The following is a 243793-nucleotide window of genomic DNA, read 5'->3' as shown; positions in this document are numbered from 1 at the left end:
ACACACACACACACTACACACACACCACACACACCACACACACCACACACACCACACACACACCACACAAACACACACACACAATGAACACACACTACTGTCGTTCCCTCTCATTGCTTCCTCAGCCTCAAAGGCCTTGAGGATTTTCCAAGAAGGACAGATTGATTTCTTGGTATACAACAGAAACGCTGCCCACACACACCTCCCCCTCTCCCAAATCCAAAGACAACCTCTCCACTTGGATGTGACTCACTACCTCTGGCAGCAGAGGACTAAATTCCTATTTTGTTACACTGTTACGATGACCACTCAGCTTTTTCCATTGCTCTGTTTCCTCTTACTGTAAATAGGCTTTTCAGGCTATTCTTTGGTCGTGTCATACTGAGGGGAATCACTATTGTACAGGCAAACATAAGTTGTTTTTGATTATGTAAACTGGAATAACAACTTTAGATAGCCACAAGGCAGTGGTATATTTTGTTCCCGTATCCAGCTCAGTTACATGAGGCATCGAGGAGTGTGATCATAATTGTAATATGATATTCTGTAATAACTATCTATTGTAATGATACATCACTTTACGTATTCAAGTTTATCAGTATGATATATTTGTAGAAATCTCTACAAACAAGAAAATTCAGAGACAATGTCGAAATCAATACATGTTTTGTCTGTGATAGAAAAGGTAGGGGAGAGAAGATTAACCCAGGTGAATGTTCAGACAGGAGATGCTGTATTCTGTCTCATTGGCTCTACTCTCAGAGGATCCTGTATTCCTGCATCAAAGTGTTTCCAGGAAGCTGACAGGCACTTGGTTGAGTAGGTTGTTTTGTAGAGTAGTTTTCCTCCCTCTCTAGCAGGGCTGTGTGTGTGTTAGTTGTGACCTTGATGTCAGCAGAGACAGACAGAAGCTGCTGAATAGGATATTTCCCTCTTCCTCCCGGACATCCCATTGCAATAAGGATGTGTGTGTGTGTGTGTGTGTGTTGATGCCAGACATTTAATTTTGAATGAAAGTGAGAGTAAGACTTCTTTCCTTATGTCATTGTATTGTTCTTTCATAGATATTAGTTTGGGGTGACTTATTCATAATCAAAACATAGAGAAATCCCCCCATGTATAACAAATATCAGTTTACATGTAATTCAGCCAGTGGCGGTCAGTGCCGTTTAAGAAGAGGGATGCCGATATTTTTTTCATGAGCATGGCCTTATTTCTATTACAGCATATTGGATGACTCTCATTCATATTCCATTCACTACATGATACTCTAATTACATTATACATGATTTTACCCATCATAAGGTTGCGACAATCTAGCCTATGAATGAAAGTTTACAACGTAGGTGCACACAGGTCGAGAGACAAATTTGAGGTGACAGACAGTGACACATGGACAAATATTCAATACCACCTTGCACACTCTTGCCTGCATCTATCTGATATAGGGTGTAATCTTTAGTCCAACAGTTGCAAACGGGAGATTCTATTGGACAAATTCAGGTATGTTTATCCCCTTTTTGTTCCGTTTGCTTCTGTTTAAGAAACGTTTTTCAACAGAATCGGTGGAATGAATACACCCCTGATCACGCGTAAACACAGTTCACTTTCATAGCAGCCATATTGTATTCCTTTTTGCATCTATGCGCTCTCCTTCTCTCACCTCTTCCCTTCGCTTGTGGACTTCAATGCACAAAACATCAGCTGTACGTGACCAGGCGAAAAAACTTTTCCAAGTCAAACCGCTACACACAGCCTACATCATTGTCACCATATTAGCTAAAGTAACGTCATAGTCAACATAACTAATAGAACTAACGCCTTAGTAAACCCGCTACAATCATGCAGTACTGTTACAGTGTACAGTCAGTAAGCAGTTAAACCGGCGGGCCCTGGTGGCAATAAATGTGTAATACCAAAAGCTTACCTTGACTTGGAAGAGTTCCAGTGTTGTGTTGGAAAGTCATAGCCAGCTAGCTAACATAGCATCCCTCTGTTTGAGCAGGGTGTTTCAGTAGGCTAAACTAGCTAGCTGCACTTGCTAGCTAAGTAAGTGAAACTGAAAGTGAAAAAAAATTACGAAATCTCTCTCTCTATTTCTCTCTTGCTTCTCCTTCATTTTGGAATAAATTAATTTCTTCAAAACTGTTCAACTATTCTCTTTCTCTCTTTGAGTCAACTACTCACCACATTTTATACACTGCAGTGCTAGCTAGCTGTAGCTTATGCTTTCAGTACTATATTAATTCTCTGATCCTTTGATTGGGTGGACAACATGTCAGTTCATGCTGCAAGAGCTCTGATAGGCTATCATAATTACTGTGTAAGTCTATGGGAGGGGGTGAGAACCATGAGCCTCCTAGGTTTTGTATTGAAGTCAATGTACCCAGAGGAGGACGGAAGCTAGCTGTCCTCCTGCTACACCATTGTGCTACTCTACAGAGGTTACTGTAGACCACTGTGCTGTTGAGGTTACTGTAGTGTGTTTTAATCAGTTATTTGGTGATGTGATTATATTTTGTGTAGTTTTATCTAAAAAGGATACATTTTTTAAATGTTTTACAATTAAACAATTTATGAAATTCACTGAGGAGGATGGTCCTCCCCTTCCTCCTCTGAGGAGACTCTACTGAATTCAGCACTATATCAACTACGATATTGCACTGCAGCACTGTTTCCATTCATGTATTTGTTCTGAGGCCAGAGAACTTTTAGGGATCAACTGGACCATTACAGAAGCCAAGTCGTGTAGACATTGTGTTTCGGTAGTCGGGAGACCAGTCTGCTCCAGATGTAACTCACACACACACAAACGTCCACTCATATGGAAAGAGCGCGTGAGCAGCATATCCACTGAGACCCAGAAACATAAGGAAATGGTAGTGAGGGCTATGGCTGGGAGTGGGCACATTAGATCTGTCTAGCAAAGGTGGGGCTTAAAAATATCCCAGGCCTCTCCATTGTCCTGTGGAGGTTGGAGTGTTGGGCTGGCTGCTGTGACTCACAGACAGCTCCTGAGGAGAGAAGAGCAGAGCTCTGGTCTGTTGGAGAGGAGGTGTAGGGAGAGTGAGGAGAGAGAAGGCAGTGTGAGGATAAACACTGACCTCAAAGCCACGTGCTCTGTCTGTGGTGATCCAGTCTGAAGCAGGCTGGGTCCACTACTCTCTTTTAAGATGGCTTTTCTTTTCCTTGTTAATATACAAGTGAGGGAAAAAGTATTTGATCCCCTGCTGATTTTGTACGTTTGCCCACTGACAAAGAAATGATCAGTCTATAATTTTAATGGTAGGTTTATTTGAACAGTGAGAGACAGAATAACAACAAAAAAATCCAGAAATCTTTCTGATTGAGAGGGGGTCAAATACTTATTTCCCTCATTAAAATGCAAATCAATTCATAACATTTTTGACATGCGTTTTTCTGGATTTTTATTTTGTTATTCTGTCTCTCACTGTTCAAATAAACCTACCATAAAAATTATAGACTGATCATTTCTTTGTCAGTGGGCAAACGTACAAAATCAGCAGGGGATCAATACTTTTTTCCCTCACTGTAGATCTCAATCCACGCCAGGCCTTGGAGCCTTTTACATTAAATATAGAAAGGAAGAGACTGAGAAAAATGGCAATAAGATAACTCTCTATTTGTGGCTTTACCTAACCTGTGTGATTAGCTGGTTTTCTCTTCTCACTCCTTCTGAAAGGCTCTTCCCTCAGGGAGTGTTACTCAATCCTGACGCACAGACTGACAGTACTTTGTGATCTCACCGCACAAAGCACATAAAGGACTAGCCTCAACCAGTACACACACACACACACACACACATACACACACAAGTCAAGCTTTGATGTGCTCAGTGTGGTTAGATCATAAGGAACTAACATTCCTTTGAGCTTGTGTCTTTGTGTGCATGTGTGTGCATGTATGAAAGGCATTACAAGAGAGAGCGAGAGAGAGAGAGAGAGAGAGAGAGAGAGAGAGAGAGAGAGAGAGAGAGAGAGAGAGAGAGAGAGAGAGAGAGAGAGAGAGAGAGACAGAGACAGAGACAGAGACAGAGACAGAGACAGAGACAGAGACAGAGATAGACAGAGCGACTGAGAGTAAAATGTCTGTGATTCATATCCCGCTAAGAGAAGTATTTCATTATACTGTCTACCATGTGTATCCTGTGCATATGACAAATAAACTTGACTTGACTCCATTTATCAGTTCTAAAGCTGTATGTGAGGTAACTTACAGTAAGTATCCTCAGCTTTTTGTACTTTTATTCTGTATCCTTTCTATCTGACTTTTCATTGCCTGTGATAAAAGGTCTCTGGTTGAAATGATCCCACACAAAAAGAAAGCTGGACAGAACTGTTGGCCCAAACCATTCTGCATTTCTGATCTCCAATGCACAGGCTGAAATAATTGTATTATTAACTCCATACGATATTGCCTTATACTAATTACAGTACTATGTTCAACAATAAAAAAAATCTGCAGGGTTATGCTCTCAGATGTCTTGTTAGATGAAACACACTTTCCATGGCCTCATAACATACAGTATATCATATGTTTTGATCCAGTCCTCTCTGTTATCTTGAACCATCCTTCTAGGAATTCCCCACATATTCACAAGCAACCTTTAGACTCTTACTCTGCGGACATATTGTTTATCCTTCCTTATATAAGCAATGTGTAAATCAGCTCTGGTCACAAAAAAAAGGTATGCGAAGACCATACAGCTTCCCATTTAAACCACAGAGAAGACATACAGTACAGTAAGTGAACGTCATCAATCTTCAGCCTGTGACAGTCAAGTTCTGCTTAGTTCTACTTCACTCTGTAATTGTGTGATCTTACAGAGTGACTGAAGATAGTGACAAATACTGTGTGGTGTGGTTGTCATGTTGTCTTTGTGTGTGTGTGTGTGTGTGTGTGTGTGTGTGTGTGTGTGTGTGTGTGTGTGTGTGTGTGTGTGTGTGTGTATAGGCTCCCTGAAATGATGTGCTCTGTATACTGAGCTACACCCTCCCTTCCTCCTCCTTGAGCTGAGAGCCGTTACTCTCTCTCAGTGTGACTACATTACAGTGGCCTTTCCCCCTCCCCCACCGAGCGTGCCTTATAGAGCTGGGTCCTGGGGTGGGCGACGGCATGGAAAGCAGGCCTTTTCTCCAGTTCCACTGCAGTTATTGATGAGGTGAGCTAATTAATCTCCCTGCTGTGCTCACAGAGACACTGAGGATAAATCAGAGTGTGGGTGAGACCCAGTCACCCATTCCACCTCTCTCCAGACTCAACCGACATTTCATTATCTTTATTTATGGGGGTTCTGCTCTCTTCTGGAACCTCTCTCTCCCTCCCTCACCCTCTCAAATTGTTCCTATTCTCTCACTACCTCCCCTCCTCTGTATTTATTTCTCACCATAACCCTTTCTTTCTTTAGCCTCCTATTTTCTCAGAGAGCATGTACTCTCTCTCCCTCCCACACACATTTTCCTGTGAACAAATGCTAGCCAAAGCCTTCTTTCATGGGAAGTCAGGATATGGAGAGCATGTGAACACAGCAAACTATCAAGAAGGTGACAAAGGGCTGGATAGACAGCATATGTTTAGAATGGGATATAGTCAGAGGGAATAGTAGCAATAATACAGCGGGGGAAAAAAGTATTTAGTCAGCCACCAATTGTGCAAGTTCTCCCACTTAAAATGATGAGAGAGGCCTGTAATTTTCATCATAGGTACATGTCAACTATGACAGACAAAATTAGATTTTTTTTCTCCAGAAAATCACATTGTAGGATTTTTTATGAATTTATTTGCAAATTATGGTGGAAAATAAGTATTTGGTCAATAACAAAAGTTTCTCAATACTTTGTTATATACCCTTTGTTGGCAATGACACAGGTCAAACGTTTTCTGTAAGTCTTCACAAGGTTTTCACACACTGTTGCTGGTATTTTGGCCCATTCCTCCATGCAGATCTCCTCTAGAGCAGTGATGTTTTGGGGCTATCGCTGGGCAACACAGACTTTCAACTCCCTCCAAAGATTTTCTTTGGGGTTGAGATCTGGAGACTGGCTAGGCCACTCCAGGACCTTGAAATGCTTCTTACGAAGCCACTCCTTTGTTGCCCGGGCGGTGTGTTTGGGATCATTGTCATGCTGAAAGACCCAGCCACGTTTCATCTTCAATGCCCTTGCTGATGGAAGGAGGTTTTCACTCAAAATCTCACGATACATGGCCCCATTCATTCTTTCCTTTACACGGATCAGTCGTCCTGGTCCCTTTGCAGAAAAACAGCCCCAAAGCATGATGTTTCCACCCCCATGCTTCACAGTAGGTATGGTGTTCTTTGGATGCAACTCAGCATTCTTTGTCCTCCAAACACGATGAGTTGAGTTTTTACCAAAAAGTTATATTTTGGTTTCATCTGACCATATGACATTCTCCCAAACTTCAGATGGGCCTGGACATGTACTGGCTTAAGCAGGGGGACACGTCTGGCAATGCAGGATTTGAGTCCCTGGCGGAGTAGTGTGTTACTGATGGTAGGCTTTGTTACTTTGGACCCAGCTCTCTGAAGGTCATTCACTAGGTCCCCCCGTGTGGTTCTGGGATTTTTGCTCACCGTTCTTGTGATCATTTTGACCCCACGGGGTGAGATCTTGCGTGGAGCCCCAGATCGAGGGAGATTATCAGTGGTCTTGTATGTCTTCCATTTCCGAATAATTGCTCCCACAGTTGATTTATTCAAACCAAGCTGCTTACCTATTGCAGATTCAGTCTTCCCAGCCTGGTGCAGGTCTACAATTTTGTTTCTGGTGTCCTTTGACAGCTCTTTGGTCTTGACCATAGTGGAGTTTGGAGTGTGACTGTTTGAGGTTGTGGACAGGTGTCTTTTATACTGATAACAAGTTCAAACAGGTGCCATTAATACAGGTAACGAGTGGAGGACAGAGGAGCCTCTTAAAGAAGAAGTTACAGGTCTGTGAGAGCCAGAAATCTTGCTTGTTTGTAGGTGACCAAATACTTATTTTCCACCATAATTTGCAAATAAATTCATTAAAAATCCTACAATGTGATTTTCTGGATTTTTTTCTCTCAATTTGTCTGTCATAGTTGACGTGTACCTATGATGAAAATTACAGGCCTCTCTCATCTTTTTAAGTGGGAGAACTTGCACAATTGGTGGCTGACTAAATACTTTTTTCCCCACTGTAAGTCAGACTCCTAATGCTAGGAGCAGCACTGCAGCTCCATCCAGTATGTAGAGCTGCAGCTGATCTGACTGGTTCTGGAGAGTGAGAACCACCTCAGCACTTCTAGCAGAACAGAGCCCTGTTTGAGTTGGTTGAGTAGCAGCAATTCACCTCTGGGCTTATGGCTTTGCCTTGGCCGCTTAGTGTGGACCGGGAGCCAGCGCCAGCTTTGTCCTTGGAAGAGAGAAATATGAAGTCCCCCAGTGTCCTTGTTGTGCTAGCTGGGATGGCTAACGAGCTAACTCTTATCTTTACTGCAGGGGCAAATGTCAATTTCCATGCCACTCATCCACACAGATATCAATGTTTGGGGTCTATAATTGACACTGTGGTTTAATAGCTGACAAACATCTTCCATCCTGGCTGTGGTGTCTGAGGCCATAAGAAGAGCTAGTACCACCAACAGCCACAAACAAAACATGACTGCAGGGCTCAACAACAAATATCTTGATTGGAAAAATACATGGTCTGCTTAAAAAGCTTCACAGTAAGGCAACAATACTCCATGGCCTGATTTCACCCAATGTAATATAATGTATTTCAATTCTGTTACATTTCTGAGAAGTGAATGTTTTGGTTTTGTCTGTTTGATAGCCCTTTAGGTTATTTCATTGTTTGCATTGGCTTTCCTCTATCTATTGAATAATTTTTCCAGGTGTTACTGCCAAGACCTCCAATCCATTTGAAAACAATAATGTTATACTGTAGGTCCTCCCTTGAACTTGGAGCTCGTTCGTAGAAAGTAAAAACTGGCATTGATCAAAAACTGTGAATTACAGTTTGCGAACATGCTTTTTTCATTTGAAAGAGGGATGGGATATTTCAGCAATTCATGGAGGACATTAATGTCACAACTGTGATATTGGAATCTCTCCAGACAAGGTCCATTCTGATTTGCTCTGCAAGGATACATGCAAGCTAACAGATGGTCCACTGAGAAGAGCTCCAGCAACGCTGCCAATTTCATTACAGGGGTTCAGTTGGACCTGTGACAAGTGTGAATATGTCTGTCTCTGTTACGCCAACCACCACAGCCACACTGATATCAAGAGATTTCAGATGTATTGAGCACTATACAAAATACCAGAGAAACTCATTCATAGTGGCTCAATGCATATTTTGGCATATTTGTGAGTGTTTGTATTTTATTCTATCGATCAAAAAATACTCTTCATTGCACTGTGAGTTAATTTCAGAAGTGTGCAACATTAGTGGCTTTCTAAGGAAAATGATTAATTTGCTAAACTTCTGCTTTTGTCAGACTGGAATGAATCTGGTCGTATGGTAAAAGTAACACATGATGTTGATAAAAACAAGGAAACGAGAAGAAAGCGAGAAAATAGTACATTGGCAGCAGTCCAGGTGGACACAGACACGGGAAGCTGGGCCGGAATTTCAACAATGCAGGCAGTCATTGAGTTCTTCAGTGGAATAGTGCCATTTCTCTTTCAAAGTTCTCCTTTGTTGTGGTAGTAGGGTTTACGATGTGAACTTTTTAAAAGTACTTTTATATCTGCTTTGTGCACAAAAATAATTCTGATCTCCAAGTGGGTTGTCCTATGGCAGGGGTCCCCAACTACATTCAGACACAGGTTGATTATTTATTGAGCAGATGGTCGGGGTGCCGGAAACATAATCATAAATCACAATAATAATACACTGATAGTACCCGCAAAACACAAGTCTCAATGTCAACAGTGAAGAGGCGACTCCGGGATGCTGACCTTCTAGGCAGAGTTGCAAAGAAAAAGCCATATCTCAGACTGGCCAATAAAAAGAAAAGATTAAGATGGGCAGTCTGAGATATGGCTTTTTCTTTGCAACTCTGCCTAGAAGGTCAGCATCCCGGAGTCGCCTCTTCACTGTTGACGTTGAGACTGGTGTTTTGCGGGTACTATTTAATGAAGCTGCCAGTTGAGGACCTGTGAGGTGCCTGTTTCTCAAACTAGACTAATGTATTTGTCCTCTTGCTCAGTTGTGCACCGGGGCCTCCCACTCCTCTTTCTATTCTGGTTAGAGCCAGTTTGCACTGTTCTGTGAAGGGAGTAGTACACGGCGCTGTACGAGACTTCAGTTTCTTGGCAATTTCTCGAATGGAATAGCCTTCATTTCTCAGAACAAGAATAGACTGACGAGTTTCAGAAGAAAGTTATTTGTTTCTGGCCATTTTGAGCCTGTAATCGAACCCACAATTGCTGATGCTCCAGATACTCAACTAGTCTCAAGAAGGACAGTTGTATTGCTTCTTTAATCAGCACAACAGTTTTCAGCTGTGCTAACATAATTGGAAAAGGGTTTTCTAATGATCAATTAGCCTTTTAAAATTATAAACTTGGATTAGCAAACACAACGTGCCATTGGAACACAGGACTGATGGTTACTCATAATGGGCCTCTGTACGCCTATGTAGATATTCCATAAAAAATCAGCCATTTCCAGCTACAATAGCCATTTACAACATTAACAATGTCTACACTGTATTTCTGATCAATTTGATGTTATTTTAATGGACAAACAAATTGCTTTTCTTTCGAAAACAAGGACATTTCTAAGTGACCCCAAACTTTTGAACGGTAGTGTATGTCTTTCTATTTATGCGTGGGAATAGTTGGGAACAGATTTCCTAAATTTAAATAACTTTGTGCTGATTTCCTGGTGGTTTTACAGTCTTTTATGTCCAACAACAAAAATTAAACAACAAAACATTGGTGGGCCAAATAAAATCCCCCATGGGCTGCCAGCTGGGGAACCCTGTCCTATAGGAACATGTGTCTGCGTTAGGCCATGCTTCCTCCAAACATTTCCTGAAGAATTAAGACATTCTTGAAGACAGCATTTCAACAATGAATCCAGTCAACAATCCCCTTTCTCATCTCGCTCCCTTTATTTCTTTCTCCCTTAATCACTCCCAGTCCCGCTCTCTCAACCCCTTTCTGTCTTGGTCTATCTGAGGGGAAAGATAATTCTCACAGAATGCTTGACCTGCGCTCCGTTGTGACTATAATAAATGCCAGGACTGGCAGAATGAATTATGCCTGGGCCTGAAATGTACATCACAGTCCAAGCAAGAACCTGACATGTAATTATACTGACACTATATATAGAAGCAGATGCCACAAAGAATCCATCACCACTATTTAAAAATCACATTTAAGCTGAGCCACATTACTTCTTGGAATAAGGGACTTCATGATATGAGAATATATTTGACACTGCTTGAAATTTTTATTTGTATTGTAGTACTTTGGTTTGGCCTTGGCAAGAAGAGTACAAATAGCAACTGCTAGTTCTACAGTATTTTTTTAAACAGACTTCCCAGCCCATGGAAACCATTATAATACAATTGACAACATTCTCACACCTCATTTAGATCAGAATATTCCTAAGAAGTGATAATGCAACATGGTGATGGATATGTAGAGGGTGAAAATGAAAACTGAGCATCAGTCATCAAGGTCTCATTCACAATTGTTATAATACAGGAAATACTGCATAACAGATGCCATATCTTAATTTGACCCAGTTTCTCACAGCAGGAACATAATCCTGCAGCAACAGGAAATGTGAATTATTATGTGTATTATAATTAATGGAGATTTTTTGCAGGGGTTGATACATTTTTTGTTAGGGTAAATCAAGTCTGAAATTTTAAAGTGGAAATTACAAACTATAGAAGCCTTTTTAAACCTTGAATACACTACAAGTTAGCAATTCCTGCAACAACAGGATGATCAAATTAAGATACTGCATATGTATAGCACAATACAATGGAACATAGCAGAAGTACAACACAATGAACTGGCCATCCATTATAACGGGTGACAGTTTGGCAGGAGTTGGTTTGATATCAAAGCTGATCTTCCACTAAGGAGGGTTCAATTAACAGAGTAAACTCCAGCTGCCAGCTTCCCTCCTGAGAGCCCACTTTTTTGATCAGGGTTTACCCCTCTGCTCAAAGCTCTCATTCACCTGACATTTCATCCTCCCTCTCTTTTCCCAGGGATTTTCAGTTGTTCATCATTTATTTGACTTGGTTGATGACTGTCTTCGGTGCATCTATCAACGAAGAAGCTTTGAAATCCAAATGTCCAGTCTGTGGAGCTGGTGGAGTCATATTGGGAGGATGTTAGTCTTCAGATGTAACCACTCCTCTGCAGTAGCTTTTACTTTTCTGATTAACTTGAAAATACAACAGCAAAAATAAATTGGCTCCCTCCATGGCAGGTTGTAAATGACTATTGTTCGAGCCACTCTTGTAATAAACTCTGGTCTGGTTTTCTGATTATTAACAATCAAGTTTAAATCGTTGAGTGCCTTTCAATGCACAACAAGTCACCTCTTTGATATTTATTATGCAAAATGTAATGAATATTACTCTCATCAGAAAAGGTACAATAGTACTGAAAACCATTTAAACCCTTTTAGACTTTGTCTCAACACCAGGTTAGCACTGCTGGTGGAGGAGTCCTGCTCCTGATGAAGTACAGCTGTGGCCATTAAAACTGGCAACTGAAAACACTTTGTACTTTATCATTGAGCTGATTAATTGAGCATTGCAAAGATGGAGTTAGATTAGTGAGACACACGCCAGGGTACAGAAAGCCCAGCTGAAGTAAACAGAGCTCTTCCCTGCTCTGTGACGGGTGGATGGAGAGATAGATGGTGTTTGTGGTGGTGGTTAGAGGGGGTCTCCCAAACCACAAAGCAGAACGAAAAACACAGGAAAGAAAAACAATCTCATCTGATATCATGGAGCAGCAGGCTAAAGCTGAAAGCTGAAATTTAGGTCAGATAAAACCTGCTGCTCCCAATGTGACAATAACAAGTGAAGAGTTTTTTTTTTTTTACAAAATCGCTATATATCCATTTTCAAAAAATTATGATAAATGTGCTTTTATTGTTTAAAGAAATTTGAAAGAAATTGGTGTGTTTTGTCACTATCTAATCATGGCATGGGGTTGTTCAATGACAGACATGTATTTGTTTAAAATCTATCACTTGATGGTTTCATTTCAGAGAGACAAATAATCATGTTTTTCTTTCAAAATGCTATATATCCGCCTCATTCTCAAATAAATAAGTAGTACTGCTAGGTTTTACACAGTCAAATGTAACAAATAACTACATTTTTTATAAAGAAATGTACAAATGATACATTTGTGACATCAATATTTAAAAAATGCCATTTTTTATAATTCAATACAGTAATATGAGATCTGTATGTAAAACATTTACATTTGACATTTTAGCAGATGCTCCTATCCAGAGCAATTTACAGTAAGTGCATTAATCTTAAAATACATTTACATTTTAGTCATTTAGCAGACGCTCTTATCCAGAGCGACTTACAGTTAGTGAATACATACTTTTTTATACTGGCCCCCCATGCTCTATCAACTGAGCTACATCCCTGCCGGCCATTCCCTCCCCTACCCTGGTCGACGCTGGGCCAATTGTGCGCCGCCCATGAGTCTCCCGGTCGCGGCCAGCTGCGACAGAGCCTGGATTCGAACCAGGATCTCTAGTAGCACAATTAGCACTGCGATGCAGTGCCTTAGACCACTGCGCCACTCAGGAGTCCTTTCTGTGAGAAAGTTAAGACAACGTCATATCACAGTCAAATATACAGGATACCAACATTCCATTCCAGCTAAACAATGGATATATAGCATTTTGCAAAAAAACTCATTTTCTATAATCTATTAATTAAACATTTGAGAACAGTAATATACAGACACAAAGGTCCCATAAGCAATCATTTCTGATAACAAAAAACAGTTAGTTAGAGAGAATACCGTTACCACACCACCAGTGCCTGTTTAAACTGGATGACATAATTCAAATCTGAGAATGGAAATAGAAAAATAGATTACAGTAGGCTATATCAAATCCAGGATTAAGAGGAGAATAATATTTTCAGGGATTTTGTTTTCAGAGGGCAAACTCACTCTCTCACTGAGAAATGATCTAAGTCCCTCAATTGTAACTGATTTGTGTATTTTAACTGTTAGATGTTAGATGGAGACTATGTAGTGGTGTGGGTTCATGCAGGGCAAGAGGTGAACGGTTTCAGACCATTAACAGGGCACTGGCCTTCACCTACATCATCTGCTAAGCCCACAGCATGGGATGCTGTGATCTCCCAAATACTATTTTTCAATGTTAGTCGCTGTATTCACAGCTTGTTCCCTCGCTGGGCATCAAACAGCACAGATGTAGAGGTCCTGAAGTGCCACAGCACGAGGAGTAATGACCCATTATGCAATCTGCACAGGTCATGGATATTTGAAAAAATGTGTGTGTCTGAGAGAGAGAGAGCGAGAGAGAGAGAGAGATGGGGGGGGGGGGTGTAATTGTCAAGAATGAATTTAATTCAACTCTAAATGCATAGCCTACATTTCTCAAATGGAAAAGCTCACCTCTGCCCATGGTTGTTTACCCTCTCTGAATTATATTCTTATTTCTATTTTTTGACTTGGTAAGCTACAAGCAATATAGGATAAGTGAAAGGTCATTATTTTCCTACAAATTATTAGCTATGCATCTGTCTAACTAGTGGGAGGGTGAGTCATAGTAGTAGGCTGTTGGCCATTTCAAAATAGCAGCATCGGATTAAGTTGAAAATCTGTACCCTTACTTGTTTATTTTCTAGTTTCAAGCTTCAAGTTTTGTAATGTCACGTGCACAAGTACAGTGAGATATCTGTCTTGCAAGCTCTAAACCCAACAATGCAGTAATTGTCAAGAATGAATTTAATTCAACTCTAAATGCATAGCCTACATTTCTCAAATGGAAAAGCTCACCTCTGCCCATGGTTGTTTACCCTCTCTGAATTATATTATTATTTTTATTTTTTGACTTGGTAAGCTACAAGCAATATAGGATAAGTGAAAGGTCATTATTTTCCTACAAATTATTAGCTATGCATCTGTCTAACTAGTGGGAGGGTGAGTCATAGTAGTAGGCTGTTGGCCATTTCAAAATAGCAGCATCGGATTAAGTTGAAAATCTGTACCCTTACTTGTTTATTTTCTAGTTTCAAGCTTCAAGTTTTGTAATGTCACGTGCACAAGTACAGTGAAATGTATGTCTTGCAAGCTCTAAACCCAACAATGCAGTAATCAATAACTATGTAATACTAACAAGAACAAAAACACACGATACATAAAAATAAGAAATAAGATAATAGGCATTTGAGAAACACTAAACAGGGCAAAGGCTTACTTGGCTGATGAATGAGTGGGTTTGAGAGGAAAGAGCAAGAGAGCGCGAGAACATGCGACCTATCAAAAGAGCTGAATGAAGATAGGCGTTTCAGCACCATTCTCGGGGAGAGTATTTTTTTTTACAGTCTATGGAGTAGACGCGACATTTGCCGCAAGTAGAAAGGAGTGGAGCGATTGAGAACGAAAACTCTTCTTTCATGTGGATTACTTCTGGAAAAATAAACCCCTACCAAAAGCGGAAACTAGCTAATACATTAGGAACAACATACAAAGACTGGAATTATACGGTAAAATGGTCACCTTATTTGTTAGCAATTTTACCCGTACTGCTGCTATGGTTGACACGCTCCAGCTAGCTAGCCAAACCAGAAGCTATCATTTGTTAGCTAGCTAACACAGCGCTAAATAGTGCTAGCTAACAGCTAACTAGCCAGCTAACTAGCTAGCTAGCTAGTTGACCGTATCATATAAATAATGTTAGATCGGTAACTAGTATACATAATTTGATATACTTGATGGTATAGCGAGCCTTTCTATAAAACTAATGGCAACTCGGATTATGTAACTTGATGACTAGCTAGACATTGTCATGAAACAGCAAACCATTAGCTAGTTAGCATAGTTAGCTAGCAGGCTACCTAAAGTAGTTAGCCAACTAGTAGTAAGCGTTTGTCACCAATCAGGCATCTCCTGAAACGCCCGTGTTTTAGTAATTTATTTAATCCATTTGGCTAACTAACTAGATACTGGGCACAATCAATCAGTTACGCCTATGGCCAGATTAATTGATTTGTGATAAGCTTATCAACACTGCGCCCGTGATACACGTTGGTTGTTGTTGACGTTAGGGGTCCTGACTGCCTGAATGAATCTAAAGCGTACTGCAGCGACGATTTGGCGTGCTTTTATTAAAAACAAAAACAGCTTTGTTGGCATATTATTCTAAATGTATAAGTAAGGTAGCTAGCTAACTAACGAACTATAGCACATTTGTTTGCCTGTCAAATTACTTGTTTGCCTACTTTTCTATGACCTGTCTGAAAGTTGGACAGAAGTGAAAGTTGTGCTGCACAGAGACATTCATAAAGAAATGAACAAAGGCATGTCTCATGTAAGGATAGAGGAAGGGAGAATACTTAACCCAAAACATAACTCCCCTCAGTCAACCTCCAAATCACTACTACTACTATCATGGTCAGAAAACAACAGTTGTTTGAAGGGGGGGAGGTAAATCAGTAAATAAATTAGTCTCTTTTAGACATAAGCTACCATAGTTCACTCTACAGGTAGGCTAACTGCCAAAATAAAGGAAACACTTCAGTAAATGAGGGATACAAAGTATGTTGAAAGCAGGTGCTTCCACACAGGTGTAGTTCCTGAGTTAAGTAATTAACATCCTATTATGCTTAGGGTAAAAATGCCCACTTGCCCATTATTTTGGCTACCATGGCTAGAATAGATCTGTGACTTTTAAAGAGGGGTCTCAAAGGAGCATAGGGGGTTTAAAGGGTGTGTGTGTCTGTCACCCAATTGAAAACTTATGGGAGACTCTGGAGCGGTGCCTGCGAGCGTTTTCCACCACCAACAACAAAACACCAAATGATGGAATTTCTCGTGGAAGAATGGTGTCGCATCCCTCCGATAAGAGTTCCAGACACTTGTAGAATATACGCCAAGGCCCTTTGAAGCTATTCTGGTGGCTCGTGGTGGCCCAATGCTCTATTAAGACACTTTATGTTGGTGTTTCCTTTATTTTGGCAGTTATCTGTACATATCAAGAATATTGCTGAACATAAGTCTTATTGGACTGACTCAAATGTCAATCAGAAGGCTAGATCATGCTTAGCCTAAAACCACATCTTGATTGATGAATATAAACAGAGTGAAATTGCACTGTCAGCATAATTTGAGAGGGCGTGAAATTGGGGTAAGGTGTTTATATCTGTATTGGCCCTTTTGAGGCTCAGACCATAGTTAATAAGGTCAATTGCATGAATTCTGTTGTAGTATTAAATGCCAGAGCATAGGCAAAGTGTTTAATTACAATAAAAGGCTTGAGGGAAATTAGCTCCAAATGCCATTCAGAGTATATTTGAATAATATGAAATGCTGCTGGTGGTTATTTAACAAGGTCAAGCTGCTCTGATGGGCATTTTGGGTAAAATACATAGCCTAGATGAAATCGTCTTATAATCCAATATCAAATTATGTTCACTGCAAAAGTGGGTAGAGAACAGTTCGTCAAAGATTATATATTTTACTTTGTTAAAAAGCTATGCTTTAATTTAGGCTTGGCTGCAATACAGCAACAATCTGCTTTGAGATGGTTTCCTCTGATTTGATTCTATCATGCATCATTGTTCGTCAAGCATATTACAAACACTTCCTATAAATGATTCCTATAAAGCCACAATAGTGATCTACCGTTGAAGTCGGAAGTTATACACTTAGGTTGGAGTCATTAAAACTTGTTTTTCAACCACTCCACAAATGTCTTGTTAACAAACTATAGTTTTGGCAAGTCAGTTAGGACATCTACTTTGTGCATGACACAAGTCATTTTTCCAACAATTGTTTACAGACAGATTATTTCACTTATAATTCACTGTATCACAATTCCAGTGGGTCAGAAGTTTACATACACTAAGTTGACTGTGCCTTTAAACAGCTTGGAAAATTCCAGAAAATGATGTCATGGCTTTAGAAGCTTCTGATATGCTAATTGACATCATTTGAGTCAATTGGAGGTGTACCTGTTGATGTATTTCAAGGCCTACCTTCAAACTCAGTGCCTCTTTGCTTGACATCATGGGAAAATCAAAAGAAATCAGCCAAGACCTCAGAAAAAGAATTGTAGACCTCCACAAGTCTGGTTCATCCTTGGGAGCAATTTCCAAACACCTGAAGGTACCACGTTCATCTGTACAAACAATAGTACGGAAGTATAAACACCATGGGACCACGCAGCTGTCATACCGCTCAGGAAGGAGATGCGTTCTGTCTCCTAGAGATGAACGTACTCTAGTGCGAAAAGTGCAAATCAATCCCAGAACAACAGCAAAGGACCTTGTGAAGATGCTGGAGGAAACCGGTACAAAAGTATCTATATCCACAGTAAAACGAGTCCTATATCGACATAACCTGAAAGGCCGCTCAGCAAGGAAGAAGCCACTGCTCCAAAACCGCCATAAAAAAAGCCAGACTACGGTTTGCAACTGCACATGGGGACAAAGATAGTACTTTTTGGAGAAATATCCTCTGTTCTGATGAAACAAAAATAGAACTGTTTGGCCATAATGACCATCGTTATGTTTGGAGGAAAAAGGGGGTTGCTTGCAAGCTGAAGAACACAATCCCAACCGTGACACACGGGGGTGGCAGAATCATGCTGTGGGGGTGCTTTGCTACAGGAGAGACTGGTGCACTTCACAAAATAGATGGCATCATGAGGAAGGAAAATGATGTGGATATATTGAAGCAACATCTCAAGACATCAGTCAGGAAGTTAAAGCTTGGTTGCAAATGGGTCTTCCAAATGGACAATGACCCCAAGCATACTTCCAAAGTTCTGGCAAAATGGCTTAAGGACAACAAAGTCAAGGTATTGGAGTGGCCATCACAAAGCCCTGACCTCAATCCTATAGAACATTTGTGGGCAGAACTGAAAAAGCATGTGCGAGAAAGGAGGCCTACAAACCTGACTGTTACACCAGCTCTGTCAGGAGGAATGGGCCACAATTCACCCAACTTATTGTGGGAAGCTTGTGGAAGTCTACCCGAAACGTTTGACCCAAGATAAACAAATTAAAGGCAATGCTAACCAAATACTAATTGAGTGTATGTAAACTTCTGACCCACTGGGAATGTGATAATAAAAGCTGAAATAAATAATTCTCTCTACTAATATTCTGACATTTCACATTCTTAAAATAAAGACAGGGAATTTATACTAGGATTAAATGTATTTGGCTACGGTGTATGTAAACTTCTGACATCAACTGTATGTAGCAGCTGAAATAGCCTATTTATTTTGTGCTTATTGATGCATCATTGAATGCTTCCCTGCTCAAGACTGATAAGGAATTGAGATGGGAGAACCTCTTTATTGTAACCCCTGATCAGTGATGTGTGTTGTGGGTCTTTAAATCTTGTAGAGAGGATTTCTGTGTCTGAATCTGTTGTCTGAATGAAATCCCACCTTGAAGTGCAGTCCAGTCTGACTCCTCAATTAAACAGGATAATCTGCTCCAATCAGGGATTGCGATCACCAAGTCGGCTGCTAATCCATGGTAGTGTGAGAAGAGGTGGTTTAGCCTCCTATAAATCCAGCCTCAGAGCAGTCACGGCACCCTGCCTGTCATCTGGACTCAGTCAGTCCAGTGGTTTGGATGGGGAAGGGATAACTGTTCGTGTGATGAAACCCCCTTGTCTAACGGGGTAATGGGGGCAGAGATTATCCCGTGCTCAGTGTGGGGCTGGAGGGAGACGTGGCAGACGGCTTTACTACTAGTCCCAGTATTGCTAGCATTATGAAACAAAGGCCATTATGGAACTAGATGAGAGGGAATAGCTAGTAGGCTACACAAGTCTGTTGTCCACTTTGAGAGGGGAGGAAATCTTCAGATCACTGTGTGAAACCTTTTCAGATCTAAATTCACAATACCTCAGTTTGCATAGGCCTATGTTTAGTACCGGTATGTCAATTTCCGTAAGTCACACCACAAGAGCTAAACCAGAACACCACTGGAATGTACCTTAAGTCAAAAGCTGTTGCGGCCTGCTTTTGAAATATTCCTGAAATAGCAGCCGCCATTGTTTAGAGGAAAAGCGGTGGAGAAAGGGAGGGATGGGGCGGTTAGTATACAGTAAGTTCTACATGATGTCACAGCAGGGCAGACAATACATGTCCTTTTCCAAACCGCTATCTGCTGGAGCTGTGTGATGCCTGGGAGGGGACTGACTGGCTCTGGTGTGGGTTGGGACTGGGAGGTTCCGCTCTGCTGTTACTGTGAATAGGGCTGCAATGAGGGGTTCCGGACCTGTATTCTGATTCCTCGAAACCCGTGGTGATATAAAATATTAGCGATAGCGATATTACTGTGCAACGTAGAGGTTCTATTTTCTACAGAGATTGCAAAAAAAAATTGTACGTTGATGTAGTAGTGCACACCGGTTATGAATGTTTCAAACTCTGTGTTGAGAAATCGTGTTTTTACCTTCAGTTTCTGTTTCAGAGAGCACCAAAACCAACATGAACCATGAGCCTTGCGGTCTGTATCGTCCAATCACAGAGCAGATACAAGTCACGTGATCTGTTAGTGAACACATTTTGTGCCATCGCGTGTTCGCTAACAGATCGCGTGACTTGTATCTGCTCTGTGATTGGACAATAAAGCAGCTATCGAGTGCCATCATGTGTGCGCTAACAGACCACGTCACTTGTATCTGCTCTGTGATTGGACGATACAGGCCGCAATGCTGTATGAGATGAGTAGTTTGTTTGTCAACTAACTCTGGTATGTACAGTCTTGTACCCTTGACTTTTCTTTTGTATAGTTTTTTAAAAACGCAATTTCTTATCTTTTGAATTAATGGTTCACCCTGGGGTTTTTTGTACCTATTCAATGTTTGGAACCACGCGACCAACATGTTGAAATTTAGTGGGGGAAGAGGGGCGCGGCCCGTTGGAGCTCTATGAGGAACACAGCCCTGGGGGCTGATGTCACTTCCCTTTCCCGTTATTTCCCTTTACAATTCCAGAAACAGAATCCATTCCATTTGTATTTGACTGAGCTTGACTGAGCTGAATTGTTAAGTGGGTTTGTTGCTCTGTTAGTGGAATAGGCTATTAGCCTAGGCTAGTTGTTGTAATTAACTAGCCTATATGACCACAACCTGTCAGTGTGTGTGACTGTGTTGTAGTTCTGAGGAAGTGGTGGGTTGCTGGGTTTATATACGATGGATAAACGTGTGTTTTGATTATAAGAGCAAGTCCTAGCAGCATTATCTGCCTAGTGTTGCTCATTCTGAGCCACACTGGAAGTACTGCTGAGAATAACAGATGGTCTAATGAGCAATTACTGAAGGTTATTGAGCTTGCTCTTCAGATCCATTCACAAATGCACCTGTGATTCTCTGGAATATATATATATATTTTTTTTACATTTACATTTAAGTCATTTAGCAGACGCTCTTATCCAGAGTTTTACTCTAAAGCCTGTATCTTTCCTACTGACTTCCCCCATAATGTCAAGGCAGATTGGCCGCATTGCAACATAAACATGATTTCATAAAAGTGGCATGGGGGTGGTATGTCCTGGCACACCTTTGTAAACACTTGAGTTGACATGCAGAACACAGAGGGAAATATGAAGCAGTCACTGAAACTGCCTCCCAGGCCTAGTCCCTCTTTCCATCCTTCTTACTCAACGAATGAGTAACAACAGCTGTCTGGCATTTCTTGTTCACTGGATTCCTGGTGGACTGCACCTGGTAGATTCCGTGCAAGGCACTTGTTATGGTTGACTCAAACGGTCCCACAGAGTGGCATGATGCACTGCAGCTGGCTCAGAGAGAAGCCTCTTAATGAATCTCACAATCAAAATGGCATTAAGTTGGACACGGCCGCTTTGGTCCTGGCCTGATGTTGAGCAGATACCTTCTGTAGAATTGACTGAGATTGCCCAATGGAAAGGCCTTGGTTCGTGTTACGACGGACAACTGAGAAGAGAGGCTGCCCTGTTACTGCTAAGACAAAGCACACCACACACCGAAGGCTTCAACTTCAAATTGGGATGATTACACCCTGTCAATATACTCCAGACAATCTAGGAAACTGTATCGGCTTTTGAAAATGGAATTGCAGCCCTACAGTGGATTTTTATTTTACCTTTATTTAACTAGGCAAGTCAGTTAAGAACAAATTCTTATTTACAATGACGGCCTACATCGGCCAAACCCGGACGACGCTGGGCCAATTGTGCGCCGCCCTATGGGACTCCCAATTACGGCCGGTTGTGATACAGCCTGGAATCGAACCAGGGGGTCTGTAGTGAAGCCTCAAGCACTGAGATGCAGTGCCTTAGACCACTGCGCCACTCAGCGCCTAAGCCCATTATAAAATCGTCATTTCATTCTTTATTTAGGCAAGGCTATATGTTTTCTTGCTCCAAGGTTAATCTCAGTCTTTGTGGAGGTATGTTTATTGGTTAGTAGCAGTGTTTGTGATTTGCTAGAAGCTCTTGAGGTTATTGATCCTGAAATCTCATTTTCTGGTCTACTGTTATTGAAAAGTGACTGTCTGTCACTTTGGCAACAAAATATGTCTGCACCTAGCTAAATTGTATTTTTACTTTACTCTGCAGTAAACATTTTTAGAATACTTTTTCTACATCAACTGAGCAGCAACCGATCCAGTAACCTGCGGTCACAAATGCTTCAATTCCATTGCCTATTACTTAGTGAAGGCTATGGTGATCAGTGTGCACACACCACACAGCTGTCTCCAACATATTTTGGACACAGTTGTGGAACTCGTTACACAAAGGGTGGGGGGGTCTAGAGGGTTGGTGAGGGTTGCTCCTGAGGCTGGCCCAGGGGTTAATGGGGTCTGGCGGCGAGACTGATCCTAGGCCTGTCACTGTGTGGAGCTCACCAGGGCCAGAACAGGATTTATGGAGAGCAGTTTTCATTAGAGCAGACTGGGCAGAGAGCTTCCTTTGTTTGGTGGGAGAGGTCTTCAGCTGGGCCTCAATGGACATCCATTTAAATGGTGAAATGCTTGTAAAGATAGGCTACAGATATTGGGCAGATGTTGCAACTTGCTCTCATCCCACTTTGTAAACTTTAGAATCCAGATTGATGCTGTACTCTTCCAATTTATCAATTAGGCTAAACAAGTTACCTTCAGTTGAACTTGGATTCTCCTCTCTGTCACTTCATTCATTACAGTAGAGAAGTAGGCTACACTAACTCACTCAAAGTTGGCACAACAAGCAAGGAGGGATTTTCTGATGACACAATTGATTTTGCCTATACTTTGGTCAAGTGAAGCAGAAACGTACCAGGTTTGTTTAAACTTCCTATTCCATTAGTCTATCTCGCAATTGTTTGTTCTCTCTCGTTATTACTATATTAACTGTTAGGGTTTTGCTGAGTAGTCAGACAAAACGAGTATCGTAACAGATATGGTTAATTTTCTGGATACGATTATGATTCAAGTATTTTTTTGTAATGATCTGTGATCGAAACAAATACATATTTTCGGGTGCCAGCATGTATCTTTCTTATGTCAGTCTGTCATGTGCAAGGTTCTACATGGTCTAAATAACTCTGGCTAGTTTGCCTGTCTGTGAAGATGAAGGGCACGCTGTACGTTGATCCTGCTGATTTGAATGGATAAAGTGAAGCTGTATTTCTCTGTCCACTCACTTCATAATTTCATCCGATATATTTTTCTTGCATGTTCGGTCTGATCATTTAGATTGCTGCTGCCTGCTACTTTGATAAATCACATGACGAGGACGTTTGCTATCAAGCTATCAATGTGCATAATATCTAACAAGTGGGGCAAGGGTAGGGCAAAAATATGAAACGTAAAATCGCCCAACCCAAGAATGTAGGCTACCTTTGAGTGGTTATATGGAAGACAGACACGCTTAACCCCCTTTCCATTGTAGATGTTTGTGTTTGATTGGTCTCTCTCAGGCCATTTCCTCACATAGTATGGGGTTGTAGTATCACTTCTCTTATCATACTCCACACCGTTTCCTGTTGTAAAGCCATGCTAACAAGTCAACGTCTGCCGCTCAAGCAGTTTACACGGAGCAGTGTGTGAAGTCTTTGTTCAACATGTGAATATGAAATTATGGGAAACAGAGGTAGTCTAGTACAGTATTAATTGACTATGGTTGGTCTCTGGCAGGCCACTGCATTGGGAGGAAGTGAGAGCAGAGTGTGTAGCCATGAGCCCAATAGAGTTACTTAGGCCTATCCCCCCCCCCCATTTTTTCTGGATATCCACCACTGCGTGTTCCATGTTATGCATGGTTTCAGTCACTGCGTGTTCCATGTTATGCATGGTTTCAGTCACTGCGTGTTCCATGTTATGCATGGTTTCAGTCACTGCGTGTTCCATGTTATGCATGGTTTCAGTCACTGCGTGTTCCATGTTATGCATGGTTTCAGTCACTGCGTGTTCCATGTTATGCATGGTTTCAGTCACTGCGTGTTCCATGTTATTGAAATGGGAGCTGTCCTCCATCTGCATCATAACACCTTGTCATAAAGCAGAAATGTCCCCCACACAAACCTTTCAAAGCATTGTTTAAGATTGACAAGTCTAAAAATCCGTATAAAAACAACATGCACATTTTCCTACCAGAGATGTTTCCATCAAATTGACTTGTTGTGGATTAAAGGCTGTGCATGATGACGTAGTGCAAATAAATAACTTTTGCAGTTAAATTCTCGTGTACCGAATAAAAAGTTAAATGGGTTTCCATCACATTTTCAACTCTACTGATGGTTTTGTCACAAAAGATGTTGCGTTATATAGCGATTGTGCCCACTCAGGTCATGGCACCTGCACTCTACAACAGCTCGCAGATACAGTGCGGGTATAGCCTACATGAGATTATGGACAAAATAGCAAGATTATTTTTATTTTTCAAACATCATCATGTCACCAGAATAAGACCCTCGATATTTATTGGAAAGGAGCATCAAGTTCATCACCATGAACTTTCACAACCCTGTGAAGTTCAGCATAATTTATTTAATCTGTAACCTAATAAACTGCCTGCTTTCCCAGGTCGTAGTGGGAGGACCACACAACATATCATCGCGTGACTCCAAGTTTACTTCGATATGGTTATTATATTAATAGTTGCGCATAAAAGTGTTTCCACAGCCATTTCTCGCATAATTCATTTTACAGACACAAAAAGGTCCCACCTTGTCTAGTGTGTTTTGTTTTGTCGCCATTTGGAAAGGTTACTGACAAATTTGCTGTTTTCATCAGGCCTGTTTTTATCCGACGTGTACTCTACTCGCATAAATAGATTGGATGGAAACCTGGTTAGTGTCAGATGGGTTTTGATGACATAATCCTCTGTGAACTTAATCAAACCCTCAGTGTAGTGTTAATAAACCTGTTTCATAACCGAGCCACAGACTTCGTCACATTCTTCAAATGTAGGATATATTCAGACCTCAATTTAATCAATCCAATGAAAGCATAATCTTAAACGATCAGTTTGTTAACACAGACATGCCTCGCAAATCTACCGGTTTGTTATGGCTCATTATTGTTTTTAATTGAGGTTTTTTAATTAGTATGACCATCTAGGCAAATTTATTGGGAAACATTTTAAATCGTTTTTTTTGTTGAATAGGGCCTACACACAGACAGCCATAATCAAACGTACAGAGAGGATTAACAGAGATTTTAGAAATGGCTCTGCGGTAAGTGATGCACCAGATGGCAGCATTTTAGGACAACTATTGTTTGTGTGTAGACTACGTGTGGGGGTGGGGCAGGGCTCTAAATAAATACAATGTAATTGGTAGCACTGGTGCTGGCAAATTAAAACTGCAGGTCGCACAGCAAAATATTTCATTGCATATGACTGAACAAATGGGTCACACTTTAGAGCCCTGGGGTGGGGAGAGGGTTAGGCATATTTTTTTAACTGTGTGATTGGTTTGAGTTTATTTGCATGTGTAGTTTTGAATGCTTATTTGTAGGATCTCTGAGTATGTGAATATGCGTGAGAGGGATTAGGCTATATTTTAGTTTTCCAGTGTATATTCAGCTTGTGTATATTATGTGAGGTATGGGGAGGGTGTGTCTGTGGAGGGCTGGACGTGGTGAACTCATTTGGCTTTGCTAACTCCTTCGTCCTCGCCTCCTTTTGAAATAGGTCAAAGGTAATCGAGGAGAGGAAATGTGGAAACAAATGCACTTGAATGAAATGACTCCTTCTCCACTCGTGCGTCATCAGGCAAATGACGTCTACAGGGTGGATCCCAAAATAAATATGTAAAGTAATAAAAACACATGTAGCTTCTTGTGCAAGACATTTTATAAATAAAAGGATAATTAGCGTGTCGTTTATAAATAGAGAAAGCAACAGCTGATTGAAAGGGGGTGTGGTGGATCTCAAAACTCTTTCACGAAGCACTCCGGTAGGATACACACACATATACTTGATGAAAGGTGGCTATCGAAGAGGGGAGGACACTTCCGTTCGCCTACCATCTAATTGACACTCCTCGACCACTTATCGGTTTTCTGGGTCACTGAGGAGCGAGGACGGAGGACAAAGAACAGAGTCAGTCTTTTGCCCAAATGAGAATCTCCTCCAGTCGATATGTGACCGTACAACACAGTGGCGGATGGTGACCGTACAACACAGTGGAGGACGGAGCATAGAGGGGATATATGTCATAATGGGTTCATATTGCATCGCCCTGGTTGGGGCGGGGTTTGCACATGACCATTCCATTGGTTGTAAAATGAAATCTCCACCCACCTGGGACAATGGGCCATACAAAACGAACTTGCTCATTGTGTAATGTTGTGGGAAGAATGGCCATCAGATCCTGACATGTGTGTCTGATCAATGATACCCCCAGCCTGGCCAGGCCTGTGATGGATCAGAGAGGAAGTCTGGGTTACTTTAGCTCTGCCTTCTCTCACCATCAAATCATCACATCTGTTTTTTAAAGCTAAACTTGCTTTTTGCCTGAGTACCTCTTGTGGCAGAGCATCAAAAACAACTTTGTCAATATGACTTGACCATGATAACTGACCATCCATATATTGAGAGGTAGATATATGTGGGGAGATCTTCTGAAAGTTCAAGGATTAGAGTATATTTGGTCTGAGAGTGGTTATGTGTCTGTGTGTTCTAGGCCTATGTAGGGCTGGGTGATATGGCCAAAATATATCACATTATTTTTTTTAATGTGGATGGTTTGATGGTATTTTTTATGTTTTTGAATAATACAAGTTATACATTTGCTTTGAGTAGTGCGTGACCCTAGGGCGGCAACATATGCATTCTAAGTGATTTCAATGGGTCTTTCTCCATTCTGATTGTTTTATACTGTTCAATTAAACTTTTCATCAATAATTTCCACACTGCCACGTAAGGCTGCACGATATGGGCAAACAATCTAGGCCATATTTTTAACCAAATGTTGCAATTGCGATTTAGAGCAAAACACTTGGGTGAACTGTTGAAATCATGGAAATACAATGATTATTCTAATTCTATAGTTATAATAGTGGGAACTTTGAATACAGTGTTTAACATGACAATGAATGAAAATGCAAGGGAGGAGTTATTGTGACAGGATATGAACCAAAGTGTTTCCTAGGTGACCCTATAATCTTTGCCTATGTTGAATGTTTTCTCTTAGCTACTTCATGTAGCTAACATATTCATGCTTTGTGTATTTCTTTTTGATTTAGAAGATACTGTTTCACAAACAACATACTGATTTAGGTCTACACCAGCACTGGTATTATCCAACTGTATAACTAATTACATTTGCTCTGACTCAGTACATTTATTAGCTAGCTAGCCAGCTAACTAGCGATTAGCATTAGCGGCTAACAAGATTTAGGCCCAACTTGCTAAGAAAAAACAAACTAGTTGTTTGTCGATGTAAGAAACACAAACTAATAGTGTAATTATAGAACGCTAGTGGATTTATGTTAAGAAGCAAAGTGAAAACAGCATCGTTGTCATCAACATTGTTGCATGTGCTGCATTGACCATGCAGTCTGAACGCAAGTGTCTCGTGGTCGAGGAACAACAAATGCGCTCCTTGAGTGACGGGGCGGGGCTAGGTCTGTGTGGAAAGCAGCATGGAGAGAGATTACTCAAGTTGCGAAGTAAACTATAAAAATGGACGTGACACACAATGTATCACATTTAACAAACCAAACATTCAAATACCGTTATAGAAGGTAAAGTAAAAACCCAAACCGGTCTGTGCTTCAATACCGGTATATCGTCAAATACGGTATACCGCCTAGCCCTATGTGATTGGTCTCAGCTCCTCCACTGTGGAATGCCTGCGCCACCATGGTTACTGGGATTCATAGTTGGCTGTTGAGGCAGAGTGTGAAGGCCCAACTCTGGGCCTGGGAGCTTGGAGGGCCTTATGTAATCCGCACCGTGTGGCTGAGACGGACTGCGGGCAGGGGAACAGGCAGTAAAGTAACTCTGTTCTGCATTCAGGATACAGCTGGGCAAGCACATCTGGAGGTGCAGGCTAGCCAATCACTGGCCTAAGAACAACTCTCTTCTCCAATTCTTTGTCTTTCAGATATGTTCCACATTGTCAACAGTTTAGTGGGATATTATTAGTCCTGTTTGTAGTATCAGCATGGTTGTAGTCATTTTCCATAGTCATAGGTACTTTTAATATTCTCATCGTCTTTGAATAACAGGATCAAACAAAGGAACTGGAACCTTTATGTGCCAATGCCAGGAGAAAGCAGAGCCAGTCTGTGCTGTCAGAATTTTGAATGTTGAGCGTCCTGGTCGCTCCATGGAGCCGAATTAGATACTGCAGTTAGAACAGTCATGGATTGCTTAATTGACATAGCCTATTATTCAACACGGCAGTAAAATGAGAAAATGTCAACGCAATAGGCTATGTTTGCTGAGTTCTGAACTGTGAAACCGGATTCCTGAGAGCGAGCTTAGCTGGTGCGACTGCTGAAATCCTTGTGTGAACATGAGGGAATATGTGTCTTCTGTCAGATGCAGAATGAGAGGTGTGATAGCCTGTGGCTTAGGGAGGTGTTTCTAACACTCTCTCTCTGACGCATTATGGCCGTTGTTATGGGTGGGTGCGTGTGTGTGGTGGGTGTTGACACTTAGATGGCAGCCTCTCCTGTTGCCGGTTATATGCTGTGGGGTGATAGCAGATTCAAATCCTGTTAGAGGTAAGCAGGGGTTAACTTGGGATGTTGCAGGTGATGGAACTATTGTTTGAGTACCTGCCAGTATGAGTGCGGTCTTAGTACCAGCATTGGTTTGTGGTGGTAAATAGACAGCTATGGGGGTGGGGGCCACAAAAAAATCTGAACTCGTCATGAGGGGCCGCTGCGTACCCATATCCATACAGAGCTGGCCCTAGCCTTTTGGGGGCCCTAAGTGACATTTTGTCTAACAACTCAAACTAACAACTCAAATGACCAATCATGATTCTCGAATCAGTAAGAAGTTGTTAAAAAATAATGAATCGTTCACAAACTGCGCATCACTAGGCTATTGCCTGTCCACATCCAGTAAATAAAAGTATCCATACTTTTACAAACCATACTTTTACAAAGTTCCATCTGGCATTGCCTTCAATGGCTTAATTGCATGGCTTTGTTTTCATGTCAAAGGGTGTGTGAGCCCGTGTCAGGTAAAGCACCCAATACAAGCCTTCAATGCTAGCTGGCCCAGCAGCAAGAGGTTATTTACTGGATTTCAACAAGCCCTGTAACACTGCCAGTAACAGTTTTAGGAAACATTGGAAGAAAATGTGTTGGTTTCTTAGGAAGGAGATTAAGGCAATGATATGCTGTGGCGTGATCAGTCAGCCCTTTCGTGTGTTCACATTTCATCTGAGTGTGGGAAAATAGATGACTGGAGAGTTGCTTCATACCATGATTTAAATCGGCAACTACAATATGAGCAGATTAACACAAGGACATGTCATTGTGTGTGTGTGTGTGTGTGTGTGTGCGTGTGAGCAAGTGAGACGCCATCGCCGTTGGCCAGGGTCCTTTGGTAATGAGGATCCAGAGAGATAAATCCTTATGAGACCTGACAGGGTGCCACATTCCTGGCCTGAGAGTCCTTGCAGCCCCCCTCCCCTCTGCTCTCCATGGCTAACTTTACATACTTCTGTAGCTGTTACCAAACCGACGGGCTGATGCCCATTACATTTCACTCATCTGCCTTCTCACAGTAGTAGGAATTGAAGGGCTTTTTCTTTGTGGTGGAGTTTATTGTGTAATTATGAGTGTGTGATAAAGATAATGTCTAGGAACAGTGCTTGATTGTTTGTTAGCCATTTGTAATCCAGGCTTTCCAAATAGGAACAGGAAATAGGCCTATGTGTAAGAGAACATCAACAACAGACCAGATCATAAATACATGAAGTCAAGGAAGTTTTGTGAGATAGACAACTAATAACAGAAAGCGGTTACATTAAACTGGTATTAACCAGCTGAGCTGGATTAATAAACAGGATTAATAAACAGGAGTAGGTTTATAGCATGATGCAGGGCTCTACGCTGACCTTTTTTACAAGGAGCACGTGCGCACAGGCGCACGCAAATACATTTAGGAACACAATGAAAAATATTTCAATTCCATGTCTCACATCAAAATATTTAGGCGCATATGCGAGTAAGATGGTTGCACTGTAGAGCCCTGATGATGCATTCATGTAGCCTAAGTAAAATTCTTGCAGATGCAAGGACATTAAGATCAAATAGGCCTAAATGAAAAGGCCTCATGTTCAAACAAAACTGCATAATGTAGCCTTAAAAGTCAACACATTGGTATGGAATAGAACATCTATTTAATCTCTCATATTATGATTTGGCAGTACAAATCTCTAGCTGGCTCCTGAAAATATGCCCTCGTCATACGTTGGCTACTATTAGAGAAAATATCAACATGAAGTTGACAAATTTCAGGCACACTCTTCGAAGGCTTGAAAGGTCTTGTCTGTCTTCTCCACAGATATGACTGGCGCGTACATTTCCAGAAGAAGAAAGTCATTGTTTGAAGTCATGCTCCTACTCTCCTTCTTGGCAGAACTAGCCTATATAGGTCCAGTCTGTGTGTGTGTAGGCTTGCATTCACAAAGCCATTCCTAAAATGGTGAGGATAGAAGATGCGGAGATGAAATGTAGTCTAGTGCAGAACGTAGGTTCACTCTAGCTCTGTGCTAGTGGAGCTGGAGCGCGCGAGTGAGCAGGGGAGAGGGAGTGAGAAGGGAGAGCTAAAAGGGTGAGTTATAGAGCAAGAGAGTGGGGTGACTGAGTTCATTCAAGCAGTGTTGGCAGCGAGCCAGTTGCTTGCCTGTGGGTGTCTGTAGCAGTGCCAGTACATGTGTTTAGCCTCCCATCTGGAAGGCCTTGCTCTGTTTATGTCAAAGCTTTTTCATTGTATCGGCTCACTCAGTTTGGTTCAATGTATTTTCCCTGAAGGTCTTGTGACTGACTTCAAACCCTTTCCCCTCCTCTGTCTGGAGATCTCTGTGTAGGTTCATCTCAGAGAGGCCACTGAGGAGGAAAGCTTATCTCAGCCCTCTTTGTCTTGTTTGCCTTTTTCTCAGCTCTTTGAGCTCTTTCTTTTCTCATTACAGGGTTGATGGGAGATGGTGTTTTTTTCACCAGGAGTTCATCCCAGGACTGTTTAACCATCGTTTTTTTTTTATGAAGTGCCCAGATCTGACCATTTGTATGAATACAGCCAATCTCACAAAGACACTGTTGTTTACGTTCATTCCAAAATGTAACAAAAATGTCACAAACGTGTTTGTGAAATGTTTGTTACCAGTATTGATATGGATATTAGGAGGGCAAGGATTTGTTGTAGTGATCTAGGCTAATGTCTAGGCTAACCCTGCTAGCTAAAATCCAATAGAAGTCCAAGAGAGTGGTCAAGCTCTGCAGTGATCTTAAGAAAATTGTAAATACTTTGAGAACAGGACTTTGCAGATTTAGCTTGTAATGCTCCAAGACCATGTCTGATTACTGATTGATTATGACAGTTAGTGAGTGAAGTGCCAGGAGACTGCTGTGCTCTACCCTCTCCATGGCCCATTGGTGTGAGACTGCAGCGTGCCGTTCTCGTGGCATCTCAGTGTGCATAAAGCCCCTCTGTTCCTCACTAGCAGACCCACGCTCAGGGTTTCGTAACGCTGCCACTGGGTAACTATGAAATCAAATAAAACTGTGTGACAGATAGTGAGACAAGAAGGAAGGCCAGGTAGTGCTCCTCATTGTGTCGTAAATGGAGAGAAAGCACCATGGGTAGAATGAGAAGCCACGGATAAGGAGGCTGGTACATTGGTTGTTTTAACTCTTCCCTCATAGATACTCTGTGCTTTATGGTAGAGGGCTGCATTCCCACATACCTGCAGGTCCTGACAGAGATGTGGCGCAGTCTGCCTTTTTCATGTTGTGGTTGGGAGTGTGTGGTCAGAGAGACAACTTTGGGATAAAAATATTTGTGTTGTCCTGCAGATTATTTGGAAACGGTCGTCTTTCTGCTTTGTATGCGTTAGCCTACCTATTGTATTAAAAGCACATCTTTGTCACATTATTAACACACTCAGACGCTGTGGCAAGATTCACAAGTAGCCTACCTCTCCTCTCCTAGTTGGGCGTGCGAGATCAAGTGTGCCTACAGTAGGCCTATATGTGTGGTCTTAATGAAATAGACTATACTGCCTATGCATGGGCGGAGAATCACGTGGCAGTTATCTTTCCAAGGAAATGTAATTAAATATGATTAGACTATAGTTTTACTACAGTGTCTGTAAATAAATATTGATAATGGAAAGAGGTGGAGGGCGCTCAACCAACGTGAGTCGAGGTACAATCCCAAAATGTGAAAATTGAGCCTCCCGAGTGGCGTAGCGGTCTAAGGCACTGCATTGCAGTGAGGCGGCACTACAGATCTAGGTTTGATCCCGGGCTGTGTCGCAGCTGGCCGCGACCGGGAGACACATTTGGCCCAGCGTCATCTGGGTTAGGAAGGGTTTGGCCGGCCAGGATGTCCTTCTACCATCGCGCTCTAGCGACTCCTGTGGCGGGTCGGGCGCATGCACGCTGACACGGTCGCCAGTTGTACGGTGTTTCCTCCGACACATTGGTGCAGCTGGCTTCCGGGTTAAGTGAGCAGTGTGTCAAGAAGCAGTGCGGCTTGGCAGGGTCATGTTTCGGAGGACGCATGGCTCTCGACTGTAACTACCAATTGGATATCACGAAATTGGTGAGTAAAAAAATAAACAAATACAAATGATAATTGGAAATGAAAAGGTGCAATGGGACCATGGTGAGCGAGCGTTGCGCCTTTTCATTTTCAATAAATATTGATTACCCATTTATGTCTCTGCCTGCAAATCGTTCTCCTAAAAGGTAGGCTATATCCTATATGCAAAACGTAGCTTAAGAGAAGTGTAAGTGTCCGCTCTCATCATTCTTGCTGCTTCAAGTTTAGTAGCCATACCTGTGAGATCAGGTGATCACCATATTTGTCTCCGTCTGAAAACCGTCCCACTCCTAAAAGCTATGTTCTAAAACGTAGCTAAAGAGAAAGTGCAAGTCTCTCCAACTCTGCTCTCTTCAAACTACGTCCAACCTATGGCTGATATAGCCCAGTAATACGATTGCCTAATATAATGGGCCACGTGAGAATCTCTGGTAATTTAACCTATTTCTTAGGTTATTTTTGTGCATTTTGATATTGCTGGGACCATGGCTGGCAAGTGAGCTGCGTCACATACGCCTAAAATAACATTGTGGGACTGCGGTTGGGTTTGGGACCAGTTCTTGCAGTAGCGGTTGGGAGTCGGACAGAAAGCCAGCAGGTGTGGGCGGTGCGGGCGTGAGCGGGATGAATAAATCAATCTCACGCAGATCTCCACTTTTATGGTTTTGAAACTTTTTGAATACATTTTAAAACATCAGCTTACTGAAGATGACCTCTGATATAGCCTCCTATATCCCATTCAATTCTGTGTAGCATTTATTTAATAAAGTATGATGAAATTGAAATTAATAGCTGATAGCAGGTTCACGCGGGTTAGAGCAGGGTTTCATGATGACTTGACTTTCAAGATTACTGGGAAGTAATATTGTATAGTTTTCAGTTCTACAGCTGCAACTATTTATGCCTTGTATCTATGTGAGAGGGACCGCTCTGGTTTGGGTGATTGCTCAAAGCCAAGGCACTGTAGCATCACATGTTGTTAGGCCATATTGCTGGCAGCCAATATGCACTGCCCCTCCATGTGTAGACTGCACCCTACACAGAGCAGTGGTGAAACCTGAGTTACCAGGAACATAATTCCTCAGATGCCCAGGGAAATGGCAAGTGTCTTAATGCCTCTCTTGGCAAGATTCACAGGTCACATGTTAGTACTCCCTATTACTATCAAAATACAAGGGTGTGTGAGAGAGAATGTGTCTGAATCTAAATGTGATCTTTCTCTTTCAGTTTTGTTAGTGTGCGCTGCAAAAACAAACAATCCTTGACTGCAGGGGATTTGGTACTGTACACACACTCACCGCTTCACAAAATCTCTGCTGTATAGTCTATTTGCTGCTGTGTTCTATAGCTAAAGTAATTTCCTCACAATCTATTTTCTCTCATTAATGTGTATTGTAATAGGCATGAAAACAGTAAGAGGATTACGCCTCTCTTCCCACTCTTTTATTTACATTTCTTCATCACCATGAAGGATAGGAGATCTTGTCCCTGAGCTAGTGCTGAACGATTAGTGCTTTTTGTGGTCGTTTTGGTTAGATAAAAAATGAATAATCACGGTTTTCTATTTTGGTTTGCATATTTTGTTTGTTTGTTGAAATAATGACATTAAAAGGCTCAAATAATTTTAATAGAAATTCAAAAGCCAAAAATGGTGAACATTAAATTGCCAAAACATAGAAAATATTCCATTGTCTCTGTCAGGTTCACATTGGGTAGACATCAATAGAAAAATAGGAATATTACTATGAAATAATACAATATGGGTATATTACTTAGTGTTTATTTGATGACTTTATTCTTTTTCATTTCTTAAAGTCATCTCATCTCTGCTCAGGCAGTAGCAGCCAGGCAACGTTATAGCCTGCCTAAGCATGCTGCAGAGCTGTCTGACCATCATTTTACTAGTTCTTAAAAATAGATAAGGTATACTTTCACGAACTGTCTCTGTCCCTCTCGTCATTGTGTACATTCCTCTCTCATGTGGTCTATGCATCTAACCTAATGTAGCAGGCATAAAAGTGGAGCCATCTCAGTCCGAGCCGGAAAGAACAAGCGCAATGGATTATGGTCATCGTAGTTAATTACCACATTTCTGCGCTGAACTAGGTTGAATATTTGCTTAATGACAACTACAACTCCCTTCAGCCCAGCGTCCCACAAAGTTCTTGATATGGTTTCTCTCGTGAATTATTTTATTTCTCTCTAGAAAAACGGCGCGTTGGGCTCACCAAAAAACCGAACTGAATGGAATTCAAGTAATTGAACCGACTTCCTGTCAATTAGTTGTTTTTTTCTAGGTGTGTGCATCTTTCCCTTTCAAGACGATTCGATATGTATCTAGATACCAGTGGTCGCATTAGCTTTCAGAAATCTGCATTTCCAAAACACAGACCATCAAAAAATCTGCGTTTTAAACCATTTCACCTGCGTTTTATATTGAAAGTCAAGTGGGTTTTTTCTTCATTAGAGTGATAATATAGTTTTTCTTCTTCTACATTAGTGCAACACATTCGGCAGAAAATAGTTTTCATCAGATGACAATAGAAGTGCAACGCTATTTGGCTAGCAGCCACACAAGTAAGTTAGCGTACAATGACATTTTTTTGCAAAAACAATGCATGGCCATTATATTTATGTTTATCATAGAAAGAGGATGTAGCAAGCTACATTTCCTAATGTTTTGCTTGAAGTTAATCTTTCATTTTAACTTGCTACTGGAGAAAAACTACACTGGAGGAAAGTACCGGAGAAAAGTAGCCTACACGTCAGTCAGACCGGAGAGTGGAGAAGTGCAGAAGTGCAACAGAAGCGCAAAATTAGTCATTTTACATTCGCAGCATTTTTTCTGCGTTTTATCGTTCCTTTTCTGCATGAAAAACGCAAAATCCTGTGTTAATGTGACCCCTGGATACACATGGGCTCCGATTTGATACAGCAGCGGTCACCAAACTATTCTGAGCCATGATCACTTTGAGTCAAAATGCAGGCTGAGATCTACCGCTCATATTTTTTATATTTTTTTACATGACTTAAAAACGTTAGCGGACTAAACTCGACTCCATGGTGAAGGATGTTTCTGAATACTCCACCAACTTGCTTCACCATGGAGTGGAGTTTAGTCCGCTAAAAAACGTAAGCCTATCCAACATTAACCTATTAAAAACTGTTCTGTAGCAATGAGGTTTGTGCAGTAGGCTATAGGCCCAACACATTATCACTGCAGACTGACTCAGTTACACCAGCTCTATCAGGAGGAATGGTCCAAAATTCACCCAACTTATTGTGGGAAGCTTGTGGAAGGCTACCTGAAACGTTTGACCCAAGTTAAACAATTTAAAGGCAATGCTACAAAATACTAATTGAGTGTATGTAAACTTCTGACCCACTGGGAATATGATGAAAGAAATAAAAGCTTAAATAAATCATTCTCTCTACTATTATTCTGACATTTCTCAACCTTAAAATAAAGTGGTGATCCTAACTGACCTAAGACAGGGAATTTGTACTAGGATTAAATGTCAGGAATTGTGAAAAACTGAGTTTAAATATATTTGGCTAAGGTGTACTTCAACTGTATTGCAACTGTATTGCAAATCGCCCATAAATTTGAAAAAATGAAGATATGATTTTTAGGCCATATTGCCCTGCCCTACTTGTCACAGCTAAGTGAGCATGAATCAAAATAATTAGCTTTCTTTCTTTTACTGGACTGATGGTGCCTGCATCTGATAGTCAGTCTCAGCGGAGGGAGAGCATCATAGGGTCCGCCTCTCACTGTCAGACCGCCCCTCAGCTCTCCCCCTCTGCTAAGACTGACCAAAAAGGGACAGTCTTCGAGCTGATTGCAACTCGAGTCACACCGCATCATTTCTGCCTCATGCACAAATTCATGTTAGTCATATGACCAGGAAAAGTTAAATATTCCTCTATTAAAAAACATAGTCGCTAATAATAACAGGTCGAGACACTTTGCTACTCATTTATTGAAGCTGCGGTGCTGGTTGCAGCGCAAGTGGAGAAGCTCATTTCATGGCTTATAAAAGTGTTAAATAAAAAGTGTTGACAGTGCTGAATAAAAACTAAAAAAAACAGCAGTTCTTTGCTGTATTTGTTGACAGTCTTTCTCTAGTCATGGTTTTAGACATGTTTTGTATCAACGAGGAAGCTGCAGACACGGTGATCTGAGCAATCCGATTGGCTAGCGATAGGCCTGTAGGTGCACTTGATTTGCTCTCCGGGCACACCGAGTAGGCAGAGTTTGTACCTTCAGACACATGAAATGGTTCAAATTTTGAACACTTCCCCTACCCAGCGCGCAGGGCAGCTGAAACAAGTGCACTTACTTCCAACAGCACGAGACAGAAAAAAGTGCAAGGCTTAATCGTTGGTTTTTTTATAGAATTTTTTTGCGATTAACTATGAATGCCTTGGAGATCGACCAGTCGATACGCTTTAGTTTGAAAAAATTAGGTGCGATTTGGTTTGATTAGAGGAACGAATCAATGCTATTCGGTTCGATGCGATATGATGCACTAACATTTGTTGCATAAACACATTCATTTTCTATTGTAAATTCAAATCTTCTGCTGATAGAGGCCCCGCTCATGAGCTCCATGAGTTGGATCTGTCTGAGCTGTTTTCTCTCTGTGTGTGGGTGTGTGTGTGTGGGTGTAAATGATGTACATGTATATAGTGCCTTCAGAAAGTATTCAAACTCTTGAATTTTTCCACATTTTGTTGTTACAGCCTGAATTTAAAATGGATTAAACTTAGATATTTTTGTCACTGGCCTACACACAAATACCCCATTATGTCAAAGTGGAATTATGTTTGGCAACATTTGTACAAATTAATAAAATCTGAAAAGCTGAAATGTCTTGAGTCAATAACTATTCAGCCCCTTTGTTATGACAAGCATAAATAAGTTCAGGAGTAAAAATGTGCTTAATAGTCACATAATATTTTTGAATGACTACCTCATCTCTGTACCCCACACATACAATTATCTGTAAGGTCCCTCAGTCGAGCAGTGAATTTCAAACACGTGACAGATTCAACCACAAAGACTGAGGTTTTCCAATGCCCTGCAAAGAATATCCCTTTGAGCATGGTGAAGTTATTAATTACACTTTGGATGGTGTATCAATACACCCAGTCACTACAAAGATAAAGGCATCCTTCCTAACTCAGTTGCCAGAGAGGAAGGAAACCGCCCAGGGATTTCACCATGAGGCTAATGGTGACTTTAAAACAGTTACAGAGTTTAATGGCTGTGATAGGAGACAGCGGAGGATGGATCAACAACGTTGTAGTTACTCCACAATACTAACCTAATTGAGTGAAAAGAAGGAAGCCTGTACAGAATAAAAATATTCCAAAACATGCATCCTGTTTGCACAAGGCACTAAAGTAATACTGCAAAAAATTGGAAAAGCAATTAACTTTTTGTCCTGAATACAAAGTGTTATGTTTGGGGCAAATCCAATACAACACATTAGTGAGTACCACTCTACATATTTTCAAGCATAGTGGTGGCTGCATCATGTTATGGGTATGCTTGTAATTGTTAAGTACTGGGGAGTTTTTCAGGATAAAAAATATATGGAATGGAGCAAAGCACAGGTAAAATCTTAGAGGAAAAACATGGTTCAGTGTGCTTTCCACCAGACACTGGGAGATTAATTCTCCTTTCAGCATGATAATAACCTAAAACACAATGCCAAATCGACACTGGAGTTGCATACCAAGAAGACAGTGAATGTTCCTGAGTGGCCGAGTTAAATTTACTTGTAAATCTAAGGCAAGACCTGAAAAATGGTTGTCTAGCAATGGTCAACAACCAATTTGACAGAGCTTGAAGAATTTTGAAAAGAATAATGGGGAAATGTTGCACAATCCAGGTGTGGAAAGACTCACAGCTGTAATCGCTGCCAAAGGTGCTTCTACAAAGCATGGACTCGGGTGTGAATACTTATGTAAATTAGATTTCTGTATTTTATTTCTCAATCAATTTGCAAAAATGTCTTAACATGTTTTCTTTTTGACATTATGGGGTATTGTGTGTATATGGGTGAAAAAAAACACACAAAAACAACTATAAATGACTACCGACCCGTAGCACTCACATCTGTAGCCATGAAGTGCTTTGAAAGGCTGGTCATGGCTCACATCAACACCATTATCCCAGAAACCCTAGACCCACTCCAATTTGCATACCGCCCCAACAGATCCACAGATGATGCAATCTCTATTGCGCTCCACACTGCCCTTTCACACCTGGACAAAAGGAACACCTATGTGAGAATGCTATACAGTGGGGGAAAAAAGTATTTAGTCAGCCACCAATTGTGCATGTTCTCCCACTTAAAAAGATGAGAGGCCTGTAATTTTCATCATAGGTACACGTCAACTATGACAGACAAATTGAGGATAAAAAAATCCAGAAAATCACATTGTAGGATTTTTAATGAATTTATTTGCAAATTATGGTGAAAAATAAGTATTTGGTCACCTACAAACAAGCAAGATTTCTGGCTCTCACAGACCTGTGACGACTTCTTTAAGAGGCTCCTCTGTGCTCCACTCATTACCTGTATTAATGGCACCTGTTTGAACTTGTTATCAGTATAAAAGACACCTGTCCACAACCTCAAACAGTCACACTCCAAACTCCACTATGGCCAAGACCAAAGAGCTGTCAAAGGACACCAGAAACAAAATTGTAGACCTGCACCAGGCTGGGAAGACTGAATCTGCAATAGGTAAGCAGCTTGGTTTGAAGAAATCAACTGTGGGAGCAATTATTAGGAAATGGAAGACATACAAGACCACTGATAATCTCCCTCGATCTGGGGCTCCACGCAAGATCTCACCCCGTGGGGTCAAAATGATCACAAGAACAGTGAGCAAAAATCCCAGAACCACACGGGGGACCTAGTGAATGACCTGCAGAGAGCTGGGACCAAAGTAACAAAGCCTACCATCAGTAACACACTACGCCGCCAGGGACTCAAATCCTGCAGTGCCAGACGTGTCCCCCTGCTTAAGCCAGTACATGTCCAGGCCCGTCTGAAGTTTGCTAGAGTGCATTTGGATGATCCAGAAGAGGATTGGGAGAATGTCATATGGTCAGATGAAACCAAAATATAACTTTTTGGTAAAAACTCAACTCGTCGTGTTTGGAGGACAAAGAATGCTGAGTTGCATCCAAAGAACACCATACCTACTGTGAAGCATGAGGGTGGAAACATCATGCTTTGGGGCTGTTTTTCTGCAAAGGGACCAGGACGACTGATCCGTGTAAAGGAAAGAATGAATGGGGCCATGTATCGTGAGATTTTGAGTGAAAACCTCCTTCCATCAGCAAGGGCATTGAAGATGAAACGTGGCTGGGTCTTTCAGCATGACAATGATCCCAAACACACCGCCCGGGCAACGAAGGAGTGGCTTCGTAAGAAGCATTTCAAGGTCCTGGAGTGGCCTAGCCAGTCTCCAGATCTCAACCCCATAGAAAATCTTTGGAGGGAGTTGAAAGTCCGTGTTGCCCAGCGACAGCCCCAAAACATCACTGCTCTAGAGGAGATCTGCATGGAGGAATGGGCCAAAATACCAGCAACAGTGTGTGAAAACCTTGTGAAGACTTACAGAAAACGTTTGACCTGTGTCATTGCCAACAAAGGGTATATAACACAGTATTGAGAAACTTTTGTTATTGACCAAATACTTATTTTCCACCATAATTTGAAAATAAATTCATTAAAAATCCTACAATGTGATTTTCTGGAAAAAGAAATTCTCATTTTGTCTGTCATAGTTGACGTGTACCTATGATGAAAATTTCAGGCCTCTCATCTTTTTAAGTGGGAGAACTTGCACAATTGGTGGCTGACTAAATACTTTTTTCCCCCACTGTACATTGACTACAGCTCAGCGTTCAACACCATAGTGCCCTCAAAGCTCATCACTAAGCTAAGGACCCTGGGACTAAACACCTCCCTCTGCAACTGGATCCTGGACTTCCTGATGGGCCGCCCCCAGGTGGTAAGGGTAGGTAACAACACATCCGCCACGCTGATCCTCAACACGGGGGCCCCTCAGGGGTGCGTGCTCAGTCCCCTCCTGTACTCCCTGTTCACTCATGACTGCATGGCCAGGCACGACTCCAACACGATCATTAAGTTTGCCGATGACACAACAGTGGTAGGCCTAATCACAGACAACGACGAGACAGCCTATAGGGAGGAGTTCAGAGACCTGGCTGTGTGGTGCCAGGACAACAACCTCTCCCTCAACGTGATCAAGACAAAGGAGATGATTGTGGACTACAGGAAAAAGAAGAGGACCGAGCACGCCCCCATTCTCATCGACGGGGCTGTAGTGGAGCAGGTTGAGAGCTTCAAGTTCCTTGGTGTCCACATCACCAACAAACTAACATGGGCCAAGCACACCAAGACAGTCGTGAAGAGGGCACGACAAAACCTAAGGAGACTGAAAAGATTTGGCATAGGTCCTCAGATCCTCAAAAGGTTCAACAGCGGCACCATCGAGAGCATCCTGACTGGTTGCATCACAGCCTGGTATGGCAACTGCTCAGTCCCCGACCGCAAGGCACTACAGAGGGTAGTGCGTACGGCCCAATACATCACTGGGGCCAAGCTTACTGCCATCCAGGACCTCAATAGCAGGCGGTGTCAGAGGAAGGCCCTAAAAATTGTCAAAGACTCCAGCCACCCTAGTCAGACTGTTCTCTCTGCTAACGCACGGCAAGCGGTACCGGAGCGCCAAGTCTAGATCCAAGAGGCTTCTAAACAGCTTCTACCCCCAAGCCATAAGACTCCTGAAGATCTAATCAAATGGCTACCCAGACTATTTGCATTGCCCCCCCCTTATGCTGCTGCTACTCTCTGTTTATTATCTATGCATAGTCACTTTAATAACTCTACCTACATGTACATATTACCTCGACTAACCGGTGCCCCTGCACATTGACTCAGCCCCTGTATATAGCCTCGCTATTGTTATTTTACTGCTGCTCTTTAATTATTTGTTACTTTTATTTAACATTATTTGATATTGTATTTGTGTGGGAAAAAAAATAAAAAATTTGGGGGGGGTTATTCTTAAAAGATTAAGGGCTTGTAAGTAAGCATTTCACTGTAAGGTGAATACCTGTTGTATTCAGCGCGTGTGACAAATACAATTTGATTTGATTTAAGCCATTTTGAATTCGGGCTGTAACACAACAAAATGTTGAATAGGTCAAGGGGTATGAATACTTTGTGAAGGCACTGTATGTCTATGGTGTATGTAGGCACCTGAGTTGAGCCATAAGGGAAACTGGGCATCTACCATGCCACTATCAGATAAGGGGGGCACTTTTTATCTGAAATCACCATCACCACTAATTAATTTGTAATTTTTGCAGATTCAAAGTCTTTGAGCTAGTAATGTATCAATATTTATTGTTTAAAATCAGCTATTACATGGCCAATGAATAGGCAGCAGCGCCTCTTCCCCTTCAGGAAGTTGAAAGGTTTGGCATGGGCCCTCAAATCCTCAAAAGTTATACAGCTGCACCATTGAGAACATCTTGACTGGCTGCATCACTGCTTGGTATGGCAACAGCACCGCCCTCGATCACATGGCGCTACAGAGGGTGGTGCGGACAGCCAGTGTTGCCAACTTAGCGACTTTGTCGCTATATTTAGCGAGTTTTCAGACCCCTCTAGCGACACATTTTCAAAAAAGCGACTAGCGACAAATCGAGCGACCTTTTCTGGTGTTATTGGAGACTTTTGGAGACTCTGCCGTGAAAGCACGTATCGTTCTTACTCTTCTCAACGAGCAGCGGGTGCTACCGTGGGCCCCACCTCCGTCCCAAAGCACTCACAGGCGGCCCAGACCTCGCGCAGCAGTCCCTCCCAGCTGCAGTCAGAGCAGGAGATGTTCACCCCTCCGCGTCCAGACTGCAAATGAATCGCGCATGCGGGAAGCCGCCGCTGGCTGATCCCGCAATGGCTTACATTCAGGGCAGGATGTAAATGTAGGTTTTTTTTTACTCACTTTTTGTCTCTCCCACGACGTTATTCCTCTCTCCTACAGCATCCATCACAATTACATGCACATGGCCAATTATGCAAATTAGGCGATGACGTCATTTAGCGACTTTTAGGACAGCCAATAGCTACTTTCCTTACTGAGAAGTTGGCAACACTGTGGACAGCCCAGTACATCACTGGGGAGGAGCTCCATTCCATTCAAGACCTCTATATCAGGCAGTGTGAAAGGAAGGCCCGGAAAATCATTCGACTCCAGCCACCCAAGCCATAGACTGTTGACCATGTATTTAATTTTTTCACACACTCACGCATAGTGACACTTCAACACAGATAACATGCACACACATTTATACTGACTTTACACACGCACACACACTCACATATATTCATAATTTACACTGCTGCTTCTCTGTTTATCATATTTCCCGATGCCTACTCACCTTACCCTTATACATATCTAGCTCTATCACTCCAGTATCCCTGCACATTGTAAATATGGTATTTGAACTGACCCTGAATATAGCGTCTTACTTTCTCGTGTTTTTCTTATTTCAAGTTTTTATTTCTCGTGTGTTTTTGATCTACATTTGTTATTTTTAGTGCTACATTGATATTGATTACTGCATTGTTGGGTTTGGAGCTGGCAAGAAAGGCATTTCACTGTACTTGTGCACGTGACATTAAAACTTGAAACTTGAAAATATAGCACAACTTTGGGTTTCACCCCGTCTCAAACTCGAATCAATAGCGAACGGTTTAGACCATTTGGAAGTTTTTACAGTGAACCTTTATTTTCCTCCCGCTTCAACTGTGCAGTGCGGGTAAAAAAAGCGATTGTTGTCCTCCTTATGACATTGTCAACTTTATGCTGTATATCAAAAAATGACCATATACACTGATTGTTTTAAAGCAAAACTACCAGATTACTGATGGTGAACCTTAACAATCGAAAAGAAATCGAATGTAATTTAGCCCCGATCAGCAGGTAGGCCAGATGAGTCGTGTCTCAGGTGGTTGCTTAGGCTACTTTATTCCGGTAAAACACAATTTCCAACAGCGCATTTGATAATAACCTAGTAAATTACATTGGTTGTCACTTAACTAATAAAGCCTAATATTGCGCAAGCCATTTTACAAACATTTGAATGTTGAAGTTGACGCTCGCCTTTCTCTCCTTGGTCAGCGCACAGTGCGCACTGGGCAGTTTGACTAAGCTACTGATATTGCCTGGGTTGTTCCGTAAGCAAAATGACATGTTGGTCAATGACTGTCAACACATATACATGCTTAGTTCGACACCTGAAGGAAAGGACGCATTCGTTGCCACACAAGATTAGGTGTTTTTCGGAAGGTAGAAAATAAAGTAATTTGAGCAAAACATTTTAGTGAACCGTCGATTCGTAATGTTTGAATCGATTTTCTGACCGATGCATGCTACATTTGGATCGGTTTGGGTCCCGCAGACCAATTCACTCGCATCTTAAACATTTGAACCTCGGACAGATGCGTATTGGTGGATTTACATCCCTGGAAATGTCGGTTAATAGCTCAGCGCTACCCTCAGGTTTTAGAAAGTGGTTGTGGGGGAGTACCCAAACACAGCACTGAGCACTTGTTGTATCACAATCCATTTTGAATTCATCTCTCAATCACACTAGAAGTGCATTAGCTGCCATTTGGTGAAATGTCCTTGGCATTAAAACTTAATTAGTGTAGGAACATCCATGTCTTAACATAGTGTACATACACTGCATGGAAATCCCTGTTAAACAGTGGGCATTAGGTTATCAACTAGCTGCTTGATTTAGCTGTTCATAGACATAACTCCTCCAGTGCAAGGGACAGAAGGCCATTCAGTGTGCAGGCAGGCAGGGCCAGGGAGCCATGTATCCAGCCAAGCAGGTGCAAGATCTCCCAGTCCACTCCCTCAGGAGCAGTGAAAGTGCTAGCAGCTGCTGAAGAGATGTACTGACACTTAAACCGGGATGCACTGAAACATTTGACTGTAACTGGTCCAAAAGAGCTGGTGGCCAAACAGTGTTTCACCCTTCTCAATCTACTAGAAGGATTAGGCTATTATTGTTCTGCAGAAAGCTGATGTCCGTGCCAAAGACTCCCTAAGCCCTGATAGAACTTCTGACTTCAAAGTGGCTTGATTTGGGGTGGTCAACTGTCCTGACTTGTAAGTGACAAGTGTCTCATCTTGCTGTTCTCTTCTCCCTACAGGTTGCTGTCTTCGGTACCCAACCCATGATGTACAGCGCCTGCTCTACAGCCCCACCCATTTCCTGTCTGTAGAGGAAGCGGCTCCACCAGCATGTCCTCCCACCCCCAGTCTGTGCCTCAGGGCAGGAGGGCTGTGGACACCCGCCACTTGCCAAACCCTGCCAGTCTACCACTGCAGCTGGCACGGGCACATACGGTAAGAGCCCTGGGAAATCCTGGGCTAGTTTTCGCTGGAGCCAGGAACACTGGTACTTAGCACCTTCACATGAAAAGCTCAGTGTATAATTGTAGATGTTACCCTGGCTCCCAATCGTTAGCAGTGATTTTGTCAACAGAGAATTGTCCTGCACCGATGGAGGGAGCACGACCCTAGGGGCCCAAGATTGTGTTTTTCTAACAGTAACATTCCGAGGCTACACTGTTGTGCACACACAGGGCATGACGCGCTAGAACCTGCTCGCCTATTAGATGCTTGAGTTGAAAGTTCATGTTGTCATGGTTGGTGCCTCTAGGGCAAATCAGGCGCATGTTATAGTGCCTTTCTTACTGAAGAATGTGTGTTTCATATGATTGTGTTTGGTTTGCTTTTCAAGTGTTGTATAATTGATGTGTATATAGATATGAATAGTGTAATTATTGTTTATTGATGTGTTCATGCAGGGCTCATATAAAGGTTAAATAAATATATGGGGGAATCATGTTAAGGGTTTCTCAATTATGGTCTCATGTCTTCCCTCATTTCTTAATCGTTATGACGGTTGTTTGAAAGGATCAGAGGGAGACTTCCCGGAAGAGGCCCCTAGCTAGTACGTACGTTCATCTTGTGTCGTGATGTCCCATGTTGGCTTGATCCGCTCTCTCTATTATAAGGAGGGAATCCAAGGGTTACCCCCCAGGATCCCCACAGCTGCGCCTGCTTGTTAATCCCCCCACTCCAACTCCTCATCACGTTGAGGAGGAGATATGGGCAGACAGACAGTCCACACCCCACAGTCAATCCCTCAGCCTCAGCTCAGTGAGAGAGGTGCACGTGTAGAGAAGCTCACACTCTCATATGTGTGAGGGAAATGGAGAGTGAGGATTCTACAGTAATGACCAGGGAGGAAGAGGTAGATGAAGAAGGAGAAAATAAGGGAATAAGTGAAAAAACATTGGCGAGAGTTGAGACACGCCATCATAGACTTGTCTTGCTGTCTCAGATCTGATGATTTCTTATTTTTCTTCTGTGTGTTCGTTGTCCTCTCCTCATGCGTTGCTGTGTTGTATGTTTCAGGATGTGGGACTGGTGGACTATCACCCTCACTCTCGGGACTACAGCTCCCACCTGGTTCAGCCCCACCGCCGCCGGCCCTCTTTGTTGTCCGAGTTCCAGCCAGGGAATGAGAGGTACGTAGCTAGCTACTACTTTGTACTACTACTTGACATGATTACCCACACTGCTCTTCCTCAGGACCAAGGACCCCCTCTCAAGTATTTTAGCACATGGGTTTCTTTGATCTCTGACATTCCTAGAAGCCCCTGTCACCTTTGGTCATCACATTAAATAATTTATTTAAGAACATGATTTGTTCTATGTGATGGGTGTTCAGATGTTGGCATGCTTATTTCATCTTCATGGAATCCTTTGACAGACAGAGCAGCAGAGAAATTCAAGTCATCTTGAGGCAAAGCACTTTTTTTCAGCAGTTTCTGTCCCAGTTCTCAGTGTTAACCCTCAGAGCCAATATGTTTTGCTCCCCCTCTCCCTCTTTACTAAGCATATGCAAACCTAATGTAATTGGCACACCCAAGTCTTTCTATTGTGGTGTGTGGTGCTGAGCTGCTCTGGACTGGAGCGTAATGTAGCATGCTTAGTTGTAGCCTTCTACAGTAGAGCCATGTAGTGCGTCTCAGAGGACTCAGGTCTTATACCTACCCAGGTGGTTAATTATATAGTCATGCTTTTTCTGTGGAGGAGTCTTGATGAGTGGTTATGAATTATTTATATGCATACATTTTTGCATGTCAGACAGATGAAAGCCCTCGAGTGCAAAGTGGGGTTTTTTCTTCAGTTGATTGACTTAGCCAATATTCCTGCATATGTTAGATATCAAAAAAGTACAAAATGCAACTCAAGTGAAGTGTTTTTCTCATGAGGTCAACTGCAACTGAATACTAGTCAAATGGCTGTCAAAGCAGCGCTGTGTATCAGTGGCTCTCCGGGAGTTCTTCCTATTAATTTGTATTAGTTCACTGCCTGTCCTCTCCTCTCTAGAAATCCACCTGCACATCTTTCTTTGTGGTTGTAATAGAGGCCCTGTCTCCAGAGGATGTCAAGTGAGTTAGGCAACATTACCCTCAGGAATGCTACGGGGACACATTGGCCGACACCAGATGGTAGTTGTGTCAGTGTGTGTGCCCGCGTGTGTGTAATGTGTAGCAGTGTGCGGCCAACCGTTTGTGTGTGGCTGGCTGTGCCTTGTCTTTCAGTATCAGTCAGACAGGCTTACGGGCTCTGCGACTTTGTTGTTGAAGAACCTGCCCAGGCAGCATTTCCCAGGGAGCATTTTGTCCTTCCTTGACCACTGTAGTTCTCTGCCCTGTCCTCTTTCTGGGTACAGTAGAGGACTCCACTAGTTCTGTCAGCACAAATGAACGCCACACTGTTCTCTCCATTATCCCAAGAGGATGTTGATTGGCAGCCACTCCTGAACACTAAAAGCATGAGGGAATAACAGCCTAGTCTCTATGGACATGTGCTTCTTTCAGGGGGCATGGATAAAGTGTGTTTTTAGCTAGCCGATATGTGTCGTTCAATGCATCAAATATGATAGGACGTCATCGTATGGAGATTAAGTTCCTTGTTTTCATCATCAGAGTGATTAGACACAGCTTTTGCGGAGAGGCATCAGCTTCTGAGTCCCTAGTGAAGCATTAGGCCTAAACGCTCAGCATTGCTTCAAGTGGGCTGAGATTCCACCCTGAGAATCTGCCATCTCTCATAACACCTATTCTGAATAGTGTGAATCTGTCCTTGGCAAAGCATCAGTCTCTTGCCCTCTGGGATGCCAGGTACTCACTTCAGAAGCATAGTTCTAGGCACTCTGTCGCTATATTTGGCATCTGAGCATCCTCCTCATTGAGACAAGTCATTCATATTAGAAGGATGAATAAGGAATGAAATTCAAAGTGAAAAGTTAGAGGCATAAGCTAGGTTTCCATCGAATTGGCAACAGATTTTCAGAAAATCTGAGCATTTTCCCACCAGTGGTGTATTTCCACCAAACGGACTTGTTGCGGATAAAAAATCAGTGCGTGACAACGTAGTGCACACAAAATGTACTTTTTCGTTTAAGCTTTCATGTACCAAATAAAAATATAATGTTCAATGTGTTTCCTTTGCATTTTCAACTCTACTGATAGGTTTGTCACAATAACTGTTGCATTAAATAGCAAATGTGCCTGCTCTGGTCTTAGCACGTGCACTTTAGCCAACAGCTCGCAGATACAGTGCGGGTGGGCTAGTCTTCCTGATGAGATTATTATGGATAAGAGCGAGAATATTTTTATTTGTCAAACGGCAGTCAATCATCGATCATCATGTCATCAGCATCAAGATCACCATGCACTTTCACCACCCTGTGAAGTTCATCATAACATATTTAATCTGTAGTCTAATAAACCGCATGCTTTCCTAATAAGTTGCAGTGGGAGGACCACATGTTTTTGCGTGACTCCAAGTTTACTTCGATATGATGGTTATTATATCAATATTTGCGCATAAAAGGGTTTCCACCAACATTTTTCTCAGAATTGATTTTACTGACACAAAAAGATCCAACCTGGTCTAGCGTATCGGTTTGTCTACATTTGGAAAGTTTACCTACACATTTTCTTATTCTATCAGGCCTGTTGTGACATTTTTTTTATCCGTTGTGTACTTTACTCATATAGAAAGGTTGGATGGAAACCTGTTTATAGCCTAGTATTGGCTCTGGCCCCTACACGTCCAATCATAACTCCCTTCCTCTTTCATTCCCCACTAGCATTAAGAAACTAAACTATAGCTGTTATAGGCTATATCACTGTCATTGATATGTATGAAATTGATATTTATCAGTGTCACTGTCAAATTGCAGGTCACTAAACCACGTGTAGGTTCTATAGAAATCTCGTAGGCTACAGTTGAAGTCGGAAGTTTACATACACCTTAGCCAAATACATTTAAACTCAGTTTTTCACAATTCCTGACATTTAATCCTAGTACAAATTCCCTGTCTTAGGTCAGTTAGGATGACCACTTTATTTTAAGAATGTGAAATGTCAGAATAATAGTAGAGAGCTTTTATTTCTTTCATCACATTCCCAGTGGGTCAGATGTTTTCCTTCCTCATGATGCCATCTATTTTGTGAAGTGCACCAGTTCCTCCTGCAGCAAAGCACCCCCACAGCATGATGCTGCCACCCCGTGCTTCACGGTTGGGATGGTGTTCTTCGGCTTGCAAGCCATCCCCTTTTTCCTCCCAACATAACAATGGTCATTATGGCCAAACAGTTCTATTTTTGTTTCATCAGACCAGAGGACATTTCTCCAAAAAGTACGATCTTTGTCCCCATGTGCAGTTGCAAACCGTAGTCTGGCTTTTTTATGGCGGTTTTGGAGCAGTGGCTTCTTCCTTGCTGAGCAGCCTTTCAGGTTATGTCGATATAGGACTCGTTTTACTGTGGATATAGATACACAGTACATCTTCACAAGGTCCTTTGCTGTTGTTCTGGGATTGATTTGCACTTTTTGCACCAAAGAACGTTCATCTCTAGGAGACAGAACGCGTCTCCTTCCTGAGCGGTATGACGGCTGCGTGGTCCCATGGTGTTTATACTTGCATACTATTGTTTGTACAGATGAACATGGTACCTTCAGGCGTTTTGGAAATTGCTCCCAAGGATGAAACAGACTTGTGGAGGTCTACAATTATTTTTCTGAGGTCTTGGCTGATTTCTTTTGATTTTCCCATGATGTCAAGCAAAGAGGCACTGAGTTTGAAGGTAGGCCTTGAAATACATCCACAGGTACACCTCCAATTGACTCAAATGATGTCAATTAGCCTATCAGAAGCTTCTAATGCCATGACATCATTTTCTGGAATTTTCCAAGCTGTTTAAAGGCACAGTCAACTTAGTGTATGTAAACTTCTGACCCACTGGAATTGTGATACAGTGAATTATAAGTGAAATAATCTGTCTGTAAACGATTGTTGGAAAAATTACTTGTGTCATGCACAAAGTAGTTGTCCTAACCGACTTGCCAAAACTAAAGTTTGTTAACAAGACATTTGTGGAGTGGTTGAAAAACGAGTTTTAATGACTCCAACCTAAGTGTATGTAAACTTCCGACTTCAACTATATATATATATATATAGCTACAGAGCTTGATGATGTGATTGTGTAAGTGCCACCTATTTTTTGCAACACTGTTTAAAGGGATGGTTCACCCAAATTACATATTGGTTTCCCTGTAAGCAGTCTATGGACAAGTTATGCTAATTTGGGGCATTTGTCCCAAATCCCATTCAAGTCATGCTATTAGCATTCTTTGCGCATCATGACCAAATCATCCTAAAGTATCTCAAATGTACTTTATAGCTCAACAAAGTCACTTATAGATGATTTGAACATGATGTGCAAAGAAAGCTAATATTGGTCCCGTGACTTGAATGTGATTCGTGCCACAAATGCTAAAACATTAGCATTTGGAAGCAGTGCCTGGGAAACCAAACCAAAGCATGGATTGCTGTCATACCTTGTCCATAGACTGCTTACAGTGTAAGGCAACCAATGTGTCATTTTGTAATTTGGGTGAACTATCCCTTTAAGCAAGTATACACCAGAACTTCTGTAATTTTTCTCAGTCCAGGCCACCCCATGATACCTTTCACATGCAGATTCAGGATTTTGTAATATGTAACTGCTACATCCCTGCTGTTTAGTCATTGTGGAGAGTATAGCAGACCGGGTCTAAATGATTATAGTACTACTGGCACCCTGCAAGACAGAAACGCTTTCTGCTCCCTGGCACTAAAAGAAACCACACAGTAGGCCTTTGTGGCTCTGCACTGGCAATTGTGGTTGTGTTTCCCAGTTTGCCTTTCCCACCCCTAAGAAGCCACTTCCATTTTGACATTGGCAGTCTTGTCACTGACATTCCAGCATCTACCTAAGAATGTCTGAAGGGCAGGCTTTAGAAAATCATGGCCTAATATGGAACAGAGCACCATTTCAAGTAATTAACCTTAACTGTCCCCTGTAGCTCAGTTGGTAGAGCATGGCGCTTGCAACGCCAGGGTTGTGGGTTCGTTTCCCACGGGGGGCCAGTATGAAACTGTATGCACTCACTAACTGTAAGTCGCTCTGGAGAAGAGCGTCTGCTAAATGACTAAAATGTTTAAAAAATATATGGAGTGAACTAACCTCGTCCCCAGGCTATTGCACATATAAGCCTGGTACATCAACGACTCAAAGTTGGCCTTAGTGGGAGTGACCATAGAATTATATGGGAGTGTTTGTCATTTAATTTTAGCGACTCACACAACTGGAAGGCGTGGCTCTGTGCTTGTGTTGTGCTAGCTTACGGGGGAGGGAAAGGGGAAGGTGTTGTGGGAGATAATTGGTTGGTAGATTAAGGTGATTTAAGCCAATGCCTATGCGCCAGGAGTTTCTCCCGGTCTTTCTGTATTGGCTAACGAAGGCCAAGTTTGACGCGATTGTCCCCCAGACTCTTCGCACATTTGGGCGGAAGTGTCTGGGAACGACAGTAGTGAACTGAATTAGTAGTTAACTGAATATTCAAAGCCTTTCATTTCACTAAACATCAAAGGACTCATCCTGCTTTTCCAGACCCTTGTTTATAAGGTTTTTGCTTATTGTTTGAATTCCCTGAGTTTGATGAGTGTACTGTGTTTGAGTCTAAAACCACATGTACAGCAGATCATGACCTATCGTATTGCAGCTCTACTCCCTTCTTCTCCCTTCCAACCATGACTTTAGTCATGTAATTGTTAGCATTCCAGGCCACCCAGCTCTGTTCTGGTTCTGAGGTACAGTACAGTGATGTTGCAGGGAAAGGGCCTCAGGAGAGGTCAGTGATGGTTTTGGGTGTCTGTGTGTGTGGCCTAGTGAGTAGTGACCACTTGACAATGCAAAGCTCAAAAGATAGAAGAGCAACTAGGCCTTATGCTGTTTTAGTGTAGTGTACTAGTAGTGTCAGAGTTGGAAGGTGGGTTACAGAACGATGTCATTTTACATTTTTAGGGTCTATTTGATCTGCCTCAGTATTCCAGTCCAAGAACTGAGTTTTTACATTTTAGTAAATTAGCAGACGCGCTTATCCTGAGCGACTTACAGTACATTTTCATATTTGTTCGTACTGGTCCCCCGTGGGAATCGAACTGACAACCCTGGCGTTGTAAGTGCCATGCTGTACCAACTGAGCCTTTTAAGCTGTACAGTATGACCCGATAAGCTATCTGGTCATACTGTACAGACACAAGTAATATTTTAGGTCATTATGACCTCAAGCTTTTAGCCAATCACCCTGGGTTTGTGTGCAGACATGGAATGCATCAGCTGTGTAAACCAAGGCATATGTACAGAAGGGATCAGAAATATGCAAGGGCTGTATGCTGCCATAAGTGGGTCAAGCAGTGAGTGGGATAGGCCTAGTTGTTCTCGTGTAGTATCCTCTGTTTAGACCACTCACCGTGTTGGCCTTACAAATGGATAAGTTAATCATTACAGTCATGTTGTCAAATCCCATGTCTCCCCGAGGACCATTATCTGCTTTGAGTGTTTCATGGATTGTCACTTTTTCATGTAGCAGAGTGGTGTTCTCAGGTGATGAAGCACTTCTACCACTGTACGGTGGGGGTGGAGGAGCTCTTAGGAATGGATATTGGCAATCACTCAAGACGGTGACATCTATAATGTCTCATCCCAAAAAAAAAAAAATCTGCACAATGACCATGAATAACTCCATATTACTGTAATACACAATGGAACATTATTTTGTTAAGAGGGCTTTTATTTTATGCCCCGCAACATTGAACTTGATCTGTGTGAATTGATTTAACAAATGTACTGTTCTGAATATCCTGTTTATACTTTGTATTACATCAGCTCAGCAGCACAGAGCTGGTATGGTGCCAGTTTGCTGGCTTGACTTCCTCCTAGTCTGATATACCATACTATACCATACTTACAGTTGTTAGTTGTTTACCTGTCTTTCTCTCCTTGTGCTTTGTCCCTACAGAGGTCAGGAGCAACACATCCGCTACGAGCACATATACCTGCCCGAGCCCAACAGCCAATTAGAGGTGGAATATGCTGAGATGAAGCGTCCTCGGTTGGACATGGGGGCGGAGTCTCTCATGAGGCACTCATCCCACCGCCCGCAACTTCCTCTGGGAGGGGCAGAAGACATGTTAAAGGTCAGTGTTGATTACTTAGGAAATGTACTCCTACTTTGATTGGTTTGGTTCAAAGTGCTGATTTGGATAGGACAGCTTTCTCATAACTGTGATGACCTTTCGCCTGGCTGGCGCAGGTTAAGTGGTTATTTAGCATGGTGTGGGGAGTCATTTGACACTGTATGTGGTTATTTATAGCTACTAAATGCCCACAGTAAACAAACAGTGATGTGGGAAGTAGCTGTGCTGTTGCGTTTTCTCTCCCAGGAATGGCTGGGTACTGGCTTTGATATATTTTTCTATATGCCTGCTGGGTCACAGAAACCCTCCAAAAGCATAGGTTTAACAGTGTAAATGCAAAAATACACAACACTAATGGTAGTGAATATTTCCTCTTCAGCAAGGGATCAGTTCCTTGACGGAGAGGAGCCATTCATAAGTAATGCAGATTGCATTTCCCTTTTAGAGGTCCTAACCTACTCCACTATCGGCCATGCAATAACTTACTTACTTACTTTATTGTCCCCATGGGGAAATTTTGTTGCAGTGTCATGTACACATTTAAAGTGGCGTTAAATACAAAACAAGATTGACAATACAACTTTCAATAACAGTCACGCACCAATAAAAGTAAGAAATAAGAAATAAAACATTTAAAACATTTAAAACAAAGACTAGCCTGCTGGCCTTACGGGGTCAATGGGAACATTTGCCCGAGCTATTTAAGAGGGATATCACACCTGGCACAAATGATTGTCTCGTTCTATTTTTCCTGCTGAGGGGTGCCCTATACCTACGCCCAGAGGGGAGTAATTCAAAGTCCAGGTACAGGGGGGTGACTTGGGTCTAAAATGATTTTGTGAGCCTTACGGAGGGCCCTGACCTTAAAGATCTCATCCAGGCCTGTCTGTTTGACTCCAAGTACCTTACTTGCTGTGGTAATAATCCTTCTCAGCATGTTTCTCTGACTGACAGTGGCATTGCCAAACCAACAAACAATACAAAAAGTTAAAATACTCTCAATAAAGGATTTGTAAAACAGAGTCAATATAGTACAGTCTATATTAAAAGAACCCAACTTTTTTAGAAAGTACAGTCTCTGTTGGCTCTTTTTAGCTTTACTGGTGATGGCTGTGTCTTAAATGAATAGCGCAGGCATTTATTTGCTTCATTCACTGAACACAACCGGCGCTTTTTAGAGACAGGCTTCTATTTGATCCAGGCGTCTATTTCCTTAATGCAGAAAGCTTTTGCTCGATAAAATGTTGAAAAGACTACCACACTGTTTATTGTGACCAGTATAAACATTTATAATAACAAATCCATCGCAGATGAGACTTGCAAAGGCTGCCTATCATACACCTCCGATTTTGCGTCAAACCACACTGCTGTCTCATCAATGGAAATGATGTTGCTCTCCTTTATCCTCATTTGCGCAATCTTTCTTGTACTCACTGAAGTTCACTCGTAAATATACATTTAGAGCCAGCGCTTATTTGAAACTGGGAATTAATTTGCTGGAATGTGTGCCGATTCCCGGCTATTAAAAGGGACAGGCTGCTATTTGAGACTGTGTTTAATTAAAGTTTTACGGTAAGTGGCAGACACAGATGTGTGGAATGTTAGCTGGATCTGAGAATGTGTCCCATGAATAGGGCTGGTACAGTCAGTGTGTGTTACTTTCTACAGGGTCTGTTTCTAGGTCAGAGGCTCAGGGGAAGGTTGTGCTGCTCACTGCTCCGTTCTCCCTTCACCTGTCATCAACACAGAGGATGTCACTCTGCTAGTACTGTTTCTCTCAACAAGTTATGGCACCTGGAAGGTGACTCTGAAAAAGCACTGAAGAAATTATTGTTCCCACTCATACTCTACCATCTGGCGTCAGTGGTAGTTGTTTGTAATCAACATAGTGCTCCGGGAACAATGTTGTTACACCCACACTTACTGTCGCTGTTTAGCTAGCTACATCCTGTTGGTATCTTCTACACGTCAAATGTTAGCAGAATAGTAATTTTGGCCATTTTGCTAATCTATTCCAGAGGATGTATAATTTCTAGTCAATTTAGTCCATTTTGAATAAGGGGCAAGAGGAGGAGGCTTTGTCTACCTGCTCTACCTAGGGCTGTGGTGTTCATTAAATTCTGTCAGCCAGTGATTGTCAAGCAAATAACTGCCGGTCTCACGGTAATTGAACATTAATTTACATAAACATGTTTACCATCTCCTGGCTTCCACGCATAGCCTACAATCCACTGATGCAGACCTTTGGAACATCTACATTTAAAACAGTCTAATAAATCCATTTAATATAGCCTACACCATCACAGTAAATCCATTATTTATTTTTGACAGGTCTAAAGAAACATGATATGAAGAAAATGTTGGCTATTTCAGAAGAACAGAATCGCGTACTCTGAGTTGTTCTTATGTTAGTCCCTGATATGGCTATGCCATATGGCTGGGGGCTACACTAGTTAATTTAGCAGACAAGATTTGCTTAGAATTCCGTGGCACTATTTTTTAAAATTAGAATACAAGGGCTGTAAGAATACAACTGAACATAGCTGAATAAAATAGAAAGGATATCTTCTCCAAACGTTTGCCAAGGAAGTGCGCACATGCGGCTATTCTGTGTTGAGCGCTTAACAAAGTAACAGGTCATCCTATATGCTTAATTGAGAGTTATTTATGCAACTTTACCTGTGATACAAACGTTGGGCTATATGTTTTGATGTTTAATACATTCTAAGGCTGCATGATGCGACTCTAAAAATGATTTGAAAAAAGTTGCATGAAAGGCATGAACCCTGATTTTGTTTCTTGTGTAGGCTGCACACACTTCATCAGTCTCTCAGTCACAATTTGACAAGCACTTGATAATATTTTCACCAGGCCTCGAATTTCCCGACGGTATCCCCCTTGTGTGGCCGTAATGCCCCCTAAAAAATCCATGCCTTTTGCGGCCAAAGTGGCCGTTGTGCCTTTGGGCTGAATATAATAGTTATAATTCCCTTCACCCGGCTACAAGTGATGACGGACACATCGGGAACGCAACTGCGCACATCCCTCTTATCGAATTCCGAGGCGCATATTGAAGATGTTAGAAGAACTGTCCACATTTAGCCTACTTTTCGTCAGCCAACAAGATGAGTAGACCTAACGAACAGCAAAAGCACTAGCCTATGTCAATCTACTATCCCTCATAGTACAAAAGTTGACCTATTCTATTGGTCAACTTGTCCTTCTGTGCAAGAAATAAATACTCCAAACATACGCTGGGACAGTTGTGGGATGCGATAGATCCCAAATTAATACAACCACTTTTAAAAGCAATGAGGCTGATGCAACAGATCAGAACATTTAGCTTAATGTTGATAAACTATTAGGCTATTTCATTCACAATATAAGCACAGCAATGCGCATACGGCAGTAGGCTATACGCGCAAATGTTCCAAAATGCAATCAATTAGCTGAAAACAAATACATGTCATCTATGCACTTAAATAGCGAATGGAAGACACTTTTTCATTCCAGCCAGGTATGCTAGACTCCTGTTGTAAAGCAAAGCAATGTGCTTAATGTTAGGAAAGTTGATAAATAAATATAGTTTTTAATAGAGGCCATCAAAACTCTGTTTTCTCACGCAATTGCATAGCCTATAGCAATGTTGCTCAAAATGAGCTTATGGGCTGTCATGAAGTGTTTGATTTGATTTTCGAAAACATTTGCATTGATGTCAGAGTGATTAGAGGGACAATAGAATGCTGAATACCCGGCAGTTATCAAGTCTGGTAGGCTACTAATGACCATCAGCAGCATCAGAGCTTGGAGAAGCCTAGTTACCGTGACTAAACGGTCACCTGGAATTTGACTGCGGTCATGACTTGTGACCGCCGGTGTGGCAGTAATACGGTCACTGTAACAGCCCTAGCTCTACCCAGTGTTAGTCATCCCTGGCCTGGCTTGTCTGTTGGGACAGCAGCAAGGACAAGGACCCTCTACTGTGCTGCGTGAGATCCTGCTGAGTGGCAGCATCTTCCCCCGGGGCAGCCACGGTATTATTAGACGCCAGCAACACCACAATGTGAGCTGGGACTGGGAGGAGGATGGGGAGGGGGATTCTGACTTTGTCTTACATGAAGAGCAGTGGGGAATATGAGCTAGCTGTGAAACAAACAATTAATAAATAATGGAGCTGCTGACCTAGATTTGAAAAGCCTCTCTCAGGATGAAGCACCATAGCAGAGGAAGATGAAAACAGCAACATCACAGTGAAGAGCAGAGATACTGCTAGTCTAGTGAGATGTTCCTGACATGGTACAGAGCACTTCAAACTGTTACGGGAGGCAGCCAGCCAAGGAATGGTTAATAGATATACCAATAAAGGAGGCTGCAAAATACACACAGATTATCTAAGCTAGCTGGGAAATATTCAGGAACGCCAGTAATTCCCCTCAGAGTGCTGAGGGCTGTAAAGCCATTATATAAGTGCTGTCAGATGCAACCACTGTATGGAAAGAATGAGCAGAAGGAGAGAGGGGGATGGGGATCGAAAAGAGGCAAAGGGCAAACACAGAGAAGAGGCACAGATGAAGGGACGGGGAAAAGGGAAAGGGAGGAGTAAGAGATGGAGGGGCAGGAAAAGGGAGAGCAGACTAGACTATATAATAGCAGCAGCCTGTCTAGCGGGGATATACCGTGCCTTCAGAAAGTATTCACACCCCTTTACTTTTTCCACATTTTGTTGTGTTACAAAGTGGGATTAAAATTGATTTAGTTGACATTTTTTGTCAACGATATACACACAATACTCTGTCATTTCAAAGTGGAAGAAAAATTCAAACATTTGTAGAAAACGTATGAAAAATAAAACACTAATTAATCTTGATTCGATAAGTATTCAACCCCCTGAGTCAATACATGTTAGAATCACCTTTGGCAGCGATTACAGCTGTGCATCTTTCTGGGTAAATCTTTAAGACCTTTCCACACCTGGATTGTGTAACATTTGCCCATTTTGAAAAAATGTGTCAAGCTCTGTCAAATTTGTTGTTGATCATTGCTAGACAACCATTTTCAGGCCTTGCCATAGATTTTAAAGCAGATTTAAGTCCAAACTGTAACTTGGCCACCCATGAACATTCACTGTCTCCTTGATAAGCATCTCCAGTGTGGATTTGGCCTTGTGTTTTAGGTTATTGTCCTGCTGAAAGGTGAATTCATATCCCAGTGTCTGGTGGAAAGCAGACTGAACCAGGTTTTCCTCTCGGATTTTGCCTGTGCTTAGCTCCATTCAGTTTCTTTTTTATCCTGAAAAACTCCCCAGGCCTTACCGATTACAAGCATACCCAAAACATGATGCATCCATCACTATGCTTGAAAATATGGAGAATCGTACTCAGGAATGTGTTGTATTGGATTTGCCCCTAACATTACACGTTGTATTCAGGACAAAAAGTGAATTGCTTTGCCACACTTCTTGCAGTGTTACTTTAATGCCTTGTTGTAAACAGGATGCATGTTTTGGAATATTTTTTATTCTGTGCAAGCTTCCTTCTTTTCACTCTGTCAATTAGGTTAGTATTGTGGAGTAACTTTAATGTTGTTGATCCATCCTCTGCTGTCTCCTGTCACAGCCATTAAACTCTAACTGTTTTAAAGTCACCATTGGCCTTATGGTGAAATCCCTGAGCGCTTTCCTTCCTCTCCGGCAACTGAGTTAGGAAGGACGTCTGTACCTTTGTAGTGACTGGATGTATTGATACACCATCCAAAGTGTAATTAATTACTTCACCATGCTCAAAAGGATATTCAATGTTATAATTATTATTTTTCATTTTATTTTCCATTTACCAATAAATGCTCTTCTTTGCAAGGTATTGGAAAACCTCCCTGGTCTTTGTGGTTGAATGTGTTTTTGAAATTCACTGCTCGACTGAGGGACCTTAAAGATAATTGTATGTGTGTGGTACAGAGATGAGGTAGTCAATAAAAAATCATGTTAAACACTATTATTGCACACAGAGTGAGTCCATGCAATTTATTGTGACTTGTTAAGCAAATGGCCAGTGACGAAAAATCTCAATTGAATCTGTTTTAAATTCAGGCTGAATCAATCACAGATTTCCACCACTGCTGTATTGATATGTAATGGAGTCCAGGCAGATCCACAGGCTTAGTTCCACGGCAGCATGACAGACTTCCACCCAGCACAATGAGAGTCTTGTTTTCTCTCCTCAATGGGAGATGGATTAGATGGAGCGAAGGCCGTCTGCTGTCTAAGCCTCTGCTTGTTGATCAGCCACAGCCTTGGGAGAACAGAATAGGGAGGAGGTATTTCAATTTTTTATGTCACGTGCACAAGTACAGTGAAATGCCTTTCTTGCAAGCTCCAAACCCAAGATAGAACAAAAACACACGAGAAATAAACATTTGAAATAAGAAGAACACGAAAAAGTACAACGATATATATATACAGGGTCAGTTCCAACACCATATTTACAATGTGCTGGGATACTGGAGTGATCGAGGTAGATATGTATAGGGGTAAGGTGACTAGACATCAGGATATATGATAAACAGAGTAGCAGCAGCGTAAATTACGATTGTGTGTGTGCAGTGTTTCCCTTAGGATTTGTTTTCAGCAGCGGTGGCAAAGTTAGTGGGGAGGTGGAGAGACGCTTATGAGCCAAAAAAGGCACTGGTAGGATTGCGTGTGTCTGATGTGATGCACGTGTATGACTAGCAACCTGGGGCCTCGTCATTTAATCCCATCTCATCACAATGGGCGTGGCCAATGGCACCGTTTTAGAGGTCGTCCTCTTGGCTGCAGTTTTAAAGCTAGTTTCCTGCAATTTTACACATTTTGTCATGGGGCTGAGAGAAAAATGGCCGTTTCAAAGCTAATGCCTTGTTCTTATGCTATCTGAGTGACTCAAACATACAGTACCAGTCAAATGTTTGGACACCTACTCATTTAAGGGTTTTTCTTTATTTTTACTATTTTCTACATTGTAGAATAATAGTGAAGACATCAACACTATGAAATAACACATATGGAATCATGTAGTAACCAAAAAAGTGTTAAACAAATCTAAATATATTTTATATTTCAAATAGCCACCCTTTGCCTTGATGACAGCTTTGCACACATTCTCTCAACAAGTTTCACCTGGAATGCTTTTCCAACAGTCTTGAAGGAGTTCCCTCATATGCTGAGCACTTGTTGGCTGCTTTTCCTTCACTCTGCCGTCCGACTTATCCCAAACCATCTCAATTGGGTTGAGGTCGGGGATTGTGTAGGCCAGGTCATCTGATGCAGCACTCCATCACTCTCCTCCTTGGTAAAATAGCCCTTACACAGCCTGGAAGTGTGTTGGGTCATTGCCCTGTTGAAAAACAAATGATAGTCCCACTAAGCCCAAACCAGATGGGATGGCGTATCGCTGCAGAATGCTGTGGTAGCCATGCTGGTTAAGTGTGCCTTGAATTATAAACAAATCACAGACAGTGTCACCAGCAAAGCACCCCCATAACACCTCCTCCTCTATGCTTTATGGTGGGAACTACACATGCGGAGATCATCAATTCACCCGCACTGCATTTCACAAAGACACAGCGGTTGGAACCAAAAATCTCCAATTTGGACTCCAGACCAAAGGACACATTTCCACTGGTCTAATTTCCATTGCTCGTGTTTCTTGGCCCAAGTAGGTCTCTTCTTATTATTGGTGTCTTTTAGTAGTGGTTTCTTTGCAGCAATTCGACCACGAAGGCCTGATTCACACAGTCCCCTCTGAACAGTTGATGTTGAGATGTGTCTGTGACTTGAACTCTGTGAAGAATTTATTTGAGCTGCAATTTCTGAGGCTGGTAACTAATGAACTTATCCTCTGCAGCAGAGGTAACTCTGGGTCTTCCATTCCTGTGGCGGTCCTCATGAGAGAGTTTCATCATAGCGCTTGATGTTTTTTGCGACTGCACTTGAAGAAACTTTAAAAGTTATTGAAATGTTCCGTATTAACTGACCTTCATGTCTTAAAGTAATGATGGACTGTCGTTTCTCTTTGCTTATTTGAGCTGTTCTTGCCATAATATGGACTTGGTCTTTTACCAAATAGGGCTATCTTCTGTATACCCCCCCTACATTGGCTCAAACGCATTAAGAAGGAAAGAAATTCCACAATTTAACTTTTTAAGAAGGCACTCCTGTTAATTAAAATGCATTCCAGGTGACTACCTCATGAAGCTGGTTGAGAGAATGCCAAGAGTGTGCAAAGCTGTCATCAAGGCAAAGGGTGGCTATTTGAAGAATCTCAAATCTATTTTGATTTGTTTAACACTTTTTTGGTTACTACATGATTCCATATGTGTTATTTCATAGTTTTGATGTCTTCACTATTATTCTACAACATAAATGCATGTGGCGCAGTGGTCTAAGGCACTGCATCGCAGTGCTAGCTGTGCCACTAGAGATCCTGGTTCGAATCCAGGCTCTGTCGTGGCCGGACGCGACCGGGAGACCCATGGGGTGGCGCGCAATTGGCCCAGCGTCGTCCAGGGTAGGGGAGGGAATGGCCGGCAGGGATGTAGCTCAGTTGATAGAGCATGGCGTTTGCAACGCCAGGGTTGTGGGTTCGATTCCCACAGGGGCTCTGGATAAGAGCGTCTGCTAAATGACTAAAATGTAAAAATGTAAAATGGAAATAAACAATAGTAAAAAATAAGAAAAACCCTTGAATGAGTAGGTGTGTCCAAACTTTTGACTGGTAGTGTAATTGGGGCCCCATGCCATGACATTAATTTTAGATTCTCCCTGACTGTCTAGTTTTTATTTTGGTGATTGTTAATTCTCAAATTATGATATTTTTTACAAATATATTGCGCCATTATCTTTTCTACATACATTATATCAGGTTTTAGTCGTTTAAGTTTACACTGTTTTACCATCCCAAAAATTGTATATATAAAAAAATATATATGATTATTATAATTGTTATTTGTTGCGGCCATGATTTAGCAGCTGCTAAATGTGTGTAGGGGAAACACTGTGTGTGTGTGTGTGTGGAGGGAGAGGGCTACTGTCTGGGGGCTGGAAGGTCATTCTTCACACTAGAGGTCTTCACGGATCCACCTGTACCCGAATACCCAAGCGGGTCCAGATCCAGAATTCTAAATAATTTCACGGGTCTGGGTCAGATCTGATATGATTGTCATGGGTCTCGAATGCGACTGCTGCAGTAGAGAGAGATTGTACAGTGAGGGAAAAAAGTATTTGATCCCCTGCTGATTTTGTACATTTGCCCACTGACAAAGAAATGATCAGTCTATAATTTTAATGGTAGGTTTATTTGAACAGTGAGAGACAGAATAACAACAAAAAAATCCAGAAAAACGCATGTAAAAAATGTTATGAATTGATTCGCATTTTAATGAGGGAAATACATATTTGACCCCTCTGCAAAACATGACAGTACTTGGTGACAAAACCCTTGTTGGCAATCACAGAGGTCAGACATTTCTTGTAGTTGGCCACCAGGTTTGCACACATCTCAGGAGGGATTTTGTTCCACTCCTCTTTGCAGATCTTCTCCAAGTCATTAAGGTTTCGAGGCTGACGTTTGGCAACTCAAACTTTCAGCTCCCTCCACAGATTTTCTATTCGATTAAGGTCTGGAGACTGGCTAGGCCACTCCAGGACCTTAATGTGCTTCTTCTTGAGCCACTTCTTTGTTGCCTTGGCCGTGTGTTTTGGGTCATTGTCATGCTGGAATACCCATCTACGACCCATTTTCAATGCCCTGGCTGAGGGAAGGAGGTTCTCACCCAAGATTTGACGGTACATTGCCCCGTCCATCGTCCCTTTGATGCGGTGAAGTTGTCCTGTCCCCTTAGCAGAAAAACACCCCCAAAGCATAATGTTTCCACCTCCATGTTTGACCATGGGGATGGTGTTCTTGGGGTCATAGGCAGCATTCCTCCTCCTCCAAACACGGCGAGTAGAGTTGATGCCAAAGAGCTCGATTTTGGTCTCATCTGACCACAACACTTTCACCCAGTTCTCCTCTGAATCATTCAGATGTTCATTGGCAAACTTCAGACGGGCCTGTATATGTGCTTTCTTGAGCAGGGGGACCTTGCGGGCACTGCAGGATTTCAGTCCTTCACGGCATAGTGTGTTACCAATTGTTTTCTTGGTGACTATGGTCCCAGCTGCCTTGAGATCATTGACAAGATCCTCCCGTGTAGTTCTGGGCTGATTCCTCACCGTTCTCATGATCATTGCAACTCCACGAGGTGAGATCTTGCATGGAGCCCCAGGCCGAGGGAGATTGACAGTTCTTTTGTGTTTCTTCCATTTGTGAATAATCGCACCAAATTGTCACCTTCTCACCAAGCTGCTTGGCGATGGTAGCCCATTCCAGCCTTGTGTAGGTCTACAATCTTGTCCCTGACATCCTTGGAGAGCTATTTGGTCTTGGCCATGGTGGAGACTTTGGAATTTGATTGATTGATTGCTTCTGTGGACAGGTGTCTTTTATACCGGTAACAAGCTGAGATTAGGAGCACTCCCTTTAAGAATGTGCTCCTTATCTCAGCTCGTTACCTGTATAAAAGACACCTGGGAGCCAGAAATCTTTCTGATTGAGAGGGGGTCAAATACTTATTTCCCTCATTAAACTGCAAATCAATTTATAACATTTTTGACATGCGTTTTTCTGGATTTTGTTGTTGTTATTCTGTCTCTCACTGTTCAAATAAACCTACCATTAAAATTATAGACTGATCATTTCTTTGTCAGTGGGCAAACGTACAAAATCAGCAGGGGATCAAATACTTTTTTCCCTCACTGTATAATGATGCTGCTGCTCTTGCTTTTCACGAGAGTGGCGCACGTAGCCTGTTGTTGGTTGATCATAAGTCATCAACGTGGCAATCGGCAACAGTCGTAGAGCCTCCGTGTGTGGCAAAAGTTAGGAGATATCCCGATGGAATTAAAATGATGGAATTAAAAGTTAAAGGAGAAAGATGTGCTACAACGACCAAGATCCAACAGGTAGGCTGTTACTTAATATTCTGGAGTTGTTGTTGTTTGTAGCTGTGTAGGACGAGAAAGTGCATACTGCCTCAATTAGGCTAGCTAGATTTGATGCTGTCAAGACGGGTACTACTACGTAATCATATTGGATGATAAATAACCTAGCTATGGCAGCAATTAGTCTACACCTAGCGCAAGTCGGCTTGGTTGGTTGCTGTCTCTCGTCTCTATCTCCCTGCTCCCCTTGTCACTCGCTCACTCACAGCCTGCTAGAGTGGCACCTCTCTACCACCTCTCCCTCGCGCTTTATCAGCTCCGGTTAATAAAGTAGCTTAGAAATAGCCTTTTCTGCTGCTTCCCTCACTCTGATCGGACCGGGTCTGGATCCTACCAGGTCTATACAGAACGGTTCTAGTTGTCCTCGGGTTCGTTCGGAATGGGTCTCTGTATTTCTTTTTTATTTATGCATATCGGGTCCGGGTGTAAAAGCCCCAAGTCAATTTCGGAACGGTTCCAACTTTTTGGACCCACGAAGACCTCTACTTCACACCTCCGAGCTGTGACTTCACCAAATTTCCATGCGTGCCACACTCTTCCCACACCACTCTAACATGTGGGCTGACCTATCAGTCTGACAGAGATATATTTATGCTGTTGTGAAAACCCAAATACCTTTCATGTAAGACTGAATGTAATAAATTGGGGACTGGGGTGGTCTGGAGGCGAACATGTCCATGCCAGACTGCCAGCTTGGATGTAATAGTCACGTGTGTGTGTGCTGCCCCCTTCCCTGGACACCTTTCCCCCACAGTCTCCTGTCTGCTGGTCGGTCATGATGTGGTGTTCTGTATTGTCAGTCATAATACTGGCAGCTCTGAATCTGTACTGATTAGCTTTTGGCACAGGCTGTTTTTATGTTCAGGGAAGGTCAGGCTTCACATAGTCGTCTGAGTAATTTAGGCTAACCCCCACTTAGTAGCACTTGCTGTGAGGAAATGTAAGGGGCTCTTGTTTCTTTAGGTTCGAGCATTGCCATTGACACAAAATAAATCTTACTTCAAAATGTCACCTAGGCTAAGATTAGTTGTGCACCTGCTGTAGTATTCTGTTTTCTCTCGCTCTGTTTTTAACAAGACTAAATAATGTGATCTCAAGAACACCTGCTAACATGAAAACAACTGGATGTTTTGCCCTGCTCCTTTCAATTGTGTAATGGAGTGCACATACACTGAGTGCACAAAACATTAGGAACACCTTCCTAATATTGAGTTGCACCTCCTTTTGCCCTCAATTCATCGGGGCATGGACTACAAGGTCTCGAAAGTGTTCTACAGGGATGCTGCCCATGTTGACTCCAATGCTTCCCACAGTTGGGTCAAGTTGGCTGGATGTCCTTTGCATGGTGGGCCAATCTTGAAACACACGGGAAACTGTTCTTGACACACAAATTGGTGCGCTTGGCACCTACTACCATACCCTGTTCAAAGGCACTTAAATATTTTGCCTTACCCATTCACCCTCTGAATGGCACACATACATACACAATCCATGTCTCAATTCTCTCAAGGTGTAAACATATTTCTTTAACCTGTCTCCTCCCCTTCATCTACACTGATTTGAAGTGGATTTAACAGGTGACCTCAATAAGGGATCATAGCTTTCACCTGGATTCACATGGTCAGTCTGTCATGGAAAGAGCAGGTGTTCCTAATGTTTTGTACACTCAGTGTATTTTCACTGACACATACTGCACGTACAGCATGCACGCTGTATCAAAGCCTGTGCTCACTCAGCATGCATGCATTCATTGCACATGTACTGTATGTGTACCTGTACATACAATCACACACAGTCGAAAGTTAAAGTTGGTTCAATTTGAGTTGTATTAGTGAGTGGAATAACCAGGGTATATGCTCTGCAGTGGGGACAGGCTTTAACATGGGTCACTTATTTTCACACTGTCTGCTAGCAGTGTGTGGAGACGTGTTGCTCTTCACAAGAACAGAGGACAGTCTTGGTGTATGTCCTAGACATGGTGTGGGTCTAGACACTTGAAAGCCCAGGAGAACTAACCCTCTTTTTGATAGATAGCCCTCTCACTAGATGAAAACCCTCCTGACCAAACACCTCAGTGTCTCACACAAACTCAAAAGTCCTTGAGTTAACTCTGGTATAAGAGGTTGCAGAGCTGAAATTGGTTGCTTTTCAGACAGTTCTGAAGGTCTTACCTTGAACCTACCATTTTATATGATATTTCAGCTTTTCATTGAAGTAGGGCTACAATTTCATCCTCCTACATTGCCTTTTCTAAAGACATTATATCAAGGATTTTCTTACAAAGTACACACACACACAATCACACGATATGAACTCTTCTTTCGTCTCTGCATTTACATCATCATTTCTCAGAGTGATGGAACTGACTGCCTCAGTACAAACTAGTGACCACTTCCTTATCGTTTGAACTGCAGTTTGCCCCTTTATGCTATATCATATAACAAGGGGTTGTAGCAGCATGCCAAGTCTATGATTAGAAAGGGAGACGCTTAGCAGCCCAAAAAGACACTGGTAGGATTCTCTGTGTCTGTGATGGACGTGTATGACTAGCAGCCTGGAGCCTCGTCATTTCATCCCATCCCATCTCATCTCCTCCCAGACCCAGCCAGTCCATTCAACCCCTTTCCTCCCGTTGACATTTCAGCTAGAGAGCAGCTAGACCCAGCCTGAGCCTGCCTGCTTCCTCCAGATTAGCCCTGTTATATAACGCTCATTTTAGCAGTTTAAAAATAACATAGAACAAAACCGAAGCTGGATCACACATTCTCATTTACTTTGTTCGTCTCTCTACACACACACATACCTTACGCAGGAGGAAACTTGGTTCCCACTCACTGACACTTCCATTTTCTCGCTGTCTCCCACACACACACACACACACAGTGGGTTGGTGGGGGTTTACAATTGGGGGATCAGTGGCTTACTGGGAGTTGTGTTGGTATAAGATGCTGTATTTCTTTTCAGCAAAGCCTTACTTGTTTGCTCACACTTCCCATGCTTGTAACATTAATAACCTTTGGAGTGTTGCTTCTCTCATCCTTGGCTGAGATTAGGATGTACAGTACTAGAACCGTCAAATACCTAGTCCATGCTTGTTAAATGCTAAGCTACACTGAACAATTATGGACTATAGTCCTCTTTTGCCTGTCCCTACTGTATACAGTACAGTATGTGTCAAGTTTTCAGTTTTTTTGTCTTATTTCTTGTGAAACAAGATTTTGCATCTTCAAAGTGGTAGGCATGTTGTGTAAATCAAATGATACAACCCCCCCCCAAAATAAATTTTTATTCCAGGTTGTAAGGCAACAAAATAGGAAAAATGCCTTTCATCCTTCAAATCAAACAAAAAATCCTCACAGAGCCAGGTTCCATGTTCTTAGAATATACCTGGTTTGTAGTCTGATTTAATATTCGTTAGTGTGGTCTAGTAACTGTGAGACACTGACACAGGCTTTCATTACCCAGAGGACTTAATTATCGTAGCGTGCTGCTGCCTTCCCAAAGGAGATGTAACCAGGGTGTTTAGGTCACATGTCTATCAGAGTATCCCATATCACAGACCGCACACAGAGACAGATACACAGAGGGAGAGGGAGGGAGAGAGAAAGACAGAGACAGAGACGCAGTATGTCATTGTTGCCTCTAAACCAGTTACTGAATTAGGCTGGGCCAGTTTAGCGTTGCTGTCTAATCGATGGCTGCAATCTAAACAGGAATAGATCCATCTATTTTCATCCATCTATGTTCAGGTCTTTCTAGAAGTTCACGTTTTAACTGTATACTTTGTGTGTATTCTGTTTGCCAAGCAACCTGATAATATTTATAATGGACTATGTAAACAGTGTTGGTATTGTGAAACACCTATAAACTGATGCGTTCACATCTTATTTGTCAGGGGTTCCCAAACTTTTTCCCTCTGGGCCCCCCTTCCAGCATTGGGGAACATCCCGCACCCCCCTCTGCGCGCACACACATTTCTATGGGCATAAGCACTGTTCATGACACAAACTGTTCACACCCCTCTCGGTGGTGAAGAAAATGTTGCAGTTTTAATGCTAATTTTCTTGCAATTCTATACATTTTGCCATGTCTAATGTATTCATGTGATTTTTGAGTGACAAAAAAATTACAACAATATTTATGGGACCCCTCGCGCCCCCACCCCACAATTTGGGAACCACTGCTCTATGTCACCTCTATCTCCCTCCAGGACCGGGGCAGCTCCATGGGGAAGCTGGAGCCCATCTCCCCCGTCAGCCCGGCCCAGATGGACCCGGACCTGGACCTGGTGCCAGCCCGCTTCTCCAAGGAGGAGCTCATCCAGAACATGGACCGTGTGGACCGGGAAATCACCATGGTGGAGCAGCAGATCTGCAAGCTACGCAAGAAACAGGTACAGGTACCGTACAACCATGGTTTATAGGTCCTCTTCACTGCGGTTTGTTTGGTGCTTGTCTGTTTGTCATTATGAGACTGTGTTTAGATAACGGTTTTTGATTTGGTACCAAGTGCAATCGGGCATCTATATGCTTTATCTTCTAAGTGTGACCTAAGTGTGTCTATCAGTGTCATTACTTCTCATTGAGCCTGAATGTTTCTGTGACAGTGCGTGGCCTGCATTGTGTGTTTACTCTCAGTTTGTTCTCTGAGTGTTCCAGCAGTCTTCCTGAAAATGTATCCATCTGTGATTAAATCCATTATCCCTCTCATTGCCTGTCTTCAGTGGGTCTTCACACAGTAAAGCCCAGACATGGCTATATTGCTGTAATTATTGTACTGCGCTACTACTGTAGTTAGGGCTCACTCAGCCTGCCACAATGCTCTGCTTCTAGGCAGTTGCTTTCTCTTCTCCTTTAACTTTCTCCTCTCTTCCTTTTTTAGGAGAATAGTAGGTAAAAAATATACAAGACCATAAATAACAGCTCCCCCCCCGGGGGGGAGGAGGATTATGGCGGAGGTTTTGTGACTGTTAAACCACTCGTATTCCTTCCTCGCCATCTCCCTCTTGGCTGCCTGCCACATCATATTTTATAGAATTATTCACAGGCCTCGCTCCACCACCCAACCCCCACCACCCTACACCATCCCCTCTACGCAAACGTGCCGATATCTCTAGCCTTCCCCACCCTCTCACGTCTCTTCTTTGACTGGCACTCAACACCCTTCTTCATAAATCTAGGCCACCTGCAACCCATGACACGGTCCACTGTGGGAGGGGAAAGGGTAGGTATGGGCGATATATCGAATTCATTTGATTAATTCTATTTAGTTTTTGCGCAATATTCCAAATTCCTGTATCTCAAGAATTACGTTTTTTGTGTGTTTTTTTATGAGCGTTTATGTCCGCTTGTTCTCATGTTGTCTTTTAGGTCTTGTCTCCTTCGCGCCTTCTGTGCTGTCCCATTTACACCAGAGATCTGTATATAATGACGAGATGCACATGTCTTCGCCCTAACAATGGGATTCGTTGTCCCAAAGGTGGGAAGGCAGGTGACAAGCTTAGGTCCAAAATAAGCCCATAGAATCGCGTTGGCCTTATTTTGGACGGATTTTTGTGAGAGTGAAACCTCTCGCTTTGCCTCTTCCTCTGGTTTACACACGCCAAGCCCCTGCCTCTCACAATAACAAAGCTGAAATATCACTTCTTCGTCTCTGACAAGCGGTTTCATCTCCCTATTTGCATTTGAGGTTTGGTCCAACAGAATCGGTCATATGGACACCGAAACACATTGAGACATTATTTTACTGTAATAGAGGAGAAGTTAACGTTTATCTAACGATACCCTTTGTGTTTCAACTACTCAAATTGCGCACAAAGCAGACACTAATAAAACGAGAGTATCAATGAACATGGATTTGGGAAAATGAATGCTCAGTTTGTTGCGCACATTCAAGTACCGCTAACATCATTTTAGCCAAAAACTGTTATACTAGCTGTCTAGTCTGTTTTATAATGTGCAATAATTATAAAATAGTTATACAAGGAATTGGCAACTCATTCTCATTCTGAGAAATGAGGTAGGCCACTTGATTTCAACATCTGAACAAAGTGGACAGGCTAACATGCTGTTCAAACAGTTGGAGAAGGACAGAAGGGTGTGTTCATAACAATCCAACTGTTCTGCCTTGTTAGCTTGCAAATAGATCCAACTTGGCTAAACTTGAAATATAAAGCTGGCTACTCACTAGCACGTGGACCGTGCTTGAGAGATTGTTTGAGACCTGGGTTAATTTTCTAAAGCCTAATGCCTGCTACAAGAAGTTAGTCATTATTAGTGCATGTGCATTAGGCATGGTTCTGGTATTTTTTTTTACAAAAAAGGGCATTTTCATAGACAGACTTGAAAGCCAGATCAGTGATAATTGCAAAAAAGCAGGTTGAACTATTTTGATAAACTAATTACATTGTTAGTTGGTCTTATGGTTGTGGAAGTCTTATATTTAACTTCACAACCTATAAATTCATTAGATTATTGCTGACTGTTTGAAATTCAGTGTATTTGACCTTTAATTGTACAACAAAGCTTATTTAGAGAGAACATTTAATTTTTTGTTGATATATATATATACAGTGAGGGAAAAAAGTATTTGATCCCCTGCTGATTTTGTACGTTTGCCCACTGACAAAGACATGATCAGTCTATAATTTTAATGGTAGGTTTATTTGAACATTGAGAGACAGAATAACAACAACAAAATCCAGAAAAACACATGTCAAAAATGTTATAAATTGATTTGCATTTTAATGAGGGAAATAAGTATTTGACCCCTCTGCAAAACATGACTTAGTACTTGGTGGCAAAACCCTTGTTGGCAATCACAGAGGTCAGACGTTTCTTGTAGTTGGCCACCAGGTTTGCACACATCTCAGGAGGGATTTTGTCCCACTCCTCTTTGCAGATCTTCTCCAAGTCATTAAGGTTTCGAGGCTGACGTTTGGCAACTCGAAACCTTCAGCTCCCTCCACAGATTTTCTATGGGATTAAGGTCTGGAGACTGGCTAGGCCACTCCAGGACCTTAATGTGCTTCTTCTTGAACCACTCCTTTGTTGCCTTGGCCGTGTGTTTTGGGTCATTGTCATGCTGGAATACCCATCCATGACCCATTTTCAATGCCCTGGCTGAGGGAAGGAGGTTCTCACCCAAGATATGATGGTACATGGCCCCGTCCATCGTCCCTTTGATGCAGTGAAGTTGTCCTGTCCCCTTAGCAGAACCCCCCCCAAAGCATAATGTTTCCACCTCCATGTTTGACGGTGGGGATGGTGTTCTTGGGGTCATAGGCAGCATTCCTCCTCCTCCAAACACGGCGAGTTGAGTTGATGCCAAAGAGCTCCATTTTGGTCTCATCTGACCACAACACTTTCACCCAGTTCTCCTCTGAATCATTCAGATGTTCATTGGCAAACTTCAGACGGGCCTGTATATGTGCTTTCTTGAGCAGGGAGACCTTGCGGGCGCTGCAGGATTTCAGTCCTTCACGGCATAGTGTGTTACCAATTGTTTTCTTGGTGACTATGGTCCCAGCTGCCTTGAGATCATTGACAAGATCCTCCCGTGTAGTTCTGGGCTGATTCCTCACCGTTCTCATGATCATTGCAACTCCACGAGTTGAGATCTTGCATGGAGCCCCAGGCTGAGGGATATTGACAGTTATTTTGTGTTTCTTCCATTTGCGAATAATCACACCAACTGTTGTCACCTTCTCACCAAGCTGCTTGGCGATGGTCTTGTAGCCCATTCTAGCCTTGTGTAGGTCTACAATCTTGTCCCTAACATCCTTGGAGAGCTCTTTGGTCTTGGCCATGGTGGAGAGTTTGGAATCTGATTGATTGATTGCTTCTGTGGACAGGTGTCTTTTATAAAGGTAACAAACTGAGATTAGGAGCACTCCCTTTAAGAGTGTGCTCCTAATCTCAGCTCGTTACCTGTATAAAAGACACCTGGGAGCCAGAAATCTTTCTGATTGAGAGGGGGTGAAATACTTATTTCCCTCATTAAAATGCAAATCAATTTATAACATTTTTGACATGCGTTTTTCTGAATTTGTTTGTTTGTTATTCTGTCTCTCACTGTTCAAATAAACCTACCATTAAAATTATAGACTGATCATTTCTTTGTCAGTGGGCAAACATACAAAATCAGCAGGGGATCAAATACTTTTTTCCCTCACTGTATATATACACAGTGGGGAGAAGAAGTATTTCATACACTGCAGATTTTTCAGGTTTTCCTACTTACAAAGCATGTAGAGGTCTGTACATTTTATCATAGGTACACTTCAACTGTGAGACATAATCTAAAACAAAAATCCAGAAAATCACATTGCATGATTTTTAAGTAATTAATTTGCATTTTATTGCATGACATAAGTATTTGATACATCAGAAAAGCAGAACTTAATATTTGGTACAGAAACCTTTGTTTGCAATTACAGAGATCATACGTTTCCTGTAGGTCTTGACCAGGTTTGCACACACTGCAGCAGGGATTTTGGCGCACTCCTCCATACAGACCTTCTCCAGATCCTCCAGGTTTCGGGGCTGTCTCTGGGCAATACAGACTTTCAGCTCCCTCCAAAGATTTTCTATTGGGTTCAGGTCTGGAGACTGGCTAGGCCACTCCAGGACCTTGAGATGCTTCTTACGGAGCCACTCCTTAGTTTCCCTGGCTGTATGTTTCGGGTCGTTGTCATGCTGGAAGACCCAGCCACGACCCATCTTCAATGCTCTTACTGAGGGAAGGAGGTTGTTGGCCAAGATCTCGCGATACATGGCCCCATCCATCCTCCTCTCAATACGGTGCAGTCGTCCTGTCCCCTTTGCAGAAAAGCATCCCCAAAGAATGATGTTTCCACCTCCATGCTTCACGGTTGGGATGGTGTTCTTGTGGTTGTACTCATCCTTCTTCTTCCTCAAAACACGGTGAGTGGAGTTTAGACCAAAAAGCTCTCTTTTTGTCTCATCAGACCACATGACCTCCCATTCCTCCCCTGGATCATCCAGATGGTCATTGGCAAACTTCAGACGGGCCTGGACATGCGCTGGCTTGAGTAGGGGGACCTTGCGTGCGCTGCAGGATTTTAATCCATGACGGCGTAGTGTGTTAGTAATGGTTTTCTTTGAGACTGTGGTCCCAGCTCTCTTCAGGTCATTGACCAGGTCCTGCCGTGTAGTTCTGGGCTGATCCCTCACCTTCTTCATGATCATTGAAGCCCCACGAGGTGAGATCTTGCATGGAGCCCCAGACCGAGCGTGATTGACCGTCATCTTGAACGTCTTCCATTTTCTAATAATTGCGCCAACAGTTGTTGCCTTCTCACCAAGCTGCTTGCCTATTGTCCTGTAGCCCATCCCAGCCTTGTGCAGGTCTACAATTTTATCCCTGATGTCCTTACACAGCTCTCTGGTCTTGGCCATTGTGGAGAGGTTGGAGTCTGTTTGAGGTTGTGGACAGGTGTCTTTTATACTGATAACAAGTTCAAACAGGTGCAGTTAATACAGGTAATGAGTGGAGAACAGGAGGGCTTCTTAAAGAAAAACTAACAGGTCTGTGAGAGCTGGAATTCTTACTGGTTGGTAGGTGATCAAATACTTATGTCATGCAAAAAAATGCAAATTAACTACTTAAAAATCATACAATGTGATTTTCTGGATTTAGATTCCGTCTCTCACAGTTGAAGTGTACCTATGATAAAAATTACAGATAGATAGATAACCCTGAAGGAGCTGCAAAGCTCCACAGCGGAGATTGGAGTATCTGTCCATAGGACCACTTTAAGCCGTACACTCCACAGAGCTGGGCTTTACGGAAGAGTGGCCAGAAAAAATCCATTGCTTAAAGAAAAAAATAAGCAAACATGTTTGGTGTTCGCCAAAAGCCACGTGGGAGACTTCCCAAACATATGGAAGAAGGTACTCTGGTCAGATGAGACTAAAATTGAGCTTTTTGGCCATCAAGGAAAACACTATGTCTGGCGCAAACCCAACACCTCTCATCAACCCCAAGAACACCATCCCCACCGTGAAGCATGGTGGTGGCAGCATCATGCTGTGGGGATGTTTTTCATCGGCAGGGACTGGGAAACTGGTCAGAATTGAAGGAATGATGAATGGCGCTAAATACAGGGAAATTCTTGAGGGGAAACCTGTTTCAGTCTTCCAGAGATTTGAGACTGGGACGGAGGTTCACCTTCCAGCAGGACAATGACCCTAAGCATACTGCTAAAGCAACACTCAAGTGGTTTAAGGGGAAATGTATTGGAATGGCCTAGTCAAAGCCCAGACCTCAATCCATTTGAGAATCTGTGGTATGACTTAAAGATTGCTGTACACCAGCGGAACCCATCCAACTTGAAGGAGCTGGAGCAGTTTTGCCTTGAAGAATGGGCAAAAATCCCAGTGGCTAGATGTGCCAAGCTTATAGAGACATTCCCCAAGAGACTTGCAGCTGTAATTGCTGCAAAAGGTGGCTCTACAAAGTATTGACTTTGGGGGGGGGGTGAATAGTTATGCACGTTCAAGTTTTCTGTTTTTTTTGTCTTATTTCTTGTTTGTTTCACAAAAAAAATTATTTTACGTCTTCAAAGTGGTAGGCATGTTGTGTAAATCAAATGATACAAACCCCCAAAAAATCCATTTTAATTCCATTTGACCAAATAGGGCTATCTTCTGTATACCCCCCTACCTTGTCACAACACAACTGATTGGCTCAAACGCATTAAGAAGGAATTAAATTCCACAAATTAACTTTTAAGAAGGCACACCTGTTAATTGAAATGCATTCCAGGTGACTACCTCATGGAGCTGGTTGAGAGAATGCCAAGAGTGTGCAAAGCTGTCATCAAGGCAAAGGGTGGCTATTTGAAGAATCTTAAATATAAAATATGTTTTGATTTGTTTAACACTTTTTTGGTTACTACATGATTCCGTGTGTTATTTAATAACTTTTATGTCTTCACTATTATTCTACAATGTAGAAAATAGTAAAAATAAAGGAAAACCCTTGAATGAGTAGGTGTTCTAAAACTTTTGACCAGTAGTGTGTGTATATATGTATATGTATATGTATGTGTGTGTGTATATACAGTTAAAGTCGGAAGTTTACATACACTTTAGCCAAATACATTTAAACGTAGTTTTTCACAATTCCTGACATTTAATCCTAGTAAAAATTCCCTGTCTTAAAGGATCACCACTTTATTTTAAGAATGTGAAATGTCAGAATAATAGTAGAGAGAATTATTTATTTAAGCTTTAATTTCTTTCATCACATTCCCAGTGGGTCAGTAGTTTACATACACTCAATTAGTATTTGGTTAGCATTGCCTTTTAAATTGTTTAACTTGGGTCAATTATTTCGGGTAGCCTTCCACAAGCTTCCCACAATAAGTTGGATGAATTTTGGCCCATTCCTCCTGATAGAGCTGGTGTAACTGAGTAAGGTTTGTAGGCCTCCTTTCTCGCACATGCTTTTTCAGTTCTGCCCACAAATGTTCTATGGGATTGAGGTCAGGGCTTTGTGATGGCCACTCCAATACCTTGACTTTGTTGTCCTTAAGCCATTTTGCCAGAACTTTGGAAGTACGCTTGGGGTCATTGGTCGCAAATGGGTCTTCCAAATGGACAATCTTTAACTTCCTGACTGATGTCTTGAGATGTTGCTTCAATATTTCCAAATAATTTTCCTTCCTCATGATGCCATCTATTTTGTGAAGTGCACCAGTCCCTTCTGCAGCAAAGCACCCCCACAGCATGATGCTGACACCCCCGTGTTTCACGGTTGGGATGATGTTCTTCTGCTTGCAAGCTGACCCCTTTTTCCTCCAAACATAACGATGGTCATTATTGCCAAACAGTTCTATTTTTTTTTCATCAGACCAGAGGACATTTCTCCAAAAAGTATGATTTTTGTCCCCATGTGCAGTTGCAAACCGTAGTCTGGCTTTTTTATAGTGGTTTTGGAGCAGTGGCTTCTTCTTTGCTGAGCGGCCTTTCAGGTTATGTCGATATAGGACTCGTTTTACTGTGGATATCGATACTTTTGTACCTGTTTCCTCCAGCATCTTCACAAGGTCCTTTGCTGCTGTTCTGGGATTGATTTGCACTTTTCGCACCAAAGTACGTTCATCTCTAGGAGACAGAACGCGTCTCCTTCCTGAGCGGTATGACGACTGTGTGGTCCCATGGTGTTTATACTTGCATACTATTGTTTGTACAGATGAACGTGGTACCTTCAGGCGTTTGGAAATTGCTCCCAAGAATGAACCAGACTAATGTGGAGGTCTACCATTTTTTTCTGAGGTCTTGGCTGATTTCTTTTGATTTTCCCATGATGTCAAGCAAAGAGGCACTGAGTTTGAAGGTAGGCCTTGAAATACATCCACATGTACACCTTCAATTGACTCAAATGATGTCAATTAGCGTATCAGAAGCTTCTAAAGCCATGACATCATTTTCTGAAATTTTTCAAGCTGTTTAAAGGCACAGTCAACTTAGTGTATGTAAACTTCTGACCCACTGGAATTGTGATACAGTGAATTATAAGTGAAATAATCTGTCTGTAAACAATTTTTGGAAAAATTACTTGTGTCATGCACAAAGTAGATGTCCTAACCGACTTGCCAAAACTATAGTTTGTTAACAAGAAATTTGTGGAGTGGTTGAAAAACGAGTTTTAATGACTCCAACCTAAATGTATGTAAACTTCCGACCTCAACTGTGTGTGTATATATATATATATATATATATATATATATATATATATATATATATATATATATATATATATCTTGTGAATAGCCCATAAGTCTGAAAAAATCGAGATGATTTTGAAGCCATATCGCCCAGCCCTAGGAATGGGGGTGGGCGGAGGGGGAATGGGCTGCGGTGGGCGACAGCAGAGAAGAGCGCGAGAGTGGTGAGGCCCAGTGAATGATTGAGAGAGTAAGCTCTGCTACCTAGAAAAATAAATACATCCCCCTCCCCTTCCCTCAACACACGCTATGTTTTTTTAAATGAATGTTTTCTTTTTTTAACAGTTCAACCCCCCCTCCCCCCGCCATAGTGCTTTCCTCCACACAGCTCTCCAAGCATTAAAACATCTGGAGCAATTAAGTAGTGTGGTAAAACTTTATTTAAAGAGTTCTGGCAGAGAGGGGGGCTGGGGCTCAGGTTACAGCCAGCCTGTGTTGTGTCAGCCATGCTCAGGACGGCTAGTTTATTTTATTTTACTCCGTGGTGGGTTTAGGAAGAGAAGGGGGTTCTGGGAATGTTTGTGTTTTCCTCCCCAGATGCTTATCCAGCCCGATTGGGGCACAGGATGATCCATCACGCTCCATTCTGCTGTGGATCCTCTGGGGGCCCAGGGCCAGCTTTCTCTCCCCCTGCTGAGGCCCTGGGCCAGGCCTCTTTCTGGGGGAGGGAGGGAGGGAGGGAGGAAGGGGACTGGCTCTAGTGCTGCATAGCATGCAGCACACTGACAGGGAGCCCCAGCACCCAGAGATGCAGCTTCATTAACACCCCTGGCTGGGTCACTAACAGACCTACAGCTCTGCTGCCACATACAACCAACATTGCCTGTAGTCTGTTTATGTTTAATTTCTTATTACTCATACTTACATATCCTGTTTATTGGAGCATCATACATTTATTTCACTTTTGAAATTTTACTTGAAGATGTAATAAACCGTTATGTAGGTTATTGGAGGTCTACGATTCTGCCTTTGCCCTGAGAAGGCCATAATGTCAGCACTTAATACACATTGTGGACATAATGGATCAGTTCAATGGACGCTGCCATGACCACTGTGCCATTGCTTTGACTATGTTCTGGCTATTCTCACATAGGAACTTCATAGGTCCCGTGTAGCTCAGTTGGTAGAGCATGGCGCTCGCAACGCCAGGGTTGTAGGTTCGATTCCCACGGGGGCCAGTATGAAAAAATGTATGCACTCACTAACTGTAAGTCGCTCTGGATAAGAGCGTCTGCTAAATTACTAAAATGTAAAAATGGAGGAAAGATGTTTAACATGCTTTTTACATTTGTATCACAAGCCATTTTTGAGCAATTCATGATGAAATTTGCAATGTTAGACCTATAAATGCCTCCAGTAAGACACTGATCTGTGAACTGTACAAATATATCCATGAAAATATATTAAAACAAGAGGTATTTGTTTGGATAGAGCCAGGGATATGTTTTGTATTATTCTACAAAGGCTTACTGCAACACGTATAGCCTATTTAGTTTCCCTTACAATAAAAACATTAGTGTAATACATCTGATCAATTTCATTTATAGATTTGACTAGTAATAGAGTTATAGTAAGTAATACACTCCAGTTACAGCTTCTCATAGGCTCAGGCATGGGAGGCGGAGACCCAAAGTCAACATCAGAATCAAATGAAGACCCCACATTGATCATTCAAATTTAATCACCCTCTTCACCCTCATGCTCATCATTCAGTTCATTCAAATTCAATTGTAGTCACGGCACAATGATCAGTTTCTATCTGGTTTCTATCGCCCATTCATCCATTGACGTCATTCATTCAGTGAGGAAAGCGACGCGTTAGTGCCTGGGTACCAATGCCCTACGGCACATTTGTCTTGGCCCCTTAAGGTAGTAATAGATGTAAAATAAAAACTACAACAGGTAAACAGCCTCTAAATACTTTTCTGTTTGTGATTTCTTTTAAATCTGACAACTGAGCAATGTAAAATACCAATAGTTAGGAAAAGTCAGGGATGGAGCAGGACGTTGCTTTTTTTATGCAGATTTGTTTTATTTACAAAATCAAACGTCAGTGGCCGTTGGCCTATTTGGTATTTATTAGGATCCCTATTAGCCACTGAAAAAGCATCAGCTACTCTTCCTGGGGTCTACATGAAACATGACAATACATAGTACAGAACATTATTAGTCAAGGACTGAAATGCATAGATTTAAAACGTGACACACAGTCTGCATATCAGTACATACACACATATCTAGGTCTAATACATAGTACTGTGTAAATTACAATACAATATATATAAAATGGCTGTGTCTCTTCACAGTCCCCTTGGTGCAGTAAGGTGTTCTTTTATCTTTTTTTAAAACTGGCTGCTGTTCAAGTGTTAAGCTATTTACAGCTAATAGGACAGTTAGGCTCATCACTGCTGGAGATGATGAGTAACAAGAGAGGGAGGAGCTACACACACACTGCGTGAGTAACCTGTCTCCACGGAAACAGAGAAGCACAAAGGTGCTGCAGGATCGGGCCTTTTGCCTTTGTTCAGGACTTGTGATGATAACCTTTATCTGTCATATTTCTCTTGCGTGTTCTTCTCCCAATCTGATTTAAAGGTACATCTTGTCTGCACACTGTGTTCAACAGTAACCCTGAGTGTGTGTGTGTTTGTGACCTGCAGCAACAGCTGGAGGAGGAGGCAGCAAAGCCCCAGGAGCCGGAGCGGTCCATGATCTCTCCCCCGCCCAGCGAGGCCAAGCACCGTAGCCTGGTGCAGATAATCTACGATGAAAACAGGGTCAGTACCATCGTACACACACACACACTTACTGCTTTCTCTCTATGTACACTACCAGTCAAAAGTTTGGACACACCTACTCATTCAAGGGTTTTTCTTTAATTTTTACTGTTTTTTATATTGTAGAATAATAGTGAAGACATAACTATGAAATAACACATATGGAATCATGTAACCAAAAAAGTGTTAAACTAATTATTTAAATAGCCACCCTTTGCCTTGATGACAGCTTTGCACGCTCTTAGCATTCTCTAAACCAGCTTCACCTGGAATGCATTTCAATTAAAAGGTGTGCCTTCTTAAAAGTTAATATGTGGAATTTCTTTCCTCCTTTAATGCATTTGAGCCAATCAGTTGTGTTGTGACAAGGTAGGGGGGGCTGTGTGAATCAGGCCTTCATGGTCGAATTGCTGCAAAGAAACCACTACTAAAGGACACCAATAATAAGAAGAGACCTGCTTTGCCCAAGAATCACGAGCAATGGACATCAGACCGGTGGAAATTTGTCCTTTGGTCTGGAGTCCAAATTGGAGATTTCTGGTTCCAACCGCTGTGTCTTTGTGAGACGCGGTGTGGGTGAACGGATGATCTCCGCATGTGTATTTCCCACCGTAAAGCATGGAGGAGGAGGTGTTATGGTGTGGGGGTGCTTTGTTGGTGACACTGTCTGTGATTTATTTAGAATTCAAGGCACACTTAACCAGCATGGCTACCACAGCATTCTGCAGCGATACGCCATCCCATCTGGTTTGGGCTTAGTGGGACTATCCTTTGTTGTTCAACCGGACAATGACACAACACATCTCCAGGCAGTGTAAGGGCTATTTTACCAAGAAGGAGAGTGATGGAGTGCTGCATCAGATGACCTGGCCTCAACAATCTCCCGACCTCAACACAAATGAGATGGTTTGAGATTAATTCGGACGGCAGAGTGTAGGAAAAGAAGCCAACAAGTGCTCAGCATATGTGGGAACTCCTTCAAGACTGTTGGAAAAGCATTCCAAGTGAAGCTGGTTGAGAGAATGCCAAGAGTGTGCAAAGCTGTCATCAAGGCGAAGGGTGGCTATTTGAAGAATCTCAAATATAAAATATATTTTGATTTGTTTAACACTTTTTTGGTTGCTACATAATTCCATATGTGTTATTTCATAGTTTTGATGTCTTCACTATTATTCTACAATGTAGAAAATAGTAAAAATAAAGAAAAACTCTTGAATGAGTAGGTGTGTCCAAACTTTTGACTGGTACTGTAATTATGTGTGTTTCAATCAGTGCTTGGGGCTGTAATTGCTGTAATCAGTGCTAATCACCTCACTGTTGGCAAATGTTAGAGTACATGTAGCTAGCTCTCCCCTGTGTCTCATTGAGTACGTTTACATGCACACTAATAATTTGATATTGAACTGATTATGGCAATAGTCGTGTAAACACTTTCCTCTGCTCATCTAAATCAGCGTAAGGTCAAAATGGAAGTAGGCATACGCTGATTAAAACACCTGGTTTTCGGAGATATCTTTTGAATTAATAGTGTAAACAGCTTAATCGGTGTTCTGGTGGTGCATTTGATCTGCGTATGTACCGGTAGCGCAAGCCTACCTCTAATGTGCGAGTGAAGTGAATTCGGTATGCATCTTAGAAATAGTTTTCACATACAAACTTTATATGTCCGAACTCAGAATCAAATAGGCTTCGCAAAAATAACATGGTCGCTGTGGTAGAATGTTTATTTTGATTGGCGATTTCCTGCACAAGTCCCATCAGGTAGCCTGATTTCAGATGTGTCCATGTAAACAGGATTATTAGGGAAATCTTTCTTCTTGCAAAGCATTTAATGTAATTATTGTGTGCATGTAACCAACCATGCTCATTATGGCCATAGTTGTTGGCGTGGTAGTGATCTAAGATAATGAACAAAACCATTACCAAAACGGCGACTCATTTTGAATGAATGTTGCTGTCTTACTGTGTTATTTTATTGGATTTCATGCTGTCTTTTTGGGTTCACAGAAATGGGTTGAATGTAAGTGTTGAGATTGAGATGGAAGCTGTGGAGGAAGTAGACTGGGAGCATCTGGATGAAGTGCAGAAGAAGTCTGTCTGACAGCTCTTTGATGATGAAACACTAGTATGGTAGACTGTCACTTGGCTTCTCCCTCAGAAAATAGGAATCATGCTGTTTGAGAACGTATTTAGCAATTTGGAGGGCACATGGAACATACTTTCTTTTTGTTGCATTCTGCTATGACAATGATTGATATTCTGTGAAGAGATAAAAAATGTGTGAGCTCTCTCATTGCTATTACTTGGCTCAATAGCACTATTCAAACGCCACTGTCAATAGAGAGTTGGAAAGGCTGTATTAGAAGGTATTCATCCATTAGCCTCCCAGTCTTATTGCAAGACCAGGCAAAGTCCTCCTGACTGAGTGTAGTCTGCCAAAGGTCAGCATAGTTTAGCAGGTGAATAATTTTTTTTTGGCTGATTTATTTTTGCGTTAACATTTTTTGAATGTAAAAATGTCATACAGGTCTACGTCTACCAATGTAGTTTGTTTTGATGAGTAGAATATTATTTAGTAGTAGTTAATGCATTAATTTCCAATGCTCTTAGTCCACCTAGTGGTGAGCACTGCTCCATGCATACACATACACAAAACTGTAAAATAATGTATGTGTAGATTGCAATGGTATATCGTTGTAGGGCGTCTTCTCCCACTCATTATGCAGACTCCAGATGGTCCTAAGTCCTGTATGTGTAAGGGCCAGGACAGTCTTTATTTTACTCTTATTATTATCTATCCTGATGCCTACACTTTACCCTGCCTTCATGTACATATCTACCTCAAATACCTCATACCTCTGCACATTGATATGATACTGCTACTCCCTGTATATAGCTCCATTCTTGTGTATTTTATTTTATTCCTCTAGTGTTACAATGTTTTGTAATTTATTTATTTTACTCTGCATTGTTAGGAAGGGCTTGTAAGCAAGCATTTCACGGTAAAGTCTACACCAGTTGTATTCGGCGCATGTGACAAATCTAATCTGATTTGATTCAATGGCCTGGTCAGAGTCTTCTAAAAGGTCAACTCTTAAAATAAAGTAATCTTCTATTATATAATAGAAAATATGTAATTATCTGATAGAGACCTGCTGACGACAATAGTACTGTATACCTTTCACCCCATATACTTATCAGCCCAGAGCTGAATCATGATGGCATGACTGAATCCATGCAGCAGGAGTTTGCTGAGCACACAATTGTGATGATCTCAAAGCCTGGAAGTGTGTGGATGACTCGTCCAATGTCCCTGACCTCTGGAACGCTTCACACTACTCCGAGTTGGCCTAGCACTGAATGCTGCTGGGCTGAGCCCCACCACCACCACACTGGCCTGGCCCCACTCTCTCTCCAGACTACGTAAACAACAATCTGACCTAATTACACAATATTTTAGTTCTGTGTTCACCGAGATTACACCATTGTATACACAGCCCTCTAGAAGTCCCAGCCCAAAATGGTGTGGCACTGTGACTGATGGTATGTTGGCATATGTATTATGCAGGGAGGTGTATGGGAAGAAGGCAAGGTAATCATGTAATTTATGGATATGTTCTGCCCTCTTGTGTGTACCTGCATGGGTGTTGATGTTTGTCTTCAGTCCCTTGCCCTCCTCAGCCTTTGTATAGGATACTCTAGTATTGTTGGATGGGTGTGTTTGTGTGTCGGATGGGTGTGCGCTTGCGTGTTTGTGTGTGTCGGAGAGGTGTGCGCTTGCGTGTTTGTGTGTGTTGGAGGTGTGTGCGCTTGCGTGTTTGTGTGTGTTGGAGGTGTGTGTGTGTGTGTGTTTCAGCACCTGGCTGTAATTACTCCAGCCTCAGTAGGAGCGTGCCTCTCAGTCAGGCCTTGTGTCACTGGTGTCATCTGTCCCTGTGGGCTCAGTATCGCCTCATCTCTCAGAGACAAGGAGACACCCACAGGCCTTTGTCAGTGCCACAGGCGACGCCACTCATGTTCACTCATCTCATATTAGAAAATGGCTGCCTTGGACAGATACTAGAGAGACAACCGTGACTCACTGGAGCTGCACTATCATAGTCCCTTGTCACGCACACATGGTACAGAGAGAGCCCTCAAACCACTGCACCTTCATTCTTTGGTTGTAAACCCTCTCATTTTCATTACGTATCTTTTATGATGTAGCCCATATTTACCTTTTCTACAGATGGAAAATGCTTCTGTCACTTCTGTGGGGGAAAGAGCAGCTCAGTTAGTTTTCTGTTCAAGTGGCAGACCTCCTGTCTAAGCACTAGGGGGCATGTTTCAGGTGGACTGGCCTCACTCACAATCACTGGTAATCTCATGTCAGATGTGATCGGTTGAGATGGATTGGAGGAGGAACTGTAGCGTGTCAAAGCTCATGTTGATCAACACGGTGTTGTCATTTCCCCCTCTTAATTTAGCTTACGCCTTTATCCCCTTCTCTTTGTTGCTAATGCCATTGACTATAGTCTTTGATATCCTTAATCTGGGGAATACAATTCATGGCAAACAGGCTGCATTGCAGATCTTTATCAGGACAATATGATGGACATAAAGGGGACAGTCCTAATCAGGAAATGTCAACATGTAGAGATGTTTCCAGTTCTCCCTCTTCTCTCACTGAGGATTAAAGCCCTGTTAATTGCTGCTCATTAAACAGTCCTTAACAGAGATGGTTCTCTGAGGTAATATTAGTCATCATCTGCAGAATGTTACACCTCTTGGATGAGGAAGCATTAGAAAGAAAGGAAGAAATAAAAAGTAGTCAGAGGTGAAGATAATAGAGGGTCATTTTTCTGAGTGGAATTCTTAAATATTACCTTTTATCTGTGTCCCTTCCCCTTTTAACTGCCCATTTTTAAAGGAATATGCAATGTGCACTCACTCCCTCTCTTTCAGGCACACTGCTTTGGTTACTGAGGGAAATGAACTGAGATGGAAAGCAATAGAGAATGCTGTGTCATTAAGTAGGAGAGAGAGAGAGAAGAGAGAGCGCGACTGAGCGAGAGCGGCGACAGAGAGAGCGGCGACAGAGAGAGCGGCGACTGAGACAGACAGACAGACAGAGAGACAGAGAGAGACAGAGAGAGACAGAGAGAGACAGAGAGAGAGAGAGCCTGAGCGAGAGGTCAGCAGGTTGACGTTTATTGTCATCAATCTTGCCCTGGAGGCAGAACTGAGCGACTTCTGCTAGATGGGCCAGATGAAAACAAAAATGTGATTTCTGGTCTTAATTTAAGGTTATGGTTAGGCATTAGAGTTGGCAGTGTGGTTAAGGTTAGGTTTAAAAACAGATGTAATGACTTTGTGGCTGTGCCAGCTAGAGACCTCTGCAGAGCTGCCTCCAGAACAAGATTCAGGGACACTGCACACAGCATGTGGCATGGCTAAATATAAATGTATAGAGCTCAGCTGAGTAGAGGTCATCTGTGACAGAGGTACAGAGATGGGGTTGTGCTTCTTTTCTCCACAATCACTGCCGACCAGTTCTGTTTTATCTCTTAAGCTTGTGTAGTGAAACCACAACCTAAGCACGCTGCAGAGGTGAGCTCTTTGTCTCTGTTTTGTCAGATGTTCCTTATAGAGAAGCACTGCAGCCATACAGTCCTGCGCACTCTCTGTCCCAGTCTCACTCTTTCTCTTGCTCTCGCTCTCCCACTCTCCCTCACCTGCTTGCTCTCGCTCTACCTCTCTCTGTCCCTGAGTGTGTGCTCGGGAAGGTGAGTAATCTTTTCTCCGGTAGAAGATGATAAGAGAGAGGGAGCTGAGGCGAGTTTCTGCCTTGTGTTAAAAGCTCTAAAAATAGTTGCTGCACCCAGAGTGCCCATCCAAACGTCATTCATTGAGTGAGCAAGCTGCTGCGTTGCCGTGGTGATGGGAGATGTGAGGCTTTGTCGTTAATATGTGCTGAGTATGTTTATGTGTGTTCTCTCCTCAGAAAAAGGCAGAGGAAGCTCACAGGATTCTGGAAGGACTGGGACCACGAGTTGAACTGGTGAGCCTCTGCTGTTTTCTCACCTCTTAATGGTCACCTGAATAAAATATCTAGCAACTCGTATTATTTGACCGTGGGAAGGAGGGATAAGTAGCACAAGAGGAGGATTAGAGGGAGGAGAAATATTGAGGAGGAGGAGTTTGTCTGGATCGAAAGAGAGCCATCTGTAGCAGGGGGTGTAGGGAGCAGGCCCTGGAGAGAGGCCGAGGTGTGTTTAGTTATTCTGTTCAGGGATGAGAGTGAGAGATGGATGGACATAATGATGGCGCCGTCTGTCTGAGCCAGACACGGCGAGTGTTTCATCAATGTGCTGCTGATGCCTGGAGGAGAGGATCTTACTGACAGTACTGTATATTATCAGTCGGAGTCAGACATCATACTTGCTGATTTGGGTTTGACAATAATACCTAATGTTCGCTTTAGTTCTCTAGTGGAGAACAACAAGTTCAGATTCAAATGTTTGACCCATGGAAGCAGTTTGTCGTTCATTGGGTTCATCAACTTTTAAGCTCCCTTGTGCCCCGGAATTTTGTTTGTTTGTTTGTTTTGGAGCCAAACGAATACAAATTGTACCCAAAGATGGACTCCTTCACTTATAAGTCTGTTCTCACTCTGTACAGTCCAGTCTCTTGAGAAGGGCTGAATTAGGGTGTCATGTCCTCAATGTGCCCACTGCTTGTTGTTGTCAGCTTGGCACAGCATTAACAGTTATATAGTACCTTGGAGCTCAGGGCGATGCTCAAATTAGCCTCACAAAGGGCTTTGTTTCACTCTGTTTCATAGACATTGATTTATATGGGCTTTTGAATTAATAATAGATTCAGTAATAATTGAATTTAATGGTTGAGTTATTGATTGATGGAACCCCAGGTTTTTCCCCAGGAATTTTTAACGTGGTGCTGCTATTTTTTTTAAATTACATAATGCTGCAGCCAATACACAAAGTGGTGCAGCACCCCTCTTACATTCTTCGGGGAGAACCTTGTACACAATGTGAGCCAAAACCTTTTGTTGAAAAACACGTGTATAAACCAGTATGATATCACACCATCATTTGTCTTATGTCAGACTCTGTTGTTCAACATCTTATAGGTAGAATGTAATGGGTCAACTGTGTTGCGGTGACACCAGGCAGTGTGCAGAGAAGGGAGTGTAGAAGCTGTAAAAGTATGTTTAACCCTCTAGCGTTGATGTTTCTTGCTGCTGTGAAACTGAATTCTCACCTCTCGCAGCATCACTAACCCTTTCATCTGTTTCTTCTCTCTCCCAGCCTCTGTACAACCAGCCCTCAGACACCAAGCAGTACCATGAGAACATCAAAATGTAAGTTAGCCCGCCCTCTGGGGAAAGGGACTGGGTTTATGCTAGTGTGTGTGTGTTTATGTCATCTGTCGCTGTAGGCTCAGTGTGATTGCTATGGTCCTAAATGCCATTACTGCACCCCTCCTCATGTGCCCCAGAGAGTCCCATCCCAACAAACGGCCACAGAAAGTGAATCACTTGGTGTTGACCACGTGTATGGTGTCTTGATAGCCATGATAATGTGCTGAAACAATTCTTTAACCTTGTGGTCTGTGACAACACATTCAGATCATGTTTCTGTGGAAATGAATTTATACAGTTATGCACTTACATTTATTACTATAGCAACTTAAGTGAAGGATTTTAATTTTAATGCAGAAAGTGCAAATGGGGAAAGTGAAATGGCCGCTTGAGGTTTAACTCTTAGTTGTCAGTGGACAATGAGTTAGATGGTAAGCCACTAGACATCCTGACCTCTTACCTTCACTGCTCCTCTGTCTCCACTCCGTTTGATCCCAGCACTGTTTGATCAGTATTATTGCCTCAAAGCAATTAGCAGAAAGGGAGTGTGTGTGTGTGTGTGTGTGTGTGTGTGTGTGTGTGTTATTAAATACTGCGGTATAGCTTTGATCCACCACAATTGACTTCTTTGTGCACTTAACCGGTTTGATAACCTTGGCACCCGTCCCTGGTAAGAAAGATGAGTACCTTGGATTCATGGACACCACCTCTACATTTCTCAGGAATACAGTACATGCTTAGTGTTGAACAAAATGAACTTTAGAAACTGTCCAGAGCAGCTAATCTTTCCCTCCACCATCTGGTGTCCGGAGCACAATGCCATCTCTGTCCTTAAAGGACTTAATCTCTCAGCCCTGGTCTGCCTGCCAGAGACGGCGGAAGTAGGGGCGCCGGGGGCATAGCCGCCCTCTCTGGTTTGCACACCTTTTTGAAGTTCAGATGGGAACAGTAATAGTAAGAATAGTAACTGAAGTCTGGACTGACTGTAGGGCTCACATGTAGCCTATTATAATATTAATTCCTGCAGAATTAATGCAGTATTCTTGCAGTAAAATTATAGACCAAATGTAAATTTTGTCTCGGGAACAGGAGTGGCGAATATTATTTATTTATTTATTTCAGCATCTTGAGAGAATGCGGATACGCGCTAAGAAACCGTGTTGTATAGCCTAAACATGCTATATATTTTTTCTGCAACATAAAAGCTGACATTATTTCATTTTCAACCACATAAAATATGCATTCAAGACTAACTGAAATACAGTACTATCAGAAACATGTTGGATCGTTTTCACATTTTATTTTCCTTGAAACCAGTCAAACTGATGTCATTTGGAAATTTTGCACAGAAAATCTCCCTGGTCACTAAACGTCCTCGCTCTGCAAGAGAAGCAGAAATTAAATTGAGAACTTTACCAATGTCAAATAGATTGTTGATGATGCTTTCATTCTATAAATTTATTATATTATTCTGGTGAGCAAGGCTATTTAGTATTCTACAGCATGACAGAAGAGAGGCTGTATATCTAATAAACATTTTTCTAATTACAAGACCAAATTTGTATCTGAAAAATATGTAAATGAGGCATAAAAAAAGAAAAGCACAGTTAATGACAAGATAATTCCACTGTGCAATTGTTGTGGTTGTTTATGATATAATAGTCACATTATCAATAAATAATCTTAGTATGGTGAAAAAATAAGGCTTAGTTAATTCATTTAGACTTAATTTTCAACATATTGGTACAGCCTAACTGATAAAACGGCACAGTTTTGATTTGTAAATTTCAAATAGAGGATAGGCTAGCACATGATATATCGTCTTGCATTTAACGATGGATCGTCAATGTTAAATAAATTAAAAATGTATTTAATCATACACTGAGTGTACAAAACACAAGGGGGGAGGTGTTCTTAATGTTTTGTGCACTCAGAGTATATCGGCCCAACCCTAGTGTCTACTGTTCATATGTGTGTTATTGTCTGTCTTGTCTGGATGTATTAGGCCTGTATCTCCGCCTGTATTGTGTCTATGCACACTGAGTGATATTGTTTGTTTTTGTTTATGTACGTGTCTGCGTGTGTGGGAGAGTGAATCAGTGAGTTTAGATATTTGTTTATATAGGAACATGTTTTGATGAAGAGGTCACCGTGTCCTCTTACAGTATCTTTAGACTGCTTCTGTGCTGTTGTCTTCTGCTTGACACACACACACACACACACACACACACACACACACACACACACACACACACACACACACACACACACACACACACACACACACACACACACACAGGCATGTGATGTGACTATGGCATCCAAGCTGGCAGTCTAGTATGGACATGTTCGCCTCCAGACCACCCCAGTCCCCAACTCATTACATTCAGTCTTACATGAAAGGTATTTTGTTTTCCACAACAGCATAAATATCTCTGTCAGACTGACAGGTCAGCCCACATGTTAGAGTGGTGTGGGAAGAGTGTGGCACGCATGGAGATTTGGTGAAGTCACAGCTCGGAGGTGTGAAGAATGACCTTCCAGCCCCCAGACAGTAGCCCTCCCCCTCCAAACTCCAACCACACACACACACACACACACACACACACACACACACACACACACACACACACACACACACACACACACACACACACACACACACACACACACTTCTCCTCTATGCACCTCTAACATCTTATTACCCACTACTCAATATAGAACTCTGGCTGTCTGTGTGTGTTTTTGTCTGTCTTGTGTTCGGCCTAGTATCTCCGCCTGTATTGTGTCTATGCACACGGAGTGATATTGTGTGTGTTTGTATATGTGTGTGAATCAGTGTTCATATGGGTCTCTATGGGTTTATTTTAATGTGAGTTTAGATGTTTGTTTATATAGAAATGTGTAGATGGGGGTGTCTTTATGTTTTAATGAAGAGGTCACAGTGTCCACTTACAATATCTTTAGACTGCTTCTGTGCTGTTTTCTTCTGCTTGACACGCGTGTGTGCGTACACACACACACACACACACACACACACACACACACACACACACACACACACACACACACACACACACACTAGTACAGCCTTACTTACTTCCTGCTGTCTGTCCTTGCCTGTGACCTGGGGGCCTGGATTCCAGCTGATGTGACTAATGTTGAATTAGATTACATTAATCAGGAGGAACGTGACCTTACAATTGACAGATTAAGTGTCAGGAATAAAACGTCATCTTTCACCAAAGGCCGAGTTAACGGAGGGAGCCGCTGCCTAAGCAGATTACTGCCCTGGCCTTTATTTGAAGCCATTGCCGGGCCGGACCAACTTTAAAAGTTTGGCTCCTCTTGTTGTCCACCGCACCCCCCCGAAGCGATTTGGTGTTTATCGACTTAGGGACTGGAATTGTGTGTGTGTGTGTGGGGGGGGGGTGTAATAAAGTTCAAACCTGGACAGCAGGACATGTAAGCTACTCCGTGTGCTCACAGAGGCTTATTGCTGTTGACATAAGCGCGCAAATCATTGAATGTGCGGGTTAGAAATACACGTTTTTATTCTTCCCAAACTGTCAGAAAATGTAATTCAAATCTTTCTGTTGATTTTCCTCTCAGTTTCTTTCTTACTGTCCCTTTCCATTTATCTTTCCTATGTATCCCTCTTTCTCCTTTCTTCACCCTTCACAGAAACCAGGCGATGAGGAAGAAGCTAATTCTTTACTTCAAGAGGAGAAATCATGCTCGTAAGCAGTGGGTGAGTACAGAACAGTGTGCTTCTCTGCTGGGACTACTCTATGACAGATGGCTAGATGTAAACTGGGCCAGGAGCTCCTTGAAGAGAGTCCGTGTTCCACAGACCAAAATGAAAAGAGCTCTAGGCCCTTGTGCCCTTCTTTAGTAACACTGTAGCAGTAGCTACTCCTATGAAGTGTTGGACCACAGCTATTATGGCTTTTGAAAAATGAAAGGTAAAAATAAAATAAAGGAGATGTCTCTCTGTGATTCAGCTCTCCCAGGACTTTCTTCTTCTCTGTCACATCAAGTCTGCTTCCTGTCTGGTTAGGAGATGGTAGATGGTACAGGAGATGCACCACTGCTCGCTCTGTGTGTGTGTGTCAGTGATTGAGCAGGACCAAGGCAGCTGGCAGGGCTATAAATAATCCTGCCATCGATCGTCCAGGCTCTGATGTCAGAGTTAGGCAAACATCCTCAATCACCCGCCTTGACAGAAAATCTTTACCACAAATCAAGCCCTTACTTTTCCTGTGGAATATATTTCCACAGGGATACATTATGTGTAAGAAACATGTTTCACATCAGTAAAATGACATCCTCAACAATGCAGGAGAATTGTGAATAATTTAATAGTTGCACAGTTACTCTAACCCTAACCCTAAATGCAGAAACCATATCTAAACTGTAATTTATAGAGAGGCACACCTACCGCCCCATAGCACTAGTTGACGGGCCATGCGCTGCAGGGTCATGGATCCACTAGTCATGGTGTGTAGTGTAAGTAGAGGTTCCAGGCGGGAGAGGGGAGGAAGGCAGAGTGCAAGCTGGAGAGACATGGGCAGCTGTTTTAAGAGGCCTCAGAGGGCTGTGTCTCCTCCAGGGTTAATGGTCTGCTTTACAGTCTGCCCTGCCGAACAGCTGGGAAAACATGGCGCTCTGTTCTGGTCATGACTCAAGGTTAGACTCAGTCCCTGCAGAAGTACAGCACATCATGCTGCATGGAGCAAAATAGGACACTAGTTGTATTTTGGAGGAGTTGGTTATATGAAGTGTTTTTTTGCCCCTTCAGGAACAGAAGTTCTGCCAGCGCTATGACCAGCTGATGGAGGCCTGGGAGAAGAAGGTGGAGCGTATTGAGAACAACCCCCGGCGCCGGGCCAAGGAGAACAAGGTGCGCGAGTACTACGAGAAACAGTTCCCTGAGATCCGCAAGCAGAGAGAGCTGCAGGAGCGCATGCAGAGGTGAGTCAAGGCCCGGGGCCTCCTGCTCCTGCATATAGTAGATTGGGATTCTAGTTTACTGTATTTGTCAAACATTAGATAATTGATTCCAATCGGTTAAAAAGTCTGATTACGTTGAGTTGTTACTTGGTTACAGTATGGAGGGAAGTGTTTGTGTATGATGTCAGAGGAGGAGGAGCTCAGTTCCTGTACATGCAGTGTGTTGACATGTCCTCTATGTTCCCCTGGTGTGGAGCAGCCGGGTGGGGCAACGTGGAGGAGGACTGGCCTCGTCTGCAGCCCGCAGTGAACACGAGGTCTCTGAGATCATCGACGGCATATCAGAGCAAGAGGTGAGCTCTTCCAAATCAAATCAGGCATTATCTATACAGCACATTTCAGACATGGAATGCAACACAATGTGCTTCACTGGAAAAAACAAATAAAAACAACTGAAATATTTACTCCACAACAAACATAAGAGGATAAAAAACAAAAGAATAACAATAAAAACTGAACGACTAAAAAGCACCCTAAGGAAAAGCGACGCTAAAAAGGTGTGTTTTGAGATCTCTTTTAAATATGTCCACAGTTTCGGCACCCCTCAGGTTCTCTTGCAGGCTATTCCAGAGGCTGGGGTCATAGTAACTAGAGGCTGCCTCTTGGTCTTAGGCTTTGGGATAGTTAAAAGGCCAGTGCCAGAGGACCTGAGGGACCTACTAAGTACATAACTCAAAAGCATGTCTGACAGGTATTGGAGTGCACAATTGTGGATTGATTTAAAAAACAATAGAAGTATCTTAAAATGAATTCTAAACTCACAGGCAGCTAGTGCAGAGACCTTAAAACCGGTGTAATGTTTGCTCTCCGTCTGGTCTTGGTCAGTACCCGTGCTGCAGCATTCTGTATGTTTTGCAGTTGACCAATGGCTTTCTTGGGTAGACCAGACAGGAGAGCATTACAGTAGTCAAGCCTGCTTGTAATAAAAGCATGTATGAGTCTTTCTGTATCAGCCTGAGAGAGAAACGGCCGCACCTTGGCAATGTTCCTCAGGTGGTAATAAGCTGTTTTGGTCACATTCCTAATGTGTGATTTGAAATTGACTTCAGAATCTAAAATAATACCTAGTTTTTTTTACCTGGTGTTATCTTTATTGCCCGTGAATTAAAATATGCGGCCAGATTCTCTTTCTGTGCTTTGGCTCCAACAATAAGTACCTCGGTCTTGTCTTGATTTAGCTGGAGGAAGTTGTGAGCCATCCAAGTATTTAAATCACTAATACAGTCTAATAATTTATCCCTGGAACTAAAATCCTCTGGTGACACAGATGTAAAGTTGTATATCGTCTGCGTAGCAGTGAAAATCAATGCTGTGCTTTCTGATAACGCTGCCAAGGGGTAACCTATATAAACTGAACAGTACCGGACCCAAAATTGAACCTTGTGGAACGCCACGTGATATGCATTTTCTCTGAGTATGTTCACCAAGGGTGCAAACTATCGACCGGTTAAATAGGTCCTAAACCAATTTAGAACTGGACCGAAGAGGCCAACCCACCTCTCCAGTCTGTCCAAAAGGACATCATGGTCAACAGTGTCAAATGCTGCACTTAAAGTACAAGGACAGTGAGCTGTTTGGCATCTGTGTTGGCTCTAAGGTCATTTACCACTTTAACTAAGGCTGTCTCTGTGCTGTGGTGGGCCCGAAAACCAGATTGGAATTGTTCAAAAATACAGTTTGCACTTAAAAAATAATTTTGCTGTTTGAAAACCAATTCCTCCAGATTTTTGCTTAAGAATGGAAGGTTGGAAATTGGCAGAAAATTGCTAAAAGCTGAAGAATCTAGATTACTTTTCTTCAGAAGGGGTTTCACCATAGCAGTTTTTAGTGCAGGGCTGAAAGTGCCTGTGAACAGGGAGTGATTAACAATAGCTTGCACTTCTTCAGATATGCAATGAAAAACTGTTTTGAAGGTGGTGGGGGATAGGCTCAAGAAGGCAGGTAGAAGTCTTATGTTGTGATATCACTTTCCTGAGCATGTCTGTGTCAACCAGGGAAAATAAATCCATACCGCCTTTGCGTGATAGGCTAGGGCACATATCAAAGTTCTCATCAGGTCTTGCTTGACTGATACCCAGCCTAATGTTTGTTATCTTATATCTGAAATATGTCGCAAACTCATCACATTTAGATGTGGAGGAAAGTTCACAAAGGTTTGCGGGGGTAGGATTTATCAGGCCATCAATTGTCGAGAAGAGCACACTCAAATTATTCTGATTATTAGTGATCAAGTTGTTGTTATACAGTGGGGAGAACAAGTATTTGATACACTGCCGATTTTGCAGGTTTTCCTACTTACAAAGCATGTAGAGGTCTGTAATTTTTATCATAGGTACACTTCAACTGAGAGACGGAATCTAAAACAAAAATCCAGAAAATCACATTGTATGATTTTTAAGTAATTAATTTGTATTTTATTGCATGACATAAGTATTTGATACATCAGAAAAGCAGAATTTAATATTTGGTACAGAAACCTTTGTTTGCAATTACAGAGATCATATGTTTCCTGTAGGTCTTGACCAGGTTTGCACACACTGCAGCAGGGATTTTGGCCCACTCCTCCATACAGACCTTCTCCAGATCCTGGGAAATACGGACTTTCAGCTCCCTCCAAAGATGTTCTATTGGGTTCAGGTCTGGAGACTGGCTAGGCCACTCCAGGACCTTGAGATGCTTCTTACGGAGCCACTCCTTAGTTGCCCTGGCTATGTGTTTCGGGTCGTTGTCATGCTGGAAGACCCAGCCACGACCCATCTTCAATGCCCTTACTGAGGGAAGGAGGTTGTTGGCCAAGATCTCGCGATACATGGCCCCATCCATCCTCCCCTCAATACGGTGCAGTCGTCCTGTCCCCTTTGCAGAAAAGCATCCAAAAAGAATGATGTTTCCACCTCCATGCTTCACGGTTGGGATGGTGTTCTTGGGGTTGTACTCATCCTTCTTCTTCCTCCAAACACGGCGAGTGGAGTTTAGACCAAAAAGCTATATTTTTGTCTCATCAGACCACATGACCTTCTCCCATTCCTCCTCTGGATCATTCAGATGGTCATTGGCAAACTTCAGACGGGCCTGGACATGCGCTGGCTTGAGCAGGGGGACTTTGCATGCGCTGCAGGATTTTAATCCATGACGGCGTAGTGTGTTACTAATGGTTTTCTTTGAGACTATGGTCCCAGCTCTCTTCAGGTCATTGACCAGGTCCTGCCGTGTAGTTATGGGCTGATCCCTCACCTTCCTCATGATCATTGATGCCCCACGAGGTGAGATCTTGCATGGAGCCCCAGACCGAGGATGATTGACCGTCATCTTGAACTTCTTCCATTTTCTAATAATTGCGCCAACAGTTGTTGCCTTCTCACCAAGCTGCTTGCTTATTGTCCTGTAGCCCATCCCAGCCTTGTGCAGGTCTACAATTTTATCCCTGATGTCCTTACACAGCTCTCTGGTCTTGGCCATTGTGGAGAGGTTGGAGTCTGTTTGATTGAGTGTGTGGACAGGTGTCTTTTATACAGGTAACGAGTTCAAACAGGTGCAGTTAATAAAGGTAATGAGTGGAGAACAGGAGGGCTTCTTAAAGAAAAACTTACAGGTCTGTGAGAGCTGGAATTCTTACTGGTTGGTAGGTGATCAAATACTTATGTCATGCAATAAAATGCAAATTAATTACTTAAAAATCATACAATGTGATTTTCTGGATTTTTGTTTTAGATTCGTCTCTCACAGTTGAAGTGTACCTATGATAAAAATGACAGACCTCTACATGCTTTGTAAGTAGGAAAACCTGCAAAATCGGCAGTGTATCAAATACTTGTTCTCCCCACTGTATATGCCAAGTTGCTCTCTCAGAATATCATAATGGACCTGCAACTTTGACTTCCTCCACTTCCGCTCTGCCTTATTGCAATTTCTCTTCAATTGATTAGTTTCGTCACTCATCCAAGGGGCTCTCCATTTGGATGTGGCCTTTTTCAACTTTACTGGAGTTATGGCATCAATGGTTGCCCTTAATTTGCTATTAAAGTTATCAACTAAATCGTCACAAGGGGAAGGCAGAATAGGTGATGGAATATTGTTCATACACTCAATACAATCTGTAGCAACTTCAGAGGTAAGATAGCGTTTCATAATAATGTGTTCAGCATTACCCTGTGCTATGGGCAACAAGGTAGTAAAAAAGACACAGTGATAATCAGATGAATTAACATCAGCAATAGAGGATATGTCAATAGAAAGCCCCTTGGTTATAACCAGGTCCAGAGTATGGCCACGGTAATGGGTGGGCCCAGTAACATGTTGGATAAAGTCCATAGAGCTCGAAAGATTCATTAATTCAATGGACTTGGAGTCAGTCTCTTTGCCAGCATGAATATTAAAATTGCCCAACACAATGATTTTATCATAGTTCTCAAGGAAAATAGACAAAAGCTCTTACACTTCTTCACCTCCCTCTCTTTTCCTCTCCCGCCATCGTCTCTCTCCTCTGGATCAGTCATTCCCCATATCTCTCCCTCTTTAGTGCCCTTTCTCTCACTCATGAATATACAGTGTTCTTGTCATGCCTGTTGCTTGACCCTCTCAATCACCAATGTCTGAATGACAGTTACTGTAGCTGCATAACACTTATAACCAGTTCAGGAAGCATGTGATGATGTGTGATCCAGACAGATACAGTGCCTTCAGAAAGTATTCACAACCCTTGACATTTTCCACATTTTGTTATGTTACAGTCCAAATTTAAAATGGATTAAATTAAGATTTTGTTACGCTGGCCTACACACAATACCACCTAATTGTCAGTGGAATTATGTTTTTAGAATTTTTTACAAATTAATTAAAAATGAAAACCTAAAATGTCTTATCCCTTTGAGCATGGTGAAGTTATTAATTACACTTTGGATGGTGTATCAATACATCCAGACTATAAAGATACAGGCGTCCTTCCTAACTCAGTTGTCGGAGAGGAAGGAAACTGCTCAGGGATTTCACCATTAGGCCAATGGTGACTTTAAAACACTTACAGAGTTTAATGACTGTGATGGGAGAAAACTGAGTATGGATCAACAACATTGTATTTACTCCACAATACTAACATAAATGACAGCGTGAAAAGAAGGAAGCCTGTACAGAATAAAAAATATTCCAAAACATGCATCCTGTTTGCAATAAGACACTAAAGTAAAGCTGTAAAAAATTTGGCAAAGAAATTCTTCATGTCCTCAATACAAATCGTTATGTTTGGGCCAAATCCAACACATCACCGAGTAACACTCTTCATATTTTCAAGCATGGTGGTGGCTGCATCATGTTATGGGTATGCTTGTCATCGGCAAGAACTAGGGAGTTTTTTAGGATAAAAATAAATGGAATAGAGCTAAGCACAAGCAAAATCCTAGAAGAAAACCTGGTTCAGTCTGGTTTCCAACAAACACTGGGAGACAAACTCACCTTTCAGCAGGACAATAACCTAAAACACAAGGCCAAATATACAATCCAGATGGGCAAAGCTCTTAGAGACTTAGCCAGAAAGACTCACAGCTGTAATCACTGTGAAAGGTGATTCTAACATGTATTGACTCAGGGATGTGAATACTCATTTGAGATATTTCTGTATTTCATTTTCAATCAATTTGAATTTCTTTCACTTTATCGTTATGGGGTAATGTGTGTAGATGAGTCAGAAAAATATATATTTAATACATTTTCAATTCAGGCTGTAATAAGTCAAGGAGTATGAATACTTTCTAAATACAGATATTTACACACACACACAGGCAGACAGACTGACAGACAGACAGACAGGTAAGAGACTCTAGCTCTGCCACTTGCACAACCGATGAGTTTTAACTCTGCACAGTGGTTAGAGATGTCATTTCCTCTCTTCTCTACCCCAGTCACCCTCATTCCTCCCTCTCTCCCTCCCCTCTGAAAGGCATGCTGAGGATAGAAGGGGGAGAGATGTCAGCCACAGGGTCCCTGCTGTGAGTGTTCCACAGGACAAGCACTGGCTTGCGAATAACAGGGCTAGTCATCACACTGAGTACAGTACAGCGGCAGTGTTTCTCTGTAAGGTCAGCCCAGGCCCAATCCGCTGTGGTGCCTTACATCTGGATAAGAACTGGCTGCTCACCCTAGGCGTGCAGCGTCGCTCTCTTCCCCTCCTCCTCCCTGACCTCAAACTTCCTCTACAGCTCATGACCTCTTACACACTTAACACAACACGACTGCTGCGCCTGTCTCACCACCGCTGCCTCTATTCACTGTGTTTACCTCTGCCTCCTGTATTTGGAAAGCTCTGTTATGGTGTACACTACAGCCTACTCACTCCAATAAATGTTGTCTGTTTGTCTGATTGTGTGTGTGTTTACATGTGTGTGCGGGTGCGTGTTTGTATTAGAACACCGAGAAGCAAATGCGTCAGCTGGCGGTCATCCCTCCCATGCTATTTGACGCGGAGCAGCAGCGTATCAAGTTCATCAACATGAACGGCCTGATGGATGACCCCATGAAGGTGTACAAGGACCGGCAGTTGATGAACATGTGGAGCGAGCAGGAGAAGGACACCTTCCGTGAGAAGTAAGTCATTCACGCAGTTGTAGAAATAAATGGCATAGAATGGCAGAACTGTGTGCTGTGCAGTAGTAGACAAAGAATTGTTTTGTGTTTCTGAGAGCAGTGAGAAGTGGCATGCATGGTTGTTTGGTCTGACTGAGATTGGAATAGAAACGTCTGTGACCTATCCAAAGGTCCGGGAGTTGTTGAGGAAGTGAGTCTTCCCTCTTTGTGAGAAATGAGAGGATATATCAACCAGCCAAACGTTAACCACAGACAGAGATCAGAGACTGTGAATGCTGCCCCGGTGCAGAGAGAGAGAGAGATGTGGATGTGATACCTGCTGCTGCAGACTGCACGGTGAAGTGTCTTACCCTCTCAGCCTCAACGCTCTCAGCCTCAACCCTCAGTAAGAGAGAGTTGGGAGAGATGTAAGCAATGCTCAGTACTGGCTATTTTATCCTATTGGGATATAAAGTAATGTTAGGCAGGATGCACTGATAGAAGTATGGTGAGGGAGCTGTAGGTTAGTGTGGATAAGAGCATTCTTTAGATGAATAATATAGAGTGAAATATCTCTGGAGAGATGGAAGTGTGACTGTGATGTGTCATCACTGATGGGATGACACATCAGTCTCCCATCAGGCAAAGTACACATACGTCACTCACTCCACAATTTACCTGCATATCAAAAGACACAGAGTGCCTATAGATAATTCATTTGATAGAAAGTGTTGAATATTTATCTCTGTCTGCTTTGTGCTCACAGGTTCATCCAGCACCCAAAGAACTTTGGCCTGATTGCTTCTTTCCTGGAGAGAAAGGTACAGTTTGGAAGATCCTTCCCCCCTCACTCACATGCACGTGGTAGACCGCAAGTCCTGACACCTGAGTAGTCAAATCAAATCAAATTTTATTTGCCACATGCGCCGAATACAACAGGTGTAGACATTACAGTGAAATGCTTACTTACTAGCCCATAACCAACAATGCAGTTAAAAAAAAGAGCAAAATAATTAAAGAGCAGCAGTAAAATAAAATAACAGTAGGGAGGTTATATACAAGGGGTACCAGTACAGAGTCAATGTGCGGGGGCACCGGTTAGTTGTGGTAATTGAGGTAATATGTACATGTGGGTAGAGTTAAAGTGACTATGCATGAATAATAAACAGAGTAGCAGCAGCGTAAAAGAGGGGCTTGGGGGGGTGGGGCTGGGGGTAGAAGCTGTTAAGAAGCCTTTTGGACCTAGACTTGGCACTCTGTTACCGCTTGCCGTGCGGTAGCAGAGAGAGTCTATGACTAGGGTGGCTGGAGTCTTTTATAATTTTTAGGGCCTTCCTCTGACACCACCTGGTATAGAGGTCCTGAATGGCAGGAAGCTTGGCCCCAGTGATGTACTGGGCCGTACGCACTACCCTCTGTAGTGCTTTGCGGTCGGAGGCCGAGCAGTTGTCATACCAGGTGGTGATTCAACCAGTCAGGATGCTCTCGATGGTGCAGCTGTATAACTTTTTGAGGATCTGTGGACCCATGCCAAATATTTTCAGTCTCCTGAGGGGGAATAGGCTTTGTTGTGCCCTCTTCACGACTGTCTTGGTGTGTTTGGACCATGATAGTTTGTTGGTGATGTGGACACCAAGGAACTTGAAGCTCTCACCCTGTTCCACTACAGCCCCGTCGATGAGAATGGGGGCGTGCTCAGTCCTCTTTTTTTCCCTGTAGTCCACAATCATCTCCTTTGTGTTGTATTGTCATCCTGCTTGGGAGATGAGGTCCGAGTAATGTTGTGTTTTGTTTCAGACGGTGGCAGAGAGTGTCCTCTTCTACTACCTGACTAAAAAGAACGAGAACTACAAGAACATTGTGCGCAGGAACTATCGGCGCCGTGGCAGGAGCCAGGTACTGTACCTAGAACCTTACGGAACCTAACTGAACCACTTCAGGCATTCTCAAGGTGAAGGACGGTTGTCAGTAGGACACTGGGTTGAGTACCACTTACAATGAGAGGTAAAACACCCATGGGGCTCTGTGAGCAGTGGGATCAGTAGAGGATCGGCATCATGCAAGCAGCACACCAATCATGTTGGCACACTGCGCACCTTAGCACACATGCACTCACTCGTGCATCCACCCACACACACACACACACACACACACACACACACACACACACACACACACACACACTCATGCTACACACACACTCATGCTACACACACACACACACACACACACACACACACACACACACTCATGCTACACACACATCACAACTGCTGCTACCAGGCTCTTATTATACTAATCATCAATTTATACACTTGCCCCCTATCCTCCTTTAAATTGTGCCTTCCTGTATTATACATATGCTAAAATTCTATTCTACTGAGCCATTTACTTTATGTTCGTATTCTTATCTTTTATTATTTGTTATTGTTGTTGCGTTGTCGAGAAGGAACCTGCAAGCATTCAGTTGGACGATTTATACCCTACGTATCCCGTACATACGACTAATAAAAGTTGAACTTGAATGTGACACCTGCCATTGTGCCCCCCTCATGTCAGCACTAATGGGTCCGTATCGACGTTTTTTTTTTTTTTACAGGTTGTTCCATTGCTAATGATCTCCCAGCTATTACTTAGGCCCAGATCGGGTGTTAGGCAGTTAAACTCCAGCGGCGGTGCAGCGTGGTGGGCGCTAATGAAATGGTGCATTAATTAGCCAATGACCTTTCCTGTGGGCGTCGGCCGGTTGGCAGTGTCTCTTCCAAATCTCTCCCAGAGACACCTCAGATTATTACCTAGCTAGCCGACATTCAGCTCAGCGCACAAACACCACAGGCCCGTTAACAGCACTGGGGCTAACGCTAATAACACAGGGAGAGAAAGGGAGACAGAGGCGCGTATGAGAGGGGGGAGGTAGAGAAGGAGAGGTACAGAAGGGGGGAGAGAGGGAGTCAACGAGTGAGAGATTCGTAGAAAGAGCGAGAGGGAATAGGGAGAGCAGAGTAATGTCTCAACAGGACCACAACAGCTAACGTTAATGGGTACAAGAGAGGGGTGAGCACAGAACAATACGTAGTAATATCAACACAAAAGCTAAAGAGCGCCCAGCCTTAATGAGTCTGTTTTCATATGTTGTAAAGCAAAGCAGACCATAGATAGCAGGCTTTTAGATATCACCTGCCTGAGCCTGACTCATTTAAGACTCCTGTAAATGGCTGTGTTTTTGTTGTTCGATCTGTTTAGGCACATGACACCAGGCTAAGAGAGAACAAATGGAGAAAGTGATAGTCTTTGGAGATGATTAGGCTGCTGTTTGTTGTCTCCAGGTTCCGAGTGGGGGAGGGAGAAAGACAAAGCTCTAACCATGTTTATCCACTGGTGGATCACTCAGTGTTGTTATTGAGTTATGGCTTCTATTTGTTGTTTTTTTGTGTTGAGTTCATCTTTGAGAGAGGGGACACACTCAATCTAGTGACATGGTTCAAATGGAGTTAGGCTATCTCTGTGAGAATGGTCCATTTTGATGTGGCCTTCTCTCTGTCTTTTTGTGTTTCCTTGCCCAGAGCTAGATGTAATGACTCTGTTATTAGAGTAGAGATGAGAGGGATTGAATAGGCTTTACCTCAAGCTAGAAATCCATTTACAGTTGAAGTCGGAAGTTTACATACACCTTAGCCAAATATATTTAAACTCAGTTTTTCACAATTCCTGACATTTAATCCTAGTAAAAATTCCCTGTTTTAGGTGAGTTAGGATCACCACTTTATTTTAAGAATGTGAAATGTCAGAATAAGAGTAGAGAGTGATTTATTTCAGCTTTTATTTCTTTCATCACATTCCCAGTGGGTCAGAAGTTTACATACACTCAATTAGTATTTGGTAGCATTGCCTTTAAATTGTTTAACTTGGGTCAAACGTTTCAGGTAGCCTTCCACAAGCTTCCCACAATAAGTTGGGTGAATTTTGGCCCATTCCTCCTGACAGAGCTGGTGTAACTGAGTCAGGTTTGTAGGCCTCCTTGCTCGCACACGCCTTTTCAGTTCTGCCCACAAATTTTCTATAGGATTGAGGTCAGGGCTTTGTGATGGCCACTCCAATACCTTGACTTTCTTGTATGCTTGGGGTCATTGTCCATTTGGAAGACCCATTTGCGACCAAGCTTTAACTTCCTGACTGATTGAGATGTTGCTTCAATATATCCACATAATTTTCCTTCCTCATGATGCCATCTATTTTGTGAAGTGCACCAGTCTCTCCTGCAGCAAAGCACCCCCACAGCATGATGCTGCCACCCCCGTGCTTCACAGTTGGGATGGTGTTCTTCAGCTTGCAAGCTATCCCCTTTTTCCTCCAAACATAACGATGGTCATTATGGCCAAACAGTTCTATTTTTGTTTCATCAGACCAGAGGACATTTTTCCAAAAAGTATGATCTTTGTCCCCATGTGCAGTTGCAAACCGTAGTCTGGCTTTTCTATGGCGGTTTTGGAGCAGTGGCTTCTTCCTTGCTGAGCAGCCTTTCAGGTTATGTCGTATTGGACTCGTTTTACTGTGGATATAGATACTTTTGTACCTGTTTCCTCCAGCATCTTCACAAGGTCCTTTGCTGTTGTTCTGGGATTGATTTGCACTTTTCGCACCAAAGTACGTTCATCTCTAGGAGACAGAATGCGTCTCCTTCCTGAGCGGTATGACGGCTGCGTGGTCCCATGGTGTTTATAGTTGCGTATTATTGTTTGTACAGATGAACGTGGTACCTTCAGGCGTTTGGAAATTGCTCCCAAGGATGAACCAGACTTGTGGAGGTCTACAATGTATTTTCTGAGGTCTTGGCTGATTTCTTTTGATTTTCCCATGATGTCAAGCAGAGGCACTGAGTTTGAAGGTAGGCCTTGAAATACATCCACAGGCATACCTCCAATTGACTCAAATGATGTCAATTATAATATGCCATTTAGCCTATCAGAAGCTTCTAAAGCCATTACATCATTTCCTGGAATTTTCCAAGCTGTTTAAAGGCACAGTCAACTTAGTGTATGTAAACTTCTGACCCACTGGAATTGTGATACAGTGAATTATAAGTGAAATAATCTGTTTGTAAACAATTGTTGGAAAAATTACTTGTCATGCACAAAGTAGATGTCCTAACCGACTTGCCAAAACTATAGTTTGTTAACAAGAAATTTGTGGAGTGGTTGAAAAACAAGCTTTAATGACTCCAACCTAATTGTATGTAAACTTCCGACTTCAACTGTACCTACAGTGCTTTTAGTAAACGACAATTAACATACAGCACAACTCCCATATACAGAGGGAACTGTGCTTTCCAATGCATGATTAAGTGTAGTTACCACCAGTTATACCAGTGTTATTGGCCAGACTTTGGCGGTCTGCAGCATTTCTTTCATGATATGAACCCTCACCCTGAGCCCAGACAGACAGGAAGTGGAAGAGGAAGTGGTTCTAGGCGCCAGATGAAGGCATATGGGCTGTTTGTGTGGTGTACCTACTGGCATGCATGGCAGAATGACCTCAACACATACTACACGGCTCATGTATCTGTTTTTGTGTTTCTATATAGGTTCTTATACATGTTTTACATGTGTTTACATATCCGTAAGTCACCAGGGATCATGTTTGTGACAAACTAAGTGTGTTGCCACCCCAACAGCATGGCCAGCAGCAGCAGCAGCAGCAACAACCACAGGTGAACCGCAGCAGCCAGGAGGAGAAGGAGAAGGAGAAGGAGGAGAAGGAGAAGGAGAAGGAGAAGGAGAAAGAGAAGGAGAAGGACGGAGAGAGGGATGAGGAGAAGACTGAAGGGGAAGACAAGGAGGATGTAATGAAGTGAGTCTGCTTGCCATCTCTCGCTCTAAATCAGGGGTGTCAAACTCATTTTGCCCAGTGGGCCGCATTCGGTCTTCAACGCACTGAAAATGTGTTATATTTACTTGCTGTCGAAATTAGCAGAAAATAGCTCCCTGGCTGTCTAGCTTTCATTTCGGTGACTATTAGCGAGCTGGACACAGTCAAGAAACTGTATAAATGTAGGTCCATTATCATTTCTACACAGTTTTGATTTGGTTTTAGTCATTTTAAAGTATATTCAGTTCATCCCCCCCCCCCGCACTAAATCATGACACCCCTGCACTAAATCATGTCCGAATTGGTCCAGGTCAGTTCATTGGAAATGGAGTGGGAGTTAGATTTGGCTGCCCTGACTAGATCTGGAAAGGTAATCATCAGATGGAGCTTTTTTCAACCCTGACTAGTTACTCCTCCACCTTCACCCAGAATTTCCATCCAGTGAAACATCTGTATTTTCCCCCTTTTAAAAAAGTCTGTTTTCCTGTTTTTCTTCTCTAACTCCCAAGAGGCTACTTAAAGTCACATTTGTAAGATTCCTTACTTATTTTCTTTCTTTTTCTGATGGGGGTAAAAGTGGCATGGTTAAAACACCATTACTGTACTGTCTGTTGCTACAATAATCCAGCTAGTCTCCTGAGCTTGGAGTCACTCCTACACAGTGAGAGTGTGTGCTGTGCAGGACACTGCCTTGCCCTGGCATCTCCATAGGGACAGTGCCAGTGTGAAGGAGAGGAGGAGGGTGAAATCAGTCAATGCTTCTGAACACTGCAATCTGTGTGAGCAGAGCAGCGGAACAGATGGAGCACTCACTCACTCACTGCAGTGTGTTGTTGACTCACATGTTTCACAGGGAAGAACAGTGAAGGATGGAGTTCTACCATCATGTCCAATCTTCTAGCGTAGCTAAGCCCCCAGCTCTCTGAATGGAAATGGGGTTGGATAGGTTGTTGTTCAGTGCTACTGACTGATACAACATTGAACAAGTGTTGCCGTGCTTGCCTGACAGTGTTGTTGATCATGATTAAGCATCTGCAATGCTTCCAGTACCTGGGCTGAGGAGAGCAGGGAGGGGAGTCCCTGACTCCCACAACACCCCGGTTGGCACAGCTGGCACTTCTATATTTAGTGTGCCAGGCAGCAGGGCAGGTCCCCTCTAGAAGATGAATGATGCCGGACCAGGGGGAAATGAATTGAAGAACACTGGCTACAAAATCCCTGGCCTGTCATGACACTGACGGGATATATTGCCTTGCTTGCGAAAACTTAAACTTAAAACGACTCTCTCCTGAGCCTCGAGTCATTTGTGAGTGAATGTGTGCGTGCATTTTTTTACCCAGATAAACCTCTGCACTTTCTGTCAGGTTTTAAGTTAACAAACTCAACAGTACACGTGCTATACAGCCCAGGCAGTGAGGAAGAGGAGGGTGCTGGTGGTGTGACTGACTGTGACTGACACGTTCTCCCTGCAGGGACGACACCTCTGGCGAGGACGGGGAGGACAAAGAGCCCACGGTGGCTTTCAAGGGTCGACGCACGGCCAACAGCCAGGGCCGCCGCAAGGGCCGCATCACCCGCTCCATGACCAGCGAGGTGGAGGAGACCGCCACACCGCCACTCAGCAGCGAACTCGGTACGTCTCACTCTACTGCTATCGTCTACACTGCTGCCTGATGTCTTTAACGGCGTGTTCACGCTCTTTAACACACGCTGCTGTTTTCACCTGCAAAGAGTTTCATCAATATGCTGTTATTAGCTACACACCTCATAAACCGAAGAGACAGGATCTCTCTGGGAAATATTGAATGGCTATATTTTGGCCTGATTGGAGGTGTTTGAATTAAACATTTGGCCAGGATACTGCTGAAGCGCATCTGTTTAGTAGGTCCACCTGATTTAATTGAAACTGAGCATATGAACACGGAGTGTGGATGGTTTTATACCTGCTGGCTCTAGAACAGCCCTCCTATCGAACAGCCCTCCCATCATCCTACAGTCAGTCTGTCTGTCTGTCAGTCTGGTCTGCTCTCATTGCTGTGTGGTTAATACCCTTGTTATATCCCACACCACAAGGGTGCACTGTGGCTCTCTTTCTCAAAACTCTTTTAAACACATGCACCAAAACACAATGATAATGGGCATAAGAATAATACTTAATGACAAAATATCCATTAAGTCAGCAATACTCCTGCCTCAGTTTTTATTCCCTCTGCAGTTGGCAAGGCTGCCATTACACACACACACACACACACACACACACACACACACACACACACACACACTGTAGCTGCAGGCGATCAGAGTTTTGATGTTTCAGCACTTTAGTTGGTTGTTTCTTCTGCTGTGGGTTAGTCCCAGGGAATCCCCAGGTAGTCTGAGACAGCCAGAGGGGCTCTGTTCTGATCAGCAGCTCAGGTCACTCTCATTTCCTCAGTGTTACTGGGCTTGTTCCCCTTCCCCACCTCGCCTGCTGTTACTGTGCCCTTCACAGCCTTACTGAGAGGACACAACAGCACAGGAACTGCAGCTCTTCTCTGTTCTCCGCGCTTTCTCATCTTCTACTCTGCCAGGGTAAGGCTGGCCTCTACCTTAGACAGGGAGAACAGCCTCTTATGTCTATAATCATTAACTGACTTTCTCCTGGGCTTCCTGCTTCCTACCTCTTAAACAAACAACCCCTGTTGACCGGCTCTACCGTGCTGCACCAGCAAGGAGCAAAGGCAACCCTGCCCCCTGGCTTTCTTCTCGCACTCTGCCTCTCCCTCTCTTTCTCAGTCACTATCTCTCTCTCTCTCTCTCTCTCTCTCTGTGTGTTGGATCCTCCCCTCCCCCTCCTGCCCGCCCCGCTCTCTAACGTGGTGCTTCTGCTTTTTTCCTTTCAGCCAATCTGGAGATGAATGAGAGCTCTCGCTGGACTGAAGAGGAGATGGAAACCGCCAAAAAAGGTAAAAAACTAAACCAAAAAACGAATTACCTCTGTGTGTGAAATACAACCCAGCAGCTCCATTCATTCAAAAGAAAATGTTCCTTGTCAAAGACTAAGCCACCCGTAGGCTTGGCTGTGTTTTCTTTCCGAAAGCGGTGACAAATGCCTGTGACTTCCTGTGAGATAGGCTAGGCTGCTGCCACGTGCTGCTGGGTCCTGTCTGTCTGCAGCGCTGTGTGGGGCTCCACTCTGCTGCTCCGCTGCCTGACTCAGGGCCGTGTCCTACACTCCTGCCATGGCCGTTTATGAAGCCTGCTGTAAAAGTCCCACCCTCTTGTCCCTGGCTAAAACAGATTCAACTGCAGGAGTTGGTTAACTCTTTAACATGGCCTGTTTGTCTTTGACTGAAGATTAAGCTGGCCACGCCTGGGCGGTTTTCCAACTGTGGGTCCTGCAGACCGAAGACGACCGTGGGTTTTGCCTGTCTGTTTGCTGTAGCACAGTTGGCGTTGTGTTGCATGCACTGCTCACAGCTCAGTCTACAGCCTAGTCAGTGATGGGGCAGACCTTTCCGTTTCTGCCAGTGACCCCCTTCTGGAGAGGGATTTCCATTTGGTGTATTACACAGGATTTGTTGATCTTTCCAATTTTTCAAATGTTTGGGATTTTCTCTGAGTATTTAAGCCTATTAGAGACATTGTATATGTCTAGTGGATATTTTCACTTTGCTTGTGTTATGTGTTTTTGAGATCGTTGCTTGAAATGCTATGACCAGCCAATGCTAGACCACTGTGCTGTACTTGTTATTATAATGGAAAGATAAGAAGATATAAATGAGTGCTCTTGTCTATTTCATGTTTGGGTGTGAAAATGATTGTTTGTAACCTCGGGTACCGTTTGCATAGCTGACAAAATGTGGTTTCTCTGTGAGCCTTAGTTCTTGTTTTGTGGCCATGTTTCGATGAAGGGTCATAGATTCTCTTATGATTTTCAGTTCTGTTAATGACTAATACCGGTCTTCTAATCTAGCAGAACAGTAGCCTATCTGTTGTGTAATCCTGATTTTAATCAGAAAGTTCCTGTATCACCATGAATGTGCTAGTGAAGGCAGAAGTCTGTTACAGCAGATACCCTGTCTGTCTGTCAGTCTTGTACTGGGTGATATATCTCCTGCTGCAGACTCAGTCTCGGGGGGCTGTTGTGATGACTGGCGCTGGCCCTTGGAACATGGCCCTGCGTAGTAATCCTGGTTAATGTCTTCAACTCCATTCTCCTGCAGTTGGATTAGTGGGCTGCTCCATCCCAGGGGATTAGTCCTGCAGCCCGGTGGGAGCTGGGCTTCTATGAGGGCTTATATAACCACAACCACAGGGCCCCAATCTGGGGGGGGTGTATTGCCTCCCCTCCCTCTGCCCGCCATTTCTCATCTGCCAGTAACCATGAGTGATACCCATGCCTGCCAAAAAGGGCTTCCCCCTCCATGGCTCCTCATGTAGGCTAGCCCAGTAGCCCACCTGTCCCCAGCCCCGCTCCCCTAACCCTGGCCTGAATACTCTGCCAGCTCGGCAGTCAAGATGCACATACCACTTCCAGGAGCTTGACCTGTATATGTTTTAAAAAGGCTTACACCTCCTCATGCTAATGTGTTTATCCCATCTTGCTAAAAAGATAATGGCATTTATAGCACCTGTCAGGCGATCAACATTTCGCCATGGCCGCACTCTGATGGATTACCACTGTGTTCTCTGGTCATAAAGCCTGGCATCTTTAACAAGGGATAACGTCTTGTGTCTTTCTTCTCTGTATATCCCTGTGTGCTTGTGTGTGTGTAGTTAAGGTAGGCTGTGGGGGGAGCAGAGCAGGAGTGCTCAGCGATAAAAGCTGTGTGTGTGTGCTCCTTGGCTAGCATTTATGTAAGTGCTCTAATCTGGCGGGCTTTGCTTGGGCACAGTGAGGCAGCCAGGCAGCTGGGTAATCGTCTCCCTCCCTCCCACCACGCCTGCTGTAGTGTACAGTACTGTACAGGTCCATTTAAAGGAGCAGCAGGTAGAGCTGGCTCTCTGTGTTCTTCTGTGCTGTTGGAGTGGATCAGGCCACAGGATTCTCCCCCCTTCCTCTCCTCTCATTCTCTCACTCCTTTACTCCTTCACTCTCTCTCTCTCGCTCTCTCTCTCTCGCTCTCTCGCTCTCTCTCTCTCTCTCTCTCTCTCGCTCTCTCTCTTTCTCTTCCTCTTCTCTCCTCTGGGCTCCCAGTCAGTGTATGCTGAGATGGGAAATGGCAAAGGCCCTGATTGGCAGTAGCTGTGGAAGAAGCATCTCTCCCTCTCTCCCCCACTCTTTTTTATTTTCGCTCTCCCCCACTCTCTTTTTATTATTTTTGCTCTCTCCCCGTCTCGGTGTTGTTATAGACTGGAGAGGGGTCACATTCAAGATGAAAAGCAGGTCAGTCAGGAAAAATGTGAAACCCTTTATGCTTTCTCATGGGATCATCAACTCCCTCTTTCTCTTCCTTTCCTCCATTGTCCCTCTAGCTCAATTCCCCTGTTCTCTTTTGCGCACTCCCTCTCTCTCTTCTCTGTTTACCCTCGGACTAGCTGGGTTAGTGAGAGGGAGAGGACGAGGGCGAGAGAGAGGTTGAGTGAATGTGTACTAGTGCATGCGTTTGTGTGTGTGTTTATGTGGATGTCTGTGTGTGCAGCGCTGCCTGCTTGCTGAATGAGTGGGAGGGGGGGGGGAGTGAGGGGGTAAACAGGGAGAGATGGAGGAGAGATCAGATGAGGGGGGAGAGAGGCTGAGCACGTAGCACCGCCCTACAGTCCCACTTTCCTCTGAAAGTCCTCCCAGACGGCAGCCATTGGGGAAAGACACGGCTGAGAGCAACAGACTAGTCCTGACAGAGAGAGCGTGTGGGGGGACAAAGGGCGATCAAAGAAAAAGCGAGGGAGAGGCAGGGAGCGGAGTATGTGCTGTTTGGAGTATGTCAACCTGACACCGGCTCCAGTATCAGGCCAGCAGGAGGAGGGGTGTGGAGGCTGAGCTGTAGCCTAGCTGTTTTCTTTCTCTGCCTCTCCGGAGTGGAGTCACCGGGAAGCCCAGCCTGGACAGGCTCCATCCCTGCCTGCCTTCACGGAGATCAGACGGCCGATAGCGTGATATAGACCAGGGACACAAGGGACGGTTGGAGTGACAGGCACGTGAGAATGGGGACACTCACTCCCCGGCCCAGGCTAGGTGTTGATTGGGCCGTAGGTGGGAGGAGTTTAAGGAAATGGATGGTCATGATTGGTTGAGGGAGTTTGCCACCTGCTCTAGTTGAGCAGCAGCTGATTATTGGGATACTGCTTAATCTTATGTGTTGCTCCACCGGCCGGGACCGGAGGCTAATGGATCTAGAGCTGCTTGGGATTGTTCCTGTGCTCTGGTTAAACTGAATGGACTGGATCTGTGAGAGGGAGTCGTAACAAAGTGACCCTTGACTTTCAGTGAATGAATTGCAGTGTTATTGCTTCAGGTTCACAGGGTAGAGCAAAGTGTGTGCATGTATGTGAGTATGTGTGTGTGGTGTGACACGTAGCAGGGTGTCTGGCTGGACTTGTATGCTCTGGGCTGTCTCCCTCCCCCTCAGGAGAAGGCTGTAAAAGGTTAATAGATGTTAATCACGTGTTCCTCTCTCTCTTGAAATGAGCCCGGCCGACCGGCTCTGTCCCTTTCTCTCTCTCCTTCTCTCACATTTCTCCTGCTCTGCCTTTCATGCCTGTAATGAATATTTCAAATGAAATACCCAGTTTATTTTTTAACACTTGACGGGTTGTACACGCACAAAGGTCCTGAGAGGGAATATGACAGCCAAGACTTGGACTGAGGCCATGTTTGCGTGTATATGGGTAATCTCATGGTAACATGCTCACACTTTCTACTTTCTATTCCATGAAGTGTTATTATTGCTCATATTTCCGGAGGGTGTTGTAATCTGTATTTGCTACACTTGTGGTTTAGGTGCTATATCTAATCTGTAGTAACCTTTAGTTGGGTAAATAAATTAAAGATGGATATGAGATAGGAGCTGCAGGCTGGGTGTTTTGTAAAGACTTATCGTGTGGTTGTTTTTAGATTGTTGTCCCACTGCATCCATTTGGAGGTGATATCTTGGGACCTATGAACCTACGTCCCAAGGTTGTCGTCCCAGGAGGTTGTTGGGTCCATGTTCACTGATAACGGACCGCAACCTGGCCCATGAGTCTGTCCTCATGCCAGAAGCTGTCAGGCTGGCACAGGAAACGAGTGGGCGGTGTAAGCTCCTTACAGCTCCTACGGTTAATGAGCTGTCCTTAGCTTACTGGAGACTCTGAAACACACACATTGGGCTTGTTCAACATTGCAGCTGCCGTTGCAGGTGACTGCCGACTGACTGATCTACAAATCACCTTGCATCATAAATAACTACTCATTGTTATTTGTAGATCAGTCAGTCATAATTTATCCACAATGCATCACGGATGCAGTCAACTCGAACACGCTCTTTCTCTCTCTCTCTTTTTCTTGCTCACAGTCTCTCTCTATCTCTCTCTCACACACACACACACACACACACACACACACACACACACACACACACACCAGCAGCAGCAGGAGTGGTGTGTCCCATGACAGGTTGATCTATCCCAGGCAGCTCTGGGCCCAGCAGGGCTTCCAGACTCTTGTGTAAGACGCTATCATGTGGTTAACTGGGTAAAGGACCAGTCTTTCCTAGAACTGGGTGACTTCAAAGTTTCACATAATGTGACAGAGAATGACCCCAGCCCAGTGGTGACAATTAGTGATGTCATTAGTTAGATTGACAGGACAGGTTCAGCTAAGAACAGCACATGGCACTGAGCCACACTGCTGAGTATTAGTGTCTGTCTGTTCATTTTGGATTGGTATGATTATGCAGTTTGACAAAATTGAGCTGGAGAGGGATAAGATCTCGGACTCGACGGACAGATGTTTATTGACATTCTTCATGTAATTAATTGGATGTAAATTATTATTCTATGTAACGAAAGTCTTTGGTTGTCTGCCTGTGCTGTAGTCTAATCCCCATCCATGTTAATTCCAGGTCTTCTCCAGTATGGTAGGAATTGGTCGGCCATCGCCAAGATGGTGGGCTCCAAAACTGTGTCACAGTGCAAGAACTTCTACTTCAACTACAAGAAAAGGCAGAAACTGGATGAGATTCTGCAGCAGCATAAAATGAAATCGGTAATGTCTTGTCTTTCATTCTAGAACACTTATATCAAGGAATGGCAACGTTTTGAAGGCCCTCGGATCAATTTCCCCCCAAAAATACAATGTATTTTTATTTTATTTTTAGGGAACTGTTATGAGTTAGAATAGTAGAATATACAAGGTGAAATTTAGAAATTGGGTTGGGCATCAGCAGTTTTTCTCTTGTTATGTCAGTCACTGATAGTCAGTCAATTAGCCCATGTCAGCTAAATTGTTTTAGATTTCTAAATTAGATTAGCGGCCAGCTATCTAAACTTGTTATCGTCGAATATTTGGGAAAGGACTCGTAAAGAAGCATTTCACGGTTTCAGAATTGAAAAATGTATTTTTTTTAATCTCCACTTTCAAGAGGGGGGACACTAAAATGTTTGGCTCGCAATGTGGATGAGACCCGCGAGCAACTGCTGCCCCTCATGATGAGTTCCAATTTATTCTGGCCCCCACCCCAATCATAGTCGCCCATCCCTGAGTTAAATGATCAACTTGAAAGAGAACCTATAGTCTGAGCTAAGTAAAGCACCAAGCAGGCAGTTTCTCTGAGTGCCAGACAGCAGTAGGCACATTTACCTTGTGGTTATCAGTGTGTTCTTCCCAGGCTGCGGTATTTAGTGTGTGTTGGTTTTCACCCAGGAGAGAGAGCGTAAGGCGCGGCGTAAAGGCAAAGCCCTACAAAGTGAAGAGGCCAGCGCCCCGTCTGCTGCCGAGGAAGAGGAGATGGAGGGCTCCGGGGCCAGTGGCAACGAGGAGGAGGCCCCCGAGGATGGAGAAGGTAGGAACACACGCACACACACACTACAATAATCAACGTCAGAGAGCACAGGGACCCCATTGTCAGTATACTAACCGTCTATAAGCACTGTCAGCATACGCAAACTCGCAATCACTCATTCACATGGACTGATCAGAAAACAGCCATGTACACTTTATGTTAAGACTAGTTTATGAAACCATTTTCAATCAATTTGAAGGTAATTAAGTGCAATATGGACTTATAACAGCATCACAAGAATGTCTGTGTAGAACATGGAATTGGATGTGATTCTGAGAATAGAAAGACTTCAATCATCAAAATATGAGGTTCTGACCACGTGGGCGTATGGGAATTAGAAGCATATAGTTAAGACATGAATTAGATACATTATTTAAATAGTTGTTTGCTCTGTAGAAAAGATTTACAGAAGCGGTCTACCTAGCGAAATCCGAGTTTTTGTAAATTATATAATCTTATTTTGTACCCTGTCTGATAACTCATATTATTGGTCAACTCATTTAAATACCCTGGGTTGATAATGGACCGTCAACTCACTTTAGACCAAATTCACAATACTGTTTACTGTTATGGCTCGTCATTCTCGTAACCATGGAGAACAGAATAGACCCCTGGGAATAATGTACAGTAGTAGTTTGTTGATACACCATCACCTATAGTCTGTTACCACAATAGAGCTGGGAAGCCCCAGGGGTTTTCCTCCATCATCACAATTGGTTTTCTGTTCTCCCTCATTGTACAGTGAAACCTGATTAGGTGTAAAAGTGGCACTTGATAAATCTGGTTTCAGAGAAAGAAGGGGCACCAGAGAGGGGGAGATGGAGAGAGGGATCGAAGTGAAAGAGGACAAGAGGATGTAACATGATTTACTGTAGGTTACTACCCAGCCAGGCAGCCCATAAAAGATATGCTGTCTTCCCTTTGTCGCTCTCGCTCTCTCTCTCTTTCTCTTGCTGTCTCTCTGTCTCTCCTTCTCTCTCTCCTGTACCAGGTGGTGCTAATAACAGCTCGGACACAGAGAGCCTGCCCTCTCCGCGCTCTGAGGACAGCAAGGCTAAAGAGGAGGGTGGCGGTAGGGCCAAGGCTGGCTCCAACCCTGAGGACAAGGAGGCCTCAGGCTCCCACATGGTCCAGGGAGGAGATGAAAAGCCCCCGGGAGATGGGGACAAAGCCATCAAGCAGGAGGTGAAGACTGAGGCAGGGGAGGGTAGCAAGGAGCTGCCCAGTGAATCCACAGACCGAGACCGGAAGCCCCCCACTGCAGAGGCAGAGGAGGGCAAGAGCTCTTCCAAGAGCTCCAAGAGGGACCACGAGCCCAAGACGGGCTCCCACGCAGACAGTGACTCTAGCGCCACCTGCAGCGCTGACGAGGTGGAGGAGTCAGAGAACACCGAGAAGAACAGGTGGGGGCTCAGGGCTGTGTGTAGGGGTTGCAGGTGGGGGCTTAGGGCTGGGTGGAAGGGTCGCAGGTGGGGTCTCGGGGCTGGGTGGAGGGGTTGCAGGTGGAGGCTTAGGGCTGGTTGGAGGAGTTGCAGGTGGGGGTTAGGGCTGGTTGGAGGAGTTGCAGGTGGGGGTTAGGGCTGGTTGGAGGAGTTGCAGGTGGGGGCTCGGGGCTGGGTGGAGGAGTTGCAGGTAGGGGCTCGGGGCTGGGTGGAGGGGTTGTATTGATCCAGAGCATCCCAAACATGCTCAATGGGTGAAATGTCTAGTGAGTATGCAGGCCTTGGAAGAGCTGGAACATTTTCAGCTTTGTTTCAGAACATTCAATTCTCTGGAAACAGCTCTGGTTGACATTCCTGCAGTCAGCATGCCAATTGCACGCTCCCTCAAAACTTGAGACATCTGTGGCATTGTTGTGTGACAAAACTGCACATTTTAGAGTGGCATTTTATTGTCCCCAGCAGAAGGAGCACCTGTGTAATGATCATGCTGTTTAATCAGCTTCTTGATATGCCACATCTGTCGTGTGGATGAATTATTTTGGCAAAGGACAAATGCTCACTAACAGGGATGTAAACAAATTTGTGCACCTCATTTGAGAGAAGTAAGCTTTTTGTGAATATGGAACATTTCTGGGATCTTTTATTTCAGCTCATGAAACATGGGACCAACACTTTCCATGTTGCGTTTATATTTTTGTTCAGTGTATTACCCTTAAAACCACTACTACTAGTTTGAATGCTGTAGCTCAATTGTCCCGTTAGCAATCGCCTATATTCACAGATTTCACATTTCTCTTCACATTCAAACTTCACATTTTTACAGTATAGGCAATTTACCGTCATTATCTATATCAGTAAAATGTCCTCTAAATGGTCAGTTCGGTCGGTGTTGATCATTTTTGGTTTATTGTCCCAGTTCTAATATGTGTGTGTGTGTGTGTGCTTCTGTGTGAGTGTGTGCGTGCCTGCAGACGCAATGTGTGTGTCAAAGATGTGGGCTGACGGGAGTGGTGATTCGTCCTGCAGTGTATTTGCAGGGTATTTGTTCAGTTTTTTCCATGACAGCAGACTGCATGTATTGGCAGAGCCTAGGGGAACGTTGCCCTCTATGCCAAAGCAAACAATGGGAGGGAGTGCGTGTGTGTGCGCCCCAGTTTCTCTCATTGTGTGTGTGTGTGTGTGTGTGTGGGGGGGGTGTTCGTGTGTGTTCCAGAGTATCTGTGTGTGTTTCTATGTGTGGATCTGCGAGTAGGGGATGGGTGGTTGGGTATGTGGGACGGAAACGCAGTCAGAACCTCTGCTCTCTTTGTGTTTTCATAGTGCGAGATTCTGCTCAGGGTCAATCCGTGTTTATGGGAAAAGTAAATAAGAGAAGCCTGGCTATGGCCATATTAAGGAATGTGTGGTACATCCATTGGCAGACTACTGAATGGGAAAGTGTGTTCTAGTTACCTCTCTCTCCGTCTCATTCTTTCTCTCTCACTCTCTCTCTTCCTCACTCTTTCTCCCTCATTCTTTCTCTCCCTCTTTCCTCCCTCCCTGCTCCTCCCCTTCGCTCTCTCTCTCTTTCCTTCCTCCTCCTCCCCTGCCTTCCCTCCCTCTGTCTCTCTCTCTCAAGATTGACGTCCCCAAGCCGTCCCAGCCTGCTAAACTATGCTCATGATGGGGTCATCTCCTCCCCCCTGCAGAAGCCCATGGACCTGAAACAGCTCAAACAGAGGGCTGCAGCCATCCCCCCTATTGTGAGTCTTACCATTTAACCCCTCGTCTCTTTACACACTGTCACCAGGGCTGCAACCTGCATCTTAGTCGTCTCCATCCTTGGAGAGCGGATGAGAGCCAGCCAGGTATACGGTCACATATAAATCCTTAGATAAGTCCAGTCTGGTCATTCTACCCCCTGTCTGTAGTATTAAGGCCATCCCTCCTGTAATGACAATATTGCTGCTTCCACAGATAACAACATGGTGGGTAAAATGATAAAGACATATTTGTATTAGATAAGCAGGCCATCTGGAGCAGATGGGATAGATTGACCCAGAGGAGGAATAAGATGCCAGGCATTAAGGAAAAGAATAAGAGGAACAGGGTCATTCAATGTGTATCAGTTGCTCACCATGCATCTCTCTCTTGTGTGTGCAGATGCCCCAGATGCCGGAGGGTGGTCCACGGGGTGGGGGTGGTAAGGCCGTGCTGCCCCCCCATGCCCTGGCTCTCTACCAGCAGCAGATCACCATGGCCCACGGAGAGTCCTCCCAGGAGGCCAAGCAGCAGCAGCATGCAGGTCAGCCCAGCAAACAGCACCCCTACCCAGCACAGGGAGACAGAGACCCCCACAACATCAGCAGCCCCCGCATCCGCCCACGCAGCCCCTCCACCAGCGACAAGGACGGTATGAACACCAGCCCTCTCTCTCGCTCTCTCCAGCTCCTCTAATCCTTCTGCTCAGTCTAAACACATCTCCCTCCTATTTAAATTGTAATTGTGTACTTGGTGCTATTGTTTATAATCTCCAGGTGGCTCTAGATTATTAGGCTACATGTTGACTTGAGGGGACTATGTCAGTTCTACACTGTTTTGTGTATTGCTGGTATTGATCTTTGGGCTCAGTCAGGTATCCCCATGCAGTGGGATCTGTGTTGGGTTGTATTGGATATCCTTTGAGAGTTGTGAATTGCTAGACCTAGTCTTATTTAGAAGATGTTGACACAAGATTAACTGAAGAGTTTCCATCTGGGGTCCTTTTACAAGCCGATGTAACCCAGGGACCGGGGCTATGTAACTACTGGAGGATCTCCTATTGTTATTAACCCTAGAGAAAACACAGCCCAGTGGCAAGGGGGATGATGTGCTGTGTGAGTCACATTACAATAAACTGAGGAGGTAGCCATGTGTGTAGGGATTCGAGTCACATGGACATGTGTGAGTGTATGTATGAGTGTGATGATGTGAGTACCGGGTATGTGATCAGCTGCAGTGTGTCTGTGTCCCTGCAGAGCTGGAAGGCAACGAGAGGTGGCTGCAGACTCTACTTCACGGATTACGTAGGTTCACACCCCGCCCCACCCCACCCTGCTCTATCCCTAACTCATACCCCTTCGACCAACACACGCCTAGCTAAATTCACTTCCTTAGCGGTTTTTGACTGTGTGTGTACACTAAACACTAGCAATGGGTTTGGCATTGTGTTTGTTCTCTAAACACAAGGGATGGCTGTGTGGAGCAGCGTTGATGTGTGGCTGGCTGCGCTCCTTGCTATGATGATGAGAAGGAGCATAACAAGCTAGTGCTGGCCAAGGGATGGCTCTCGGCTTCCAGAAAGTGTTAGCAACTAGCCAATCCTGGCCCTTACCGAGTGTGTGTTTGTGTGTCCCGTCTTACAGATAAATCCCGGGCCTTCTCTCCTCACGGGGACCCCAAGAAGCAGGCGGTGGGGCCAGAGGACCTGAGGGCCACTACCCTGGGCCGGCCTGTCATGTCCCCCTACCCAATGTCCCCTCGAGACATGGCCAAGCTCAGCCACGACCAGCACCTGCTTCACTATAACTCCTGTGAGTCCCACTACAACCCCTCTCTAACCCCCAGGGCTCCCCTATCATACTTTTTGAATTTATTGTCTTCAGGGCACCATTGAAAATGAAACCCTGGTCTCAATGGGCTACCCTGATTTTAAATAAAAGTAATAATATTGTTATAATATTAAAATATTATTCCCTTGAGTCAAACTCTCATCCCTGCTATTTCCCCATCATCAGGCCCATCATCCCCTGTAGTTCATGTCAGCTCCCATTTCACTGTTATGCCTCCTTGCTTTGTGCTATCCTTAGCCAACCCTCTCTTACTCTCCTTTCCTATCCTGCCCTGTCTAGATGTGTATCCATATAAAAGAATCTGTCTCTCTGTGATCTCAGCTTTCCAGCAGGTTGGCCACTCTGGGCCCCCTGGTCTGCAGCAGGATGGCGCCAGGTTGGCAGCAGTGCGCCCCCTCCACATGCCAGAGCCACCCCCTCTCATCTCCTCCAACAAGCCAGGGGGGTCTATCACACAGGTACAATACACTAACGTTACTCCAGAGAACCATGGCACCCATTAGAAGTTATTGGGAAAGTGAATTGAGTGTTGCCATGCACCATGCTCACTGTTGTTGTTGTGTGGTTCGCAGGGCACCCCAGTGCAGCTGCATAGCCCGGCTCATGGGATGGACCACGGGAAGATGCCCCCTGCACAGATGGGTTTGTCCTGGATGGATCAGAGGAAAGTGGGTGAGTCCAAGTGTCTGGAGTGGGTGCAGCATTCCCAGCCTTGGTTTGCTGGTGAGTTGCCCTCTTCTTGTCCTAACCTTCCATTCTCAGTGTGGGTGTCCTGGGCGTTCTGCACTGACACTCTCTCTCCTCTCTGCTCTTGTCTCACGCTGTCCCTCTCTGACTCGCACACACCAGGTCCCTACCCTGTGGTGAAGCAGGAGCAGCTGTCCCCGCGGTGCTCGTCCTCCCAGGCAGAGAACCTGTCCACGCAGGGGGCGCCCCACGACACCAACGCTGGACGTGGTGAGTTCACAGCTAGATACACTACACACCCCTCTGTTGGTACACTGTTCTCTGCTTATACTGATTCTCTTCTCTGTTATTGGTGCATAAACAGACCTCCATGACAGTGTAAAGCCCTGACTCTGTTCTCCTGGATGTGTTGAATTTGCAGGGTCCATGCCAGCGGTGCAGGGGGGCAGCATCACCAAGGGCATCCCAGGGACCAGAGTGCACCAGGACTCCCCCATCTCCTACCGAGGAGGCTCCATCACCCAGGTAAGAGCAACACACTGACCTCAACACTACAATGTGCTTCTGCTAACTGGGCGTACTTATTATTATGACTTTATCAGCTTTGACCTAAAAGTCTCACTGGACTGTTTATTGTACGTCTCCAAATTAAACAAGGACAACGACACAGGCGTGTTGAGAGGTCATGAGCCCAGGCTGGAAAGTTAGTCAAGCTCAGGCAGGGTAAAGGCTGGGGCTGGGGCAACCGGCAGGCAGGATCTCCCTGCTGATCCTGACTGGTGTGACATAACTGTGGCTCTGACTGCTCCCTGTCGCCCTAGCAACAGGTACACACTGTACCACGTCTGTTCCCTACTTGATTTATCTGTTTACTCTCTCCACTCGCTAAGCCCCGTCACTGATACGCACAGACCTCAGCCTGATGTAATATCTCCCTCAGCCAACTGGCCTGGAAATGGGATGAGATTATATATGCCCAGATAGATAACTGAGGGAAAGGTGAGAGGTCGTACATAATCAGAGTGTGTGGGGATGTCACACGGCTCCTTCTTTGTTTGTCTAGCAGACAGCTAGGCAGAGCGAAAGCCTATCTGTCAATGAGGTGTGTGTGTGTACAGATAAGCTTTGTGGCATCGGGTGCGTAAGTCTCTCGCATCTCCCTTGATGACATTGGATGCTGAGGGTAGATTAGGGAGGGTAGATAAGGGAGATAGGAAGGGTGTTTGTGTGTGTCAAGGCCCCCCCCCACACACCCCTACACTTATTGTCTGGCCCCTGACCGTCACTATTCCCGTCATTTAGCGGAGCGACTTACAGTTAGTGCATTCATTTTAAGGTAGCTTGGAGGGACACCTGGTGTTAGCACTGCAGAGTGTGTGTGGGGGTTATTGTCTGAGACACACATTTTATTCTTATGTGACTACGCTTCCGCTGGGATAGTAGTGAGCAATTCAATTTGTTTAGTGTGTGGGCTTTGTTGCAACAGCAGTAGGGACATAGAGCTCTGTAGTGGTTGAATCATAACTAACATTTTCATACAATTCTCCGATTGGCACCAGTGCGCGATGTACGCTCCATATGATCTTAATCATCAGAGCTGTCACAATAAAAAAGAACATTCAGGACAAATATGCATCTTACAACAACAAGCAATTAAATGGTTAAACTGATATCTGCTGTATCTTGTGGGATGATTGACTGTTGTGTCCCTCCCTCCACAGGGCACCCCGGCAGACGTGCTGTACAAGGGGACCATAACCCGTCTGATCACGGAGGACAGCCCCAGCAGGGCAGAGAGGGAGCGGGACGAGGCCCTGTCCAAAGGACATGTGGTCTATGAGGGCATCAGCGGACACATCCTCACCTATGACCGTCAGTACTCTATCCTTCTAGAAACACTGCTATTTCACTTACATAACAACAGGAACAGAGGCATCGCTTTTAGTCTTGAAGAGTTAAAGCCACCTCTCAATGCCCTCTGATCCTTGGAATTTCTCTGTGGAATTTCCTTGTTCCTCTGTTGACTGTTGTTTGTGGCGTGTTCTCCTCAGGCCTACCCTCTCAGAACCCTAAAGAGGACGGCCGGGGCCAGCCTGGGGAGATCTTGGGGTTGAAGCGCCCCTATGATGTCATGGAGGGAGGGATCTCCAGAGGGCTGCCCACAAGGGACTCTCTGTCTGCAGCCAACTGTGAGGGTAAGTTGAGGAGTCCACTACCCTCTTAACAGCTCTAGTATGTACTTTACATAGACTAGAGTACTACAATGACGTAACAAATGCTACTCTTTCTTCACTCCCGTACATACTTCAGGTCTGATAGGTAGAGCCATGCCCCATGAGAGAGACAGCCCACACCCGACCCACCACATCCGTGGTTCCATTTCACAGGGTAAGCAAATGGACACTCTATTTTATTCCATATACTGCATCAGGGTATGGTCACCTCGCCTAGTTGTACAATCGCTCAAGAGAAGTTCAGTGTCAATAAAGTTCCAGTGTGACTTCAAATTTTAACTCCTGTGTGTTTGTGTTCTACCCCTCCTCCTCTCCCCCCCAGGTATCCCCCGTCACCTGGACCCCCAGGATGGCTACATGAGGCGGGAGGCCAAGCAGATGAAGAGAGAGGGCTCCCCGCCCCGAGGGCCTGGCCTGATGGCTGACCCCATGAAGGGCCGAGAGGTGCCCACCGTGAAGGAGGGGGGCCGATCCATCCACCTCATCCCCAGAGAGGAGCTCCGACAGATGCCCGAAGGCATGATGATGGCCAAGGCTGGCAAAGAGGGCATCATAGCACAGGTGAGTGGAATGCCACACTGTAGATGCGCTGTGCGTCAGTGCACATTCCCTCAGAGAAATAAAAGCAAGAAAAGTCACTGTTGGTAGAGATATTCAGTGTTTCCTTTTTTCAGGGCACTCCTATGAAGCAGGAGCAGGGTGGCTCAAGGAAGGGGCATGACGTTCGCTCCATCATCGCCAGCTCCCCGCGCTCCCACTATGGCATGCCCCCTCACCTGGAGATGCGGGGGCCTGAGCAGCGGGTCCGCTACGACGAAGGTCCAAAGGGCCGTCCCAGCGCTGTGGTCAGCACGGCCAGCTCCATGGCCCGCTCCTCGCCCCTGGCCATGGGGGGTGAACAGGGTGGCAAGGCCCACCACAGCCCTGTGGGCTACGAGGAACACAAGGGCGGCATGAGGGCTCCCTACCCTGGGCCTTCTCACAGAGGATCCCCACTGTCCAGAGAGTCAGGCCAGCGGCAGCATGAAGGTATGTCACATACTGACACCTGAATGTACACTGTCATAGAATCTGTCTGATTGTGATGCATTGATTGTTTTTCGCCCTGGGTTGAAATGATCTCCCCTGTGTGAAAATACCTAATGTGAAGCCCACAGTGTGTGTGTTCTAAAGCATCCTTCTCTCTCCCATCTCTCCTCTCTGTGTGGTCCAGGCTCCAATAAGAACCAGCCTCAGGAGCGGAAGTCCACACCCACCCCTAGGGAGATGAGCTCCGGCAAGTCACCCCTGCCGTGTGTTGCCGAGCAGCAGGCCCAACAACAGGCCCAACAACAAGCGTCCCTGGCGTCGTACGAGCGTCTGCTGCAGGGTCTAGGGGCCGACGTGTACCGAGGTCAGATCCCCCTGGCCTTTGACCCTGCTGCCCTGCGTCAGGGGATCCCCATCGACCCAGGTACATAGTAGACGACTGGACCATTCTCGTGTCCACTGTACAGTTCAATACATAGGAGCTCCTTCAATAACTCTTTCTGTCTGTTGGAAGGGTGTGGTTGGGGGAAGGGTGTGGTTGGGGGAAGGATGTGGTTGGGGGAAGGGTGTGGTTGGGGGAAGGGTGTGGTTGGGGGAAGGGTGTGGTTGGGGGAAGGGTGTGGTTGGGGGAAGGGTGTGGTTGGGGGAAGGGTGTGGTTGGGGGAAGGATGTGGTTGTTGGAAGGGTGTGGTTGGGGGAAGGATGTGGTTGTTGGAAGGGTGTGGTTGGGGGAAGGGTGTGGTTGGGGGAAGGGTGTGGTTGGGGGAAGGGTGTATGTGACTATATGATGGCTTTATATGATCTCTTTGTCTTCCTCCCCATTTAGCGGCCTACTACCTGCCTCGCCACCTGGCCCCTAACCCTGGCTACCCCCACCCCTACCCCTACCTGATCCGGGGCTTCCCCGACACGGCGGCCCTGGAGAACCGCCAGACGCTGCTCAACGACTACATCACCTCCCAGCAGATGCACCAGTGGCCTGCAGCCGCCGCCATGGCTGCCCAGCGCTCAGACCTGCTGAGGGGGCTCTCGCCACGGGACCAGCCCCTCCAACTGCCCTACTCTGCTGCCCCACGTGGTGAGCCTCACTCTGGTCATAGTGCAAACACACACACACACACACACACACACACAAACACACACAAAAAGTAGCCTAGCTGGACCAGCTGTAGCGCAGTCTGTAGTTTTGACTAGTGTTTTTGTTCCTTCTTGTCCCCAGGGATCATCGATCTGTCTCAGGTGCCACACTTACCTGTCCTGGTCCCTCCCTCTGCAGGGTCTTCCGGCTCCCCAATGGACCGCATCACCTACATCCCTGGGGGCCAAGGAGCCTTCACCAGCCAGCCCTACACCACCTCTCCCATCTCACCAGGTACTGGACTGGACTCTACACACCAGCCAGCGTTCTGTGTTTATGGGTTGCTGTGTGATGGACTCATCTGTGTTTTGTTTGTCTCTCTCCTATGCTGTGTAGTTGGGCCCCAACACATGAGCAAGCAGCACGGCACGCTGTCGTCTGCTGACCGCGAGCGAGAAAGAGACCGGGAGAGAGACCGCGAGAGGGACAGGGAACAGGAGAGAGAGAGGGATCGCGAGAGACAGCGGGATAGAGAGAGAGAGCGGGAGAGAGAGCGGGACAGGGACAGAGAGAAGGGTATCTCTCACGGCAACGTGGAACATGCCCCCATCTGGAGACCAGGTGTGTACAGATATAGACACACTCACTGCCTGTCTGTTTTTCTGCTATTACGTTATTAAGCTATTATGTTAGATAGTAGAGCATTTACTGCACATTGTCTGTGTTGGATGTCTATGCTGTTGTTCTATGAGATGAAAGATGATATGAGCTATGTGCAGTGTGTAATGTATTATATCTGTTTCCTCCCTCAGGCACAGAGCACAGCTCAGGCGGTAGTGTCCGGCCCTCCTCCCACTCCGGCTATGGCCACCAGCACTCCCCGGTGTCCCCTCGCACCCAGGACAGTGTCCAGCAGAGGCCCAGCGTCCTGCACAACACTGGGGGCAAGAGTCTGCCTGTCAGCGACCACAACAACCCCTCTGTGCTAAGGTAACCTGCACAGTGACATGCATGGTTGGATAAATGGCTAAGTATCTCCGACTGCATGTGCCTTGGTTCACTTCTTCTTCTGTGGTTATTCTAAATATGATGTGCAGACTGTAGTGAGGGTTCATCTGTGGTTGGCTTGTTTACTGACTGTTTTAGTGATTTTGTTTTCCTCTCACAGGTCCATGCCAGGCTCAAATCGCTACCCAGGCTACGGCCACCTCCAGAGGACCGGGGTGCCACCTGAGGGCTACCCACCAAGCATGGACTCCAAGGAAATGTGCCGGGATGGGGGCAAGAGTAGGGGAGGCCTTCCCAAACACACCCAAGACCAACATGGGCCGTCTATATCCTCCAGCAAATCTGACCCCAAGCTGGCCAGCCCTAACCAAGGGGGTTACCCCGGCCCCTACCCCCAGGGCTCTGCAGCCTCTCACCACTCAGGGCGACCCCCTCACCTGCTGCCCCCCCAGTCAGATAACCCTGCTGGCCGCGGAGAAAGTGGCACGCCTAGTAGGGAAAAGACTCAAAACAAACCGATGTCCGTTCAGGAACAAGAGCTCCGAGCACTCGGTAAGACCACCATGACTGCGGCCAACTTCATAAACGCGATTATCATGCGTCAAATTTCTTGTGAAACGGGAATGCCAGAGACGGGCTCGCTCGTGGCCAACAGCGCCTGTGATGGTAAGACGCTCTGGATCCCAGGGTCCCCTCATCACCCAGACCCTCCCCCCGTCCGTCTGTGGCCTATTGCACGCTGTGGTGGTTGGGCATTATCAAATCAGTCCAAATTATTTTGACATTATGTTGTTGTTTTTTTTACGCTATACTATTTTTGCATTTTTTTTCGTAATGTAGATAGAATTATATATATATATATATATATATATATATATATATATATATATATATATATATATATATATATATATATATATATATATATATATATATATAAAAGATCCAAACGTGACCATCTAATTATTATTTAACACGTTTTGACATTGAGAAGAAGTCGAAACTGGAGCTGACTTGGACCGAATATTAAGGAGATGAAAGCAGTTTACGAGCTGGATAAATCAAATTACCCAGCTCATTTTTATTATTAAATGACTATGTATTTTTATTAAATGACTATGTATTGACCATTATTATGGTACAAATACACAACCCAATTGGTATTTCCTGGAAGAGAAAGATCCTAGGTGCCCTTTTAAGGTATCATTCATAGATGGCTCAGTGGTTGGAAAATTTAAGCGTAACATTCATTGCTGCTTATTTTAATTTCCTTTTTATTGAGGATGTGGCTGTCTTTACCATGTGTCACCCCTCCCCCCTCATATTGCAGACTTAGTTCACCGGTAGTATTCGAGAGTTCCATATTAGAAACTAAATCAAGTAGCGTCGTTATAAATCTATCGATGTAATGTTGGTAGAATGCTTATGAGGATTATAGTAATTCGGTAAGTATTTGATTAATAGTTAGTAATGACACCTTCCTTACAGATACTCACCTCCCAAAACCTAAAATGTGCAAGAAATAAGGCAAGATATTGCTAGCTAGATTACCTAAATGATAAAAGAGAAAGCTTAGGTTGTGTGTGTGACAGTCGGTCTCTATCAATATAAACCAGTGTGTCATGTAGTAGGAAACGGCCAGGCGAACCTGCCAGGGTGCATCACGAGCCTAAAGCCACACCAGCCACCATACACACAAACAACCTCCCTGGGAATCCAGACAGCGTTGATCTTCCTCTGGAGGGGGGTGGAGGTGGGGGGCAGGGAGAGGGCGTAACGGGTGGTGGAGAGACCCATAAAATGATCCAGGGGGAGGCGGGTGCTGTAGCTTCTGGCCCCCAAATCTCTGCATGTCCTTATTACGCCTCACTGTAATTTATGCTGATTTTTCCACATGCAAACCGTCTCAATGCATACCTCTCAACAAAACCTCTGAGACTTTTCCATCATTAGAAATGTGCTATTATTTTCTTGTTTTTCCACTTGTAAAGCTATGTGCCTCATCAATATTTATGACATGCCTATAGGGCAAGTGTGTGCATGCCAAGTGTGGTATAACATATTGTGAGAGATGTGTGTGTGTATATATACAGTACCAGTCAAAAGTTTGGACACACATACTCATTCAAGGGTTTTTCTTTATTTTTACTATTTTCTACATTGTAGAATAATAGTGAAGACATCAAAACTATGAAATATCATGTAGTAACCAAAAAAGTGTTAAACAAATCAAAGGATATTTTATATTTGAGATTCTTCAAATAGCCACCCTTTGCCTTGATGACAGCTTTGCACACTCTAGGCATTCTCTCAACCAGCTTCACCTGGAATGCTTTTCCAACAGTCTTGAAGGAGTTCCCACATATGCTGAGCACTTTTTGGCTGCTTTTTCTTCACTCTGCGGTCCGACTCATCCCAAACCATCTCAATTGGGTTGAGGTCGAGGGATTGTGGAGGCCAGGTCATCTGATGAAGCATTCCATCACTTTTAAGAAGGCACACCTGTAATTTAAATGCATTCCAGGTGACTACCTCATGAAGCTGGTTGAGAGAATGCCAAGAGTGTGCAAAGCTGTCATCAAGGCAAAGGGTGGCTATTTTGGTTACTACATGATTCCATGTGTTATTTCATAGTTTTGATGTCTTCACTATTATTCTACAATGTAGAAAATAGTACAAATAAGGTGTGTCCAAACTTTTGACTGATAGTGTATATATACACACACACACACACACACACATACATGATATATATATATATATATAATTTTATGTTACCGCAAAGCTTGTCAGTGATTTGTGCATCTCTCCTTTGAGGAGAGTGCAGTATATAAATAAGTCCGTAGTGTTCTGAAGTAGCTTGTCACATCCAACGCACTACACTGGCTGACAACACTTTGTAGAGACAGAGGATTTCTGTAGCAGGAAACAACCGTTGAGCTCTTATGCATAGCAGATGTCACTTATGCAATGTTTATCGAGCACACCGTCTGCTGTGCACATAATGGACTTTAAAAAAAAAAAAAACGTTTGTTTATTCTATAATTTTACAACAAGCTCTCGTCAGTTTTTCAACTTTAGAAACAGAGAATACTAGTACACTGTAGTTCTAGACTGCCTGTAAGCTGCCTCGATTCAAACTGACCCAAGCAACTGAATTTTCGCCTTCTTTGTCCCCTCCTCTGTGTGTACATGGTGGTGCTGCATAATGTGTGTGTGTGCTCTTGTGGGCACCACCGTGTGTGTGTGTGTGTGTGTGTTGGGCTGTTTCCTGACCCCTCAGTTCAACAGAAGATGATGCCCATGGAGCAGCACGTTCTGTACCGGCCTCCCTCTGAGGAGAGGCTGTCCCCGGGCCAGCAGCCCCAGTCCCCCCTGGTCAAAGGCAGCCAGAGGGTGGTCACCCTGGCCCAGCACATCAGTGTAAGCCCCCACACAACTACAGGAATATATTTGACTATATTATATCAGTGTTGCATTTACCATCTTAAAGATGATTTCACGTACAGTTCTTCTCAAAGTCTGTAGGAATGAAAAGCAGATAACATGTGTCTGTGATGTGTGTGGGGAACAGGAGGTGATCACCAAGGACTACACCCGGCAGAGCCAGCAGGCCCAGCAGCAGGTCCCTATGCAGCAGTCCTACCACAACAACTCTGTCCTGGACCTGACCCGGCCCCCCAGCGCCCCCCAGGCCCCACCTGCCTCCCAGGAGCCCAGCCAGGGGCCTCGCTACACTCCAGAGGGAGCCGGAGGGGATCGTCCCCGAGACAGGTAAGGCCCAGATTTTCTACTGTATACAGTACCACTCTGTATCTTCCTATGGGTGTCGCATTCTATGTACTACGTTTCATCCTATGTGGAAATGCAGATACCGAATAATACTGACATGAATTGATATTGAATATTGTTTAGATGACAGTGGCTCATTAGTGTGTGTGTGTGTGTTCCCAGGTCCCCTCCTCAGCCCAAGGTGTCACCTGTCAATATGTCTACAGACGGCATTGAGCCTGTGTCCCCTGCAGGAGCCATGTCTGAACCAGAGACACAAGGGGCCTCCTACCCCAACGAGCAGGGGTAAGGTCTCACCCTACCTCCCATCCTTCCTCACACAGCTAGAAATCATTGTTACCACATTCTCTGGACTACTCTTGGTAAAAAAGGGAGGGTAATAGCCATAGTGTATGAAGCAGTAGTACAGTAGTTGTCCGGACGCTAACTAGATTTTACATTTACATTTTTAGTCATTTAGCAGACGCTCTTATCCAGAGCGACTTACAGGAGCAATTAGGGTTAAGTGCCTTGCTCAAGGGCACATCGACAGATTTTTTCACCTAGTCGGCTCGGGGATTAGAACCAGCGACCTTTCGGTTACTGGCACAACGCTCTTACCCACTAAGCTACCTGCAACTAGATGTGGTCGTCTCCCCACAGCATGGGCTCTCGCTCCCCTCCCAGCACCTCCCAGCCCCCAGCCTTCTTCAGCAAGCTCACTGAGAGCACCTCGGCCATCGTCAAGTCCAAGAAACAGGAGATGATCAAGAAGATGACCGTGGTCGGCAGTGACGCCGACTTCAGTGAGTCCCACCACAACAGTGACCACATACAGCATTGGTACTGTAGATACTGTAGTCATTGACAAAGAGACTAGGCTCTAAAAATACTCTGTTTCCACATCCAGATCCTGGTCAGCCAGGAACAGAGATTTTCAACATGCCTGCCTCTACCACTGCAGGTAAGATACAGGATTTCAAGGAATTGTCGTGGGATATTAGTGGTTTGAGGGGGATTATTGTTACTCTCAACCACAATGTTGTTGTATAACGTGCTTAGAGTAGTAATGTTTCTGCTTGGTAGACTGTTAGCTAGATATGCTGTAATGTGACTCTGTTGTGGTATAGATCAGTATGGTACAGTAGAGAGGTTCTCCTCCAGTTTGTATACATACGACCACGTTCCCCTGATGAGCCCCTAGCTGACACAACTAGGCTTTTGGCTGCGGCTACAGAGCATGTGCATCAGCTAGGCTACTCACAGGAGACTGGAGAGAGCAGTAGCTACATCCTGGATGTTATTTAGAGTACATCACCCCCACCTCGCCCTCCTGTGGCTATCCTCTGGAGACTCCTAACCTACATAATGCCCACTGACAGACTGAAACCTGCGTCAGCGCAAACCAACATGTCTCTCTCTGAGGATGTGCTGACTGGTTTATTCTTCCCCTCTCTGCTGTTCCACTCTCTTTCTCTCGTCCCCACCTTCCTTTTCTCTCCCTCACTCCTCATTCTCATGTTGGCCCTTTTCCATTTATCTTCTATTTTACAATTTCCTCTATTTATCTATGTTTCTCTGTCGCGCTCTCTCCCACTACTCACTCAATGCCCTCTAACTTCCCCTTGCCACCTCTTGCCTCTCAGGACCTGTGAGTATACGCAGCCACCCGGCTCCTGAGGTGTCCGGTAACACCATAGGCCTGGAGGCCATTATCAGAAAGGCCCTGATGGGCAAGTATGATGACCAGGCCGAGGAGCGCCCTCCCTCCTCCAATGCTATTAACCCCATGGTTGCCAGTGTGCCTGCCGCTATGCTCCCCGCTGATGGACGGACGGAGGACTCTTACTCACTGCAAGGTGTGATATTACCTCATAAATCTCCCTCTGTCATAAGCCTCCACTCCGAGTCACAGGGCAGGGCTGTTGTTTGGATTGAATGTACTGGTGTTCAGAAGGCTCAGTATTTCCATTTATGAAACAGTAATGTGTAACAAATCAAGTCAATTATTAATTCATTAAGCTTTGCTAGACTGGTTTCTCTCAATTGATGTATGGTAGATAAATGTGAATAGAACTGGCCACTAAACCACAGGGCTGTGCTGTGTTCCCTCTCTCTGCTTGCAGGTGGGGGGAAGCCAAAGGGCAGCGGGCGTTCTAACGGGCGCAAGGCCAAATCCCCCGGGCCGGGCCTGTCAGTGGGGGAGAGGCCCTCCTCTGTGTCATCTGTCCACTCTGAGGGGGATACCAACCGCCGCACGCCCGTCACCAACCGTGTCTGGGAGGACCAGCCCTCCTCCACAGGTACTGCTGCCTCTCCCCCCCCTCTCACTGCACCTCTCACCTCTATCATCATCTCATCTCTCACTGCTCATATTCAACTGTATCAAAGACAAGAAACCCATCACCTTTAAACCCTGTGAACTGCATTCTGCTGCCTATGGCGTCATGGTGGGTACTCAAGGATTTATTGTTGCTCTTCTTCCTCCTGCAGGCCCCACAACCTTCCCGTGTAACCCCCTGACCATGCGTTTCCCCAGTGGCATGCCGGTGTCGAACTCCTCCCCCACCCCCTCAGGCCAGTTAGGGGCTCAGGGGCAGGGACGGTCCTGGGAGGAGGAGCCTAAGCCCCTGCTGTGTTCTCAGTATGAGACCCTGTCTGACAGTGAGTGAGAGACCCTGCCATGGAACAGAACAGCACCCGCCAACTATCAACCACCTCTGCTGCTGCAGGCACACACCTGACACACACACACGCACACATCATTCCGCTCTACAGCTCCATCTCCACCCAGCAAGGGAGTGCGACATGACCTGACCTCTGGGCCTCCCATCTCACACAGCTGACTGAAGATCACAAGCACCGATGGTGGTGTGCTGAAACACTGGTGCTCCGTGTGTGTTAGTGTTTCTGTGTATGCACTCACTCCAGGACTACTCTAAAGGACAAATCACTTGTTTTTTACTTTATTTTTTCCCCCATCTTGCTGGCCTTATCAATACAGACACATCAACTCATGCGCTTGTTTGTATACTGTTCTAGTGTCTTCTATGGTTTGTGGAAGGGACTTGTTACGGCCCCATAATCTGATGCTCATGTGTTTTAATTTGGCCTGCTGAGGGATTCACTGGCCCTGGTCAAGGATGGATGTGTCCTCTGCTTGTACAGGAAGCCTGCTCTGTTCTGCCGTCAGGGCTCTATGAACAGGGCTTCAACCTGGATCTTCAACTTGGAGTAGCCTGCTGCCCCCTCTGACCAACAAACCCAACCATAGTTGACATGCATCAGCGCAGCAGTGATTGCATGCTCCCTCCCTTGTCTCTCTCTCTCACTCTCACTCTCGCTCGATCTCTCTGCCATTGACCCCATGGACAGAGTGTGAACCACACAGAGGTCTGTATGGAGAGGTCTGCTAGGGAAGTGGAATCGTTCACTGGGTCAGAGGGCACTGTGCAGAGGGCAGGCGGACAGGCATGTAGCCAGGCATGCCATCTATTGTACAGTACTGTGGACACTGAGTGCAGACTGCCTGTCCATTTCTACCGCTATTAGAATGCATCAGATGATGGACAGGAGGAGAAAAACACGTTGTTTTCCTGTGTTGGTTATTTTATTTTCTCCTTTTTAAATCAAGTCAGTCCAGTCCTGTGTTTGAAAGTGAGCTGAGACCTTTAGTACTTTTGATGGTGAATTTTTTATGGTGTCAGTTATCTCTTATTTGCAATGATCTATCTTCGGGGGTTTACAGGGTATACATGCTGTCCATTGCTGATGTCATCATACATTTGAAATGTTATTGGAGGATGGTGGCGGCATATGGTCTCCTGGCATCCAATAGAGAGAGCAGTCTGTGGGTGTGATGGATGGCACTAAGAGACAAGTGACACTTTCTCACTGTTTTTATATGAACCGTGTCTGTGTTTGTTGAGAATGTTTTTGGATGTTAAGCACTTAGTTGTCAATCTGTTCACAATGGCATTTTTAGGAATCTGTTTCGGGCAGGCGAGAATGGACTCGAGAAGAAGAGCTTAGAATCCTATTGTTGAGGCTTCCTCCTTTAACATCTGTTTGTTTCATTTGGTCTTGCCACCAACATTCTTTAGTGCTCCGACACTCAAGCGACAATCACAGTTCTAGTGAAACATTACCTAGTCCGCTTTGAGTGGGTGGACCAACCTTAAAGCTGCTTTAGGGCAAATTTCCCATCATCAGAGTTGGAATTTGCTTGCATTAAAGAGGTGACAAATAAAAGCCATTCATGTTTCTATGCCCCTTGGTCCATGGCGGTGCTAGCTGTGGCTGTAGTGTGAGCCCCAGCTGGCCTGCTGGAAGCCCGTCTCTAGGATGGAACTCCTAATGTCTCTAGGAGCTGCCTGTTGTGACAGTCTGACCTCTGACCTTTTACTGTCTAGAGGAAGAGGAGCTCTGCCTCACGCCAGGCCAGACGCACCTTCTTATCTAGACCCGATTTTGTACAGTTATAAGATATGTCTAGTGTTAAGTGCCATTTATTTTACATATACAGTACTGAAGTTACCAAGTGACGCACAATTTTTTAAATTTTATTTTCCTATCATTTTTCTTCATGCCAGGGTTATACGTGTCCATGCAGGGAAATGTTGAAACCAAGAGCAGATGAAACATCCCTCTATTGATTTTTTCTAAATCTGTCACAGCCTTAGCTCTTAACTGTCACATATTCTGTCATGATCCTGATTCAGAGGTTTAAAAAGTACAACAGTTGGTGTTCATTTACCATGTGTGATTAAGTTTTTACCCATTTTAAAGGCCATCTATTTGTAATTGATGTGGTAGATGACAGTGTTCATGGCTTGTGTTGAAGCAAGAGAAGCCCAGCTCTTCTCAGTGTGACTGACTGTTGTTGAGGGGGACTCCAGTGTGTTATCCTGACCAGTCCACTAGTTGAGAGCGGGTTGAGTTAGTCATGAACATGTGTAACAGTTGTTGGACTGCCTCTGCTCTCCTCCCCCTTAATCTTCACTGGATTACATAAAGTTTATACTCTGGCTACCTAAACTGGTCATGTTTTAGATCTAATCAGTCAAAGTGGAGCTCAAATTATACGTTTTTAACTGGGCCCAATTAAACAAAGGTAATGTCAGCTTTGTATTCCAAAAGGGTTTCAGCCTCTCTACTCAATTTACTATTCATGAGGTCATTGGGAGAGCAAGGTGACAGTAAAGTTTGACATGACAGGAAGACAACCATATCCACATGTTAGCTAAATAAATAGCAGAGGAAACTAGAATAATCAGTTTTAAATGTACTGATGTGTATTTTAATGATTTATGTTTTTCCCTCTGGTTTCTGTTTGTTCTTACACTGCTTGCTTTGATTACGGTCATGTCACTTTCCATGCTAGAAGTTAGCGTTTCATTTGTAATGAAAAGAATGATTCAAAACGAACGAAAAACAAATTAGTCGAATGGCCGATACGATCCCTGTATTGTCCAAGGGTGGGCGGGAGAGATGGCATTGACATTGTTCAACCATATTGTGCATAATGATTTCTTTTTTTATTATTATAACCCACTGTATAATAGCAAGGATTGTATATAGAACTGAAAAGATGTAAATATTTATGTGGCTTGCTGCAAGGTTGGTATTTACAAAAAAAACTATTCACACTGTTTAATTCTACATGCCCACCAGCAAGCTTTGTGGATAGCAGTGTAAAAATTAAAATAAAAAAAACACTGCCTTAATGTTTAAATAAAAAGCTTATTGCCATTGAAACTTATGCTGTTCATGTCTTTTTGTATACTTTGATTGTCATTTATTACAGTGTTTAAATGTAAATGATCACCCATTGAATAGCCTATTTAATAAAGATCATTTTAAAGGTAGACTCATCGATATGACGTAGATGCAGAAAGTAAACTGCATAGAAGGTCAATTTCTGCAACAACTAAGAGCGTTGAAGCGCAACGCTCAACTTCTCTGCTGTTTTAGTGCCCTGGCTACCACATGAAGTGAACCCTTGCACATGCGTAGATACTGTGTGTGACTGTGTGAGAGCAAAGTCTTGCATCTCGCTCATCTCAATATCTGCGGTCCTGCTCATGGCAATGTCGCTGAGTCTACCTTTAAAACGAAAATAAAAGCAAAAAGACTAGAAATTATGCAAACAACTATTTTAGGAAAAAAGGAACTATGATCACAGTAACCTCGTTCCCAGGCTCAATTGCTACTGCATGTGAGCCGGCTGGTGGACAAGATTATGGGCACAGTAAATACACTGAGTATACCAAACATTAGGAACACCTTCCTAATATTGAGACCCCCCATTGTTGATACACACGGGAAACTGTTGAGCGTGAAAAACCCAGCAGCGTTGCAGTTCTTGACACAAACCGGTGCGCCTTTTGTTTTCCCCTCACTCTGAATGGCACACATACACAATCCATGTGTCAATTGTCTTGGCTTAAAAATAATTATTTAACCTGTCTCCTCCCCTTCATCTACACTGATTGAAGTGGATTCAACAAGTGACATCAATAAGGGATCATAGCTTTCACCTGGATTCACCTGGTCAGTCTGTCATGTTTTTTATACTCAGTGTATAGTGCAGTGGAAACCAGCTGCCACAAGTGGATGCTAAACTCTTATTATTGGATGTGGGTGTTGTGATGATGAGCTGCCTGCAGAGTTTTGCCACACACCAGTTCTCTGACTTAACTGACACACAGAGTACCATTAATCACAGGAAAAGGAATGTCACATTGCCAATCAAATGATTGGTTAATGAGGGAGTTAAATGCAGTGATCTGAGGATATAAGGTCATCTATCCTTCACTGACTGTCCAGAATATATTTTTATTAAATATATTTTATATCTTTATTATTTTCCCCTAACCCTACCACTCCTCCTCTAATTGGAGTAAGCTAATGGACAAAAATACTTAGACTTCCAGTTTATACATACTACAAACATTTCACAGACAGTATATTTTACATGAGTTATCTTTTTGTTTGTTTTTAGTCCTAGCCTTCAGCTACCCTCAACCCCTCCCATCTATCTCTGAAGACCTTCCAGTTTTGATTTCTAGCTGCCATATATTTTTCTACTGTGCTGTGATGTTTCACAAAAGTTCTGAACCTTTCTATTCTCATTAGGGCTGTCCCCGACTAAAAAAAATATTGCTCGACATTTTTTAACGTGTATTTTTCCATATATAGACACCCTATGTGTTTTAATAAAACCAACTGTATGCATTGAGCTTGTCTACTGCTTTAATTTTACGTTTTGATGCCTCAAGAGGGCGCCAGAGACCTAAATAACCAGAAGAAAATAAAAAACCTGACCCAACTATTCTTCTCCTGCTTCTGCAGGACTTTTGCAGTTCTGCCATTACTCTCCTGAAGTTCCGGTAATAGGCTACACGAGGAGTCGGCAACCTTTCTCATATGGAATGCCAATTTATCTTACAATTTCTACCAATCTGCTTGCCAGTTATGGTTTTCATATGCACATTTTTGTGGAACAGTTTCATTTAATTTATATGAAACAAAATCATTGTCATGTGGTTAATTAACATTCTATCCAAATCTAAATGAAAATGATACAAACCTAAAAAGTACCTTCTATTGCCCTTGCCAACTATGTAAAAATAGCCTACATAAAGCCAACAAATAAAAACATTGCTGATAAAAATAGATATCCTATAAATCACATTGGCTACACATGGCCTGTCTTAATCGTTGATACAATGTTTCAACTTGGGTCCTGCCAGAAGCTTCCACGAGCGAACTTGCAACATTGTATAAAACTCAGTTTCCCATGCCAGTGAGCTCCAGACAGACACAGCTCTAGGCTATTTGCGCAAGGAATATGAAGCAGTGCTTGACTTGGGCACCTGAACTGGGTACCCGCATTTCAGTCCAAGTCAAACACTGATAAGAAGCCTATGTTATGACGTTTCCACTGGATCAGAGCATGACATTTTTCCCTTTCACGCTGAGTGGTTATCAAAAGGGAGAGCACTAGAAAGATTTTTCAAATACATTGAACTATTGGAATTCTCAAGACTCCGTTTGCTTACTGTTTGAGGTGAAGAAAACATTACTTTGAGAAGCTCCACAGGTCATTAGTGGTGTGGCGTTAAGCCAATCAGAAATACTATCAAATCCCCAAATGTGAACATTTATATGCCTACATTTGCGCGCAGGCCAGGTAGCCTATAGGCCTACTTCTATGCGTGCGCGTCCTTACTCAACATTGACAGGAGCGCTCCAAACAAAAGACAATTACTAAATTAACAGAACTCGAAAATGGAATTAAATAAATAAAAACGTGTTTATCACAAGTGTAGCATAGGTTGTGCACTCTGCGAACAATGTGTCCACTCAGACAACGAGAACAGGAAGACTGGGATAATACAATTGAATGTATTAAAATAAATGACCATAACCAAAGTAACAAACATTGTAGATTATAAATTATAGGAATTAATGGTAAATATACTACTGCTGATATATGTAATGGCGAATTGAATATACACTAAAAATCAAACGCAAACAATGAATGTGCACAAATTGGCGGGAGAGCGTATTCTGGAGAGAAAAGTGCATTGTGGATCTGGGCGCATGGTCAATCTGACGTCTGTATTGGCAATGCAGCATTTACGGTGATATTGCCTCAGCATAAGTCAGGGCACTCATACTTCTTGCGACTCCCGGAGCAGTGTAGAGCTGTTGTCAAGGAAGTGTGTTTGTGTTTATACAGGATGTACCTATTTTCTACATTGTAGTATAATAGTGAAGACATCAAAACTATGAAATAACACATATGGAATCATGTAGTAACCAAAAAAGTGTTAAACAAATAAAAATATATGTTATATTTGAGATTCTTCAAAGTAGCCACTCTTTGCCTTGATGACAGCTTTGCACACTCTTGGCATTCTCTCAACCAGCTTCATGAGGTAGTCACCTGGAATGCATTTCAGTTAACAGGTGCGCCTTGTTAAAAGTTCATTTGTGGAATTTCTTTCCTTCTTAATGTGTTTGAGCGAATCGGTTGTGTTGTGACAAGGTACACAGCACATTTGAAAGTGTTAATTTAACACCAGGCGTGTTAATTTCAACACTCGTCCAGTGTTTATATAGGTCCACTCTCATCAGTGTTATTTTAACACTTTTTGCAGTGTTAATATTGAAACACTCTGAGTGTTAAGATATAATACTTCAGGTGTTGTTCAAATGACCCATGGGAGTGTTTTTTCAACACTAATCCAGTGTTTATATAGGGCCACTCAGTGTTAATTTAACACTTTTGGTAGTGTTCATATTGAAACACTTCAAGTGTTAAAATATAACACTTCAGATGTTGTTCAAATGACCCATGGGAGTGTTTTTTCAACACCCTCAGTATTAAGCAGCAACACCCTTCAGTGTTGAGGATCAACTCTAGAGAATGCATCCTGTAACTGAATTGACACCAAGGAAGTGCTAAATATTCACACTAGGAAATAACCATTTTTGGTCTGGTTCTCTCCCACTCATGAATCAAGCCTGCAAGTTGAAGGTAAGTTAAACAGGAGCATTGAAGGATTCGTTACAAGAGTAGTGACTCTGCTTTGTTTCATTTATTTAGGCCACAAAGAGAGGGGTGCATCAGTGAAAACAGTGCATCACAGCCACATTAAAATGAAAAAGGTGCATCACAGGTGCATCAGAATGAAATCAGTGCATCACAGGCGCATCAGAATGAAATCAGTGCATCAAAGGCGCATCACAATGAAATCAGTGCATCACAGGCGCCTCAATACATGTACTAAATGAGAACAAGAGTATTTGCAGAGTTACTATTTAAGTGGGAGTCCTCCTAAGACTAGGTATGCAATTTTCTTGACAAAGTTGCCAATAATCTTTCTATTACTCAATCATGTCAAACAAAGGAACAACATAAAGGCTCTCATCAGCACCATAAACACTTTGAAGGACAAAAGATGGTGAACGGTAGTGTATATCTACAAACAAATACAGTGGGGAAAAAAAGTATTTAGTCAGCCACCAATTGTGCAAGTTCTCCCACTTAAAAAGATGAGAGAGGCCTGTAATTTTCATCATAGGTACACGTCAACTATGACAGACAAAATGAGAAAAAAAAATCCAGAAAATCCCATTGTAGGATTTTTAATGAATTTATTGGCATATGATGGTGGAAAATAAGTATTTGGTCAATAACAAAAGTTTCTCAATACTTTGTTATATACCCTTTGTTGGCAATGACACAGGTCAAACATTTTCTGTAAGTCTTCACAAGGTTTTCACACACTGTTGCTGGTATTTTGGCCCATTCCTCCATGCAGATCTCCTCTAGAGCAGTGATGTTTTGGGGCTGTCGCTGGGCAACACAGACTTTCAACTCCCCTCTAAAGATTTTCTATGGGGTTGAGATCTGGAGACTGGCTAGGCCACTCCAGGACCTTGAAATGCTTCTTACGAAACCACTCCTTCGTTGCCGGGCGGTGTGTTTGGGATCATTGTCATGCTGAAAGACCCAGCCACGTTTCATCTTCAATGCCCTTGCTGATGGAAGGAGGGTTTCACTCAAAATCTCACGATACATGGCCCCATTCATTCTTTCCTTTACACGGATCAGTCGTCCTGGTCCCTTTGCAGAAAAACAGCCCCAAAGCATGATGTTTCCAACCCCATGCTTCACAGTAGGTATGGTGTTCTTTGGATGCAACTCAGCATTCTTTGTCCTCCAAACATGACGAGTTGAGTTTTTACCAGAAAGTTATATTTTGGTTTCATCTGACCATATGACATTCTCCCAATCCTCTTCTGGATCATCCAAATGCACTTCAGACGGGCCTGGACATGTACTGGCTTAAGCAGGGGGGACACGTCTCGCACTGCAGGATTTGAGTCCCTGGCGGCGTAGTGTGTTACTGATGGTTGGCTTTGTTACTTTGGTCCCAGCTCTCAGCAGGTCATTCACTAGGTCCCCCCGTGTGGTTCTGGGATTTTTGCTCACCGTTCTTGTGATCATTTTGATCCCACGGGGTGAGATCTTGCGTGGAGCCCCAGATCGAGGGAGATTATCAGTGGTCTTGTATGTCTTCCATTTCCTAATAATTGCTCCCACAGTTGATTTCTTCAAACCAAGCTGCTTACCTATTGCAGATTCAGTCTTCCCAGCCTGGTGCAGGTCTACAATTTTGTTTTTGGTGTCCTTTGACAGCTCTTTGGTCTTGGCCATTGTGAAGTTTGGAGTGTGACTGTTTGAGGTTGTGGACAGGTGTCTTTTATACTGATAACAAGTTCAAACAGGTGCCATTAATACAGGTAATGAGTGGAGGACAGAGGAGCCTCTTAAAGAAGAAGTTACAGGTCTGTGAGAGCCAGAAATCTTGCTTGTTTGTAGGTGACCAAATACTTATTTTCCACCATAATTTGCAAATAAATTCATTAAAAATCCTACAATGGGATTTTCTGGATTTTTTTTTCTCAATTTGTCTGTCATAGTTGACGTGTACCTATGATGAAAATTACAGGCCTCTCTCATCTTTTTAAGGGGGAGAACTTGCACAATTGGTGGCTGACTAAATACTTTTTTGCCCCACTGTATCTCAACCATTCACTTAGCCGATATAACAAGTTTGGCCACCAGCAAAACGTATTAAAAAATATATTAAAACATGAACATATTACTTACCTTTCGCTGCTGCGCAATTTCAGCTGCCCTTGCACCATCGGCAATTAGATGAAAAGGAAGTTTCAAGTTAAAACCGGAAGCTCAATCAACACTGCTCAGTGCCACTGCCCAACCTCTGTAACTCTAACCTGGGAGTTATATTAGCACCGAGGGTGTAAAAACAACTCTTAAATCAACACCTCTTAAGACAAAAAATGTAACACCAAGAAAATGAGCACTTGTTAACACTGGCCAATTTTCTGTGTAGAGGTGGTATACAGAAGATAGCCCTATTTGGTAAAAGACCAAGTCCATATTATGGCAAGAACAGCTCAAATAAGCAAAGAGAAACGACAGTCCACCTTTACTTTAAGACATGAAGGTCAGTCAATACGGAACCTTTCAAGAAATTTGAAAGTTTCTTCAAGTTCAGTCGAAAAAAACCATCAAGCGCTATGATGAAACTGGCTCCCATGAGGACTGCCACAGGAAAGGAAGACCCAGAGTTACCTCTGTTTCCGAGGATAAGTTCATTAGAGTTCCCAGCCTCAGAAATTGCAGCCCAAATAAATGCTTCACAGAGTTCAAGTAACAGACACATCTGAACATCAACTGTTCAGAGGAGACTGTGTGAATCAGGCCTTCATGGTCGAACTGCTGCAAAGAAACCACTTCTAAAGGACACCAATAAGAAGAAGAGACTTGCTTGGGCCAAGAAACATGAGCAATGGACATTAGACCGGTGGAAATCTGTCCTTTGGTCTGATGAGTCCAAATTTGAGATTTTTGGATCCAACCGCCGTGTCTTTGTGAGACGCAGAGTAGGTGAACGGATGATCTCCGCATGTGTGGTTCCCACCGTGAAGCATGGAGGAGGATGTGTGATGGTGCTTTGCTGGTGACACTGTCTGTGATTTATTTAGAATTCAAGGCACACTTAACCAGCATGGCTACCACAGCATTCTGCAGCGATACGCCATCCCATCTGGTTTGCGCTTAGTGGGACTATCATTTGTTTTTCAACAGGACAATGACACAACACACCTCCAGGCTGTGTAAGGGCTATTTGACCAAGAAGGAGAGTGATGGAGTGCTGCATCAGATGACCTGGCCTCCACAATCACCCGACCTCAACCCAATTGAGATGGTTTGGGATGAGTTGGACCGCAGAGTGAAGGAAAAGCAGCCAAGAGAGAATGCCAAGAGTGTGCAAAGCTGTCATCAAGGCAAAGGGTGTCTACTTCGAAGAATCTAAAATATAAAATACATTTTGATTTGTTTAACACTTTTTGGTTACTACATGATTCCATGTGTGTTATTTCATAGTTTTGATGTCTTCACTATTATTATACAATGTAGAAAATAGTAAAAATAAAGAAAAACCCTTGAATGAGTAGGTGTTCTAAAACCTTTGACCGGCAGTGTAAATCACAAAGATTATACCGTTAATTATTATTATTATTTTAATATTTGTTCTAATATTTGTTTAGTCTTTTCTGGTGGATTAAAATGAAATTGCCACCAGCTTTCTGTTGCTTGTTTTAAATTAATTAATCAGGGTGATTTTCCATAAATAGACAGGTGTTGTCCTTTCCATGGTAGCAAAATCGTATCTAATTTGGCTAACTTTCTATTAAACTGTATTGTAATTAGACCATTTCTTTCTTTCGGGATATGAATACCGAATATTTCCGCTTCGCCATCTGACCATTTTATTGGTAAACTACATGGTAATGTAAAAGTTGTATTTTTTAGAGATCCTATACGTAATATGGTGCCCTTATCTTAATTCGGGTTTAATCCAGAGAGGTTAGAAATGATCCAGATCCTCTGTGAGGCTGTGCAGGGATTCAAAACATGAATCGTTAGCGTACAATGACACCTTTGTTTTTAAGCACTGGCTTTCTAGCCCCTTCATATTATTGTTGGATCTGATTTTAATAGCTAACATTTTGATGGCCATAATAAATAGATATGCCAATAGTGGACAACCTTGTTTAACTCCTCTTGACAATTGAATACTTTCTGAGAAGTAGCCATTATTTACTATTTTACACCTGGGGTTACTATACATACTTGAATCCAACGTATAAGAGACTCTCCAAAATTAAAATAGTCCAGGCATTTATACATACATTTCAGTCTGACTTTATCAAAGGCCTTTTCAAAGTCAGCTATGAATACCAGGTCTGGTTTCCCATATTTTTCATAGTGTTCTATTGTTTCCAGTACTTGTCTTACATTATCTCCAATGTATCATCCATGTAAAAAATCTGTCTGATTAGGATGAATATTATCCGACAATACGTTTTTGATTCTATGAGCTAGAATTTTGGCATCACAACACTGAAGTGTAAGGGGTCTCCAGTTTTTTAGGTGGACTTTATATTTATCACCTGGGTCCTGTTTCAGTAATAGTGAAGTCAGACCTTGCAGAGTATCTGATAGTCTACCATTTTTATAGGAGTGATTCAAACATGTTAATAACAGACCTTTGAGTACATCGACAAATATTTGATATACCTCAACTGGTATGCCATCCATCCCTGGAGTTTTCCCGTACTTGAAGGCTTTAATTGCATCTAGATGTTGCTCCTCTGTAATTAAGCCTTCACATGATTATTTATGTATAGCTGTTAATTTTACACTATTAATAAAAAAAAATCCTTACAATTAACTTCTGTTAGTGGAAATGGAGGAGACTGAAATGAAAACATACAGTGCATTCGGAAAGTATTCTGACCCCTTGAATTTTTCCATATTTTGTTAGGTTACAGCTTTATTCTAAAATTGATTAAATTGTTTTTTCCCCCTCATCTACACACCATTTTTTAAACATTTATTTTACCTTCATTTAACTAGGCAAGTCAGTTAAGAACAAATTCTTATTTACAATGATGGCCTACACCGGCCAAACCCAGACGACGCTGTGCCAATTGTGCGCCGCCCTATGGGACTCCCAATCACGGCCGGTTGAGATACAGCCTGGCATTGAACCAGGGGGTCTGTAGTGATGCCTCAAGCACTGAGATGCAGTGCCTTAGACCGCTGCGCCACTCGGGAGCCCAATAACCCATAATGACAAAGCAAAAACAGGTTTTTAGAAATTGTTGCACATTTCTTAAAATTATAAACTGAAATATTACATTTACATAAGTATTCAGACCCTTTACTCAGTACTTTGTTGAAGCACCTTTGGCAGCGATTACAGCCTCAAGTCTTCTTGGGTATGACGCTACAAGCTTGGCACAACTGTATTTGGGGAGTTTCTCCCATTCTTCTCTGCGCATCCTCCCAAACACTGTCAGGTTGGATGGGGAGCATCGCTGCACAGCTATTTTCAGGTCTCTCCAGAGATGTTTGATTGGGTTCAAGTACGGGCTCTGGCTGGGCCACTCAAGGACATTCATAGACTTGTCCCGAAGCCACTCCTGCGTTGTCTTAGCTGTGTGCTTAGGGTCGTTGTCCTGTTGGAAGGTGAACCTTCGCCCCAGTCTGTGGTCCTGAGCACTCTGGAGCAGGTTTTCATCAAGGATCTCTCTGTACTTTGCTCCGTTCATCTTTCCCTCAATCCTGACTAGTCTCCCAGTCCCTGCTGCTGAAAAACATCCCCACAGTATGATGCTGACATCACCATGCTTCACCGTAGGCATGGTGCCAGGTTTCCTCCAGACGTGACACTTGGCATTCAGGCCAAAGAGTTCAATCTGGGTTTCATCAGACCAGATCATCTTGTTTTTCATGATCTGAGGGTCCTTTAGGTGCCTTTTGGCAAACTCCAAGCGGGCTGTCATGTGCCTTTTACTGAGGAGTGGCTTCCTTCTGGCCACTCTACCATAAAGGCCTGATTGGTGGAGTGCTGCAGAGATGATTGTCCTTCTGGAAGGTTCTCCCATCTCCACAGAGGAACTCTGGAGCTCTATCAGAGTGACCACCGGGTACTTGGTCACCTCCCTGACCAAGGCCCTTCTCCCTAAATTGCACAGTTTGGCCGGGCGGCCAGCTCTAGGAAGAGTCTTGGTGGTTCCAAACTTCTTCAATTTAAGAATGATGGAGGCCACTGTGTTCTTGGGGACCTTCAATGCTGCAGACATTTTTTGGTACCCTTCCCCAGATCTGTGCCTCGACACAATCCTGTCTCGGAGCTCTACGGACAATTCCTTCAACCTCATGGCTTGGTTTTTGCTCTGACATGCACTGTCAACTGTGGGACCATATATAGGCAGTTGTATGTCTTTCCAAATAATGTCCAATCAATTGAATTTACCACAGGTGGACTCCACTCAAGTTGTAGAAACATCTCAAGGATGATCAATCGAAACAGGATGCGCTTGAGCTCAATTTCGAGTCTCATAGCAAAGGGTCTGAATACTTATGTAAATAAGGTATTTCTGTTTTTTATTTTTTGTCTTAAAACCTGTTTTCGCTTTGTCATTATGGGGTATTGTGTGTAGATTGATGAGGGGAAAAAAATAATTTAATCAATTTTAGAATAAGCCTGTAAGGGAACAAAATGTGGAAAAAGGGAAGAGGTCTGAATACTTTCCGAATGCACTGTATGGTTAAAGTACTTAGCCTTTTCTTTGAAAATATCGTTTGGTGAATCATGGATGACTCCTAGTTAATAAACGATGAATCCCCAGGGGGTAAGAGTGAACTCTAGTAACCTCTTGAAGGTGACTAACATGAATTTGTTCTTCCTTTTAGGGACAAAAGGTTGACCATCATGGACTTCAACCCATGTGATTACTGGGAGAATAGTATAGTCAATTCTTATATGGAGCACTTTTGGATTATACCAGAGCCATATATTTATTTCTAAATAGATGATACCAACTACTATAATGTTGCCACGTTTATCCCTCTCTGCTGGGACTACCTACAATTTCATCACTGACTGCAGTGTAGCTAGAGGAACAACTGAGAGCAGAGCCTTTAGTTGTAAAGTCTTGGTTGGGCCCAAGCCCCAGTCACAGCTCCTGTGTGGCATCTTAATCCTGTCCGGTGCTATGAGCTTCAGAGTGAGGGAGGAGGTGCTGATGGATTTGTGCTACTGAGGAGACCATGGGACTCTGAGGCACACACCCAAACCCTTCTACGTGCCCCATGCTAACGGAGAGAGGCAGAGCTGCTGTTATTTTAGTATCACTTGGATATTTAGGATATTAATAGGATGGATTCATGGGACGGAATAATGCTCGAGTTACTTGTTTACGGTAAAAAAACGACTAAAATCACCAGGAATTCAGCAAGAAATGTTTAATTTAGGAAATCTTATCCCAAGTATTGCCATGAATAAAAAACGAGACGTGATCGTGTCTCAATCTAATCAAGGTATGAAATTATTATTATTATCAAATACAATCCATTTTTGGGCTTAGTTGTGGTCAATTTGCAGTGTACAAATTATTAAAATGATGTTCCAGCCCTGGCGCGTTACGTCTGGGGAACTTCCATTTTCCTGTACTGCTGCTGGAGAAATTATATTTCTTTCCTTTGTGGTGAAGATGGAATGAAAATAATGGCCAATCTTTAATAATAGAGCTGTATGCATTGTTTGTTCGTGGCCCTCTCTTTAACTTCGGACGTGCCGTGGGAATTCTGTTGTGAATTAAAGTTAGTTTGTCAATACTGCAGCTTTGTGTTCCAGGCTTTTAGGATCTTTTAATATACTGAAAGTAAAATACAAGTGACCATAGTGCAGTTTGGGTTTTGGTATTTTGTCTTTTATTCAATTAAAGATTCTTATTCAATTAAAGATTTTTATTTAATACAATTATTTTCTCTTGTCCAAAACAAAAAAGATGATTGACACGAGAAATATACAAAAATATAAAGAGAATTATGAAGTGCCTCGATGCCACATATACAACAGGAAAGTATTTTACAAGAACAAAATCAACTGTTAGGAAACACTAACATCAATAATTAGAAAGTATCTTAGACAAAACAACCAAATGCTTTGAAAGCCTTAGACTTTCATCACCTCAAACTTATAATTCATGACTTCTCACATACCTCCTGCACATCACAGAAATCCACAGCAATCTTTCCATTGAACAGTCTCTTTCTGTACCAGCCACTGTAATACCTATGGTTCAAACCATCAGTATTATAAGTTGCTGTTGCACTTGTAACTGTTACAGTATCCTCAATATTCAGAACATCTTGATCCTCAAGAAAGTCTCCCAAAACAACAGAGCCTCTTCACTTTCTCTCACTTTCTTCTGTCCATATTCTTTAGTGTATAAAACACACCTTTCTTTGTCCATTTTCAAACACCTACATTAACTAATTTTTTTCATTACAAAAGTAGCTCTAGATGTAAATTAAAATAGAAAATACACATTTTCAAAAAAGTAGAGATCTAAAAAACAATGGAGGTAAGAGATCTGAATTCATAATACACGGTTCAATATTTACCAGGATCCATAATCCATATATATAAGACAAACAAAAAAGGTTGTGAGCGAGATCACACAATTCTTAATACAAATAAGAATCTATATTATTTTCCTACAACAACACCTGACAGCTGTGAATAAATCTAAGCCACCCATTTCACTATCCTGTATATAACAACAGTGTGCTGGAGAGAGTAACGTGTTGGGATTTTTATGGTCGTGTTTACTAGTCTGCCAAACAACCTGGACATCAGAGGCTAGAGCTGGCAATGTCTAAAAATAGCAATGTTCCTCAGGTTTGCCCAGCCAGTCACAGTATTAACTGGTTAGCTCTGCTCCCTCCTCCTCTCTGGATCCAACGTTGGCATTTCCAACTGGCAGGTTGACTTGTAGTTATGGCAGCGACAACAAGCATCTCCTTCACCAGAGGCATTCTATAACAGAAACCTTGACTCTCTGCCTGCTGTTGAAGGTGCCTCCTTAGACTCCATTTCTGATTTGTTGTAGAAAACAGCATGGATAATGTGATATTTTCCTTTAAAGCTAGAATCATTAGTTGCTACATCAATTTTTGGACTTTTAAATTAATTATATATACACCCATTGATTCTTGAAGAATATAACTTAGAAATGCCTCATGAGCTTGGTTCAACTGTCATACCCCACCAGAACCCTAAATACAAGCTTGTTTTACTCCAATGTTTGTAAACAATGTAAATGTAAACACTGTATAGCCTCAAAACATGGTTACAACTATAGTCAGTCCTTGCATCCATAGCTCTATCTAGGAATTTGACAGTGGTTACATTTCTCCACGCCCACTCTCAGCTTTTTACCAAAACAAAGTGACCACTTTATTGTTTCAATTAAGGATTCTAGCTTTAAAATACCTCAGTGTCTATCAGACTAAAAAGGTAAGTTCTAGAGTTTGAGGTCACTAATGTCTTATGTCATGTAGATGTGGTTTGGTGTCTGTCAAAGCAAGACAGCAAACCTGCAGAGAGGAGTTTGACGTCACTGGACATCTTTTTAGAGACGACAATGATGTGCTCATGACACCCTCAAGACACTTGTTGGGATGAGAAAGATGCAGTGTTGTGATGTAGATCTAATGCAGGAGTCGTGTTTGAGAGTCTGATGAGGATGTGACAAAGAAATTACTTACTACTAGGGTGAAATCTTCTTTGTAACAAAATCTTTGGTCCAATCTTTCAATTGCTAAGTATTGCATTTCGGTTTCCCCCTCTTTTCAGAATACCCACATAATTTACACCATTTTAAAAGAAGTGCAACCAAGCTATTAGACTGCTTTGCATGTGTCTGTGTGGATTCACGTTTCCTTTAGAGCATGAATATGTACATTTCTATAATGAATCTCTACAGTCAAACAAGATGTGTAACATGGTACCATCAATCTCTCAAAGAGTCATGCTCAACTATCAGAGGTGTTCCTGGAGAGGAGGAGGCTACAGACTGGCAGCGCTCTGCTCCATAAGACAAGTGAACATGAAGGACAACTCTTTAAAGGGCTTTGTGATTTGATGTACTCCCCCTACAATATGCACCAATTTGTAAGTCGCTCTGGATAAGAGCATCTGCTAAATGACTTAAATGTACATATCCCTTATGCAATATTACCACCCTCTGTGTGTCAGTCTATCAGTCTTCCTGTGTGTCCAACTGCCTCTGTGTGTCCAGTCCACAACAGTAGGAGTAGCCAGGCAGGTCAGGTCTGAAATCAGGTTTAGAGGTCCTCAGCGTAGAGAATGCAGGGGCTGCTGTCCTCACTGGACTTCAGCTGGACGGTGGAGACAAACCAGCGTTGGGAGCCCGTAGCGTTGTAGTTGAGCGTGGTACGGTAAGTGTTCTTGGCGTGTTTGGGGTACACGATGGTGGTGCTTTGGTAGTGCAGGGGCCTCTGACGTGGCTCTAGGTACACCTGGGACTTGTAGCGCCGCCAGGTGCAGTTCTGCACGGCAACCACCATCTCGCTGTAGGAAGTCACCGTGGGAACAGGAGCACAGTACACCTGGTCCCGGTAGTGCCTGTCTGAGTCGTACTTTACTTCAGAGTTACACCTGGAGAGTAGAACCAAAAACATGGGATTAAGTGTTGAAGCACCAAAGTACTTTGAAGAGCAATACATTAAGTAATAGATTAGGCAGGAAATAGTATAGAAGCTGATCACTAGATGGCACTGTTAAGAGGTGAATACTGAGTAGGGTAGAGAAAAGCTGCCTTCAAAAAGCCTACTGCATCAACCTGTACATTAAAAAGCCAAATTACATAAATCCATAAAAATTACAGTAAATGCTTGTTTAATAGCAAGTAATTATTTGAGTGGTTTGGTGAAGGGTCACTTACTTGATCTCCGTTTCAGGTTTGGGGTTGACCTCGATGCTCTCACCAAAGAAGACAGGGTACATGCGTGCCCTCGGGTCCGTCCCCGTTGAGTTCAGGAGAAGGTACGGCAGCTAGGGGAGGATATAGGTATGAGGTTAGGGAGGCCATTCTTATAAATCCATCACATTACCCCTTAATGTGTAAACATGAACCTACTGGCGGTGAGGGGAAATGTCCTTGACATGTTGAAGAGGGAAGTGAGCTGGCAGAATCCATTCTACAGGCAAGAGTAGGTGTCATCACAGACTGTCCTGTGAGATCCCACTACTGATACACTATTAGTGCTCTCTACCTAATATAGAGAACAGTTTATTTAGCTGGCAAAGATGCAGGCTCTCAATACACCTATAACAGGACAGGAACTCCCACATGAGGAGTTCTGTGCTATCTCCCCTAGCATTCACCCAACACAGCTACAATAGATGAGCAAAGCCTGGCTAGAAAGAGTAGTTGGTGTCTACACAACAAGTAGCAAAAATAATAGTACACCACTTCCTTTTTTCATTCAGATAATTACATAGTGGAACAAGGCAATATGACTTGTTACAGTCACTGTAAATCTCTTTTCACTGAGCCCCCACAGCAGCCTAGTGGTATGCTTCAGAAAGAACTTACAAAGCCAGTCAGCCAGCCGGCATGTCTGCCTGCATGTTGTGTAACTGAGGGGGCTAGCTGAGAGCGTCCCTGCCGCCTCTGTGTCTCCTGGACCTGGGTACTGTCACTGCTCCACCTGCTCAAACCATCAGAACCGCTCTGCTCCCCTCCACTAAATCACCCCACAGAGAGCCTCCAGTCCAGCCAACAGCAGACATGGTGGTCCAAGACAGGAGAGGCTACTGTCTGTCTGCACTATAGAACAACCCCTGTCACAGAGATGTCACATACATGTTTAAGTTCATTTGATTTCAATTGACTGTAAATGGATGGAGCCTTGTAGTCAGTGTTGTCAACCTTAGGGTACTGTATGCATCTCAGAGTTTGTCTCACATACATTACAGTAGAACACAGCATAGGATATGACAACCTGGTTAGACCATGAAATCAGAGGGTCAAATACACAATCTAGTAGATTATTTGTAAGTGTTAGATCTCTTCTCTGCTCCAGGCTTGGTTAACTTGTTACACCCATCATTCTGACAGAGAGACGCTATGAGAAGGCCTCTGCATAGGGACTCCACTGTCCTGTCCCACCATCTGCCTAGAGACCAATAAAGTCAGAGCCACCAAGCCATACACTGTAGCTACCGCTTCTGGAATCAGTTAGCAAATTCTAAATCCTTTGCCAACTCTATACAGTGCTGCTGTCTAAGCCCAGAGGCACGCATGACATCCAGTCAACATGCCATCTAGTCATAATGCCATCCAGACAATACACGTTTTGTTGAGAGTTTAAGATGTAAAACTGATGCTTTTATGTGTAATTATGGTACCTCTCCATACATAAACGTCCTGATTAAACTATATCATTCTGTTCCCGCCATCTCTCGCGTTCTCCTCCTCTTTCTCTCTCTCATTACAAAAGGGTAGATAGAGCAAAGTTGTCACATGTTAAGGTTTGGATGCAAGTCTCTCCAACCTCACCTCTCCCTAACAGCTCGGAACAGGCCGAAGGCACAGCAGAGGTGCCGCCCAAATCACTATGCCGCACACAGCTCTCGTCTTACCCAAAGCCCCAAATCAGCACCAGACAAAACCTCACTCAGGGCTGTACTGTACCCCCACTGTACTGTACCCCCACTGTACTGTACCCCCACTTCATCTCTGCTGGCTATATAACTCTCACTCAGATGAGAGCTAGTGTAACCAATAACCATGCTACCCTCACTGCTGTTAATCCCTGTAAATTGATTAATTTACACTGTGTGCTGCTGGCACAGTGTGGCATCATCAAATTAAAAGAGTGTGATTGACTTGTCTTCTGTACTCTGGCAGGAGCAGCATCCTGGCTGTTTATCCAGGGGAATGAATGTGTTGGCAGCCTTTGAAAGTGTCCAGGCTAGGGGCCCCTCCATCTACTGCACCCAGGCAGCACCAGCACACATACGGAACTCATTCCCCGGAAGCACAACTCTACCCACCCAGTCAATGTGGTGTGCAGCCAAGTACAGGCTACATACATTTTTTAAAAACATTTTAGTCATTTAGCAGACCCTCTTATCCAGAGCGACTTACAGTTAGTGAGTGCATACATTTTCATACTGTACAATAGACAATCAAAGTGCAACTCTCACACAATTGAGGTAGATCACGAGGACCTGGAGTCAGGAAAAACTCTGCCCATCATCATCACACAGTAAACTGCTGACTGAGTAGAGAGAGTAGACGTTGTTAAGCTCCAGCATCACTATCAATATCAACTCTAAATCTGGAATAAGAACCTAATGACACGGGTCTCCTTTCTGTCCTACACTCTAATCCATTGATAGTTATAGCCCTGACTTAGCTCCTTGACTGGGCTGGAACACTGACCCATGAGAGGGACTCATCTACAGCCTCCCCAAAAACCATGTTAGCTCAGGTACCAAAGTGGTTATGAAGAGACAGGGAGATGGAAAGTAATCATATTGATCTATAACAGTCTAATAACCAGAATATAATGTAGGAGTTTTACTGTGAAATAAGGTAATGTCTACTCAAGGGGATACAGTTGTCAGCACAAGAGCTAGTCATTCCCTCTGTTGAAAACGTGCTACTTGTCAAGTTCAGTGTCTTCAGTGTCTAGTAGTAACCACAAAATAACTACATTTCAACACAGTGTGTGTGTGTGTGTGTGTGTGTGTGTGTGTGGGTGTTGTCACGATACAAGTATCGTGATACTCAGAGGTATCGTGGCAAGGAAACAAAACATGAAGCAGACTAAATGTATTGATTAAAACAGTCCTGTTGGAAACAAGCAGCCTTACATTGTCACCCAGAATCACATGTTTATTTTCCAAGCTATAGCACACAATATTTTAGATACAGCAGATACAAAGAGTTTAGTCTGCCTTGTGTTTTCCTTTTTGCCATGGAAAATCAGGTATTGTAGTATCGCGATACTGGTATCGTGACAACCCTAGTGTGTGTGTGTGTGTGTATTCATGTGTTTAAATTCAAATACAGAGGTCATGAAACTCTTATGCAACAGCCTGCAACTGCTCTTGCAAGCCTGTTTGCCTCAAAATATAACTTTGGGATTGTTCTTAGGTAGCATACAAAAACACCACAAGATTAGAACTGCGAAAAAACAGTTTATGCAAGTGCATGAATGTCTGCCACTGCCAAGCATGCACATACTGTATATAAACGCAAACAGCCCAAACTCACATAAAAATGCTTTGAAAGCCTTTTCTAATGGAATGGGTTGATTTTTTCCATACATACACACAATCCCATGAAAGGTATTGGAACCAAAAGCAGAATCAGCCCCTATCAAAGCTGCTTTTATGAGGAGAAACCACAAAGCAGGGGAGCTCCACCAGTCCCCACATCCAGGGGATTAGAACCATATCTCCTTTCAGGCCTCAACAAACCAGTGTCACGCAACTCCCATATACTGTATGTGGAGTTGGCTGCTGGCTAAAAGCACATAAAAATGCCATCTAGACCTGTATGAACATGTTCCTTTGACAGTGAAATTAAGAGTGCCTTGGTAATTATTATTAATAGAATCAACCTTTGTTCCTCAATGGGATTACTACACTTCACTCAAATAATTGCAAAAGATTGATAAAACGAAAGTTATTCTTCTTAACCAACATTACACAAATTGCATTTCTTGATCAAATACACAGACAAAAATATAAACGCAACATGTAAAGTGTTGGTCCCATGTATCATGAGCTGAAATAAAAGATCCCAGAAATGTTCCATACGCACAAAAAGCTTCTCTAAAATGTTGTGTACAAATTTGTTTACATCCCTGTTAGTGGGCATTTCTCCTTTGCCAAGATAATCCATCCACCTGACAGGTGTGGCATATTAAGAAGCTGATTAAACAGCATGATCATTACACAGGTGCACCTTGTGCTGGGAACAGTAAAAGGCCACTATGCGAAGGAGATGTGTTGGGCTGCATGAGAAAAATGGTGGTCACACCAGATACTAACTGGTTTTCTGATCTACGCCCTTACTTTTATTTTTTTAAGGTATCTGTGACCAACAGATGCATATCTGTATTCCCAGTCATGTGAGATCCATAGATTAGGGCCTAATTTATTTATTTCAATTGACTGATTTCCTTATATTAACTGTAACTCAGTAAATCTTTGAAATTGTTGCATGTTGCGTTCATATTTTGGTTCAGTATAATAACATAATGTGCCCTTTCCCAAGTGTGAGGCACTAGACACACCAGATCTATTTGTTGGGGATTTCAAGCCAAAGCATGTGCCTATACGGGCTGTCTGGTTTCCAATCTGGCATTGGCTGCCGTGAGAAGGTACAGCCAGGTTATAATGTATTTATACTGTATGAGTAGAAGCAGTGTGGTCGACTAGAGTGGATTGACCTGAGAGTAATGAGACCACAACAGACACAAGGAGCTAATCACAATCACACTGTTTTGTCCCCTCTCCCATTTCCATTGCTAAGCAAGCATTTCATTGGACGGTGTATCCCATACATACGACTAATAAAACATGAAACTTATGTTTGTTTCTATGGGTTACTTCAACCCTGGGCTGCCATTGACTTACAAAGTATTCCATCATGAATGGGATAGACAGAGAGAGATGTTTGACATCCTCTGTGACTTTTGTAACGTTCCTCCTTGACTCTATATTGTGAAATATTCACTCAAGAGACAAGAAAAGATCAATATAATTGATATTTCTGAGATATTTCTATTTTTCTTGGAAAGGACACAGGTTGATGCTTATCCCTTTTATGAAACATTAACAGGGTGTTTTGAACACTGCTTCGCTTTTCTGCAGTGGAAAGTTAATTATTACAGATGACAATTTTTACAGACAAACACATTACTGCAGAGAAACCTAGTTCATTTCTGGTTCTCTTTCACCCAGTCCTTTACAAATGGTTAAAACCCATTTGTTTCCTAGATATGTGATCTGAGGGAAGGCCTATCAATAATTGATCCATTAACTTTAACAACTTGTTTATAATTGTTTGAGATTCAGGAATACAAGCAATATTCCTGTGAAGACATGTCATAATCCATTTAAGCTATTTGATTTCTAAAGATAATGCTGCATCAGAAAATGTCTAGGCCTATGCGTTGCACCAGTGGAATTCCTCCAGTAAAAGGACTACCAGATGTTTAGGAGTAGGTAGGCAATATGGTAGTGCATGTTTCTGTCCAAAACAAAACAGTAATAGACATACGTCCATGACCGTTACAGCAACTGACACATGGTTTAACAGTAGTCATCAGAGTAGATAGCCTCATTTATCTCTGGTCTTGAACATACAAATTCAGGGGTTGTGTCTACTTTTTATGCAGAATTGTGCACAATGCGCAGAGCCAGCGGCACTTGTAAACTCATTTTTGTTTTGTTTTCAACTGTTGCTTACCAGTTTGCCTTTGCTCTCCTTTTTATAGTATCCATGGTTCTCGACTAGCGTCGTACAACTCCCGGAGCGCGACTCGAGCAGACCTGGAGACAGCGAATAGAAGGGCGGACTTGGACTCGGAGGGAGTCCCGAATCCGGACTGTCAAGCAGTCCCTCCCGATTCTTTCCTTTCAGACTATCATCCATAGCTTGTAAATGTAGGTGTCCCACCATTTCCGGGAGAGCTCAAAACATAAACCAGGCGAAGGCACTCAAGACGATGATGAGTCAACCAATTTTCTAGAAAGACTGCAACCCAAAATGCGTACAAATCCCTTCATTCGGAGACGGGGAATCCCTGGTAAAATTATTCGTTTAAAGCGGATTTCTGAAAAAGAACAAATTGCAAAATAATATTTGAATATTGCCATTCCATTATAAAACCATAACTTTAATTTGCCACGTACTTATCTTGTCTTTTTGTGCCAGTATTAGGCCTATAATTCACAAACCTTTGATTTGTTATTCTCAGGTAACGGATTTCTCCACCAGTATTTTCGCCAAAACAAATACTCTCAAATAATTCTGACAAACGAGAAACTAAAGGTAAACTCCAGAAACTCCGTAACAACTAACCAGCAATTCTATAGTGTCGCTCTATAGTCAGTAATCGAGCCAAAGATAAATGGAAGTCATAACACAAAATGATTTTTCGCTCACTGTAACGCAGCAGTCTATCTGGTAGTAATCTGTCCGTTTTGAGCTCTACTCTGAGCTGAACTGAACAGCCGGATCTCGGAGAGGTCCCTCTTAATGAGCCTGACAGCATTTTTGCACCTGGAGCCAATCCAGCCCTGATGATCTGGATCAGTTCCAGACACAGCCGACAGGGCGAGCACGTACGTCCTCACTGCTCCTCCTAGGCTGGTTGGGGCTGTCTGAATGATACTAACTACACAATTATAGCATACTGTGTTATAATACTGTCATAACTCAGTAACTCAGGGAAAGCGGGAATATTGTGAGGGTAGCTATACAATAGAGAGATAATGTCGTGAATAGCATATGGGCTACAATAAGCAGTGGAATTTACTACAAAAATAATTGATCAATTGTGTTAAGGTAATTTCATGCCTTTAAAATGTATAATGCACTATCACTCAAAACTCTTGTGACCATATCATGTATGGGTACATTGAGTTGTTTGTTTGGCTGTTGTTGTTATATTATATCATAGTGGCCACGTGTAGCTCAGTTGGTAGAGCATGGCGCTTGCAACGCCAGGGTTGTGGGTTCGATTCCCACGGGGACCAGTATGAAAAATAAAAAATTAATGTATGCACTCACTAACTGTAAGTCGCTCTGGATAAGAGTCGCGCTGTATGTCTCCCAGTAACTATATGAGTATGGAGCTGAGAGCTCTAACTGTCAAGATAGTCTTCACAGTCCAGCAGGATAAAGAATGGAACCCTTGTTGAAGGTTCCCCCAGCATAGGCATACAGTTACTCTTACCAATATCAACCCTGCCAAAAGGGAAATCAGACCATAAATACACAATGCAGAGCATCAGAGGAGTGAGTGTGTGTGTAGGGAAGTTGATTGTGTCTTTGATGGTTCAGCAGCTCTCCATGGTGATTACAGCAGATTGCCAGGAAATCATGCATGATGTTTTTGGGGTCCTTATAAAACTATGATGTCTGTGTTTTGCTTTGTTGTCTAAGATCTTTAATGTACAATTAATTGGATGAATGTTAAGCTTGCACACATCAACTTGTTTGCTTATTGGTGTTTTCATTCTAGTGTGACTGTGAAGGAGTAGAGCTGTGGCAGGAAGTGTGGCCTTTGCTGTGGGAGTAGTCAGGTGTGTCTTTGTGGAATCGTCATTTCATCATACAGGTATTCCATGTTTCGAAGAGCGCATCCCAGTGATCCCCATGCTTTTCAAAGTTTACAGAAGAGATTTGACACAGATTAGCCATAATGCACCAAGACACAGCAGCCTGATCACTAGAAATAGATGGCAATTTCAGGCATTTGAAAAGACCCCCTAATATTATTTATTTTTTTACACGTTGCACAGGACTGGGCACAAACTCGTGATGCTCGGAGCCGGAGAACGCTGCTTTGACTACAGCGCCAACACAGTTCACAATGCTCTAGCAAGCCGTGAGAAAACTTGATGATAGTTGATGGAAACAGCGTGTTGTTTTTAAGCCTTTCCCAAACCATAGCCCTAACCTTAACCACTCGGAATTATTACCTAAACTTAACCCTTTGAGCTGTTTCTGTTTCTGTTTTAACCCTGTAATCATGCGGAGTTAACCCTGTAACCATGCAGAATTAATGAGTTTAAAAAAAAAACTTTCATCCATAATACGTCAATTTATGAAGGGAAGCTATGAGATCTTGTTGCACACAGTATGAGCATGTTTTGTGGGCATCATACTTAGGTATGTATGGGGGTGGTTTTGGTCTAGAATCAGGAGTGGAGTTTTTGATACAGGATAGGACCTTTGCTCTTGGGTTCAAACCGGGGAACCGGGGGGTGGGATGGGGGTAACCCTGGGGGGGCTTGACATTTGTCTCTGACAGAAGGAGGGAGGGAGGGGGGCAATTGAAACCATGAAACCAGGCAGCCTGCTAGTGATTCATCCCTGTGTGCTCCATCATCCCTCCTCCTGCGCTCTCAGGGCAATCACTCACAACCTGCTCCCCACCTCACAGCCGCTGGCACACACACACACACACACACACACACACACACACACACACACACACACACACACACACACACACACACACACACACACACACACACACACACACACACACACACACACACACGCACACACACACACACACACACATACACACACCTGTACTGTGTTCCAGTTCCACCTCCACACACCTGGCTTGGCTGGGCACCTGGCTTGTACAACTAACCTTGTGGGGACAACAATTCAGTCCCATTCAAAATCCTATTTTCCCAAACCCGTACCCTAACCTGTACCCTTACCCTAACCCTAACCCTAACCCTAACCTTAACCTTAACCTTAACCTTAACCTTAGCCCTAACCCTAACCTTAACCCTAACCCTAGCTCCTAACCCTAACCTTAAAACTAACCCTAGTTCCTAACCCTAACCCTTAAGCTAATTCTAACTCTAACACTAATTCTAACCTTAACCCTAAACCCACTAGAAATAGCATTTGACCTTGTGGGCACTAACAAGTATAGTTAAACACACACACACACACACACACACACACACACACACACACACACACACACACACACACACACACACACACACACACACACACACACACACACACACACACACACACACACACACACACACACACACACACACACACACTCTGCAGCACTCTCACTGAGCTGGTCTGTGCTCACAGCCCAGTGCCAAGCCAGGTGTGTGGAGGTGGAAATGGAACACAGTACAGGTGTGTGTGTGTGTGTGTGTGCATCTACAGTGCCTTCAGAAAGTATTCATACTCATTGACGTATTCCACATTTTGTTGTGTTACAGCCTGAATTCTAATGATAGAGTGAAAACATGTTTTTAGAAATGTGTGTGTGTGAGTGTGTGTGCGTTTGTGAGAGAGACAGAATACCAGAGAAATCAAAAATAATAATTGTAAGAAGAGCAAGTGAAGGCTTGAATTTGAGTGTGTATTTGATTTTGTGTGTATGTGTGTGTGCACACACGTTTGTGTGCCTGTGTGTGTGTGAGTGTGCGTGCACATGCATGTACTGTCTGGAATAGCTCTCAATGTAAACAAATCACTGCGAGGCCATCCTGGCTCAGTCTGCTAACAGGGAGGTTGTTTTCAACCAGTGGAGATGTCACTGTGGTTTCTACACACACAGCGTGTCTCTCTCTTCAGACTACCCAGCCGTGTATCCTGGACATACAGGTGTTCATTTTAGTCTTTGCTTTTCGCACAAGGTACACATAACACTAGTCGATTGTTCAAACAGTGTGAACCTCTGTTCTGTGGAGCCTGTGTGGTGTGGCTGCACACTATCCACTCAGTTTGACCCACTTGTTGAAGTCTGAAACGGAGAGCTTGTTGTGAACACAGTAGATTGATGTATGAGGAGCAGTAGTCAGAGTGTAATCTAAAACTGACTCCATGAGGGATGACACTGGCACTTTCTAAATATACCATCCGATTCACAATGCACCTCCCTGCTCTGGATAGTGCATCAGGTTTTAATGTTTGGAGACCCCTGGGCAGAGCTGGAAGTTTCGGGCTTGGGATACTCTGTCCTCTGCAGGTTGACATTTATTGGGATGAGTCTTATCCTTGAGGCAGAACTGCGCGATTTCCGCTAGATGGGCCACCTGCAAAGTCAAAATTGGCTATATTGTAAAAATAAACAAAACACCCCCCACCCCTTCTCTCTGTAGAGAAGATCCAGCCCTGACCATACACCTACCCCACAGAGCTGGCTTGTTGTTTGCAAGTGTGCACTATCCTGTATCTGACTGTGTGGGAGTGTTTAAAGGAGTATTTGACCTGTGTATGAACAGTAGAGTATCTGATAGTTATATTCACAACCATGTGTTTTAACTGACTTGTAAACATATTTATTCTAAATTATGTCTGCGTAACAAAGCAAATTGATGGTAGCATATTTTTGTGCGTGCTGTGTCCAATGCCGTGTTGCTTTCCCCCTTTATAGCATCAGGGCTGAGCTGAGCACTGCCCTCAGGCCTCACAGCTGTTAGCGTTGCATGCAACAAGCTCATCCACACTTATCTGTAATCAGTGATTCACCAGTTGACCGACTGCTTCCTGTGACATTATCACTTCCTGCCCATTCTGTTTGAACAGAGAATAGGTCAATAAAGGAATGGCCTTTGTTTACTGTGTTACAGTTGGGTTTGTCTGTTTTACACAGCTAGCTTTCACAGTGTGATTTAGTATAAGAATGTACGTTCTGAATATGCAAGTTGGTTCTTGGACTTTTTAGGTACCAAATGTCAACAACTAATCACCATTTATGTGCAATTAGTTACCAATGGTGTACTTAGTTAGGTCCTCACAGTCAGTCCACAAGGCTGTGGTGAACAAACAAAGCCCTCAATGATGTGTCAACTCAATAGACTTCTAGATCTAAAAAATGAAAATAGAATGAAGATACAAAACATGCTTTTGTCAGTGTGTCAATGGCCTTTGTGGTTGGTTGACAAAGCGAGGTGTGTGGATTAGCAGGAGAGTAAGTACAACTGTACCATGAGACTGAGATGAGTGTAGTGGAGGTGACGTGGGCCATGTTGGGGCCGAAAGGACAGAAAGATAATAGGTGTTTGTGTAAGAACACCAATTCAATTCCTCTCCCATCCATTAATCACCATTAAAACATGTTAATTTCCATATCTCCACAGAATGGTTTGTACCTTTCACCTGGCTCCCTATGCACAGAAACTGTAAACAAACTCCCACTGTTCCTCCTCCTGACAATGGCATGGCCTGTTTGCTCAATGTGTTTGCACAGGTTCTCTGTTTGGAGATGTGTGGGTGTCAACTCAGGTAGCCAAGGGTGGGAAACAAATCACTCTTTCTGTTTGTGAACTCCCAGCCCAACAAATATAAAAAATGACAACATTAATGATACACAGGGGCACAACTTTCACTGGGGACGGGGGAGAAAATCCCCAAATTCTGAAATTGGATTCCGCCCTTAGTTTAAACATAACAAATAATGCGATTTTACTTCCTATTCTGATTTATGGCATAGAGCTGTGAAGTTCAATCCTATATTAAACATTTTAAAAACATTATAGACATGCTGTCTTGAAGATTATTTTGTACCTCTGTGAAATAGTTTGTTTTCATTGAGGGTTAATGTGCTGTCTTGTGTCAGATTGACAGCACCCAGATATTGTTGCATTAGGTTGGTTGTGCTTCCCAGGGTGCTTTGTGTTTGCACTCCAGCCTTCAGGGATATGACAAGCACAGACCACCCATGTCTGCCATGGGCTCCACGTGATTGGAGGAATTCCCCTAGTTTCAGAAATAAATGTCTGTCTGTGTGTGTGTGTGTGTGTGTGTGTGTGTGTGTGTGTGTGCCTGCGTCTGTGCGTGTGTGCATGCACGTGTGTATGTATTGGGTATCAGTTAGGTTAAGGTCAGGTGAACCACATTTCCTGAAGAGGGAGAGAAACAGAGAAAGAATAAACAACATCTAATTTGACAAGGCTGCTACAGTATTATGATCCAAATTATTTATATTTGCAAAATACACTACATGTGGACACCTGCTCGTTGAACATCTCATTCCAAAATCATGGGCATTAATATGGAGTTGGTCCCCCCTTTACTGCTATAACAGCCTCCACTCTTCTGGGAAGGCTTTCCACTAGATGTTGGAACATTGCTGCGGGGACTTGCTTCCATTCAGCCACAAGAGCATTAGTGAGTTCGGGCACTGATACTTTTGTATATATAGTGTATATTTGTTTTCATGATGCAACAATGCAATATTTCCATTTAGTCGAAGAAACAAAGTTACTGTAGACTGCAGCACTGTAAGCCACAGAGAAGTCTTCTGAAAGCCTTTGGAGCTGTAAACTGTGGGTGGTGGCACAGAGTGTTTTTTGAAGGAGCCACTGATGATTTGGAGTAGAATAACTGAAGTAGCATGGGCTGGGAGCTGAGTGAACCCTCTGTCAGATCCCTCCTCTCAGAGAGGAGAGTTAGAGCTAATGGTGGCTCTCTAATCACTCTCAGTCCCCCTGTCAAAACCACTCAACATCACCTCTCCCTCTAGTCTGACTCTTTCTTTCTTTCTTTCTTTCTTTCTTTCTTTCTTTCTTTCTTCTCCTTTTTCTTTTTCTCTCTCTGCTCCCCTCTCTCTCTCTCTCTGCTCTCTCTCTCTCTCTCTCTCTCTCTCTCTCTCTCTCTCTCTCTCTCTCTCTCTCTCTCTCTCTCTCTCTCTCTCTCTCTCTGTCCTACCGACCCTCACTCGCTCTTTCTCTGTGTCTCTCCCTCTCCCTGCATCTCTCTCTCTCTTTCCTCTCTCTGTGTCAATAGCCTCAGTGCTTCAGTGTGACCTCTGAACTCAGGGATGGACTGTCTGCTTGTCCTCTGTGTCACGATCGTCTAAGGAAGCGGACCAAGGCGCAGCGTGTTGAGCGAACATGTTGACTTTATTATATTAAAGCAACCACGAAACAACAAAACAAAATGACGATAGTGAAGTCCAACAGTGACAATGACTGAACATGGAACAAAAACCCACAACCCCAAGGTGAAAACACACAGTATAAATATGGCTCCCAATCAGAGATAACGAGCCGACAGCTGACACTCGTTACCTCCGATTGGGAGTCACTCAATACAAACATACAACAACCTAGAAATAGACACAACAGAACTACCAATATTGAAATAAACACATAGAATGCACACACCCTGGCTCAACATAACGAGTCCCAGAACCAGGGTGTGACAGTACCCCCTAAAGGCGCGGACTGCGACCGCGCCTCAAAAACCCCAAACAGGGGAGGGCTGGGCGGGCATACCTCCTCGGTGGCGGTTCTGGCTCCGGCCTAGACCACCACCCTCCGATACACCCCCCCACAGTACCCCTGGTCCTGTCTAGCCCCGCTGGCCGGAGCCGGACTGACGACACGCGCCCCTGGCTTGGTGCGTGGAACAGGAATGGACCGGAATGGGCTGGCGACGCGCACCACAGACCTGGTGCGGAGAGCAGGAACGAGCCGGACAGGGCTGACGACGCACCCCGTAGGCCTGGTGCGTGGAGGAGGAACGGGCCTTACCAGGCTGACTTCTCGCACCCCTGGCTTAGTGCGAGTGGCAGGAACAGGCCGGACCGGGCTGGCGACGCGCACCGTAGGCTTGGTGCGAGTGGCAGGAACAGGCCGGGTCGGGCTGGCGACGCACACCGTAGACTTGGTGCGAGTGGCAGGAACAGGCCGGACCGGGCTGGCGACGCGCACCGTAGGCTTGGTGCGAGTGGCAGGAACAGGCCGGGTCGGGCTGGCGACGCGCACCGTAGGTCTGGTGCGAGTGGCAGGAACAGGCCGGACCGGGCTGGCGACGCACACCGTAGACTTGGTGCGGGTGGCAGGAACAGGCCGGACCGGGCTGGCGACGCGCACCGTAGACTTGGTGCGGGTGGCAGGAACAGGTCGGGCAGGGCTGTCGACGCACACCGTAGACTTGGTGCGGGGAGCAGGACTGGGCCGGACAGGGCTGTCGACGCACACCGTAGACTTGGTGCGAGAGCAGGAACAGGCCGGGCAGGGCTGTCGACGCACACCGTAGACTTGGTGCGGGGAGCAGGAACAGGTCGGGCAGGGCTGTCGACGCACACCGTAGACTTGGTGCGTAGAGCAGGAACAGGCCGGGCAGGGCTGTCGACGCACACCGTAGACTTGGTGCGTAGAGCAGGAACAGGCCGGGCAGGGCTGTCGACGCACACCGTAGACTTGGTGCGTAGAGCAGGAACAGGCCGGGCAGGGCTGTCGACGCACACCGTAGACTTGGTGCGTAGAGCAGGAACAGGTCGGGCAGGGCTGTCGACGCACACCGTAGACTTGGTGCGGGTGGCAGGAACAGGCCGGACCGGGCTGTGGAGACGGATAGGAGGCCTGGAGTGAACAGCGGCCACCACCCGTCCTGGCTGAATGCCTACCCTCACACACTCTGTGTGAGGCATCCGCACGGGACGTACAGGGCGGTGTACCCCTGGCCTGGTGGCCTCCTGGATTCGCCCCATCTTTGCCTCCGTCGTCCATGCCGTGTGCCCCCCTAAAAAATTTCTTGGGGTTGCCTCTCGTCCTTCCGACGATGGCCCTGCTGACGCCGTTGCTCCTCTCTCGCCAGGGCCTTGATCCTCCCCCAAGGTCCCTTGCCCCCGAGCATGTCCTCCCAGGACCACGATTTGCCCACCTGGGCCATCGCCAGCCTCTCGATCTCCTTACCCGGCGCTTCCTCCCATGTCCAATCACCTTGCTCCTGGACACGCTGCTTGGTCCTTTTGTGGTGGGTTTTTCTGTCACGATCGTCTAAGGAAGCGGACCAAGGCGCAGCGTGTTGAGCGAACATGTTGACTTTATTATATTAAAGCAACCACGAAACAACAAAACAAAATGACGATAGTGAAGTCCAACAGTGACAATGACTGAACATGGAACAAAAACCCACAACCCCAAGGTGAAAACACACAGTATAAATATGGCTCCCAATCAGAGATAACGAGCCGACAGCTGACACTCGTTACCTCCGATTGGGAGTCACTCAATACAAACATACAACAACCTAGAAATAGACACAACAGAACTACCAATATTGAAATAAACACATAGAATGCACACACCCTGGCTCAACATAACGAGTCCCAGAACCAGGGTGTGACACTCTGGTTCTGATGCTTCCTTCCTTCATGTCCGTGTCGTGTCTCTTGTCATGTGAAGCGGGAGATTGTATTAGCAGAAATACATGTATTTTTTCTCTCTGTTTGTCTTTCTGTCCATATGTGGGTTCCTGAATGTGTCAGGCTTCATACCTCAGTGTTTGCTATCTGCCAGTTAAGATGCAGACTGTGGTAGAAATTAGAGCTTGTCTTGAGCCTGTCTTTTCAGTGGCATGTTTCTGGGAAAAAGCTCTGCCAAGTAAAAACATGAAAGGAAAGCAAATATCCTCACATTTGTACAATCACATTTTGGAAGCAGTCGGCCAATAGCACAAACCTCCAAACACCACAACGCATGGGCCTACTAAAGCCCCTCATAGATCTCAGCCTGCTCAGAGCCAGCATCGGTACCGTCAAATACAACCTCAGTCATTTCTCATACAGATGTTGAGTTTTCTTGAATATCAAAGTAAAATGGTGATGCATCATGACGAACATACCGTGTACATGATCATGACTGGTCTGATCTGATACTGCTAGGAGTGCCAGAGTTGTAGTATTGGTTTGACATGATCCTGTCAGGGTTTTCTCTACTGATACACCCAGTTGTTCTCCAGTCACTCCCCCAGCCAGCCAGCCAGCCAGACAGGCTCTTAGGGCAGGATCCAATGCGTAAGAAGCCCATCGGCACTCAGATATCCCTCAGCTATTGCTCAACACAGCTGTGGGTAAACAGCCTGTGTTTAGATGTTGTATTGAGTTTATATACCAATTCTGGGGTCAATTTGACGAATGATTTATGTGAATATTTGTGAAATATTTTCAGCATTAGTTTATTGGTATATTGCGGTCATCTTTGAATTAAGGGACTTAATTTTGTCGAAATCTGTTTGTGTAAATGATTTAAATCTCAGTTGGTACACTCCACATTAGCGTTTCAAAAACTTCAATATACTCTCACAACTGTAATACGGTGACTGCGCAAACGGCAGCACTTCCAGTTTCTAATTTTCACAAATAAAATATCAATTTTTCACTACGTTCAGACCACAAAATAGGGCAACAATATGTTATTATACAGATATACTAATCAAAATATTTCACATTGTCCGTCTGCATAATTTAAATCTAACATGAATTTACATGAGACAAAGTCCACTTGATCAATAATTATTGCTCGAGTATCCTGTGGTGTCACTGGTGCCAATGACATCTATAGTGCCACCAACTGGTCTGGTACAGCCATCTAAGATTGCAGTGACTTTATATTTACATATGAAGAGTTTATTTCCAAAATGTCATATCAATAAATTTTTCACATTTGTGTTTTTTCACCAGAAATGATTGCTTATGGGTACCTTCATGTGTGTGTAAAATATTAATGTTTTCAGATTTGTAAGCAATAGGTTTTAGGTGTGTATTAGACTGTGACCGACACCTCGATTCGGTCTTATGTTGCAAAATTTGAAAATGTGTTTTTTACATTGGATAAAAGTAGAAACTCAGAGCTACAAAATGGTATATATTGCAGTTGAGGAACAAGGAGAAATTAATTCTGCTTTGAAAGTTGATAAACTTGTAACCCCACTTTTGAGAAAATGGCCCTTGAATGTTTTGGTACACCTACTGGAGAGCCCATCTTTGTCTACACCCATTCAGCATCGTTCACACCCTCTTAAGCCTTAGCCACACCCATCTCTTTAAGGATTCACATGAGGCCATGTGCTATACAGAGTGAGGAAGGTTGTGTAGTAAACAACCAAAGATTTCAAGACTATATATATATATTTATATATAAATAAATAAATAATGCCATTTAGCAGACGCTTTTATCCAAAGCGACTTACAGTCATGCATGCATACATTTTTGTGTATGGATGGTCCCGGGGCTCGAACCCACTACCTTGGCGTTTAAAGCGCCGTGCTCTACCAGTTGAGCTACAGAGGACCACATATATGTATGTGCAGTGGCGGCTCCTGAAAAAATTCTCAGGAGGGGCAATTTTTCTGATGATTTAGGTGACCTACACACATTTAAAAAAAGATATGTCCAGCAACAACATGAAGACAGGGGCAGCATATAAGTCAATACCAGAAGCATTTATTGACTGATCTCAAAAGTGTTGGCTTACCAGGGTTGGTGGAGCCCTCAGTTTCATCTTTGCCTCGCAAAGCTAACTCAAACACTCCGCAAAACTTCACACACTGGATTAGCCGGCTGAGGATGTGGCGGTTCTTGCTAATGTCGTAGTAAATATATTTGTTATAGTGAATATGGAATATGATATGTTGAGTAAAATGTTGTGCTAAGATCTATTTAGGTCAGGAGCTGGTTATAAGTTCTGTTCCTATCCAATAACAATGGACAAAAGGGTCCTATCTTGTCAGCCTTGTCAGCAGGTGGCCAAGGACAACACCCACGCCATAGGCCTCTCAGTTCTTCCAACTCACGAGTTCTTGCTCTGAGGACACACACACACACAAACACACACACACACACATCATCACTGTTAAACACACACACACACACACATCATCACTGTTAAACACACACACACACACACACACACAAAAATCCCTCTCTTAGGCTGAACATTTGAAGACAGAGAACCCGACTCAGAGCCAATGCAACAGTAACAGTAGCCTGCAGGGGACCTCGCCCAACTCATCAGGACCAATCAGAAGATCAGAACTACTAGATTGAACCTACTTCATTTATTGCATAAAATGTCTGCACACAATGTTTCGGGGCTCTCTTCAGATAATAATAATAATAATAATAATAATAATAATAATATGCCATTTAGCAGACGCTTTTATCCAAAGCGACTTACAGTCATGCGTGCATACATTTTTGTGTATGGGTGGTCCCGGGGATCGAACCCACTACCTTGGCGTTACAAGCACCATGCTCTACCAGCTGAGCTACAGAAAGTGGATACTCATGGATGCGCATTGCAATTGTAAAATGTCAACACAATTGGAGACACCACGTCATTTTTGGAGACATGTTATTGACAGTAAACTATTGTAGATGCGACTGCTAACTAACTAAAACATTTTAGCTGGCTAGCTAATCATCTTAGCTAAATGTGGGGCAAACAATTCAGTTATTTACCGTTAATTTGAGGGATTGGGGTGAAAGAAATCGAGTTACATAGTGATACTTTACGATATACTGTATTGACAATATCGCAATATTTTAGCGCTAGTTGGCTGTACCTGCACCAAAACACCATTATTGTTCCTTCATAGCTTGTTCTCAATCTTTTCACATTGGGAGCCAATTTGTTTTCAGCACTTTTATTTCCATGACTGATCAAAACTCGTTCTCATGGCTTTCTGATCCCTCTGCAACAGACATATGGTGCGCAATAAAATCACAGTATCGAATCGCAATACGTATAGAATCATGAGACTCGCAATGCTGATGCATATATCTTATCGTGAGGTTCCTGGCAATTCCCAGCCCAAGTTCATTTGCCACAACAAATCTCTTCGCTAGCAAACGCGATGTCTTCTCCAAAACGGCAATGTGTCTCCAGCAATGTTTACTTTTTTGACGTTCTATGGCATCTCCACTTTCCAAGCATATATGACCACATGTAATATTTTGGTAAGTGATGCAAATAGTGAACTATGTAGGGCCAGGATGTAAAATATATGTAGCTGCAGCAATTTCTCTTATCTGATATGGTAAGTAATGGGGCTTAATTTATAGCTCCCTAAGAGTTTGACGAACGGGTCCGTGAACGCGATTCCAGATATATTTACCTCTGAATAAACTGCCTTTATTACACCATATCCACATCCAGTAAACTTGTGATTATCAACACTAACCTCATCGTTGTGGCGGCGGACAGCTAGCCTGTATCCCTCGTCATCCAGTTGAGTGAGTGGCAATGTCTTTTTTCGTTCGTACCAATTTTTGGAAAATCCTCGGGTGTAGGACTTTCCGCCTTTAGTAGAAACCTGTTGAATTATTAAATTTGGTCTGGGAGGTCCTAATTGTTTCGTTGCCAATTTATCTTCATTTGTTCGCCGACAAAAAGGAACTTCTTTCAAACAATCCACTCTTTTCTCAGTTACGTTCATGGTTACGTAACGTATGACGAAAGCGCGTAAGTGCAAGCCCACAGACACCCATTGAGATTGTATTGAAGGCTCTGAAATTTGAAAAAAATAGATTTTACATGGGAGTCTATGACAGAAGTTCTGGGCGATTTTCAATCTGACTGAAATCGCCCCAAAAGGGGGTGGAGCCATTTGAAGCACGACTTTAGCCTGATTCGACATTTAGTGGCAGTGTGGCACTGTGGCAGATCAGACGTATAGATTACAACACTGATAACTACTGTTGCCGTGATATAATTGATTAGAAAAAAAATCCCTTCCTTTTCCCGTTTGGCAGTGCGTCGCCCATATCGCCCTATTGAACAGGCCGTCCCTGTGTATGTGTATATACAGTTGAAGTCTGAAGTGTACATACAAATACATTTAAACTCAGTTTTTCACAATTCCTGACATTTAATCCTAGTAAAAATTCACTGATTTAGGTCAATTAGGAGCACCAATTTATTTTAAGAATGTGAAATGTCAGAATAATTGCAGAGAGAAGGATTTCTTTCAGCTTTTATTTCTTTCATCACATTCCCAGTGGGTCAGAAGTTTACATACACTCAATTAGTATTTGGTAGCATTGCCTTTAAATTGTTTAACTTGGGACAAAAGTTTCGGGTAGACTTCCACAAGCTTCCCACAATAAGTTAGGTGAATTTTGGGCCATTACTTCTGACAGAGCTGGTGTAACTGAGTCAGGTTTGTAGGCCTCCTTGCTCGCGCACGCTTTTTCAGTTCTGCCTACACATTTCTATAGGATTGAGGTCAGGGCTTTGTGATGGCCACTCCAATACCTTGACTTTGTTGTCCTTAAGCCATTTTGCCACAACTTTGGAAGTATGCTTGGGGTCATTGTCCATTTGGAAGACCCATTTGCGACCCAGCTTTAACTTCCTAACTGATGTCTTGAGATGTTGCTTCAATATATCCACATCATTTTCCTTCCTCATGATGCCATCTATTTTGTGAAGTGCACCAGTCCCTCCTGTAGCAAAGCACCCCCACAGAATGATGCTGCCACCCCTGTGCGTCACGGTTGGGATGGTGTTCTTCGGCTTGCAAGCAACCCCCTTTTTCCTCCAAACATAACGATGGTGATTATGGCCAAACAGTTCTATTTTTGTTTCATCAGACCAGAGGACATTTCTCCAAAAAGTACGATCCATGTGCAGTTGCAAACCGTAGTCTGGCTTTTTTATGGCGGTTTTGGAGCAGTGGCTTCTTCCTTGCTGAGCGGCCTTTCAGGTTATGTCGATATAGGACTCGTTTTACTGTGTATATAGATACTTTTTTACCTGTTTCCTCCAGCATCTTCACAAGGTCCTTTGCTGTTGTTCTGGGATTGATTTGCACTTTTCAAACCAAAGTACGTTCATCTCTAGGAGACAGAACGTGTCTCCTTCCTGAGCGGTATGATGGCTGCGTGGTCCCATGGTGTTTATACTTGCATACTATTGTTTGTAAAGATGAACGTGGAACCTTCAGGCATTTGGAAATTGCTCCCAAGGATGAACCAGACTTGTGGAGGTCTACAATGTATTTTCTGAGGTCTTGGCTGATTTCTTTAGATTTTCCCATGATGTCAAGCAAAGAGGCACTGAGTCTGAAGGTAGGCCTTGAAATACATCCACAGGTACACCTCCAATTGACTCAAATGATGTCAATTAGCCTATCAGAAGCTTCTAAAGCCATGACATCATTTTGTGGAATTTTCCGAACTGTTTAAAGACACAGTCAACTTAGTGTATGTAAACCTCTGACCCACTGGAATTGTGATACAGTGAATTATAAGTGAAATAATCTGTCTGTGAACAATTGATGGAAAACTTACTTGTGTCATGCAAAACTATAGTTTGTTAACAAGAAATTTGTGGAGTGGTTGAAAAAACGAGTTTTAATGACTCCATCCTAAGTGTATGTAAACTTCCGACTTCAACTGTTTTGCGAGAGAAAAAAACATATGGGGGATTGGAAGTGATGCAGACAATTACATTGATGGAAGTTACAATCTATCTGCAATATTAAAGCTGATCCTTCCCCTAAATTAAAAATAAAAATAAAAAAAGATTTCAAGACTAAAAGTGGTGAAAGTAGGAGCCTACAGTAAGGAAAAACCCCATGTAAAAATACACTTTATCGAATCCTTTGCCTATATCTTTATCTGACTTTGGTGCAGGTCATGTAGTTCTTCACATTACCGTCTCTGGTAAACACACACCATATCAAATAAAATCTAAGTTTAATTGACACATGCAAAGGATACAGAAGGTGTAAGTGAAATGGTTACTTGCATATTTGCATAGTAGCAATATCAAAAATTTAAATTGTCCAGATAAAATATTGCATAAATATTTTATAATTATTAGATGATACTTACCCAGACACACTTGTCTAAATTGATGGGTCATGTGAAAGAAATGCTATAACCACCCTCAGCCACATTTAGCTAAGTGGAAGGGTCACTATTGTCTAGACATGTACACATGTTCATGAAATACAATAGATGGGCGTAATCACCCCCAGACACACCTGGTTAACTTGATGGGGTCATGTAATCATCTTGCGAAGTGGAGTGTTTTGTTTAGACATGTAGCTAGCTAACTAGCTAACTAGCTAGCTACCTAAATAATGAACCACAATCCCAGCCTATACAGTACAAACGGATTGTCATAGCTAGCTACCATGCATGAAATGCTGTAGTATGAATCTGCAGGTAGCTAAAGCTAACCAACTAGGTTCAATATTAACTAGCTAGCTATCATTAGGCTATAACTAGAAATGCAAATGGCTTTCTGAGATACAAATAATATTACTACACAGATCATACACGTAACGTTAACTAGCGAGACAGCTAGCTAACAGTACGCTTTAACTTGCAATGAAATGACTTTCTGACAAAATGTGAAATGTATAATATCTGAAAATGTAGCTAGACTCTTACCCGTATACATGCATGAACGCTTCACCACAGACTGAATCCCAAATTTAACTAAGTAAGACGACCTGTGTCATTTCCGTTTTGTTTGTAGCTACAGCTTGTTCGGCCTGCTGTGTCAAGTCACTCCGGTTCACACTGACTGTGTGCAGAAAGTAGTCCATCACAACTTTTCACCACTGATCTTTGTCGATAGCACCTGTTAAATTCAGGGCAGCGAAGTTGTTGAGAGCAGTAGCAACACTTTTGCCGTTCTCCATGACTAACGGTATATCTTTCAAAAAAGCTGCGGTAGCAAGGATTATCTACACATACTGCGCAGCTCATGTTATAGACAGAAGCAGACCAATCCGGCAGACCAATCCGAACTCATCTCTTGGCATGTCCAGCCCATCCATTATCTCAGCCAATCATGGCTAGCGGGAAGGTTCCTGTCTTTTTCCATGGCTAAACCAACTAGGCTAGAATTTTAAACATTTTATTAGTATTTACAGATGGCATACAAATGTGTTATTAAGGCACATGAAAGTTCACATGTTCCAGAAGGCATTTCTGCCCCAAAAATGCCTCTCCTGTGAAGTAGTGACGTGCGACATACTGTATGCCTAGCTTCCTCACACAGGTCACAAATGTTTTTTTGTTGTGGCTAAATGCTATATATAAATTGTTTAGCTGGAATGGAATGTTTGTATACTGTATATTTGACTGTGATATGTGGTTGCCTCACTTAACTAAATGTAACAACATTTCTGAAAATGAATATATAGCATTTTGTAAAGAAACTCTTCATATAACATAGCAAATGTCATGGCCCCATGTCCATCGGTTCAGTTCTTATAGCCCTGGTGTGATATGGTGCCATCTAGTGGTGTAGTGTGGCCGACTTTGAATGCCGCAACTAATTATTCTCAAATTCATTAGAGGCTAATTAATTGAGTCTATATACTGTGACGACCCTCCCACTCTGTCTGCCGTATTCTCTCTCTTTGCTCTTGTTTCCTTATTAGGATGCCAGTGGGTGGAGTTGGGAGGGACGTCAGCTACATGGGAAACACCTGGGCTTTGGTGTGTCCCAGGATAAATGGACCTCTTCCACATTCATTGGGAAGACTCTCTCCATGCAGACACCTTTATTGATTTTTGTTGTGGTATTTTTGTGGCTTTTTGGTTGTTTGCTTTGGCACCTTTCAACACCTTGCATTATTACATTGATGCATGCAAAACACTCACTTACACTACTGATTACTGATTACACCATTGTTAATTGTATTTAGTTTACTTTAGTTAATAAATATATATTTTGGTATTCCTTGTCTCCACGTTGTCTCCCTTTTGTTACGAACTTTGAGCCGGTTCGTGACAATACCAAATTTGGAGTCAATCTGATTTATGGTTCATTTTAAAGTACACTGAACTAAAGAATTAATGCAACATGCAACAATTTTTTATTTAGTTACAGTTCATATGGGGAACTCAGTCAATTGAAATAAATTCATTAGGCCCTAATCTATGGATTTCACATGACTGGGAATACAGATATGCATCTTGGTCACAGATACCTTAAAAAAAGGTAGGGGCGTTTATCAGAATACCAGTCTGTATCTGGTGTGAACACCATTTTCCTCATGCAGCCCGACACATATCCTTTGCATAGAGTTGATCAGGCCGTTGATTGTGGCCTGTGGAAGTTGCTGGATATTAGCGGAAACTGGAACACGCTGTCGTACACATCTATCCAGAGCATCCCAAACATACTCAATGGGTGACATGCCTGGTGAGTATGCAGGCCATGGAGGAACTGGGACATTTTCAGCTTCCAGGAATTGTGTACAGATCGTTGTGACATGGGGGCGTGCATTATCATGCTGAAATATGAGGTGATGGCGTCGGATGAATGGCACGACAACGGGCCTCAGGATCGGTTACGACCCGAACTGCAGTAAGGTCAAGACCCTGGTGAAGACGAGGAGCACGCAGATGAGCTTCCTTGAGAAGGTTTCTGACAGTTTATGCAGAAATTCTTTGGTTGTCCGAGTGGCTGGTCTCAGACGACCCATCGTCTAATATTAAGCACATTGGTTCTCTTTAAAACAGGTGTATAGCCTAACTGGCTGGCATGAAAATGAACCATGGGAAAAGCGTCCTCCATTCGCTATTTAAGGTCATTTTTTCCCTGCTGCCCCTGATTCGAGACAGGTGCATGATAATGGTCCATTCTAAATCAAAACTAATTTCACACATATATTATTTCGTATATGTAAAGATTAAATCAGGAATAGTGTGATGGGTGACAATATTAGTCTATCACTTGTGAATGATGCCCAGCTTAAGGCAAACAGCTTTTTTTGGCGACTTTTTCAAATCATAGTTGCACACCTCATGTAGCCTAGCCCATAGGTCTATATGTTTTGATAAGGTTTGTATCATAACTAAAGTGGCCAAATAACTTCTTAAAATGAAGCACATTAATCCGCTTTACAACGTGTGTAGAGCCTAACTGGCATACATATGCAGCGCATGAGTTTCAAGTTTGGGGAAGATACATTTCACCATAAAAATGCACCTTTATAGTAAAAGCATTACAATTATAATCTCATTTGTGGTCACTTTTGAGAATGTTGTTTTCCTGCTAATGGAACATTCGCGCTTATAGCCTACTGCCAAGTGCGCATTGCTGTGCTTATAATGTGATAGCCTAATAGTTTATCAACATTTTATGCTAAACGTTCTCATCTGTTGCGTCAGGCTCATTGCTTAAAACAGGTTTTTTGATGCTAGTGGTTGTATTCGTTTGGGATATATCGCATCCCACAACTGTCCCGGAGTATTTATTTCTTGCACAGAATAGAATAGGTCAACTTTTGTATTATGGGGGATAGTAGATTGACATAGGCTAGTGCTTTTGCTGTTCGTTAGGCCTACTCATCTTGTTGGCTGATGAAAAGTACATGTGGACAGCTCTTCCAATATCTTTAATATGCGTCTCGGAATTGGATAAGGACGTGCGCAGTTGCGTCCCCGATGTGTCTGTCTTCACTTGTAGCCTGTGAGAAAGATCTGATCACATGACTGAGAGCCATGTGAGTGAGAGGTGGTTCGGCATGCAGTGGGGAGAAGGGAATTATAATGATTATATTCAGCCCAAGGACACAATGGCCACTGGCCACTTAAGGCATGGATTTTTTTAGGGGGCATTATGGCCACACAAAGGGGATGCAGCCGGGAAATTCGAGGCATCATCAAGTGCTTTTCAAATTGTGAATAAGAGACTGATGAAGTGTGTACAGCCTGCCAAAAAACAACAAAGCAGAGCTCATGCCTTTCATGCTACTTTTTTCAAATCATCATTAGAGTTGCATCATGCAGCATTAGAATGTATTAAATATCAAAACATATAGCCCAACATTGTTATCACAACTAAAGTGATATAAATAACTCTAAATTAAGCATATACAGTGCCTTGCAAAAGTATTCATTCCCCTTGGCGTTTTTCCTATTTTGTTGCATTACAACCTGTAATTTAAATTGATTTTTATTTGGATTTCATGTAATGGACATACACAAAATAGTCCAAATTGGTGAAGTGAAATGAAAAAAATAACTTGTTTAAAAAAAAAATCTAAAATAAATAACGGAAAAGTGGTGCGTGCATATGTATTCACCCCCTTTGCTATGAAGCCCCTAAATAAGATCTGGTGCAACCAGTTACCTTCAGAAGTCACATAAATAGTTAAATAAAGTCCACCTGTGTGCAATGTAAGTGTCACATGATCTGTCACATGATCTCAGTATATATACACCTATTCTGAAAGGCCCCAGAGTCTGCAAGCGGCACCATGAAGACCAAGGAGCTCTCCAAACAGGTCAGGGACAAAGTTGTGGAGAAGTACAGATCAGGGTTGGGTTATGAAAAAATATCAGAAACTTTGAACATCCCACGGAGCACCATTAAATCCATTATTAAAAAATTGAAAGAATATGGCACCACAACAAACCTGCCAAGAGAGGGCTGCCCACCAAAACTCACGGACCAGGCAAGGAGGGCATTAATCAGAGAGGCAACAAAGAGACCAAAGATAACCCTGAAGAGCTGCAAAGCTCCACAGCAGAGATTGGAGTATCTGTCCATAGGACCACTTTAAGCCGTACACTCCACAGAGCTGGGCTTTACGGAAGAGTGGCCAGAAAAAAGCCATTGCTTAAAGAAAAAAATAAGCGAACACGTTTGGTGTTCGCCAAAAGGCATGTGGGAGACTCCCCAAACATATGGAAGAAGGTACTCTGGTCAGAGGAGACAGAAATTGCGCTTTTTGGCCATCAAGGAAAACGCTATGTCTTGCACAAACCCAACACCTCTCATCACCCCGAGAACACCATCCCCACAGTGAAGCATGGTGGTGGCAGCATCATGCTGTAGGGATGTTTTTCATCGGCAGGGACTGGGAAACTGGTCAGAATTGAAGGAATGATGGATGGCGCTAAATACAGGGAAATTCTTGAGGGAAACCTGTTTCAGTCTTCCAGAGATTTGAGACTGGGACGGAGGTTCACCTTCCAGCAGGACAATGACCCTAAGCATACTGCTAAAGCAACACTCAAGTGGTTAAACTGAAACATTTAAATGAATTGGAATGGCCTATTCTGTTCTTCTGAAATAGACTACATTTTCTTCATATCATGTTTCTTTAGACCTGTCTAAAATAAATAAGGGATTTATTGTGATGGTGTAGGCTATATTACATGGATTTATTAGACTTTTTTAAATGTAGATGTTCCAAAGGTCTGCATCATTGGCTTGTAGGCTATGAGTGGAAGCCAGGAGATGCTAAATGTGTTTATGTTCATTAATGGTCTATTACCATTAGACTGGCAGTTATTTGCTTGACAATTACCGGCTGACAAAATGTAATGACCGCCACAGCCCTAGTTGGATGTACTGCCAAATCCTCTAAAACGACGTTGGACGCGGCTTACGGTAGAGAAATGAACATTCAATTATCTGGCAACAGCTCTGGTGGACATTCCTTCAGTCAGCATACCAATTGCACGCTCCCTCAAAACTTGAGACATATGTGGCATTGTGTTGTGTGACAAAACCGCACATTTTAGAGTGGCCTTTTCTTGTCCCCAGCACAAGGTGCACCTGTGCAGTTATCGTGCTGTTTAATCAGCTTCTTGATATGCCACACCTGTCAGGTGGATGGATTAATGCTCACTAACAGGGGTGTAAACAAATATGGAAAAATTTGGGGACCTTTTATTTCAGCTCATGAAACATGGGACCAACACTTAACATGTTGCGTTTATATTTTTGTTCTGTTAATTTTTTTGCATTAGCATATGTGCTAACATGCATCTATAGGTACAGTGTGGCCATATTTGATTGCAGCACCATTTTATTTCTCCAAAACCATTAAAGAATGATGTAATGAGTCTAAGTACACAATATGGAGTGAATCTGACGTATGGTTCATTAGGAGAAGATGATTGCAGATGATTTTGAGCATTATCGTTACATATGCAAAGAATGAGTTGTTAATATTTTCCTTGTTTTTTTAGATAATAAAACATCAAATTCAGGGTGGTTCATCTTAGGGATGTCCATGATAGCAATGACAAGTTTCAAGTCGATAGGCCACTGTGGAGTGGATTAACAGTGGTTTAAATTGGCACGTAAAATCTGATTTTATATTTGTCAAAAACTCAGCCATCTTTTGACCAATCCCTTAGCTTTTCTTAAACTAAGTTAAGACATGTACCATGATTATTTTAAGCATTAGCATTACAGAGTCAAAACAGTTCATTGTTAATAGTTTTCTTATTTTTTAGATATCAATGCCAAACTTAACATGGTTCATCATGGTAATGGCTTTGATGACCCTACAAAGTTTCAAGTTGTGGAGTGGATGTAAATGGATGCTAAATAAGATTTTCTGATTTATCAATAACTCAGCCATCTCTTAGCTTTTCTCAAACTAAGTTAATAGATGTACTATGGTGTTATTTGGACTTACAGTTCATGAGAAGGTTTTCAAACGTTTTCCAACATTTCCAAGATGGAGGAAAATCAATCCTGTCGGACCTTATGGGTTCTTGAGGCAAATGTGTTCAACATGAGGAAAGACAGCTATCTACAAAGTTTCAAGTCTCTAGGTGTCAAACGGGGCGACAAAATGAGGGTTTAACACTGCTCATAAGGCCAATTGGTACCATTCTTTTTGACCAAGTTACTCATGGCCTCAAGTTTCTGTGTGCCAAATGAGAAAAAAAAGTTTAACTATGCTTGAGTTATTTGACCAAGTCAAGGAAACAAAATACTTTAAGAATAACACTGTGAACCCCTAAATATAGAGAAAGTTCTGACACTCATTAACTAGTTTGTGGTACTGTCTATCATTGGTAAAGTATTGTTACAGTAAATTAATGAAATAGGTAGAACCAGCTATGTTTTGCCTACCCCATGAGAGATTATGGGAGCCTTTTAGAAATGTCCATAAACATTCAGCTCCTAACAAAAGATATCTTACTTAATTTCAGTTTTGTCTGCTTTGCAGCTTCTCACTGTTTTGTTAGTGGGAGTGAGTCAGTCTGAGTTTTCAGAGCTCACAATATTAACTGTCATTTCATTCATTTCTCACACATTTTTGTATTCAGCTGGAGTCTAGGGTTGAATAGCGGGAACCGGATTACCAAAATTTACAGAGATTTCCCACCCAAACCCACTCCCTTTTCCTCAGATAATTAAATGTGAGAAACCAGTCAATTACAATAAATTATTTATATGAACAGCATTAAGTGAAATTGAAATTGTTAAATTAGCCTATATGTGACGTCTAAATCTGGCTTCTCTACGGCCTTCTCTCTGCATGATCAATCATCAACACTCAGGGTGTGGACAGACAGCGCATCTCAGTATGGAGCGCAGGTCAAAATGCATATATCATCTCATCATGGTAACTTATTTTCTTGTGACAGGTAGGCCTACATTTGCTGCAGCATAGCCTATGCTACAGTAATATAAGGACTGAATTAATGTCTAATTTACACATCTCCATCTGGCTTTCGGGGTCACCTTATTTTTTTTATTGTAAAGATACATTTTTTAAATTGCAGCTGCAGAGTTTTAAAACAACATACAGTGCATTTGGAAAGTATTCAGACCCCTTCACCTTTTCTACATTCCACATTACGTTACAGCCTTATTCTAAAATGGTTTTTAACAAAAAAATCCTCATCAATCTACACACAATACCCCATAATGACAAAGCAAAAATAGTTTGCTAATTTATTAAAGATAGAAAACTGAAATACCTTATTTACATAAGTATTCAGACCCAATGAGACTCGAAATTGAGCTCAAGTGCATCCTGTTTCGATTAATCATCCTTGAGATGTTTCTACAACTTGAGTGGAGTCCACCTGTGGTAAATTCAATTGATTGGACATGATTTGGAAAGGCACACACCTGTCTATATAAGGTCCCACAGTTGACAGTGCATGTCAGAGCAAAGACCAAGCCTTGAGGTCGAAGGAATTGTCCGTAGAGCTCTGAGACAGGATTGTGTCGAGGCACAGATCTGGGGAGGGTACCAAAACATTTCTGCAACATTGAAAGTCCCCAAGAACACAGTGGCCTCCATCATTCTTAAATGGAAGAAGTTTGGAACCACCAAGACTCTTCCTAGAGCTGGCCTCCCGGGCCAAACTGAGCAATCGGGGGAGAAGGGCCTTGGTCAGGGAAGTGACCAAGAACCCGATCGATGGTCACTCTGACAGAGCTCCAGAGTTCCTCTGTGGAGAGGGGAGAACTTTACAGAAGGACAACCATCTCTGCAGCACTCCACCAATCAGGCCTTTATAGTAGAGTGGCCAGACGGAAGCCACTCCTCAGTAAAAGGCACATGACAGCCCGCTTGGAGTTTGCCAAAAGGTACCTAAAGGACTCTCCGACCATGAGCAACAAGATTCTCTGGTCTGATGAAACCAAGATTGAACTCTTTGGCCTGAATGCCAAGCGTCACTTCTGGAGGAAGCCTGGCACCATCCCTACGGTGAAGCATGGTTTGCAAAAATGTCTAAAAACCAGTTTTTGCTTTGGGTATTGTGTGTAGATTGATGAGGGGAAAAAACTATTTAATCCATTTTAGAAAAAGGATGTAACGTTACTAAATGTAGAAAAAGTCAAGGGGTCTGAATACTTTCTGAATGGACTGTATCACTTGAATATTGTTGTTTTAAATCAGTGCATGCGCGAGCAATCTTTCGCCCTCTCTCCATCATTTCCATTCAAATTGCATTCAAAATAGATAATCCTGTTCAAGATTGATTTATATATACACTGAACAAAAATATAAACGCAACATGTAAAATGTTGGTCCCATGTTTCATGAGCTGAAATAAAATTAATTTTCCATACGCACAAAAAGCTTATTTCTCTCAGATTTGGTGCACAAATTTGTTTACATCCCTGTTAGTTAGCATTTCTCATTTTCCAAGATAATCCATCGACCTGACAGGTGTGGCATATCAAGAAGCTGATTAAACAGCATGATCATTATACAGGTGCACCTTGTGCTGGGGACAATAAAAGGCCACTTTAAAATGTGCAATTTTGTCATACAACACAATGCCACAGATGTCTCAAGTTTTGAGGGAGCATGCAATTGGCATGCTGACTGCAGGAATGTCCACCAGAGCTGTTGCCAAATAATCCAATTTTAATTTCTCTACCACAACGTTGTTTTAGAGAATTTGGCACTACGTCCAACGGGCCTCACAACCGCAGACCACGTGTAACCACGCCAGGCCAGGACCTCCACATCCGGCTTCTTCACCTCCGGGATCATCTGAGACCAGCCACCAGGACAGCTGATAAAACCGTGGGTTTGCACAACCGAATAATTTCTGCACAAACTGTAAGAAACTGTCTCAGGAAAGCTTCAGTGCTCACCTTTGATGGCCACTGGCACGCTGGAGAAATGTATTCTTCACGGATGAATTCCAGTTTCAACTGTACCGGGCAGATGGCAGACAGCGTGTATGGTGTTGTGTGGGCGAGCAGTTTGCTGATGTCAATGTTGTGAACAGAGTGCCCCATGGTGGCGGTGGGGTTGTGGTATGGGCAGGCATAAGCTACGGACAATGAACACAATTGCATTTTATCGATAGCAATTTGAATGCACAGAGATAATGTGACGAGATCTTGATGCCCATTGTCGTGCCCTTCATCCGCCGCCATCACCTCATGTTTCAGCATGATTTACATTTTTTTACGTTTTTGTCATTTAGCAGACGCTCTTATCCAGAGCGACTTACAGGAGCAATTAGGGTTAAGTGCCTTGCTTAAGGGCACATCGACAGATTTTTCACCTAGTCGGCTCGGGGATTAGAACCAGCGACCTTTCGGTTACTGGCACAACGCTCTTACCCACTACGCTACCTGCCGCCCTAATGATGATAATGCACGGCCAACTTCGCACAGCCATTGAAGAGGAGTGGGACAACATTCCACAGGCCATAATCAACAGCATTATCATCTCTTTGCGAAGGAGATGTGTCGGGCTGCATGAGGCAAATGATGGTCACACCAGATACTGACTGGTTTTCTGATCCACGCCCCTAACTTTTTTTAAGGTATCTGTGACCAACAGATGCATATCTGTATTCCCAGTCTTGTGAAATCCATAGATTAGGGCCTAATGAATGTATTTCAATTGACTGATTTCCCAATATAAACTGTAACTCAGTAAAATCTTTGAAATTGTTGCATGTTGCGTATATACACTGCTCAAAAAAATAAAGGGAACACTTAAACAACACAATGTAACTCCAAGTCAATCACACTTCTGTAAAATCAAACTGTCCACTTAGGAAGCAACAGTGATTGACAATAAATGTCACATGCTGTTGTGCAAATGGAATAGACAACAGGTGGAAATTATAGGCAATTAGCAAGACACCCCCAATAAAGAAGTGGTTCTGCAGGTGGTGACCACAGACCACTTCTCAGTTCCTATGCTTCCTGGCTGATGTTTTGGTCACTTTTGAATGCTGGCGTGCTTTCACTCAAGTGGTAGCATGAGACGGAGTCTACAACCCACACAAGTGGCCCAGGTAGTGCAGCTCATCCAGGATGGCACATCAATGCGAGCTGTGGCAAGAAGGTTTGCTGTGTCTGTCAGCGTAGTGTCCAGAGCATGGAGGCGCTACCAGGAGACAGGCCAGTACATCAGGAGACGTGGAGGAGGCCGTAGGAGGGCAACAACCCAGCAGCAGGACCGCTACCTCCGCCTTTGTGCAAGGAGGAGCAGGAGGAGCACTGCCAGAGCCCTGCAAAATGTCTTCCAGCAGGCCACAAATGTGCATGTGTCTGCTCAAACGGTCAGAAACAGACTCCATGAGGGTGGTATGAGGGCCCGAAGTCCACAGGTGGGGGTTGTGCTTACAGCCCAACACCGTGCAGGACGTTTGGCATTTGCCAGAGAACACCAAGATTGGCAAATTCGCCACTGGCGCCCTGTGCTCTTCACAGATTAAAGCAGGTTCACACTGAGCACATGTGACAGACGTGACAGAGTCTGGAGACGCCGTGGAGAACGTTCTGCTGCCTGCAACATCCTCCAGCATGACCGGTTTGGCGGTGGGTCAGTCATGGTGTGGGGTGGCATTTCTTTGGGGGGCCGCACAGCCCTCCATGTGCTCGCCAGAGGTAGCCTGACTGCCATTAGGTACCGAGATGAGATCCTCAGACCCCTTGTGAGACCATATGCTGGTGTGGTTGGCCCTGGGTTCCTCCTAATGCAAGACAATGCTAGACCTCATGTGGCTGGAGTGTGTCAGCAGTTCCTGCAAGAGGAAGGCATTGATGCTATGGACTGGCCCGCCCGTTCCCCAGACCTGAATCCAATTGAGCACATCTGGGACATCATGTCTCGCTCCATCCACCAATGCCACGTTGCACCACAGACTGTCCAGGAGTTGGCGGATGCTTTAGTCCAAGTCTGGGAGGAGATCCCTCAGGAGACCATCCGCCACCTCATCAGGAGCATGCCCAGGCGTTGTAGGGAGGTCATACAGGCACGTGGAGGCCACACACACTACTGAGCCTCATTTTGACTTGTTTTAAGGACATTACATCAAAGTTGGATCAGCCTGTAGTGTGGTTTTCTACTTTAATTTTGAGGGTGACTCCAAATCCAGACCTCCATGGGTTGATAAATGTGATTTCCATTGATAATTTTTGTGTGATTTTGTTGTCAGCACATTCAACTATGTAAAGAAAAAAGTATTTAATAAGATTATTTCATTCATTCAGATCTAGGATGTGTTGTTTAAGTGTTCCCTTTATTTTTTTGAGCAGTATATTTTTGTTCAGTGTATAGATGTCCTAGCCTACCTCTTTCAGGTAATACATTCAATGTAGCATTATCTTTATATTAAGCTAATGAATGATGGGTAATGCATAAGCGTCTAATTTATAGCCACTTTCTCTTGCGCAACATGCACCTGCGCTCCACTGGTCTACGCTCAGCTCTTGGAGTCCCAGTAAAAGCTAGACTAGAATATCTTGCTGGGTCTTGTTTGTGGAATGTTAAATCCAGCAGCCAATAGAACTCACGGAGAGTTTGAAAGAAGAGAGAACGCACAATGGCGTTAGGCCATAACAGTTAATTATTCAGACCATAACCATTAAATCAAATCAAATCAAATTGTATTTGTCACATTCGTAAACAACAGGTGTAGACTAACAGGGAAATGCATACTTAGGGGCCCTTCCCAACAATGCAGAGAGAAAAATAATAATAATAGAAAACTAATAACACAAGGAATAAATACACAATGAGTAACGATAAACTGGCTACAGTGAGGGAAAAAAGTATTTGATCCGCTGCTGATTTTGTATGTTTGCCCACTGACAAAGACATGATCAGTCTATCATTTTAATGGTAGGTTTATTTTAACAGTGAGAGACAGAATAACAACAAAAAAATCCAGAAAAACGCATGTCAAAAATGTTATAAATTGATTTGCATTTTAATGAGGGAAATAAACATTTGACCCCTCTGCAAAACATGACTTAGTACTTGGTGGCAAAACCCTTGTTGGCAATCACAGAGGTCAGACGTTTCTTGTAGTTGGCCACCAGGTTTGCACACATCTCAGGAGGGATTTTGTTCCACTCCTCTTTGCAGATCTTCTCCAAGTCATTAAGGTTTCGAGGCTGACGTTTGGCAACTCGAACCTTCAGCTCCCACCACAGATTTTCTATGGGATTAAGGTCTGGAGACTGGCTAGGCCACTCCAGGACCTTAATGTGCTTCTTCTTGAGCCACTCCTTTGTTGCCTTGGACGTGTGTTTTGGGTCATTGTCATGCTGGAATACCCATCCACTACCCATTTTCAATGCCCTGGCTGAGGGAAGGAGGTTCTCACCCAAGATTTGACGGTACATGGCCCCGTCCATCGTCCCTTTGATGCGGTGAAGTTGTCCTGTCCCCTTAGCAGAAAAACACCCCCAAAGCAAAATGTTTCCACCTCCATGTTTGACGGTGGGGTTGGTGTTCTTGGGGTCATAGGCATCATTCCTCCTCCTCCAAACACGGCAAGTTGAGTTGATGCCAAAGAGCTCGATTTGTCTCATCTGACCACAACACTTTCACCCAGTTCTCCTCTGAATCATTCAGATGTTCATTGGCAAACTTCAGACGGCCCTGTATATGTGCTTTCTTGAGCAGGGGGACCTTGCGGGCGCTGCAGGATTTCAGTCCTTCACGGCGTAGTGTGTTACCAATTGTTTTCTTGGTGACTATGGTTCCAGCTGCCTTGAGATCATTGACAAGATCCTCCCGTGTAGTTCTGGGCTGATTCCTCACCGTTCTCATGATCATTGCAACTCCACGAGGTGAGATCTTGCATGGAGCCCCAGGCCGAGAGAGATTGACAGTTATTTTGTGTTTCTTCCATTTGCGAATAATCGCACCAACTGTTGTCACCTTCTCACCAAGCTGCTTGGCGATGGTCTTATAGCCCATTCCAGCCTTGTGTAGGTCTACAATCTTGTCCCTGACATCCTTGGAGAGCTCTTTGGTCTTGGCTATGGTGGAGAGTTTGGAATCTGATTGATTGCTTCTGTGGACAGGTGTCTTTTATACAGGTAACAAGCTGAGATTAGGAGCACTCCCTTTAAGAGTGTGCTCCTAATCTCAGCTCGTTACCTGTATAAAAGACACCTGGGAGCCAGAAATCTTTCTGATTGAGAGGGGGTCAAATACTGATTTCCCTCATTAAAATACAAATCAATTTATAACATTTTTGACATGCGTTTTTCTGGATTTTTTTGTTGTTATACTGTCTCTCACTGTTCAAATAAACCTACCATTAAAATAATAGACTGATAATTTCTTTGTCAGTTGGCAAACGTACAAAATCAGCAGGGGATCAAATACTTTTTTCCCTCACTGTATATACACAGGGTACAGTACCAAGTCGAGGTAATTGAGATAGATATGTACATATACAGTGCCTTCAGAAAGTATTCACACCCCTTGACTTTTTCCAAATGTTGTTGTGTTACAGCCTGCATTTAAAATGGATTAAAATGTGATTTTTTTTGTCACTGGCCTACACACAATACCCCATAATATCAGTGGAATTAGGTTTTTCGAAATCTTTACAAATTAAATAGAAATGAAAAGCTGGTGACTTTTTAACAGATACAGAATTTAATGGCTTTGATAGGAGAAAACTGAGGATGGATCACCAACATTGTAGTCACTCCACAATACTATTGACAGAGTGAAAAGAAGGAAGCCTGTACAGAATGTAAAAAATATTCCATTAAGGACTGGGGAGTTTTTCAGTATAAAAAAGAAATGGAATGGAGCTAAGCACAGGCATAATCCTAGAGCAAAACCTGGTTCAGTCTGCTTTCCACTGGACAATGGGAGATTAATTAACCTTTCAGCAGGACAATTACCTAAAACACAAGGACAAATCTACACTGGAGTTGCTTACCAAGAAGACAGTGAATGCTCCTGAGTTACAGTTTTGACTTAAATCTACATGAAAATCTATGGCAACACTTGAAAATGGTGATCTAGCAATGATCAACAACCAATTTGATAGAATTGGCTAAATGTTGCACAATCCAGGTGTGGAAAGCTCTTAGAGACTTATCCAGAAAGACTCACAGCTGTAATCACTGCTCACTGCCAAAGGGGTTTCTACAAAGTATTGACCCAGGGGTGTGAATACTTATGTAAATTAGATATTTCTGTATTTAATTTTCAATACATTTGCAAAAATTTCTAAAAGCATGTTTAATTGTGTGTAGATGGGTATTGTGTGTAGATGGGTGAGAAAAAGGCTGTAACACAACAAAATGTGGAATAAGTCAATGGGTATGAATACTTTCTGAAGGCACTGTAGGAAGGGATAAAGTGACTAGGCAACAGGATAAATAATAAACACTAACTGCAGAGTTAGTGCAAAAAGGGTCAATGCAGATAGTTAAATAGTTAACCAATAGCTATTTAGCATTCTTATGGCTTGGGGGTAGAAGCTGTTCAGGGTCTTTTTGGTTCCAGTCTTGGTGCATCGGTACCGCTTGCCATGAGGTAGCAGAGAGAACAGTCTATAACTTGGGTGGCTAGAGTCTGAAAGTGTTTAGGGCCTTCCTTTGACAACGCCTGGTATAGAGGTCCTGGATGGCAGGGAGCTCGGCCCCAGTGATGTACTGGGCCATACACACTACTCTCTGTAGCACCTTGCGGTCGGATTCCAAGCCGTTGCCATACCAAGCGAAGATGCAGCCAGTCAAGATGCTCTCAATGGTGCAGCTGTATAAGTTTTTGAGGATCTGAGGGCCCATGCAAAATCTTTTCAGCCTCCTGAGCGGGAAGAGGCATTGTCTTCATGACTGTGTTACTGTGTGTGGACCATGATAATTCCTTAGTGAACCTCTCAACCTGCTCCACTACTGCCCCGTCGATATGGATGGGGGCGTGCTCGGCCCTCTGTTTCCTGTAGTCCACGATCAGCTCCTTTGTCTTGCTGATGTTGAGGGAGAGGTTGTTGTCCCACACTGCCAGGTCTCTGACCTCCTCCCTTTAGGCCAGCGGTTCCCAAATAGGGGTTGAGACCCCATGTGGGGTCGCCTGATATGAAAATGGGGTCGCGGGAGAATTTCTAAAATCCTGAAGAATATATATATATATATATTATAATATCGTCTTTGTAGCTCAAAATCATTGTAATGTGGTTAACCTTAAAAATCGAATAAAAAATTATTCAAATCTAAAAGATTACATTTAACCAGAGAGTGCACTTAGATCATTGGAAAATGCAGCACTTGACCGTTGCACTTGAATCATTCCCACAGTGAATGGCTAGGCCCACTACGCTATGAAACCACACACCAGTGCAGAGACTTTGATATTACCGGCCGCAATTAATATGGTGAAAACAATGTGTGGGGAGGCAGAGGCACAGAAACTCACATCAATACCTTTGTCAGATAACACTGTTAAACAAATAATTTATGGTATTGCTAGCAATCAAGAGGAAACTGACTGAACGACTCAAAAACTCCCCCGCTTATGCTCTCCAAATGAACGTTATCTGTGAGAGCCTAGATGCCCATGCATTGACTTTTGTTCACTATACATGTCGGGGGATGCTATTCACAAGGACAATATTATTGTTCTGTCTCACGACTCCCGAGCATGAAACAGCACAGGGGATGTTCAGAGTATATTGACGAAAGACAGATTCCATGGAATCGAATGGTGGGCTTTTGCACAGATGGGGCTCCATCTATGGCGCGACGGCGGGCAGGCTTCTGCCCTCTAGTATGAATGTGTCTCCCTCTGCCATATGGACGAGTTGTATGATACACCCACTGAGCTATAATGGATACACCGAGAGCAACTGGCGGCAAAAGAGCTGATCACAGAACTCTGAGATACAGTGGCTTGCGAAAGCATTCACCCCCCTTGGCATTTTTCCTATTTTGTTGCCTTACAACCTGGAATTAAAATGGATTTTGGGGGGTTTGTATCATTTGATTTACACAACATGCCTGCAACTTTGAAGATGCAAAATAATTTTTTTGGTGAAACAAACAAACACTTGAGCGTGCATAACTATTCAGTCAATACTTTGTAGAGCCACCTTTTGCAGCAATTACAGCTGCAAGTCTCTTGGGGTATGTCTCTATAAGCTTGGCACATCTAGCCACTGGGATTTTTGCCCATTCTTCAAGGCAAAACTGCTCCAGCTCCTTCAAGTTGGATGGGTTCCGCTGGTGCACAGCAATCTTTAAGTCATACCACAGATTCTCAAATGAATTGAGGTCTGGGCTTTGACTAGGCCATTCCAAGACATTTAAATGTTTCCCCTTAAACCACTCGAGTGTTGCTTTAGCAGTATGCTTAGGATCATTGTCCTGCTGGAAGGTGAACCTCCGTCCCATCTTGGGGTGATGAGAGGTGTTGTGTTTGTGCAAGACATAGCGTTTTCCTTGATGGCCAAAAAGCTCAATTTTAGTCTCCTCTGACCAGAGTACCTTCTTCCATATGTTTGGGGAGTCTCCCACATGCCTTTTGGCGAACACCAAACGTGTTCGCTTATTTTTTAAATTAAGCAATGGCTTTTTTCTGTCCACTCTTCCGTAATGCCCAGCTCTGTGGAGTGTATGGTTTAAAGTGGTCCTATGGACAGATACTCCAATCTCCGCTGTGGACCTGTGTCATTGCCAACAAAGGGTATATAACAAAGTATTGAGAAACTTTTGTTATTGACCAAATACTTATTTTCCACCATAATTTGCAAATCAATTCATTAAAAATCCTACAATGTGATTTTCAGGATTTTTTTCTCTCAATTTGTCTGTCATAGTTGACGTGTACCTATGATGAAAATTACAGGCCTCTCTCATCTTTTTAAGTGGGAGAACTTGCACAATTGGTGGCTGACTAAATACTTTTTTTCCCCACTGTAACTTCGATTGTAAACTACATCAAACCACATCCACTCCGCACACGCCTGTTCGCAAAACTATGTGGCGATATGAGATCAGAGCATGACAATGAGTACGGTTACATAATGCACATACTGCGATTATTGTGAATAGTCAAATTAATATAATAGTTCGATTAAAACGTGTACATGCTTTGCAAGAAGAATGATTCCCCTAATGATCCTGTTTATATGGACACATCTGAAAAAGCTACCTGATGGCACTCTGATAAAGGCTGAAAATCGCCAATCAAAATAAATGTTCTACCACAGCGAACATGTTATTTTTGGGAAGCATATTTCATTCTGAGTTCGGACATATAAAGTTTGTATGTGAAAACTACTTCTAAGACGTATACATTCAGTTGTTCCAAACTCACTTCACTCACGCTAAAGAGGGAAGCTCACTCAGCTGGTGCTAGCACGTGTGCAGATCAAATACACAGCTGGAACGCCGATTAAGCTGTTTAAATGTCCTAATAATTTGAAAGATTGCTCAGAAAACCAGGTGTTTTAATCAGCGTGTGCATACTTAAGATAAACAGAGGAAGGTGTTTACATGACTATTGCATAATCTGCTTACTGCCATAATCCATTTAATATCTAATTATTAGTGTTCATGTAAATGTACTCAATGTTGTATTTCACACCGAGGCTTAGTGGATATCGACGGGGAGTGTTGGAAAGATTTTTCGCGTTGAGAGAGGAATTGTTGTCATTCACAATGGATTTAATAAAAACTAAAAACAGACTCTGTTGACTTTCTGTGTAATGAAAATAAAATGTGTCTCCTTGCCTATGTAACAGCCATATTTGGGAAACTGAACGAACTGAACGCAAGCATGCAGGGGAAATACAAAAACATTCTACAGATGAGTGACCGAATCAGCGGATTCAGACGAAATAATTATTATTGGAGAAGGAGTGTTTCTAAAGCGAACCATGCCCCCTTCCCTCGGCTGTGCATGTTTCTAAAAGAAAACAGCATCAGTAAGTGTCCCACACGAGTGATGACTGCTCATCTCCAAGGCTTGGAAGAGCACTTTGGGACCTATTTCCCACTCCGTTTGACTGTGACCCTCGCTCAGTTGACATGCCGGTAAGTGAACTCGAACAGCTGATCGAGCTGTCATGTGACCGAATGCATTCACGGGTCACTACGGAGGAGTTTTGGTTTCTGACTCAAAGGGAATAAATACCCTGCCATCTCCATATGAGCATTATTGCCGCATTCAAAACAGCTGGGAACTTGTACATCTCCGACTTCCAACTTCAGTGCTTTCAAGGCAACTGGGAACTCGAAAAACTGGGGAAAATAGTTTTGAATGGTCATCCAACTCTGGCCTCTTTACTTTCCGACCTGAAGATCACTGATGTCATGATTTGACCAGTGGAGGCTCCTCAGAGGAGGAAGGGGAGGACCATCCTCCTCAGTGAATTTCATAAAAATTAAAATGGTAAAACATTAAAAAAGTTATCCTTTTAGATAAAGCTATACGAAATATAATCACATGTCACCAAATAACTGATTAAAACACACTATTTTGCAAAGAAGGTCTACAGTAGTCTCAACAGCACTCTGTAGGGTACCACCATCGTGTAGCCGGAGGACAGCTAGCTTCCTCCTCCTCTGGGTACATTAACTTCAATACAAAACCTAGGAGGCTCATGGTTCTCACCCCCTTCCATAGACTTACACAGTAATTATGACAACTTCCGGAGGATGTCCTCCAGCAAATCAGAGTGCTTGCAGCATTAACTGACATGTTGTCCACCCAATCAAAGGATCAGATAATTAATCTAGTACTGAAAGCATAAGGTACAGCTAGCTAGCACTGCAGTGTATAAAATGTGGTGAGTAGTTGACTCAAAGAGAGAGAAAGACAACAGTTTAACAGTTTTGAACAAATTAATTTCTTCCAAAATGAAGGAGAAGCAAGAGAGAAATAGAGAGAGAGAGAGATTTCTTCATTTTTTTTTCACTTTCAGTTTCACTTACTTTGCTAGAAAATGCAGCTAGCTAGTTTAGCCTACTGAAACACACTGCTCAAACAGAGGGATGCTATGTTAGTTAGCTGGCTGTGGCTTTCCAACACAACACTGGAACTCTTCCAAGTCAAGGTAAGCTTTTGGTATTACTAATTTATTGCCCCTGGGGCCCGCCGGTGTAACTGCTTACTGACTGTACACTAACGTTACTGCATGATTGTAGCGGATTTACTAATGCGTTAGTTCTATTAGCTATGCTGACTATGGCGTTACTTTAGCTAATATGGTGACAACGATGTAGGCTGTGTGTAGCGGTTTAGCTTGGAAAGGTTTTTTCGCCTGGTCACATACATCTGATATGTTGTGCATTGAAGTCCACAAGTGAAGGGAAGAGAAGGAATACAACATGGCTGTTATGAGAGTGAATTCATTCAGTCCGCCGATTCTTAAACGGAAGCAAACAGAACCAAATGGGGATAAACATACCTGAATTTGTCCAATATAAACTCTCGTTTGCAACTGTTGGACTAATGACTACACCCTATATCAGCTAGATGCAGGCAAGAGTGTGCAGGGCGGCATTGAATGTCACTGTCTGTCACCTCAAATTTGTCTCTCGACCTACGTTGCAAACTTTCATTCATAGACTAGGTTGTAGCAACCTCCTGATGGGTATAGGGAAAATTTGAGTATCATCTAGTAGCCTAAACTTATCGCTGTTACCTTGAACTGGGTGAATGGAATATGAATGAGAGTCATCCAATATGCTGTAATAGAAATAAGGCCATGCTCATGAAAAAATAATCGTCCTTCCTCATCTTAAACAGCACTGACCGCCACTGGATTTACATTTTTGTCATTTAGCAGACGCTCTTATCCAGAGCAACTTACAGTTTTAGTGAGTGCATACATTCTTTTATTTTTTCATACTGGCCCCCCTTGGGAATCGAACCCACAACCCTGGCGTTGCAAAAGCCATGCTCTACCAACTGAGCTACATCCCTGCCGGCCATTCCCTCCCCTACCCTGGACAACGCTGGGCCAATTGTGCTCCGCCCCATGGGTCTCCCGGTTGCAGCCGCCTACGACAGAGCCTGGATTCGAACCAGGATCTCTAGTGGCACAGCTAGCACTGCGATGCAGTGCCTTAGACCACTGCGTCACTCGGGAGGTCTGAGTGGATTTGACTTCATAGTTGTCTTGAAAGACCCATTAAACTCATGGTACCCTTCGCCAGCTCATATCTGTGTAAAGCTGGATTCAGTGCTCTCGTCTGCATTAAAACCAAGTATCGATCCAGGTTGGATCTGACAGCAGAGATGAGGTGCGCACTGTCGACCACTGACCCCCTGACTTTGACAATCTCCGATGCGACATCAAGCACACCCATCTCATTTGTGGTGGTGAGATAAGATACATTATGTCAGACTAATTTGCAATTGACTGTCATAGCCCCACATTAAAAGTATGTGCTGGTGAGTTGAGAAGACAATCAGAAATACTGTTAAAATATTTTTCAATTGACTGCCATAGCCCCAAATACAAAAGTGAACATTGGCTGTAAATTTGGCTACATAATTTTTTCACATGGTTGGGTTCGCAAGAATTTTCAGATATCAAAATGGGGTCGTGGGCCAAAAAAGTTAGGGAACCCCTGCTGTAGGCTGTCTCCTCATCGTCGGTGGTTAGGCCTACCACCGTTGTGTCATCTGCAAACTTAATGATGGTGTTGGAGTCATGCGCGGCCACGCAGTCGTGGGTGAACAGGGAGTAAAGGAGGCGACTAAGCACGCACCCCTAAAGGGCCCTGTGTTGAGGGTCAATGTGGCAGATGTGTTGTTGCCTACCCTCACCACCTGGGGGGCGGCCCGTCAGGAAGTCCAGGATCCAGTTGCAGAAGGAGGTGTTTAATCCCAGGGTCTTTAGCTTAGTGGTGAGCTTGGAGGGCACTATGGTGCTGAACGCTGAGCTGTAGTCAATGAACAGCATTCTCACGCAGGTGTTCCTTTTGTCCAGGTGGGAAAGGGCAGTGTGGAGTCCAATAGAGATTGAGTCATCTGTTGATCTGTTGGGGCGGTATGCAAATTGGAGTGGGTCCAGGGTGTCTGGGATGATGGTGTTGATGTGAGCCATAACCAGCCTTTTAAAGCATTTTATGGCTACAGATGTGAGTGCTACGGCGCGATAGTTGTTTAGACAGGTTACCTTGGTGTTCTTGGGCACAGGGAGTATGGTGGTCTGCTTGAAATACTGTATGTAGGTATTACAGACTGGGTCAGGGAGAGGTTGAAAATGTCAGCGAAGACACTTGCAAGCTGGTCAGCGCATGCTCTGAGTATGCGTCCTGATAATCCCTATGGCCTTGTGAATGTTAACCTGTTTAAAGATCTTACTCACATCGGCTACAGAGAGTGTGATCACACAGTTGTCCGGAACAGCTGGTGTTCTCATGCATGGTTCAGTGTCGCTAGCCTCGAAGCAAGCATATAACATATTTAGCTTGACTGGTAGGCTTGCGTCACTGGTCAGCTCGCGGCTGGGTTTCCCATTGTAATCCGTGATAGTTTGCAAGCCCTACCACATCTTGGTCCTGTATTGACGATTTGTCTGTTTAATGTTTTGTCGGAGGGCGTAGCGGTATTTCTTATAAGCGTCCGGATTAGTGTCCCGCTCTTTGAAAGCGTCAGCTCTAGCCGTTAGCTCAGTGCCTCTAGTTGCACAGGTGATATGCTGGTAGAAATTAGATAAAACGGATTTCAGTTTTCCTGCATTAAAGTCACTGGCCACTAGGACACACACCCCCTCCCCTGAGCTTCCTCGACGCCACTGTTCTTTCCTGCCGATGTATAGAAAAAACTGCTAGATTTATATTGACTATGTCCTTGTTCAGCCAAGACTCTGAGAAATATAGGATATTATAGTTCTTCAGATCACATTGATAGGATAGTCTCGAATGGAACTCATCCAGTTTATTCTCCAGTGATTGCACGTTCGCCAATAGAACGGAAAGTGGAGGCGGTTTATCCACTCTCCGACGTAGTCTCGTCAGGTATCCTGCACGCCGGCCTCTATAGCGCCGTCTCCTCCTTCTTTGAGTGTCGGGGATTTGGGCCTGGTCCAGGATAATCAATGTCTCCGACTCATTGAAGTAGAAGCTATTTTCGGTCATAGGAAACGATGGCATTAACATTATGTTTTTTTATGTTAAGTTATGATCAGCCCAAAAAAATACACAAAGTAGCAAAATTGGTCAGGAACCCATAAAACGGCCGCTATTCCCTCCAGCATCATTTCTATCGGAATCTTCGTGAAGAGAAGTGAAAGCCGTCTGTATCTTATTTCAGTCCTTTATTATTCAAGCATGTTATTACAATGATGAAGATAAGGACAACAAAACTTATTTCATTTAACTGTTGAAAGCGAGGAAGGAATGAAGCAACAATAGAGAGAAAGAGGAGGTAGGCTAATATGCAAGTTGCACAACATTAGGGGAAATATGAAAGGTAGCCTATATATGTGTCAGCCTACTAATTATAAAAATGTAAAATAGGCCCTATTTCACGACTCAGGATAAGACCCAGATGTAGACACAGGAGGCGGACAGTTCGAATCTCAGATATTTATTATAAAACGGGGCAGGCAAACAGCAGGTCAAGGGTAGGCAGAGATCAGTAATCCAATGCAGAGTAAATCAGGGACAGAACATCAGGCAGGCTCAGGGTCAGGGCAGGCAGAATGGTCAGATCTGGGAAGACTAGAAAACCAAACTTGAGAAACAGGAAAAAAAACGGGAAACACGCTGGAACGACCTGACAAGACAAGACGAACTGGCACAGACAAACAAAAAACGCAGGTATAAATACATAGGAGATAATGGGGACAAATGGGGGGTGGAGACAAGCACAAGACAGATGAAACAGATCAGGGTGTGACACCCTATTATATTTCAAAATTAAAATCTAATTGATAGCCTATAATTGTAACTTTGTAGGCTGCATGTCCTGGACCAGCATCGCATGTTCTCTCCCAGCTTCATGGTTTGAACAAGATGCATAATTCTAGTCCATATAATACAGTATAATACAGAAAATGTGCCTACTGGCGCTTTCATTTTCAGTTATTTACCCAAGAGGGCTATATCTATGGGATAAAAAAAATGTATGTTGTGCGTAATGTGCAGTAGCATATATATCATAGGCTTGGGCTCATAAAATTTATTTAATGTAGCGCTTATAAAATGTGTAATGTATGGCTCATCAGGTTCAGGTAGCATCAGGCTTGAATTTTCATGCCGATCAAAGCTCTAATCAAATCCAGACATATTTATATGCTTTAGAACAGGGTTCTTCAATTCCGGTCCTGGAGGGCCGAAACACTTCTGTTTTTTATTTCTACCTGGTAGTTAATTGCACTCACCTGGTGTCCCAGGTCTGAATTAGCCCCTGATTAGAAGGAGAGGATGAAAAACAGAGGTGTTTCGGCCCTCCAGGACCGGAATTGAAGAACCCTGCTTTAGAACGACACTTCCGATTTGGGCGGGAAATACCGGGTTACCCGGGAGAAAAGTGATTTATTCTCGGGATGGAACATTTGTAAAATACCAGAAAAATATTGACAACTAGTGTAGTCTACAGATGTAGGATCTTAATTTTATCACCTTGTTGCAGGATAATGCTCCTGCAATGCAGGAAATGTAAAACTTGTAGTGTATTTGAGGTTTAAAAAGGCTTCTGAAGTTTGACATTTCAAACTTGATTTTCCCTTAACGAAAATGTATCAACCCCTAAAAAAAAATCCATTAATTAAATTACACATAATAATTCACATTTCCTGTTGCTGCAGGATTATTATCCTGCTGTAGTAAACTGGCTCAAATTAAGATCCTACATCTGTACATCAATCAAAATAATAACAAACTTTTAAATATGCCAACAATTATATTACTGACGTATTAACTTTGCAGTCAGCGTAAAACTTTGTTCTGTAATCCTTTATATCAAAATTAATAGGCTACATTGGACATATTTCATTTCAAAACAATAGGTCTTAATAAAATGAACACACAATGAGTATTGATATTATCATCATTACTGAGATATGAAGATTTGTGTTGACGTATTTCAAGGAGTATCATCACCATGGTAAAGTCTGTCTGGCCTCTGCAGTAGGAGGAGGTCTGGACTGGAGACCTGGTGAAACGTATACAGCAGTCAGCTAAAGCTGGTCAAGCTGTCTGGATGGTCACAACTCAAATCCTGATTTGGACAGAACGGCCCAAGGAGCCTGTCTACTGACTTCAAAACCACACACAAGCCTGCGCGATCTAGTTAATTAAGAATGAATTAAGATTGATTGAGAGAGTATGTGCCACAGCTACAGTATACTGTATGGCTTTTGCCTATGCCCTCTGTTTGAACAGGATATGAGGATTCAAAGTTGAGCTCCAGCTCAGTAGCTGGTTTTGGCAATGAGTGTGGTCTGGTGTGTGGGGCTGGAGTCTAGACCGAGGTTAGACTGTAACCACTGTTCCACCACTCCACACGGACCATACCTGACCCCAGGACAGTGCTAAAAGGCAGCCAACAGCAGCAGAGCCAGCAGCTGCTCTCTCCATCGCCCTTCCTTTCTCTCTCAGAGTATTGAGGAGAGAAATGAACACGTGAGCAGCCAGTGCAGGTAGTTAGGAATCAGGATTGGGGAAGTTCTTTCCTACTTTCACCCTCTCAGGTCATTTCTCTGTACCGTGATAATATTTTCACAACACGTTGTAGGTTAGCCTCTTGGTGACCATGAAGGAAATTAATAATAGCGTTGGTGCATATGCTAGCAATAAAGAACCCAGAATATGGCGGCATCGTGCACTCTGCCTGTCTTTGAACTCCGCCCCTATTTGATTTGGAGAGGAGGAGACTATTTTCTTACTCTTTGCTCTGTATTCTGTGCCAGTCAATCCATTTCCCTGATCCATTTTAATAGGCCTTTATTATCCCTCACAAAGCCAAAATACCACAAAGAAAATGGGACGGGAGGAGTTCAAACAACCACTCAAGTTTTATGCTGCTCTCTGTGTGCTAGTCTACTGGTTAATGAATTTAATATGCAGGGTTTGGCAAGCAACGCTCATTTTTTATTTTGACTGATTAAAAAGTATAATATGTTTATGGCTTGTGCTGCCTGCTATGCCTTTACAGTGGGAGTTGATGTTATTTGTCAATGAGCCTCTCGTGATGAATTTGCTTTTCCATATCTGCGCTAGCAGCGCTGTATTTAACGGCATTTACTACCTTGTTGTTGTGCAGTAATAGCACCTGTAGTGAATTATGATGGTTTAGTTGTGACTTGAAGATTTGAAGCCTGTTCGTCACTCAGAGGTCTTTGGCGTGTGTGTTGATTGTAGAGACTATCTCAGTAGGAGTGAAGATGAAAGATTTACCTCAGTCAGCAGATAATCGTCTGTCCCTGATTCAGTCTTATTATGGCAAGTCAGCATTTCACTAAAGGGACTTGTTTTAGCCTGATACTGTATAATAATAATATGCCATTTAGCAGATGCTTTTATCCAAAGCGACTTACAGTCATGTGTGCATAAATGTTTTACGTATGGGTGGTCCCGGTGATCGAACCCACTACCCTGGCGTTCCAAGCGCCATGCTCTACCAATTGAGCTACAGAGGACCACCTGTATGACTGGCCAATTCAGCCAATCAGCCAATGGAAACCTTCACTCAATCTCTCCATTTTGTGTGAATGGCAACATTACACTTTTTTATGTTAGAGCAAAACATGATTGTTTCTTAGAAAATGTGTGCTGTTTCCACTCTGAGCCACTGGGGTTCTCCCCGTCCCTCTGCCTCGCTCCAATGAGTAATTTACATTTCATATGAAAATGTTTGAGGGATGTAGCGATGATTATCTCCAATGGTGGTCCCCCCTAGCCTCGCAAAGCCGCCTGATCCCGCAAGCTTACATTAAACGCTGCAGGGATATCAGCTTTTAATGTAAGCTCGCGGGATCAGGCAGCTTTGCGAGGCTAGGTCCCCCCTCAACAGCAGAGATTTCATGTTTTGACCTTCTAACAGAGAACCAAATAAAATAAAATAAAAATAAAGTGACTAGTGTTCCATTTCTTAAAGTGGCCAGTGATTTCAATAGGCAGCAGCAGCCTCTAATGTGCTAGTGATGGCTATTTAACAGTCTGATGGCCTTGATATAGAAGCTTTGATGCACCTGTACTGAACTCGCCTTCTGGATGATAGCGGGGTGAACAGGCAGTGGCCATGAATCTGTCTTGTGTAAATAACTGTACATTCTGTACATTCTGCACATTGCAGCTTGAGGACATGCAGTGTCATGTTGAATGAACAGCCTTTTATTTCTATTGTGAATATCTGGCATCAACTTCTACTGTGTAAATGCCTGACAATGCAATATGTCTTAACTTGCTAAAACATTATCTGTTAACATATGTAATCTGTACTGTTAGGCCTTCTAAATACATTTATTCGCTCTGTGTGATGGAAGTGTTGGCTGCTATTAAAGGTGCAGTTAGAATGTGCTAACTAAACAGTGTCTGTGTGTTGTTCCCCAGTGTGTTGCTCTGAGTGACAGGGTTATGGTTCCTAAGAGATTAAATTGCTTCCATACAGCCTCAAAAATGGTGGAGCATGCTGAGTTTAATTGCTCCAAATTGTAAATGGGTGGGAAATGAAAATACAAGTAAATGTTTTCCAGCTATTGTTCAACCAAACATGTACCTTGTGTGGTTGTTGTTTCAGCCATCTACAGTTCAAAGAAGGACCACAGGTGTTTACTTTCTCATTTGTTTGTATTTGTGCTCAATTGTTGAAATCGAGGCCTTTGTGGTTGAAGCAGCGCTGCAGCTTACAGTACACCACTAAAAGAGATACAGCAGAGAACTGCCGAGTCGAGGGATTTTTGAAGGACACATTCTTCCCCCTCAGATCTCTCAGCACTCAGAGCCCATAAACATGATGAAGATTTACTACTGATGCAGCTGATAGATATATTTAAAGCCATTACTCTTCCAATGCCAACTCATTGAAATCTCCTCCTTAGGGGACAGTTGGTTAGGTTGATCGCTGTAAGATGTGTCCTTTTATTTATATGTAACTCACTGACAATGTGATAATGGAAAACAGCCCGAGCTAGAGAGAGCTATCTATGCCTCCTCTGTTCCTCCTCTGCATTTCAATCATTTGTCCAGGATATCCTGTTATGTATTATTATTTACAGAAAGGGAAAGAATGTGATATTTTGGTGGTGGGAGAGTGTGGGAGTTCCTAAATAAATAGTAATAGCGTATGGCCTTGGGGTAGGGCTGGTACTGTTTACCATCTACAGGCAGGGAAAGTGGATGTTCTGCTCAACATTCAAGAAAAACTAATTTCCACATTACATTGGTGACAGTGACAAACTTCTCAGCAAATCCCGTCTCTTTTATTGAAACACAAAGTAGAACCCGTAGTTAGGCGTATGCTTACAATTCAGCAAAACTATACCTCTATTGCTATTCATTTGAACATTTGAGTCACAGCCCATCTATTCAGTTGACAGGTACATTGTGTTGAATATAATACTAGGCAAATCAGTTCCATCATGTTGGGTTGTTGTTTCTCTCTATATACAGTACACACAGTGGTGTGCCAGAACATGCCAGCACAGGCATCTAGGGTGTGTGTTGGCAGGGCAGGTCATGGTAATGGTTTTTGATTGGTGCCAAGCACACATCCATGGGCTGGTGGTGTACAGATCGGAACCAGACTGTGACTCATACACACCCAACATTGTGACACCTGCACCTTCCTGGCTGTCATAGGCCCTGTCTGTAACCACACCCCAGTTTGCGCAAAGCTCCCATTGTGACGCAGGTAGAACATATTTAGCAATGTCTGTCTGTCCACATGTCCCTTTAGTCAGAGACGGAGAGGCCTTCGCCCTGGTTTTAGCTAGACAAGTACTGCGTGTTCTTCATGAATCCACCAGCGCTGTCTGGATTTTCATTGATTTACAGTATTTATTGATTTCCTGAGTCTCCAGAAACCAAAGTCTCCAGAAACCAAACATTTCCTCCACATGTGTCAAAGTCCATTGACAGCATGTGGCACCATTTAATATAACACATAACACAACAAGCAGGAAGCATTTAAACCCTCAGAGGTTGGGTTTGTTGCTCTGTAAGGGACCCAGTTCTCAATTCACTCTGTGTGCTCTCCACCCAGTGCTCAGGAGGGGGGAGAGCAGTAAGACAACCCCCATTCAGTGTGGAACACACATACACTACCGGTCAACATTTTTAGAACACCTACTCATTCAAGGGTTTTTCTTTATTTTTTACTATTTTCTACATTGTAGAATAATAGTGAAGACATCAAAACTATGAAAGAAAACATATGGAATCATGTAGTAACCACAAAAGTGTTAAACAAATCAAAGTATATTTTATATTTGAGATTCTTCAAATAGCCACCCTTTGCCTTGATGACAGCTTTGCATACTCTTGGCATTCTCTCAACCAGCTTCAACTGGTATGCTTTTGCAACAGTCTTGAAGGAGTTCCTACATATGCTGAGCACTTGTTGGCTGCTTTTCCTTCAATCTACGGTCCGACTCATCCCAAACCATCTCAATTTGGTTGAGGTCGGGGGATTGTGGAGGCCAGGTCATCTGATGTAGCAATCCATCACTCTCCTTCTTGGTAAAATAGCCCTTACACAGCCTTGAGGTGTGTTGGGTCATTGTCCTGTTGGAAAAACAAATGATAGTCCCACTAAGCCCAAACTAGATGGGATGGCGTATCACTGCCGAATGCTGTGGTAGCCATGCGGGCTCCCGAGTGGCACAGCGGTCTAAGGCACTACATCTCAGAGCTAGAGGCGTCACTACAGACCCTGGTTCGATTCCAGGCTGTATCACAATCCGGCTGTGATTTGGAGTCCCATAGGGCGGTGCACAATTGGCCCAGCATCGTCTGGGTTTGGCTGGCGTAGGCCGTCATTGGAAATAAGAATGTGTTCTTAACTGACTTGCCTAGTTAAATAAAAAATAAAGTGTGCCTTAAATTCTAAATAAATCACAGACAGTGTCACCAGCAAAGCACCATGACATCTCCTCCTCCATGCTTTACAGTGGGAAATACACATGCAGAGATCATCCGTTCACCAACACCGCATCTCACAAAGACACAGCGTTTGGAACCAAAAATCTCCAATTTGGACTCCAGACCAAAGGACAAATGTCCATTGCTCGTGTTTCTTGGCCCAAGCAAGTCTCTTCTTATTATTGGTGTCCTTTAGTAGTGGTTTCTTTTCAGTTGGCCGGGGTAGGCCAACAGTTGATGTTGAGATGTGTCTGTTACTTGAACTCTGTAAAGCATTTATTTGGGCTGCAATTTCTGAGGCTGGTAACTTTAATGAACGTATCCTCTGCAGCAGAGGTAACTCTGGGTCTTCCTTTTCTGTGGCGGTCCTCATGAGAGCCAATTTCATCATAGCACTTGATGGTTTTTGCGACTGCACTTGAAGAAACTTTCATTAAAATGTTCCGTATTGGCTGTCCTTCATGTCTTAAAGTAATGATGGACTGTAATTTCTCTTTGCTTATTTGAGCTGTTGTTGACATAATATGGACTTGGTCTTTTACCAAATAGGGCTATCTTCTGTATACTCCCACTACCTTGTCACAACACAACTGATTGGCTCAAACGCATTAAAAAGGAAAGAAATTCCACAAATTAACTTTTAAGAAGGCACACCTGTTAATTGAAATGCATTCCAGGTGACTACCTCATGAAGCTGGTTGAGAGAATACCAAGAGTGTGCAAAGCTGTCATCAAGGCAAAGGGTGGCTATTTGAAGAATCTCAAATATAACATATATTTTGATTTGTTTAACACTTTTTTGGTTACTACATGATTCCATATGTGTTATTTCATAGTTTTGATGTCTTCACTATTATTATACAATGTAGAAAATAGTAAAAATAAAGAAAAACCCTTGAATGAGTAGGTGTTCTAAAAAGTTTGACTAGTAGTGTACACATACAGTGGGGAAAAAAAGTATTTAGTCAGCCACCAATTGTGCAAGTTCTCCCACTTAAAAAGATGAGAGAGGCCTGTAATTTTCATCATAGGTACACGTCAACTATGACAGACAAAATGAGAAAAAACTATCCAGAAAATCACATTGTAGGATTTTTTATGAATTTATTTGCAAATTATGGTGGAAAATAAGTATTTGGTCAATAACAAAAGTTTCTCAATACTTTGTTATATACCCTTTGTTGGCAATGACACAGGTCAAACGTTTTCTGTAAGTCTTCACAAGGTTTTCACACACTGTTGCTGGTATTTTGGCCCATTCCTCCATGCAGATCTCCTCTAGAGCAGTGATGTTTTTGGGCTGTCGCTGGGCAACACGGACTTTCAACTCCCTCCAAAGATTTTCTATGGGGTTGAGATCTGGAGACTGGCTAGGCCACTCCAGGACCTTGAAATGCTTCTTACGAAGCCACTCCTTCGTTGCCCGGGCGGTGTGTTTGGGATCATTGTCATGCTGAAAGACCCAGCCACGTTTCATCTTCAATGCCCTTGCTGATGGAAGGAGGTTTTCACTCAAAATCTCACGATACATGGCCCCATTCATTCTTTCCTTTACACGGATCAGTCGTCCTGGTCCCTTTGCAGAAAAACAGCCCCAAAGCATGATGTTTCCACCCCCATGCTTCACAGTAGGTATGGTGTTCTTTGGATGCAACTCAGCATTCTTTGTCCTCCAAACACGACGAGTTGAGTTTTTACCAAAAAGTTCTATTTTGGTTTCATCTGACCATATGACATTCTCCCAATCCTCTTCTGGATCATCCAAATGCACTCTAGCAAACTTCAGACGGGCCTTGACATGTACTGGCTTAAGCAGGGGGACACGTCTGGCACTGCAGGATTTGAGTCCCTGGCGGCGTAGTGTGTTACTGATGGTAGGCTTTGTTACTTTGGTCCCAGCTCTCTGCAGGTCATTCACTAGGTCCCCCCGTGTGGTTCTGGGATTTTGCTCACCGTTCTTGTGATCATTTTGACCCCACGGGGTGAGATCTTGCGTGGAGCCCCAGATCGAGGGAGATTATCAGTGGTCTTGTATGTCTTCCATTTCCTAATAATTGCTCCCACAGCTGATTTCTTCAAACCAAGCTGCTTACCTATTGCAGATTCAGTCTTCCCAGCCTGGTGCAGGTCTACAATTTTGTTTCTGGTGTCCTTTGACAGCTCTTTGGTCTTGGCCATAGTGGAGTTTGGAGTGTGACTGTTTGAGGTTGTGGACAGGTGTCTTTTATACTGATAACAAGTTCAAACAGGTGCCATTAATACAGGTAACGAGTGGAGGACAGAGGAGCCTCTTAAAGAAGAAGTTACAGGTCTGTGAGAGCCAGAAATCTTGCTTGTTTGTAGGTGACCAAATACTTATTTTCCACCATAATTTGCAAATTAATTAATAAAAAATCCTACAATGTGATTTTCTGGATTTTTTTCCTCAATTTGTCTGTCATAGTTGACGTGTACCTATGATGAAAATTACAGGCCTCTCTCATCTTTTTAAGTGGGAGAACTTGCACAATTGGTGGCTGACTAAATACTTTTTTTCCCCACTGTACAGATGCATGCGGACACAGATGCACGCACACATGCATACCTGTGCAGGGGAATAGGCATGCCAACTACCCATATTAATTTGGCATAATAAACACAAAAATACACGTGCACAAACACACACACACCTATAGGTTGTCTCAAAGCCCTGTGCGTCTCATTAGGGTAAACAGAAGTGGTGTGTGTTTTTGTGTGTGTGTATGAGCGTGCTGAGCCCTGAGGGCGGTGAACAGCCTTGCCTTACTGACTGACACCCAATAGATTGGTGTCCCTTAGTGTGACTCCCACCATGGTAAACAGTCATAAAGAAGCCAGGCTTCAGTTACACAAACACAAATAGCTGACTATTCATAGCACTAATGAGAGCTGCCAGGGAGCCCAGGGACACCAGCGGGGCCTGAAATACACTGTCGCCACTCTGAGTTATGACACGGCCCAGCCTGGCCTGGCCCGGGACATTAAACCACCGTCGGCCTGGGGGATGGGGGCCAGGGACGCCCCCATATAGCTCGCCTCTCTTCTCATCACCCCTCCTCTCCTCCCCTCCTCTCACCTTGTTCTTCTCTCCTCTACCTCTTTCCTCTCCTAGCCCGTTTCACTCCTTTCACTCCCCTCTAACCTCTCCTCTCCTCTACTCACCCCTCCTCTTCACTATTTATGATAATGATGGTGGTGATTTACAGTAGATAGCTACAAGCTATCCCAATTCAAATGTGACTTTACAGTTTCACCAGCACATTGTGCAAGCAAATGGGGGTGAGACAAACAAGCCTGTGCACATTATACTCACATTCTGTAACCTTTGGAGGTTAAGTGATGAAGATGATTGGATTAGGGATGTGTCTTCGCCATTACCCCCCACAAACCACAATTAAGGGAAGTGTACTTTAGCTGTATGCATTCTGATTGATTGGTCTGTTTATTTTGTCGTTTTGGTTGGAATTTAAAACTTAAACTTTCAAATTCCTTGCAGATGGCTAGGCCTTTGAAGGCCCACTGTAATTAACATCTGGGAGAGAATAACAAACCCATGTTCAGGGACACGCTGGCCTGGCCGCCAGTCTTTGATGTGGTCCCTGTGTTTGCTCTGCCTTGTCTTGGCTTGGGGCTGAACTCCTTGTGACACGTCCTGAGCTGCTGAGGGCCACGCCGCACCCTCTGGGGCTGCTCAGACCTGTCCCACCTAGCTCACCTCTGTCTGTCAGGGCCAAGACCAGGGCCAAGACCGCCCACCTCTCCACACCTCCTCACACCCAGAGGGATCATGGGGGATCAGCATCAGTCAGTCAGGTGTTCTCTGGGCTCTCTCTATGTGCCTGAGTGAGTGACAGCTCTGTATAGAACCGTCTAATGCTTCCTTTGATTGATTTGACTTTAGAAGTTCCTTTTCAAGTCTGTTTTCTAAGGAGATGCTTGAGTGTGGTTATCAACTGGAATTTCAGGCCAGAAGATTAAAGGCCTCAGTCCTGCACAGGGACAAAAACCTTCTCTGTGGTTGTCAGTTGATATGTGGTGGTTCTCTTTGGATATCAGCTGATGTGCAGGTATTTCAGGTTCCCAGGTGGGGTAATTAATCAGGGTTCAGTGCATGTGAGATCTGCTAATCAGCGACTACAGAGAGCAGCCATGTTTGATCCCAACAGGATGTGTGGGCCTGAGGCTCTCTTGGCTCCATCCTGAAACACTGTGGTGGCTTTTAAATAGCTGGAACTTGGTGGGAGCTCCATAATTGCCAGAGCATGTTAAACAGAGGGCTGTTTCTCCCCCCATTAGAGCTGCACTACACACACACAGCTACACTCTGCTCTGCTGTGTGCTGTAGTGTAGTCTGGACGGGCCTGGGCTCCTACCACACAGCAGGCTGCGCTGTACGATCCATATCACTCAGATTACTGTGAACTAGGCTGCAGATTTGACTGATACTGGTGTGGTAGGGGACTGGGCAATTCTCTGTTTTTTTTTTGGATTCCCAAAAATGTTATTCATGAGAAGAGTTAATGGCAATCAGACCATTGTTATCTTGCGTTTGATATTTTTTCTCCCTCCCGGCTCTTTGGCTTGTTGCACAATGCTGTGTGTTGAGTAACATGCATATTAGTCTACCCTGAGCTGCTCTGTTCATGCTGTGACAGAAATCAAGCCTTTAGAGTACCCTTTAAGTTGTCTCCCAGAACATGAGATTTATCATTTTGACTTCGGGTTCAAAGGTTAGCACTCGGCTTGTGGAGCTATTGAAAAATGTCAGAGTGGTTTAATTACAGTCCATGTTAGTATTTAATGACCCTAACCCTATGTGTCCAGACATTTTATTCAACTCGGAGACATTATACTACATACTGTACATCAATGCCATTGCTATCTATACCTTTATTCAGTCTCAAAGAGGTTGGTGTTTTGTGAGGGGATCTCTGTGTACCCACCACCACTGTAGTTACTGTTACAGTACTCTCCCCTCCCTGCCAGACAGCTCGAATCCTCCTCACCCACAGTCCTAGGGGGTTTCCTTCAACAATGTCTCCATAGGCATTTTTACAGAGCCAGAGAACAATGTTGGCTTTGTTTATTTTTTTCATTAGCTTTTGTGGCATTTCAGAGAGGCAGATTCCTGTAACTTTTTAACAATGGCCATCAATATGTTGTTGTGGTTGGACAAATGCACTTGGGTTTCATTCATTTCCAAGTAAAAAATAAAAACTATAAACTATTGTCATGCAAATGTCCTCCTCCAAAGCGTTCCAAAATGTGGTTGAAACCAAGATTAGTGCAATGGTACATTTTTCACTCTGATGTGAGAGAAATATTGCCTGTTGTTGAACCGCTACACTACATTACCAAAAGTATGTGGACACCTGTTCGTCGAACATCTCATTCCAAAATCATGGGCTTTAATATGGAGTTGGTCCCCCATTTGCTACTATAACAGCCTCCACTCTTCTGGGAAGGCTTCTTGCTGCGGGGACTTGCTTCCATTCAGCCACAAGAGCATTAGTGAGGTCGGGCACTGATGTTGGGCGATTAGGCCTGGCTCGCAGTTGGCGTTCCAATTAATCCTAAAGGTGTTCGATGGGGTTGAGGTCAGGGCTCTTTGCAGGCCAGTCAAGTTCTTCCACACTGATCTCAACAAACCATTTCTGTATGGACCTCGCTTTGTGCACGGGGGCATTGTCATGCTGAAACAGGAAAGGGCCTACTCCAAACTGTTGCTACAAAGTTGGAAGCACAGAATCGTCTAGAATGTCATTGTATGCTGTAGCGTTAAGATTTCCCTTCTCTGGAACTAAGGGGCCTAGCCCGAACCAAACCCAGATTTGTCCGTCGGACTGCCAGATTGTTAAGCGTGATTCATCACTTCAGAGAATGCGTTTCCACTGCTCCAGAGTCCAATACAGCCGACGCTTGGCATTGCGCATGGTGATCTTAGGCTTGTGTGTGGCTGCTCGGCCATGGAAACCCATTTCATGAAGCTTCCGATGAACAGTTCTTGTGCTGATGTTGCTTCCAGGGGCAATTTGGAACTCGGTAGTGAGTGTTGCAACCGAGGACAGACAATTTTTACACGCTACGCGCTTCAGCACTCGGCGGTCCCGTGCTGTGAGCTTGTGTGGCCTACCATTTTGCGGCTGAGCAGTTGTTGCTCCTAAATGTTTCCACTTCACAATAACAGAACTTACAGTTGACCGGGGCAGCTCTAGCAGGGCAGAAATTTGACGAACTGACTTGTTGGAAAGGTGGCATCCTATGACGGTGCAATGTTGAGTCACTGAGCTCTTCAGTAAGGCCATTCTGCTGCCAATGTTTGTCTATGGAGAGTGAATGGGTGTGCTCGATGTTATACACCTGTCAGCAACGGGTGTGTCTGAAATAGCAGAATCCCCTAATTTGAAGGGGTGTCCACATACTTTTGTATATATAGTGTATCTGCTAATGTTTTGCTGCTCTAATGAGCCTGAGAGTGTTTACACTGAGCCTGAAGTGGCTGTGTTCGTAAGAGAGCTGGTGAGGAGTTGTGCTGTATGCTGTGGACAGATCTCTGTTCAGTCCTATCTACTCTGTATAGCTGACATTCTGGCACAATGGGCCATTTCAACACCTCCACACTCTACCCACATGGGCAGCAGACAGAGCTGCGATCCTCCTCCCATCCCTCTCCCCTTCTCCCCCTTCCCTCTCTCTTGCTCTCGGTCTCTCTTTTTCCTTCCCTCCCCACTAGACCTAGTCACACAAACCTTGGTTTTCTTTTCTTTTACTGCCTCACAGACATGTTTTTTAATCTCCCCAATATGGTTATGCACATTGCCAAGGGATACCAGTCTCCAATATTGTGCTTGTTTAAACTACCGGTATGTCTCTGAACAATGGTTAGGAGACAAAGAGGGGTATTCAGTATTTTTTGTTTGTGAGAGACAGTCCATAGACAGTTAGCTGTCTGGAACACAATCTCTACAGATGCATGTGTCCTCAACAGAGGAAGAGAGGGAAGGACAGTGAGATAAGTGAGGGAAATAGAAAGAGAGGAATGAAAGAAGATCACCAGGATCGAGAGGATGAGAGATAGAGAGAGGGAAAGAGAGGGTGGGTGTGCCCTTTCACTTGCACTGCTCTTTTTATAGCCCTCCCAGGCTTCACCATGGCTGGCTACTGCATCACACCGCTCAGGGCATTCTGTTACATGGAGGAATTTAATGTTTGCAAGCTTACATTAGGGGCCACTCACTGGCTGTGGATATATGACTGCACACTGATAGTGTGACAGCATATGTCACCTTTACCAGCTTCAGGGTCATACAGGGCAAAAGGACAAAAATTGGAGCTTACATATTCAAGTACTTGCATGCAGGCCATATCGTAAATATTGGGTGACATTTTTGTCATCTTTCAGGTTGATAGTCAGCTGTTTTTGTCTCAAGGGAATGTATGTTTGTGTGCCGTGCTGTACAGTACAGTAAGTGGTTGGGTGTGATTATGTTACAATGTGACAACTTTTTGAACATACAGTTATATTGCTCCTGTTGCCACAGTATTGCATAACCATAGAAATTAAACAAACATGTTTAAGAATGAATTGTAAATGCGTAACTCAGTTTGCATGTACGTACATTGAACTATGGACATTTGGAACGTTGTTATGTGGCCTTCTATGGCAGTTAGTGCAGTGTTTGGAGCGGGGAGTCATTCTGACGCAGGTGGGAGGCAGTGCGGGTGGTCTGAGCTGGGCTCAGGTTCTGGGCCACTGTCTGCACAGTCAGCAAAAAGCCCCCACCTCACCCACCCACCGGATATGGGTGCCTGACCACCGGGGAAAGAGAGGGCGCTCTCTCCCTCCTCTTTCCCTCTCTCTCTCCATCTCCCTTTCCTTCCCTTTCTCACTGTTCCCATTAGTCTCTCACTCCCTCATTCCCGCTCGCCCTCTATCCCTCTCTCTTTCACTCTCTTCTTCCTTCATTCCCTCCTTTCCTCTCGCTCTTGTCTCTCATTTGCCCTCATGATCATGAAGGGAATCCACTGCATAGCTCTTTTGAAATGGAATCCTTAGAATGGGGCAGCAGAGGGAGGTGCAGTAGGGGTCAACCAGGTTTAAGGGAGGTCACGGAGGTGCCTATCCAATGAACCCACCCGACCCGAGTCAGTTGAAAATGAGAGAGGAAATGTTCTTTGATCATGTGCCATGAGATTGTGTCCTGCAGGAACCAGGAATGGTATCTGGTACCCTCCAACCTGCTTCCAGGTTATGTAAGCTGCATTTGGTGTCTGCATGTGTGTCTACTGCCCAGTGGTGGAAAAGTACCCAATTGTCATAGTTAAGTAAAAGTAAAGATACCTTAATACAAAATGACTCAAGTAAAACTGAAAGTCACCCAGTAAAATACTACTTGAGTAAAAGTATAAAAGTATTTGGTTTTAAATATACTTATGTACCAAAAGTAAATGTAATTGCTATAATATACTTAAGTATCAATAATTTCACATTCCTTATATTAAGAAAACCAGACGGCACAATTTTCTTGTTTTTCTAATTTACGGATAGCCAGGGGCACACTCCAACACTCAGACTTCATTTACAAATGAAGCATTTGTGTTTCATGAGTCTGCCAGATCAGAGGCAGTAGGGATGACGAGGGTTGTTCTCTTGATAAGTGTGTATTGGACCATTTTCTTGTCCTGCTAAGCATTAGAAATGTAATGAGTACTTTAGGGTGTCAGGGAAAATGTATGGAGTAAAAGGTATGTTATTTTCTTTAGGAATGTAGTGGAGTAAAAGTAAAAGTTGTCAAAAATATAAATAGTAAAGTAAAGTACAGATACCCCAAAAATCTACTTAAGTAAAAATACTTTAAAGTACTACTTAAGTACTTTACACCACTGCTGCAGCCCTGCCTGCTGTCCTGACCCCTCTCCTCTCCAGCCTGGGTCTTGTGACTGCAGGTCACGGGGATTGCGGTGGGGGTAAGCCATGCCTGGAAGGTGACTCCTGGTGCCAGTATAGGGTTTCAAACCCGACCTACAGAGTGAGAAGCAGAGGCCATGTAGCGCTGCTGCTGTCATTGCAGAGTACAGAGAGAGGCCAAGTCTAAAAACACCCCCGCCCCTGCTCCTCCTCTCTAGGCCTGCCCTGGCTTCTGCCTGCTGCTGCTGCCGGGGAAACTATGGATCTGTGTCACGAGGGAGCCTGAGGCCTCACCACTACTGACACCCAAAAACACAGCGCTGAGGGCACGCACAGTTTTTGGACTCCGCAGGGTTTCTGGCGCTAAATCTTGAGCTTTCTCTGGAGCTTATAATTAAATATTGAATCCGAACTCTGACTCTTGTCACACAAGAGCCAGGCGACTAAAGTATTTTTAAACCAAACAGGCATTAAGGATTTACTCTGTTGTGAAATGAACATCTTTATCCAGACTGATTGGGCTTTTTCATTCCCTTGTCTCCTCTTCCTACCCTCCCTGTAGTGTCCTCATGGGTTCATTCGCGCACTTGAGATGCAGGGCTTGTGTGAAAGACTGGGAGTGGTTGACACACACACACACACACACATACGCACACACACACAGAAACCAGGAAGGAATGATAGGAATTAGTATCTCACCTCTTTAATCCATTATCATACCAAGGAGTGTTTAAGGAGTTTCCCTGGGAGACAGTAAAGGAGCAGAGGAGTGTTTTCTGACAATCCTCTCAGTGTCTGCTCTCTTTTTCCCAGAGATCTCAGTGTCCATCTGAGGCCGGACTGTGTCTCTGTCTCTAGACAGGACCAGGGCTGGATTGTGACACGTATGCCAGTTATAGACGGGAGCGAGAGATGATAGCGTGATACTGCACTGGTGTGCTGTTGATGACGGATTGTATGACAAAGCTATGTCTCTGTCTCACACACAGGGACATTCTCTACCCCTTTATTCTATCCCTCCCTCTCTCTATGTCTCTGCCTCACTCCCTCTCTGTCTCTGTCTCTCCCCAGTAGTTGCCAGCTCATGTGGGCTAAAGTTAAGTCCCATGTGGGACATTTGTTACCACGCCCTTCCTTGTCAGTGCCGCCGCCTGATTCTCAAACAAATTGACTGGACTGGACCAGCCAACCAAAAGACCTGCAGGTCAAACATGCCAGCCTAAAAAAGACAGGCAGGCAGGCAGGCTGGCAGGCTGCAAGGGGATATAGTAATATTAGCAACAAGCTTGCAAAATGTTTTAAAAAAAGACATCAATGGGCTCATTATAAATAATATAAAAAATATCTGTAACTGAAAAAGCCTGGGATCACTGGCACCATCTAAAAATATGATATTGTTATGGAAAGAAACCACTAGAGGCTTGGATACAATTAGTTTTTTCAGTACATACAGAAAATAGATTATCAAGGAGCTCAATTGGAAGAGAGAATATTTTGAGTCCTATAACTACCTCTGACAAATATAGTGTATGTGAGAGAATGTGTGGGGGTAGCAGTGTTTACATATCCCACAGCACCTATCAGCAGTCTGGGCTGAGATGGAAACCTAATCGCACTTTCACCTTGAGTATGCGTGGTACAACCCCTTTAAAACATAACTCCCCTGCCAGGCTGGTGCAGGCCATGTAAACAGTCCCTATCACACAATCCCTCCCTCCTTCCCTCTCTCCTCAAGATGAATTGCCCCAAATAGTGTTATGTTCTCAGAACACACTGAATCCAAGTCTATCTACTATTGTCGTTCCTTTGACCCGAATACATATTTTCTAGATGGTGCCATTGATTCCTGGCTTGTGACTGTAAATCATTTTATGTTCTGAGGGGGACAGGTGGCTCCTGATATGCTGGTGTTTTTATAACACTATGGTATTCTCTTTATGGCGCCACAATGTCTATTTTTATACACTACCCACGCCTGATAAGAATCACAGAAAGGAGCTAAATGCACAAGTTGTGCTCTGTACAAGTGGGGCCTTTCTCACCTCCTTATCTGATACAAGGGTTTTACAGGTCAGCTGCATTGAAAAGACTCAACCTGACTGGATTCAAATCAGACAGGTCAGGTCAGAGAGATTGTGGGAGTTTGCTGCAGCTTAGAACCCGGCAGACTCCATGGAATGTGCTCTCAAACAGCAGCTAGGGCAGAAAAGATGTCCACAGTTCTACTAAACCACCAACACTAGCTTCAGTGGTTCCAAGCTATGTCAAAAGGGTATCAGGCAGCTCAGATACAGATCTAAACGACAGTACAGTGGGGAAAAAAAGTATTTAGTCAGCCACCAATTGTGCAAGTTCTCCCACTTAAAAAGATGAGAGAGGCCTGTCAACTATGACAGACAAATTGAAAAAAAAAATCCAGAAAATCACATTGTAGGATTTTTAATGAATTTATTTGCAAATTATGGTGGAAAATAAGTATTTGGTCACCTACAAACAAGCAAGATTTCTGGCTCTCACAGACCTGTAACTTCTTCTTTAAGAGGCTCCTCTGTCCTCCACTCGTTACCTGTATTAATGGCACCTGTTTGAACTTGTTATCAGTATAAAAGACACCTGTCCACAACCTCAAACAGTCACACTCCAAACTCCACTATGGCCAAGACCAAAGGGCTGTCAAAGGACACCAGAAACAAAATTGTAGACCTGCACCAGGCTGGGAGGACTGAATCTGCAATAGGTAAGCAGCTTGGTTTGAAGAAATCAACTGTGGGAGCAATTATTAGGAAATGGAAGACATACAAGACCACTGATAATCTCCCTCGATCTGGGGCTCCACGCAAGATCTCACCCCGTGGGGTCAAAATGATCACAAGAACGGTGAGCAAAAATCCCAGAACCACACGGGGGGACCTAGTGAATGACCTGCAGAGAGCTGGGACCAAAGTAACAAAGCCTACCATCAGTAACACACTACGCCGCCAGGGACTCAAATCCTGCAGTGCGAGACGTGTCCCCCTGCTTAAGCCAGTACATGTCCAAGCCCGTCTGAAGTTTGCTAGAGTGCATTTGAATGATCCAGAAGAGGATTGGGAGAATGTCATATGGTCAGATGAAACCAAAATATAACTTTTTGGTAAAAACTCAACATGTCGTGTTTGGAGGACAAAGAATGCTGAGTTGCATCCAAAGAACACCATACCTACTGTGAAGCATGGGGGTGGAAACATCATGCTTTGGGGCTGTTTTTCTGCAAAGGGACCAGGACGACTGATCCGTGTAAAGGAAAGAATGAATGGGGCCATGTATCGTGAGATTTTGAGTGAAAACCTCCTTCCATCAGCAAGGGCATTGAAGATGAAACGTGGCTGGGTCTTTCAGCATGACAATGATCCCAAACACACCGCCCGGGCAACGAAGGAGTGGCTTCGTAAGAAGCATTTCAAGGTCCTGGAGTGGCCTAGCCAGTCTCCAGATCTCAACCCCATAGAAAATCTTTGGAGGGAGTTGAAAGTCTGTGTTGCCCAGCAACAGCCCCAAAACATCACTGCTCTAGAGGAGATCTGCATGGAGGAATGGGCCAAAATACCAGCAACAGTGTGTGAAAACCTTGTGAAGACTTACAGAAAACGTTTGACCTGTGTCATTGCCAACAAAGGGTATATAACAAAGTATTGAGAAACTTTTGTTATTGACCAAATACTTATTTTCCACCATAATTTGCAAATAAATTCATAAAAAATCCTACAATGTGATTTTCAGGATTTTTTTTCTCAATTTGTCTGTCATAGTTGACGTGTACCTATGATGAAAATTACAGGCCTCTCTCATCTTTTTAAGTGGGAGAACTTGCACAATTGGTGGCTGACTAAATACTTTTTTTCCCCACTGTATATACATTGAGTATACCCAACATTAGGAACACCTTCCTAATATTTTGCCCTCAGAACAGCCTCAATTCGTCGGGGCATAGACTCTCACAGTTGTGTCAAGTTTGCTGGATGTCCTTTGGGTGGTGGACCATTCTTGATACACACAGGAAACTGTTGAGCGTGAAAAACCCAGCAGCGTTACCGTTCGCCTGGCACCTACTACCATACCCCGTTCAAAGGCACTTTAATTTTTTTGTCTTGCCCATTCACCCTCTAAATGGCACTATTACACAATCCATGTCTCATTTGTCTCAAGGCTTAAAAATCCTTCTTTGAACTGTCTCCTCCCCTTCATCTACACTGATTGAAGTGGATTTAACAACTGACATCAACAAGGGATAATAGCTTTCACCTGTATTCACCTGGTCAGTCTATGCCATGCAAAGAGCAGGTGTTCTAAATATTTTGTATACTCAGTGTATGATTTTTTTTATTGATGTCCAAATGTATCATTTGTTCAGTTCTTTATAAAACATTTAGTTATTTGTTACATTTAACTGTGTAAAACCTATCAGTACTTCTTTTGGAAAGAAACTCTTCAAATACAGGTCAGAGTCGTATCATGCAGTTTGGTTGTTGACTGAGTTTTGAGCTGTTCCTTTCATGTTTTGGAGATGACAGACAGCTATGAAATATGCCGTGAGATAATGCCACAGGATAGTCCCCAGGACCTCAGTGATGAGAGACAAATAATAATCACTTATCAAGACACATTTCACTCAGAGACCTGCCTGCCTTTCTGCTTGTCTGTCTGAGTTGGCGCGCACAGGAACAAGAAAAATGAGAAGATAATGGCATCCCATTAGTGAAGGGATAGCGTTGGAAAACTAATGCGCTTCCAGCCCAACCACATCAATCACAAATAGCAGAGGTTTCAACACCATCTCTCAGTGTGCCTCCAAACCCTCCTTCCCTTTCCTCTGCTGCTCAACACAACACATTGGAGCTTTGATTTTCCTTCAAAAATGTGTACAAGTAGTTCATCAAGTACACTACCGGTCAAAAGTTTTAGGAACACCTACTCATTCAAGGGTTTTTATTTATTTTTTTACTATTTTCTACATTGTAGAATAATAGTGAAGACATCAAAACTATGAAATAACACATATGGAATCATGTAGTAACCAAAAAAGTGTTAAACAAATCAAAATATATTTTATATTTGAGATTCTTCAAATAGCCACACTTTGCTTTGATGACAGCTTTGCGCACTCTTGGCATTCTCTCAACCAGCTTCATGAGCTGGCTTACCTGGTTAAATAAAGGTTAAATATATATTTTTTTTTATGAGCTAGTCACCTGGAATGCATTTCAATAAACAGGTGTGCCTTCTTAAAAGTTAATTTGTGGAATTTCTTTCCTTCTTAATGCGTTTGAGCCAATCAGTTGTGTTGTGACAAGGTGTGGGGTATACAGAAGATAGCCCTATTTGGTAAAAGACCAAGTCCATTTTATGGCAAGAACAGCTCAAATAAGCAAAGAGAAACGATAGTCCATCATTACTTTAAGACAGTCAATACGGAAAATGTCAAGAACTAGGGCTGTGGCGGTCATGACATTTTGTCAACTGGTGATTGTCAAGCAAATAACTGCCCTACCTAGACCCTACTGTATGTGGAGTTAATCATTCATTTTGAGAGAGGGAGAGAGTTGGCTCTAATGTCTGCACCCTGTAACACCTTGACTTCACAGACAGAAATCAGGCAGTGTTCAGCCATCAATGTGAGGAAGTAGTGTCTTGTCTCCCCATCATCCCCACAGAGCATCAGATTAGATCAGTTTCTCCAAATCAAATCAATCAAATCAAATCAAAATGTATTTGTCAATAATTAACATAAACATATTTAGCATCTCCTAGCTTCCACACATAGCCTACAAGCCACTGATGCAGACCTTTGGAACATCTACATTTAAAAAGTATAATAAATCCATGTAATATAGCCTACACCATCACAATAAATGCATTATTTATTTTAGACAGGTCGACTGCGTGGCCAAGCATGACTCCAACACCATCATTAAGTTTGCTGATGACACAATAGTGGTAGGCCTGATCACCGACAATGATGAGACAGCCTATAGGGAGGAGGTCAGAGACCTGGCAGTGTGGTGCCAGGACAACAACCTCTCCCTCAATGTGAGCAAGACAAAGGAGCTGATCGTGGACTACAGGAAAAGGAGGGCCGAACAGGCCCCCATTAACATCGGAGGGGCTGTAGTGGAGCAGGTCGAGAGTTTCAAGTTCCTTGGTGTCCACATCACCAACAAACTATCATGGTCCAAACACACCAAGACAGTCGTGAAGAGGGCACGGCAACACCTTTTCCTCCTCAGGAGACTGAAAAGGCTATGCCATATGGCTTTCGGCTACACTAGTTCATTTAGCAGACAAGATTTGCTTAGAATTCCGTGGCATTATTTTATAGTATTTTATAGTATGAAGAATACAATTGAACATAGCTGAATAAAATAGAAAGATATTTTCTCCAAACATTTTGAGGGAGTGCACACATGCGACTATTCAGTGTTGCGCAACATGAGCTCATGGGCTCTCATGAAGTGTTTGATTAGATTTTCGATCACATTTGCATTGATGTCAGAGTGATTAGAGGGACAATAGAGTGTGGAGTACCAGGCAGTTAGCAAGTTTGGTAGGCTACTAATGACCATCAGCAGCATCAGAGCTTGGAAAAGCTTAATTACCGTGACTAAACGGTCACGTGGAATTTGACTGCCGTCATGACTCATGACCGCCGGTGTGGCGGAAATAGGGTCACCATAACAGCCCTAGGTCTAGTTAGAGGTTTTAGTCAGATGAGAAAGGAGAGGGGACAGGTTTGGTTGTGCTTACTGAAGAAGATGAAGAGAGGAGTTTGACTGTAGATGGTGATATGATAAAGAATAGGTATTTAAATGTAGATGGTGATAATACGTAGATGAGATTTGAGTACAGTACCAGTCAAAAGTTTGGACACACCTACTCATTCAAGGGTTTTTCTTTATTTTTACTATTTTCTACATTGTAGAATAATAGTGAAGACATCAAAACTATGAAAGAACACATATGGAATTATGTAGCAACCAAAAAAGTGTTAAACAAATCAAAGTATATTTTATATATGAGATTCTTCAAATAGCCACCCTTTTCCTTGATGACAGCTTTGCACACTCTTGGCATTCTCTCAACCAGCTTCACTTGGAATGCTTTTCCAACAGTCTTGAAGGAGTTCCCACATATGCTGAGCACTTGTTGGCTGCTTTTCCTTCACTCTGCTGTCCGACTCATCCCAAACCATCTCAATTGGGTTGAGGTTGGGGGATTGTGGAGGCCAGGTCAACTGATGCAGCACTCCATCACTCTCCTTCTTGGTCAAATAGCCCTTACACAGCCTTGAGGTGTGTTGGGTCATTGTCCTGTTGAAAAACAAATGATAGTCCCAATCAGATGGGATGGAGTATCGCTGCAGAATGTTGTGGTAGCCATGCTGGTTAAATGTGCCTTGAATTCTAAATAAATCACAGACAGTGTCACCAGAAAAGCACCCCCACACCATAATAATAATATGCCATTTAGCAGACGCTTTTATCCAAAGCGACTTACAGTCATGTGTGCATAAATGTTTACGTATGGGTGGTCCCGGGGATCGAACCCACTACCCTGGCGTTACAAGCACTGTGCTCTACCAATTGAGCTACAGAGGACCTCCTCCTTCATGCTTTACGGTGGGAAATACACATGCAGAGATAATCCGTTCACCCACACCACGTCTCACAAAGACACGGCGGTTGGAACCAAAAATCTCAAATTTGGACTCCAGACCAAAGGACAAATTTCCACCGGTCTAATGTCCATTGCGTGTGTTTCTTGGCCCAAGCAGGTCTCTTCTTCTTATTGGTGTTCTTCAGTAGTGGTTTCTTTACAGCAATTCAACCATGAAGGCCTGATTCACACAGTCCCCTCTGAACAGTTGATGTTGAGATGTGTCTGTGACTTGAACTCTGTGAAGCATTTATTTGAAATAGGGTGCAGGCCAGGCAGCAGGCTGTTAGCCAACCTGCCAGCTTAGTGGAGTCTGCCAATAGCACAGTCAGTGTAGTCAGCTCAGCCATACCCATTGAGACTGTGTCTGTGCCTCGACCTAGGTTGGGCAAAACTAAACATGGCGGTGTTCGCCTTAGCAATCTTATTAGGATAAAGACCTCCTCCATTCCTGCCATTATTGAAAGAGATCGTGACACCTCACATCTCAAAATAGGGTTACTTAATGTTAGATCCCTCACTTCAAAGGCAGTCATAGTCAATGAACTAATCACTGATCATAATCTTGATGTGATTGGCCTGACTGAAACATGGCTTAAGCCTGATGAATTTGCTGTGTTAAATGAGGCCTCACCTCCTGGTTACACTAGTGACCATATTCCCCGTGCATCCCGCAAAGGCGGAGGTGTTGCTAACATTTACGATAGCAAATTTCAATTTACAAAAAAAAAATGGCGTTTTCGTCTTTTGAGCTTCTAGTCATGAAATCTATGCAGCCTACTCAATCACTTTTTATAGCTACTGTTTACAGGCCTCCTGGGCCATATACAGCGTTCCTCTCTGAGTTTCCTGAATTCCTATCAGACCTTGTAGTCATAGCAGATCATATTCTAATTTTTGGTGATTTTAATATTCACATGGAGAAGTCCACAGACCCACTCCAAAAGTCTTTCGGAGCCATTATCGACTCAGTGGGTTTTGTCCAACATGTCTCTGGACCTACTCACTGCCACAGTCATACTCTGGACCTAGTTTTGTCCCATGGAATAAATGTTGTAGATCTTAATGTTTTTCCACAAAATCCTGGACTATCGGACCACCATTTTATTACGTTTGCAATCGCAACAAATAATCTGCTCAGACCCCAACCAAGGAGCATCAAAAGTCGTGCTATAAATTCTCAGACAACACAAAAATTCCTTGATGCCCTTCCAGACTCCTTCTGCCTACCCAAGGACGTCAGAGGACAAAAATCAGTTAACCACTTAACTGAGGAACTCAATTTAACCTTGCGCAATACCCTAGATGCAGTTGCACCCCTAAAAACGAAAAACATTTGTCATAAGAAACTAGCTCCCTGGTATACAGAAAATACCCGAGCTTTGAAGCAAGCTTCCAGGAAATTGGAACGGAAATGGCGCCACACCAAACTGGAAGTCTTCCGACTAGCTTGGAAAGACAGTACCGTGCAGTACCGAAGAGCCCTCACTGCTGCTCGATCATCCTACTTTTCCAACTTAATCGAGGAAAATAAGAACAATCCAAAATTTCTTTTTGATACTGTTGCAAAGCTAACTAAAAAGCAGCATTCCCCAAGAGAGGATGGCTTTCACTTCAGCAGTAATAAATTCATGAACTTCTTTGAGGAAAAGATCATGACCATTAGAAAGCAAATTACGGACTCCTCTTTGAATCCAGGGCTTAGCTGTCCTGGATCTGCACAGCTCTGCGAGGGCCTGGGATCAGGAGAGACACTTAAGTGTTTTAATACTATATCTCTTGACACAATGATGAAAATAATCATGGCCTCTAAACCTTCAAGCTGCATACTGGATCCTATTCCTACTAAACTGCTGAAGGAGCTGCTTCCTGTGCTTGGCCCTCCTATGTTGAACATAATAAACAGCTCTCTATCCACCGGATGTGTACCAAACTCACTAAAAGTGGCAGTGATAAAGCCTCTCTTGAAAAAGCCAAACCTTGACCCGGAAAATATAAAAACTATCGGCCTATATCGAATCTTCCATTCCTCTCAAAAAATTTTTGAAAAGCTGTTGCGCAGCAACTCACTGCCTTTCTGAAGACAAACAATGTATACGAAATGCTTCAGTCTGGTTTTAGACCCCATCATAGCACTGAGACTGCACTTGTGAAGGTGGTAAATGACCTTTTAATGGCGTCAGACCGAGGCTCTGCATCTGTCCTCGTGCTACTAGACCTTAGTGCTGCCTTTGACACCATCGATCACCACATTCTTTTGGAGAGACTGGAAACCCAAATTGGTCTACACGGACAAGTTCTGGCCTGGTTTAGATCTTACCTGTCGGAAAGATATCAGTTTGTCTCTGTGAATGGTCTGTCCTCCGACAAATCAACTGTACATTTCGGTGTTCCTCAAGGTTCCGTTTTAGGACCACTATTGTTTTCACTATATATTTTACCTCTTGGGGATGTTATTCGAAAACATAATGTTAACTTTCACTGCTATGCGGATGACACACAGCTGTACATTTCAATGAAACATGGTGAAGCCCCAAAATTGCCCTCGCTAGAAGCCTGTGTTTCAGACATAAGGAAGTGGATGGCTGAAAACTTTCTACTTTTAAACTCGGACAAAACAGAGATGCTTGTTCTAGGTCCCAAGAAACAAAGAGATCTTCTGTTAAATCTGACAATTCATCTTGATGGTTGTAAAGTCGTCTCAAATAAAACTGTGAAGGACCTCGGCGTTACTCTTGACCCTGATCTCTCTTTTGACGAACATATCAAGACTGTTTCAAGGACAGCTTTTTTCCATCTACGTAACATTGCAAAAATCAGAAATTTTCTGTCCAAAAATGATGCAGAAAAATTAATCCATGCATTTGTTACTTCTAGGTTAGACTACTGCAATGCTCTACTTTCCGGCTACCGGATAAAGCACTAAATAAACTTCAGTTAGTGCTAAATACGGCTGCTAGAATCCTGACTAGAACCAAGAAATTTGATCATATTACTCCAGTGCTAGCTTCCCTACACTGGCTTCCTGTTAAGGCAAGGGCTGATTTCAAGGTTTTACTGTTAACCTATAAAGCGTTACATGGGCTTGCTCCTACCTATCTTTCCGAGTTGGTCCTGCCGTACATACCAATACGTACGCTACGGTCACAAGACGCAGGCCTCCTAATTGTCCCTAGAATTTCTAAGCAAACAGCGGGAGGCAGGGCTTTCTCCTATAGATCTCCATTTTTATGGAACAGTTTGCCTACCCATGTGAGAGACGCAGACTCGGTCTCAACCTTTAAGTCTTTACTGAAGACTTATCTCTTCAGTAGGTCATATGATTGGCCCAGGAGTCTTCGGATGGGGCCACAGTGTCTCCGGACCGCTCCTGTCTCAGCCTCCAGTATTTATGCTGCAGTAGTTTATGTGTCGGGGGGCTGGGGTTAGTTGGTTATACCTGGAGTACTTCTCCTGTCTTATCCAGTGTCCTGTGTGAATTTAAGTATGCTCTCTCTAATTCTCTCGTTCTCTCTTTCTCTCTGAGAACCTGAGCCCTAGGACCATACGTCAGGACTACCGGGCATGCTGACACCTTGCTGTCCCCAGTCCGCCTGGCCTTGCTGCTATTCCAGTTTCAACTGTTCTGCCTGCGGTTACGAAACCCCTACCTGTCCCAGACCTGCTGTTTTCAACTCTTAATGATCGGCTATGAAAAGCCAACTGAGAGACCTGAGCCCTAGGACCATACGTCGGGACTACCGGCCGTGGTGACTCCTTGCTGTCCCCAGTCCGCCTGGCCTTGCTGCTATTCCAGTTTTAACTGTTCTGCCTGCGGTTATGGAACCCCTACCTGTCCCAGACCTGCTGTTTTCAACTCTTAATGATCGGCTATGAAAAGCCAACTGAGATTTATTCCTGATTATTATTTGACCATGCTTGTCACTTATGAACATTTTTGAACATCTTGGCATGGTTCTGTTATAATCTCCACCCGGCACAGCCAGAAGAGGACTGGCCACCCCTCATAGCCTGGTTCCTCTCTAGGTTTCTTCCTAGGTTTTGGCCTTTCTAGGGAGTTTTTCCTAGCCACCGTGCTTCTACACCTGCATTACTAGCTGTTTGGGGTTTTAGGCTGGGTGTCTGTACAGCACTTCGAGATATTAGCTAATGTATGAAGGGCTATATAAAATAAAATTGATTGATTGATTGATTGATTTGTGCTGCAATTTCTGAGGCTGGTAACTCTAATGAACTTATCCTCTGCAGCAGAGGTAACTCTGGGTCTTCCATTCCTGTGGCGGTCCTCATAAGAGCCAATTTCATCATAGAGCTTGATGGTTTTTGCAACTGCACTTGAAGAAACTTTCATTAAGATGTTCTGTATTGGCTGTCCTTCATGTCTTAAAGTAATGATGGACTGTCGTTTCTCTTTGCTTATTTGAGCTGTTCTTGCCATAATATGGACTTGGTCTTTTACCAAATAGGGCTATCTTCTGTATACCCTCCTTACCTTGTCACAACACAACTAATTGGCTCAAACGCAGTAAGAATGAAAGAAATTCCACAAATTAACTTTTAAGAAGGCACACTTGTTAATTGAAATGCATTCCAGGTGACTATCTCATGAAGCTGGTTGAGAGAATGCCAAGAGTGTGCAAACCTGTCATCAAGGCAAAGGGTGGCTATTTGAAGAATCTGAAATATAAAACATATATTGATTTGTTTAACACTTTTTTGGTTACTACATGATTCCTTACGTGTTATTTCATAGTTTTGATGTCTTCACTATTATTCTACAATGTAAAAAATAGTAAAAATAAAGAAATACCTTTGAATGAGTAGGTGTGTCCAAACTTTTGACTGGTAGTGTATATGGCTATATAAGGAAGAGAAAGACTGGGGTATATGTGAAGGTTCAGGTATAATGGCAGGAAAATGGAAGAAGGGGAGGCTTTTTCCTGCATATTTTTCTTTGTGTTGATTGCCAGAATAACTGTGACCACCGCAGTGCAAATTTTTCCTCTAATAATTTCCATGCATTTCATAGGACTGGAGCAAATCACTGTAGTAAGTGGTACGTACATATGGTGCTAACTACTTAGCTAATATAAACAGAGAATAAACTTTTTTATTCTGTTTATCCTGCCTTTCTAATCACCAAACAAATACAGCAATTTACACTAAATACAAACATTATGGCTCTCGCTCTCGCTCTCTCGCTCTCTCGCTCTCTCGCTCTCTCGCTCTCTCAATGCAATTCAATGCAATTCAAAGATATGAAGAAAAAAAATGAAGAAAATGTATGCACTCACTAACTGTAAGTCGCTCTGGATAAGAGCGTCTGCTAAATGACTAAAAATGTTTTTTTTTAAATGTACAAATGTAAAGATTTATTGGCATGGGAAACATTGCCAAAGCAAGTGAAATAGATAAAATTTCTCTCTCTCTCTCTCTCTCTCTCTCTCTCTCTCTCTCTCTCTCTCTCTCTCTCTCTCTCTCTCTCTCTCTCTCTCTCTCCTTGCCTAACCCCTCTGTTTCTCTCACAGTCTTTTCTCCTCCACAATCATAGCCGTTAATTAGCACTCTCATAGGAAACAGATGCCAATTAATAAATTAGGGGCATGTTTTGTATTCCTTTAATGTTGCCATTCCAGTACATAGGCAGCAACATGAAAGCATTCCTCTGCCTGTTCAACCACAATTCACAGAGATTTGTGGGTGGCAGGACAGCTGGAGTAAGAACTGCAGTCCTTGCTGTCTTCATATACACAAACACACACACACACACAAACACACACACACGCATCCTGTCCTGGCGCCCTCCCTATAAGTCCCACATACAAATGTTTGTTTCGTAATATAACTATCTTCCTCCCACACATTATTTTTTTAGGTAAGCAATCAGGCTTATCCGCACTGGGCGGATGCTTGTCTGCAAGAATGCAAGGATGCAGTGTGCAGTGGCGACCCATCATTCAGGGCAGTGGAGCCCCACCTGTTTACCTAAAAAAATATATATATATATAGAAATGTTTTATTTATTTTTCTGTATTGCATGTTATTTTGGCATTAATACATGTCACATATTAGTTTGCAAACAATGTGAAAAAAATATCATTTAGTTAATAAAGCCACATACAAACATGGTCTCTTTTTTCTTTCTTGAGTAAGGCAGCTCCAAAATGCAGGTGTTTCAGCCTAGCTCAGCGCTTTCTGTGGTGGGGCAGCCAGTGGAAAATACAGAGCGTAGGGGTTGGTAATGTTCTCTAGTTGCGCCGTGATTGGCTCAGTGTTCTGTCACTCATGGGGACACTACGTCACTGCAAAATCTACGGGTAGAGTTAGAAAATTCAAGCCCCTTGGGTGCGCTCATAGAGTTACATTAGAAGTGCCCATCCAAGAAGGCTCAAGGTCATTGGCCACAGATAAAATTACGTCAAATCAGGTTATATCTACCGTAGCTTTGATTGGACTGATCATGTCAACATCATACTTTCAAAATCTTAGCTAGCAAGCTAGCAGTCATCATCATGAATCAAGTCGACAATCTACTGGCAAATCCTTTTCAATCCTTGTCATATGAAGATAAATAATGAAGAGAAATTATAGATAAAACGTATCGGTATTCATCGGCCATTGGACATAAACATTACACAACAAGTTGGAAATCGCAAATTCAACAATGAGTGGTTTGGAAGGAATCAGTGGCTAACTGCAAGCGTTGCAAAGCAATCACTAGCCTGCTATTCAGTGGAGTGGGTGTGTGGTCCAAGTCTGGGTTTAAGGCTCTCTTTTCTAAACTAAAAGGATAAACTTTCAACACCATGGGCCATAAAAGGTTGAATACATTGGCCATGCTGTCAATCCAGCATCACTTCTGCCACATTCAAAACAACTGGAAACTCTGAACTGGGAAATCTCAGACTTCAGTGAGTTCAAGACTACTAGGGAACTTGGAAAAAAATGAGCTCAGACTGGGAAAATACATTTTGAACGGTCATCTAACTTGGAATTCCACGTTGAGAACTCTGGCCTCTTTCTAGAGCTCCGACCTGAAGATCACTGACGTCATGATTTGACCTTGTTTTTTTCCTAGTTCCCAGTTGTTTTGAAAGCACCATAAATCCAAAAAATGCCAGGCTTGGATGACAAAGTATGATGACAAAATTGCCCACAAAGGACCGCCGCGCCACCTTCCTGTTCAAGTGAGCACAGCACAACAAGGTGAGTCCAAAAATGTATTGTATGCTGCTGCATAAATGATGTAATATGCCAGAGAGATATGTATTGTCACGTTCGTTTAAGGACGGGTCAGACCAATGTTTATTTCACCGATAAACACACGAACAAAACAACAAAACAACGAAACGTGAAGTTCTAAGGCTAAACACAATACAAGCCTCTAACACGGAACAAGATCCCACAACTAGTGATTGTCAATAGGCTGCCTAAGTGTGCTCCCCAATCAGAGACAGCGAGCGACAGCTGCCTCTGATTGGGAATCACACCCGGCCAAACATAGAAACACACAACATAGAATGATAACATAGAAAATACAACATAGAATATCCACACCCTGACTCAACATACAAGAGTCCCATGAGTCAGGGCGTGACAGTACCCCCCAAAGGTGCGGACTCCGACCGCACCAACCTGACATGACAGGGAAGGGTCCGGGTGTGACGACCACATTCTCTCAGCCTCCCTGTTGCGCCCCTGGTCTGGACCTCGGCGCGCTGCTTCCCCTCTCCTTCCTCCCACGAAGTACCAAGCCCTGTCTGGACCCTGGTGTGGGAGACCCCGAACCTGGAGAGGGGCTGACGTCTGGGTCTGGACTGGAGCCGCTGACCGGAGCTGGACTGGGCACCGGTGGAGCGGACTGCTCTGGCTCCGGACTGGAGCCGCTGACCGGAGCTGGACTGGGCACCGGTGGAGCGGACTGCTCTGGCTCCGGTGTGGAGCCGCTGACCGGAGCTGGACTTGACCCTGGTGGAGCAGACTGCTCTGGCTCTGGAGTGGAGCAGCTGACCGGTGCCGGACCAGGCACCGGTGAAACGGGCACGGGCCGTGCCGGACTGGACACACGCACCACTGGTCTGGTGCGAGGAGCAGGCACGGGCCGGGCCGGTGACATGCACCACTGGCTTGGTGCGAGGAACAGGAACGGGCCGGGCCGGACTGGCGACACGCACCACTGGCTTGGTGCGAGGAACAGGAACGGGCCAGGCCGGACTGGGAACACGCACCACTGGCTTGGTGCGGGGAGCAGGAATGGGCCGGGCCGGACTGGAAACACGCACCACTGGCTTGGTGCGGGGAGCAGGCACGGGCCGTACCAGACTGGGAACACGCACCACTGGCTTGGTGCGAGGAGCAGGAACGGGCCGGGCCGGACTGGGAACACGCACCACTGGCTTGGTGCGAGGAACAGGAACGGGCCGGGCCGGACTGGGAACACGCACCACTGGCTTGGTGCGGGGAGCAGGCACGGGCCGGGCCGGACTGGAAACATGCACCACTGGTTTGGTGCGAGGAACAGGAACGGGCCGGGCCGGACTGGGAACACGCACCACTGGCTTGGTGCGGGGAGCAGGCACGGGCCGGGCCGGACTGGGAACTCGCACCACTGGTCTGGTGCGAGGAGCAGGAACGGGCCAGGCCGGACTGGGAACACGCACCACTGGTCTGGTGCGAGGAGCAGGAACGGGCCGGGCTGGACTGGGAACACGCACCACTGCCTTGGTGCGGGGAGCAGGAACGGGCCAGGCCGGACTGGGAACACGCACCACTGGCTTGGTGCGGGGAGCAGGGACGGGCCGGGCCGGACTGGGAACACGCACCACTGGCTTGGTCCGGGGAGCAGGCACAGACTGTACCTGACTGGGAACACGCACCACTGGCTTGGTGCGAGACGCAGCCACGAGGTGTACCGGACTGGGAACTGACGTTAGAGATCTCCAACTGTACCAGTCTTTCACACTCCGCGCCCAGTCCTCCTCCTGTGAGGACTCCTCCCTGAGCCCCCACGAGTGCAGTGGTCGGGGCTCTTCTCCATCGATCCCCGACCACCCTTTTAGCCCCCCCCAAAAATTCCTCGGCCGGCGCCTTCTGCGTTGCCGTTGCTCCTCTCTAAACCGGGCCTCCACTGTCTCCTCCCAAGGACGGTGATCCATCCCAGCCTGAATCTCCTCCCATGTCCAGGATCCCTTTCCGTCCAGGATCTCCTCCCATGTCCAGGCTGTCTGCTCCTGGGCACGCTGCTTGGTCCGTGTTTGGTGGGATATTCTGTCACGTTCGTTTAAAGACAGGTCAGACCAAGGCGCATCGTGAAAGGCATACATGTTTATTTCACCGATAAACACACGAACAAAACAACAAACCAACGAAACGTGAAGTCCTAAGGTTAAACACAATACAAGCCTCTAACACGGAACAAGATCCCACAACTAGTGATTGTCAATAGGCTGCCTAAGTATGATCCCCAATCAGAGACAGCGAGCGACAGCTGCCTCTGATTGGGAATCACACCCGGCCAAACATAGAAACACACAACATAGAATGTCAACATAGAAAATACAACATAGAATATCCACACCCTGACTCAACATACAAGAGTCCCATGAGTCAGGGCGTGACATGTATACTGTAGCTAAGAAAGTAATACTAAGTGTATGTTTCGTAGTAAGCTGTTAGTAGCCCATGTGCCTCACCCTAATAATTTGGTCCATTTCCCCCTCATAATTTAGCCTACTGTTCTGACATGGTGGTGCACATGTAGCCTATAGCCTGTTTTAGAGAAATTTAATCATCGCATATTGTAAGCGCTTTTATTGTCTGGTTATATGCCCCGTTTATTTATCCTACAGTTCTGAGTTGGTGTACAAGGAGAATACTGTAAGAACGGCCCATGTTCTGAATTCTGTCGCTGTACATTTCAAAAGTGCTGAATAAATAGTTATATTGACTACATCCGTCCTAGCTCGCTCATGAATGTCTTAATCGAAATTACGGATTGCCTCTTATCCGCTCGTCATCCTCTTATGCCATAGTTTGTACATCTCAATTGTCAGTAGAAACCACATTTGTTTAAGCAAGTCAGCCATATCAGCTATGTTTTTTTAACTGTTTCCCTGCCAGACAAGGCTCCGCTGATAGCCAGGTGTAGTGGTGGTAAGGATTCACTCCATGGTGCTGAAAAGAAAGCTCTGCTGTTGGGACAGATTTATATACAGTAGGCCCTAACAGTTTGTGGGCACCGTTTGTCACTGTTATAGTGCAATTAATGTACTGTTTAGTGTTGTGTTGTGGCTTTGCTGGCATGCATTTAATTTAGTTGTTGTTGCGTTTGCCCCACCAAGATTGACATGCTAAAATCGCCACTGGCAGTGTGTGATAGGAATTAGGGAAAACAAGCCCAGTGATGACCATTAATTGATAATTGAAAGCATATCACATTACCCGTTTCTTTTCCACAGCTATCTAGTTCCCTCTGCTGTGCTGATTGTTCTATACATTGTCAATAGTCATTATTACCTGTATTGGTGGCAGTTCTACTGAATATAAGTATTGCCCTGGGGAATGTCCTTACCCATGCTCTCTTTTGAGTGAAGTTCTTCCAGACTTTTTGTGGTTTCATTTTTTTATGTCTCCACCTCAGGGAGTTTTTCCTGTCTAAAGTTTAATGTCTGTATCAAATGAAAGAGATTTCCCCCTCTTGATGGTGCCAACTCAAGCCCCTATAAACCTAAATCCTTATGGTCCCCTCCCCTTACAGTACAAGTATAGGACTTGTCATGCATGGCCTACCCACCCCAAGTGCATAGCAGGAGGAAAACAACTCAAAATCTAATCCTCTTTAATCAAGTCTCTCCCAATGTCACGGTGTGTGTTGACTCAGTTCCTTAGACTTTCGTTAAACCTGAGTACAGTGCCCCCTTTTTTCCCCTTTGGCAAATTTAGTAGCAAAGCGTGAAACTCTGTGTAACGTCTGGGTTGGCCCACAGCCCAATCACTGCTGAAGGATTTAGGTGTTCACTTAAACAACAAAATAAAAGCAAATTAACACAAATTAGTTCATGTAAGACCCCAGTCCTTTAATTACTGTTATGTACACATAATACACCTCATAAATTGAATGTAATCAGTTCTCCTTGTCCTCATTGTTTTGTACCAAAGTGACAAATCTATTACTGAAACAGCCGAGTCATTACCCTATTAACTTTATTAGTAAGCTCCTTCATTTGAGCGGGTAAAATTGCCTTATTAATGTGCCTGTCTCCTGTTGGCGGCTCATGGCGTAACTAATCTTTATGGCTGGTGTTCTGGATTTGCTCTCTCCCTCTCCCTCTCTCCCTCTCTCCCTCTCTCTCTCTCTCTCTCTCTCTCTCTCTCTCTCTCTCTCTCTCTCTCTCTCTCTCTCTCTCTCTCTCTCTCTCTCTCTCTCTCTCTCCCTCCCTCCCTCCTCTCCCTTTCCATCCCTCCCTCCCTTCCTCTCACTCCCTCCCTCCCTCTCTCTCCCTCCCGCTCCCTCTGCAGGGTGAAAAATTGACCTCATTCATACAGCACACTGGGCCTCAGAAGACAGAGGAGAAACACTGAGAGAAGGAGTTAGTCCTATAGGGGATACCACTACAGACTTTACAGTACCTGCACGCTAACAACACAAACTGAAAAGCCTTTATTCTCCTAATGATACAAGTCATGTTTTGGCTGTGGCTGAATGGGTGCTTTCTGGGTTACTGGCCACCTCTTCGCTTCCTGCTATAACATTTAAGCGCACTATAAACCATGGGAATCACTTTTTACTTCAGAGGCACTTTAGGATTTGACTTACTGTACTGTACCTAGCATTGTGTAGCCTATTAAGTCTCTCTTTTTCTGTCTTCTTCTGTTTTCTGTACTGTATGAATACATTGTGTGGCAAAATAGGACATGGTAATAGAAACCTCTCCACATGGTCCTCATACTAGCAGCTGGTTTGGTTTAGTCAGTTTATATGTGAAAGACTGAAGGAGAAAGGACTGTGTTCCTCACTAATTAGAGATTTAATTTCCCTGTTTGCCATCCCAGGTTGCCCATGGCTGGTTGGTTGGTTGATTGCTGTCGCTGTTGCTGCTGTCCTGATTTAGGAAATGATTTTCTTGTCTCAGACCTCTGAGGGCTCAGGTTGTTGTCCACTCTCCCCCAGCCCTGACAAAGCTGGTACCACCACACTGCTTTCTACACAGCCCTTTAAGAAGCATCTCATTGTGGCACCACTCCTCCCTCCCAGCTCTATAGTGGTAATCCCGTCTTTAACAGTGTGGAGAGAACATTCCAGCAGCCTCCTGTTCCCTGCTGCTGTGGAAGAACAGGGCTTTAACCACTCTGCGTGGGATTTTACAGAGGAGAAACACACAATTTCAGTTGTTAACCTCCCCTTTTATGGCCCTGGAGTAGCCAGAAAAGAAAGAAACCATGTGCTGGCTTTTTTACGTGTCCATGTCCACAGACAATTACACACACATGTAAAATAGTTTTTGTCTCACAAAGGTAAAGAAGAAACTCATGGTTGCACACAATACACGTGCAATAGAACAATTGTACACATACAGATACAGGCTCAAATTTTCAAATTCTGCTGGAGTGCTACTACTGTACTGTGTTTTGGAAACAGGAAGAAATGTATCAATAGAACAAGATCTAATATGCACCAATCATTTCATTTCAGCAGAGTTACTGGGGTGAATTTGAGGCAGCATAACAGTGGAGGTGCTCAGGGCACAATTGGAGGAATAGGCGTCCCACCGGCACAAACTGGTTGAATCAACGTTCATTTATCAACGTATAGTGATGTTGAATCTACTTTCGAAACACATTTGGATTTGCAAAAAATCATCATCACGTACTGTTTTCATATAATTTCAACCAACATTGCAAACATTGAAATTAGGGTAAAACTTCAACTGAAATACAATGACTTAACCTGAGCAACAAGTTCAAATCAAATCAAATCAAACTTTATTTGCCACATGCGCCGAATACAACAGGTGTAGACCTTACTGTGAAATACTTACTTACAAGCCCTTAACCAACAATGCAGTTCAAGAATATTTATCAAATAAACTAAAGTAAAATATAATATCAAGTAACACAATAAAATAACAATAACGAGGCTATATACAGTACAGGGGGTACCGGTACCGAGTCAATGTGCAGGGGGAACAGGTTAGTCGAGGTAATTTGTACATGTAGGTAGGGGTAAAGTAACTATGCATTGATAGTAGACAGCGGGTAGCAGCAGTGTAAAAACAAATGGGGGGGGTGGAGTCAATATAAATAGTCCGGGTGGCCATTTTATTAATTGTTCAGCAGTCTTTTGGCTTGGGGGTAGAAGCTGTTAAGCAGCCTTTTGGACCTAGATTTGGCGCTCCGGTACCGCTTGCCGTGGGGTAGCAGAGATAACAGTCTATTACTTGGGTGACTGGAGTCTTTGACAATTTTTTGGCCTTTCCTCTGACACGTCCTAGTATGTACAGTTGAAGTCGGAAGTTTACAAACGCTTAGGTTGGAGTCATTAAAACTTGTTTTTCAACCACTCCACAAATTTCTTGTTAACAAACTATAGTTTTGGCAAGTCGGTTAGGACATCTACTTTGTGCATGACACAAGTAATTTTTCCGACAATTGTTTACAGACAGATTATTTCACTTATAATTCACTGTATCACAATTCCAGTGGGTCAGAAGTTTACATACACTAAGTTGACTGTGCCTTTAAACAGCTTGGAAAATTCCAGAAAATGATGTCATGGCTTTAGAAGCTTCTGATAGGCTAATTGACATAATTTGAGTCAATTGGAGGTGTACCTGTGGATGTATTTCAAGGACTACCTTCAAACTCAGTGCCTCTTTGCTTGACATCATGGGAAAATGAAAAGAAATCAGGCAAGACCTCAGAAAATACATTGTAGACCTCCACAAGTCTGGTTCATCCTTGGGAGCAATTTCCAAATGCCTGAAGGTACCACGTTCATCTTTACAAACAATAGTATGCAAGTATAAACACCATTGGACCACGCAGCCGTCATACCGCTCAGTAAGGAGACACGTTTTGTCTCCTAGAGATGAACGTACTTTGGTTTGAAAAGTGCAAATCAATCCCAGAACAACAGCAAAGGACCTTGTGAAGATGCTGGAGGAAACAGGTACAAAAGTATCTATATCCACAGTAAAACGAGTCCTATATCGACATAACCTGAAAGGCCACACAGCAAGGAAGAAGCCACTGCTCCAAAACCGCCATAAAAAAGCCAGACTACGGTTTGCAACTGCACATGGATCGTACTTTTTGGAGAAATGTCCTCTGTCTGATGAAACAAAAATAGAACTGTTTGGCCATAATGACGATCATTATGTTTGGAGGAAAAAGGCGGTTGCTTGCTAGCCGAAGAACACCATCCCAACCGTGACGCACAGGGGTGGCAGCATCATGCTGTGGAGGTGCTTTGCTGCAGGAGGGACTGGTGCACTTCACAAAATAGATGGCATCATGAGGAAGGAAAATGATGTGGATATATTGAAGCAACATCTCAAGATATCAGTCAGGAAGTTAAAGCTTGGTCGCAAATGGGTCTTCCAAATGAACAATGACCCCAAGCATACTTCCAATGTTGTGGCAAAATAGCTTAAGGACAACAAAGTCGAGGTATTGGAGTGGCCATCACAAAGCCCTCAATCCTATAGAGAATTTGTGGGCAGAACTGAAAAAGCGTGTGCGAGCAAGGAGGCCTACAAACCTGACTCAGTTACACCAGCTCTGTCAGGAGTTAAACAATTTAAAGGCAATGCTACCAAATACTAATTGAGTATTTGGAATGTGATGAAAGAAATAAAAGCTGAAATAATTCTCTCTACAATTATTCTGACATTTCTCATTCTTAAAATAAAGTGGTGATCCTAACTGACCTAAGACAGGGAATTTTTACTAGGATTAAATGTCAGGAATTGTGAAAAACTGAGTTTCAATGTATTTGGCTAAGGTGTATGTAAACTTCCGACTTCAACTGTAGGTCATGGATGGCAGGAAGCTTGGCCCCAGTGATGTACTGGGCCGTACGCACTACACTCTGTAGCGCCTTACGGTCAGATGCCGAGCAGTTGCCATACCAGGCGGTGATGCAACCGGTCAGGATGCTCTCGATGGTGAAGCTGTAGAACCTTTTGAGGATCTGGGGACCCATGCCAAATATATTCAGTCTCCTGAGGGGGAAAAGGTGTTGTCGTGGTGTGTTTGGACCATGATAGTTTGTTGGTGATGTGGACACCAAGGTACTTGAAACTCTCGACCCGCTCCACTACAGCCCCGTCGATGTTAATGGGGACCTGTGCGGCCTTCCTTTTGCTGTAGTCCACGATCAGCTCCTTTGTCTTGCTCACATTGAGGGAGAGGTCATTGTCCTGGCACCACACTGCCATGTCTCTGACCTCCTCCCTATAGGCTGTCTCATCGTTGTCGGTGATCAGGCCTACCACTGTTGTGTCATCAGCAAACTTAATGATGGTGTTGGAGTCGTGTTTGGCCACGCAGTCGTGGGTTATACAGGGAGTACAGGAGGGAACTAAGCACGCACCCCTGAGGGGCCCCAGTGTTGAGGATCAGCGTGGCAGACGTGTTGTTGGCTACCCTTACCAACTGGGGGCGGCCCGTCAGGAAGTCCAGGATCCAGTTGCAGAGGGAGGTGTTTAGTCCCAGGGTCCTTAGCGTAGTGATGAGCTTTGAGGGCACTATGGTGTTGAACACTGAGCTGTAGTCAATGAACAGCATTCTCACATAGGTGTTCCTTTTTTCCAGGTGGGAAAGGGCAGTGTGGAGTGCGATTGAGATTGCGTCATCTGTCAGTCTGTTGGGGCGATATGCGAATTGGAGTGGGTCTAGGGTATCCGGGATGATGCTGTTGATGTGAACCATGACCAGCCTTTCAAAGCACTTCATGGCTACCGATGTGAGTGCTACGGGGCGGTAATCATTTAGGCAGGTTACCTTCGCTTCCTTGGGCACAGGGACTATGGTGGTCTGCTTGAAACATGTAGGTATTACAGACTCAGTCAGGGAGAGGTTGAAAATGTCAGCGAAGACACTTGCCAGTTGGTCCGCGCATGCTTTGAGTACACGTCCTGGTAATCGTTCTGGTTCCGCGGCTTTGTGAATGTTGACCTGTTTAGAGGTCTTGCTCACATCGGCTACCGAGAACGTTATCACACAGTCGTCCGGAACAGCTAGTGCTCTCATTTATGCTTCAGTGTTGCTTGCCTCGAAGCGAGCAGAAAAGGTATTTCGTTCGTCTGGTAGGTTTGCGTCACTGGGCAGCTCGCGATGAGTTTCCCTTTGTAGTCCGTTATAGTTTTCAAGCCCTGCCACATCCGACGAGCGTCAGAGCCGGTGTAGTAGGATTGAATCTTAATCCTGTATTGACGCTTTGCCTGTTTGATGGTTCGTCTGAGGGCGTAGCGGAATTTTTTATAAGTGTCCGGATTAGTGTTCTGCTCCTTGAAAGCGGCAGCTCTAGCCTTTAGCTTGATGTGGATGTTGCCTGTAGTCCATGGCTTCTGGTTGGGATATGTACGTATGGTTACTGTGGGGACGACGTCGTCGATGCACTAATCAATGAAGCCGGTGACTGAGGTGGTATACTCCTCAATGCCATTTGATGAATCCCGGAACATATTCCAGTCTGTGCTAGCAAAACAGTCCTGCAGCGTAGCATCCACGTCATCTGACCACTTCCGTATTGAGCGAGTCACTGGTACTTCCTGCTTTAGTTTTTGCTTGTAAGCAGGAATCAGGGGGATATAATTATGGTCAGATTTGCCAAATGGAGGGCGAGGGAGAGCTTTGTATGTGTCTCTGTGTGTGGAGTAAAGGTGGTCTAGAGTTTTCTTTCCTCTGGTTGCACATGTGACATGCTGGTAGAAATTAGGTAAAACGGATTTAAGTTTGCCTGCATTAAAGTCCCCGGACACTAGGAGCGCCGCTTCTGGATGAGCATTTTCTTGTTTGCTTATGGCCTTATACAGCTCGTTAGTGCCACCATCGGTTTGTAGTGGTAAATAGACTCCTATGAATAATATAGGTGAGAAATCTCTTGGTAGATAGTGTGATCTACAGCTTATCATAATGTACTCTACCTCAGGCGAGCAAAACCTCGAGACTTCTTTAATATTAGACATCAAGCACCATCGCGCATTGCTATCTATCTGTACTGTTAGTTCCTCTATTTCCTTTTTTAAGATGAACTCTTTTGACCTAAATTGTTTTTGTTTTAAAGATGAGTATTGAATTGCATGGCCTCTGAAGGCACATTTAAAAGTGTCCCATACAATAAGGGGATCTGCTGTACCTACTTTATGTAGGAAAAAGTCAGTAAAAAATTATTCTGTCTTGGTTAAAAACAATTAGTCTGGGGCCTCCCAAGTGGCGCAGCGGTCTAAGGCACTGCATCGCAGTGCTTGAGGCGTCACTACAGACCTGGGTTCTATCCCAGGCTGTGTCACAACCAGCTGTGACCGGGAGTCCCATAGGGCGGCACACAATTGGCCCAGCGTCGTCCGGGTTAGGGGAGGGTTTGGCCGGGGCGGCTTTACTTGGCTCATCGCGCTCTAGTGATTCCTTGTGGCGGGCTGGGTGCCTGCAGGCTGACTTTGGTCGTCAGTTGAACGTGTTTCCTCCGACACATTGGTGCAGCTGGCTTCTGGGTTAAGGGGCGCGGTTTGGCTGGTCATGTTTTGTAGAACGCATAACTCAACCTTTTCCTCTGCCGAGCCTGTTGGGGAGTTGCAGCGATGAGACAAAATCAGAATTGAAATTGGGAGATTCTAAACAAATCATCCAGTAGCCTTTGATTCAATTTCCAATATCCTCGCCCTTGCGGAAATTCTGTAAGAGTAATGTATATACCTCTTATTTGATGGTCAAACCGCATTCTGTCCCCTATCAACACTCTTTTAACTTTCTGTGGCAGTAAAAATGACATAAGAAAGAAGTCAAGATTATTGAATGTTTGTATAAAACATTCGCCTGATGTTGCAAGAACGTTCCTAGAACACATTTAAACTCTTCTTTAAAGGTTCCCAGAATGTTTCATTAGGTTGTGGGAACAGTCTGGTGAGAACAATGTGGGGACATCACAAAATATACTGTATGTTTCCAAAACACAAAAACTGTCCAGTTGTGCAGATTACACTACAATGTTTATTTTAGGATGTAAAAAACATTAATCTGATGTTACAAGAACGTTCCCAGAACACATTCCCAGAAGGTTTCATTACGTTGTGGGAAGAGTCTGGTGAGAACAATGTGTGTACATCACAAAATATGTGTTCCCAAAACACAAAAACTGTCAGTTTTTGCAGATGATTCTACTAAGTTTATTTTAGGGTGCAAAAAACATTCGCCTGATATTACAAGAATGTTCCCAGAACACATTTTGTCTGTTCTTTAAAGGTTCCCAGAATGTTTCATTAGGTTGTGGGGACATGTGTGGACATGACAAGAGATATGTTCCCAAAATACAAAACCTGTCCAGTTGTGCTGATTATTACAATGTTTCTTTTAGGTTGAATACAAAAAATTGCCTGATGTTGCAAGAACATTCCCAGAACTCATGTTTTATGTTCTTTAGAAAGTTCCTAAAACATTTCTTTAGGTTGTGGGAACATTATGGGGATATGACAAGATATGACAAAACACAAAATATGCTCAGTTGTGATGACATTCAGATAATGTTTGTATCAGGGTGCACAAAACATTCCTTTGATACTGCAAGAATGTTGACAGAACAGTCTTTCTGAGTTCTTTAAAGGGTCCCAGAACATTTAATTAGGTTGTGGGAACAGTGTGGGTACATTACAAGAGATAGGTTCCTAATACACAAAATATGCTCAGTTGTGATGACATTCATACAGTGTTTAAGTTAGGTTTCACAATACATTCCTTAATGTTGTAAGAATATAATAAGTATGTTTTTATGATGATCATAGCATCGTTGTTTTAGGTTCAACATAATATGCCATTGATGTTCATGCAATATACATTTTACCTTGTCTTGGAGGTCCTCAGAACATTTCAAGAGAATTTAGAAAATGTTATATTTAAGTTTTACCTAATATTACCACAACATTCTCAGCATGCAAATTTGTAGCTACTTAAAGCATAAGAAAGCAGATTGGAATACATCCACATTATGTTTCTCATCAGATTTAATGACCATTTGCATTTGAGGACTGTATTGTAGGTGATAAAGAGACACATGGTATTTTCATTTCATTCATAGGACATTTGAAAAGCATTTAATCATACAAACACAACCATATTTTTTACACTTCACATGTTGACAATCTGCACATGTGGGGTTTGAACTTTCAATGTTTGGTTCCTAGCCAGGTCGTTTATCCTCTGTGCCCACAGGGAAGCACTCTTATATATTTTTTTTTCAGTACAGGATATAGCCATGGCAGTTTGGTCAATCAGGAATTCCATGCTTCCCTTTTAGCCTATCTTAGACATAACTAACCCAGGGAAATACTGGTAACTGGGTTATTCATCATCACTTCACCCATCCTCTTTATATGCTGCATATTATATGCAACTACTTTCCAGCTGAGGGGATGTAGCTCAGTGTGCCTGGAGGCTATAGAATTATGATACAATTGACTGGAGAAAGGGAAATATTACGTTCTGAAAACAGTAGGAAGGACGTCAATGCAGGAGAGCTGACGGGAGAGGTTGTGTTTTCTCTAGCAGGAGGTAAGCTTGGCTTCTTATATGGTGTTGAGTAAAGCTTAAACCATGTATTTAGATTGTAGGTAGGTATTGTAGTTAGGTATTATAGGTAGTTTACTCAGGTAGTTATTGTAGGTTATTGTAGGTAATTATTGTAGGTAAGGACTGTATTCGGCGGACCCCGGCGAAGCACGAGGCTAGCTTACCCACTACTTGGACCAACAAAGCTAGCTAGCTAGCGGGTAGCTACCGGTAACTTTTAGCAACTGTGGTTAGCTGTTTCCAATGTTATTTCACGCTTAAGAGTACCTGTAATTGAGCCAGCTAGCTGCCACCTTCAGCTGTTTTTCTAACCTCATTATCATTAACGTTAGGTGGTTGGTAGCTGCTGTACTTAATTTCGGCTACTGACTGCAGTCTGCCTGTTTGGCTTTATACATAGCTTGGGCTTTGTCGAGTAAGGCTTAAACTATGTATTTAGATTGTAGTTAGGTACTATAGGTAGGCATCGTGGGCTGTATATTATTAAGTAGTATAGGTAGGCATCGTGGGCTGTTGTGGGTAGCTGTTGTGTAGTTATTGTAGGTTACTTTTGTATTCGGGCGGTGCCGGTGTAGCACGAAGCTAGCTAGCTAACTCACCTCCTGGATTAGCTGGCGAGTTGCTATTAGCAACGGTTGCAACTAAAAACAATATCCTTTTAGCCAGCTACATTCGTTCGCAGCGACGCCGTTTTTCAAACAAAGTCAACACAGTAGCCATTGCTAGCCAGCCAACACTACCAGCTGGCTGTACTGTGGTAGCTAAATACAATATCTTTGTGCTAGCTACCCAACGTTTAATCATTGCTGCGTTATGAAAGGTAAGCTTGGCTTCTTATATGGTGTTGAGTTAAGCTTAAACCATGTATTTAGATTGTAGGTAGGTATTGTAGTTTGGTATTATAGGTAGCTTACTCAGGTAGTTATTGAAGGTTATTGTAGGTAATTATTGTAGGTAAGGACTGTATTCGGCGGACCCGGCGAAGCACGAGGCTAGCTTACCCACTACCTGGACCAACAAAGCTAGCTAGCTAGCTAGCGGGTAGCTACTGGTAACTTTTGCAACTGTGGTTAATTGTTTCCAATGTTATTTCATGCTTAAGAGTACCTGTGATTGAGCCAGCTAGCTGCTACCATTCAGCTGTTTTTCTAACCTCATCCGAGGCATTAACGTTAGGTGGTTGGTAGCTGCTGTACTTAATTACAGCTACTGATAACAGTCTGCTGTAGTTTACAACAATTCTAATTTCTAAAGTGGAAGTTGGGAGAGTTTTACTCGGGTGGTTCAGTGAAACAATTATAGTTTCTGAGGTGGAAGTTGGGAGAGTTATATATATATATTTTTTTGGTGAGGGAGGCCTGCTCTCTCCTTTCCCTGATGTTTAGTTCATTTCATTCCGATCTCCTCTGCATTATTGTAGCCATCTGCTGCAGCCTGTCAACTATGCCTCTGCCTATCCCTGTTCTCTCCTCTCCGCACAGGCTACACAAACGCCTCACACCGCGTGGCTGCTGCCTCTCTAACCTGGTGGTCCCTGCACGCACCACACACCTGGAGTTCCAGGTCTCAGGCAGCCTCTGGAACTGCCGTTCTGCCGCCAACAAGGCTGACTTCATCCCAGCCTATGCTACCCTCCAGTCCCTCGACTTCCTGGCGCTGACGGAAACATGGATTACCACTGAAAACACTGCTACTCCTACTGCTCTCTCCTCGTCTGACCATGTGTTCTCGCATACCCCGAGAGCATCTGGTCAGAGGGGTGGTGGCACAGGAATCCTCATCTCTCCCAAGTGGTCATTCTCAATTTTTCCCCCTAACCCATCTGTCTATCTCCTCATTTGAATTCCACGCTGTCACAGTCACTAGCCCATTTAAGCTTAATATCCTTGTCATCTATCGCCCTCCAGGTTCCCTTGGAGAGTTCATCAATGAGCTTGACGCCTTGATAAGTTCCTTTCCTGAGGATGGCTCACCCTTCACAGTTTTGGGGGATTTCAACCTCCCCACGTCTACATTTGACTAATTTCTCTCTGCCTCCTTCTTTCCACTCCTCTCCTCTTTTGACCTCACCCTCTCACCATCCCCCCACTCACAAGGCAGGCAATACGCTTGACTTCATCTTTACTAGATGTTGCTCTTCTACTAATCTCACTGCAACTCCCCTCCATGTCTCCGACCACTACTTTGTATCCTTTTCTCTCTCGCTCTCCTCCAACACTACTCACTCTGCCCCTACACAGATGGTAACGCGCCGCCGCAACCTTCGCTCTCTCTCTCCCACTACTCTCTCCTCTTCCATCCTATCATCTCTTCCCTCTGCTCAATCCTTCTCCCTCCAATCTCCTGATTCTGCCTCCTCAACCCTCCTCTCCTCCCTTTCTGCATCCTTTGACTCCCTGTGTCCCCTATCCTCCCGGCCGGCTCGGTCCTCCCCTCCAGCTCTGTGGCTTGATGACTCATTGCGAGCTCACAGAACAGAGCTCCGGGCAGCTGAGCGGAAATGGAAGAAAACTAAACTCCCTGCCGACCTGGCATCTTTTCACTCCCTCCTCTCTACATTTTCTTCATCTGTTTCTGCTGCTAAGGCCACTTTCTACCACTCTAAATTCCAAGCATCTGCCTCTAACCCTAGGAAGCTCTTTGCCACATTCTCCTCACTGCTGAATCCCCCCTCCTCCCTCTCTGTGGATGACTTTGTCAACCACTTTGAAAAGAAGGTTGACGACATCCGATCCTCGTTTGTTAAGTCTAATGACACTGCTGGTCCTGCTCACACTGCCCTACCCTATGCTTTGACTTCTTTCTCCCCTCTCTCTCCAGATAAAATCTTGCGACTAGTGACTGCAGGCCGCCCAACAACCTGCCCGCTTGACCCCATCCCCTCCTCTCTTCTCCAGACCATCTCCGGTGACCTTCTCCCCTACCTCACCTCGCTGATCAACTCATCCTTGACCGCTGGCCATGTCCCTTCCGTCTTCAAGAGAGCGAGAGTTGCACCCCCTTCTCAAAAAAACCAACACTCGATCCCACTGATGTCAACAACTACAGACCAGTATCCCTTCTTTCTTTTCTTTCCAAAACTATTGAGCGTGCCGTCTTTAGCCAACTCTCTTGCTATCTCTCTCAGAATGACCTTCTTGATCCAAACCAGTCAGGTTTCAGGACTGGTCATTCAACTGAGACTGCTCTTCTCTGTGTCACGGAGGCTCTCCGCACTGCTAAAGCTAACTCTCTCTCCTCTGCTCTTGTCCTTCTAGACCTGTCTGCTGCCTTTGATACAGTGAACCATCAGATCCTCCTCTCCACCCTCTCCGAGCTGGGCATCTCCGGCGCGGCTCACTCCTGGATTGCGTCCTACCTGACCGGTCGCTCCTACCAAGTGGCGTGGCGAGAAGCTGTCTCCGCACCACGTGCTCTCACCACTGGTGTCCCCCAGGGCTCAGTTCTAGGCCCTCTCCTTTTCTCCCTATACACCAAGTCACTTGGCTCTGTCATATCCTCACATGGCCTCTCCTATCATTGCTACGCTGACGATACACAACTAATCTTCTCCTTTCCCCCTTCTGATAACCAGGTGGCGAATCGCATCTCTGCATGTCTGGCCGACATATCAGTATGGATGACGGATCACCACCTCAAGCTGAACCCTGGCAAGATGGAGCTGCTCTTCCTCCCGGGGAAGGACTGCCCGTTCCATGATCTCGCCATCACGGTTGACAACTCCGTTGTGTCCTCCTCCCAGAGTGCGAAGAGCCTTGGCGTGACCCTGGACAACACCCTGTCGTTCTCCGCTAACATCAAGGCGGTGACCCGATCCTGCAGGTTCATGCTCTACAACATTCGGAGAGTACGACCCTGCCTTACACAGGAAGCGGCACAGTTCCTAATCCAGGCACTTGTCATCTCCCGTCTGGATTACTGCAACTCGCTGTTGGCTGGGCTCCCTGCCTGTGCCATTAAACCCCTACAACTCATCCAGAATGCCGCAGCCCGTCTGGTGTTCAACCTTCCCAAGTTCTCTCACGTCACCCCCTCCTCCGCACACTCCACTGGCTTCCAGTTGAAGCTCGCATCCGTTACAAGACCATGGTGCTTGCCTATGGAGCAGTGAGGGGAACGGCACCTCCGTACCTTCAGGCTCTGATCAGTCCCTACACCCAGGCGAGGGCATTGCGTTCATCCACCTCTGGCCTGCTGGCTCCCCTTCCTCTGCGGAAGCATAGTTCCCGCTCAGCCCAGTCAAAGCTGTTCGCTGCTCTGGCACCCCAATGGTGGAACAAGCTCCCTCACGACGCCAGGACAGCGGAGTCACTCACCACCTTCCGGAGACATTTGAAACCCCACCTCTTTAAGGAACACCTGGGATAGGATAAAGTAATCCTTCTACAAACCCCCCACCCCCCCCCCCAAAAAAAAAGAAAAAAAAAAGTATAATTGTAAAGTGGTTATCCCACTGGCTATAGGGTGAATGCACCAATTTGTAGTCGCTCTGGATAAGAGCGTCTGCTAAATGACGTAAATGTGCCCTTGAGCAAGGCACTTAACCCTAATTGCTCCTGTAAATCGCTCTGGATAAGAGCGTCTGCTAAATGACTAAAATGTAAAAAAAAAAAAAAAATACTTCTGGGCCCATATTTACAAAGTAGCCAAGACTATGAGTGCTGATCTAGGATCACCTTTGCTTTTCAGATCATGAAAAATAAGCCAAGGGGGACCATATCAAGCATCTCAAAATAGGAATTATGTTGGGTGCATTTAAAAAAAGTTTAACAGTCAATTTCTACACAACAAGTTTGAGTTTTTACAGTTAGTCTAAATTCTGCATTTCTGACTGGATTTATAAATCTGGACGAAATAAAGACATCCTCTCTTTTAGTAGATTATATCAGCCTCAATTTCACAGTTTTCTTCAAAATAAACATGGTTAAAGAATATGTGGGATTAAATCTGCAACATTCAGATCTGCAGCCAGATCATTAACCCTCTGTGGCACCAGGGGATAGCTGTGGCCTTGTGGGTTTATTTTTAGTCAAATATGGTCAATCAGGACACAGAACACAATTTCTCAGTTATTAAAATGTTCCCATCCTCTTCATATTCTGTGTTCTTGTAACACTGTATTTTATGATTTTCTTTCTTCATCATGTGTCTTATGAAATGTGATTTTCAAATTGAGAAAAGGTAAAAGGTTTTCTTATTTAATTTTCCGTTTTGACTGACCTTCATGTCTTAAAGTAATGATGGACTGTCGTTTCTCTTTGCTTATCTGAGCTGTTCTTGCCATAATATGGACTTGGTCTTTTACCAAATAGGGCTATCTTCCCCCCCACCTTGTCACAACACAACTGATTGGCTCAAACGCATTAAGAAGGAAAGAAATTCCACAAATGAACTTTTAAGAAGCTACACCTGTTAAATGAAATGCATTCCAGGTGACTACCTCATGATGGTTGAGAGAATGTCAAGAGTGTGCAAAGCTGTCATCAAGGAAAAGGGTGGCTATTTGAAGAATCTCAAATATAACATATATTTTGATTTGTTTAACACTTTTTTTGTTTACTACATGATTCCATATGTGTTATTTCATAGTTTTGATGTCTTCACTATTATTCTACAATGTAGAAAATAGTAAAAATAAAGAAAAACCCTTGAATGAGTAGGTGTGTCCAAACTTTTGACTGGTACTGTATGTGGACACCTTCTTTACACCACTCCAGCCGACCATTGGCATTGTGCATGGTGATCTTAGACTTGTGTGCTGCTGCTCAGCCATGGAAACCCATTTCATTAAGCTTCCGACAAACAGTTATTGTGCTGACATTGCTTCCAGATGCATTTTGGAACTCGGTAGTGAGTGTTGCAACCAAGGACAGACGATTTTTACACGCTACGCGCTTCAGCACTTGGTGGTCCCGTTCTCTGAACTTGTGTGGCCTATCACTTCGCGGCTGAGCCGTTGTTACTCCTAGACGTTTCCACTTCACAATAACAGCAATTACAGTTGACCGGGGCAGCTCTAGCAGGGCAGAAATTTGACAAACTGACTTGTTGGAAAAGTGGCATCCTATGAAGGGGTTCCAGTCTGCCGTGAAGCGTTCATCCATGTATACAGGTAAAAGTCTAGCTACATTTGCAGATATTATACGTTTCTAATTTAGTCAGAAAGTCGCTGTCATTGCAAGTTAAAGCATACTGTTAGCTAGCTAGTGAACGTTAGCTTGCTGGCTTGCTAGCTAACGTTATGTGTGTATGATCTGTGTGGTAATATCTCTGAAAACAATTTGCATTGCAAGTTATAGCCTAATGTTAGCAAGCTAGCTAACATTGAATCTAGTTGGTTAGCTTTACCTACCTGCAAATTCATACTACAGCATTTCATGCATGGTGGCTAGCTATGACAATATGTTTGTATTGCTACTGTATGGGTTGGGATTATGGTTCATTGTTTAGCTGTCTAAACAAAAGACTCCACTTCGCCAGATGGTTATATCATTTATTTCACATGACCCATCCGTTTAGACAAGTGTGTCTGGGTAAGCAACATCTAATAATTATAAAATAATTATAAAATATTCTTATCTGGACACTTTAAATTTTTTATATTGCTAGTATGCAAATATGCAAGTAACCATTTCACTGTACCGTTTAGACCTTCTGTATTCTGTGCATGTGACAAATAAACAATGCTTTTATTTGATATAGTGTGTGTTTACCAGAGATGGTTATGTTTTTCTTTATTGTAGGCTACTACTTTCACCACTTTTAGTCTTGAAATCTTTGGTTGTTTACTACTCTACCTTACTCACTCTGTTTAGCACATGGCCTCACATGTGAATCCTTAAAGAGATGGGTGGGGCTAATGCTTAAGAGTTTGTGAACGATGCTGAATAGGTGTAGACAAAGAAGAGCTCTCCAGTAGGTGTACCAAAACATTCAAGGGCCATTTTCTCAAAAGTGGGGCTACAAATTTATCAACTTTCAAAGCATAATTACTTTCCCATTGTTCCTCAACTGCAGAGTATGATATACCATCTTGTAGCTCTGAGTCTCTACTTTTATCCAATGTAAAAAACACCATTTCAAACATTCTGGGAGCCTTTAAAGACCAAATCAAATGTGTTATAGGAAAGTTCTTGCAACATCAGGCGAATGTTTTATACAAACATTCTATAATCATCAACACGAATGGACAGCTTTTGTGTTATGAGAACATTTGCTGCGACCTAATGAATGTTCTGGGAACTTTCACAGAACCAATTTTGGTTTGCTGGGAAAACATTACTGGTACATTGTGTTATTACATTACCTGGAAACCTAATGAGAACTTTTGGGGAATATTCTGTGGTGGTTGTTACAGGTGTTGTACATATGATTTTAGTGAATGTTAGGAGAACTTTC

At 43.5% G+C, this 243793-nt stretch overlaps 2 protein-coding genes and 1 non-coding gene across 12 annotated transcripts; 2 read left to right on the top strand and 1 right to left on the bottom strand.

Moving 5' to 3' along the window:
- Positions 1 to 14591: 14591 nt before the first annotated feature.
- LOC121550292 (nuclear receptor corepressor 2) lies at positions 14592 to 134206 on the top strand. Of its 10 annotated transcripts, none has more exons than XM_041862496.2 (47): positions 14592 to 14757; positions 44781 to 44976; positions 46054 to 46166; positions 53065 to 53242; positions 68527 to 68709; positions 79731 to 79847; positions 85831 to 85887; positions 87158 to 87210; positions 90895 to 90961; positions 92012 to 92184; positions 92423 to 92516; positions 98621 to 98799; positions 99545 to 99599; positions 100576 to 100674; positions 104450 to 104625; positions 106116 to 106276; positions 107526 to 107588; positions 112668 to 112810; positions 113468 to 113606; positions 114598 to 115009; positions 116667 to 116790; positions 117191 to 117440; positions 118045 to 118092; positions 118432 to 118599; positions 118960 to 119096; positions 119211 to 119361; positions 119488 to 119595; positions 119747 to 119850; positions 121047 to 121197; positions 121377 to 121520; positions 121636 to 121713; positions 121882 to 122120; positions 122234 to 122588; positions 122773 to 123012; positions 123415 to 123666; positions 123808 to 123960; positions 124063 to 124287; positions 124479 to 124656; positions 124835 to 125340; positions 127958 to 128097; positions 128249 to 128448; positions 128629 to 128751; positions 129109 to 129251; positions 129356 to 129409; positions 130092 to 130304; positions 130572 to 130748; positions 130939 to 134206. In XM_041862496.2, the coding sequence occupies exons 2-47, from the start codon at positions 44872 to 44874 to the stop codon at positions 131115 to 131117; spliced, it is 7407 nt and encodes a 2468-aa protein (XP_041718430.2). In that variant the 5' UTR covers positions 14592 to 14757; positions 44781 to 44871; the 3' UTR covers positions 131118 to 134206. The 10 variants fall into 10 exon arrangements, with proteins under 10 accessions (XP_041718430.2, XP_041718429.2, XP_041718428.2 ...); XM_041862495.2 differs by having other exon boundaries at positions 92420 to 92516; XM_041862494.2 differs by having other exon boundaries at positions 68527 to 68715.
- Positions 78174 to 78248, top strand: trnaa-cgc. The gene has a single exon. It is a non-coding gene; the product is annotated as a tRNA-Ala (tRNA).
- A 13122-nt stretch (positions 134207 to 147328) lies between the features above and the next one.
- LOC121551132 (refilin-A-like) lies at positions 147329 to 155290 on the bottom strand. Its single transcript, XM_041863685.2, has 4 exons — positions 154923 to 155290; positions 154432 to 154798; positions 148882 to 148991; positions 147329 to 148595 (listed from the first exon to the last, which is right to left on the bottom strand). The coding sequence occupies exons 2-4, from the start codon at positions 154642 to 154644 to the stop codon at positions 148262 to 148264; spliced, it is 657 nt and encodes a 218-aa protein (XP_041719619.1). The 5' UTR covers positions 154645 to 154798; positions 154923 to 155290; the 3' UTR covers positions 147329 to 148261.
- Positions 155291 to 243793: the final 88503 nt, after the last annotated feature.

Source organism: Coregonus clupeaformis, chromosome 18 (assembly GCF_020615455.1).
Source record: "Coregonus clupeaformis isolate EN_2021a chromosome 18, ASM2061545v1, whole genome shotgun sequence".
Classification (NCBI taxonomy): Eukaryota; Metazoa; Chordata; class Actinopteri; order Salmoniformes; family Salmonidae; genus Coregonus; species Coregonus clupeaformis.
The sequence above is the reverse complement of the archived record's forward strand: the minus strand, read 5'-3'. Positions and strand labels throughout refer to the sequence as shown.

Excerpts from the sequence above, each read along its gene's own strand:
- LOC121551132 (XM_041863685.2), bottom strand. The coding sequence starts at position 154,644 with ATGGTGGGACACCTACATTTACAAGCTATGGATGATAGTCTGAAAGGA. Across the intron at positions 148,992-154,431 it reads AGGAGAGCAAAGGCAAACTG|CTGCCGTACCTTCTCCTGAA; the intron begins GTAAGCAACAGT and ends ATCCTCCCCTAG. Across the intron at positions 148,596-148,881 it reads AAACCTGAAACGGAGATCAA|GTGTAACTCTGAAGTAAAGT; the intron begins GTAAGTGACCCT and ends TCTACTCTCCAG.
- LOC121550292 (XM_041862492.2), top strand. The coding sequence starts at position 44,872 with ATGTCCTCCCACCCCCAGTCTGTGCCTCAGGGCAGGAGGGCTGTGGAC. Across the intron at positions 92,517-98,620 it reads ACGGCATATCAGAGCAAGAG|AACACCGAGAAGCAAATGCG; the intron begins GTGAGCTCTTCC and ends TGTTTGTATTAG. Across the intron at positions 121,521-121,635 it reads GTCTGCAGCCAACTGTGAGG|GTCTGATAGGTAGAGCCATG; the intron begins GTAAGTTGAGGA and ends TACATACTTCAG.